Genomic DNA, 226,930 nt, shown 5'->3' on the forward strand with positions numbered 1-226,930 from the left:
AAAGCCAGATAGGTCTTTTGCCCCCACTGCTTCCCTTGGAAGGCTATTCCAAAATTTCACTCCTCTGATGGTTAGAAACCTTCGTCTAATTTCAAGTCTAAACTTCCCGATGACCAGTTTATATCCATTTGTTCTTGTGTCCACATTGGTACTGAGCTTAAATAATTCCTCTCCCTCTCTGGTATTTATCCCTCTGATATATTTATAGAGAGCAATCATATCTCCCCTCATCTTTTGGTTAGGCTAAACAAGCCAAGCTCCTTGAGTCTCCTTTCACAAAACAGGTTTTCCATTCCTCGGATCATCCTAGTAGCCCTTCTCTGTACCCGTTCCACTTTGAATTCATCCTTCTTAAACATAGGAGACCAGAACTGCACACAGTATTCCAGGTGAGGTCTCACCAGTACTTTGTATAACGATACTAAAACCTCCTTATCTCAACTGGAAATATCTCACCTAATGCATCCCAAGACCGCATTAGCTTTTTTCACGGCCAGATCACATTGGCGGCTCATAGTCATCCTGTGATCAACCAATACTCCAAGGTCCTTTTCCTCCTCCGTTACTTCTAATTGCTGCGTCCCCAGCTTATAACTGAAATTCTTGTTATTAATCCCTAAATGCATGACCTTACACTTCTCACTATTAAATTTCATCCTATTACTATTACTCCAGTTTACAAGGTCATCCAGATCTTCCTGTATGATATCCCGGTCCTTCTCTGTATTGGCAATACCTCCCAGTTTTGTATCATCCGCAAACTTTATTATCACATTCCCACTTTTTGTGTCAAGGTCAGTAATAAAAAGATTAAATAAGATTGGTCCCAAAACCGATCCCTGAGGAACTCCACTGGTAACCTCCCTCCAGCCTGACAGTTCACCTTTCAGTATGACCCGCTGTAGTCTCCCCTTTAACCAGTTCCTTATCCACCTTTCAATGTTCATATTGATCCCCATTGTTTCCAATTTAACTAATAATTCCCCATGTGGCACAGTGTCAAACGCCTTACTGAAATCGAGGTAAATTAGACCCACTGCGTTTCCTTTGTCTAAATAATTTGTTACTTTCTCAAAGAAGGAGATCAGGTTGGTTTGGCACGATCTACCTTTTGTAAAACCATGTTGTATTTTGTCCCATTTACCATTGACCTCAATGTTCTTAATTACTTTCTCCTTCAAAATTTTTTCCAAGACCTTGCATACTACGGATTTCAAAATAACAGGCCTGTAGTTACCCGGATCACTTTTTTTTTCCCCTTTCTTAAAAATAGGAACTATGTTAGCAATTCTCCAATCATACGGTGCAACCCCTGAGTTTACAGATTCATTAAAAATTCTTGCTGAGATGAGACTGAATAAATATGAAATCATCTTAGATGACCACCAAGTCTGACTGTACTGGCCCAGTGGGCACACCTGTATTGATGGCAATGGGATTTGCCTTCTTATGTCAGTGCTAAAGCTGGCCCTGCCAGATACCCCTCATTCATCAGCAAACCCAAGTCCAGGCTCTATCTGTCTGTAGTGAAGGCAAGGCTGAGTACCTGACTTGGAAAGCACTGTCAGCTCAGACAAATACCGCCTTTCCCTCCCTTCTCTGCTCTTTGTGGGCTATGGTCTAGGTTAGACAAGCATTTGGCCATTTAAAAAGGCAAATTGTAATAACTGTTGCTCTTACTGGCCCTTTACATTCATTACTGTGTAAATAAATATCCCCTAAATTTGCACCTGGTCTCCATTAGCCTCCATTTTCATTATTAGCCAGGATGGTCAGAGATGCAACCCTATGCTCTGGGTTTCCTAAGCCCCTGCCAGATGCTGGGACTGGATGACAGGGGATGGATCACTCGATAATTGCCCTGTTCTGTTCATTCCCTCTGAAGCACCTGGCATTGGCCAGTGTCGGAAGACAGGATATTGGGCTGGATGGATCATTGGTCTGAGCCAGTAGGACTGTTCTTGTGTTCCTGTCCCAGAAGAGTTGTCCCTTGTTCTCTAACGTGACTAGTTAAGGTGGAGCTGCTGCATCATCTCACTCTCTTTCTTAATCTCCTGTGCTTTAGATGCCATCTTGTGAGGAAGAAGTACCTCTTGCAAGGGACTGTTGAGGTTTCTCAGCACCTTGCCGAGCTGGGCCCTGGATGAGTGAGTTGTCTGTTCCCTGCTGTCACTGACTCACTGAATGGCCTTGAACAAGTCACTGCACCTCCTTGTCCTCCACTTCCTTGGCTGCAGAGTGGGGATGATGAAGTGCTGTGATCTCTGGATGAAGGGGCTATATACACAAGTACTAACCCTGAGTGTGTCCAGCTGTGCTGCTCGGGGCACTTTGCTGAGGAAGGGGAGTGTAGTTAGCATGGCCAGAGGGGAAGCAAAGGTGCAGAGACAGTGCGCCTTGCCCAAGGTTTGTCCTGCAGTGACAGAGCTGCACTTTGCGGTACTGTGCTGGCTACTTCTGCCTTCTCCATTTCTCAGCCACTTCTAGGGTTTAATAATCAAGTCACCACAATCCCACCTGTATTTGGAGTTTGGCTTTGCTTATCCCCATCCATCCAACTCATCCCCAGAATGTAGGTCATGCGGATGGGGTTGCTGTGCTGACGGTTAGTCTCACCTACCCTGAGAGTGCTCCCTTTTCATCAGTCTTCAAACCATCTGAATTCTTGATCCCCTTTTCTAATGTGACCCTGGTTTCCTCTGCCATTAGCCCACCTTGTGGGAAATCTCTGCATCTGACCTCTAGCCCACCCACTGAGGCAAAAGATTCCCATCCTGCCTCTGACCCTGTTATTCTCACTGCCCCTTTAGCCCTGCCTTTCTTTCTCTTTCCTTGTTCTCTGAGCTCTAGAAAGGGGTCTCCTTTCCATCATCCAGCGTGCAGAACTAGAGAGATTCCAAGGCCAGAATGGACCATCTAATCATCTGGTCTGATCTGCATAGCACGGGCCAGAGAACTGCCCCGATATAATCCCTCTCCTTAGTCTGCCCCTTGCCTTTTCACCCACCATGGTGCTGCTCCTCGTTCCATAATCCCCCTTTCTTGGCACCCACACCCTTTTTCTCTCCAGCTTCCTCTGACTTCTACTGTGTGAGCCTAGGTGTGGGAACTAGGAACCCCAGGTCTGGGCTGCCAGCTCAGGAGCAGACAGGGGTAAGGGGGCTAGCTTTCAGCACCCCCACTATTCTAAGTGTTCCTACACCACTGTATGTGAGGCCTTGGCAACAGCATTGTGCTGGGCACTAACACCTTCCTTTGCCATGGCTCATTTCCCCCACACACACACCCCACCCTGTGTTTTAGCTCACTGAGCTCCCTGTCTCCTTCATGCATTAGACCACAATGTTGTTTTGCTGAATTTCAGCCCTTTCCCATTGCTTTAGCTCTTCCTGCACCAGCATCCAGCAAAGATGTGCACTTTGAGTGAGCTGGCTATAGACCAGGAGCTGGCAGGATCAGACAATGTGTTCTTATGATCCCGATCCTGAATGTGACACTGACATTAGACGAGCTGCTGGTGCTTGGTGCCTCTTGAGCTCAGTTTTATTGTATCCTTAGTTTTGGTGTGTGCCCCTTCATTGAATTATGCTCTCTGTGAGCCTCTCACAGAGCGCGGGAGTGTATCTTTCCTCCAGGGATGTGTTTGCCTGACCTCCACCCACACGCTCTGAATGATCATGTGTTTTTGACTCCGGTGCAAGAGACACCTCCTCACTGGTGTGTCACTTCTGTAGAAGAGGCACAAAATGGAAATGGCCTCTTCATGCCCTTTCAGACATGCTACCACAGTCTGCGCTAACACTGGTTTGTCAAGGACGAGGAACTACTGTGCTGCACTTTGTCTGTCTTTTTCTATATTATTTTAAAGTAAAGTTTACGTGTCTGTGCTGGTGGCCATTCTTGTTAGGCTAATAAATGTTACTGTAGCAGGGAGTGTGGCATCCCCGTGTTACCTGTTAGTCTCACCTGAAAGGCGGGATGTGTGTTACTGTAACCTACTTAGCGGATCTTCTGGCACTTTTTACATAGCAAATACAAACGGAAGAAGTTTTATAGATTCCTTGTTTGTTCCATCACTGCACTGAATGTTACCGCACAGAAGCCAATAAAAATCAAAGTGCACAGGAGTTTTGTGATGGTGAGTTATGTAAAGCTCCCACCCATGGTCAGAAGGGGCCCCAGCCTGCTCTGCTTGCACTGCGTTCTCAGACCCCACTGGCTCCCTGCTGCCCATCACTTGCTCCTCTCGGCCCCCTGGCCCCACCCCCCTACTCCTCTCTCCCTCCTGGCTGGACTCCAGCGCGCCTCCGGCTCCGGGCAGTCTCTGCTTTCCACCACCTGTCGGGGCCCGCCCGGCCCCTCGGAGCTGAGCTGCCTGGGACTGGTGCAGAAGCCTGGCCAGTCTCAGCCAGGTGGGGTGGGGGAGTGACAGTGTGAGGGGCTTGCTTGGCCCCTCCAGGCAAGTGCATCTTAAGAGCACCTGGCCGGGGCAGGCCCTGGTCTAGCTGATCACCCCATTCTTGAGGGGTTGGAGTGATTCCTGGCCCCGGGACTGGCTGTGTTGCTGGCTCAGCCCAGCAGACACAGTCACCTCCCAGCAGGGCTGGAAGGCAGGGGGTGGGGAGTGGGTCTCTGGGTGGATGCTGGGCTGTGAGGTGGCAGGAAAGATCTGTCTCTGTTGGGGCACTAGGGAGTGGGGATTGGGGGGGGGGTGCTGGGCGGTTGTGGTGGGACTGTGGGCAAGGGTGGTGTTGTGCAGGGTGCTCTGCATTTGGGGGAGGTGCTGGGCATAGCCATGCCCCATTGCTCCCTGCTGGCCCCTCACTCTGGGGGAGTGACGTTCCCATGCCATGCTCCATTTCCTCCATGGGGGCTGTGATTGGGGGGGAGAGGTGGAGAGACCCTGTCCAGTGTAGGGTGAGTTCACTCCATTCTTCAAGCTGCCCTTGGTCTCCAGGCCCTGAGAGTGCCCTCCCGCTCCGGCAGTCAGCCCAGCTGGGCCGGGCTGCTCCCTCTTATACTGCTGCCACATCTGGAGCATGCCCAGTAGGGATGTGGGGGCGTGGCTTCCTCTACACACAGTGAGGAGTTAACCCTTCCCATCCAAAGCAGGGTGCATTCACCCCGTCATCGGGCCCACAAATATGTTTGGCGCCGAGCCCACGCAGGCCCTGTTAAGAGCCCCCACTTCACACAAAGGCCAGCCAGCCCTGGAGTCTGCGCTCCCGCGGCACAGATTGCCTCAGGCAGTGGTGCTGTCCACGCTGAGGAGCCAGGGTGAGGCCATTGCCATGGCGGCCATCTCCTCCACCGTCCAGCATGCAGGCACTTCGGGGAAGGGGCCAGAGTGCACGTCCCCAATGACCCCAGAGAAAGCTGTAGCCGAGACACTGAACACGGTCTGCCCCTCCGTCCCTGAGTCTGCCAGGGGCTCTGTGCACATGCAAGGGGCTTCCTGGCCTTGCTGCTGTTGGCTAAAGCCTGGCCAGGACTATCAGAAATGGGGGCCTCAAGTCAGGCTCTGAAATCCTGGTTTAGGCAATGGAGTCGCTGGCATGATTTCCCGGGGGAGCGGCTGAGCAGTCTGCTGAGGTGAGCACATGGCCTTTGACAGCCCATCCCCCTCTGGCTTCCTAGCACTGGGGCTCAGCCTCCACCCCGCAGGCAAGATTGGGCTAGTGCCTCGCTAGCCACTGCCTGAATGGCCCAGGCTGCTGGGTGTGATGTGACAGGCTCTCTTTGGGAATTGCTGCCCCGCTGTTGAACCTCTGCCACCAACCTTCTCCTGCTGCTCCCTGCCCTGCGGCTGCTGGCCCTGCCTCTGCCCCCAACAGCTGCCTGTGGGAGTTCCCATGGCACCAAGTAGCATCAGGTTCTTTCTTTCAGCCCTGACCCCTTGCAATCCATGGACGTGGCTCCCCCTGAGCCTCCCAGCAGGGACCTGCAGCCACAAGCTCCTCCAAGTGCCATTGGAACCTCTGGTCACTAGTTCCAAAGCAGTCCCACACGCTGTTCAGTGCCCCACGTGCCCTGGCTGCTCGTCTCTGGGGTCCATATTACCCAACTACACTCCCACATGCTATTCAGCCCATTCAGCCCTGGTGATTAACCAGTTTACTCCCTCTACTTCGAATCAGAGCTGTATCTTGGCAGCCATGGGAGGGTTCCTGGTGACAAGTGCTGCCTTTCTAAGGGCAATCACCTGCCTGTACCTCCTGGCACTATGATAATACAGATGACAAACAACAATCATCAGCAGCCGACCTAGCTCATCTCCAGTGCTTGTTGTCAGTAGATCTCGTAGTGCTTTACAAAGGAAGTCAGTCTTAGCCCATTGTGTCTGCTGCGGAAACCGAGGCACAAGCATACGATCATAGAAGTGTAGGCCTGGAAAGGACCTCAGAAGGTCATCTAGTCCAGTCCCCTGCACTCAAGGCAGGTCTAAGTAATAAGTAAGACGATTCCTGACAGGTGTTTGTCTAGCCTGTTCTTAAAAACCTCCAATGATGGACATTCCACAACCTCCCGAGGAAATTTGTTCCCATGCTTAACTACCCTGACAGGAATTTTTTCCTAATCATAGAATCATAGAATATCAGGGGTGGAAGGGACCTCAGGAGGTCATCTAGTCCAACCCCCTGCTCAAAGCAGGACCAATCCCCAGCTAAATCATCCCAGCCAGGGTTTTGTCAAGCCTGACCTTAAAAACCTCTAAGGAAGGAGATTCCACCACCTCCCTAGGTAACCCATTCCAGTGCTTTACCACCCTCCTAGTGAGAAAGTTTTTCCTAATATCCAACCGAAACCTCCCCACTGCAACTTGAGATCATTACTCCTTGTTCTGTCATCTGCTACCACTGAGAACAGTCTAGATCCATCCTCTTTGGAACCCCCTTTCAGGTAGTTGAAAGCAGCTATCAAATCCCCCCTCATTCTTCTCTTCCGCAGACTAAACAATCCCAGTTCCCTCAGCCTCGCCTCATAAGTCATGTGTTCCAGTCCCCTAATCATTTTTGTTGCCCTCCGCTGGACGCTTTCAAATTTTTCCACATCCTTCTTGTAGTGTGGGGCCCAAAACTGGACACAGTACTCCAGATGAGACCTCACCAATGTCGAATAGAGGGGAACGATCACGTCCCTCCATCTGCTGGCAATGCCCCTATTTATACAGCCCAAAATGCAGTTAGCCTTCTTGGCAACAAGGGCACACTGTTGACTCATATCCAGCTTCTCGTCCACTGTAACCCCTAGGTCCTTTTCTGCAGAACTGCTGCCTAGCCATTCGGTCCCTAGTCTGTAGCGGTGCATGGGATTCTTCCGTCCTAAGTGCAGGACTCTGCACTTGTCCTTGTTGAACCTCATCAGATTTCTTTTGGCCCAATTCTCTAATTTGTCTACGTCCCTCTGTATCCTATCCCTACCCTCCAGCATATCTAACACTCCTCCCAGTTTAGTGTCATCTGCAAACTTGCTGAGGGTGCAGTCCACACCATCCTCCAGATCATTAATGAAGATATTGAACAAAACTGGCCCGAGGACCGACCCTTGGGGCACTCCGCTTGATACCGGCTGCCAATTAGACATGGAGCCATTGATCACTACCCGTTGAGCCCAACGATCTAGCCAGCTTTCTATCCACCTTATAGTCCATTCATCCAGCCCATACTTCTTCAACTTGCTGGCAAGAATACTGTGGGAGACCGTATCAAAAGCTTTGCTGAAGTCAAGGAACAACACGTCCACTGCTTTCCCCTCATCCACAGAGCCAGTTATCTCGTCATAGAAGGCAATTAGATTAGTCAGGCATGACTTGCCCTTGGTGAATCCATGCTGACTGTTCCTGATCACTTTCCTCTCCTCTAAGTGCTTCAGAATTGATTCCTTGAGGACCTGCTCCATGATTTTTCCAGGGACTGAGGTAACGCTGACTGGCCTAGTAGTCCCCAGATCCTCCTTCTTCCCTTTTTTAAAGATGGGCACTACATTAGCCTTTTTCCAGTCGTCTGGGACTTACCCTGATCGCCATGAGTTTTCAAAGATAATGGCCAATGGCTCTGCAATCACATCCGCCAACTCCTTTAGCGCTCTCGGATGCAGCACATCCGGCCCCATGGACTTGTGCTCGTCCAGCTTTTCTAAATAGTCCCGAACCACTTCTTTCTCCACAGAAGGCTGGAGAAAGAAGTCCAACCAAAACTTCCCTTGCTGCAGTTTAAGCCCATTGCTTCTTGTGCTGTCCTCAGAGGTTAATGAGAACATTTTTTTCTCCCTCTTTGTAACAACCTCTTATGTACTTGAAAACTGTTATCACGTCCCCCCTCAGTCTTTCTTTCCAGACTAAACAAATCCAATTTTTTCAATCTTCCCTCATAGGTCATGTTTTCTTTAATAATTTTTGTTGCTCTTTTCTGGACTTTCTCCAATTTGTCCACATCTTTCCTGAAATGTAGCACCCAGAACTGGACACTATACGCCAGTTGAGGCCTTATAGGTGGACCCTGTCTCTGTTCAGCAGTCCTTTCCAGAACATCATCCATGGTCAATGAAGCCGAAGCCCTCCCGGCGATACCATCTGCCCAGCTGTGCATTCACCACAAGGGTGTCTGTCTCTGCCCAGGCCCCTACCCTTGACCATAAGGATCAAAGAGAACACCACCTCCCAACTCCTTCATCCTCCCTCCCAGAACCCTATAGTCACTTCTGATTTGCTCAGTACCTCGCAGTATCATTAGTGCCTGCATGGATGAGTAGCATGATCCTCAACAATCCCTCCATAACTTCTAAATACAGGCCACTGGCAGGCAGCACGTCTCCTGGGATGCCACGTCAGGGTGACAGATGGGTGCTTCTGTCCTCTTCAGAAAGGAATCACCAACCACCACTATCCTGCGTTTCCTCCTGGGAGTGGTGGCTGCGATCTTCCCAGCCTTGGGGGTACATGGCTTCTCCTCCTCACTTTTGGGGGTGATTCCTCATTGCTCATTGCCAGGGCAGCATAGCAGGTCACTTGCTGGAGGATTCTCTGCTCCTTGAAGTCTTTAAACCACGATTTGAGGACTTCAATAGCTCAGACATAGGTGAGAGATTTTTTGCAGGAGTGGTGGGTGAAATTCTGTGGCCTGTGTTGTGCAGGAGGTCAGACTAGATGATCATAATGGTCCCTTCTGACCTAAATATCTATGAATCTTGGGGCCCTACCGAAGGCCTGGTGTTCCAAGCCCTGAGTGCTGACCATTACCTCCCTGGAAGGCACATCATGAACGAGGCAGACAGACTGCAGGAAGAGAAAGGAGGGTGCCATGGTGATGGCAGTTGAATGCTGCCCTGGAGAACTGGGTCCTCCCCCTCTCTGACACAGATTTCCTGTGTTATGCTGGTCACGTCACTTAGCCAAGACTTTTCACAAGTGCTCACCAATTGTGTGTTCCTCATTTTCTGGGGGCCTGATGTGAGACCTGGGACCTGCTTTGCAGAAGTGCTGAGCACTCACAGCTGCAACTAAAGTCAATGGGAGCTGTGCTGTGCAAATAGAAAGTGCTATAGAATGCTGAGTACTCTCAAAAACCAGGTCCGAGGCATCACAGATTGGACACCCAAAGTTAGTGGATACTTTTGGCCTTAATCTCATGGGCCTCAGTGCCCCACCTGTATAATGGGGACAGTAGTACACCATCCTCTCACGAGGGTGTTGGGAAAAGAAAGGGTCTGTCCTCGGGCCGGTTTTGTTCAATATCTTCATAAATGATCTGGAGGATGGTGTGGATTGCACCCTCAGCAAGTTTGCAGATGACACTAAACTGGGAGGAGAGGGAGATAGGATACAGAGGGCCCTAGACAAATTAGAGGATTGGGCCAAAAGAAATCTGATGAGGTTCAACAAGGACAAGTGCAGAGTCCTGCACTTAGGACGGAAGAATCCCATGCACCGCTACAGACTAGGGACCGAATGGCTTGGCAGCAGTTCTGCAGAAAAGGACCTAGGGGTTACAGTGGATGAGAAGCTGGATATGAGTCAACAGTGTGCCCTTGTTGCCAAGAAGGCCAATAGCATTCTGGGCTGTATAAGTAGGGACATTGCCAGCAGATCGAGGGACGTGATCATTCCCCTCTATTGGACATTTGTGAGGCCTCATCTGGAGTACTGTGTCCAGTTTTGGGCCCCACACTACTAGAAGGATGTGGAAAAATTGGAAAGAGTCCAGCGGAGGGCAACAAAAATGATTAGGGGACTGGAACACATGACTTATGAGGCGAGGCTGAGGGAACTGGGATTGTTTAGTCTGTGGAAGAGAAGAATGAGGGGGGATTTGATAGCTGCTTTCAACTACCTGAAGGGGGTTCCAAAGAGGATGGATCTAGACTGTTCTCAGTGGTAGCAGATGACAGAACAAGGAGTAATGATCTCAAGTTGCAGTGGGGAGGTTTCGGTTGGATATTAGGAAAAACTTCACACTAGGTGAAGCACTGGAATGGGTTACCTAGGGAAGTGGTGGAATCTCCTTCCTTAGAGGTTTTTAAGGTCAGGCTTGACAAAGCCATTGCTGGGATGATTTAGTCGGGGATTGGTCCTGCTTTGAGCAGGGGGTTGGACTAGATGACCTCCTGAGGTCCCTTCCAACCCTGATATTCTATTCTATGATTTATCACTGTGGTGGATGGGTTGGGAGTAGGAGTTGAGCATGGCCTGCTGCCAGAAGTAACCAGAGGCCAGTGTCCTCCCTGTGACAGAGCCATATCCTCCTGCCCCAGTGGTGTGATAGCCTTCCTCTCTAGGTGGATACCTTCCTCAGCCTTGGATGTCTCCATATGAATACTCTCAATGAATTCCTCATGGGCACAGATGCTCTTCAGCCTAAGTCACCTCCTCCTGTAGCTCTCCCAGCTGCTTCCTCAGAAATTCCACCAGCAGGCACCTTTTCACACTGGATCGTCTCCCCAGCCTGGCTTTCTGAGAGTGGGAGATGTAGGCCACAGTCTTTGCAAATCCACACCTGGATCTGGGTAGAGGCCTCCATGGTCAGGTTCTCTGGGCTTGTCTACACTACCACGCGGGGTCGATCTAGATACACAACTTCAGCTACGTGAATAGCGTAGCCGAAGTTGACGTACTTAGATCTATTTACCGCGGTGTCTTCACTGCGGTAAGTCAACAGCTGACCCTCTCCTGTCGACTCCGCTTGTGCTCCTCATTCTGGTGGAGTACCGGAGTTGACAGGAGAATGCTCAGCGGTCGATTTATCGCGTCTATACTAGACACGATAAATCGACATCCCCTGGATCAATCGCTGCCTAGTGTAGACAAGCCCTCTGTCTGGTCACAGGTGGAGGAGACAGGCGCAGTGTTGACACTGGTGATGCGGCACTTCCTAACCATAATAATTATATTACAGCTCCCTCCCACAAACCCCCACTCAGACTCCCGTTTGCATGTAGGTGACTTGCTCAAGGTCACCCAGCAGGCCAGAGCCAAGACTAGAATGCAGGTCGCCTGAGTCCTAGTCCAGTGCCTCATCCACTAGGCCACACTGCCTCCTCTCTGGCTTCTGCCCACTGAGGCACAGCACCCCTGTGTGTATAGATCTCAGGTCAGGCATGGGAGCCATGCCTAAGCCTCAGTTCCCATTGACCTGTTGTTGGTCACAAAGCTCTGAGGTTTCAAGATCTGCTTGGGCAATGGTTCCCTGGCTCCAAATACAGTAAAGGGCGGGAGGGGTTCTCGGTGCAATTCTGTGATCCAGAGTGGGGGCACTTTGTGCTGGCCTGAGGGTCTCCCAATCCAGCTCTTGACTCAGTTCCTCCTGGCTGAGCTGGTGGGAGCAGGGAGCTGCACAGAATTGACCCTTTCAGGGCTGGGTGTGGTAGAGAGGTGCTAGGGCAGGACTGGTTCAGACCCAGATGGCCCCAAAGGAAAAGGTGAGGGGCCCAGTAGTGGGGCCACGGACTCTCCATGGCTGCAGACAGGGAAGAGGAACAGGTGAAATTCTGGCTAAGAATCAGTGACCCTTGACCTCACCATGTTTGCTCAGCTCCCTGAGTCTCCCCTGTCTGCCCCCATGAGCAGAAGCTGATACCTCTCCCTCTTCCACAAGGTCCCACACAGCTGCAGGTTCCCTATGCAAAGGGGTGAATGCTGCTGCTGCTGGGATGGGGGCAAAAACCCTATGCGTGCCAGTGCCTCCCTGACCGCAGCCAGGCCGTCTCGACCCCAGATGGTATTCCACCCTGCTCTGGAGGGTGAACAGTGGGACCAGGCAGCCAGGCCATTGCTGGGGAGAGCTGCTGCACTGGTTAGAGACGCTGCACCAAAGGAAAACACATCCCACATAAATCAGAGTCCCACACAGTTCGCCTCCTCCTGAAACTCTGCTGCCTCATTGTGGGGCCGCCAACCCAGGGACCTCAGAGTACGTCACAGACATTCCTAGATTCCAAGGCCAGAAGGGACCAATGTGACCATCTGGGTTGATCCCCTGTGTGACTCAGGCCAGAGACCTGCCCCCAAAATAACCCCTGGAGCAGAGCTTTTAGAAAAACAGCCAGTCTTGAGTTAAAAATTGTCAGTGATGGAGAATCCACCTCGACCCTTGGTCACACGGGACAAGTTTGGGGTGCGGGCTCCGGCCAGTGTTGCTTACCTCAGGCGGCTCCCGGGTGGCAATGTAGTGGGGCTAAGGCAGGCTCCCTGCCTGCCCTGACCCCGTGCCACTTCCAGAAGTGGCCGGCATGTCCAGCAGCAGCTCGGGGGGGGTGGGGGTGGGAAGAGGGGCAGGTGGCACCGCATGCTGCCCTTGCCTGCAGGTACTGCCCCCACAGCTCCCATTGGCCACAGTTCCCTGTTCCTGGCCAATGGGAGCTGCGGAGGCGGTGCCTGCAGGCAAGGGCAGCGCGGGGAGATCTCCTGCCCCTCCCACTCCACCACCCAGAGCCGCTGCTGGACATGGCAGCCGCTTCTGGGAGCAGCACAGGGCCAGGGCAGGCAGGGAGCCTGCCTTAGCCCGCTGCACCTCCGGACTGTTAGCTGCAGGAGAGTTGGCAACCCTATCGTGATCGACTGGTTAATCGTGGAGCCTCCGACAGTGACTGAGACTGACTGTCAGAGGCTCCACAATTGACAAGTCGATCGCGATCTACCGGTTGGTGATCACTGGGCTAGATGGACCTTTGGGCTGCCCTGTTATGGACGTTCTTATATTTGTTCCCCGTGTAGGTACTTACAGACTGTGATCAAGTCATCCCTTAACCTTCTCTTTGTTAAGCTAAATAGATGGAGCTCCAGGATTCTATCACTGTAAGGCAGGTTGTCTAATCCTTTCATCATTCTCTTAGCTCTTATCTGAACCCTCCCCAATCGATCAACATCCTTCCTGAATTGTGGGCACCAGGACACAATATTCCAGCAGCCGTCTCACCAGTGCCAAATACAAAAATAAAATAACCTCTCTACTCCTACTCAAGATTCCCGTTTATGCATCTCAGGATCGCATTAGCCCTTTTGGCCTCAGTGTGGCACGAGCAGCTCATGTTCAGCTGAGTATTCACCACAATCCCCAAATCTTTTTTCAGAGACACTGCTTCCCAGGGTAGAGTCACCCATATGGCCTACATTTATTTCTAGCCTAAGACAGGAGGCCTTGTCTCAGAGGCCCAGTAGGAGGCCTGAGGCCTGAGCTAAAGTAGTGGCCAAGCCCGCTACTATAAAGCAAAGTTAGCAAAAGCCAGGCTGTGAGCAGAAGTCGGGCTCTGCCTGGGTGTAAAGCTCACAGAAACATCACATTTAGCCATATTAAAAATGCAAATTGTTCACTTGCGGCCAGTTTGCCAAGCACTCAAGAGTGCTCTGAATCAGTGACCTGCCCTCCGCATTAGTCCCCCCCGTTTCTGTGTCATCTGCAAACTTTACCAGTGATGACTTCCAGATCATTGATAAAAACATTAAATAGCCTAGGGCAAAGAATTGATCCCTGCGGGGCCCCACTGGAAACACACCTGTTTCATGATGCTTCCCCATTCACCATTACATTTTGCCAGTTTTTAATTCATGTAATTTGTGCAAAGCTAATTTTATATTCTAGTTTTTTAATTAAAATGTTGTGCAGTACCCAGTCAAATGCCTTTGAGATGTCTAAGAATATTACATCAAAACGATTACCTTTAGCAACGACACTTGTAAGCTCAGCCAAAAACAGTACCAATTTAGTGTGCTGGTGTCTATTTTCCATAAACCCACCTTGATTAATCGAGTCCTGTATCAGCCGCTCCATTAGTTTTGCCGGGGATCAATATCACACTGATAGAGCTATAATTACCATTTACCCTTTTAAAATATGGGCACAACATTCGCTTCCCTCCAGTCTTCTAAAACCAGTGTTTCAAGAGGTATTGAAAATCAACATTAATGGTCCAGAGAGCTCCTCAGCCAGTTTTTTTCCCAACTGTTGGATGAATAGTATCTGGATCTGCTGATTTTAAAACTGTCTAATTGTAGTAGCTGCTGTTTAATACCCTCTAGAAATACCTAGTGGAATGGAAAGAATGTCAGCATCATATGACATGCCTACGTCATCATTTCCCTCAGATACAGAATAAAAATATTTATTGACTACTTCTGCATTTTCTGTATTATCATTGAGAATTCTACCATTTCCATCTAATAATGGACCAGTACCATTGAACCATTAATGAACCCTCATATCCCACAAGGAAGCAAGTGTAATTGTCCCATCTTACAGATGGAGAAACTGAGGCAGGCAGCAGCAGTGAGTTGCCCCAGTTCACACAGGCAGCCTATGGAAGAGCCAAAACCAGAACTCAGGACTCCCAGGCCTCTACTTTAGCCATGCACATGTCATCTGCCTTTTACCCTCTCTACTGTAGCTATCTTCCAGGAGCTCCCACCTGCATCTGCCCCTCTGTCTTGCTTGGCGCTGGCTGCCTCAGGCAAATAGAAGAAGTTATTGCATCTGTTGGAGGGAGGAGAGGTTGGCATCTGCTGCATAACCTCCACCCCTGGCATGGAAAGTCACCATGCTGCATGTCCTCTCATCTGGCATTTCAGGAGCAAGTTGTTGCAGCTTCTGGTCATGCGGCAAGGGCAGGCTCAGGGACCGGGCAGGTGGGTGGCATCACCCTCTGTGCCCTCCAGTGACAATCTGCATCTGTTGCATTTGGCCGCTGCAAAGGGCACTTCATGCCGAGTGTGTTTACCTCTCCATTCCGTCGCTCAATGTTAAACGTCCCTGGGCTGTGTCTCCTCCCGTCCGCTCAGAATGGACCAGCAGGCACATTCTGAGCCCAGGAGGCTGGACTCTGTCCCTGCTCTCATCCTGAGCTGATGGGCTGATCTGTATGTACCAAGGCAAAGGGGTTACAGTTATCACAGTACAGAAACACATTGGGAGCCAAGCTCAGCCCCAGCATAAGCAAGTGCAACTCCTCTGGCTTCGTTAGAATCAGGCTGATTTATAAAAAGAAAAGGAGGACTTGTGGCACCTTAGAGACTAACAAATTTATTTAAGCATAAGCTTTCTTGAGCTACAGCTCACTTCATCCTGAATTTGGTCCTTGGGCCTTGGAAACCTTTCCAAGCTGGGCCTGAGCAGAGTCCTTCAGCACAACATAACAGCTGCAGCCAGGCCTCTCAAGGCTGGGGCAATAGCTATGGTCCAGCCCCAGCAGCTCCCCAGCACCAAGCTATCCACTGGGCCACTTGTGGGACCCCTCCGGCTCTCCTGGGCAGGCAAAGGAAAGCAGTAGGTGCACTGTGTTACACACAGGCAGAGGATGGCAAGTTGCTAGAAGCGCTGTGACCTGCTGCTTGGGGCATCGGCTGTCGGAAAGGCCCCCCCTGGCGTTGACCTTCCGGAGTCCTGGTCATGTGGGAATCAGGTATAAGAATGATGGGTAAAACGATCAATACCAGTAGCAGGATAGCGATCCAGAACACAGCCAGGCGACGGTCCCACAGGAGCTGGCATAGCCCCCTGCACATGGACAGGTGGGAGGCATGGTGGATATCTATCAGATCTCTTCCACTGATGTCCCGAGGGGCTGGGTTGTATAATAACTCCACTGTAACCAGCATCTCGGGGGCTTCTTCACCGGCTCTCACTTGACAGGGCAAGGACGGCTGTTTGATCCAGCACAGTCTGTGTCCATCTAGCCAGACCTCCTGCAGGGTCTGCAGCCATGGAGGGAACTGGGTCACGATGTCCATATTGGGCGGGAGTTTGGGGATCCCTCCGTCGGGGACAGGCACTTGGGCTCTGCAGAGAGGGCAGGGGAAGGTCTGGGCTTGTTTCACGAAGACGCAGATCCTCGACAGGCATTCCAGGCAGAAGGTGTGAGCGCAAGGGAGGAGCAGGGGCCTCTGGAAGATGTTGTCGTAGGGGCCGTAGCAGATGGGACACTCGGGGATGGACTGCTGAGGGGTCTGCAGCTCTGTCTGGTTGGGAGGGCTGGGACCCCAGTCCATAGCCAGAGTCTATCCACAGTCCCAGCAGCCCGGAGCTGTTTAACCCGAGGGGCACTTGCCAGGGGAGCAGAGTTGAGTAAGTTTTACCAGAGCCGCCAGCAGTGAGTGAAGCTTTTCCTGCTTCTCAGCCCATCTCAATGCTTGTTGCTGCATGGCCTGGGCTGAGACCCTAGGCTTGGACTCCCTCCTCTGCCCCGCCGGTCGGCCAGCACTGCTCCTGCTGCATAGCCAGCCTGTTGTGAGTTCCTTCGCTTAGTAACTGACATTGAGCTCTAACTTTTGCTAAGCCAGGGTCAGTTCAGTCCCTCCCTCCTCACATAGCAACTCCAGCTCTGCATACACACAGCCAGCTCACTGGGACACAAAGGAGACAGAGGCAGCCCTGGAAACTCAGAGCTCCCCAGGGTGGTGCAGGCATGCTCAGCACCCTTCAGATAAGCTAACAAGTGGCACGGCCCAGGATTTGGGCTGCTATGGTGCCAGGCCCAGTGGCACACGCTCCCGGGCCCCCATTGTTACAGGAAGCTACCACACCTAAGGAAAAGCCGAGCCCAACCTGCTCTGTCAAGCAGTGAAAGAACCATGGCCTTTCCTTAGTCATTATTAGCCGCAATTGAACCGAGAGCTGAAGCCAGACTTGATGGAGCCTGATATCCCAGTCGCAGGGCTGGGTCAGCCAGCTGTCCTGGCTCTCTCAGGAGCGCAAGGGGGTGGTACTGATCTCCTTCTCTCACAGGGAAAGCTGGGTGAGCCAGGAGCCACCAAAGCCCTCTCCAGCTGCTCAGGTGTCTGTCCAGCACAGAGACCCCAACGGCATCGGTTGAGCAAGTGCCAAAGCGCAGCAGGTGGGGGGGAGTGCAGGGGATGCCTTCTAGTCTCTGAATAGGAGCCGATGGCATAACAGGTATCAAAATAAAACCATGTAGTGGGCTCGGCAGCTGGGAAGAGAGCCTAGGTGTGCTGAGCTACTGCAGGGCGGGGCCCGGCTGAAGAATCTAGGTAGGTTGGAACAGAGGGTCAGGCGATGCTGGCCTCCTTGGCAAGAAGGATGGGTCACTTCAGCAAGGGGCTGATTCACCTGGGTGTTGTCATTTACACGTGTGCTAGGAGGGGGAGCAATCCAGCATGCATTCTATCGCCAACTCTTCTCCCATACAATAACCCAGCATGGCCAACCGTGCCCGCTAGCCACTAGCCCCCCAGCCAGACCCCGCAAGGGCTGCCTCGTCTTCCCCAAGCTCAGCACAGCCGGTACAGCTGAGGCAGTGCTGGAGTAAGTCCCTGCAGTGTCAAAGTGCCTTGACTCGGCAAAGAGGGTGCAGTGCACTTACTGGCCTGTTAGCAGAACTACAGGTTTCAGAGCAGCAGCCGTGTTAGTCTGTATCTGCTAAAAGAAAAGGAGGACTTGTGGCACCTTAGAGACTAACCAATTTATTTGAGCATAAGCTTTCGTGAGCTATATATGATGAAGTGGGCTTTAGCCCACGAAAGCTTATGCTCAAATAAATTGGTTAGTCTCTAAGGTGCCACAAGTCCTCCTTTTCTTTTAGCAGAACTAGACAGTGAAACTGCACTTGTTAAAGACATGCAGCCATCCAGAGCTGCAGAATTTACCTACAAAGACCCCTCTGAACCGTTCAACCTTCATACCTGCCCATGCCTGACAGGAGCCAGCTGTGCATGTGACACAAGAGCAAAGTGTGCAACGCCTGTTTCTGGTTGTGTTACACAAGTGACAGATTTCACAGAGGCTTTAAGTGAAGAATTAGCTGATTCTGCTAGTTTTTAATGTTTTTTTATAACTAACTTTGTCCTTAGGAGAAACATATGAATGAACTTTACAGGGAGGGGGGAAGGATATGACATAATATAGGTCCAAACATGCAGATCAACATTAGCAAACAGCTGCCTACACTCTACATTTTAGGCCCTGTGTGCTGCCTCCCCTTGGCCCAATATGTTAGCAAATGTTGGGGCGGAGGGGTGGGGTGGGGGGCGCGAATTTATGGTAGAGTCAGGTATTGCTTTGGGCAATTCTGCTTATTTAGAAAGCACACACGCATAGCGCTGCTTTCCTGAACACACCAGGAACAAACAGCAGCAGGCAGTCTCCTTGTTGACAGTTCCGAGCCTGCTTCTGCAGACAGCCCTGTAGCCCCAGAAGCTCTGTCTCTGCTCCTGCTCTGGGCTATCCACATGGCTGCTTCTCTGGGATTTCTGGCCACTTTCTGCCTCTGACCCTCACAGTCACAACCAATCAGTGTTCCACCCCTGCATTTTAAATCAGTCCCCAAAGAAACTCCTCTTATTTGCCCCTAGTTCTTGCTCAGGCCTTCTATATGGCCCAGGACCTTGGGTGGTGGCTTCCATTATTTCAGCTTTTCTATGCCATAAATGAGCTTAATTGCTTCTTCCATTTAGCCTGAAGTAAGGATGGCTAGCACACTCATCCATTTCAGTGTGGTATGTGATTGCCTGCAGATCAAAGCTGTGCCATTAACATCATGCAGCATAACAGCTATAACACTGGATTTCCTCTGCAATGTTCATTCACATGTTTCTCCTCATGTGAAAAATCAGCAAAGTGCTAGTTACAAAACCCCATAAAAATCCACTCAAACCCATCAGCTAGTCACAATGTCGATAATGCCACCAGTGCACCCAGCTCATTACAGACAAGGAAATAAGAACATAACATAAGAACAGCCATACGGGGTCAGACCAAAGCTCCAGCTAGGCCAATATCCTGCCTTCTGACAGTGGCCAATGCCAGGTGCCCCAGAAGGAATGAACAGAACAGGGAATCATCAAGTGATCCGTCCCCTGTCACCCATTCCCAGCTTCTGGCAAACAGAGACTAGAGACATATCCCTGCCCATCTTGGCTAACAGCCATTGATGGACCTATCCTCCATTAATTTATCTAGTTCCTTTTTGAACCCTGATATAGTCTTGGCCTTCACAACATCCTCTGGCAAGGAGTTCCACAGGTTGACTGTGTGTTGTGTGAAGAAACACTTCTTTTTGTTTGTTTTAAACCTGCTGCCCGTTCACCTCCTTGGGTGACCCCTAGTTCTTATAAAGAGAAGAGCCCTGTCCCAGAGCACGCACCCAGCTGGAGTGGAAATGCTGGCACACACCGGATTAGCTCCATATTTGAGAAATGCATTAGCATGTCAGAGGGAGTGAGGGGTTTACAACCTCCTGCAGACAGCAAGGCCTTACTGACCTCTGGAAGCCATGTGGTTATTTCCAGGGGGGACTCTGGCAAGCAGCAGAGCAAATGAATGGGGAAGTTCCAAGCCTTGAGGGCTGCATGGAAGAAGGTGCAGAGCAAGTGTGAGGGGGATGTGAAGAGAGCAGTGCATTGTGGGGCTTAAGTGGAGTGAAAACAGAGGGGAATGAAGAGTTGTAAGAACAGTCCCTGCTCTCCTGACAGCCTGGGTCCTTCCAGCTCAGTATTTCTATTGCTGACGGGCTCCTCGCCATGGCGGGGCTGTCAGCAAGACAGATGGGCTTCTGTTAATTACAGCTCCCATTAGCAAGTTGCCTGCCAGTGCAATAACACGGACTCTGATGACTTTGAGGCTGCTGTATTTGGGCTCCCTGAGCTGCTCTCTCCTCTCAGGATGTGATGGTTGCACCAGGCACAGGCCCTTTGAAATACCTGGGCCAGTGCTGCTGCCAGACTTTCCCCAGACTATTGGCGTGCTTCCAGAGAGTCTCACAAGGCAGGGCAGAGGCAGTACTCCAGGACATATGCACAGTTGGACCTGTTCTTAGCAGAGCCTTTGCCAAGCTCTCCCCCATCTGTTTACACAGCATGCAGTTCGCTGATCCAATTAAACATTAACCCAGATGGTAAGAAAACAATCCTTAATTAGCCCTCAGTTCCCTGACACTGGCTCTCTAGCGCAGCATTTCTCAAATGCGGCCACCGTGGACGCATACGGCCACCAGGGACTTCTCTTGTGGCCACGGCCTTCTGGGCTGTGATGTGGGGGGGGGGGCGCAAAGTAACGCCCTCTCCCCCTCCCTGTTGCTCCTGGATGCACAGCTTTGGTGTTGGTTGCTACCAGCAGGGATTGGGCCCTGCCCCCCTCTGGAGTCACCTGGGGGACAACGCTGGAGGAGCAGGCAGCCAGTGAGTTCCCCACCTTCCCGGGGCGGTGGGGCTCGGGCATTGGGCTTCAGCCCTGAGGTGGCGGGGCAGCAGGCTCTGGACATGGGGCTTCAGGCTCCAGCCCTGGGCTCTGACTGCATGACGGCAGGCCCCACACCCCTGCCACACAGCTTCGGGCTCTGTCCCTGGGTCCTGTCCTCCAGCCTCAAGGCTTCAGGCTCCGGCCCTCCGCTACCTCTCCCAGCCTCCAACCCCCCATTTCCCCTAACCCTCACTGCCTCCCCCGACCCTCCATCCAGGGCTTATTTGTCCCCAGGCTTGCCAGGGCTGAGTAAGTCTGCTGTGAAAAGTGATACTTGTATGCGTGTTAATACCACTTTTCACAATAGACTTACTGGCTATCAATAAATAAACTCCAGTGATTTGGACATATCTATGGGCATATTTATTTGGTTTTCCTAAAGCTAATGACGTATTTTAGGAAAAAGTGAGCGCGGCCACCAGCAAGAGTTGGTGGCCGCATTCTGAGTCCACCAAAAAATTTGTCCTGAGAACCCCTGCTCTAGCTGGAGTGATGAATGTTTGATACATGTAGATGTGCTGGACAGAAAATCCAAAGCCATCTGATAAATCCACTGTGCCTGGCTGGAAAGCCGCCCCACAAGTCCAGTCTTTGGTGTTGCATCAGGATCATGACTCTGGACGTGCAGTGTGAGAGCTCAGCAGACTGCCTAGAATTTGTGACCATTGCTCTGACTGAAAGCCTTGGATTTCGCCAGCCACACTCACATCCATGGTACTTGCTGGTCAGGAACAGTCATGTCAGTGAGGGTTCTTCAGGGGACAAGTCCCCTCAAATCTGCTTGTTTGCAAACAGGGGGGTTTGCGAGAACCAGACATTACCAAACCTATGGTCACACAGTGAGAGCAGCAAAAAAAGCATGTGACAAATCAGAGCCTGCAAATGATGAATGTGGAGTAGCACAGTACTCAAGAGAAGCATATAGGCAGGAAGGGTTTGCATGAACTATTGGCTGAATAATTGCGCATTAGGAATAAACCAGTAAAACCGCAAGTCACTTTTGGGGATAATTCATCCCCAGAAACAGTGGCCACATTGATTGATCGATCTTGATTTTGATCTTAAAATCGGCCACTCACCACAGGGCGCTCATCCTCCTCTCTTGGATGCCCTTGGCATGTATTTAAACACACTGTGCAGGAATCTGCATCAGTCAATGAATTCTTTGCATCAGTCTTCATGGCTGAGGATGTGAGGGAGATTCCCAAACCCGAGCCATTCTTTTTAGGTGACAAATCTGAGGAACTGTCCCAGATTGAGGTGTCATTAGAGGAGGTTTTGGAACAAACTGATAAATTAAACAGTAATAAGTCACCAGGACCAGATGATATTCACCCAAGAGCTCTGAAGGAACTCAAATGTGAAATTGCAGAACTACTAACTGTAGCCTGTAACCTATCATTTAAATCAGCTTCTGTACCAGATGACTGGAGGATAGCTAATGTGACACCAATTTTTAAAAATGGCTCCAGAAGTGATCCCAGCAATTACAGACTGGTAGGCCTGACTTCAGTACAGGGCAAACTGGTTGAAACTATAGTAAAGAACAAAATTGTCAGACACACAGAGGAACATAATTTGTTCGGGAAAAGTCAACATAGAATCATCATAGAATCATAAAATATCAGGGTTGGAAGGGACCTCAGGAGGTCATCTAGTCCAACCCCCTGCTCAAAGCAGGACCAATCGCCAACTAAATCATCCCACCCAGGGCTTTGTCAAGCCTGACCTTAAAAGCCTCTAAGGAAGGAGATTCCACCACCTCCCTAGGTAACGCATTCCAGTGTTTCACCACCCTCCTAGTGAAAAAGTTTTTCCTCATATCCAACCGAAACCTCCCCCACTGCAACTTGAGACCATTACTCCTTGTTCTGTCATCTGCTACCACTGAGAACAGTCTAGATCCATCCTCTTTGGAACCCCCTTTCAGGTAGTTGAAAGCAGCTATCAAATCCCCCCTCATTCTTCTCTTCCGCAGACTAAACAATCCCAGTTCCCTCAGTCTCTCCTCACAAGTCATGTGTTCCAGTCCCCTTATCATTTTTGTTGCCCTCCCCTGGACTCTTTCCAATTTTTCCACATCCTTCTTGTAGTGTGGGGCCCAAAACTGAACACAGTACTCCAGATGAGGCCTCACCAATGTCGAATAGAGGGGAACGATCACGTCCCTCCATCTGCTGGCAATGCCCCTACTTATACATCCAAAAATGCCATTGGCCTTTTTGGCAACAAGGGCACACTGTTGACTCATATCCAGTTTCTCGTCCACTGTAACTCCGAGGTCGTTTTCTGCAGAACTGCTGCCTAGCCATTCGGTCCCTAGTCTGTAGCGGTGCATGGGATTCTTCCGTCCTAAGTGCAGGACTCCGCACTTGTCCTTGTCGAACCTCCTCAGATTTCTTTTGGCCCAATCCTCTAATTTGTCTAGGGCCCTCTATATCCTATCCCTACCCCCCAGTGTATCTCCCTCTCCTCCCAGTTTAGTGTCATCTGCAAACTTGCTGAGGGTGCAATCCACACCATCCTCCAGATCATTTATGAAGATATTGAACAAAACCGGCCCAAGGACCAACCCTTGGGGCACTCCACTTGATACCGACTGCCAACTAGACATGGAGCCATTGATCACTACCCGTTGAGCCCGACAATCTAGCCTACTTTCTATCCACCTTATAGTCCATTCATCCAACCCATACTTCTTTAACTTGCTGGCAAGAATACTGTGGGAGACCCTGTCAAAAGCTTTGCTAAAATCAAGGAACACCACGTCCACTGCTTTCCCCTCATCCACAGAGCCAGTTATCTCGTCATAGAAGGCAATTAGATTAGTCAGGCATGACTTGCCCTTGGTGAATCCATGCTGACTGTTCCTGATCACTTTCCTCTCCTCTAAGTGCTTCAGAATTGATTCCTTGAGGACCTGCTCCATGATTTTTCCAGGGACTGAGGTGAGGCTGACAGGCTTGTAGTTCCCCGGATCCTCCTTCTTCCCTTTTTTTAAAGATGGGTACTACATTAGCCTTTTTCCAGTCGTCCGGGACCTCCCCCGATCACCATGAGTTTTCAAAGATAATGGCCAATGGCTCTGCAATCACCTCTGCCAACTCTTTTAGCACTCTCGGATACAGCGCATCCGGCCCCATGGACTTGTGCTCGTCCAGCTTTTCTAACTAGTCCCGAACCACTTCTTTCTCCACAGAGGGCTGGTCACCTCCTCCCCATGCTGTGCTGCCCAGTGCAGTAGTCTGGGAGCTGACCTTGTTCGTGAAGACAGAGGCAAAAAAAGCATTGAGTACATTAGCTTTTTCCACATCCTCTGTCACTAGGTTGCCTCCCTCATTCAGTAAGGGGCCCACACTTTCCTTGACTTTCTTCTTGTTGCTAACATACCTGAAGAAACCCTTCTTGTTGTTCTTAACATCTCTTGCTAGCTGCAACTCCAGGTGTGATTTGGCCTTCCTGATTTCACTCCTGCATGCCCGAGCAATATTTTTATACTCTTCCCTGGTCATTTGTCCAGTCTTCCCCTTCTTGTAAGCTTCTTTTGTGTGTTTAAGATCAGCAAGGATTTCACTGTTAAGCCAAGCTGGTTGCCTGCCATATTTACTGTTCTTTCTACACATCGGGATGGTTTGTCCCTGTAACCTCAATAAGGATTCTTTAAAATACAGCCTACTCTCCTGGACTCCTTTCCCCCTCATGTTATTCTCCTAGGGGATCCTGCCCATCAGTTCCCTGAGGGAGTCAAAGTCTGCTTTTCTGAAGTCCAGGGTCCGTATTCTGCTGCTCTCCTTTCTTCCCTGTGTCAGGATCCTGAACTCGACCATCTCATGGTCACTGCCTCCCAGGTTCCCATCCACTTTTGCTTCCCCTACTAATTCTTCCCCATTTGTGAGCAGCAGGTCAAGGAGAGCTCTGCCCCTAGTTGGTTCCTCCAGCACTTGCACCAGGAAATTGTCCCCTACACTTTCCAAAAACTTCCTGGATTGTCTGTGCACCGCTGTATTGCTCTCCCAGCAGATATCAGGGTGATTGAAGTCTCCCATGAGAACCAGAGCCTGCGATCTAGTAACTTCCGTGAGTTGCCGGAAGAAAGCCTCGTCCACCTCATCCCCCTGGTCTGGTGGTCTATAGCAGACTCCCTCCATGACATCACCCTTGTTGCTCACACTTCTAAACTTAATTCAGAGACTCTCAGGTTTTTCTGCAGTTTCATACTTGAGCTCTGAGCAGTCATACTGCTCCCTTACATACAATGCAACTCCCCCACCTTTTCTGCCCTGCCTGTCCTTCCTGAACAGTTTATTTCCATCCATGACAGTACTCCAGTCATGTGAGTTATCCCACCAAATCTCTGTTATTCCAATCACATCCTAATTCCTTGATTGTGCCAGGACTTCCTGTTCTCCCTGCTTGTTTCCCAGGCTTCTTGCATTTGTATATAGGCACTTGAGATAACTCGCTGATCGTCCCTCTTTCTCAGTATGAGGCAGGAGCCCTCCCCTCTCACACGCTCCTGCTCGTGCTTCCTCCCGGTATCCCACTTCCCCACTTACCTCAGGGCTTTGGTCTCCTTCCCCCGGTGAACCTAGTTTAAAGCCCTCCTCACTAGGTTAGCCAGCCTGCTTGTGAAGATGCTCTTCCCTCTCTTCGTTAGGTGGAGCCCGTCTCTGCCTAGCAGTCCTCCTTCTTGGAACACCATCCCACGGTCAAAGAATCCAAAGCCTTCTCTCCGACACCACCTGCGTAGCCATTCGTTGACTTCCACGATTCGACAGTCTCTACCCAGGCCTTTTCCTTCCACGGGGAGGATGGACGAGAAGACCACTTGCGCCTCAAACTCCTTTATCCTTCTTCCCAGAGCCACGTAGTCCGCAGTGATCCGCTCAAGGTCATTCTTGGCAGTATCATTGGTGCCCACGTGGAGAAGCAGGAAGGGGTAGCGATCCGAGGGCTTGATGAGTCTCGGCAGTCTCTCCATCACATCGTGAATCCTAGCTCCTGACAAGCAGCAGACTTCTCTGTTTTCCCGGTCAGGGCGGCAGATAGATGACTCAGTCCCCCTGAGGAGAGAGTCCCCAACCACCACCACCCACCTCCTTCTCTTGGGAGCGGTGGTCATGGAACCCCCAACCTTAGGACAGTGCATCTCATGCTTTTCAACTGGCAGAGTCTCCTTCTGCTCCCTTCCCTCAGATGTATCATCTGGTCCACTCTCCACATTAGTAACTGTGGAGAGAACATGAAAACGGTTACTTACCTGTATCTGCGTTGCTGGTACATGGACGCTCCCCTTTCTTCTTCTGGAGGTCACATGCTGCCAAATTTCTTCACCGTCCTCCTGTCCCCGCTGCGCAGCCTGCTCTGAAACTTCAGAACGTTGTGTCTGTAGAAGCATATCCTGACGTCTGTTCAGGAAATCTTCAGTTTCTCTTGTGCAACGTAGGGTCGATACCTGTTGCTCAAGACCTTGAACCTTCTCTTCCAATATGGAGACCAGCTTGCACTTTGTACAGACAAAGTCGCTTCTGTCCTGTGGAAGAAAGACAAACATGGTTTTTGTAAAGAGAAATCATGCCTCACCAATCTACTAGAATTCTTTGAGGGGGGTCAACAAGCATATGGACCAGGGGGATGTGACAGGTTGGGTCACAGAAACCCCTATGGGACTGCCACCTGATGTACCTAGACTACCTCTGAGCCCATTTTCCCTGCCAGCTTGGGACTTCAGTACCTTGCCTTGTTTGAGCCAAACACGTTTGCCCGCTGCAAACACAGATCCAAGTCTGAATCACATCCCCCACAAGCTGCAGATTTAACTGAAAACAGCTTAAGAAGTGCTCCTGTCTCCAGCACTCAGATATCCAGCTCTCAGTGGGGTCCAAACCCCAAATAAATCTGTTTTACTCTGTAAAGCTGATACATTGTTCGCCCTCTATAACACTGATAGCTGTGCATATCTCTCTGTTTGCCCCCCCCCAGGTATTAATAAGTAAAAAGTGATTTTATTAAATACAAAAAGTAGGATTTAAGTGGTTTCAAGTAAGAACAGACAGAACAAAGTGGATTACCAAGCAAAATAAAATAAAACATGTAAGTCTAAGCCTAATACAGCAAGAAAACGGAATACAGATAAATCTCACCCTCAGGGATGTTTCAATAGGCTTTTTTCACAGACTGGCCGCCTTCCTAGTCTGGGCCCAATCTTTTCCCCTGGTACAGTCCTTGTTCCAGCTCAGGTGGTAGCTAGGGGATTTCTCATGACTGCAGCCCCCTTTGTTCTGTTCCACCCCCTTATTTATCTTTTACACCAGGTGGGAATCCTTTGTCCCTCTCTGGGTTCCCACCCTCCCTTCTAAATGGAAAAGCACCAGGTTAAAGATGGATTCCAGTTCAGCTGACATGATCACACGTCACTGTAAGACTTCATTACCCACTTGCGAGCACACAGGTATACAGGAAGACTTACAATTAAACAGAGCCATTTACAACCAATTGTCCTGATTAATGGGAGCCATCAAGAGTGCAGGCCACCATTAATGGCCCACACTTTGCATAATTACAATAGGACCTCCTAGTTATATTTCATATTTCTAGTTTCAGATACAAGAATGATACATTTATACAAATAGGATGACCACACTCAGTAGATCATAAGCTTTCATAGAATCATAGAATATAAGGGTTGGAAGGGACTTCAGGAGGTCATCCAGTCCAACCCCCTGCTCAAAGCTTTGTAATGATATCTTACAAGAGACATTTTACAGGAAGCATATTCCAGTTACATTATATTCACACTCATTAACATATTTTCATAACATCATATGGAGTGCACCGTCACAGGGGAATCTAGTGGATATAGTGTACTTAGATTTTCAGAAAGCCTTTGACAAGGTCCTTCGCCAAAGACTCTTAAGCAAAGTAAGCTGTCATGGAATTAGAAGGAAAGTACTCTCATGGATTGGTAACAGGTTAAAAGATAGGACACAAAGGGTAGGAATAAATGGTCAGTTTTCAGACTGGAGAGAGGTAAATAGTGGGGTTCCCCAGTACTGGGACCAGCCTATTCGACATATTCATAAACGATCTGGAAAAAGGGGTAAACAGGGAGGTGGCAAAATTTGCAGAGGATACAAAACTACTTAAGATAGTTAAGTCCCAGGCAGACTGTGAAGAGCTACAAAAGGATCTCTCAAAACTGGATGACTGGGGACAACAAAATGCCAGATGAAATTCAGTGTTGACAAATGCAAAGTAATGCACATAATCCCAACTACACACATAAAATGATGGGTTCTAAATCAGCTGTTACCACTCAAGAAAGATCTTGGAGTCATTGTGGATACTTCTCTGAAAACATCCACTCAGTATACAGCGGCAGTCAAAAAAGTGAACAGGATGTTAGGAATCATTAAGAAAGGGATAGATAAGACAGAAAATATCATATTGCCTCTATATAAATCCATACGCCCACATCTTGAATACTGCATGCAGATGTTGTTGCCCCATCTCAAAAGATGTATTAGAACTGGAAAAGGTTCAGAAAAGGGCAACGAAAATGATTAGGGGTATGGAACAGCTGCCATATGAGGAGCAATTAATAAGACTGGGACTTTTCAGCTTGGAAAAGAGATGGCTAAGGGGGGATATGATTGAGGTCAATAAAATCATGACTGGTGTGGGGAAAGTAAATAAGGAAGTGTTACACAAGAACTAGGGGTCACCAAATGAAATTAATAGGCAGCAGGTTTAAAACAAACAAAAGGAAGTATTTCTTCATAAAACACACAGACAACCTGTGGAACTCCTTGCCAGAGGATGTTGTGAAGGCCAAGACTATAATGGGGTTCAGAAAAGAACTATTGAAGTTCATGGAGGATAGGTCCATCAATGGCTATTAGCCAGGATGGGCAGGAACGGTGTCCCTAGCCTTTGTTTGCCAGAAGCTGTGACTAGGTGAGAGGAGATGGGTCACTTGATGATTCCCTGTTCTGTTCACTCCCTCTGGGGCACCTGCACTGGCCACTGTCGGCAGACGGGAAGCTGGGCTAGATGGACCTTTGGTCTCACCCAGTCTGGCCGCTCTTATGTCATTCAAGGCTGCAGCACTTCTCTGGCCACCCCTCGGCCCTTAAAGGGACAGGCACTGGAGCAGGGATGAGCTGGCCTAGGCCCACTCTGGAAGGGCAGCACATGGAGACAAATGGCAAGAGGCTATTTGGGGCCGATGAGAGAGGAGTCCTTGTAGCTCTGTGAGCGCCTTCCTCTCTGCTGTACGCTCAAGCACCCCTGCTGATCTCACTCTGGGCCGGAGAGGGCGGTGTCTTTCAAATAGGTAGGTCAAAATCTTCAGCTCCCCCCGGACCCCACCGGCAGCCAGAGCAGACCCTGTAGCACCTGGCCAGGACCTCTGCTGGCCCTGCTCTCTCCTGAGCACTCTCCCAGCTCAGCGTGCTGCACAGACATTAACTAACCCACCCACACAGCCCTCCAGAGGTTCGAGAGCAAGGCAGCAGGGAGCAGGGCCATCCTTAGGCACACGCACCATATACGGCTCTGTAGGGTACCCAAAAAGTTGGGGCACCACCAGGACAGCAGGTAAGAGTGGGTTGGCTCCCGCAGACTCAGCGCACTCTGCGTTCTCCTTAGAGAGGGCCCATATTCACAGAGCCGAATGCACCGGCGCCGTGCATTCTGCGTGAGGCAGAGGGTCCGGGGGTCTCTGTGGGGAACTGTGACTCTCCGTCGCTGTGAGGCGGGCCGGGCGGCTCAGTATCCTTTGCTGTCTCGTCCTTCCTGCCCGAGCTGCAAGCCGAGGCTGACACACCATCTGCTGCGTATGAAGCTCGGTGTGTGTGAGCAATGGGAGGGAGGGGTCCTTCTGGGGGTCCGTGGGTGGGGGGGTGTCTGTGCCCCAAGTTGCGCATAGGGGCACCAGTTTAATAATATTGCATATGGCCCCATAAATCCTAAGGATGACCCTGGCAGGGGGCAGAGCTCCCCTCTCTGCTGAAAGCAGATGGACACCCCCCGTTCCTGTGCCTGGCGAGGATGAGCTCCCACGCTCAGCTCAACCCACTTTTGCCACCAGAGAGGGCCACCCCAGGACTATTAAGAGGTGTATGGGGAGGTTATTGGGTCAGGCTGTCTGCACTCAGGTAGACAGGACTGCTTCAGTTGCACTTGGTTTGCACAGGGAATGTTTTCTTCACATCCCAGGGGGTTTCACTTGCTTGAAATGAAAGCTCAGATTCTGGGGGATCTGGCTGTGCTGTGTGGCCCCTAAATACAGCAGGGGGGCTTCCTCTTTCCTGGTTTAGATTCTACAGTCACCAAGTGTGCAGGGTTACAGGCATCAGGCTCCCAGTAGAATATCGGTCCTTCCCACTGGCATGCCTGATTGCTGCCCGCCCATCCCATCGCCACCTTCCCTTCACCCTGTGCTGGGAGCGCAGGTGTCACAGATCCACAGAATCGGTGCAACGCCCACAGCACTGGGAGAGGCTCTAGGAGGAACCCCTTCGGTGTGCCAGACCCCCAGCTGGGCTCACTCGTCCTCCAGGGCAGGCCACACAGACTCATTGCCTCCTGAGACTGAACCTCTGGGGCCCAGCTCTCCCGCTTCACCCCTTGAGCTCTGCCCAGCGAGTCCAGCGGACAGACTCTGGGTTAGAGACATGTTCACTCTGCAGGGACTAATACACCTCGTGCAGCATTTGCAGCAACAGGCGGGTTTATTAGCAGGACCAGCTCTAGGCACCAGCAAAGCAAGCACGTGCTTGGGGCGGCATGTTTCCAGGGGCAGCGTCCGGCAGTTGAGCTCTTGGAGCTTGGGGCGGCAAAAAACCTAGAGCCGGCCCCTGTTTATTAGTCAGCCTGAACACAGCATTGGAAGTCCTTAGGTTGGCAGAGAGAACTGAAGGTTAAAGCACAGACCATTCTGGTCATCCCAGAGCCCAGCCAAGCTATAGCGAACCCCACTGCTCAAGCTCTGTCTCTCTCCGTCTGTCCTCCTGGGTCAGTTCCCAGGTGAGAGCCCTGATGCCTTCCAGAAGCCAACTCTTATCCCCCACCTCACACCACCCAAGCCCTTTGTTCTCCAGCTGGGGACTGTGCTCAGTTTCCCTGCTGAGAGGTGGGGAAATCCATCTCCCTCTGGGCCTTGCTTGCTAGGTATCGCTGTGCTGGTGATTGGCTTTGCTGTTGTCTTTCAGATTCTCCATTGAGATGGGGTTGGCCTCGTCCAGTCCTTTTTAATGATGGTGCCTGGCTCAGGCATCTAGGTGCCATTCATACCCATGTCTCCCAGCCTGCCCTGAAAGCAAACAGTCCTTTTTCACCCACTGGATAACAATACAGCATATAGGGGAAACTGAGGCACACATCAGGGTCATAAAAATATTACTGAAAATTCCCACTTTGTCAACCAGGTTCACAGTGTCCAGTGTAGTCCTGGCCTGTCTGCGTGGCCCTGCTGTGCCAGTGCAGGCTGCTATGTAAATGTGCTGATTTGCACGGCTAACTTCCTGTAGCAAAGCACCCTTTCCCTGGCACACCTGGCCTGCGCTCAGTAAAGCTTGCGGGCATCAGCCAGTTCAGAGGAGGTAGGTTTGATCCGTGGGGAGGGCTGAGTTTCTGCTGGCTCCTCAGCCTGAGGATGCTCTGCTTGGACTCTGCAGCCTGCTTGGCACCCCATGGGTAAGAAGTTACTGAGTCTGTCTTTGGCCTTCAGAGCAAAATCCAGGGAAAGAAAAAACCTGAAATAAGAAATCAGAAGCTGCCCAGGGTTGTTACTCACTTTGCTGATATCAAGATGAAATATACTGAAGTAGTGACTCTCTGGGAGAAGTTAGAGGAACATGCTCGGGGTTCTTAGCATGCTGGTTCACCTGCTTTCCCCCCTTACAGCTTTTTGCAAAGTTCGTGTAATCCTTCATGTGACTGCATTAGTGCATAAGTAATCCAGTGCTAGCAATCCAGGAACAAGTGTGCTCAGCGCCCAAGCACACCCCTGCCATAACAATGTAGTGTGCAGTGTGCACCAGGCAGCCTTTCTGATCACTGGCCATTAAACAAACAGCATTTTCCAAAAGCCACTCCTGCATTGGTTTAGTTGTTGTTAGTGGTGTTACTGGAGCATCCAGGAGTCCCAGCCACTGAGCAGCCCCCCAGTGTGCTTGGTGCTGGACAAACCCAAACCAGAAAGCTGGGCCCTGCCCCGAGGAGCTCTCAATCTGAGTTAATGCAGCTCTGTAAGTGTAACCCTTCCAGAGTATGCTGGTCTATTCCTGGTTAACAGCTAGAACGCCCAGGCATAACGCCTTGCTATAGCTGGTTGAATAAGGACCAAACAGACTCATGAAGAAATTACTCCGATTCAGTTCAGTGCCATTCATATGCTGCTAAAGTCTGTTCTGTGCCAATGTTCTCCTAGCCAGGTACTCAGATACCAGGGTGATGGGCCTGGTGTAAGAACCAGATGGAAATACTGAAAGGTTCATGTGTTATATCAAAGAACAAGCTGTTCCCAGGTCATTCTTTGCTGTTCACCAGGTGCTTTCTCCTCTTAAAAGGGCTGCTTGATTCAGAACTGGACCCTGGGGCTGATCACACATGTGAAGAGTCAGAGCGAATGGTTCAGCTAAGCACATTGATGGCTCCTACAGAGAGCACAGACAGTGGCAGATTTGCAGGGGAGGGGTTTAAATTAGCCAGGTTTCAGCTAGCCAATGGTGGGTCACTGACTTCTGCACAACTATGGGGTGGATGAGCTCCAGTCAACGCCGTGGGGTGGATGGGCTGTAGGCAGCGCCGTGGGGTGGATGGGCTGTAGCCAGCACGGTGGGGTGGATGGGCTGTAGCCAGCGCCGTGGGGTGGATGGGCAGTAGCCAGCGCCGTGGGGTGGATGGGCTGTAGCCAGCGCCGTGGGGTGGATGGGCTGTAGCCAGCACTGTGGGGTGGATGGGCTGTAGCCAGCACGGTGGGGTGGATGGGCTGTAGCCAGCACCGTGGGGTGGATGGGCTGTAGCCAGCACAGCAGAGTGGATGGGCTGTAGCCAGCACTGTGGGGTGGATGGGCTGTAGCCAGCACCGTGGGGTGGATGGGCTGTAGCCAGCGCCGTGGGGTGGATGGGCTGTAGCCAGCACAGCAGAGTGGATGGGCTGTAGCCAGCACTGTGGGGTGGATGGGCTGTAGCCAGCGCCGTGGGGTGGATGGGCTGTAGCCAGTGCAGCGGAGTGGATGGGCTGTAGCCAGCGCCGTGGGGTGGATGGGCTGTAGCTGGTGCCATGAGGGTAGATGGGCTGTAGCCAGCGCCGTGGGGTGGATGGGCTGTAGCCAGCACTGTGGGGTGGATGGGCTGTAGCCAGCGCCGTGGGGTGGATGGGCTGTAGCCAGCGCCGTGGGGTGGATGGGCTGTAGCCAGCACCGTGGGGTGGATGGGCTGTAGCTGGTGCCATGGGGGTGGATGGGCTGTAGCCAGCGCCGTGGGGTGGATGGGCTGTAGCCAGCGTCGTGGGGTGGATGGCAGGGGGCAATTCCCAGAGTGACCTGCCTGTGCGCAGCCCAGCATGCAGTAAGCAGCCCTAGTGCAGCCACACAAGGAGGGAGGGGGCCAGTAGCTGCTGCACTGGGCCCCTCACTCTGGGTTCCTGGGGCTGGGTGTCTCGTGGGCCAGGCTAATCTCACGGCTGTTCTTGGCAGGGTCTGCTTGGGGCCTGTGTTAACGCGTCGTCTGGCTGCCTGTGGACTGGCCGCCATGGGCTCCCCGAAGGAGCCAGCCCCCGAGGCGGAATGTGCCGCCTGCTTCAGTCACTACAGCAATGCCTTGTGCACCCCGAGGTGCTGCCATGCCGCCAACCGTCTGCCTGGAGGGCCTGGTCTGCCTTAGCCTCAAGTCCCAGCCGCCAGCCGACATCCAGTGCCCCGTGCTGGCTCTGCACCGGGCTCCCGGCCAGCGGGCTTCCCCGGCCGCACAACAACCTCGCCATCCTCCCGGAGCGCATGGAGGGGGCCTGCAGTGTCCACTTCAGCCGTACCGAGGGGCAGCTCTGGGTCTGGCCCCAGGACTCCTGTGTGGCTGGGAGGCCACAGAGCCGCACGAGCAGCATCAGCCACAGCTCAGAGGTGAGCTGCCTGCCGAGGCAAGAGGAGCGGCCCCGCTTTGTGCCGCATCTTGCTGGTGATGGCGGCTGTGGTCCCGGTCACCCTCCGCGTCAGCTCCATTCTACTCCTCACTATGCCCCACCCCTGCAGTGCCAGTCACAACCTGACAGCCTCCAGACCTCCTGGGGCACTCCCCAGGACCCCCTAACGGCAGGTGGAGCAGGGCTAGCACTGGCTCGAGCAAAGAACTGGTCGATCCCTGCCCGCAAGTCAGCAAAGCAAGATCGTGTCTCTTTCCCTTTCACCCGATCTCTTCCCAAACTGCCTCTCTCACTTTCCTTTCCTCCACGCTCCCCACCCCTCCTTCCCGCCCTCCGGCCGCTCCCTCTCTGGACTAAGTCATTTGTCTTCTGGCCCCTCTCCGCCAGCGGCTCATGCTTGTGGGTGGCTCCTGAAGCCCAGGGCTCTTCCCGCCAGACGGTTTCTCCCTGCAGCCAAGCTGTTCCCAGAGTCATGGTGTCTTTAGTGGTCTCTTTCACAGCCTTTGGCCAAAGCGGCCCCGGGGTTTCCTGCCAGGCGCGCCATGATCAGGAAGATGCTGCTCAGACTAATCCACCAGTCTCCTCCCCTGGAGCTGACGGACCTCCAGGCTGCAGGCTCAGCCCTGGACAACAGCATGGTGCAGCCACACACACACGCTACTGCATGGCTCTTGGGTGCCTATGGGAAAGGAATGAGGTGTTTCAGGGTGGTTCCCAAGACACATGCATACATCACAGACCAGCCACCCCCCCCCCCCCCGAGTGGTACTAATGGCCGACTGTGCTGCCCCTGGAGCCTGCCCTCCCCCTCACTCCTGGGGACGCTCCCTTCAGCTCACCCTGAGGGACCCTGGCAGGGCAGTGCTGGGAAGCTTGTGGTGCCAGGGCAGGTCCTGTTCCATGCCTAAACCAAGGCTGTTCATCTCCAGAGATGCCAGGCTGGCACCTTCACCACCCTGAAGTCATACAAGAAACCAGACGAGCCTCACATCTGTTGAGATGACAAGTTTGGCCGATAAAGGCAATAGTGATGACATATGAGACAGACTTCTGTCAGGCGTTTGACTTGGTGCCGCACAACATTGTGATTAAAAAAACTAGAAAGATAGCAAATCAACATGGCACATGGATTAAAAGTTGGCTAACTGATAGATCTCCACATGTCGTTTCAAGTGGGGAATCATCTTCAAGAGGAGGTGTTTCTAGTGGGGTCCTGCAGGGACAGTTCTTGGCCCTACCCTATTTAATGTTTTTATCAATGACCTGGACGAAAACATAAAATCATCACTGATAAAGTTTGCAGATGACACCAAAATTGGGGGAGTGGTAAATAATGAAGAGGACAGATCAGTGATACAAAGCGATCAGGTTCACTCGGTAAACTGGGCACAAGCAAACAACATGTGTTTAAATATGACTAAATGTAAAGTCACACATCTAGGAATCAACATAGGCCACACTCACAGGATGGGGGGGCTCTATCCTGGGAAAGAGTGACGCTGAGCAGGAGTTCGGGGTCATGGTGGAAAATCAGCTGCACATGAGCTCCCAGTGCGATGCTGTGGGCAAAGGGGCTGATGCCATCCCAGGATGCATAAACAGGAATAATCTCAAGTAGGAGTAAAAAGGTTATTTTACCTTTGTATTTGGGGCACTGGTGCAAACGCTGCTGGAATCCTGTGTCCAAGTCTGGTTCCCACAGTTAAAGGAGGATGATGATAAATTGGAGAAGGTTCAGAGAAGAGCCATGGGAATGATGAAAGGATTAGAAAACCTGCCTTACAGTGATAGATGTCAGGAGCTCAATATATTTAGCTAACACAGAGAAGGCTAAGGGGTGACTTGATCACACTCTATAAGTACCTACATGGGGAACAAATATTTAATACTGGGCTCCTCAATCTAGCAAGAGAAAGGTTTAACATGAGCCAATGGCTAGACAAATTCCAACTGGAACACAGGGTACATTTCCCATAGAATACCAGGGTTGGAAGGGGCCTCAGGAGGTCATCTAGTCCAACCCCCTGCTCAAAGCAGGACCAATCCCCAACTTTTGCCCCAGATCCCAAATGGCCCCCTCAAGGATTGAACTCACAACCCTGGGTTTAGCAGGCCAATGCTCAAACCACTGAGCTATCCCTCCCCCCAGTTTTCCAAGCGTTGTGGTGGATTCTCCATCATGGGCAATTTTTAAATCAAGTGTGGATGTTTATCTGCTCTAGCTCAAACAGGAATCAATCTGGGGAGGTTTTCTGGCCTGTATTTTCTGGGGGCCAGACGAGCGAAGCACAGAAGAACTGACTGGCTAGGAATCTAGAATGGGGCTGGCTCAGCACAGGGGTTTGGGGCGCTGGTTTCAGCCTTGCAGGGGGCACTGACAGGACTGCCCTGCTCTGTGGAGGAGGAAGCACATAGAGCAGCTTGGTTAAAGGGCTGCTCCTCACAGGGTGGCTGTCCTGGCAACAGGAGGTGCGGGGCGGGGTCCCCAGCCCTTCCATCCACCCAATGGGGCAGGTGCCCAGACCAAGGGGAGCCCAAGCCTCAGACCCACCGCAAAGGGATTCAGGAGGCTCAGCCCACTGACAGGATGGCACTTGGCTGAGAATCTTTGAGGGAGCAAAAAGGGCCCAATCCTGCTCCAGCTGCCTGGTTAGATCCTGTTCCCAATGACAGAACTCTGGACGACTTCCCCGGTTGCAGAACTGGGCTCCTAGTGTCCATGGGACCAGGGATCCGTGGCTCAGGCTGAAAACCAGGCAATGCCCTTTGCCTTCCACAGCCATTTCACGGGCTCCAGCCGTGGCACAGCTGCACATGCCCAGCGCCCCTAGAGGCAGTGCTGCACTCCCCGGCCGGGCCCTGCCCTCTGTCCAAGCAGGGGCTAAAGATGGGCAGAGCCTTTCTGGGGCTCCCCAGGCTTGTGCAGCTCTTGGTTTATTAAGGCACCGCTGACCCTGCATGGCAAAAGAGTCAGGCCGACAGGCCTTATCCCAGCTCTGGAATAAGCAGCGAGTGCTTGCAAGGCTGGGGCTGACGCCGGCTGTCTGGAGTCACCTCCAGGTCCGTGCTTTCATGGGGGTACAGATCTGGGCTACAGTCTGCACCCACCTTTCCTTCCGTTCCGCCTGAGCTCCCCTCTGCTGCGGGCGGCAGAAGGCAAGGTGCCACCCGAGGCACTGGGAGCCTGGGGGCTGGGCCCGGCCGTGGCAGTGAATTACTGAGTAAGCTGTTTGCTTTGCCTCTGCCTCCCCAGGTGTGATATGATCCAGCCTGCGCCTGGTGCAGTGGGGATGTTCTCAGTGAGGTGCCGTCATGAGTTCAGCCCCCCGCACAATTCACCCGCCGGTGTGTTTGCATCAGATCAGTATTTCTGCCTGCTAAGGGCACCTTGACCATGAGCTGCATCTGCACCGCCCCCTCCAGACAGACGAACTCGCACTGTCCTCTCTTTGGGTGTAATTGCCATGGTTACTGTTGCTTTCTCACCGTCACTTTGGCTGTGGCATGGCTTTAGCTGGGACAGGTGAGCAGTGAGGGGCACGTGACCTTAGGAGCCAGAAATGCAGAAAACTGGCATGAGAGCCAGCCAGGCTCTGTGCCCTGGGAAACTCTGGAGCCAGCAGCTGGCCTCAGGCCCAACCGCGTGGGGCCAGGGGCTTCCACACAGCTCCAGGAAGTGTCTGGAAGTGGTTTCCTGCAGAGGTATTGCTGAAATCAGCCAACAGGAAGGAGGGGACCTGAGGTTTGATTCTAGCCACCAGCTGGAAGCAGAAGGACGGGGGCATTGTCTTGCTGCCAAGGCCATATGAAAGCCAGCACAGGCCTGGAGACAGCTGCCCTCAGCCACAGCCCTGCAGGAATTGTGCTTACACCCCCGAGGGTGATCCATGGGCTTGTCCTAACTGACCACTAGGTGTCACCATGATGCCACAGAAATCAGCCTGCAGGGAGCACCCTGGGGTGTGGGCATTGCTTTGGGCAGCAGCAGGAACTGCCCACATGCACCATCCACCAGGCACTGACCCTCAGGAGAGCTGCTGGGAGCTGCTGGCCATACGGGAACACGGGACCCCACGCAGGGGGACGAGAGAGAGCAGAGGGATGCTGCCTGTCACTCGGGGAGGGAGGGGGATGACACATGTCACTCAGGGGGAGGGAGGAGAGGTGACACCAGTCACTCAGGTTGGAGTGGGGGAGGGGTGACACTTGTCACTCAGGGGGAGGAAGATGAGGGGCAGCTATTTGGGAGGAAGGTGCTCAAGGTGTGGGTGGCTTGGAGGCTGAGTCCAGGTGGTGGCTGCTGACAGTTCTGGGGCCCTGAAATGTGCTCCCGGTTTAGCCTGCCCATGCAGGCCTGGCAGGTGCCCCAAACCCCTAGGCCTGACACCCAGTGACACTTGGTGGCCATTTTCTCCACCAACAGCACCATTGTCCCTTCCTCCCCCATCACAGCTGCACTTCAGCAGCACTTAGCCCCTTATCCCCTGCTCACAGCCCTGCCAGCTGAGGACAGGGAAACAAGGCTCCCACCTGGGCCCAGAGGACACTAAGCACTGGGCTATGGGGCTCTGGACCTGGGAGATGGTCCAGCTGGACTTGCCAGGAGCTGGGCGCACCTTCAGGAGGGTATCTGCTGCAGATGGCACTTCTAAATTTTGGAACAGGGGTGCTGGCACGCCTGAAAAACAGGCCCCGGGGACTGGGCACCCAAAAGCGGAAGGACCCAACTGTAGAGGCTGTGTTTGTCCATTTAGGCCTAAGTGACTCAGTCCCAATCTGCAGGGGAACATTGTGCCAGTTTAGCTAAAGGAGCGATTGGGGCATCTCATTAAAGTGGATGCTCTGATTACTGTTTAACCTGGGCTTAGTCTGGTTTAGCATAAGTCACTAGGAACTGTTGATGCTAAACTGAAATAAACTGCTCTAAACGAAAAACTGAGCAGCCCCTGGGTTTGCAGCCATTGAACTAAAGGGTTTAAAAACCCCTTTGAGTTAAACCAGCACAAGTCTCTCAAGCAGCCCAGGCCTAGGCAGGGCTGGTGCTTGCAGAGGGAGGACCCAGGCCTATAGCTTTAGCTGCCCCCTTGTAGGACCCTGCTCCAGGGCTTTGAGCCCATTGCCAGGAACACATTTCAGGGCTAGTCTGCTGCTCTGTCTGTTGGCCGGGTATCCAGCCCAGCGCTTTGGCTCTGGGGGAGCCCACAGAAGACGAAGTGCAGTAGTTGTTAGCAGGCAGTTCCCTTTCCAGAACCAGGGTGCACCCCAGGGGAGGCAAGGGTGCATGGGGCAAATGCTTGGGCTGGGATGAGAAGAAACATGGCTGGGGGGGCGGGGTTGTGGCCACAGCAAGCCTGGGGGAATGACTGGCATGTTACCCTCCCCAATGCTCAGGGGTAAATGAGAGGGGAGCAGGGCCAAGGTCACAATCACAAGAACTTGGCAGGTTAAGTCAGACAGGCACAACAGAGCCTGGAAGGGATGGGGATGGGGACAGGTAGTGCTGCCCTGTTGCCCCAAGGAATCCAGTGTGTCTATGTTGCTCTGTCGGGTGGTTTTGCCTCTTTTGAATGGGCAGGTGCTAGAGCAGAAGCAGGGCCTGGGGTGAATGAGGCCGAGGGAAGCAGTGTTGGAGGAGAGGCCGGGGTGGGGGGCAGGGGCAGTGGGGATCAGTGCATTTCAGTGAGCTGGGGGAAGGGAGACGGGCTAGGATGGTTACTGGCACAAAGGGGAGGCAGGATGGCACAGTGCTTAGGGCTCTAGCTTAGGATTCAGGAAGAGCCATGTTCAGTGTCCTGGTCAGCCACCAGTGTCCTGTGTGACCTTGGCTGGCTGCTGGCATTCCATGTGACCCCAGGCTGCCACGTCCCATATGACCCTGCCACGTCCCAAGTGACCCCAGGCTGCCACGTCCCATATGACCCCGCCATGTCCCAAGTGACCCCAGGCTGCCATGTCCCGTATGACCCTGCCACGTCCCATGTGACCCCAGGCTGCCACGTCCCATATGACCCCACCAAGTCCCATGTGACCCCAGGCTGCCACGTCCCATATGACCCCGCCAAGTCCCATGTGACCCCAGGCTGCCACATCCCGTGTGATCCTGGTCTGCCGCCGGCGTCCCGTGTCCCTGGTGGGGTGAACTTTAAGCACTCTCTTAACAAAGCTGCTGCTCTTGCATTAGGCTAGACACCCTCCCACCCATTTTAAGCACTGGCCTCTTCCAGTGCCATCCCACGAGCCTCAGAAGAAAAGGGGGTTGGCCTCATGGCTTATCTGGCCCATCCCCTCTGCACTGAGGCTGCCAGCAGGCCGCCTGTCTATCCATGGGGTGCTGTCTGTGAGCTGGTGTGTGGGGCCCAGCAGCCCTAGACAGAAGGGCTTTCCCTCCTGACCCACCAGGTGAGCCTCAACCCTGAGCTGCCCGGGCCTGCTCTGGGGGTGGAAGCTGATGCACATGACCTAATTCCCTCCTGTTGGTATTTTTATCCCCTCCCCTGCCCGCGCCTCTCTCCGGTGCCAGGTGCACTCTGTAAACAACAGTCACTGCCAGTGCCCTGTGTGCTGCTCCATGGAAAGCAGTTGCAGCCTTCTTGGGAGCAGCTAGTTCATGGATGGCTATTTTCTCCTCCCTCTTCTCTCCACTAGAAACCTGCTTGTCGAGGCCACTGCTGGCCCTGCCCACTGCTAAGCCATGGTGTGTGGCTGCAAGCGAGGAGCAGGCAGATGCAGACTGCAAAGGAGGATGAAGGGCGAGGATTATTGCACAGGGCATGTTTGCTAGCCTCTCTGAGGGGCAGGAGGAGAGCCCTGCTGCCCTGTGCCCCCTGCCAGGGGCTCCTGCTTAGCAATGGTGCCGGTGTTCAGCTGTGATACCGGGCCCCCTTTGTGAAAGTAAGTGTCCCCTGCAGCCTCTGGTTCCCCAAGGGCAGCTGGGAGGGAGCTTTCTGTAGCACAGCCAGGTGTGTTTCCTTGCTGTGCCGTGGCTGGTTGTTTGTCCGGGGCCGGGGGGAGGGGGGGGGTAGTGCTGATTCTTGGCAATCAGTCAGGAGCCCTCCTGAGTGGTGCTTTTGTGCTAGTGCCAGGCGCTGCTCTCAGGGCTCCCCTCTGCACTGTCGCCATTCAGCAGACCGCCCTGGCCAGGGCGTCTCTCCAACGCCCAGGCTGGGAGCCCAGCACTGACTCCCAACGGACCCTCGATTTGGGTGCTGTACGCATTGAACAGATGTGGCCTGCTGGATCCAAGTGTTTGTCAGGCAGAACTAGCAGCCTGGTGCCCCCTTGTGCTCTTGATCTGAGCCCCTCCCCCAGTGGGAAGGGCCCAGGGCATTATGCTGACCCTGCATTGATGAGGGGGTTGGTAACCAGAGCATCTTTCTACCATCTCCAACAAGAGGCTGAGACCTCTATGCAATGACAAACACTTGGATTTTCTTTGAAATGTGTTTGTTGCTCTGGCTTGAGGGCATCTTTGGGGGAAGGCCAGACCTGCTTCTGGGTATATTTGCTCAGGGCCCGATCCTGACAGGGGCCTCTGCTGCTATTGGGGTAGACATCTTGGGCTTGCTCCAGCCTGGCCTTTGCCCACAACACAGCAGCCCGTGTTCCCCGGTTTCCTGGGCTGATTGAACGCATCAGTCCTGCATTAAGGGTTCCCCAGGACATTCTGTATCAGGGTTAGCTGCATTCCCCGCTAAGGCCCATGATGGCTGTGGGCCATCTGCGAGACAGCTTTAATGCCACCTGGACGGGCCAGACCTCCGAGTTCACAATCACCAGAGGATTTGTCTGAGTTCCAAGCTGAAGTCACTGGGAGGAAGAGCCTGGCATAATGGCTTCATGGCTTCTCCCGTCTGTTTGAAAGCCCATCAGACCACATTGGAGCCAGCGCAGCATCTCTCTTGCTGTCACTTTTACCAGGCCACTGGGAACATGGTTTTCATGTTCAGTTCCCTGTAGCAACCATCCAGCTCCCTGCCTGGGGTCAGGTTCTTTACTGCCTCAAGGGACTTCGCTGCTGGTCGGACTGACCTGTTACCTGTACCGATTCTCCCCTTCCCGGGGTCCTTGTAGTGTGTGGCTGGATCAGCCCCTGCCCTGCTGCCCAGCTCATCTTGTCCTGTCCTGAGCAGGGTATACGTGCCTGGGGAGATTAGCAGCTCACTGGGGTGCAGAGGGATGCATTGTTACTGGGCCTTTTGTGTTGTTCCAGGCAGCTGGTGGGATCATCTTTCCTGCAACCCTCACAGCAAATGGGCTTCATGGGTGCAGCAGCTGGGGATGGCACCTTGCCCCACTGAGACCATGTCAGAAGGGCTGTGCGGGGAGTCAGAGGCAGACTGCCCGGTTTGCTGGAACCCCTTCAACAACACCTTCCGCACCCCAAAGCTCCTGGAGTGCCAGCACTCCTTTTGCATCGAGTGCCTGGCACACCTGAGCCTGGTGTCCCCTGCCCGCAACCGGCTGCAATGCCCACTCTGCCGCCATCCCACAGTGCTCCCCTCCAACCAGCCCATCACCGAGCTGCCCACCAACTCGGATGTCCTGCGGCTGCTCAAACTGGAGCCCAACCATATCATCCTGGAGGGCCGGCAGCTGTGCTTAAAGGATGAGCAGAAATCACGGTACTTCCTGCGCCAGCCCAGGGTTTATACCCTCAACCTGGGAACAGATCCAGGGCCCAGGCTAGGTAGCTCCCAGGCTTCCCCTAGGCCGACCTCCATCCCCAGCCGCTCTTCCCTTCGGCAGTGCATACGCAACCCCCAGTTCCGCATCTTCGCCTACCTGATGGCCATCATCCTCACTGTGACGCTGCTGCTCATCTTCTCCATCTTCTGGACTAAGCAGTTCCTGTGGGGCATAGGCTGAGGGCTTGGCAAGCCCCATAACTGGAGCCCAGAGCTCAACTTCTTCTCAGACAGCAAAATGTCCCAGGCGACATCAGCCACTTTGCATCTGCTCTGGGCCTCTTAACCCTCTCTGCACCCTCCAGGGCCATCACTGCAGCCTCTGGCTAATGAACTTTTTTCCTGATCTCTTCTCAGTGATACGCCCAGTCATGCTAGTGGCCTGGCTGCATCCAAAGGCCTGGGGGCTCCCCAACAGCCACGCTGAGCGATGTGCACCAAGAGCAGCAGAACCTGGATGGCGTTCAGGAACTGCCCCATCAGCTGAAGCTCTTTGCTGCCTGTCATGGGGTCTGGGGCCAAGGCACTACGGGACATGAGTGCCAAGGCGCTTCGGGAATACAGATGCTCATAATAGTGGGCAACAAGGCCATTATACTGGATGGTCATGACCCAAGAGGAGGGGATGCTGCAAACCCCAGCCCAAGAGGAATGAGCCAGAATCTTATGGAAACAGTGAAGATTTCCAGAGGCTCTCCTGTGACTCATCTTCTTGTCTCTCCTGGGATAATACCATGGATCTGGGTGCCACCAAGGACAACATGCAGGCCAGGACATTCATGTCCACAGACTGACACCATCTGTTGTGTCAAAGGTCCTCACGGGGGGGGGGGGGGGGGGGGGCAGCGCTGTTTCCATCTGCTGGATAAGCAGACCACGACCCACAGCAAAGACCTGCAAGAAATTTCATCTTTTGTCTTTTTGAGCTAATTGTTGCACTTGTTTGTTGTGTTGTTTACAATCAAACACATACAGCTCCTATGCCAGGGTCCCAGCTCCTCCTCTGCTCTCACCCCTCAACCTCACTTTCTTTTCTAGAGGCAAGAAAATAAATGTGAACGGTTTCCATTTCCATGGGGCGGACACGGATTGCCTGTTTTGAACAGAGAAAGCAGCAGTGTCTGTCCTGTTTCCTTGTCCTGCCTCCAGATTAGGCGAGTGGGCTCAGATTGCAGCAGCTTTGTTTGAAGGGGCAGCATGGGGAAGGCTGTTCCAACCCCCCAGGTTCACGCTGACATGTGATTCCTCAGCTGTGCCTATTCTGCACCTAGATGGGCTCAATAGCAGTGACAGTGTTCCCCATTGTGTACCTGGCTGGCAGCTAGCAGGAACTGCATGGTACGCTCACTGTGGGTAACTGCATTAGTCCCCAGGAATGCTCAGTATCTAGGCAGCCTGAGCAGCTTTGTTTCTTTAACATTTGCTCCATCAGCCCATCATAAGTTGTGCTTTAGCCAAACTGAGCAGCCCTGGGCCTTTCTAACGTGGATGGGAGACCTTTAAGGAAGCAATAGCCATGAGCCAGTCAGGGGTCTCTTCCCTTTGCATCGGCACTCAACCAGTGTTCTGGAGGTGCTGTCTTTAGAAGGTGAGTCAATAAAGAGCAGGTGTGGTAGCCACTGGCCACGTGGATAATTATATTCTGCTTCCTGCAGTAAGAGTTATGGAAGTTTGGCCTCATGTCCTTCCCCAGATTGTTGGGGAGGGTTACTGTGTGCTGTCATGCAGTAGGTGTGTTTCACCTCAGAGGTGGCTGCCTTTGAGTGGTGGGAGCTGCAATCCGAGAGGTAGGAACATACTTGCAGCAATGCTGGAATTCAACTGCCACAACTGGGGAAGGAAAGGGACCCACTTTTAACGTTTGTTCAGCCATCAGGAAAGGCCTTGGGCGGCAGTGTCATGGGGAAGAGGTGGAGCTTCCTTCTTCCTGCAGGCTGTACCCCACCACCCCTTTGGGAAGCCCCATTGGTGGCTCAAGTCTCCATCATAGCAGGCACTTCCTGTTGGTGTGAGAAAGGGGGCACGTAACATGATGATGGGACCCATCCCTTCTGCTAGAGACTGACAAGTCTGGACTCCTGTGCGGGGAATGACAGCCTGATTGATGGGGTGAGGGCAGAAGGAGGAGAGAAAACTGGAGAAGCTGGAATCACTAAGGAAACTGTAAGGGACTGGATGGCTTCAGGAGTGCAGGCTGCTGCTTTGGATCCAGTTGTTACCATCTGAGAGCTGTCATGGGCCTCTCTGCAATTAATTCCATGCTTTCAGAAGGCAGGTGGCTACATTTGTTTAATAAAGCAAGACCTGCTAGGTCAGAGTCCAGCTAGATCTCAGCCTGTTCCAGCAGCAGCTCCTTCTGCGGGCACCTCTAAGGTCACTGTAGCTGGTGCAACCCAGAGGAGGGACAGGGCTGGGTAGCTGCAGGGAACTCAGCCAAATGAGGTCTTGCTGCGGAGCTCAATCAAGTGATTTCTATTTGCCTGTAAACTACAGTGTAACCTGCTTTAAGGTACTGTCCAGAAGACCAAACATTGGTTGCTTAGTAGAGTTAGATCTTAAAAGAGCAAATTGCACTGGATAGCTCACGGGACATTTTAAGTGGTGTCTCCAGGCCACGGCTGGCTGGAGGTGGGGACCCCAGTGGAGGTCATTGTACAGGCTGGGATTATGGTAGGATTTGTTTTGGGTTTATATGCAAAGTCTGTGCTGCACTTTGGCCATTATGTTGCCACTGCAACCCCCGGGCTGGAAAGATGGCCACTCCTAGCAGACTATGCACTGGGCATTGGTCAGCTGCCATTGTTTCCTCGGGGGAAACCCTCTCACTAATGAATTAGGGGTGATGGGACAAAGAGCAGGTGAGACCAGATGCTTCATGTAGTCAGCTAGAGAGACAAGGAGTAACCCCACTTTCTCAGCCAAAAGGGTCCCATTTCATTCTTTTTCACTAACCGTGATCCCCCACAGCACTGAGGGAATTGGTGGTGGTGAAGAACTACTCTGCTACGGGCATGCACAGCTACTCTTGAAAGGAATGGGAGAAGATGAAGCTGCTTCTCCCTTGCTGGGGGCACTTTTTAGAGACAGCCCACAACAGACAGCTGTTCCACACTGCACGGCTATCTGCATGTTTGGAACTCTTCTATCTCCCTCGCCCTGTTTAACGCATTGGTTCGTGCATACAAACAAAACACAGGGAAGGGTGCAACTGAGAATGAGCAACCCTGTATCACCCATCCACTCTCCCAAATACATACACTGCTGCATGTCAGGTTTTCATATCGCTGAGCCAAGTGTAGGGAGAGAAGAGGGACAACAGCTGGCTTGATGCCTCCCCCTGTGATGCTTCCTGGGTGCACAGCTGTGGCTGGTCACAGATGCTTTAGGCCCCTCCCTGGCACAGCTCCAGCACAACCAAAACGAGCAGACACTGAGGTCACAACAGATTTCTTAGAAATAGGCACCTGCAAAACTTCCCTGGAAAGATTTGAGAAAGTGAATGTTCTCTATAGTTCTCTATGGGGGGAGGGATAGCTCAGTGGTTTGAGCATTGGCCTGCTAAACCCAGGGTTGTGAGTTCAATCCTTGAGGGGGCCATTAAGGGATCTGGGGCAAAAATTGGGGATTGGTCCTGCTTTGAGCAGGGGGTTGGACTAGATGACCTCCTGAGGTCCCTTCCAACCCTGATATTCTATGATTTCTATAGTGTGTGGCTAGAGCAAGAACCTTAAAGTGAAACAAACTAGCATCAAAGCTGTAACTGACACCTCTGTATGCACTGGCTCAGCAGAGACTTGCAGGCAGCTTAAGCTGGAGAAGCCCATGTGATTTGAAAGTGTTTGTGTTTTAATACTCTGAAGTATCAGAGAGGGGGAAGGGGATCTTGGGCAGTTCAAGCCTGATTTTGCATCAAGAGAAACTCCCTCCTCTTCCCGTGCTTAAAATTCACCCAGAGCAGATGCCCAAGGGGGCATGGGCTTCCACATTCTGCAGAGATCCAGTCTCTGCGCTAGGAGAACCAATGTGCCATATTTAAATGACTGAAGCAGCTGGCTCTTTGCCAAAAGCAAGATCATTCAGACTCCATGGCTGGGGAAAGTCTCCTACAAAACTGATCTCGAGGGTGATACCAACCGATGGGCTTTACGGCACAGTGCATCTGAAGGGGGTGTGGGTAGTTACAAACAGGTATAACAAAGAGAGTAAAGCCCATGATGGAGGGGAGGAAGAGCAGATGGCTCACACCAGAATTTCTCCCCAGAGGCAGGGGGGAGAGATTCTACAAAGCAAATCCTATACAGTGAGGTTCCAGCATCACTCCAGGAGCCCAGCCCAACCCTGACTTTGGCCAACTCCCAGCACAGGGGACACGCCGGCACCATGGGGAAGCCGCTGCCAGCCAGCAACTCCAGCCACCATTGTAGTTGATGCAACAGTTGATTTTATATTAAAAAAAAAAAAAAAAAAAAAGCCAAGAACAGCCCAGTCTGTGATGTTCCCTGTCCCGGGTCACTGGCAGCTCGGAGCTACTCTGCCATCCACAGCTTGAAGGTTCTGTCATATGAGCATGTTGCTATTAGCTGCCCATCTGAGGAGATATCCAGTCCCATTACTTTTCCCTCGTGGCCAGCCAGCGTTTTCAGAGGGGACCAGCCTGGGTGAGTCCAGATCTTGGCTGTGTTATCATAAGCGCCGGTGAGCAGGAAGTTACCATGCGTAGCTGCAGTGAAGGAGAGGGGAAGCGGTGAGGTTCGCATGTAGAAACAGCAGCAGAAAACAGATTGCCAACACCAGATTGCAGATTCTGGAGAGCAGTCAGTTGAGCTTTGGGATTTCTGGCTGTTACCAGCACTGATTGTTCTGCAGTTTTGTTGCACATACTGCCATCCCAGCCACATCAGGCCAGGGAATTAGGAGGAAGTGTTGCTAAGCAAACCGAGGTGTGGGAGGGGAGATACTTACGTTCAAACTTCACTCCGGTCACCAGGTTCTGGTGGGCAGGTATGGTGTAGACACACTTCCTCTGGCGGAGATCCCACACTTTGCACGTGTTGTCTCCACTGCCAGTCGCTATGTGATATCTGCCATGGGGAGAAGGAAGAACACACTGGTCTCAGTTGGAGTTCATGCTCCCAGAGCCCCAGCTGCACCATGCCAGCTCCCTCCTTACCCATTCGGGGAGAAATTAATCCCATAGATTTCCTTCAGGTGGCCCTCCAGGAACATGATACAGCGCCCAGTACGCAGATCCCACACCCGACCAAAGGCATCCATGCCACTAGGGAAAGAAAACTCAGCATTGACACTTCTTAAACACACAAGTGTGGTCACTAGCCCAAACGCTAATCTTCAGCAACACTCCCAGCCCAGCAAGAGGGCACCTGATCCTGAGCGACAACCTTGCTAAGGTTCAATGTAAATCTTACCCAGTCCCAGCAAGAGAGCCATCAATGTGGAAGGCGATGTCATAGACCCCCTTGCTGTGCCCCTCCTGATGGAGAATCTCCTCTTGAGCTTGCAGGTCCCAGAGGCGCCAGGAGTGATCATAGCTGGAGAAACAAAGCCATGTGCCCAACTCAGTGTATTTTTCAGAAGTCTAACCTTGGCCCAGATGACAAGGTATGGGGGTGCTCAGACACCGTTAGAAACACACACAGATAATAACTGCTTCATTAGCACATCACTGCTGGTCAACCCAGAACCTCATCTGCCGCACAGCATGGGATGACTAGGAACGAGCCTCGTCACCCTGATGACACCGAGAAATCCTCAGTGTTCTGCAGTGTCCCTGCAATGTGCTGGGGAAGAGGACGCTTCCCGAGTGCCACATGACAACGGCAGCCAGCTGGCCAGCTACCAAAGAGAGCACAGATCCTGCCAATAAAATGAACATTTCACCACTGAGTGCCCAGTGTGGTATAAATGCAGGAGCACACGAATGACTGCGGTAGTGCTGCTGGGACAAGTCAGCCTTGTGGTCAGATGTTTGGCTGCGTGTGTGTTCTTTCTGTGTGCTGTACTGACTCTGGCCAGAAAGCCCACATAGGAGGCTCCAATCAGACTGCCCAATAAATCCACAGACTAGGTTCATAGCGAAGGCACTTGGTCAGATTTATTGTCAACGAAGCATGGTCCTAATTCCCTGACTCAATTGTTACAGGTACACTAACACATGTATGCCCATTGCAATGGACTAGCTCAGTTAATGGTGGGACTTTCCATTGTCTGCAAGCCAGCCAAAGACACTCACTCTGAGATATCTTTTATACATCAATACAAACAAGTTACTATGTCAGAGGGGCAGTGTGTTAGTTGACACACTCTGACAAAGCCAGTTACCACCCATCACCTTGTATATCTCTATCCATCACACTGTCATCCTGACCTTATCTTTACGATGGGTCAGTGTGTTCCTGTTATCTTCAGGGAATGTGTTGGCATCGAGGTGTTCTGGTACCACCCTTCTGGAATGTGTTTGTGTGAATGCTCTGTGCCTAGCACCTCTTAGGAGTGTGTGTTTTTGCAATATCGGCCCTGTTCTTGACAGATTCTGTGAGCAGGGCCTGTCTCTAGTTCACAGCCCGATCTTGCTTTATATCAGCAAAGTTTTGAACGCTACTTTAGCCCAGGCCTCAGGCCTCATACCAGGCCTCTGACATAAGGGCTTATGTTTCAGGCCCCCTTCCTACTACAAGCCTCAGAGAGCAGAGCAAAGATGTGTATTCACTGCCCACACATGGAGAATTGCATTTGCCCCACACTGTCAGATGCTCTCCTACAGCTCACTGTGCCCAGCTTTCACTCCACAGGCAGGTTTCCTAGCAGGGGGCTGAAAGATGCAAGTGACGGCACCTGAGTAAGAATTTGTTTCTCCAGGTGAGTCAGTTAGTCATACTGACAAGCTGCCAGTTTGCATCATTTCGGTTCCAAGGGGAACTGACTGGCAGATTTCCGAAGAGCATGTGAACTTTGGCACCCAGTGCTCTGGGAAGATTGGCAGATATTTACTTACGGGGCTGTTGGGAGAGAGGCATTATTTTTAACACCTATGCATAGTTTGAGGGGAGGGGAAGGTGAGTCCCATTTAAACAAAGAGTCAGGTGATGGTTTAAAGACCCAGGAAAAGTACGTTATAACCTGCCAGTTACAGATACAAGACACAAAGCAGGGAACAGAGTTTGGAGAGCCCCTGGAACTGGAATGGAAGGAAGAGAAGCGGAGAGTGGGGTCACTGACTCATGAGGATTATTACTGTTCTCCCTGGGGGTATTTCAAAGAGATTCCACTAAGCAGCAGGGTCTGTGGCTCCCTCTGGAGCCAGCATTTCAGATATATCTGGACTACATGTATGGCTGGGTTTCAGGGTAGACCAGACCCTCTGCCCTCAGGGTATCTGGGTCTTAACAGTGACTCAATAGGATCTGCTCCACCCCCTGCCCAAGCCCATTAGCAGGAGAACCTGTATTCCAACACTTATTTACTCATGCTTTCTACTGACCAAAATCAGTGTTAATCATGAGCAGCTGTGAGCAGTGAGCTGATGGCACAGCTCGACAACAAGGCTTTGACAGTTGGCACATCCCAAAAGGCAGGAAGTGGTTATTCCACTAGTCAGTGTTTCCACAGGGATAAATATTATTCTGACACCTTGTACTTTATACCCACTTGGAGACCAACAGGGTCTCTCTGGAAGGGAAGAGAATGGAGGTCTGTCCAGGGTCCTGCCCTTTTAAGGCCCCAGCCTGCAGTAACCTGTGGCTTATTGCAAAAAATGACTGGGTGTGACCTCTGTTGGACAGTTTGAGGTGAGATGTGCCCCCTTACTTTGGCAATCAGTTTGCCAACCCCGCTCTGCAGACATACAGCAGCTCCTATTTGTTCCTTTAATTTAAGAGCTAAAGCTTAGCACTCTGAGTACGGTAAATCAACGCCACATACCAAGTGGTGCCCAGGAACCTCCCGGAGGGATGCCACATCACTCGTGCCACTCTCATTGTGTGGCCCTCGATATCTGCCACCGGTTCATCACTGAAAGAAACAAACCAATGGTGTTATGCATTCTCTCCAGGGAGGACAGGCCTCACCCGCACTACTGCAGCCACTAGGGTCACACAGTAACATGACTGACAAAAACCTGTATGCACATGAGTGCGTGTCCAGGGCTAGAAACACCCAAGAGAAGGGTCGCCCCAAGAGAGAATTAATTAGAATGTTAGAAGCGCCTATTGTTTTCAGGTGCTTTGTAATTAAAATAGCAGCAGCAACATAAACAATAACACTGTTAAATGACTGAGCTCCCTGGGGCAGGGACTATCTTGTCTGTGGCTGTAGAGCACCTCCTAGATGCTACGGTAATACAGAGACTAATAAACAATGGACACGAAGTCTGAACATGGCAGAGAGGAGCAGCAGTTATCACCATCCCAGTTGCCCAGAATCAGTACAGTGATGGGAAGACACGACACCAGCCATGCAGAAGGAGTCACATGGTGGTCATGAATGGGCTGGTAACAGTTCTGCCATAATTACACTCACCAGCCCAGCAGCCACTAAGAGGTTTGAAAGAGTATCAGAAAGAAAAGCATTCATCCAAACAGGCCAATTAAAGAGATAACCATCTCCATGTCCACATGGGACAAATAACTACATCTCCCCGGGTGCAAATTTACTGCTGCCATGCCAGAGGCAATTAAAAATCATCCCTCAGAGCTAATAGGAAGGAGCTGAGGCCCTCAAAGCCCTCTGTGTCTCATGCAGAGACACACAGTAGGGCTTTGCTTTTAAAACAAGCCAGATGTCAATATCCTGCATTCCTCGTTGTTTTATTCTTGCCAGACTGAAGGCTGGACATGGCTTTCGATGACAGCTAACTCCATGCAGTGGTGTTCAGCTACTGCTTCTGATCCCAACAAATGACTCTTCAGTAGCAAGGTGGTACATTTGGTCCATTCCTCTCCTGATACTGGTTTTAGCTGAGAGCCCAGGCAATGTGAAAAGTTAACTCCTTAGCACCTGCAGCTGGGAATTTTCTCCTGGCAGAAGACTACGGTGAAACACTGAACTCCCAGTGCAGGGTTTTAAGAGCTCAGCAGCACTTAGAACAAAGTCCATCACCCAAAACTGGACTCCACTGTCAAGCAGCAAGTCATCAGGCAGACTTTTCTGATCCTCAGCAGAGGACTCCCCCGCCCCAAATCATGTAAAAGACAAATGGGTGTGGAGAGAGAGCAGAAGAGACTCCCATGGACGCTGCTGAATTCTCATATCCAGCTGTTAGGTACAAGGAAGAACAGGACGTGTTTGCAGAAAGACGCTAAGTGCCCAATAAAACAAAATCAACAATACTGCAACTGTCCAGTATCATTCTGACCTTTCAAGGCTCCAGAGTTTGACAGAGCCATCAGCTGCACAAGAGGCCAGGTTCACGTCCTTCTTGTCCAGGGAGACAGTAGCCTGGGGATGGAACACTATTGCTCCTACGTTGGTGTTGTGCCCTTGGCGGGGTTGGGGATGAGAGAGAGAAAGAGAAAGTCAAAAGACTGCATGCTCTGCTGGGTGATCTCTGCTTCCCCCCACCAGCTCTTCTGACAACAGGTTTTATCAGGTCAGAATTGTGCAACCAAGTTCTGGCTTATTGGACATGGAACCCCAGGACTCTTCCTCACTGTGGACTAGCCAGGGACTTGGACATCTGGCTAAGCACAGCAGACTAGGAAAAAAACCCACCCATTTCAATGACCAGCAACAAACAGTGAGCTCATGGCCCCCTCTCATCCCCTCTCCATTACTGGTGAAAGTTGCAGAGAGTCACTCACAAAGAATCCAGTTCCCAAAACATCTTTACCCAAATAGCAATGGTTTACATTATAAGCGGACTCTGAGGGGAACAAGGTACTTAGCAAAGAGCTTGCTTCAGCAAAAGCACCTCTACCTCGTAAAGTATGAACAAGATTGCAGTCAGGCACAGACCAGAGCTTGCACAGGCCACTCCTGTGGAACACAAAGAAACATGGTCAGAGTCTCACTGTCACAGCACAGGAGGGAGTGTGAACTCCAAGAGCACAGCTCAAAAACGAACTAAGAAAACAGAGTGTGGGGCTACTGCAGTGACTAAAATACTGGTGAACACTGACTTAAATCCCACAAGACTGATCCCTGACGGGTTAGAGGGGTCTTTGGCAGGCAGTCCACTGAACAGATGAGAAGTCTCCTCCCTGGAGGAGTGATTGTGGGTTAAGGGCTCAACCAGTAGGAGAGGGGACAGTTCTCACTGCTCTGCAGTGCCTCTTAGCCAATGCAAGAAGAGCCACCTCCAATGTAGAGGTGGAATGTGCCACTCAGTGTTTTGTGTGTGTGTGTAAACTGCAGGCTCAGATCCTCTTTGTGGTGCAGCCACTAGAGCATGACATGATCCCACAAACCACACACTGAAGGGCTGGGCAGAGGGGTGAGGGCCTGAGGCACAGAAGGGAAAAGTGAGGGCATGAAATGAAGCTGCCGGGAATGCTTTGTGACCTTGCTATAAGAGGAACAGATGCTCCAAACCGTTGCTAGGAACTAGAATGGGGTGAAGGCAGGGTTTAGAAAAGCAGGTATAAGCCTTACTGAGATCTCAAATCCCTACTCCTGGGGGAATTTGGCACCACTGTGCAAGGGCAGAATTAATGTCCACCGCAGTCTTTCCCCGCCCTGCAGAATAATGGATTCTGACGAGGTGTCAAAGGGAAGCCGTGAGAGGGATCACACTGAAATTACACCTTTCACCCACCAGGGGCTGATGTGGTGCCAGAAAAGAGGGCACCTGACTCCATGGCTGGAGCAGCCAGCCACGGAGAGGGAGGGGCTAGAGGCTGCCTTCCTCACAGCGCCCTGGTGAGAAGGTCCAGGTGAGAAAGCACGGGATATGGTGGGGGATGGACAGAGCAGGGCACATGGGGATGCTGGGGGTGGTCACACACAACAGGGTTCAGAAGAGTTAGTGCGGGAGGCAGACTGGGGCAGGGGCACAGGAGCTAATGGGGTGACATTGAGCCAGGGGCTGAATGGGATTGAGGGTCTAGGGATACATAGAGACAGGGGCAGCTATGGCTGGCTGAATGAAGGTGCAGGGCCACATAGGGTCAAGGAGGTACAGGACCACATTGGGACATGTGCAGATATGCCTGGCTAAATGGGAAGTTGGGGTGCAGGGACACACGGGGATAGGGCAGATGTACTTGACTTAATGGGAGAGGTTAGGGGTCAGCCAGGGTCTGCATGGGGGATGCTCCCTAACAATCCCTGCCCCCCCCAAAAATCCTATTCCATAGTTCTCCCACCAACACCCAACAACCCTCCGGGTTCACTCCCAGGCTGCTTCCCAGCAATTATTTCCCTCTCCCTCAGCTCCTCCATTACCCCTGTCTCCCCAAAGCCTTCTCACTGCTTCTGTGGGGTACGGAAAATATATTTCTGTATTATAGTTTAAAGGAATCATTACTCAAAGTTCTGTATTAATATGCCTAGTAAGGGATCTATTTGTCAAAAAACATTTCCTGAATCTTTTTTGTTGTCTATATTGTTACAGACACTTGCTGAAAGGTATTTTGAAATAAATTACCAAAATAATTGGAAGTTCGCATGATTATATTGTGTTAATTTGACAAAAAATATGCAGAATATTAAAATATTGTTCGCAATTTTAAAAAAATTTGGCACAGAATTCCCCCAAGAATAAATCCCCCAGGACTCTGCCACATCCTTCTCACCCCTCCCCTCCCAAAAAGTATTGTAAAAGGAAACTGACCAGCAGGCTGTAGCCAGGAGTTTGGAATTGGGACTGAAATGGCAGTAAGATATCGGGCGGTCATCCCCAATCTGACTGCAGAAATTATTCAAGGACTGCAAAGACACAAAGACAACTCTGACTTAAAACAGCACAAACCAGCAAGAGCCTCCCCTTTTCAGGAGGCCATTCAAACAACACACCCAAGCAAAGAGAACAGAGGCCTTCACCAAGTCCCTCTGCAAAGAGGTGAACTGCCCCAGCCCCATGCTACCTCCATGCAGCAGACCCATTCTACTGTAGGGCAGGTCTATACTACAAAATTAAGTTGACTTAAGTCGATGTACAGCCACTGCAGTAATTAAAGCGGTGGTTCACGTCCACACTATGTTCCTTCTGTCTGCGCTGTCCTCACCAGGAGCACTTCCACCAAGACATTGTGGGGCACTGACAGCTGTGAGCCCTGCACAGGGTGGGGCTGACAGCTAAAAGGTGATGTAAGTAATGCAGTGTCTATGTGGACACAGTGTCACCCTAACTACATTGACCTAAGTGCTACGCCTCTCACGGAGGTGGTGTTATTAAATCAATGTAGTAGGCGACTTACATCAGTGGGAGCTACATTTTAGTGTAGACACTTAAAGTTAGATCAGCATAAGCTGCCTTACATCGACCTAACTTGTAATGTAGATCAGGCCTAAGCGCTGAGAGCTAGTTCTGTCTAATGGCACTACTTGGCTCTCAGCTTACTGGTCCCTGCACTACTGGATATGTTTGAAGGTGCACTTCAAGGTGTTAGTTCTGATCCAGAGAGCCCTATGTGGTCTGGGCCCCTCTCTTCCTCCATACCAGGTGCAATCACCATTGATTTCACCAGAGCTGGTGCCAGGGTGCTCTCAGGAAAGAGTCCACCCATCTAAAGCTGCCCACCTCTGGAGGTATTAGGTAGAATATTACTGGCTTTAGAGCACAGTGTGAGAATGCTCTTTTAAGCTCTGAATTGGCTTCCAGCTCCATTTTAACAGCAGGGGAGAGGGGGGTTCATTGACTCATTCTGAAACAATTGTTACTGTGTTGGTTTTTTCAATTGGTTTAAGACTCCCAGGTGCCAAGGAAGCAGGTGAGAGAACAATCTTTAAAAAAACCATGATCCCTCTTCCCTGCTGAGCAAGCCAGTGACAAGCCCAGGCAGTTTCTTTATCGTCACAGGCTACTCGTGCAGAAGCGTCTCCATCCCTTTGCCCTGCAGGCAGAGGATTAACAGAGCGGATACAAATTTATATCCATGGATGCGGATATCCGCAGCTATAAATCGGTATCAGTGGAACTGCAGGGCTCTCCCGGGAACCGCAGTGGGGAAAGGAGCAGAATGTGGGGCCCCTGCTCCCAGGAGCCAGTGCCCCATGCTGGCAGGTCCTCTGGCAGGGCTATATCACCCCCGCCCTGCCCCCATCCCTTCCATGCAGTTGTCTGCGTCTCCTGTTTGAGATATAAATTTGTATCCGTGCAGGGCTCTAAGAATTAAACCCAAGCCCTGACCTCTGAATCACTGACGGGACAGGGCCATTTTAGGTTCAAGGCCCAGCCTGGTCACACAATCAGAGAAGGGGCAGAGCATGCTAGGCAGGGCTTGGAGCGTAACACGCAGCTGGGAAGTCACTCTAGGTCTGGAAGCTTTGCTCTGGTAGAGCCATCTCTTGCTGATCACTTACGATCAGAGATGAAACCACTCCTTACCCTCAGGGATTTGTGCAGTTCTTGCTTCTGGGATGTCCTGGTCGCCTCTGGAATCTCTTTGTACAGACGGGCTTCTTCCAGCCGCTTCGTTGCCCTGTGGAATGAGCAAAATTAGAGTGATTAGACCTCACATCCCCCTGCTCCAGGGCTGACATAGGTCCTGTCCTCCCCTTCCTGGTCTCAAAGCTAGGCTATTGCCAGCGCTACTCATTATGTGTACAACCCCATAGTCCCTTATGCCTGGCTCCAACCACAGCTATGAGTCCCCTGTTCTCAAGCTCCCAGCTTTGCCCACCACAGGGCAATTATTAGCTTGGTTTAACAAGTCTGCTGCTCCTTATAACAGCTTATGTCTTCTCCCACTGTTTTCAATTTGTAACCTGGTTCCTTACCTGGGGAGTGAGTAGTTGGCGATCCACAACCTAGCTGTTTTCAGGCTGTTAGGCCCTTCATGGTACCAAGTTTGCTGATACTAAAAAACAAAACAAACCAGAAACAGTTTGAGTGATGTCACTATTCTATTTGGTGCCCTACATTGCATCTATCACCATGGTACCAGAATGCCACTGCAGCATCTGCTGGTAAATCTGTGCTGAGAGTGGGAAGCAGCTATTTTCGGGGGTTTATAAAGTGTGGATTAGTGTGATTCTACTATCCCTAGAGAAGGGTTTAAGGCAGATATGTCACACATACGGTCTCATGGACCAGATTTGGCTTGTCTGAGATGTTTACACAACCCACGTGCCATGTTCAGATTGCACAGTCTCAGCTTTTCATTTAACCACTGCATAACTAATTATTTTAGCAGACGGAACGGGGAAGGAAGTCCAGGGGGTGGGAAGTGAGAGTTGCTGCAAGGAAGAAAATGCAGAGAGAAGAACAAAGGAAAAACAAAATTAAGAGGGAGAGAAAGGAGGGTGGAGAAAGGCAGAAACAGTGGTGTGATGGCTCAAAGTGGGTGGGGCAAGGGGATATTTGCCCACTAAAAGACACTGAATGTGGCAATAAAGTACTTAATAATAATAGTAACTAAAAGGTTAATTACTCTAAAAAGACGTATTCTGGCCTTGCTCTTCATGCAGTCCTCTCATTGCCAGCAGCAAGTGTTCAGCTGTGGAAGGAGACGGACATGGAGCCCTACATCTACGCTTCTGGCTCCTGGACAATAACTAAAAGTGGAATGCAGCCCTCTCTACACAATAAATTTGACACCCCTGATTCAATAGGTTATAAAAGTGGAAGCAACAGGCTTTTTCAAATGGGCAGCAGTGGCAGGAAGGGATGATGCGTGGAGTGAATTCATATTATCAGACCCTCTATTGAAACAAGAATCCACCAGGACAGAGGCCTGGAAATAATACAGGCTGCCAAATAGGCTGTCAAGAAGTCTCCTCCTCTCTGCATTAACAGCCAGCAAACACTAAGAATGGGAGATTTTACCTCTTCTTTGGATTTCTTAGATTTTTCATCATCTTTCTTGGTCTTTTTTAAGGCGTCTGTGCCAACCACCGAGAGGATATTTCTCAGTCTGTAATGAGATGCATCAAAAGTTAATCCTATTCACTCAGTGAGTTCTAGATAATCTTGGCCAGGAGAAATGGTCAGTTTCTTTCACTGTCTCCTCCCCTCAACTCCTACATCACCATGAAGACTCACAGGACAACAATACTCGCTGCACTCAACACCTCAAGGAATTTGACAGGGGATTTGAGTGGGGCGGGGGTGATTACCACTATCAGCCACACAAAGGGCTCGGCACAGCACCTTTCTCTCCGTTCTGCAGGCCCCTCTCCGAAGAGCGTGATGGGCTCCCCAAGTGCTCGTAGGCACGCCTTGACTTCAGAGTCATCCGTGGAAACGTTGATCTGCCTGGCACGCTTCCTGCGCTCAAACTCAGCCAACACTTCTGCCTGACGCTCACTTATGTGGTCTTCAAGATCAAAGACCTCACCTACGCCAGAAACAGAGCCATCAGATTAAAACAACAACAAATGAAATTAAAGCAGCAAAGGTTTGGACAATTCTAACAACTAAAATCTATACATAATTTAAAAATGATTCTCACAGCCATTTAAAGCAGGGATATTTGATACCAGCAATGGCCACGTTCCTCCAGACACGCTGCTCAAATCAAGATGAAGCATTGGATACTAGGACTTGTAGTCTCAGCAGGCCCAACCTCTGTATTAAAGAGCAGCAGCTGATTAAGTGCAACCCTCAGGCTTCTGGCAAGCTGCCAGCATGCCTAGGGTCCTATGAAATCCATTTTATTTTTGTGGATTTTTGGATTTATTTTTAAAAAATTAATTCACTCTTCTCCAGCCCTGGGGCCACAGCCGGGAGCGAGAGAGGGAATTCCATGTTATTGTTTTGATTCCGTCTGTGTTCTTGTTAATGTGGATTTCATAGGCCCTCCATGCCTTTCAGCTGGGCAAAGTTTGAGCATCTACAACTTTGGCCAATATTCAAACCTAAACAAAGACTCATTATCCTTATAAATGTCTCTAAGTCAGCTAAAAATTAATTCCATCTTTATGCGGGGTTTTTAAATCAAGATTGTTTGATACACTGACAATAATTAAGTAGCCTTACTATGAATGAATAAAAATGTTCAGAATTGGATTGCAATGGGAAAAGCGGATTTAAAAAAAAAAAATTCCTACAATTTAAACAAAACATCCTGCAAATATACAGTATATGGTAAAAGTGACACATTTTAAATCACCTTTTAAAGTAGCACTCAGTAATATGACCAATCTGACATTGCTGAACAGTAACACAAGAAGTCCACAGAAGTGCGTGTGTGTTAGGGGAGTATGTCTGCACACTGTCTCTTTAAGCAGTGCACTCACCAGACTGAACACTTGTTCAGACAGCAGCCAGGCTGAGCCAGAGGCTGGTGCAGACAGGTGCCCCTTTGTCCCCCCACCCCAGCTGAGACTGGGTATACCAGCAGGGGGAGGGGGACAACCTGACATCTGTGCGCCTCCCCCCCCCGGCACATACCATAGCAGATCAGGGGGCTCCCAATCGGGAGCACCTTGACTCTCCTAAGTGCGGCTGTACCTAGCTCAGCCATGCAGCCCTCCCTGACGGCGTCCTGCAGCTGCCTTAGTACCAGGGAGAGCAGGATTCCACGTTAATGTTTTCATTCTGTCTGTGTTCTTGTTAATGCAGATTTCACAGGGCCCAAACAAGAAGAGGGTGTTACGCAGAGTGCACTCTTACCGCTGGTTATGTTAATATTGCCTGCCTCAATCGCAGCTTTCACTCTATCTCTTCCCAGCAGCCCCGATTCTCCTTTGGCAAGACGTTCCCTTTCCTTCTCCTCCAAACTGCCGTAGAAGATATGGGATCTCTTGGGTGGGGGAGCATCACTGTCCTCTGAGAGCTTGTTTTTTGTTGCCTGGAGAATAAAGGCAGGATTTCAAAAGACTCATTTTATATTTATCTGGCTACAAAGCAGCAATTCAGCAATCTCTTCAGCTGCGTGAGACAGCATCCCCCAGTGAGAAAGAGTTAATGATGTCATCCAGGTGAGAAGCCCTGAAATTATATATAAAAGGTTCACTTGAACATTGAGACTATTCCCCAACAAAATTGTGTTAAAGAAGAGTTAGCTGCAAAGGAGTTTTTAAAAAACTGGACTTGTGATCTTTTCTGCTTCTTTATGATGTTAACAAAAATCCTTTCAGGCTTTCTTTAACCATTTTTTTTCCTGCTAGTTTCTTCCTTTGGGGCTACACTTGAAAGTTAATTTTGATTAAGGCAGGTGCAAATTTAAACAGCATCAACTATTTCCAATTAACTCCCTGCGTGGATGCTCTTATTCTGAAATAAGAGTGCCACCTTGCTCCGCTCGATTCAGCTAAACCAGAACAACATACTCATGCTCCAGAATATGAGGATACACACAGAGATATTGCTGAATAACTCCATGTAGAGACAAGCCCTTAAAATGTAGAGTCTGCTCTTCTCTAGCTTTGCTTGAGGACCTCTGGGTGATATAAGGCATGTTTGGTGCAAGCTCTTAGTACTCTAACTGAAAGGAGGAAGGATCTGAATCTTTCACAAGGAATTTCACTATTCAAAACATTACTTAGCCATAGAAGCTAAATAAGTTTTACTAAAAGTAAACAGAAGAAAAATTTTAAACAGTAATCCCTTCTCCACTTTACAGCTGAACCTTCTCTGATCTTCTGATGTCATCATGATGACATTACAATTGTCATCATTTCACAAGTTCTCCATCAGAGAATCTTTTAGTATAGACAGGTCCTTAATTTCTCCTGTAGAAAACAAGCAGGAAAAACAAACTTAAAAACCCTTTCTTCCCTTCTTTATCCATTAGATAGAAGCCAAAAGGGTACAAGACTATTTGCAGGTCACCTTTAAGACTGACAACGTTTTTCAATGGAGTCCAGCTAATATGCACAACAAAATTACACTCCCTACAAATAATTAAGACCCCAGACTGTTGGAAAATGTAGCTGTGAAGCTGAGGGATTCAGTAAGTTCCTTCCCCTTTATAACACATTCCACTGACACCCTACCCCCCCATACTCCCCAGTTTTTCCAAAATATACACAAAGGTCAAACCAACCAGTTACTAGATTATAACATTCTATTCCCTATGTAAAGGATCCATTTCCAATGATCTCATAACATCTTTGGCATAACTCCATGTTTAGATGCTCTTATTCTGGAATAAGAGTGCCCTAAATGGTCCCAGTTACTTGACATTTTCCCCAGTTAGTGTATGGCTCTTATTAAGCCTTTGGTGGACCAAAGTGAAAATGGTATTTGAAAAAGAGTTAGGCCTACAGATGGGCATGAGATTAGCACACACTGGATTACGCTGTGCATGTGCCCAAGAGGTTTGCTAAACAGACAGTAAGCACAGGACCTGAGTGGGTCAAGAGGAAACGTTACAACCATTGTACTTGAGCAACCCCCATGCACTGGAAATTCCAACCCAGCCATTGGTAGAAAGCTGAAAATGAAACGTAAGAATGTGGCTATAAGCTGCCTCTGTAAACGGGTGTTTTGTTTTTTTCATTTTGGGGAAATGTAATCTGAGCACAGCAGAAAATTCAGAAGGTGCTCACACTATTTTTGAAAAGAACATAAATTACACAGGCAAATGCCTCCTGGGATGCAGGGGATTAAAGGGTGGAGAAGCAGTGTGGGAGTGGGCTTTGGGGCAGGAGCAAAAAGAGAGGGGATTAAGGACAGGGGAACAAATGGGTATGGGTGATAAGGGATGGATGATACGGAAATGTGGGGAAGAGACTGGGGCAGGGGACACCTCCCATTTTCTCTCCTTCCATGTGTGCAGGGATCTGGGGGTATCTGAGCCCCAGACTCCACTCTCTGCTCCCCCATGTGAGCTGGCATCCAGGGAAGCCTTGCCCCTCTAGGTGGGGAGCTGAGAACAGGCATGCTAGGAACATGCCCCAAGAACACACTGCTGAGAGATGGGGTGAGGAGCTGAGAACAGATGCTTGACATGTGTCACAGGCCCTCAAGCACTGGCGAAAAGGGATGAGAACACTGACTCAGGGCACGTCGACACAAGCTGCTGCAGCAGCACAGCTGCAGCCGTAGCGCTTCAGTGAAGACGTGCCCTTCTCTGATGGAACGGGTTCTCCCACCGGCACAAGTAATCCACTGCCCTGAGAGGTGGTAGCTAAACCCAGAGGAGAACTCTCCTGTTGACCTAGCACAGTCTACATCAGGGGTTAGGTTCATTTAACTATGTTGCTCAGGGGTGTGGATTTTTCTCACCCCTGAGCAACATAGTTATGCTGACTTAATTCCCTAGTGTAGACCAGACTTCAGATGAACAGATACACATCTCAGAGCTATTGTTTTCAGGCTCCATGGGGCATTCCTCTTCACATGAGTACATCACAGTGAGCTCAATGGGCCTCTCCACACACCTCTCTGAGCCTCCTATGCTGGAGATGGAGATGTAGAACCCCTTCCAAGGACTTGTCTACACCACGCAGCTTTTAGTGACAAGGCTATGTCGACACAGCCTTGTCGCTAAAAGTCAGCATGTGGTAAACACTCTTTTTCGGTACTTTCTTGACACTTTTGCTGACAAAATACTTCCAGCCCCATAAGCGGCGTTAGCTTTTTCGACAAATCCATGCTCACACTGCCACTTGCATCGGCAAAACTTTTGTCTTTCATGGCGGGGGGCTTTTTTAAGTACCCGTGTAAGACAAAAGTTTTGTCGACAACGTCACAGCGTAGACAAGCCCCAAGTCACTACACCTCTTTATGCCTCTGTTTCCCCATCTGTACAATGAGGATAAAGTGCTTTGAGATCTAGGTATTCTCACTGTTACCTAGCCACAGTAGTGTCTCAACTGCCAACCTAAATAACTACAACTTCCCAAATGATCCCTAAGGCTGTGTACACTGCCATTTTCAGCGCTAAAACTTTTGTCGTCCGGGGTGTGAAAAAACACCACCTTGAACGACAAAAGTTTTAGTGCTGAAAAGTGCCAGTATAGACAACCCTTTATCGCCAGGAGCCACGCTCCCAGCAATAAAACTACCACCACTCGTTCGGGGTGTTCTTTTTCATCACTGGAAGAGCTCCCCCCGGCGATAACGTGTGATTACACTGCCCATGTCACAGCTCTGCCGCGCTGTAATGTGGGCAGTATAGACGTGCCCTTACTCTGAACACCAACATTTCCCTTTATGTTTAAAAAAGTAACATTCGCTGCCAAAGAGATTCGTTCACACAGAGCTACGGCTGCCCAGTTCAATCTGGTTTCCTCCAAAACATCAGGCTCAGCAAAACTCCGACTTCTGACAACCAGGAAACGCAGAGTTAATTACCTTGCCTCTGCCCTCCGTGAGGGATGCCCCAAGGCGCCCATCACACACCCTTGCTCTCTGCCCTGGCCTGCCCCGGACACCCGCTCGCCTGCCCACCGGAGGCTACGGCACAGCCCCTTCCCCTGCACCGGGCGCGCCCCTCCCCGGGCCTGGCCGGCGGCCCGCGCGAGGCCCGGGGCGGGGCTGTCCCCAGGCACGGCCCGCCCGCCGCCGCCTGCTCGGCCTGTCGGAGCGACACCGGGGGGTGCGCAGCGGCCCCCCAACGCCCTCGGAGCGCCCGGGCGAGACCCTACCCGCGGGGATGGAGCCGGGCCTGGCTGGGGAAGCGGGGCCCGCCCCGGGAGGAGACGCATGGCGGGGGCCCGCGAGGAGGCCATGCTGCTCGGGACGGGAGGGAGACCTGGGCAGCGGGCCGGCCCGCGCCTCACAGCCACTTCCGGGTCACAGTGTGGAAGGGGTATGCGTGTGCTTCCGGGTCACAGGGGCACGCGGGCGGGTGCTGGCCGGCCCGGAACGTGGCGCGGGGCATGCCGGGAGGCGCGGGCCCACGGGGCGGCGGCGCCGGGGCCGGTCGGGTCAGGTCAGGGGCCCGTTTGCTTTCGGCGGCGCCGGGCCAGAGTGGGTGCGGCCGGCCGGCCGGCGGTGAGTGCGGGGGTCGGAGCGAGCTGGCGCCCGGGGGGCGCGGGAGCCCATGGGGGGCTGCACCCCCCGCCCCGCGGGGCCGTTCAGTCTGAGGGGGCCGCTGTCAACCGCCCGGGCAGGGGCCATTCTGGGAGCAGTAGCCGGCCCGTGGGCCTGGCCGGGGGCAGGGGCTCGGGATGGTCACGGGTCTGTTGCCGCCGGAGCCCAGCCCAGCGCCCCCCTCAGAGGCGGCCGGCCCGGCCCGGTTCCGAGCCCCCCCTACTTGCAGCAGTAGCCCGCGGGCCTGCTGTCGCGCTCCGGCGCCTGCTCGCGAATTCCAGCTGAACGGCCGCTATCGGGGAGCCAGTCGAGCCGTCTCGGCTACGTCGCGCTTAGTCACTGGCGCCTTTACAGCGCTCAGACATGTGCCCGGGTCTCCCGTGCACTAGTGCAGGGTTGGGCAAACTGGGGCCTGCAGGCCGCATCCGGGCAGCCAGCCCTTTTAATCCAGCCCTTGAGCTCCTGCTGGGGAGCAGGGTCGGGGGCTGCTCCGCATGGCTCCTGGGAGCAGCAGTACGTCCCCCCCTCTGGCTCCTATGGGTCAGGGCAGCCAGGGGGTTCTGCTCTGCACGCTGCCCCTGCAGCTCCTATTGGCCAGGAACCGCAGCCAATGGGAGCTGCAGGGTCAGGCAGCATGCAGCAGAGCCGCCTGGCCACACCTCTGCGTAGGAGCCAGAGCAGGGACATGCTGCTGCTTCCCGGAGCCACTTAAGGTAAGTGCTGTTCTGAGCCTGTATACCTGAGCCACCCCCCTTCCCTCCCCCTCCCCCCCCCGCCCTCCAAACCCTTCGGTCCCAGCCCGGAGCACTCACCTACACCCCTCATCCCCAGCCTGCACCCCCAGCCATTACCCTCACCACCTTGTGCACCCCAACCCCAATTTCGTGAGCATTCATGGTCCACCATACAATTTCTATACCCAGATGTGGCCCTTGGGCCAAAAAGTTTGCCCGCCCCTGTACTAGCCAGGTTCTGCTGACCCTCTATTAAAAATTCAAACAGGAACCAGTTTGGTGAGAAGTGTTCGAAATGCTGCGTCGGAAACCAACCCGCCTGGAGCTGAAACTAGATGATATAGAAGAGTTTGAGAGTATTAGAAAGGATCTTGAGGTGAGAGTAAACCTTCTGGAGACACCTTGTATGGAAACCAGGTGACTGAACCCTGGTAATTCGGATTTGTGTATAATGGGGCTTGTCTGAGAATAGAGTCTCACTCTGCAGCAGTGTATGAGCATGTAGGTACCCCTCAAAAACCAACAGAAAATTTCAGCTAGTGCAGAGCAGCAACCTTTTTACTTAGTGATGGTTCACGCACCAAGCATCTTACTCCTACGCTCTGCAGTCTCTGCGGCTTCCAGGTAACGTCTGGGTGCAGTTCAAGTTGGTTGATCATTTGGCTGCTGTGTATCTTAGACATCTGCTTCTTTCCTCTTCTCAGTAGTCGAGTGAAGCTGGGAGTCTTGATTTGACACTCCCTAAATTGGTAGCTCTGGGGCCTGTCATTCTCAATGGAGAACTCTGATGTTGGAACTTGCTTTCTTGGGACCCTAATAGTGTGACCTCCGGGGTATCTTGCAAGGCCTGCCTATCTACTCAGGCTGTCCCTGAGGGGATGGGTGAGTGGAGAGGGACTCTATCTATTTTTGGTAGGGGGGGCAGAGGAGCATTAATGTAGATTTATCATTGTGTGAATGATATTTGTATTCATGCACTTGCAGCCATTGGGACAAGCATAATATTTACACTGAAAACGTAGAATGATGTTAGTTGGGAATCTTAGGGCTATAGGGGTGTATTAGTTCCGTGAAAAGCTCTGGAATGTCTTAAAACTTCAGAGCCATCAGAATCCCTTCCTGGAATGATAGCCCCATAACTGGCCTTCTCCATTTCTTCAGGGAATGGCTGTGCACCCGACCTTTCACTTCCCCCACATTTTGTGAGTAACTTTATCTCTAAAGACAGGTTTGAGTAGCAGCCGTGTTAGTCTATATTCGCAAAAAGAAAAGGAGTACTTGTGGCACCTTAGAGACTAACCAATTTATTTGAGCATAAGTTCAAATGCATCCGATGAAGTGAGCTGTAGCTCACGAAAGCTTATGCTCAAATAAATTGGTTAGTCTCTAAGGTGCCACAAGTACGCCTTTTCTTTTTATCTCTAAATGCATCCTGGGCAAGACTTGGCTTGACTGAGTCCCTTAACTTGCAGTGCACTGCCATGCACCTGTGTGACTGTAGCATCATCCCTATTAATTGATAGTCATTTGTATACATGCGGGTTGTGAGGTGTCTTAATACACAAGTCACAGCATTAACACTTATGGGACAACATATTTTCATTAGGGCTGTCGATTAATCACAGTTAACTCATGCGATTAACTCAAATTAATTGCGATTAAAAATTAATCACAGTTTTAATTGCACTGTTAAACAATAGAATACCAATTTAAATGTATTAAATATTTATTTTCTACATTTTCATATATATTGTTGTAATTGAAATCAAAGTGTATATTTGTAAAAATATTTGCACTGTAAAAATGATAAAATAAATACTATTTTTCAATTCACCTCATACAAATATTGTAGTGCAATCTGTCGTGAAAGTGCAACTTACAATTGTAGATTTTTTTCTTGCATAACTGCACTCAAAAATAAGACGGTGTAAAACTTCAGAGCCTACAAGTCCACTCGGTCCTACTTCTTGTTCAGCCAATTGCTAAGACAAACAAGATTGTTTACAATTTACAGGAGATAATGCTGCCCTCTTCTTATTTACAGTGTTACCAGAAAGTGAGAACAGGCATTTGCATCGCACTTTTGTAGTTGGCGGTGCAAGGTATTTACATGCGAGATATGCTAAACATCCTTATGCCCCTTCATTGTTCGGCCACCACTCCAGAGGACATGCTTCCATGCTGATGACGCTTGTTAAAAAAGTGTTAATTAAATTTGACTGACCTCTTTGGGGGAGAATTGTATGTTGTCTGCTCTGTTTTACCTGCATTCTGCCATATATTTCATGTTATAGCAGTCTTGGATGATGACCCAGCACATTTGTTTTAAGAACACTTTCATAGCAGATTTGACAAAACGCAAAGATACCAATGTGAGATTTCTAAAGATAGCTACAGCACTCAACCCAAAGTTTAAGAATCTGAAGTGCCTTCAAAAATCTGAGTGGGATGAGGTGTGGCACATGGTTTCAGAAGTCTTAAAAGAGCAACACTCCGATGCAGAAACTACAGAACCCGAACCACCAAAAAAGAAAATAAAGCTTCTGCTGGTGGCATCTTACTCATATAATGAAAATGAACATGCATCGGTCCGCACGGCTTTGGAGTGTTATGGAGCAGAACCCATCATTCAGAGCTGCATGTCCCCTTGAATGGTGATTAAAGCATGAAGGGACATATGAATCTTTAGCGCATCTGGTGCATAAATATCTTGCGACGCCGGCTACAACAGTGTCATCATAACGCCTGTTCTCACTTTCAGATGACATTGTAAACAAGAAGCAGGCAGCATTATCTCCTGAAAATGTAAACAAACTTGTTTGAGCGATTAGCTGAATGAGAAGTATGACTAAGTGGACTGGCAGGCTCTAAAATTTTACGTTATTTTACTTTTGAATGCAGAGGTTTTTGTACATAATTCTACATTTGTAAGTTCAACTTTCATGATAATGAGATTGCACTACAGTGCTTGTATTAGGTGAATTGAAAAATACTATTTTTTTTACAGTGCAAATACTTGTAATCAAAAATAAATATAAAGTAAGCACTGTATACTTCATCTGTGTTGTAACTGAAATCAATATATTTGAAAATGTAGAAAACATCCAAAAATATTTAAATGGTATTCTATTGTTTAACAGCATGATTAATCATGTGATTAATCACAATTTTTTTAATTGCTTGACAGCCCTATTTTTCATCCTTATGGCTATTCAAAAATATCCAATGAAATTGTTCAGTCTGTAAGTAGTTTTCCTGTAATGAAATCAGCTTACCTAACATTTTCCCTACCTTCACAGTTTGAAGGCTTTCCCTGTGATCAGTTGTCAGAGCTGAAATGGACATCTCCTTGACAGTGCTAACATTCCCTCCATGGAATTTTCTCTAGTTTTCCATTGTCCTTATTTTTGGTTGATCACTTTTTCTCCCCTCGCCCCTTCCCCCAGAGTCGCAAGAAGCAGCGTGAAGATGTGGATGTAGTGGGAGCCAGTGATGGAGAAGGAGCTATTGGTCTGAGCAATGACCACAAGAGTCGAGAACAAATGATAAATGACCGAATTGGTTACAAACCTCAACCCAAACCCAACAACCGTTCCTCCCAGTTTGGAAGCTTTGAATTCTAGAGATTTGATGGCCTGCTACCTTCCACGGGCAATTGAGTATTGGACCCTGATGGGTTGTTCATCCCAGACAGTGCTGGCAGAGATGTTCAAAGGCTGTTTGGGTAGCTCTAGAGTTGCCTGGGATGGACCTGTGTTTGCCAATGTGTCTTGGGCTTTAATAGGGGAAAGTGCCTTTCCCTAAGGCTGGTGGGATGTGTTTTTAACCTGACTTGTTACTGTACCTCCAGAAACTCCTCTGCCCAGCCACTTTGTTTTAAATAAATATTTTTTTTAAATGAGATGCTCTTAATGTATCATAAAATGCACAGAGGGGCAGGTAAAGAGGAATGGAAAACGTTAACAGCAGAGTTGGCCTCCTGTGGGGGAGAAAAATAGGAATCAACCGGGGCCACTGTCCCCATGGGGATTTGCACAGAGGCAAAGCTCTGCCTCCATGGAGCAATCTTTTTGGTGTTCTTAGAAACCCAGCTCCAAGTGGTGCAGGTGTGTGAGCCCAGGGGAGTAATTCAGAGAGGTGTCACGCACATTTTTATGGACTGGGTACCTGTGAGTGAAAGCCTCAGTATCTCTGCACACCAGGGGGAGGCAGGGCAAGCTTCCCTAGACACTGCGCTCTTACAACTGCCTTACTGTTTACTCCCAAGTTGTCGAATCCTTGGCCTCTCCTGAGCGTGCCACGAAGGGAGCCACGATGGCTGCTGTGTGGATTGCTGGTTTACAAGGAAATGGACCAGGCTTCAACTAATTTCACAGAAGTCATTTCATAGCTGCATTCAGACAGCTACTGCCAAGCTGAGGTGGATTTGAGGCTCAGATCCCTTTCACAATCCAATCTCCCTCTCCAAATACTTCCAACAGTATAAATGGGAGGCTGGGAAGGTGACTAACTTTGTGGGCTTTCTGATGAATAAGTTTGACTTGGACAATGGAAGTAGTAAATAATTAAAAGCCAGACAGATTAACTAGGTTGTATAGCTGTTTGGAGAGGATTTTTAGAGTGCTGAGGGGCGTTGGCTGTAAAGAGCAAAGGCCACTAATCAAAGCTGCATAGCTTAATGTCACAGACAAAAAATACCCCTAAATGGATTGTTTTCTGGCAGAGGCTGATCAGCAAAATATACAGGTCTGAGACGAAGGTTAGCAGTGCTAGGGTTAACTGGCTGCATAGCCAGCACCTGTACCTGAGTGAGGTCATGGTCAGCTAAAGGGATGGAAAGGAGTACTTGTGGCACCTTAGAGAGTAACCAATTTATTTGAGCATAAGCTTTTGTGAGCTACAGCTCACTTCATCGGATGCATACTGTGGAAAGTATCAAAGATCTTTTTATACACACAAAGCATGAAAAAATGGGTGTTTACCACTACAAAAGGTTTTCTCTCCCCCCACCCCACTCTCCTGCTGGTAATAGCTTATGTAAAGTGATCACTCTCCTTACAATGTGTATGATAATCAAGGTGGGCCATTTCTAGCACAAATCCAGGGTTTAACAAGAATGTCTGGGGGGGTGGGGGGGAGCAGGAAAAAACAAGGGGAAATAGGCTTGAATAGAGACTGGGAGTGGCTAAGTCCATTATGCAAGGTAACCTAAGTTAACTGTATCCAATTTGCAATGTGGCTGATGTTATTAGGCCCTGTGATGGTGTCCCCTGAATAGATATGTGGGCACAGTTGGCAACGGGCTTTGTTGCAAGGATAGGTTCCTGGGTTAGTGGTTCTGTTGTGTGGTATGTGGTTGCTGGTGAGTATTTGCTTCAGGTTGGGGGGCTGTCTGTAGGCAAGGACTGGCCTGTCTCCCAAGATTTGTGAGAGTGTTGGGTCATCCTTCAGGATAGGTTGTAGATCCTTAATAATGCGTTGGAGGGGTTTTAGTTGGGGGCTGAAGGTGACGGCTAGTGGCCTTCTGTTGTTTTCTTTGTTAGGCCTGTCCTGTAGTAGGTGACTTCTGGGAACTCTTCTGGCTCTATCAATCTGTTTCTTCACTTCCGCAGGTGGGTACTGTAGTTGTAAGAATGCTTGATAGAGATCTTGTAGGTGTCTGTCTGAGGGGTTGGAGCAAATGCGGTTGTATCGCAGAGCTTGGCTGTAGACAATGGATTGTGTGGTGTGGTCAGGGTGAAAGCTGGAGGCATGTAGGTAGGAATAGCGGTCAGTAGGTTTCCCGTATAGGGTGGTGTTTATGTGACCATCGTTTATTAGCTTTTGATGTATTAGCCATTCTTGTTCCAAGTAGCTGAAGTGATGGAGTAATCACCATTTTTTGTACTATATAGTGGCAATTTTTCCCTGTCTTAGTTTTGTCCTGCTACTCCTAGTTATAAACTCATCTATCATAGTAAATTCCTCTCCAGCATTGCTGTTCACCCACTTGAAACAGCTGTAGATTTATAGGCCCTCTGCTCAGGATGTATATAGAAAGCAGATTTTGAAGGAGGTTGTGCTAACTACTGTTCCTCTACTTGACTTTTCCCATCCATTGTAAGCTTACATGAACAGAAAGTTACCCTTTGGAGGCTGTTTTTCATGTGCTGGTACTGGTACTCAAGTGCCCCAGTAGATGCTGTTCCTTTTCTCCATTCTTAAACACAGCAAGCCTGGTACTCAAAGCCTCTGCAGCGTACTTGTCCTGTGAAGGTGGGTCGACTGGAAAGGGGCTGGGGATAAGGCCACGTTGAGCAGTCTAGGTGCTGACTCCATAGGCCACTTACAGCTGGGTAGTTACTCCTTGTGGAGTCTGGTGGTGCCTGCTCTGGCTCAGTGCCCAGCTTCACCTTTTCCATGTTAGAGGTACATGTTCCAAGACACTTCCACCCCAGTAAAATGCAGTCTACTTTATTGACTAATTATATATAGGAGGAGCTCTATTTACATTTCAAACAAGTTGTTTCCAGAACAATGAATTTAAAAACAATATCATGGTCCCCTGTAACCAACCCTGTGATACAGCTGGAATCAGCTATAGTTCAACTAAAAGGCAGTACCCCCAGTTGTTTCCTAAAGGCACTTAGATAAAAAAGCAACAAAAAGACAGTTTATTTGCAACAGAATTCAGAGCCTAGGAGATGAGTGAACACTCTGTAATTCATCCGAGGTCACAATCAGGAGATACAGTCTGAAAACAACATACTTGCATACAGCCCACCATACATTATCTTTAATCATGTTAAATACATGTATCATTTAAGAACAATTATTAGTCATTGGAGGGGGAGACTTTCCTCCAATAGAAGCCTAATGTCAGCAACAGGAGGTCTGCCTCAAACACTCCTGCAAAAGATTCCAGGCAGGAAAAGGGGTGTTACTAGAAGGTGCTCTAGGGAGGTTGGCAAATCAACCAGCCTGGGCCAGGAACACAGGGATGTTAGGACTGATGTACCATGTGGAGATTGTAACCCAGTGAGGGACGTGGCTCTGTCAGTTTATTTTATAAACACACCACTGGATTGTCAATTTACATTTAAGCACAAAGGGTAAAAACTGTCCATGGATTGAAGGCTCATGAGAAGCCCACAGAGATAATAGGGGCACACTCATATTAAGTGAGCCTCAAGGTTAAGACTTGGCCCTGGCCACTCTTAGCAAACTTGTGAAATGCAATGATTCAGGCTAGTAAAGTTTGTGGAGATTGTGAGAGAGCAGAGTCTCATCAAGCGGAGAAAGCATGCTGCAGCCAGGGTAGGGTAGACAGACACAATTCATGTATGGGGGATGGGGAAGAGTAGTTTTGAATTGTACTCATTACCGATGCGCCCCTCTCTTCCTCTCCCAGCCTTGGCTTGACTAGCACCAGAACATACTTCACCCACTTGAGCCAGTGCCAGCCCCTCTGCTCTCAAATGCAAACTGCCTTCTGCTGTTTCCCAACCTGAGGGAGTGGAGGGTGAGTAACATCACATTCAGACAGGAGTCTGAGGAGATAGGCCCAGGCAGAGAATAAGGAGCGAGACCCCATGAGTCTGAACCATACCAGTGCTCTGGAACGCTTCTACAGGAGCACTGGGAACCAGTTTCCATGTCACATGCACTCAACTAGCTGGCTTCCAAAGAGTTACACATTTCATAAACAGCAAGAGGAAGGATGGGCCAGTGGTTAGGGCACTAGCTTGGGATACCAGGGACATGAGATCAATTTCCTGCTCTGCCATAGACATGCGACTTTCAGCAAGTCCCTCAGGCCCAAATGCACAAAGGTATGTGGGGTTCTAACTTCCAGTGATTCCAATGGAAGTTAGGACTCTAAACACCTTTGTGGATCTGGGCCTGAGTTTCCCAGCTGTAAAGTAGGGATAATAGCACTGTCCTATCCTACAGCATAGTAGGAGGCACGCAGAGATGAAGGTCATAATATACATAAGATTGTTCTTGCTGTAGCTTTTCTATCATGTTCTGGGACATAGCTAACAGAACAAGGGACAGAATTGTATAGGAAGTGTCACAATGCTTGGATGACACAATGATTATACACCCCATGAACACAGGTTAATTTGCTCACCTGCAACTGAGAGCCACAAATGTGGCTAGAAGGAGTGATGGGTGAGGAAAGATTAAGCAACTGGGGGTTGTCAAGTTTGGAAAGAGTCTATGTCTAAGGGTGTATGAAATAACCAACATCGGCATGAAAACCACCTAGTCACTGCGTCCCATAAGAAAAAGGAACATCTCTAGACTGATCAAAGGAGACTGGTTCACACAGAGCTCAACTATGGAATGCATTCATGCTACTAAGCTCAAGGGTCAACGTGTAGAAGGATTAAAAACCAGACCCTGTCATCAGCTGTTTTAGGTTTCTCCAAAAAGCACTGAAGTTACTCAAACTTCAGGACATGGAACTAGGGGGGCAGAAAGGACCCCCCACACACACACAATCCCCCCCCCCCCCCCGAAGTGCTATAGCAGGAGAGAATTGTTTGAAGTATATTAGGAGGCTTTTTCCTTCCATGATGCAGCTGGTACAGGCCATTGCTGGAGACAGGACATCAGTCTGGCTGGAACTTTGCTGCACTACTGTACCCTACCTAGTTTTCACTGTACATTAGTTACTCCTCAGGAGGCCACTCCTCCCACATCATCTTGAACATTTATTTGGGTCTGGAAAACACCAGGAGTGTAAAGGGAAAAATCTGCACTGCCAGGCATGGAAGAATGGAGCCAGGGGTCTTCCTTATCTCCCATCAAAATCCAAGAAGGGGTGGTTACATCTGATCCCCTTGATTTTCATTCACATGCTGATCAGCTACATGAAACAGCAAGAGCTGCAACTAAGTTCAGTGGGTGTTTGATTTTGGGGTAGACATTTGGTTTGACTTAGATTAGTCTCCCTTTGCTCCAGTTTGTGCTGCTCTACAAAGATGAAAAGCACAAATACCTTGTATCATCAAACCAGGGTACCAGCTTTTTGAAAGAGTGGGTGACAGCAACGAGAGCTCGGGGCAGTAGGCCTGCCAGTGGCAATGCATGATAGTTCTGAAGTTTTCTTCTAAATGCTGTAGAGGAAGGTAGGCTTTTGTAGGGTAGTACACCTTGAGAACCCAATCAGAGAGCCATTGTACTAGGCCTGCACGTGCTCACACATGGAGATAAGGGGTAAAATAAACAGTGAAGCTGCAAGGGGATTTGAGGAGGCAGAACAGCATTTCTCCCATCAGAATCAGGCCATCACACTCAGCTAACAGCCCACCTCCTACCCAGAAAACAAGGGCTCTTTAACAAGCAGTCAGGAACTCAACTTTACATCTCATCTCTAGCACCCTAGCAACACAGAATTCCCTAGTTACACAGTTTAGCTGTGACTCAGAGGGAAGACCACCAACTATTGAATCAACCCTGCTGCCCACAGCATCTGGGTATTGCCAGGGATCTCCCAGCAAGACCTGAACCCTGCCTTGTTCGTGAGATCTGTTGGGCTCCTAGCACGAGGGGCCTGGCTGGAGGGTGGGAAGCTCTCTTCTGGCTGCTATCCAGTTCTGACGTTGGCATTGGTTGCTCCAGCACAGCCATGATGAGAAGTTCCAGGTTTGGTGATTATGACAAAGAAGAGTCCTCAGGGTTGAAACTCCTTTTACTGACCCTACAGTCTCTTATCCCCCAACCCTCATCTAAGAGGAGCAAGTTTTAAGGCTGCTAAATCCTCCCTATACAAGTTTGGTTCTTTACCTGCTAGCCCAGCCAAGGAATCTCCTCTCCAGAAATGTCAACCTTTAATAGCTTTCTTCGTGTCACTTGGTTTAACCGGAAAGAAAAAAGAAATCACAATATTATAAACAGTCAGAACAATAGAGCCAGCTGCTGACAATTTTCACTGAATGACAAATCTGAGTCTCTAACAGCACATGGCTGCAAATTGAGATGAAATCAGCATGGCTTCAATGCTTTATTTAAAGTCTCTTTCTGCTACTTAAAAATGTGATTGCTGATTTGCATTTGGGAGTACATTTCCATGATCAGTAAGCCGAAGTGGCCAGTTTGAAATGTTCCTGCTGTTCATAGCTGAGCAGAGCAAGGATACAGCAGAAAACCAGCAACATTAAACACACCTGTATGCTTGAAAGCGGCCCCAGGCTGGCCCAGACACACATGGATACAACATGCCCACAGGAGTTAATAAGAATGGTGCACACTTCTCGGAGCAGACCTGAGCCCATTAGGCCTCTGGTGATTTACCAGCAGCACTCTGTAATTTTGTGGACAGAACTTTCTATAAACTGTCCCAGAGGGTGTGGCTGGCCCAGAGGTCAGTCATATCCCCGCCTCCCTCCCCCAGGCATTAAGCACAGATTTTTTTAGAAAATTAAAACAGCCATTGTCACGTACTGGCGCCTTTATCGAACATTCATAAAACCCCCCAGATCTGAGCATTTATTCTTTAAAAATAAAATGTTTTAAAAGGACATTTCAATAATCTTGTAAATTTCTACTTGCTATGTAATTTCAATCAGGGAACAATCTACAAATGCAACATAAATTGTGGTCAAGGGTGGCTCTGGTGTGACCTCAAGAGCTGGTCCATCTAGTGTGGGTGCCAGGTTGCTTGGTGGGAAATCCCCAACACCAGGAATCCCTGTGAGCTGCCCAGGCAGTGTCCTGACTAGGACATTGGTGGTAAAACACACACTGATTTTCATGGTTATTGTTGGTTCTCAGGCAGCCGGGGAATGATCCCCATTCTCCTGGTGACTGCAGTTAGAGTGAGGGAAGGGGTAGAGAGAGGCTCTCATGCTGTGTCCAGCATTAATGGCAGTGCTCCGTGATATCCACAACAACTGCCTTTTTCCAGCTGAAGAGGAAGTAGCCAGTGCCTGCGCCTGCTGCCACGGCTATGCAGAGGTATGCGTTGTAGGTCATGAAGATCAGCATGAGGAAGTAACTGACCACCACTTGTATGATGTGCAGCACTGTCTGCAGGAGATGAGGGAAGCTCAGCATCTGTTGTCTGAGGAATCAGAAAAGGATGACCAGTCAGTGAACAAGAGTCACAGGATGGGAAATGCAGGGTCCCCAGAGAGAGAAAATAACCCATGGGCTGGACATGCCAAGGTGGCCATGAAACACCAAGAGAGATGGGACAGTAAAGGGCAGAGATCTCCTGTCACGTGTATTTGTCATAGATGACTGCAACGTCCTCCATGAAGCTGGCTGCTTTGTAATAAAAGCTGGTTATTCCTTGATAAGGAATAATGATGTTCACTGGGTGATCAAAGCTGCTAAGGTTTGAGGGTCAAAATCATTCCAGCTCGTTTTACTACCTGGCCCTCACTGCCAGCCACACAGGGCAGCTTGTCTGCAAACAGAGGCCTTGACCACTCATGGGCACAGAAAGATCCTTTGGTGCCTTATGTAAGAATAGACAGAGAGTCTAGTGTCCTAGCCAAATTCAAATCTGGAAACAGCATCCCACCTCCCTACGAGCTTCCCCTGCTTTTATTCTTTGTTTCCCCTTCATTAAAAGGGCCTCACGTGGCTGGTGAAGAGTAGCTGTTGCATTCCCTCCTCCCGCCCGAAAAGGGAGCTGCAGGTTCCCTGTATTTATAGTTTGTATAGGATGAAGCATGTACAAGCATGAAGTTAGTTTTACTGCAGAGGACTATTTGATCTGCCTAGAATTTTCTGTGTTTCAGTTTTCCCTGTGTTTTCTGCTGAGATGAGCAGCGTTTGTGTTAGAAGGAAAGTGGATTCTTACCCGACTGTTTTGTGCGTCTCCATCAAAGTGGTGCCATTTGGTCCCGGGACAGGCATGGAGTTGTAGCGAATGCTGACCTGTGATTTACGGAGCAGACTCTCCCGGGCTATTTTGAGGCCCTCATAAAACATGGCTAGGAAGAAGACTGCGACGAAAGCACCAGCCATTTCTGATAGACAGGAAAGGACAGCACAAGGTTACTGACTGCACAGAATGAGTCATCTGCTTCAAGCACACAGAGAAAAGCACCTAACCATGCAACAAACAGCTCCCACCACACAGGCCACATGGAGTGCGACGTCCAATTCCATAAAGTGAAACTCTCAACCACATTCGCTAAGGCTTGTGCAACACCTGAATAGTGACACAGAAGTCATCTCATCACCTTCAGCCTCTGTGCCCCAATTTCCAACCTGTTAACCACCTTGCCCTGGACCCTCTAGGAACCTCTGACCTCATGGGATGGGGTCATTCAGACAAGACTGCTAAGTAGCAAGCCTTTGGTTTGGCCTGGGGTGAGCAGCAAGTCAGCCGATTTGCTAACATAGCTGTACTAACCTCCAGGTGTATTGATCACCAATCCAGAAAACAGCAGCGGCACGTTCTTGTAGCTGAAGTGGAAAGTCATGTCCTGGCCAAGACAGAAAAATCATTTAAAACCTCAGCAAGATGCCTAAGCTCCAAGGGAGGGAGACAGAGCTTCACAGAACACAGACAAGCCCTTAGGACTTTAAATGGAAGGACTTTGTGCCGATAGAACTAGAGTTAACCTCGGGTACAGTCCATTCTGGTCAGTAACTAAGTACATAGTTGAAATAACATTCTACAACAGCGGTGGGCAAACTACGGCCCGCAGGCCACATCCGGCCCACGGGACCATCCTGCCTGGTCCTTAAGCTCCTAGTCGGGGAGGCTAGCCCCCGGCCCCTCCCCTGCTGTCCCCCCTCCCCCGCAGCCTCAGGTAGCTGGCTTCGTCTGGGCAGCGGGGCTGCGAGCTCCTGCTCCTGAGCAGCATGGTAAGGGGGCGGGGGCAGCAAGGGGTGGGTTGGATAAGGGGTAGGGGAACCCGGGGGGCAGTCAGGGGACAGGGATCAAGGGATGGAGTTTCTGGGGGGGTGCAGTCCAGGGACAGGGAGCAGGGGGGGTTGGATAGGAGGTGGGAGTGTGGATAGGGGTCAGGGAGCACGGGGGTTGGATGGGGGAGGGGGGGAGGGTTTGGGGCAGGCGGTCCTGGGAGGGGGCAGTCAGGAGACAAGGAGCAGGGGAGGGTTGGATGGATCGAGGGTTCTGAGGGGGGCAGTCAGGGGGCGGGAAGTGGGAGGGGGTGAATGGGGGCGGGGGCCAGGCTGTTTGGGGAGCACAACCTTCCCTACCCGGCCCTCCATACAGTTTCACACCTCGATGTGGCCCTCAGGCCAAAAAGTTTGCCCACCCCTGTTCTACAGCAAACCTAGTGTAGCAGAAACACAGAACGCAGTGCTAGGTATTGCTGTGCACACTCCGGTTACAGCTGTAACTAGTTGCTTGTCCATTTGTAACAATTTTAATTGAAAAGTCACTGGATTTTACTCTAAAAGTTCTCAAGCAGCATTTTTCTTACTTTGCCTATATGTAAATTTCAATCATCATCAATGGATTTCTTTTGTCAGTTTGTGTGTGCACGGTGATTAAAAATTATCCATAAAAATCTCACCCTTCAAAGCCTACCTATAACTTAAATAAAGGGCTTTTATTGTTTTGTTAATTTCTTTTTAAAAAATGATTCCACATAGGTCATTAAGGTGTGCCCAGTGTGTTGTCTGAAGATGCAAGGTTCTGTGGCGATGCACCATTGCTTTATTTTTCAGGGTTAAAAAGATCTAGTGGATTTTCTCCCCTCTTTGAATCTTACTGGCAGATGTTTTCAGGTTATTAAAAGATGACAATGTAAATTAAACAGAGAACAGAGAGAGAGGATGCAACTTCTTCAGGGGGATGAGGTGAACGAGGCTTTCTTCCGGCAACTCACAGAAGTTACTAGATCACAGGCCCTGGTTCTCATAGGGGACTTCAATCACCCCGATATCTGCTGGGAGAGCAATACAGCAGTGCATGGACAATCCAGGAAGTTTTTGGAAAGGGTAGGGGACAATTTCCTGGTGCAAGTGCTGGAGGAACCAACTAGGGGCAGAGCTCTTCTTGACCTGCTGCTCACAAACCGGGAAGAATTAGTAGGGGAAGCAAAAGTGGATGGGAACCTGGGAGGCAGTGACGATGAGATGGTCGAGTTCAGGAGCAGAAGAATATGGACCCTGGACTTCAGAAAAGCAGACTTTGACTCCCTCAGGTAACTGATGGGCAGGATCCCCTGGGAGAATAACATGAGGGGGAAAGGAGTCCAGGAGAGCTGGCAGTATTTTAAAGAATCCTTATTGAGGTTGCAGGGACAAACCACTCCATGTGTAGAAAGAATAGTAAATATGGCGGGTGACCAGCTTGGCTAAACAGTGAAATCCTTGCTGATCTTAAACACAAAAAAGAAGCTTACAAGAAGTGGAAGATTGGACAAATGACCAGGGAGGAGTATAAAAATATTGCTCATGCATGCAGGAGTGAAATCAGGAAGGCCAAATCACACCTGTAGTTGCAGCTAGCAAGAGATGTTAAGAGTAACAAGAAGGGTTTCTTCAGGTATGTTAGCAACAAGAAGAAAGTCAAGGAAAGTGTGGGCCCCTTACTGAATGAGGGAGGCAATCTAGTGACAGAGGATGTGGAAAAAGCTAATGTACTCAATGCTTTTTTTGACTCTGTCTTCATGAACAAGGTCAGCTCCCAGACTACTGCACTGGGCATGGGGAGGAGGTGACGAGCCCTCCGTGGAGAAAGAAGTGGTTCGGGACTATTTAGAAAAGCTGGACAAGCACAAGTCCATGGGGCCGGATGCGTTACATCCGAGAGTGCTAAAGGAGTTGGCGGATGTGATTGCAGAGCCATTGGCCATTATCTTTGAAAACTTGTGGCGATCGGGGGAGGTCCTGGATGACTGGAAAAAGGCTAATGTAGTGCCCATCTTTAAAAAAGTGAAGGAGGAGGATCCTGGGAACTACAGGCCAATCAGCCTCACCTCAGTCTCTGAAAAACCATGGAGCAGGTCCTCAAGGAATCAATTCTGAAGCACTTAGAGGAGAGGAAAGTGATCAGGAACAGTCAGCATGGATTCACCAAGGGCAAGTCATGCCTGACTAATCTAAGTGCCTTCTATGACAAGATAACTGGCTCTGTGGATGAGGGGAAAGCAGTGGACGTGTTATTCCTTGACTTTAGCAAAGCTTTGGATATGGTCTCCCACAGTATTCTTCCCAGCAAGCTAAAGAAGTATGGGCTGGATGAATGGACTATAAGGTGGATAGAAAGTTGGCTAGATCATTGAGCTCCATGTCTAGTTGGCAGTCGGTATCAAGCAGAGTGCCCCAAGGGCCGGTCCTCAGGCCAGTTTTGTTCAGTATCTTTATTAATGATCTGGAGGATGACATGGACTGAACCCTCAGCAAGTTTGCAGATGACAGTAAACTGGGAGGAGTGGTAGGTATGCTGGAGGGTAGGGATAGGATACATAGGGACTTAGACAAATTAGGGGATTGGGCCAAAAGAAATCTGATGAGGTTCAACAAGGACAAGTGCAGAGTCCTGCACTTAGGACGGAAGAATCCCATGCACCGCTACAGACTAGGGACCGAATGGCTCAGCAGCAGTTCTGCAGAAAAAGACCTAGGGGTTACAGTGGATGAGAAGCTGGATATGAGTCAACAGTGTGCCCTCGTTGCCAAGAACGCTAATGGCATTTTGGGCTTCATAAGTAGGAGCATTGCCAGCAGATGGAGGGACGTGATCATTCCCCTCTATTCGACATTGGTGAGGCCTCATCTGGAGTACTGTGTCCAGTTTTGGGCCCCACACTACAAGAAGGATGTGGAAAAATTGGAAAGAGTCCAGTGGAGGGGAACAAAAATGATTAGGGGGCTGGAGCACATGACTTATGAGGAGAGGCTGAGGGACCTGGGATTATTTAGTCTGCAGAAGAGAAGAATGAGGGGGGATTTGATAGCTGCTTTCAACTACCTGGGCGGGGGGAGGGGGGTTCCAAAGAGGATGGATCTAGACTGTTTTCAGTGGTACCAGATGACAGAACAAGGAGTAATGGTCTCAAGTTGCAGTGGGGGAGGTTTAGGTTGGATGTTAGGAAAACCGTTTTTACTAGGAGGGTTGTGAAGCACTGGAATGGGTTACCTCGGGAGGTGGTGGAATCTCCTTCCTTAGAGGTTTTCAAGGTCAGGCTTGACAAAGCCCTGGCTGGGATGATTTAGTGGGGGATTGGTCCTGCTTTGAGCAGGGGGTTGGACTAGATGACCTCATGAGGTCCCTTCCAAGCCTGATATTCTCTGATGCACATTTCAGCACTAAAACAAATTATGTTCAGGAGCAGGTTTTCTGGTAAACTGTCAGTTAAGCTTAAGGCCTTGTCGACACTTAAAATGCAGGAGTGGTGCTTCAGTGAAGACACCACCTAGGCCAACAGGAGGGATTCTCCTGTCAGCACCTCCCGGAGGGGCGGTAGGTATGTCAATGGGAGAATTCTCCCATCAACCTAGCATTGTCTACAAGGGGGTTAGTTTGGTTTAACCACCTAATTTCCTCGTGAAGACCAGGCCTAATTCAAGCCAGTCACAGCCCCAAGTGAGGTGAAAGACAGAATCAGTAAGAAGCAAACCCCACCATACTACAGGGACAGAGAAGGGGGGTACAAGCAATGGCCTGATCCTACATCTGATCTGCCCACACAGTAAGGGTTGCCAGGCATACGGTTTTAGACCAGAAAAGGGACCCTGGCAGCTCTGGTCAGCACTGCGTCCCTCTGGCTCCTAGGTGTAGGGACAGCCACGGGGGCTTTGCCCACTGCGTCCACCCCAAGTGCCAGCTCGGCCAATGGGAGCTGTGGGGGTGGCGCCTGCAGGAAGGGGTAGTGCTCAGAACCACCTGGCTGCCCCTAAGCCTAGGCTAGGAGCCAGAGGGAGATTCCGGTAGCTTCCTGGGAGTCGCCTGAGGTAAGCATCCCCTGGAGTCCATGCCCCAACCCCCTGCTCCAGCCCTGAACTCCTCCTGTACCCAATCTCCCTCCCAGAGCCTGCATCCCACACCTCAACCTCCTGCCCCAGCCTGGAGCCCCCTCCTGCACCCCAAACCCCTCATCCCCAGCCCAACCCCAGGGCCTGCACCTCCAGCCTAGAGCCTTCACCCCCTCCTGCACCCTACCCCCTGCCCCAGACCGGAGCCCCCTCCCGAACCCCTCATTTCTGGCCCCATTCCAGAGCCCGCTCCCCCAGCTGGAGCCCTCAACCCCTCCCGCACCCCAACCCCCTGCCCCAGCTTGGTGAAAATGAGCAAGTGTGGGGGAGAGTGAGCAATGAAGGCAGGGAGGAATGGAGTGAGCGGGGGCAGGGCAAGGGCGTTCGGTTTTCTGCAGATAGAAAGTTGGCAATCCTACCACAAAGTGCCCCACTGGAGTCAGCACTGTGTAGGTAAAGAGTTCTACTAGCAACAATCGGTGTCAACTACAGCTGCGGAACACTGCGTGCCATTTTAGATTTGGTTTTGGTGAGCAGTGAGGACCTCACAGAAGAAATGATTGTAGGGGACAACCTTGGTTTGAGCGATCATGAGCTAATTCAGTTCAAACTAAATGGAAGGATAAACAAAAATAGATCTCAAGTATCAGAGGGGTAGCCGTGTTAGTCTGGATCTGTAAAAGCGGCAAAGAGTCCTGTGGCACCTTATAGACTAACAGACGTATTGGAGTATAAGCTTTTGTGGGTGAATATCCACTTTGTCAGATGCATGTAGTGGAAGTTTCCAGAGGCAGGTATAAATATGCAAGCAAGAATCAGGCTAGGGATAACGAGGTTAGTTCAATCAGGGAGGATGAGACCGTCTTCTAGCAGTTGAGGTGTGAACCCCAAGGGAGGAGAAACTGCTTTTGTAGTTGGCTAGCTAGTCACAGTCTTTGTTTAATCCTGAGCTGCTAGTGTCAAATTTGTAAAGGAACTGAAGCTCAGCAGTTTCTCTTTGAAGTCTGGTCCTGAAGTTTCTTTGCTGCAGGATGGCTGCCTTTAAATCTGTTATTGTGTGTCCAGGGAGATTGACGTGTTCTCCTACAGGTCTCTGTATATTGCCATTCCTAATATCTGATTTGTGTCCATTTATCCTTTTACATAGGGACTGTCCAGTTTGGCCGATGTACATAGCAGAGGGGCATTGCTGGCACATGATGGCGTATATTACTTTGGTGGACGTGCAGGTGAATGAGCCGGTGATGTTGTGGCTGATCTGGTTAGGTCCTGTGATGGTGTTGCTGGTGTAGATATGTGGGCAGAGTTGGCATCAAGGTTTGTTGCATGGATTGGTTCCTGAGTGAGAGTTACTATGGTGCGATGTGTCGTTGCTGGTGAGAATATGCTTCAGGTTGGCGGGTTGTCTGTGGGCGAGGACTGGCCTGCCTCCGAAGGCCTGTGAAAGTGAGGGGTCATTGTCCAGGATGGGTTGTGGATCACTGATGATGCGTTGGAGAGGTTTGCTGGGGGCTGTAGGCGATGGCCAGTGGAGTTCTGTTGGTTTCTTCCTTGGGCTTGTCTCGCAGCAGGAGGCTTCTGGGTACACAGAGGCAGCCATCCTGCAGCAAAAAAGGTTCTATAGCCATATTAATAAGAAGAAAACAAAGAAAGAAGAAGAGGTGGGACTGCGAAACACCGAGGATGGAGTGGAGGTCAAGGATAATCTAGGCATGGCCCAATAACTTTGCCTCAGTCTTTAATGAGGCTAATGAGGAGCTTAGGGATAATGGTAGGACGACAAATGAGAAGGAGGCTATAGAGGTAGATATTACCACATCCGAGGTAGAAGGCAAACTCCAACAGTTTAATGGGACTAAATCAGGGGGCCTGGTAATCTTCATCCAAGAATATTAAAGGAACTGGCACATGAAATTGCAAGCCCGTTAGCAAGAATTTTTAATCAATCTGTAAACTCAGGGGTTGTACCGTATGCATGGAGAATTGCTAACACAGTTCCTATTTTTAAGAAAGGTAAAAAAAGCGATCCGGGTAGCTACAGGCCTGTTAGTTTGACATCTGTAGTATGCAAGGTCTTGGAAAAAATTCTGAAGGAGAAAGTAGTTAAGGACATTGAGGTCAATGGTAAATGGGACAAAATACAACATGGCTTGACAAAAGGTAGATCATGTCAAACCAACCTGATCCCTTCTTTGAGACGGTAACAGGTTTTTTAGACAAAGGGAATGCAGTGGATCTAATTTACCTCGATTTCAGTAAGGCATTTGATACGGTTCCACAAGGAGAATTATTAGCTAAATTGGAAAAGATGGGGGTCAATATGAAAACTGAAAGGTGGATAAGGAATTGGTTAACAGGGAGACTACAGCAGGTCACACTGAAAGGTGAACCATCAGACTGGAGGGAGGTTACTAGTGGAGTTCCTCAGGGATCGGTTTTGGGACCAATCTTTTTATTACTGACCTTGGCACAAAAAGTGGGAATGTGCTAATAAAGTTTGCGGATGACACAAAGCTGGGAGATATTGCCAATACAGAGAAGGACCGGGATATCATAGATCTGGATGACCTTGTAAACTGGAGTAATAGTAATAGGATGAAATTTAATAGTGAGAAGTGCAAGGTCATGCATTTAGGGATTAATAACAAGAATTATTGTTATAAACGGGGGACGCATCACTTGGAAGTAACAGAGGAGGAGAAGGACCTCGGAGTATTGGCTAATCACAGGATGACTATGAGCCGCCAATGTGAAATGGCCATGAAAAAAGCTAATGCGGTCTTGGGATGCATTAGGCGAGATATTTCCAGTTGAGATAAGGAGGTGCTAGTACCGTTATACAAGGCACTGGTGAGTCCTCACCTGGAATACTGTGTGCAGTTCTGGTTTCCCATGTTTAAGAAGGATGAATTCAAAGTGGAGCAGGTACAGAGAAGGGCTACTAGGATGATCCGAGGAATGGAAAACCTGTCTTATGAAAGGAGACTCAAGGAGCTTGGCTTGTTTAGCCTAACCAAAAGAAGGCTGAGGGGAGATATGATTGCTCTCTATAAATATATCAGAGGGATAAATACCAGAGAGGGAGAAGAATTATTTAAGCTCAGTACCAATGTGGACACAAGAACAAATGGATATAAACTGGCCATTAGGAAGTTTAGACTTGAAATTAGACAAAGGCTTCTAACCATCAGAGGAGTGAAGTTCTGGAACAGCCTTCCAAGGGAAGAAGTGGGGACAAAAGACATATCTGGCTTCAAGACAAAGCTTGATAAGTTTATGGAGGAGATGGTATGATGGGATAGTCTAATTCTGGCAATTAATTGATCTTTGACTACTAGCGGTAGATATGCCCAATGGCCTGTGATGGGATGGGATATGAGTTACCACAGAGAATTCCTTCCTGGGTGTCTGGCTGGTAAGTCTTGCCCACACGCTCAGGGTTTAGCTGATCGCCATATTTGGGGTCAGGAAGGAATTTCCCCCCAGGGCAGATTGGCAAAGGCCCTGGGGGTTTTTCACCTTCCTCTGCAGTGTGGGGCACAGGTCACTTGCTGCAGGATTCTCTGCACCTTGAAGTCTTTAAAGCACAATTTGAGGACTTTAATAGCTCAGACATAAGTTAGGGGTTTGTTACAGGAGTTGGTGGGTGAGATTCCATGACCTGCGTTGTGCAGGAGGTCAGACTAGACGATCATAATGGTCCCTTCTGACCTTAAAGTCTATGATTCTCCTCTAAAAAAAACCCAAAAAAACAAAGAAAGCCAAACCAAATTAAACAAAAACAAAACCCTGCAGCAGCAAGTCTCAGAGCCTGAGTCAACTCAGTGTGGGTCAGCTAACTCAGGCTTCTGCTATGGGGCTAAAAATAGTAGCATAGATATTCCTGGTTTGGCTGGAGCCCAGGCTCTGATACCTGGTGGGAGGGGCAGGTTGCAGAGTCCAGGCTCCAGCGGAGTAGGAATGTCTGCACTGCTATTTTTAGTGCTGTGGTGTGAGCCCGAGTCCACTGATCTGGGGTCTGAGACCGGTGTTGCATTTTTTTTTTTTTTTTGTAGTATTGACGTGCTCAAAATGTCACTCTGCTGTCAACGCTAAGCCATCAAAAGTGACAAAAGAATCTGCCATGAACACCTTTTCTAAATCTCCGCCTGCTCCGAGCTTGTTTAAACCAATTCGCTACAAGTCAGCAGGAGACAAAAGCATCCGACAGTCAGATGCCAAAGAGCTACTTTGTTTAAAAACAAAAAAGAAGCTAAACCCTTTTAACAGTTCAAATATGTTATGTTGGGGGGAGGGATAGCTCACTCAATTTGAGCATTGGCCTGCTAAACCCAGGGTTGAGAGTTCAATCCTTGAGGAGGCCTGTCAAGGTTCCTTCCCCACTCTGAACTCTAGGGTACAGATGTGGGGACCTGCATGAAAACCTCCTAAGCTTTCTTTTACCAGCTTAGGTTAAAATTTCCCCAAGGTACAAATTATTTTACCTTTTGCCCTTGGACTTTCGCTGCCACCACCAAACGTCTAACTGGGTTTATTATTGGGAAAGAGTCGTTTGGAAACGTCTTTTCCCCCCAAAATCCTCACCAAAACCTTGCACCCCCCTTCCTGGGGAAGGTTTGATAAAAATCCTCACCAATTTGCATAGGTGACCACAGACCCAAACCCTTGGATCTTAAGAACAATGAAAAAAAAAGCATTCAGTTTCTTACAAGAAGAATTTTAATAGAAGTAAAAAGAATCACCTCTGTAAAATCAGGATGGTAAATACCTTACAGGGTAATTAGATTCAAAACATGGAGAATCCCTCTAGGCAAAACCTTAAGTTACAAAAAGACAAAAAGACAGGAATATCCATTCCATTCAGCACAGCTTATTTTCTCAGCCATTTAAAGAAATCATAATCTAACGCATATCTAGCTAGATTACTAACTAAGTTCTAAGACTCCATTCCTGTTCTGTCCCTGGCAAAAGCATCACACAGACAGACCCAGACCCTTTGTTTCTCCCCCCCTCCAGCTTTGAAAGTATCTTGTCTCCTCATTGGTCATTTTGGTCAGGTGCCAGCGAGGTTATCCTAGCTTCTTAACCCTTTACAGGTGAAAGGGTTTTTCCTCTGGCCAGGAGGGATTTTAAAGGTGTTTACCCTTCCCTTTATATTTATGACAGGGCCATTTAGGGATCTGGGGCAAAAAAAAAAAAAGTTGAGGATTGGTTCTGCTTTGAGCAGGGGGTTGGACTAGATGACCTCCTGGGGTCCCTTCCAGCCCTGGTATTCTATGATTCTATGTTCAAATCTCCGTAGAATCTGATGCCATGTCTCCATGTACAGTGGCACAGCTGGTACCTCTGCAGCACATCTAGTGAAGACACTCTGTGCTAATGGGAGAGAGCTCTCACGTCGGCACAAAAATACCACCCCTGCAGGCGGCAGAAGCTGACGTAGCACCATGCACACTAGCGCTTTTGTCAGTGTAATTTATGTTGCTTTGGGCGGTGGAATATTCGCACCCTTGAGTGATATAAGTTTTGCCGATATGGGCGGTAGTGTAGAGAAATTCCTCAGCTTTAACAGGACTGGAAAAATATGGAGCTGATAAAATTTGTTTCAAAAGTTAAGGCGTATACAAAAAATAAATCTTCTACTAAGATGCTTGGTCTTTGCTCTGAGAGGCTACCCAGGTAGCCCAGAGGCACATAACAGCCACCTGTGTTTCAGACTTTACAAAGCTTCCTCTCCACCCCTCCAGTTAAATCAGCTGATAATGCAGCTGCTAACGACCTGGAAAGCTCACTGCATGGTGACCTGTACATTTCAGGCCTCTGCTTTCCCGGTGTTATTCTCCCTATTGGCAGACAGCCTCTTATTTTCAATAGGGAAATATTCTAACTAAAAGGCTTTCTGTTGAACCATCCCAGCAGACGCTGACCCAACGCTTTTGATTCTCTAATTCTGAAGAGCCCAGCTAGAGTCCTGCTATTTACACATGATCTAGACAAGTTCTGAATTCATCTCACACACATCATAACTTTTATAAAAGACTGAAAAATAAGGAGATGTTTGCTGTTGTGTATGGAATCTGCAATGATGTTAGGACTGGTCTACACTAGAAAATTAGGTCAGCATAACTACATCACTCAGGGGGGTGAAAAATCTACACCCCAGGCGGCGTAGTGAAGCTGACCTAATTCTCCGTGCAGACAGTGTTAGGTTGACAGAAGAATTCCTAGCTACCACCTCTTGGGGAGGTGGATTACCTACGCCAATGGGAGAAACCCTGCCATTGGCATATACAGTGTCTTGAGCCCTAATCGGATTTTTCCTCCAACATCCCTTAATGTGTATAACTTCTCCTAATTAGCAAATGGGGACAGACACTAAGCAAAGCTGCAACATGTTACTCCTCTCCAGAAGGTGCTGGCCAACTGCTTGCATTCAGCAATTACCATGAATCAAAGATTTAGTGAAAACCTGCACACACTGTACAGTATAGATGAGAGAGCTTCACAGAAAAGAGTCCTGACTCCACCAGCCCACCAGAAATGCAGGGTGAGTGTCTGGGCTGGTACCAGCAGGATTCGGGAAGCTGTATTAGCAGGGAGGGAAGCCACTCATCTCATTCCACATGGCAAACCGGACAGCAGCAAATGCCAAGTGAGTGGAATGGCCGCTCTCTCCAATGGGCCATAGTATGCAGGCTCCACTTATGGGAGCAGCATCTGCAGTGGCTGCCACATAACATTTAGTATGAAAATGGGTGCAAAGACAACTCTCAGTCCTAGGGGGAGGAACAGTTTGCACTGGGAAAAAGCAGTACAAATACCAGAAAACTAGTGGAGTCAGTCAGAAAGGTATTTCCACCTGTGGTGAAAGGAGAACAATGGAGACAGGCAGCTAGGGTGTATTAGAGGGAAAGTTTCTGTCTCCCTCTGCTGGCAAGAGGGCTCCTATGCCCTCCCCCAATCAGTAGAGGAAACAACATGGCGACTGACACACAAACTGGCACCCACCAAGATACTGCACGCTCAGCATGGCACTGTCCTGAACTCAGGGCATGGGGGTGAGTTAAGGAATGGGGTTGGTTACTTTGAGTCAATCATAACTTAGATCCTGCTCTCATTTATTACAGTGAGTGTTCTTTACAGAGCCCGTTAATGTTCTTGCTAAGAGCTCAGATGAAGAGTTCTATTTCAGGGATTCTCAAACTGGCGGTCAGGACCCCTCAGGGGGTTGTGAGCTGTGAGCCTCCACCACAAACCCCACTTTGCTCCAGCATTTATAATGGTGTTAAATATATAAAAAAGTGTTTTTAATTTATAAGGGGGGGTCGCACTCAGAGGCTTGCTACATGAAAGGGATCACAAGTACAAAAGTTTGAGAACCACTGTTCTATTCATTTCCTTTTGTCTGTAGGAAAATCCCAGTAAGGAAAGACCACACGTTCTTTGGTCTAAATGACTCTGAGCAGCTATCCCAGCAAATGGCTAGAGAGGCCCTTCCAGAAACACTAGGAGCATGTCTTCTGCTCACAAAAGGTAGGGTGCCAAGCATGCATGCAGGCTACCTGGCTTTCTGCAAGGGAAGCACAGTTTGCAATAAAAGGAGCCCAATTCTTGAACACATTTCTTATGGCAGAATGTCCTCTGGGGAAACTGCCTCTGTCGCCTCTCCCAGCTCCGACACAAACCAGGGCAGGACAGATTTTCATGTATGTTAGCAGCTGCCACTGAAGACAGAACAGCACATCTGGGGCAAGCAGCAATATCAGAGGATTTAAAGAATCCTTGTAGAGAAACACCCCTCAGGAAGTGAGCTCAGCAACTGGGTGAATGGATTTAGTGCTATTAAGTCATGCCCTCCCTGCAGCTAAACGTTAATAAATAAGCATTTTAGAAAACTGATTCTGACTCCTGGCTACAAAGAGCCACCTGTTCAGGGAGGCAAAAAAGTCTTTGGACTTTGGAAACTGAGCTCAGATTAAGCTCTGGATGATGCGTACGTTTCTGGATTTCACTTACCATCATCATCATCCCTTCTCCATGATTGTGCCCTGGTGATGTTGTAGGGTGATGATGTTCCGAGGTCGGATGATAATGCTCAGAGGTGGATTCCATGGAGCTGTTCATCACATGGTTTGTGTGGTGGCTGGACATCTTTACTGCAGACTTGTCAATGATGGCACACGCAGGACAGTGGGAGCCTTGAAGAAAGATGGAATAATGGACGTTAGGGCAAGAGTCACAGGAAACACTTCCCCAAACAGAAGGCAGTTTCTGTTGTCCACAAAGAAGAAGTCAGGCCTCCAACAAGCCGCACCCCGAGAACTACTGTCCGAGAGATGTGGCTCATAGCCTGGGACATACCATCCTCCCTCAAGCTCTGTACACAGAACTCAAAGCAAATGCTCAATTTCCAATGAGGTGTTTTTCCATTAGGTTAATTTCTTTAATATCTTTGCAACTCTCTAGTGGGTGGCAAAGTCACTACCCTGAAGAGCCTACGATCCAATTGAGAAAACATGCAGCAGGGAAGAAAGGATCATTTTTAACTCATTAAGTGAAAAAGTCTCCTCTAAACTCCAGACATCAAACATGCAAAACTGACTTCTGTTGCTTCAGAATCTAATTGCTCCCAAGCCCCATTTTCATTGCATCTATCAAAGGATCAGACTCACAGTTCTCCTAATTGGCAGCCGTGCATTTGATTGGGAACAGGTCTATCCAAAAATTGCATTAGTTTGGGACAAGAGTTACTGCTGATGGAAAGGTCTGGAGCAGCCCCAGGCAAGCCAGTCTCATTTCCACAAACTTTCGTTCTTCACTTCTCCCCTCTAATTACTTTAGACATAACGTGAGAGAGAGAAAAACATACAGAAGGCTGCAAATCCAAATCCATTAAATCTGTTTACTGCAAATCAAGTGGGTCTGGACAGGCACTTTAGAACAAGGGAGAGCAAATAAATGGTTAATGGTGGTCATGGTTTCTCCCTCTCCCTGGGGTGAGGTGCCTGTCACAGGAGCTGATCTCAAAATGCTCTGCAGAGTAAAAGAGCAAAGGCAGAAAAGGATTAAGGGTTAGAGGAGATGAAGAAAGGAGCTGGAGTGTCGGTGAATTCATTGAAGTGAATGATATAGCTAATGTAATCTACTGGGCGGAGAGGGGAGAAAGAATCCCTCTTTCCATACTTACTGTTCAAACCCAAGGGTTTGGCATGAGGAGTACAGAGGCCACACAGGCATGATCAGACTGTGAGCAAATTAAGGGAATATTAAGGGCTAGTGCAAATAGCAGAAGAAAGTCACTACTGTATCCTCAGCGCTCTCGCCTGGGAGCAAGCATTACAGGCGGGCTCAGTGTTTATTTGTTCAATGCATTAGAAGTGCCTATTGCCTCATCTACATGCACATACAACTGTAAAATTTCAAAGCCAAAGAACCAGAGTGGAGGAAACACACACACAAACACACACCCCCAAGCTTCAAATCTCTCCTTCCCAAGCAAAGGGGCAAACAACTACACAGCCCTGTATTTTAGGTCATGCAAGAGACATGCTGCATGGGCACTGCAGAGCAACCAGAGCCTTGGGCATAAGCACGGTGCTTCAAATAGACTGGGACTCAGGAGACCTGGGCTCTCTTCCCAGCTCTAACACCAATTTGCTGCGTGGCCTTAGTTAAGTCACTTAGCACCAGTCCTGAAGGCTCTCCCAGTGCTTCACAAAGCTGAAAAGCATTGCTCTGTTCCCCTTGGAGAGATGTGCTAGGTAGCCCTATTGACTACAACAGACTGTGCTCTGGGTCCTTTATGGTCTAGGATTCTATTCACAACAAAAGGATCCAATTTTAAAAAACCCAATGAAATGAAAACCCACCTCAACCCTCCTAAAGCCACAAGCTACAGGAGAGAGTAGGAAGGGGAGTGTTGTGTGCAGAAGAGATGGAGAAAGGTCCTCAATACAGGGGCAATGGTGTTCAGGAAACAACCCAGCTTTAAGAAAAGGAGTACTTGTGGCACCTTAGAGACTAACAAATTTATTTGAGTATAAGCTTTCTTTTGTGAGCTACAGCTCACTTCATCGGATGCATCCGATGAAGTGAGCTGTAGCTCACGAAAGCTTATGCTCAAATAAATTTGTTAGTCTCTAAGGTGCCACAAGTACTCCTTTTCTTTTTGCGAATACAGACTAACATGGCTGCTACTCTGAAACCCAGCTTTCACGGTCGGTGGTTGGGATGTGGAAGGGGGAGGCTGAGATAAGCACACCAGAACCTGATGCAGGCTGGAGTTAGCTCATCCAGTGGCGCTCAAACTTTTTTAATGGTGACCCCTTTCACATAGCAAGCCTCTGACTGCGACCCCCCTTATAAATTAAAAACACTTTTTAATATAATTAACACCATTATAAATGCTGGAGCAAAGCGGGGTTTGGGGTGGAGGTTTACAGCTCATGACCCCCCATGTAATAACCTTGTGACCCCCTGAGGGGTCCCGACCCCCAGTTTGAGAACCCCTTTAAGCTAAATAATTAAGTGATGTTTCCAGAGTTTGAGGATTTTGTGCATTCTGCCACCCCTCCCTTCCCACAGTAGGATAATATGGAAAAAAAAAACCCCACAGAAAACTGCCTTCATTCCCCCACTGATGTCTTTAATGGCTTTTCCCTGGTTGCACCAGTGTCCAAATTAAACAACTATCCCTCTGTCTTAGAGTTTTAAACTGCCACCCTTCTCCCTAGCATACGGAGACCTGTAAAATCAACAGCAATAGCCAAGCCCCTAGCAGACTCCAGGGAGTCTCGGCTCTTCTTCCTTTTCGGGTAAAAGCCTGTGGGGCGGTAGGGATTATTTTTTAGATTTTAATTATTTACTCTTTGTCTTGGGTTGCTGGGGCTGCAGAGGATGTCAACAGTGGGAGGAGCATTCACAAAAAGCTAACTACCTTAGCAAAATGACAGTGAAATATTTGAGTGAGAAGGTGGGGTTTGGTTCTGTTGTGCTGTTTGGGGGGCGGGGGATTGGTTTTGTTTTTTCAAGTCTGAGTTGTCTAATACTGCCCTTGGTGATGTTCACACAAAGCTCCCACACCTGCCTAAGGAACGAGGACCACTGCTCTTCCCCCTGCCTCGCACACACCCCGAAGATCTCTACAGCTATTTGCCAAGTGTAGTAAGATATTTTATGAGCCCTTAAAGTAAGGTAATGGTGTAAATGGGTAAGACAGCTCAAGCCATTGTGCAAAGGGAATCAATACATGGAAAAAACATTTAAAAATAAGAGTCACCCCCCTGGAGAGCAGGGAAAAAGTCAGCCTGGCTGCATAGTGAGAGCACTAATCGACTGAAGTTACAATCAAGGATGTTCACTCTCCCCAGCTCATGGTGGGAACAGATGGTTTGGAGAAGGAGCTCTAGTAAATCAGTGGGTCTGTAACAAGTCTTAAGGAAGCAAGAGCAGTCCAGAGTAACAAGCTGGCTGCCAGGCGAGGAGCTACATATCCTGCAAGGGGCATGGCTTTTACAAAGCCATAGTCTAACTGGGGCCAGACACTAGCTCCTATTATGGCAAAAGCTTTAAATAGGTTCAGTCCGGAGCACAGACCCAGCAGTCAGCGGCAGGTATTTTTATGCGAATGGGAGGTTTGCTCTCCGGACTGCACTGCTGCCTGCTCTAGCACTTGTTAACGCACTCAGGGAAGGAGATAAAATTCCATAGCGACTACTGAGATCTGGACAGGTTCACTGTCTACACAGCACTTCTAGCACATGTGCACATGCAATGGGTTCACCTGCATCCTCAACAGTATCCTACTGGGTAAGGAGGAAAAGTGGGGAAGGGAAGAATAGGTTAAGGGATAAATTTCCTCAGCATCTTGTTTTACTGCCCCTTTCACATCACAGTTTAGTTCTGGGGCCAGCTCTCTATACAGGGGCCGTGCCTTCCATTTGAAGGCCCATCAAGACATTAAGAGAAGCAGACCAGGACTTACACACAGGACTGGGAACGATGAACCAGATCCTGAGCTCTAATCCCAACTCCGGACACCAATTCCCTCCATCGCTTTGGGCCAGACACCCCGCCTCAGTTCCCACCCACCGACCCCACCCATCCATGAGCCGAACCAATTCTCAGAACATGCAGACAATGCAGATGCAGGTGGGGTCACTCTGTGAAGCCCTGGGACTGGAGTAGCAGAGTATTACTGGGAATGATAGAGAGCGACTGAAGGAAGACTGGCCACCTCTCGGCTTGCTCTCAGAAGATGCAAGACAAGCACTGGTTGGACCACAGGGATCCTGATACACCCTGCTTCCCAGGGGATCTGCAAGGGCCAGTTAAGAAGAACGAGGTGCTTTGAGGAGGCCACACACTATGTAAAGGACAGTCTATTGCGGCTCTTCCCTAGAGACAGCCAGTCCTGTTGCTCAGACCTCTCTGGGCTAAGCTCTCCAGTAGCAGCCAGTCCTTCACACATCCCAGAGACACTACAGGTCATGAAAGGTCTAGACTGTGGGACGGATCCAGACAAATGCTGAAGAGGAAGCACTCAGCCTGGTCTAAGGGTCTGTTTACACCAGAGGTGGGCAAACTATGGGCCGCAAGCCACATCTGGCCTGCGGGACCCTCCTGCCCGGCCCCTGAGCTCCTGGCCCGGGAGGCTAGTCCCTGGCCCCTCCCCTGCTGTTCCCCCTCCCCCGCAGCCTCAGCTGCGCCACCAGCGCAATGCTCCGGGGGGCCGGGCAGTGGAGTTGCAGAGCTGCGGCCTGACCCGGTGCTCTGGGCGGCGCGGCCGTAGTGCCGCCAGCCTCGGGTGCTCCAGGCAGCGCGGTAAGGGGGTAGCGGGGGTTGGATAGAGGGCAGGGGAGTTGGGTGTGGTGGTCAGGGTGCGGGGTGGTCAGAGGACGGGGAACAGGGGGGGTTGGATGGGGCAGGGGTCCCGGGGGGGGGGGAGACAGTCAGGAATGAGAGGAAGGGGGTTGGATGGGGCGGCAGGGGGCAGTCAGGGGTGGGGGGTCTGGGGATAGGGAGCAGGGGGTGGTGGATAGGGCAGGAGTCCCGAGGGGGCTGTCAGGGGACAGTGGCGTTGGATGGGACAGGAGTCTCGGGGGAGCCGTCAGGGGGTGAGAAGCAGGGGGGTTGGGGAAGATAGGAGGCGGGGGCCAGGCCATGCCTGGCTGTTTGGGGAGACACAGCCGCCCCTAACCGGCCCTCCATACAATTTTGGAAACCTGATGTGGCCCTCGGGCCAAAAAGTTTGCCTGCCCCGGTGTACACTTAACTAGAGGTGTGACTGCAGCCCACGCAGACGCACCCCAGCTCACTTTGACCTCGCTAGTGCGAATACCAAGAGCAGCGAAGCCCTAACAGCACAGGCTTCAGCCCAGGCCAGCCACTCAAGTCGCTACCTAGGGTCCCTGGCAGGCTTGTAAATCCCATACTAAAGACTGTGCTGCTGCATCTTCACTACTCTTGGCACCAGAGCTAGACTGGGTACCTCTCCACGTGCCACAGCCGTGCCGCAGCCACACCTCCCACCGCAGCATGGACAAACCCGAAGACTCCTAGTGGGCAAATGGAGCCCTTCTTGCCAAGCCAGACAGCTACGCGGATTCCAGTACACTGAGCCCCCTTTGAAATTAATACCCATCACTGACATAACCACGGGGCATAACCAAAAAATAATCCACTCCCACAGCACTTAAACATGCTCCACACAATAGAGTTGTGTAGCTTTTCACACCTCAGCTATTCAAAAGGAAAAAAAGCCATCCATTTCCTTGGCTACTGCCCAGAAGAATGGGACCCTTGCAAAACACCTAACAGGTTTCTCTTGTATGAGGGTTATTTACTCTATTCCTGGAATAGTGTTTGTTTGTCAGAGGTCCTAGTGACAATACATGTGTCAGCCATGTTGGGAGGGGGCACAGTTACCACATCAGTCCCCAGATGGTTCCATCTTGCAACACAGGTGGGACAGTGTTCCTGATTTGGGGGACTACTATGTGGTCAATGGGTCTCCCGACAGGGTTGATTTAGTAGCAAGGACAGCATTTAGTGGTTCACAAACTAAAGCCAGCTAATCTCTACATTCCCCAGAACAGGTAGCAAAAGTTTCAGGATTTAAAGCTGATGCCAATTGTAATGAAAGCCCTGAAAGCAAACCTAGAGAAGAAGAGAAACTGAACTGTTGACAAGTCATAAGCACAAAAGACACTGTTTCTGTGCCATTCCCAAGCCACGAATCTTCCAGTCCTGCGTGACACTAAGAAGCAATACATACATGGCAGTTATCAGCAGTCTACTTACAGCAGTCCAGCTGGCAGCCAGTGATTTCCAACCTTCCTGACTCACTCTGAGCAGCCACCCTCGAGCTCAGAGCTTTTCAAAGGAAGACACTCCACCCAGAGGCGGGAGGGGGAGGAGAGTCCATAGACACACTGCAGCACTGTTCACTCACTCAACCTGTGGTCTTCAGTGAATGGTCTGAGCTAGTCATCATACGACCAGAATGCTGCCTCTGATTTATTCCATTTCCTGACACCCTTGCCAGCTTCAAACGCTTCCTCTCCAAATAAAACCCTGCCTCCTGGGCACCACTAAACCCAAGGAGATAGTTGATGGTACACTCAAAAGCAACCAGCATATTCTACCTACTTGTATTTCATGAGTTTGGGTTCTAAAGCCGTATTTCTTGGGTTTCCAACTCAGCAAGGGAAGGTCATTCTGGGTCTGGACTCTGTACAGCATTTCTCAACCCAGGATCACAGTGGCTGTAAACAGTGAAGTACGTAGGATGCGACAGGTTGATACCCCGATCCACCTCAAAAGGCATGGGGAAGTGGGTCTTTGGGGGGTTAAAAGGAGGAGAGGGCAGCCCTTGTGACTGTTTAGCTGGGAGATGCCAGAAATGGCTAGGCGGGAGTGAAAGAGGAGGGGCAGGAGGCGAGCAGAGCAGGGATGTGGCCATGACACAGCTGTGTTGAGCTGTGAAGGGGAGGATGAGTGGCTTGGATGTGATCTGAAAAGGAGGGTGGAAGCCAGCAATGGGATTGGAGAAAGAGAGACGAGGACAGACTGGAAAGTGAGGGAGATGGGCATTTGGGCAGCTGCATATAGCATGCACCAGAATTGGGGGCTTCTGTTTTTTAAAGAACAAAAATTGAAAGAATTCACAGCCTTGTTACCATTTAAGATAGATTTCCAGAGGTCTTTGAAAACTAGGAGCATTACTGCACAGACCTGGCACCCCTTGCTACGGGCCCAAGGGATCTGCCTTGCCTCCTTACTGCACAGGGCCATGGTGGCCTGTAACAGCCCAGGCTGACCTGTGCCAGTCCCAGGCATTGTTCGTTAGCCCATGTGCACTCAAACCTCGGAGACCATCCTAGTCCTGACAAACCTAGAGGTTATAGGAACCGGTCTCCTGAGAAAGATGGAGTAAATCCCCACCTATGCACGGCAGGAGGGTTTGGAGGGTCTATTAGGACAGGTTCAAGTACAGAAATGTCCAACTCGTGGGCCCATTTCCACTTTTAAATACAGTCCGTGGGCTGGAGTTTAGGACTCCAGCTTTCCTCAGTGCCTGTCGGATCTCCCTGCCAGCAGTCACTGGGAGGGTCTGGGTCTCACCAGGGGTCACCAGGCAGCCTCACAGAGATCTGGGGAGAATCTGGCCATATGCAGTAAGTAACAGGGTGGTTTTTTGTTATTGTTTTTTACATTTGACACCACTCAGTGGAAATCTCCCCTTCTTAGGGCCACTGCTGCTGCTGCCCTTTGCCCTCTTTCCTCCCTTTCCCTAACTTTTGTTTCTCTCCCTCCTCCCCGTCTCCTGTTTCCTTCTCTCTTTACCCACATTCATGCCTCCCGACAGACAGGGCTGTGCCTTCCACACCCAACTGTGTGTAGGTTCCATGGGAGGAGGCCCACCAGCTTTCACACTCTGCTTCTGCACGCATAAAACAATGGCCTGATTAGAGCAGGGGCTTGGTTCAAATGCTGGCTCATGTACATTTCCTGGAGCTGCACAATTTTGATAGGGAAGCCAGAGAACACAGCAGCACTAGTTAGGCTTTAATGAGACACTTATCAAAGAAAGGCCAGGGAGGACTAGATGGCATGACAGCCTACATCTGACCTATCCACATTCTTTCTCTTTGCCCCAGAGACAGAGCTGCAGATGGGCTTTTAGGAGGTACTCACTGGAGCTAACTTAGCGCACGCGCACGCACACGCACACCCTCCACTAGAGGAGAGGCCAGTGCTCTTCCTCTTAATAGGATTAGGATCACATTCCTTCATGGAGTTTATTTTCATAACATAGAAAAAAAACTCATCCAGTCAGTAGAGCTCAATTAATCTACTCCCCCCATAAACAGAGTCCTAATCTTCCAGCCTGTTCAGATTTCCCAGGGACAATTCTGAACTTTCAACACAATAGGAGACGAAATAGGGAATTAAGGACAATACCTCCCTACAAGGACAATGCCACAGAACTCTATGAAACAAAGCTTTATTCAAGCAGAGTTTACTACAAGCAGTTTCTACTGTACTGCAAGACAGCAGAGAGCAATATTGGATGGCAGACAAAAGCTTTCAGCCATAAAAACAACAATGGGGAAGGGATATTGAGAGGCACAGGAAAGGGTGTAGATACAATTCAACAAAGATAGAGATACAGGGGGGTTGAGAGATAGAATCATAGAACCACAGGGTTAGAACCACAAGAGTCATCTAGCCAAAATGCAGGATTTGTTGTGGCTAAACAGATGGCTATCTAGCCTCCTTTTGAAAACCTCCAGTGAAGGCACTTCCACAACTTCCCTAAGCAGTTTGTTCCATTGTCCTACTGTTCTTACAGTTCAAGTTTTTCCTGAGATTTCATCTATATCTCCTGTGCTGTAGTTTGAACCCACTGCCTCTTGTCCTGCCCTCTGTGGCAAGAGAGAACAAATTTTCTCCATCTTTTTATGGCAGCCTTTCAAATATATGAAGACAGCTATTGTGTCCCCTCTTAATCTCCATTTTTCCAAACTAAACATTGCCAGTTCCTTCAGCCTTTGCTTGTATGGCTTGCATTCCATCCCTTTGGTCATCTTTGTCCCTCACATCTGGATCCTTTCCAATTTTTCTCCTTTCTATACTGCGGTGACCAAAATTGGACACAATCCTCCAGCTGAGGCCTAACCAGTGCCAAGTAGAGTGGTACTATCACCTTCCATGACTTGCATGCTTTGTTAATGCAACCTAAAATTGCGTTTGTTTTTGTTGCAACAGCATTGCATTGCTGACTCATGTTGAGGTTGTGATCCAGCACACTTCCCAGATCCTTCTCAGCAGCGCTGCTGCCAAGCCAGTTATCCCCCATTCTGTATTTGTGCATTTGGCTTTTCTTTCCTAAATGTAGCACCTTACATTTATCTTTGTGGAATTTCGTTTTGTTGTCGATAGCCCAGTTCTCCAATTTACCAAATCCTTTTGAAATTTTAGCTCTATCCTCCAAAGGGTTGGCAATCTCCCCTACCTTGGTGTCATCTGCAAATTTGATCAGTATGCTCGCTATACCTACATCCAGGTCATTAATAAAGATTTTAAACAACACAGAACCCAGAACAGATCCCTGTGGAACCCCAGTGGAGACCTCCCTCCAATCCGACATAATTCCATTAATAGTTATTCATTATCGTTGTTTAAACAATTATGTATCCATTTAATACACATTTCTCCAGCTTACTAGTGAGAATGTCACATGGGACTGTGTCAAAAGCCTTGCTAAAGTACAGGTATATTATATCCACCGCATTCCCCCATCCACCAAATCAGTTACCTTGTCAAAGAAGGAAATCAAGCTGGTTTGGCATGATTTGTTCTTGGTAAATCTATGCTGGGTGCTGGTGATCACCCCTCATCCTCCAGGTATTTGCAAATTGAATGTTTTATACATTGCTCTAGTAGCTTCCCAGTAGGGATGTAAACGGTTAACTGGTTAACCGGTACGCATTAGGCTTACCGTTAACTGGACCTTAATCGTTAACCCTGATGGCCGCATGGCAATAATGTGTAGTGTCAATTTATGGCAATAATGAGTAGTGTCAATTTAAATGCAAATTAGGTGCAGTTCTCAGGCTCCTGGCAAGCTGCTAATACAGCCCTCAACATAGGATGTACCAAGCGTCAGAGGGGTAGCCGTGTTAGTCTGTATCCACAAAAACAACGAGGAGTCCAGTGGCACCTTAAGGACTAATAGATTTATTCGGGCATAAGCATCTGAAGAAGTGGGTTTTTTACACACGAAAGGTTATGCCCGAATAAATTGGTTAGTCTTTAAGGTGCCACCGGTTTCCTCCTTGTTTTCATAAGATGTAGGCACCCTATGAATAAATGTTGTGGTTCCAGCTGCATTGTGCCCATCAATGGGGACCACCTCTTACCAGAGTTAGACGCACACTGCATTAGGAAACTGCAGAGGTGGTAACGGTCACAGTACCAGGAGATAGCACGTGCACACACAGTGAAAGGGGGGGGAGGAGGCAGGACCAAGGAGCCATCCTTTGTTTTTTCTGAATGACTGCCCAAGCTCAGTTTAACTTACAAATGCAGCCCCTACCACCTAGTCCCCTCACTCACACACTAGGGTTTGTACCAGGCTAATGAGTAGCTGTGTCAACCCTGCCTTCTGACCTGGGATGCCCTTTATATTGCTTTGCTGCTGCAGCCTCCAGTCTGGACTGCTCACAAACAGCCTCCAGCATGGAAGTCACTCCCAACTACGTCCATGTGTGCTGCAGCCAGCCAACCATGCCTTGGCTCTTAGCAGCCTTGGTTAGAATAATAGAATATCAGGGCTGGAAGGGACCTCAGGAGGTCATCTAGTCCCACCTCCTGCTCAAAGCAGGACCAATCCCCAACTAAATCATCCCAGCCAGGGCTTTGTCAAACCTGACCTTAAAAACCTCAAAGGAAGGAGATTCCACCACCTCCCTAGGTAACGCATTCCAGTGTTTCACCACCCTCCTAGTGAAAACGGTTTTCCTAATATCCAACCGAAACCTCCCCCACTGCAACTTGAGACCATTACTCCTTGTTCTGTCATCTGCTACCACTGAGAACAGTCTAGATCCATCCTCTTTGGAACCACCTTTCAGGTAGTTGAAAGCAGCTATCAAATTCCCCCTCATTCTTCTCTTCCGCAGACTAAACAATCCCAGTTCCCTCAGCCTCTCCTCATAAGTCACGTGCTCCAGCCCCCAATCATTTTTGTTGCCCTCCGCTGGACTCTTTCCAATTTTTCCACATCCTTCTTGTAGTGTGGGGCCTAAAACTGGACACAGTACTCCAGATGAGGCCTCACCAATGTCGAATAGAGGGGAATGATCACGTCCCTCGATCTGCTGGCAATGCCCCTACTTATACATCCCAAAATGCTGTTAGCCTTCTTGGCAACAAGGGCACACTGTTGACTCATATCCAGTTTCTTGTCCACTGTAACCCCTAGGTCCTTTTCTGCAGAACTGCTGCCTAGCCATTTGGTCCCTTGAATGTCGTCAGATTTCTTTTAGCCCAATCCTCTAATTTGTCTAAGTCCCTCTGTATCCTATCCCTACCCTCCAGCGTATCTAACACTCCTCCCAGTTTAGTGTCATCTGAAAACTTGCTGAGGGTTCAGTCCACGCCATCCTCCAGATCATTAATGAAGATATTGAACAAAACCGGCCCGAGGACCGACCCTTGGGGCACTCCGCTTGATACCGACTGCCAACTAGACATGGAGCCATTGATTACGACCCATTGAGTCCAACTATCAAGCCAGCTTTCTATCCACCTTATAGTCCATTCATCCTGCCCATTCTTCTTTAACTTGCTGGGAAGAAGAATACTGTGGGAGACCGTGTCAAAAGCTTTGCTAAAGTCAAGGAACAACACGTCAACTGCTTTCCCCTCATCCACAGAGCCAGTTATCTCGTCATAGAAGGCAATTAGATTAGTCAGGCATGACTTGCCCTTGGTGAATCCATGCTGACTGTTCCTGATCACTTTCCTCTCCTCTAAGTGCTTCAGAATTGATTCCTTGAGGACCTGCTCCATGATTTGTCCAGGGACTGAGGTGAGGCTGACAGGCCTGTAGTTCCCCGGATCCTCCTTCTTCCCTTTTTTAAAGATGGGCACTACAGTAGCCTTTTTCCAGTCGTCCGGGACCTCTCCCGATTGCCATGAGTTTTCAAAGATAATGGCCAATGGCTCTGCAATCACATCCCCCAACTCCTTTAGCACCCTTGCATGCAGTGCATCCGGTCCCATGAACTTGTGCTCATCCAGCTTTTCTAAATAGTCCTGAACCACTTCTGTCTCCACAGAGGGCTGGTCACCTCTTCCCCATGCTGTGCTGCCCAGTGCACTAGTCTGGGAGCTGACCTTGTTCGTGAAGTACATGGAGTACATTAGCTTTTCCAACATTCTCCGTCACTAGGTTGCCTCCCTCATTCAGTAAGGGGCCCACACTTTCTTTGGCTTTCTTCTTGATGCTAACATACCTGAAGAAACCCTTCTTGTTACTCTTAACATCTCTTGCTAGTTGCAACTCCAAGTGTGATTTGGGCTTCCTGATTTCACTCCTGCAGCCTGAGCAATATTTTTGTACTCCTCCCTGGTCATTTGTCCAATCTTCCGCTTCTTGTAAGCTTCTTTTTTGTGTTTAAGGTCAGCAAGGATTTCACTGTTAAGCCAAGCTGGTCGCCCGCCATATTTACTATTCTTTCTACACATCGGGATGGTTTGTTCCTGTAACTTCAATAAGGATTCTTTAAAATACAGCCAGCTCTCCTGGACTCCTTTCCCCCTCTGCTGCAGTTGCCTCCAACATACATTTCTGGGATAAAAATCTAAGACTGGGGATATGTCCTGTACTGCCCAGCCCTCTCCTGGGCAATACAAGTTTATATGAAGTCTGGTATTGTTTTAATAGGAATAATATGCACATAACTTGCCACCCCAAATGGAGTTTTCCAGACACTTCAATTTAAACACGTTGAATTAGATAAACAATAAAAACAAGTTTATTAACTACAAACAGAGAGATTTTAAGTGAGCACAGGTAATGAGGAATAAAATTCAGAAATGGTTACAAGAAAGATAAAACTCAACTGGTGCCTAATTTACCGAACTATGTCAAACTCGAAGCAAAAGTTCTCTCACATGCTCTCAGCAGCTTTACTGACCAAATTTCTTAGGTCAGGACCCTAGAATCCCTAGAATTCGCCCTAGAATCCACCGAGCGCTTCCTTTGTCTTGTTGCTTCAGGTGCCGTGAATGCTATAAAGGGGCGGACCTTGGGGCGTTTGTCCCTCCTTTTTATATTATCAGTCCCTCTCTTGAAAAACCATTTCCGGCTGAGATTCAGGAGACAAAGCGTCAACAGGGAAGGATGTTCCCTGCTGCTTTTTCCTCACCTATTAGAGAGTCCCTTTGTTTCTCTTTCTGCTTGATGATCCTGTTTACTGCTTAAATGCAAATTAAGCAGAGCACATGTTCCTTTGTTTAAGATAGCCCTGTATGCCAACTTCTACTTGGGTAGGGCTGTGGTTTGGAACACGTATTAACAACACCATACAGTGGAATACTGTAACATCACATGCAATGTTGTCATATACATTTTATGAGGATAATAATGACCAGCTAATCATGAGTTTTCAAACGATATCTCACAAAATGTACTTTGTAAAAAGATTATTAAGATAGTGCATAGGGTGTGGACACATGGTTACATTCGGTCACACCCTCCCCCTCTTATTTTATCCCCACCCTCATTCCAGTATTGCTTCATTCTCTCTCCTTCCTCATTTATTCCATACACTGCATTCATCATCTCCTCTCCACTGCTCACTCTGCTCCCCCCCCATGCCCCTCACCTTTCTCTGTGTGTACATCATATGACCATTTTTCCCCTCTTCCCCCCAGGCCTCCCCAGGACAGGTGGCACGAGAGGACGGGGGAATCCAGGATGCCCCTTTCTTCCCAATTTCATCCCCTCATGCTATGTAAGAACTAGGGGAGAACCCAGATCCTGCTGTTCCAGAACCACAAACCTGTATCACTTGAGCTAAAGGAGAATCTCCATGAACATTACAGTACCTTTGACACAGATGAGGTCTGCTTCCATCCAGCAGAGGGCAGTGACAGAAACACACCCTCCACAGGTCAGTACAATCATTATTAAGTCTCTAGACCAGTGGTTCTTGGGCTCAGGGCCCATCTGTAAATGTTTATGGCCTGTCACGACCCAGTAAATAGTCTGGGAGTGGGGGCCCTGAGATGGTTTCAGTTGGGTCTTGCCCAGCACTCACCCCACAGCGGAGGCTCCTGCACTATGAGGCAGGCTGGGCTTGGTTCTCGGCTCTGGTTTGGCCCTACCCCCCTGACTGGACCAAATCTGTGATAGCGAAATTGTGAGCTGGCTCATGGGTTGCAGGGCCACTCACTCAGATTTGGCCTGCCTGGGCTCCCATCATCATGATGGCTGGGCCAACCTTGAGTGGCGCGGGGACCCCAGGGGTTGCAGTGCCTGGAGTGGGGAGGGAAGCCGAGCCAGCCCTGTGGGACAGGAGCCACAGGAAATGCTATGTGACCCTTTGAAACATTCTAGTAACCCAATTTTGGATCACAACCCACAGGTTGAGAAACCCTGCTCTAGACCATAATTAACATATTTAAAGAGAAAATGTTTCCAAAAGGAAATCACTTGCAACATCAGGAAGCTTCTGAAACTAATGATTTGGAGACACTCTTATCTAGATTCCTGGACTTTGAGAAGAATGTATCCCAAAAGATGCAGTGGCCACATAGCAGCCCTCCAGTGGGTACTGATCAGCAGCAAGGCTGGTATTAATAATTTGTTATAGCAACAGCCATATTACTCAACTCTTGCACTGCACGGTGCTTTGTCTTGGCACGATGAGGCACAGGGACAGCCTGATAAGATCTATTTACGCAAGAGTCTGGCATGGAGTTATTATTAGGAGCAGGTTGCTTATCAAAGTTATTAATGCAATGAGCAGCCTGGTCATGATCAGATTGAAGCTTAGTCCCCCATCTGGCCTGGGCACTCATGGAGGGGTCAGAAAAACAGTTGTGACAAGACAGCAGGTTTGAAAGGCACAATCCTCACCCTTCCAACTAGGGGCAGTTTGCCTACAACAGTATTACCTTCCCATGTGTATCTAAGAGAGAAGACAAGATAGGTGTAAGCTGATTTAGAGAACCCACTATCAACTCTGCCACTAATTTCTAAAGATATTTTAATGACCAAAGTGCCCGCATTACAGGATGCGGGCACCGTACATCCTAAACAAGCCATTTAAAAGATACCTTCAGCAATAACACACAATTAAAAGCAGATGTTAATGTGCTCCCAAAGAGGGCTCATCCCAGGCACCAGGAGGCAACTTCAGAAGATCCTTCTGGATGGCCCCTGCATGTGCAAAGGACACTTGTGAGAATCTTATCAGGACCATACTGTTACAACTGCACCTCTGCTGTGTTCTGCCACATGCTATAAATGCAGAGAAAGCATGACAGAGGGATGCAATGAGCTCTGCTCCCACAGTATTGGTAATGCAGAGATGGGTGAGCCTAGCTAGAACAGCAAACAGAGCACCCCAGAGAAGGGGCATCTGCATGATTCTATGAAGGGCTAACAAAGGGCAAAAGAGGGCACGCACAAGCTGACTGGCTCATTCTATACTTTTCCCTCTTCTGCTCACTGGCACTGCAGAGTGCATTGACTTTTAGTAGGCATCAGACTGGCTCTCTGGTTTCTCATGCTCCCACGTCAACGGTCTTCAAGCTTCTGCTTTCCTGTGACATGAAGAGGAGATGCTTTTCAGAGTAGGGAGAGTCTTCATTGTGTCCTGGCCAGCACAGATGGTATTGAAGCACGGACAGTCAGTCTAACCCTTGTGCCGAGTTAGTCTCTGCTGGGGATCTGACCACTTCATGGATGCTTTTCACCCTACTCTTGCTTTGGCACGAGGAGCTCTGCTAAGTGTCATGTTTGCCATGGCCATGATTTCTGTGGCAAAACTCAGGAATATTTCATGGTCTTTCCCTCCAGCTGCATGCTACTGAGTAAGCCTTTTCCATGGACTGTTCTCACACATTTCGCTGTTGTGCTGTTTTGATAGCTGTCCCTAATAGTCTGAAAGCTTATGAAGATATTTTCCATTAGAAAAGGATTAAGCTAACAGTCACTAAAACGGCATGAGCCTGGACTTTTTGTAAACTAAAATTATGACCTTTGCACCGTTGTCATGACTTTCCATTTGTTGTCACTTCAATCAGCCCAAGCAGGGCTGATTGTTAGGGGAGCTGGAGTTTGCAGCAGGGTCTTACATAAGAACTTACTCATCTCCAAGCCTCGTGCAGCCTGTACAAAAGCCATCTCTCTGCTTTTAGGACACATTTTTAGATGTTTAGTTGCACAAACGCTGAATGAATTATTACTTGTACTTTACACTTCCACAGGGCCTTCCGCCCAAGTGTTTCAGAGGTGGCTCAGCATCATCCTCCCTATTTGACAAAAGAGGGAAACTAGACAGAGAGTTCAAGAGGAGGAATCCAGATCCCATTCCTCCTACTCTCCTGGGGTTTTCACAAAGCAAAAAAAAAAAAGTCAGTAGAAAGATATTGCAAAAACGGGTCATTCTGAACCCTGTGAAATGGAAACAACTAACATTTTTCACAAAGTCATTTACCTGTTTTTAGCCAGCTTTATCGAAGAGTCTAGGTAGAGAGTTTACCATCCAAAAACAAGGGATAACAGCCAAGATTTACCACATCCAGGTATTTGTTTTTACCTTGGGACTGGCAGCTATTCCCAAATTCATAACAGAATAGATTAAATACCACAGCAATATCCAATGGCATGTTTTAGCAGCAGTCACTATACTAACAAGACATTACTGCTACTTTGATCACATATAGACAATTTCCTCTTTCACAGCTTAGAACAATTCATCTCAGTAACACACAGAAAGCACTATTGGAGATCTTAAAAGGACACAGTCTACTTTAAAAAAATATTTCAGACTGGTAAAAACACAAAAACAAAAAAAACCCCACAATTACTGTTACAATACCCAAGATGCCGATAAGTGAAGGAGTATAAAGAAAAAGGTTATTTATTTTTCCAGTTCATTTATTTTTTATATTTAGCACTGCTGTCAGTTGCTGGCTGAGTGTGTTCTCTCCATGTGCTGCACTGGTTCTGGCCAGGTAGCCAGCACAGCAGACCTTGATCAAACTGTCCAAGAAGACCACAGACTCAGTTCAGTGGTGAAGGCAGTCAGCCAGGTTTATTGTCAACGAAGCACAGTAATAGCATCCCATAGATTCTACAGGGATACTAAAACAGGTATGCTGTTACAATGGACCACAATCAGTGAGCAGCAGGCCCTTCGGCCAGATAAAGACACCCGCGGTGACAACTCTTTTATTCCCTGATACAAACCAGTTACATATTCCTCTGATGTGGTTAGTTACCACCCTTTACCTTGTACCTCTTGGTTCGATCAAAATCTCGATCCCGGTCATCCTGACCTTATCTTTAGCAGGGGCATCAGGGTGTTCTGACATGACCCTTCTGGAATGGGTTTATGCAGGTATCCAGTGTCTAGCACTTCCTAGGAGTGTTTGTGGTTTCGCAGCATGAGCCATGTTCATGGACCAGACAATGAACCTGCGAACAGGCATGTTTTGTAACAGGGCCTGACTTTTGCTCGTAGTCTGACTCTTGCTAACTTTGCTTTATCTCAGCAGGGCCTGACCTTTGTTTAGGCCTTAGGCAGCATACCAGGCCCCATGTTTCAGACGCTCTCCTTCTACTACAAGCACCAACACTATGTGAGCAGTTTCAGTTTTCAACTGTACAGTAAAGTTTTTCCATCAGTTTCTTCTGCTGTTTGTGTGGGTCTTTCACACAGCAATGAGTACATGGGGGCCAGGGGAGAAATGTAACAAAGCTCATAAAAATGGACTCGGGGAGTCCCACCATTGCAAGTTGTGACATTACCCAGGGTACAGTCTGGACTGTTGAACAGCTGTGTCCCCTCAATTCTCCAGTCTGAGGTGCCTTGTACACAGCTTTGCTGTGAGAACCACCACTCATGGCCAGTTCACACACAGCCTCTAGCATGCAAAATCACTCCCAGTTGAACTGCATGAATGCTCTGGCCTGCCACTCATGAATTACATACAGGGCAACACCAGCAAACTCCCAGTCCCAGATCTTCCCCCGGAAATGTGCATCTTATACTGCTCAGCTCTCTGCTGGACAATGGAAGCTCATATAATGTCCATCATTTCATCAATGGCAAATGATATGCACAAACCTTGTTATCTCAAGTAAAGGTTCCTAACACTTCATTCCAACACACACTGGCTTAGATAAAACAATAAAACCAGCTTATTAACTATAGAAAGATAGATGTTAACTGATCACAACTAATGAGGCTTAAAAGTCAGAATTGGTTAAAAAGAAAATAAAAAGATAAAATGCAGACTAATATCTAACTTAGCAAGTTAAATGGATTCAAAGCAAAGGTTTTTCTCACCACATGCTTTACAGTCTTTACTGTCTGGAAGCCTCCAGACCAGGACCCCTCCCCCAGTTCAGTGTTTCTTCAGTTGTTGTTGCCCTGAACAGAGCACAGTACAGAGGTAATTTATGTTGTGGGTGTTCTCTATTCTTATAACTTTCTCCTCTCTTTGAGGATTATCTCCAGTCGGGGTTCAGCTGACAGCCAGTCTGTTTACAGGAACCCCCAGCTGTTCTATTGTCTATATGTAAAGTTCTTGCTTACACCCTTCTTCCTGCTGAAGAATGGCTGCTTACCTAAGTGAGAGTTTATGATAGTCCATTTGATTATGCTGATCAACCTGGCCAAGGCGTCAGTGTGTCTTTTGTCTCTGAAGAACTGGTTTGGGCCTGCTTTTCTAACTTCGGGACATGTCGCTGCAGTGTTATCCAGCAGACCCTTATAACTTTACATACAATGTTGCCACACATATTTTACCAGGAAAACAACATTCAGCAGATTATGAGTTTTTAAATGATACTTCACAAGCAATGTTCCCTCTAATTTTTTACATGCATGTGCAAATGAATTTGGTTTTGTGAACCAATATGGAGGTGATGTGTGGCAGGGATGGGGCCGAGGGGTTCAGAGTGTCAGAGGGGGCTCAGGGCTGGGGCCAGGAATGAGGGGTTTGGGGTGTGGGAGGAGGCTCAGGGCTGGGGCAGAGGGTTGGAGTGTGTGGGGGGGGAGAGGGTCAGGGCTCCAGCTGGGGGTGCAGGCTCTGGGGTGGGGCTGGGATAAGAGGTCTGGAGTGCAGGCTGCCCAGGGGCTGTGGCAGGGAAAGAGGATTCCCCCCAGCCCTCTCTCGTCGCAGTAGCCCGGGGCTGGGGCACCTCTGCCCAGCCGCAGCAGCTCCGAGGTTGGGGCCGGGGGAGAGTGGCTCTCCCCACCTGTGCAACCCTTGAAAGCCTGCTGCACAGCCACACAGCTTAGAGGGAACTTAGCTCACAAGGCATAGTTTGTACAACATTTATCATAGTTTTGTAAAAAGGATGATCTTAGGGATACAGTTTTTCACACAAGTATAGTACTTGAAAGGCCTTTCTGGACCCCAACTAGATTTTGACTTGACAGCGTCCCTTTGACCCCCACAAACAAGCTCCAGATCACGACAGGTTCTCTGTTATACAGATCTTGTGAAGAGATTGTGCCATCAATCCTGCGGCTACTTTATACCATGAAGTCTACAGAGTGTCCACATTCATCGTTCACTAAAGTCAGGAGGAGTCATTAGAAAAGCGTGGCAGAGTCTGGCCAGTGTAGTTACTAGGAGCCCATCTGTACGTTCAATATCAACTTCAAGATTTTGGCTGAAGTTCTAGCCATCTACGAAGAGCAATGCTTCTCAGACCCACTGTAAGTGGATCCAACTCCATTAGAGTTCAACCTGCTTAACATGGGTAAAAAGCGGGCCCACGATTTCTTAGGCTCAGTCTATACTAGGAGCACTTCACCAGTACAGGAGTACCAGTCTATTATACCAGCAAGGCACTTCTAGTGCGGCAGCTGTTATATTGGCAAAGCAGCACTCTGTACCGCTGCAGGAAAACCACCCTGCATGAGTGAAACAAGCTATACCAGTAAAAGTACAGTTCTGCACCTGTGTTGATACTAGGGGTTTCTGTGGGTCAGGGCTCACACCTCTTCAGACTCAACAGGAGACAGCTATGCCAGCAGAAGTCTCTAACATTGAGCTGGCCTGGGAGTCAGGTCAGATTCATGGAAAGCCACTTTGGCCCAAACAATACTCATACTTCCTGGAACACGACTCAACATGCACATAAGCAACCCATGGCAGCAATGGTTCTTGGACTGCAGATCATCCTTTGGACTTTCACTCCCACTCCACCGGCTTGGTCTTGGTTCCAAGCTCATTAAAGCTAGTTTTGTTATTGGGCGATAGTGCCCAAAGCTTCTAGTCAGAGGGATTCTCTGCACATAATTCAGCTCAGAGCCACAGAGCACTCGCTGGTCAAGTGGGGAGAGCTGGCCAATCAAACATTACTGGCTCCCCTCCTGTCACCAGTGGAGAAGGACAGAACAGCCAGGAAGGGAAGAGGCAATAATCTCCTCTTCCTCATGTAATTAACTCTTCCCAAAAGAGACAAACCGCATTCAGTAACAGCACTTTCCTAACATTACTCAACCACAGCACAACTGCTGTAGTTGTCACAGAGGTGTTGTGTAATTGAGAGTGAGAATGTGACCATGAGATGGTTGAGTTCAGGATCCTCACAAAAGCAAGAAATGAGAGTAGAAAAATACAGACCCTGGACTTCAGAAAAGCAGACTTTGACTCCCTTAGGGAACTGATGGGCAAGATCCCCTAGGAGGCTAATATGAGGGGGAAACGAGTCCAGGAAAGCTGGCTGTATTTTAAAGAAACCTGATTGAGGGCGTAGGAACAAACCATTCCGATGTGCAGTAAGAATAGCAAATATGGCAGGTAACCAGCTTGGCTTAATAGTGAAATCTTTGGTGAGCTTAAAACACAAAAAGGAAGCTTACAAGAAGTGGAAACTTGGACAGATGAATAGGGAGGAGTATAAAGATATTGCTCGAGCATGCAGGGGTGCAATCAGGAAAAAGACCAAAACACAACTGGAGTTGCAACTAGGAAGGGATGTGAAGGGTAACAAGAAGGGTTTCTACAGGTATGTTAGCAACAAGAAAAAGGTCAGGGAAAGTGTGGGACACTTACTGAATGGGGGAGGCAACCTAGTGACAGATCATGTGGAAAAAGTTGAAGTACTCAATGCTTTTTTTGCCTCGGTTTTCACAGACAAGGTCAGCTCCCACACTGCTGATCTGAGCAATATAGTATGGGGAGGAGGTGAGCAGCCCTCAGTGGTGAAAGAACAGGTTAAGGACTTTTTAGAAAAGCTGGATATGCACACGTCTGTGGGTCCAGAGCTAATGCATCCGAGGGTGCTGAGGGAATTGGCTGATGTGATTGCAGAGCCATTGGCTATCATCTTTGAAAACTCGTGGCGATCGGCAGAGGTCCCGTACGACTGGAAAAAGGCAAATATAGTGCCCATATTTAAAAAAGGGAAAGAGAACCTGGAGAACAACAGACTGGTCAGCCTCACCTCAGTCCCTGGAAAAATCATGGAGCAGGTCCTCAAGGAAACCATTTTGAAGCACTTAGAGGCAAGGAAGGTGATCAGGAACAGTCAACATGGATTCACCAAGGGAAAGTCATGCCTGACCAACCTGATTGCCTTCTATAATGAGATAACTGGTTCTGTGGATATGGGGAAAGCAGTGGACATGATATATCTTGACTTTAGCAAAGCTTTTGATATGGTCTCCCACAGTATTCTTGCTCGCAAGTTAAAAAAGTATGGATTGGATGAATGGACTATAAGGTGGATAGAAAGCTGGCTAGATTGTCAGGCTCAACAGGTAGTGATCAACGGATTGATGTATAGTTGGCAGCCAGTATCAAGCGGAGTGTCCCAGGGGTTGGTCTTGGGGCCGGTTTTGTTCAACATCTTTATTAATGATCTGGATGATGGGATGGATTGCACCCTCAGCAACTTTGCAGATTACACTAAAATGGGGGGAGAGGTAGATATCCTGGAGGGTAGGGATAGGATACAGAGGGACCTAGACAAATTAGAGGATTGGGCCAAAATAAATCTGATGAGGTTCAACAAGGACAAGTGCAGAGTCCTGCACTTAGGATGGAAGAATCCAATGCACCGCTACAAGCTGGGGACCGACTAGCTAAGCAGCAGTTCTGCAGAAAAGGACCTGGGGAGTACAGTGGATGAGAAGCTGGATATGAGTCAGCAGTGTGCCCTTGTTGACAAGAAGGCCAACGGCATTTTGGGATGTATAAGTAGGGGCATTGCCAGGAGACTGAGGGAAGTGATTATTTCCCTCTATTCAGCACTGGAGTACTGTGTCCAGTTTTAGGCCCTCCACTACAGAAAGGATGTGGACAAATTGGAGAGAGTCCAGCAGAGGGCAACGAAAATGATCATGGGGCTGGGGCACATGACTTATGAGGAGAGGCTGAGGGAACTGGGATTGTTTAGTCTGCAGAAGAGAAGGGGGGGGGGAGATTTGATAACAGCCTTCAACTACCTGAAGGGGGGTTCCAAAGAGGATGGATCTAGACTGTTCTCAGTGGTGGCAGATGACAGAACAAGGAGTAATGGTCTCAAGTTGCAGTGGGGGAGATTTAGGTTGGGTATTAGGAAACACTATTTCACTAGGAGGGTTGGGAAGCACTGGAATGGGTTACCTAGGGAGGTGATGGAATCTCCTTCCTTAGAGGTTTTTAAGGCCCGGCTTGATAAAGCCCTGGCTGGGATGATTTAGTTGGTGTTGGTCCTGCTTTGAGCAGGGGTTTGGACTAGATGACCTACTGAGGTCTCTTCCAATCCTAATCATCTTCTTCTATGAATGTGAGTGCTCACAAGACACATTCCATTATGGAAGATGTGTCCATCCCTGGCTATTAGCCAGGATGGTCAGGTATGCAACTCCATGCTCTGGGTGTGCCTAAACCTCTGACTACCAGAATGGGAATGGGAGGACATGGGATGGATCACTGGATAATTGTCCTGTTCCCTCTGAAGCCTCTGGCAGCAGCCACTGCCAGCAGACGGGATACTGGGTTAGATAGATCATTGGTCTGACCCAGTATGGCTGTTCTTATGTTGTTTTCAGATGCAAGCCACACTGCGAGAGTTTGAGAGTCCCTGCTTAAGCTTTTACACAGGAACCAATGTGGGGGAGGGGTGGAAGGGTTCCACTTTCAGCACTGCTACTGGTTTAGGCCCTGGAATACTCTTCAATTGGTATTCAAGCCAAACCCAGCACTAAAAGTCCTATCCGGCAAGTTACGCTAGGTGCCCTCAATCCCTCAGGGGACAGGTTCCTTAGAAAATGAAAGTTTACCTCATTCTCTATAGAGATACTGTACTTTGCATGTACATCAGAGCAGTTTCCTCTAACATTTTTATCCTGCCTACAATCATTTAAAATTATTTCAGAATTTTTGACTAACTGAAAATAAATCAGAAATGTGACCCCGTAATAAATACTTGACCAGGGAATATTTTCATCACACTTTGAGAAACAATCTTAAGTGGCACCCAAATGAAGTTAAAATTCAGCCAATACATCCCCAAGATATCAGTGAGGAAAAAAACTTCTCCACTTGCAGAAAACTTAAGGTGACTCATCACACCCTACCGCATACACTAGCTGGCCTTGCTCCCTAGCAAGATAACAATATAACCTAGCTCTTATACAGATGAGCAAGTCTTACACAGAGACCATAAAATAAGACAGAGGACACTAAATGTGATGACAACATTAGTTTATCAGGGACCACACTGAGCAGGAACCAAAGGCTGACAAACACAGAACCTCTCCACAAACTGACCCTTGGGGAGTAGATGCAGGAATGGTTCTCTCTTAAGCGGTACATGAGAGAAGCTGGGGTCAAGATTTTCAGAAATTGAAGCCTAAAAATAAGCATCTAAACTGGGTACCTATATACATGCCTTGCTATTTCATCCCCTTCTGAGATCAATGGGAGCTGTTGACTCCTCAGCACCTTTGAGAATCAGCCCACTTGGTTAGGAACCAAAATATAGATTTAGGAGCCTAAATTTAGCCTCCTACTTTTTAAAATCTCAGCCTGGGGTCTCTTGCCATAGAAACCCTCCCCAGAGAAACTCCGTGTAACTCACTTAGGGAGTTACCACGGAAAGATGCACCACCTATACTGCAGGAAGCATCTGAAGGTCAATTCAAAACATTTTGAGAATTTACAGAACACAAAAGACATCCTACAGGAGTCAATACTGGTGCCACAAGTACTCATTTTCTTTTTGCGGATACAGACTAACACGGCTGCTACTCTGAAACCTTGCCTTGTTGTATTTCATAGAATCATAGAATATCAGGGTTGGAAGGGACCTCAGGAGGTCATCTAGTCCAACCCCCTGCTCAAAGCAGGACCAATCACCAACTAAATCATCCCAGCCAGGGCTTTGTCAAGTCTGACCTTAAAAATATCTAAGGAAGGAGATTCCACCACCTCCCTAGGTAACGCATTCCAGTGTTTCACCACCCTCCTAGTGAAAAAGTTTTTCCTAATATCCAACCTAAATCTCCCCCACTGCAACTTGAGACCATTACTCCTTGTTCTGTCATCTGCTACCACTGAGAACAGTCTAGAGCCATCCTCTTTGGAACCACCTTTCAGGTAGTTGAAAGCAGCTATCAAATCCCCCCTCATTCTTCTCTTCCGCAGACTAAACAATCCCAGTTCCCTCAGTCTCCTCATAAGTCATGTGTTCCAGTCCCCTAATCATTTTTGTTGCCCTCCGCTGGACTCTTTCCAATTTTTCCACATCCTTCTTGTAGTGTGGGGCCCAAAACTGGAGACAGTACTCCAGATGAGACCTCATCAACACCAAATAGAGGGGAATGATCACATCTCTCGATCTGCTGGCAATGCTCCTACTTATACAGCCCAAAATGCCATTAGCCACCTTGGCAACAAGGGCACACTGTTGACTCATATCCAGCTTCTTGTCCACTGTAACCCCTAGGTCCTTTTCTGCAGAACTGCTGCCGAGCCATTCAGTCCCTAGTCTGTAGCAGTGCGTGCGATTCTTCCGTCCTAAGTGCAGGACTTTGCACTTGTCCTTGTTGAACTTCATCAGATTTCTTTTGGCCCAATCCCCTAATTTATCTACCTCTCCTCCCAGTTTAGTGTCATCTGCAAACTTGCTGAGGGTGCAATCCACACCATCCTCCAGATCATTTATGAAAATATTGAACAAAACCGGCCCGAGGACCGACCCTTGGGGCACTCCACTTGATACCGGCTGCCAACTAGACATGGAGCCATTTCCCTTAATCTAAAATAAACAAAAGAAGATAATAAGCCATACAACTGTACTTTGCTCCTTCACTTTATCTCTTAATGTCTATTTAGCAAATGTTTCACAGGTGAGCCTCAGTTCATTGAGATTGGGGTGCAGCTCCTGTACTGACTACACAACTGTGACTTCTGGGGATTACCCAGGCAAGTAAGGGGTTTTGTCACCACCCACCCTCTAAACTTGGGGTGCCTTAATGCTATGCTACTGTGGTTCAGCTCTCTGACACCAGTAGCCTGACCATAAGCACAAGGTCTCCCACTAGCTTCCACCAGCCTTGTTACTCCTTGAAGGGTTACAACCAACAGCTGTTCTGGTCCCAAGTCTCCCCAAATCTACCCACCCAGATTCTTAATTACCAGACAACTCTGACTGTTCCCCTTAGGTTAGTCACCCAGGAAGGCATGAAACCTCTCCACCCCACCCTCCAGTTATTAGTTCATTTTGGCGCACACACTCCACACAGTTTACACAACAGAGACCCGCTTGGAGTATTTAACAGAAAAACCACGGATTCAAAGATGAAATAGTAAGGGAGGGCATACGTATACAAGTTACACAGAAAATAAACAAAGACCCAACCCCAGCCTTGACACCTCTACGTTCGATAAATTCTAGGGCTGTCAAGTGATTAATCATGCTGTTAAACAATAAAATACTGTTTAAATATTTTGGATGTTTTCTACATTTTCAAATATATTGATTTCAATTAAAACACAGAATAAAAAGTGTACAGTGCTCACTTTATATTTATTTTTGATTACAAGTATTTGCACTGTAAAAAACACAAAATAAATACTATTTTTCAATTCACCTAATACAAGTACTGAAGTGCAATCTCTTTATCATGAAAGTTGAACTTCCAAATGTAGAATTATGTACAAAAAAAACTGCATTCAAAAATAAAACAATTGTGACAGGGTCGGGCCAGATGGCTATAGGAGAATAATAGAAGGCAGATATATTAGCCCCAGGTTAAGTAGGTAAAGTAACAGGGAAGGTTCTAGAACAATCAGGAACCTTCTGGAGACAATTAAGACAGGCTGATTAGAACACCTGCAGCCAATCAAGAAGCTGCTAGAATCAATTAAGGCAGGCTAATCAGGGCACCTGGGTTTTTAAAAAGGAGCTCACTTCAGTTTGTGGTGTGCGTGTGAGGATCTGGGAGCAAGAGGCACTAGGAGCTGAGAGTGAGAACGCGGACTGTTGGAGGACTGAGGTGTACAAGCATTATCAGACACCAGGAGACAAAGTACAACAAGGAAATAGTTTCCATCCATTCATCCAGGAATGGGTGAGAGCCAGGATGACACCCTGAGAGCACTTCCCCATCATCCAGTGCATTTGAGAGTACCAAAACCATTAAGATATTTTTGCCTTCATGGAGTCAAAAACCTATCCCTCAGAAAACTACCATGTTTGTCAACTCACCAAGACAGCAGTTTTCTCCTCTGTGGGGACTGGGAGGGTGGGAAGGGGATGAGAGAAGATGACAAACAAAATCCTCTGGAAGTGATAATGCCTTTAAAGCGTATTTTAGGTGGGCAAGACAGCTTGATCATTCTTACAGATCACTTTTAGGGCTTGGCGAACACAGCACTGGATAGGGAACAATCAGGGGCCAACAGAGCAGTTTGCTCCATGGTCTAAATGAGGACTACCCAGCACATAAAACACCCTATTTCCTTCAGCTCCTAAGGTTTGCAACACCCCCATACACCCTCCAAAGGAAGCCAGAGTCATGGCCAGAGAAGCTGTGCTTGGTACTTACTTTCCCAGAGCCAGTTTTCCCATCCACTGTCTCCAGGAAACCCGTCTTCCCCAATACAGCAATCCTTAGATGGATCAAAGTTTTTAAAAGGGCAATTTCACATAATGCTGACAAGCAGAACCCAGATCCATTATCTCTACCTTGTGACTAATTATTAACTACTACTCAGATTTAACTAATACCTTTTCCTACTCTCAGCGCTTTTACTGCTATCTTAGTCCTTTCGTTGCCAAACCCCCAGCCTATCCCAAATCAGGTCCATTTAGTCCCAGTAACTTCAGAGAGACTGAGTCACTCTTGGCATATTGGGGGAGGGAGGGTTGGGGGAGGGTGTGGATCATGGTAGGGGCTGGAGGCAGGAAGGATTCAGCACCATTCCATCCGGAGTCAAATAATCAGTCCTCCAAAACACTGATGTTTTCAATTAAACAAAGCCAAAGACTTTGTACTGTGTAAGACACGTAGTTATAACTGGTCCGGCAACAGTTCTGGGGAGGTAGCCTGCTGCAAGCCTAGCTGGCCGCATAAGAGCAGAATCTACATGGGCAATGAGGGGGCTGGGTGGCTGGAGTGAGGCTTCCCTTTCCCCATGGGGTATCTATCACCTCTCTTACAGGTGGATGCTATGCTTCCAGAAGCAGCACAGTTCATAGTTTCTTCCCAGCTGGGAGAACGAGGACATCATAGTTCAGGCTTTTAAAATACAATAAGGGGCTGAGGCAAAGCAGGGGGCTGGCCTGTGGGGTGACTGGAGAGGAATGGTCACAACCTAGGGACTCCATTTTCCCCTCTACTTGTAGACGTGGTTGGCACTGAGGCAGGGAGCACAGAAGAGAGGGAGTAGGCAGCACATATGCAGCATGCTCCCATGCGCAAGTGCCAGGGAGAGCCCCTGTGTGGAGCATGATCTCCCAACAGGTTCCCAACTGGAAACCCTGTGGGACATAATGGTGCTTCTTACACTGTGAAATCCCCACCCTCCAGCACATCTACCTCTCCCCACATTTTAGTGTAATCTGTGAACTTCCTGAGGGTGCAATCCATCCCATCATCCAGATCATTAATAAAGATGTTGAACAAAACCTGAGGCACTCCGCTTGATACCGGCTGCCAACTAGACATTGAGCCGTTGATCACAACCTGTTGAGTCCGACGATCTAGCCAGCTTTCTATCCACCTTATAGTACATTCATCCAATCCATAATTCTTTAACTTGCTTTAAGAATACTGTGGGAGACCATAACAAAAGCTTTGCTAAAGTAAGGGTATATCACGTTCACCACTTTCCCCATATCCACAGAACCAATTATCTCATCACAGAAGGCAATCAGGTTGGTCAGGCACGACTTGCCCTTGGTGAATCCATGTTGATTGTTCCTGATCACCTTCCTCTCCTCCAAGTGCTTCAAAATGGATTCCTTGAGGACCTGCTCAATGATTTTGCCAGGGACTGAGGTGAGGCTCACAGGTCTATAGTTCCCCGGGTTCTCCTTCTTCCTTTTTTTAAAAACCATGAACACCATATTTGCCTTTTTCCAATCATCCGGGACCTCCCACAACTATCATGAGTTTTCAGAGATAATGGCTAATTGCTCTGCAATCACATCAGCCAATTCCCTCAGCACCCTCGAATGCATTAGATCTGGACCCATGGACTTGTGCATGTCCAGCTTTTCTAAATAGTCCTTAACCTGTTCTTTCACCACTGAGGGCTGCTCACCTCCTCCCCATACTGTGCTGCCCAGTGCAGCAGTCTAGGAGCTGACCTAGTCTGTGAAGACAGAGGCAAAAAAAGCATTGAGTACTTCAGCTTTTTCCACATCATCTGTCACTAGGTTGCCTCCCCCATTCAGTAAGGGTCCAACACTTTCCCTGACCTTCTTGTTACTAACACACCTGTAGAAACCCTTCTTGTTACCCTTCACATCCCTGCAAGAACCTAAAGTTCGAGAAACATTTCTCAGTTTCTCTAATGCTTATATTTTAAATTTTACATTCTAGACATTTGTTCCCATCTTTCCTTATGCTATTTTTGGAATCCTTCTTCTCACCTTAAAAGTATCTAACTCATCCCCTCCAATTTCTGCCATTCCTCCTCTCACATCTGAATTCACTGTAGCCTAGCCTCATTTGCAGACTGCACTAATTCTTCTTGCAATGAGAGCAAACTAAATCTGGAAACCAACGTTATATTAATAGACTTTTCACACTGTGCGAGAACAGTCTTCTAGACTCCACTGCAGGAACACAAAACATGTAGGTTCTTACCAAATTTTTGTTAAAAATATTCCTATAAAAACTGTGCATAAAATCCAGCTTTTAGGAGATATTGCCAAGATAGGTACAGAACCCAGAAGTCACTATAAACAGTCCCTTGGTTTAGCCCTTAAGGGTATATCTACACTGCAATTAAAAATCCACGGTTGGCCCATGCCAGCTGACTCGGGGTCTCAGGCTATGGGGCTGTTTGATTGCAGTGTAAACATTCTGGCTCAGACTGGAACCCATGCTCTAGGACGCAGTAAGGAGGGAGGATCGCAAAGCTCAAGCTGCAGCCTGAGCCTAAACATCTACACAGTAATGTTCCTGGGGGAATTCTGCACCAAAAAATGTAAAATTCTGTACACGATATTTTAAAATTCTGCATATTTTATTAATCAAAAAACCACAATATAATCACACCAGTTTCAATTATTATGGTAATTTATTTCAAAATACCTGTCAGCAAGTATGTCTGTAATAAAACAGACAAAAAACTAAGATCCAAGAAATGTTTTTAACAAACAGATTCCTTCCTACTCATATTAATACAGAACTTTGAATAATAATAATTAATTTAAACTACAATACAGAAATGTATTTCCCACCCCCCGCATAAGCAGCGAGAAGGCTTGGGGGAGTCAGAGGTAATGGAGGAGCGGAGGGAGAGGGAAGTAATTGCTCGGAAGCAGCCTGAGAGTGAACCTGGAGGGTTGTTGGGTGTGGCTAGGAGAAGTATGGAACAGATTTTTTTGGACGGGAGAGACGGGACTGTTAGGGAGTTGGAGAGCATCCCCCATGCAGACCCTGGCTGATCTGTAGCCTCTCCCATTCAGTCAGACACATCTGCCCCTGTCCCTGTGTATCCCTGCACTCTCCTTTCCCCGTCCCTATGTGACCCTGCACCACCATTCCCGTTCAGTCCCTGGCTCAATACTATCACCCCATTAGCTCCTGTGCCCCCACCCCAGTCTGCCCCACCTCCCACTAGCCCTTCTGAACTCCAGTGTGTGTGACTCCCCAGCAGCCCCATGTGCTCCACGCTGTCCGTCCCCCCCATATCCTATGCCTCCCCACCTGGCTGTGCAGGCAGGGTGCTGTGAGGACTGCAGTCACTGCCCCCTCCCTATCAATGGCTGTCTACCCTCTGTTCTGATGCCACAGCAGCCCCTGGTGGGCAAAAGGTGTAATTGCAACTGGTAGAATCTATTTTCTGTGGTGGGGAGGAGGGGAATTCTGCAGGGGACATGAATTCTGCACGTGCACGGTGATACAAAATTGCCCTAGGATTAAATTAAACAGCCCGTTAGACCGAGCCCTGAATCAGCTAGCATGCGTCAGCCATGTACACTAGCATGCTTATATTGTGGTATTTTGACTAATAAAATATGCAGAATTTTTAAAATATTGTGCACAGAATTCCCCCAGGAGTACTGTTTGTTGGGGCAAGGGGAGGAGAGATATCTGCTTGTTCCATACATCTTTGTGTTCATCACATGAAGGATCATTTTATCCTAGGTTTGCACAGAAAGGTGGTAACAGCCAGCTATGTGAAATACGCAGATATGGAGGCAGTGAACACTTAGAGGTAGAGTTTGCACATCAACTCCAGTGTCCCCTTAGTATTCTTCTATTAAATTAAAGTCTAATTTAAACCTCATAAAGAGTTTCAGAAGATAATGCACCACAAACAGGATTACAGGGATGCTAATATGGCTTAAAAGATACTGTGACAAAGTTCCTCCTCTAACTTGGTGGGTCCTGCACTTATTGGCGGATTTGCTCACCTCAGAGATTCATAGCTCAAATCTGCTGTTTTAGTCGGATAACATCATCACTGGCCAACATGGGGAAAAGGAAGGAGAACAATCCCCACAGTCTCTGCTGGTCCACCTAGTGGGTTGGGGGACAGGCCAGGGACCTTCCCCTCTGGTGGGACCCACAGTGCAGGTCCTGTACAGGTCCTCCTCCTGTATCCAATAGGGGAATGGGGGGAACCCGGGCCCGCCCTCTACTCTGGGTTCCAGCCCAGGGCCCTGTGGATCACAGCTGTCTACAGTGTTTTGTGTAACACCTATGTGACAACTACAACTCCCTGGGCTACTTCCCCATGGCCTCCTCCCAACACCTTCTGTATCCTCACCACAAGACCTTCCTCCTGATACCAGATTGCGTTTGTACTCCTCAGTCCTCCAGCAGCATGCCCTTTCACTCTCAGCTCCTTGTGTGCCCCTCACTGACTGAAGTGAGGTCCTTTTTAAACCAGGTGCCCTGATTAGCCTGCCTTAATTGATTCTAGCAGCTTCTTAATTGACTCTAGATGTCCTAATTAGCCTGTCTGCCTTAATTGGTTCCAGCAAGTTCCTGATTGTTCTGAAACTGCCCCATTACCTTACCCAGGGGAAAGGGACCTGCTTAACCTGGGGCTAATATATCTGCCTTCCATCACTCTCCTGTAGCCATCTGGCCCGACCCTGTCACAATACATACATTAATTTTAATGAAAAAATAATTGTAATGGCTTGCTCAGTTGCCTCTGAGCCCAAAGTAAATTAAAGTCAAATTGTTTCAAAGTGAATGTAACAAATGCTTCTGAATAGACTTTAATCCCCCTCAAGGTGCCACATTATAGTGCTCCCATAAATTTAATTGTTTGGGGATTATTTATGTCAGAGAAAGCATGGCAAAATAGTTATACCATGGGACTGCAGCATGAACCTGAATGTGTCCCTTATCCCCTTTTTACAGATAGGCTAATACTTGTGTGTGCCGACTTTCAAAGTTTATGAAGTGTTTTAATCCTCAAATGAAAGGTGCCCTAGGAGGACATGCATTATTAGTAGTACTAAAGATGCTGTGCTTTATCTCCTTACATTGCTTCGTAAATATCTCATATACAAATGAAATTGGATAGAAAGGGTAAGATTTCCAAAAGCATCTAAGTAACTTAGGAGCCTGAATCCTATTTTCAAAAGTGACTAAGTCACTTCAGAGCCTAAGGAGTTAGACTTGTGAAGAGGTGTGGTTTCTGATTGACAACGCTGTTCCAGAAAAAGCCCCTAGTGTAGACACACTTATACTGGCAAAACTGTGTCTTTGTTCATATAGCTTATTTTGCTTGGGCAGGGGAGGGGGGAACAGGGGGAAGCCATTGGAATAAACTATACGGGCAAAAGCACAATTTTGCCAGGATCAGCTGCATTCACACTAGCAGCACTTTGCCAGTATAAAAACAACAAGGAGTCCGGTGGCACCTTAAAGCCAAACAGATTTATTTGAGCATAAGCTTTCGTGGGTAAAAAACCCCACTTCTTCAGATGCATGGAGTGAAAATTACAGACGCAGACATAAATATACTGGCACATGAAGAGAAGGGAGTTACCTCACAAGTGGAGAACCCGTGTTGACAGGGCCAATTCGATCAGGGTGGATGTGGTCCACTCCCATCAATAGATGAGGAGGTGTCAATTCCAGGAAAGACAAAGCTCTGGTCCACTTCCTGGACACTACAGTGCAAATAAGTGATGGTCACATAAACACCACCCTATACCAGAAACCTACTGACTGCTATACTTACCTACATGCCTCCAGCTTCCATCCAGGACACATTGCACAATGCATTGTCTACAGCCAACCCCTAAAATACAACTGAATTTGCTCCAATCCCTCAGACAGAGACAAACACCTACAAGAGCTTTATCAAGCATTCTTAAAACTACAGTACCCACCTGGGGAAGTGAGGAAACAGATTGACAGAGCGAGACGGGAACCCAGAAATCACCTACTACAGGACAGGCCCAACAAGGAAAACAACAGAACACCACTGGCCATCACATACAGCCCCCAGCTAAAACCTCTCCAGCACACCATCAACGCTCTACAACCTATCCTGGAAAACGATCCCTCACTCTCCCAGACCTTGGGAGACAGGCCAGACCTTGGGAGACAGGCCAGATCTCTCTTACAGACAGCCCCCCAACCTGAAGCAAATACTCACCAGCAACTACACACCACACCACAGAAACACTAACCCAGGAAACAATCCCTGTAGCAAACCTCGTTGCCTACTCTGTCCCCATATCTACCCTAGCGACACCATCAGAGGACCCAAACACATCAGCCACACCATCAGAGGCTCATTCACCTGCACATCTACTAATGTGATATATGCCATCATGTGCCAGCAATGCCCCTCTGCCATGTACATTGGCCAAACCGGACAGTCCCTACATAAAAGAATAAATGGACACAAATCAGAAATCAGGAATGGTAACATACAAAAGCCAGTGGGAGAACACTTCAATCTTCCTGGACACTCTATAACAGATTTGAAAGTAGCTATACTTGAACAAAAAAGCTTCAGAAACAGACTTCAAAGAGAAACTGCAGAACTAAAATTCATTTACAAATTTAACACCATTAATTTGGGCTTGAATAGGGACTAGGAGTGGCTGGCTCATTACAGAAGCAGTTTTGCCTGTCCTGGAATTGACACCTCCTCATCTATTGTTGGGAGTGGACTACATCCACCCTGATCAAATTGGCCCTGTCAACACTGGTTCTCCACTTGTGAGCTAACTCCCTTCTCTTCATGTGTCAGTATATTTATGTCTGCGTCTGTAATTTTCACTCCATGCATCTGAAGAAGTGGGGTTTTTACCCACGAAAGCTTATGATCAAATAAATCTGTTAGTCTTTAAAGGTGCCTCCGGACTCCTTGTTGTTTTTGCGGATATAGACTAACACGGCTACCCCCTGATACTTTGCCAGTATAGTACACCAGTACAGGTATACCCAGAAGCACGCTCCTAGTGTAGACATAGTCTCAGTTTCACTTAGCTTAAGAGGCTTCACTGCAAAAAAGGTGTGTTTTTACTAACTCTATATAGAATCCTAGCAGAGGCAAGACTCTCTAGTTTTTACCTCAATATAGCTGGGTGGGGTCGGGGATACAGTATTGACCTTCACTTGCCACATCAAAATAAAATCTGCCTGTTGCCTTTTCTCCACTAGGATCTTTCATTGAGATAGGGGTTGTGGTATGTGTTTTGTTTGCAGTGAAGATACAGCTTTTATTTATGTCTGTAAAAGATTCAAATGCAATATTCTCCACGGAAACCAGATTACCACTCAACATTTCCCCCTGCCCCTATCCCATAGGAACCTACGATTACACTGGCCTACTGTCTGGATCTTCTTCATCTCTAGTTCTGGATCACTAAAAAAAAAAAAACCCTCTAATCCAATGTCAGTTCAGGCCCACTCGTTTGAGGAATACAAAGGATGAATATACACAAACAACAAGTACGTAGGGACAAAGGATAAATATAAACAAATAACAGAAGTATGTAGGGACAAAATTAGAAAAACCAAGGCACAAAACGAGATCAAACTAGCTAGGGACATAAAAGGAAACAAGAAAACATTCTACAAATACATTAGAAACAAGAGGAAGACCAAGGTCAGAGTAGGCCCATTACTCAATGAGGAGGGAAAGACAATAACAGAAAATGTGGAAATGGCAGACATGCTTAATGACTTTTTGTTTTGGTTTTTACCAAGAAGACTGGTGGTGATTGGACATCCAACACAGTGAATACCAGTGAAAATGAGGTAGGATCAGAGTCTAAAATAGGGAAAGAACAAGTTAAAAATTACTTAGACAAGTTAGATGACTTCAAATTACCAGGGCCTGATGAAATGCATCCTAGAGTACTCAAGGAGCTGACTGAGGAGATATCTGAGCCATTAGCAATTATCTTTGAAAAGTCATGGAAGACGGGAGACATTCCAGAAGACTGGAAAAGGGCAAATATAGTGCCCATCTATAAAAAGGAAAATAAGGAAAACCTGGGAAATTACAGACCAGTTAGCTTAACTTCTGTTCCCGGAAAGATAATAGAGCAAATAATTAAGCAATCAATTTGCAAACACCTAGAAGATCATAAAGTGATAAATAACAGTCAGCATGGATTTGTCAAGAACAAATCATATCAAACCAACCTGATAACTTTCTTTGACAGGGTAACAAGCCTTGTGGATGGGGAGAAGCAGTAGATGTGGTATATCTTGACTTTAGTAAGGCTTTTGATACTGTCTCCCATGACCCTCTCATAAACAAACTAGGGAAATACAACCTAGATGGAGCTACTATAAGGTGGGTGCATAACTAGTTGGAAAATTGTTCCCAGAAAGTAGTTATCAGTGGTTCACAGTCATGCTGGAAAGGCATAACAAGTAGGGTCCCGCAAGGATCGGGTCTGGTTCTATTCAATATCTTCATCAATGATTTAGATAATGGCATAGAGAGTACACTTATAAAGTTTGTGGATGATACCAAGCTGGGAGGGATTGCAAGTGCTTTGAGGATAGGATTAAAATTCAAAATGCTCTGGAAAAACTGGAGAAGTGGTCTGAAGTAAATAGGATGAAATTCAATAAGGACAAGTGCAAAGTACTCCACTTAGGAAGGAACAATCAGTTGCACACATATAAAATGGGAAATGACTGCCTAGGAAGGAGTACTGCGGAAAGGGATCTGGGGTCATAGTGGATCACAAGCTAAATATGAGTCAACAGTGTAACACTGTTGCAAAAAAAAGCAAACATCATTTTGGAATGTATTAGCAGGAGTGTTGTAAGCAAGACACAAGAAGTAATTCTTCCGCTCTACTCTGTGCTGATTAGGCCTCAACTGGAGTATTGTGTCCAATTCTGGACACCACATTTCAGGAAAGATGTGGACAAATTGGAGAAAGTCCAGAGAAGAGCTACAAAAATTATTAAAGGTCTAGAAAACATGACCTATGACGGGAGATTGAAAAAAATTGGGTTTGTTTAGTTTGGAGAAGAGGAGACCGAGAGGGGACATGATAACAGTTTTCAAATACATAAAAGATTGTTACAAGGAGGAGGGAGAAAAATTGTTCTTCTTAACCTCTGAGGATAGGACAAGAAGCAATGGGCTTAAATTGCAGCAAGGGCGGTTTAGACTGGACATTAGGAAAAACTTCCTAATTGTCAGGGTGGTTAAGCACTGAAATAAATTGCCTAGGGAGGTGGTGGAATCTCCGCCATTGGGGATTTTTAAGAGCAGGTTGGACAAACACCTGTCTAGGATGGTCTAGATAATATTTAGTCCTACCTTGAGTGCAGTGGACTGGACTAGATGACCTCTCGAGGTCCCTTCCAGTTCTAGGATTCTGTGCTCTGATTTGATCATAAACTGCAAAGAGTAGAAACTAGAACTACTAGTATAAGGCATTTGACGCTAAGTCCAGCAGCTTACAAGTTATCAGGCCTTAGACTCACACTATTCTAATTTTTCTTATTAGTTTTCTTTCCCTCATACTTCAGATCCATTGCAATTTCAGTGTCACCTAAGCTCTGGTCTGCTACAGCTAAGAGCCAAGACTACAGCCACTTAAATGCAGACAGGAATCCCTGCTTTCCAAGGGTAAAAAAGCATTCTTTTCGGAGGCATGATCTGCTAAAATCATCACGAAAAGGCTTGGAACAAATTCCTTGCTGGCAGGACTAGTACAAACCTTTTCAGGACCAGTAAACTTTTCCAAGTATTGGCCATGAATAAGGTAGGAAAAATAGCAATTTTGTGTTCCATTTTCCTTGAAATATTTACTTTTGCAAAACTTCCTCATGGAGTTGTGTATTGCACAACACTTCCTGCACTCCAGGCCACTTCTCAGAAGCCAGACCAAGTCCAGAGCATGGAGGACTGTCTACAGCTTTTATTATCCCTCCGACACAGCAAATTGTAGATTTACATGGTCACTGCTCAGATCCATAAGCAAAGCTGTAATGCCCCTTGCTTGGCAAAAACAATATTGTGCTCCTATAAACAGTAAAGTCTTGACATATTGTTGGTGCCTGACCCTCCTGCTGCACTTGCACCTCTACCACTGAAATAGTGAGAGTGTGTTAAAAATAGTATGTGGAGATTTTCTCATGGGCAGTTCTAGCTCTCCCCTTAGAAATCAATACTCTTGTAAAAACAATGAGGAGTCCTTGTGGCATCCGATGAAATGGGTTTTAGCCCACGAAAGCTTATGCCAAAATAAATTTGTTAGTCTCTAAGGTGCCACAAGTACTCCTCGATTTTTTTTGCTGATACAGACTAACACAGCTACCACTCTGAAACCTGTCACAATACTCTTGTGTGAGGGGAGTAAACAGAACAGATCTGCTTAACAGCAACCTTCCCATCCACACCAGACTAACCCCATAGACTCACCAACCAGCACCATGCTCCTACCCACTCACCTCACCACAACTTAATGAGTTCAGGGATGTGCCCCTGGGTCAGAACCTGGTGCATCACTGCTACCTAACTCCTATTTCTTTGTGCACAGTGTAAGCAACAGTGAAACTTGGAGCACCTGAAGTCTCAGAATCATACCAGATTCCTTCAATTTGGGTTCTGCTCAGGCATTGTTCCATAGAGGGTTAAAGGACAGACAACTCAGCAGGAAGTGGAAGTAATGGAACTCATGGCCCAGAATAGAAGCCAGGCCGGAGTTAGTCATTAAAGTAATTTAAAACAAAATTCTTTCTCCCCTCAACACACCCTCCCTACAGCTTTTTTCGCAGAGGGGTTGTATTGAGAAATGCTAACCAAGTATCAGTGGCAAAGCTTGAAATGCAAATACTACTACATCCGCCACTAGCCGGGTTCAAACCAGCAGCAGCCTACCTGTTGTAGAGTCAGAATTCAAGTACAAGGCACTTTACTCAGAAACCCTCTAGCCATGCTACATCATGTGCTGTGATCATGCCAGAATTCATAAGCTAAGGAGGACTGGGACAGTCAATGCGCAGATACGAAATCCTCAATGAAAACGTGCAGTGCTGCAGAAACTGGTGCTGGTGGCTGAACTGGGGGGTACCCCTCCCGCTGAGCCTATAATGACCAAAGCCCCTGTGTGCGTCCAGTGAACACTGGTTATAAGAGGGGTCATTTTGGATGGGATGCCAGACCCAGGGCTTAATCACCGGTGGCATTTCTCATAGGAATATGGAGCAGTGTCGAGGTTCCTGGCCAAACTCCAAGTTGAGTACGTTCAATCTGCCTCCCTAAACGCCCTCTACAGTGTCATTCTCTTCGGTTACTCTGCACTTTTATGTCCTGTCCTAAACTGCGGCCCAGGCTGGCAGGCAACGTCGAGCAGCCGCGGCGCCCCACGCCTGCCCCGGGGACGCGAACGCCCGGGGCTCCCAGCGGAACGTGCTCTCGGGGGGCGTCGTGCAACCGCGCGCTTCGGCTCCCCCGGAGACAACGAGGGGTCAAACCCTCTGCCTCCAGCGCGGCACGGACGTCGGGGACTTGGGCCTCGCCGGCGGGCGCGTGTCCCGCCCCAGGATCCGAGCCGGCCCGGCCGGCCGGGTCCCCGCCGCACGGAGCGCGAGCGGCAGAGGGGAAGGGCCCGGGCGAGCCGCTGGCAGCGCGGGGAACGGGACCCAGGCGTCCGGGCTCCGCCGCCGGCTCGGGCTGCAGGACCCAGGGCGGCCCCTGCAAGGGACAGGCCGCCGCCGCCGCGCCACTCACCGCTCCGGACCGGCCACCGACACGAGACTCATCCGCCGCCCCGGACCGCTCCAGAGCTGCAGACCCCGCCCCCTCGGACGTGGCCTCGGAGCCGGGACCTGCCCTGGAAGGCGGGATGTGGCCCCATTGGGCAGCGCGATCGGCTCCCGGACGGGAGGGGCGCTATTGGTCCGTGAGGCAAAGGCCCGCCCCCAGGCCCAGCGGGAAAGCAGGCGAGGCCGCAGGCGCTGCTGGGCGACAGTTTTGCGACACGGGCGAGAGCTGTCTTGGCCGCTGCCCCGTTCCAGGGCACCCGGGCCGCCGAGACCGGCCGCTGCAGGCAGCATGTTCGGGGCCGCGGAGGAGGACGACGCGGACTTTCTGTCCCCTACGGGCGGGTGAGCGCCCCTGGGTGGGTCTGTCCACCCCGCCCCCGCGCGGGGCGCCGGCAGTTCTCCCTGCCCGCTCGCGCTGGCTCCCGGGCTCGGCCCCGACGGGCCTGCCTGAGGCGACCCGCGAGCCACCGGCCGAGGGGCTCCTGCTGCCCGCGCCCGGCACCCGCCGCACGGGGTCGCTCCAGTCACTCCCGTTGCCCCACTTCGCTTCCTGTCCCAAATCGCCGGGCGGAGCCGGGCCCGGCCGGGTCGTGAGGCCGGCCCTTCCCGCGACTGGCAGCGGGGCCGCGCCGGGCCGCCGCCTCCCTTCGCGCCTGGCCCTTGGCGACAGGCCCCGGGCTGGCCGCGTCGGGACAGCTCGGTGGCACGGCCGGCTCTGGCGTGGGGCTGCCGGCCGGGCCTCTAACCGCAGAGCTGCGCCGAGGTCGTCCTGGCGCCCGCCTTAGTGTCGCAGCGTCCCCGCCGCGCGGGTAGCCCTTGGCGGGGAGCTGCCGCGCTCGCATTGTCCTGTCGCTGCGGCTTCTAAAAGCAGCCCGTTGGCAACCTGAACCCGGGACCTCCGCGCTCTTTGCCTTCATTCTGGCTGACTGGCTTTTCTGCTGTCAGTCTGAGTGGTTGGTGTAAGCCTGGTGGGTGGCCAGAAGGACTCAAAATGTGTTTGTGGACTCTTGAAATTCGGACAAAGGAAGGAGTGAATTTGGTGGCCATTTATTTTGACAGCGTGCCTTGTCAGGAAGCGGAAATCCTTTTTCCAATGAAGTAACTTCTCTCAAAGCTTCACTCTCTAGTCCAGTGTCTATTACAAATACAATATTCTGGAGAGGGCAACAGTCTAGTTGAAATGACTAGTCTAGGCAGGCCATACATAAGTGTAAGCTTGATATAAATGGAATTGCAAAATGCACACTGCTACAGTGCATTGAAATGGTAGGACACTTTTCATTAACTTCACTGTAAAAGTTTGACATAAGAGTAAAGTCTGTAGGCCTGTTCCACTGTGTTTCCAAGGGTTGAACTAGATACTGGTATTCAGAGGAGTATTTTGAACAGTTGTCTTTCAACATTCCTGACTCTGGGGAAGGAAATGACAGCTCATGCTGGCTTTCATAAAGTTGTTTAGAATTGAAACTACAGCTAATCACATGATTTAGCAGAATTCTTGTTTAAATGGCTAATAAGTCCATAATGTTGACACTTTCCTTAAGTGATAAAGGAATGTATTTCAGCCTCATGTTTAAGGCTGCTTTTGTGTAGCCTATTTTAAGAGCTTTCTAAGGAAAAACCTTCATCAGAATTGTATAGTTTCTAAAAACAGGATCTTGCCACTCAGAAGTTATATAGGCTTTTTTCATATGATGTAGCTTAATAGTTCTAGTAGTTGCTCTGGGATCATTGATCTTTACTTGAAAAAGTCCATAACTTTTAACTATTGCTTCAGGTTATATATGCATTATATCCATCAGAACTAACTAAAAGTGGTAAAAGTAAACTCTGCAGGGAGAATTAGGGCTTTATATCTGAGTTCAGACTATTGTGAATTGCTGTTGCAAGGTTGTCATGAAATAAGAAACTACAGGTCAAATTTTGCAAATGGAAAAGTGTTCTTCAGAGAGAGTGTGTGTTAAATAAAAGCTGCATTCTCGACCTGGGTCACTATTAAATGCGGCCTTTCAGTAAGTGGGGCTACAGAGGCAGCAAAGAGCGCATGCTGCCAAGCCTCATGCAGCAGCAGGACTTCTGTCCAAGCACTAACCAGGAGAAGGCAGCTCTGGTGCAGTCAGAGCAGTATCAGTCAAGTACTCCTCCAGGGCAGACAGAACTATTGGAGAATATAATGTTGTGAAATACCTTCCTCATTTTAAATCCCATCCTAGGGAAATCTTGTTGGTACCTACAGTGACCTTTTGTGTTAGAGATGGGCAATGACCAGAATAATTGTCAACTGAAAGGTAGAGAGACAAGGTAGTTTGGTTTGGCAGTGCCAGTGCTGGCCACTGGCTCCCAGTGGAAAATAATTGTCTTCCCCCTGAGGAGAAAATTCTTAGAGGACCCTCCATAGGCTTGTTGTATGAGGAAATATGGTCTAAGGGCCTGTGACTTGGGTGACCTAAGAATGCCTGTGTGTGCAAGGTCACTTACAGTATGTCTGTGCTGCAGCTGGGAGCATGCCCCCAAGCCAGGTAGTCAGACTTCCACTAGCTCTGCTCCAGCTAGTTCACTAAAAATAGCAGTGTGGGCGGTGTAGCACAGGTGGCAGCTTGGGATAGCTACCTGAGCTCAGCTGGTGGGGTGGGGTGCACTTGGACTTATGTGGCTAGCCTGAGCCATTGCCCATGCCGTAATATCCACTGCGCTATTTTTACCACACTAGCTCGAGAGGAACTAGCACGAGTCTGTCTGCCTGGTCTGGAGGCATGTTCCCAACTGCAGTGTAGTCACACCCTCAGTTTCTCTGTGCCTCCATTCCCATTCTGTCCAATGGGGATAATAACACTCTCCTATCTCACAGGCGTGGGTGCGTGTAAGGATAATGCACTAAAAGTCTGAGGTGCTCAGTTACTACAGAGATGGGGGGCGGGCGGCACATAAGTACGATAGATACATGCTCGATTGAGAAGGAAATATCCATCTATCATGACATCTGGTCTTTGGTTTGGCAGTTCCAGTGCTGCTCACTGGCTCCCAATGGAAAAAGGACTAGTACTAGATCCCTCAAAAGCAAATAATTCACTTTTATTTAGAGTATCTATCTTCTCCGTGTAGCAACCCTTACATGCAGAGGTGGATCTGCGGTGCTCGCAGTTTTGTCACAGAAAAACCTGGTTTGTTAGGGCAGGTCTACACTATGGGGTTAAGTTGACCTAAGTTATGCATCGCCAGCTACATGAATAATGTAGCTGGAGTTGCCATAGCTTGGGTTGACTTACAGCGGTTTCTGCACTGCGCTGGGTCGACTGGAGAAACTCTCCTGTCAACTTACCTTATGCTTCTCCTTCAGAGTCAATAGGGGAGCGATCGGTGGTCAATTTAGAGGGTCTAAGACCCACTAAATTGGCCCCCAGTGGATCAATCGCAGTAAGTGTAGACAAGCCCTTATATTAGAAGACCTGCTGCTGCTTCCTTATTTTCAAAAGGAAGTGGAGTCAGGCGGGTGTGATGGTCTTGTGATGAGGTTAATTGTGTTTGCAGACAAAGTTGACTTGTGACCCATCTAAGCGTCTCTTCCATTTTTAGTTTTTGTAGATTTAAAAAAAAACAAAGCTGAACACTAATCCCCTTTTTCCACAAACTCCTCAAGTACAAATAGCAATCAGATGTTTGAAATAGTCTACTTAGACAGTCACGTGCTTTCAGAAAATCACTGCTGTGGAAAAAAAATGCTATTTAGAATCAGTTTCTACTACTGCTGTTCCTGTGGGGAAATATGCTGAGGTGCTACATTTCACAGAGAGCTGCAATAAAGCTTGGGCTCGCCCCACAATTTGTAATAGTGTTAGAAAAACACTGTACAGAAAATGACCTTTCAGAGCATACCATCAGGAACATGGAGCCTGGAATATCTTTGGCAGGAAATCTGAGTGTGTTTCCATAGAGGTAGTTTGACTTTATAGACATTCTCTTGATGGTAGCTGACACCTCACAATCTGTACCTAAAACTGATCCTCATCATACCACACTTTCAGTTTCAGTTCAGAACAAGCCTTTTGAGTTTCCGATCTCATAATGAACTAATAACTCTTTTTTTTTTTTCTACTATCTATTTAATATGGAAGTTCACTAAAATGAACGAAGTCTAGCAATGTTTTCTCTCTAAAATGCAGTATGAAATAAAGTTACAGTATAAGCTAAATCTTCTTGACCTTAGTAATAGACTCAAGTTCTCAATCTGTTTGGCTTAATAAATAGAAGGTTGGTTGTAGTCTGTTCCCCACACAGACACTTATAAATATTTGATAATGAGCTCTTTAATACAGCAGGCAAAGTTATAAAGATCCAGTGGCTGGAAGTAGAAACTAGACACATTCAAACTGGAAATAAGGTGTCAGTTTTTAAATCAAGATTGGATGCTTTTCTAGAAGATATGCTCTGGTTCAAAATTATTTTGGGGGAACTTCTCGGGCCTATGCTACCCAGGTCAGATTAGATTATCACGATGGTTCCTTCTGCCCTTAGAATCAAAGAATATGAATTTGATAAAAAAGAAAAAGAAAAGACTTCAATGCGACTTTTAGGGCAGAAGCTGTGTCGAAGAATTTGTTAAAATTCTAATCTTATTGCTAGATGATACTTGCGCAGGAAAAAATACCTTTTTGAGTTTTCTCTGATGTAAAAAGTTATCAAGGCTGTAAATTTTATAGTTTGCTGGCCTATGTTTCTTAAACTGGTGCATCACAATACCAAAGTACACATTAAAAATACAAAAAGAAAAGGAGTACTTGTGGCACCTTAGAGACTAACAGATTTATTTGAGCATAAGCTTTCGTGAGCTACAGCTCACTTCATCGCATTTCGTGAGCTACAGCTCACTTCATCGCATCCGATGAAGTGAGCTGTAGCTCACAAAAGCTTATGCTCAAATAGATTGGTTAGTCTCTAAGGTGCTACTAGTACTCCTTTTCTTTTTGCGAATACAGACTAACACGGCTGCTGCTCTGAAACCTGTCATTAAAAATACATTAAATCCTGAAGTTTCCTTGCTCTGATAGGTTTTTTTTTTTTTTTTTTCCAAGGAGCAGGAAACAGACTTAAAGCATGTAGGGCTTTTATTCATACAATTGAGATGTCGGATGTTAAACTTTAAATGAAATGTGCTGGAGGGGGGAAGCATTTCAAGCCTAGACCACAGCAGCCTTGTCAAAGAGAAGTAGTAGTGAAACTGACTGGAGTAGTTCAATTGTGAAACTTCAAAGTAAACATCTAGTATGAAAGATGAAAAGTAAATTAGATCCACACTCTTGCACCCTTAGTTCCCTAAGGTGGTGGTAATGCAGTCAAGAAAAAACAAGATTTTTAAAGAGGTATTTCTTGCACACCAGTTTTGTTTGGAAATAGGTTTACATTAACATCTGAAAATGAGGCTGTCTTCAAAGACTGAAAGCAGCTATGTGTTAAATTCTTGCTATAGTAATAAGTATGCTCTTACAATTTTTTAGGGATGAACACTAAGAATTACATCATACTAATATTTACTTAACCATAACAATAAAATCATATCCATTCAATAGTAAGCACTCTTTAACCATTAGCCAGTGAACTCATAGAATCATAGGATGCAGAGTCCTGCATTTAGGAAGGAAGAATCCCATGCACCGCTACAGGCTGGGCAACGATGGACTAAGCAGCAGTTCTGCAGAAAAGGACCTGGAGAGTACAGTGGACGAGAAGCTGGATATGAGTCAGCAGTGTGCCCTTGTTGCCAAGAAGGTCAACGGCATATTGGGCTGTATTAGTAGGAGCATTGCCGACAGATCAAGGGAAGTGATTATTCCCCTCTATCTGGCACTGGTGAGGCCACACCTGGAGTATAGCATCCAGTTTTGGTCCCTGCCACTACAGAAGGGATATGGACAAATTGGAGAGAGTCCAGCAGAGGGCAACGACAATGATTAGGGGGCTGGCGCACATGACCTATGAGGAGAGGCTGAGGGAACTGGGGTTATTTAGTCTGCAGAACACGTAAGTGAGGGAGGATTTGATAGCAGCCTTCAACTATGTGAAGTGGGGGTTCCAAAAAGGATGGAGCTAGGCTGTTCTCAGTGATGTCCGAAAAGGAAGTAATGGTTTCAAGTTGCAGTGGGGGAGGTCTAGGTTGGATATGAGGAAAAACTATTTCACTAGGAGTGTGGTGAAGCACTGGAATGGGCTCCCTAGGGAGGTGGTGGAATCTCCATCCTTAGAGGTTTTTAAGGCCTGGCTCGACAAAGCCCTGGCTGGGATGATTTAATAGGTGTTGGCCCTGCTTTGAGCAGGGAATTGGACTAGATGACCTCCTGAGGTCTCTTCCAACCCTAATATTCTACGATTCTGTGATTCATTCTGATTCTCTTTATCTAGTAGCATTGTATATCAATGATGAGGTAGAATGTAAAGAAATAAGAAGCGATGGAATGGATAAGACAGAGTCCGTCTGGGCAAAAATCACATTGGGGAAGAAAACTACTAGAGCCTCCCCTGGGATAGTGCTTGGGGTGTGCTATGGACCGCCAGGATCTAATTTGGATATGGATAGAGCCCTCTTTAATGTTTTTAATGAAGTAAATACTAATGGAAACTGTTTCAGAGTAACAGCCATGTTAGTCTGTATTCGCAAAAACAAAAGGAGTACTTGTGGCACCTTAGAGACTAACCAATTTATTTGAGCATAAGCTTTTGTGAGCTACAGCTCACTTCATCGGACGCAAATGGAAACTGTGTGATCATGGGAGACTGTAACTTCCCAGATATAGACTGGAGGACGAGTGCTAGTAGTAATAATAGGGCTCAGATTTTCCTAGATGCAATAGCTGATGGAGTCCTTCATCAAGTAGTTGCTGAACCGACTAGAGGGGATGCCATTTTAGATTTGGTTTCGGTGAGTAGTGAGGACTTCATAGAAGAAATGGTTGTAGGGGACAATCTTGGTTCAAGTGATCATGAGCTAATTCAGTTCAAACTGAACGGAAGGACAAACAAAAATAAATCTGACTAGGGTTTTTGATTTCAAAAGGGCTGACTTTCAAAAATTAAGGAAATTAGTTAGGGAAGTGGATTGGACTGAAGAATTTATGGATCTAAAGGCAGAGGAGGCCTGGGATTACTTTAAGTCAAAGCTGCAAAAGCTATGGGAAGCCTGCATCCCAAGAAAGGGGAAAAAATTCATAAGCAGGGGTTGTAGACCAAGCTGGATGAGCAAGCATCTCAGAGAGGTGATTAAGAAAAAGCAGAAAGCATACAGGCAGTGGAAGATGGGAGGGATCAGCAAGGAAAGCTACCTTATTGAGGTCAGAACATGTAGGGATAAAGTGAGACAGGGTAAAAGTCAAGTAGAGTTGGACCTTGCAAAGGGAATTAAAACCAATAGTAAAAGGTTCTATAGCCATATAAATAAGAAGAAAACAAAGAAAGAAGAAGTGGGACCGCTAAACACTTTAGGATGGAGTGGAGGTTAAGAATAATCTAGGCATGGCCCAATATCTAAACAAATACTTTGCCTTGGTCTTTAATAAGGCCAATGAGGATCTTAGGGATAATGGTAGCATGACAAATGGAAATGAGGATATGGAGGTAGATATTACCATATCTGAGGTAGAAGCAAAACTCGAAAAGCTTAATGGGACTAAATCGGGGGGCCCAGATAACCTTCATCCAAGAATTGGCACATGAATCTGTAAACTCAGGGGTTGTACCATATGATTGGAGAATTGCTAACACCGTTCCTATTTTTAAGAAAGGGGGAAAAAGTGAACCAGGTCGCTACAGGCCTGTTAGTTTGACATCTGTAGTATGCAAGGTCTTGGAAAAAATTTTGAAGGAGAAAGTAATTAAGGACATTTTGAGGTCAATGGTAAATGGGACAAAATACAACATGGTTTTACAAAAGGTAGATCGTGCCAAACCAACCTGATCTCCTTCTTTGAGAAAGTAACAGATTATTTAGACAAAGGAAATGCAGTGGATCTAATTTACCTAGATTTCAGTAAGGCATTTGATACTGTGCCACATGAGGAATTATTAGTTAAATTGGAAAAGATGGGGATCAATATGAAAATTGAAAGGTGGATAAGGAATTGGTTAACAGGGAGACTACAGCGGGTCATACTGAAAGGTGAACTGTCAGGCTGGAGGGAGGTTACCAGTGGATTTCCTCAGGGATCGGTTTTGGGACCAATCTTATTTAATCTTTTTATTACTGACCTTGACACAAAAAGTGGGAATGTGCTAATAAAGTTTGCGGATGATACAAAGCTGGGAGGTATTGCCAATTTAGAGAGAGACCGGGATATCATATAGGAAGATCTGGATGACCTTGTAAACTGGAGTAATAGTAATAGGATGAAATTTAATAGTGAGAAGTGTAAGGTCGTGCATTTAGGGATTAATAACAAGAATTTCAGTTATAAGCTGGGGACGCATCACTTGGAAATAACAGAGGAGGAGAAGGACCTTGCCGTATTGGTTGATCACAGGATGACTATGAGCCGCCAATGTGATATGGCCATGAAAAAAGCTAATGCGGTCTTGGGATGCATCAGGTGGTGTATTTCCAGTAGAGATAAGAGGTTTTAGTACCGTTATACAAGGCACTGGTGAGACCTCACCTGGAATACTGTGCGCAGTTCTGGTCTCCTATGTTTAAGAAGGATGAATTCAAAGTGGAACAGGTACAGAGAAGGGCTACTAGGATGATCCGAGGAATGGAAAACCTGTTTTGTGAAAGGAGACTCAAGGAGCTTGGCTTGTTTAGCCTAACCAAAAGAAGATTGAGGGGAGATATGATTGCTCTCTATAAATATATCAGAGGGATAAATACCAGAGAGGGAGAGGAATTATTTAAGCTCAGTACCAATGTGGTCACAAGAACAAATAGATATAAACTGGCCATCAGGAAGTTTAGACTTGAAATTAGACGAAGGTTTCTAACCATCAGAGAAGTGAAGTTTTGGAATAGCTTTCCAAGGGAAGAAATGGGGGCAAAAAACATATCTGGCTTCAAGACAAAGCTTGATAAGTTTATGGAGGAGATGGTATGATGGAATAACATGATTTTGGCAATTAATTGATCTTTAAATATTAATGGTAAATAGGCCCAATGGCCTGTGATGGGATGTTAGATGGGGTGGGATCTGAGTTACTACAGAGAATTCTTTCCTGGATATCTGGCTGGTGAATCTTGCCTATATGCTCAGGGTTCAGCTGATCACCATATTTGGGGTCGGGAAGGAATTTTCCTCCAGGGCAGATTGGAAGAGGCCCTGGAGGTTTTTCGCCTTCCTCTGTAGCATGGGGCACGGATCACTTGCTGGAGGATTCTCTGCTCCTTGAAGTCTTTAAACCATGATCTGAGGACTTCAGTAGCTCAGACATAGGTGAGAGGTTTATCACAGGAGTGGGTGGGTGAGATTCTGTGGCCTGCATTGTGCCGGAGGTCAGATCATAATGGTCCCTTCTGACCTTAATATCTATGAATCTAGCTTGCTACTGTTTGGGTTAGAGCACTCAAAGGGAATGCTCTTAATTTCTTCTCTGCTTTTTTAAAAAACTTGTGTTTAAAAAGTGCCTTCCATCCTTAACTCCTGTATCTCCATTGTCTATAAATGTCTGCAGTTGGGGTCCCTGGGGTATACCAGTGTGCATCCTTGCTAATATGGAGCAATTCAGTTTTGTTGTTCTCTCAATCTTGAGTGTGTATTAGGTTTGGGGAAGCATAACAAAATGGATGTTCTCTCTAATCCCCCACTACAAATAGTTAAAATGATTTTGTGCATCTAAAACTCCAGCTTTTTCCAAATTTAGTGATCAATTAGTCAGTACTAAGCTATTTTATTTCAATCCAACTGCAGGTCTCTAAAACAGCAAGTGACACTTTATATCTTGGTACAATTTAAAGTTAGCAACTTCCCCGTTCTTTAAAAAATAAGGAAAGAACTGTCCTGTAAACAAAATGAATTATTTCTTTTCTCTTAGCAGCGCCAGATTGGCCTCTCTCTTTGGATTGGATCAGACAGTATCAGTCCATGGAAATGAATTCTTCCAATATACAGCACCAAAACAGCCTAAAAAAGGCCAACCAGCGGCGAGTAAGTAACTGGTGTGATGAATGTGTGAATTTTAGCAATTTTTATTATTCTGATACGTGCCTCAGTTTCCCTCTGGGCTTTGCAGCACTATGCACTGAGTGTGAAGAGAAGGGATGGGACAGAGTGTTAACAAACTGAACAAAGTCTACACATGTGACCAGAAAATCTAGACTATACAATGGAAACCCCAGTATCCGGAACATTCACACTTCACAACCAACACCTCAGAGGAAGGAGATTCACCATCTTAGGCCTTGTCTACACTATGAAATTAGGTCGAATTTATAGAAGTTGGTTTTGTAGAAAGCGTTTTTATACAGTCGATTGTGTGTGTCCCCACACAAATGCTCTAAGTGCATGTAGTCAGCAGAGTGTGTCCACAGTACTGAGGCAACTGTCTACTTCCGGAGCGTTGCACTGTGGGTAACTATCCCACAGTTCCCATAGTCTCCGCCGCCCATTTGAATTCCGGGTAGAAATCCCAGTGCCTGATGGGGCTAAAACATTGTCGTGGGTGGTTCTGGGTACATATCGTCAGGCCCCTGTTCCCTCCCTCCCTCCATGAAAGCAAGGGCAGACAATCATTTTGAGCCTTTTTTCCTGAGTTACCTGTGCAGACGCCATACCACGGCAAGCATGGAGCCTGCTCAGCTCACCGTCACCGTATGTCTCCTGGGTGCTGGCAGACGTGGTACTGCATTGCTACACAGCAGCAGCTTATTGCCTTTTGGCAGCAGACAGTGCAGTATGACTGGTAGCCATCGTCGACGTAGTCCAGGGTGTTCTTTTAACTGACCTCGATAAGGTCAGGGGTGCCTGGGCAAACATGGGAGTGACTCAACCAGGTTATTTCCCTTTTAAGTTTCGTCTCATGGCGATTCAGTCCTACCGGCAATGCACTGTCTTTTAATCTACAGCCAGCAGAAGACGATGGCCAGCAGTCATACTGCACCATCTTCTGCTGAGCACCCAGGAGATGGCTAGCGGTCGTACTGCACAGTCTGCTGCCAGCAAGATGTATAAAGATAAATGAAGTGGATCAAAACAAGAAATAGACCAGATTTGTTTTGTATTCATTTTCTCCTCCCTCCCTCCGTGAAATCAATGGTCTGCTAAACCCAGTTTTGAGTTCTATCCTTGAGGGGGCCATTCTGTTTCTCCCAAAGTCACCCCCCTTGTTGATTTTAATTCCCTGTAAGCCAGCCCTGTAAGCCATGTTGTCAGTCGCCCCTTCCTCCATCAGAGCAACAGCAAACAATCATTTCCCACCCTTTTCCCTGGATTGCCCGAGCAGGAGCAGATGCCACAGCACAGCAAGCATGGAGCCCGTTCAGCTCACTGCAGCAGTTATGATCATTGTAAACACCTCATGCGTTATCATGCAGTGTGTGCAGAACCAGCACCTGAAAAACCAGGCGAGGAGGCAATGGCAGCGTGTTGATGAGGACATGAACACACTTTTCTCTAAAACCACGTTCCCCTGCAATTTGGAGATCATGGTGTTAATGGGGCAGGCTCATGCTGTGGAACGCCGATTCTGGGCCCGGGAAACAAGCACAGAGTGGTGGGACCACATAGTGTTGCAGGTCTGGGATGATTCCCAGGGGCTCTGAAACTTTTGCATGCATAAGGGCACTTTCATGGAACTTTGTGACTTGCTTTCCCCGGCCCTGAAGCGCAAGAATACCAAGATGATAGCAGCCCCCACAGTTCACAAGTGAGTGGCAATAGCCCTGTGGAAGCTTGCAATGCCGGACAGCTACCAGTCAGTGGGTAATCAATTTGGAGTGGCAAATCTACTGTGGGGGTTGCTGTGATGCAAGTAGCCAACGCAATCATTGAGCTGCTGCTATCAAAGGTAGTGAGTCTGGGAAATGTGCAGGTCATAGTGGATGGCTATGCTGCAATGGGATTCCCTAACTGTGGTGGGGCGACAGACGGAACGCATGTCCCTATCTTGGGACTGGACCATCAGGGCAGCCAGTACATAAACTGCAAGGGGTACTTTTCAATGGTGCTGCAAGCACTGGTGGATCACAAGGGACGTTTCACCAGCATCAATGTGGGATGGCTGGGAAAGGTTCATGATGCTCGCATCTGCAGGAACTCTGGTCTGTTTAAACGGCTGCAGGAAGGGATTTACTTCCCAGACCAGAAAATAACTGTTGGGGATGTTGAAATGCCTATAGTTATCCTTGGGGACCCAGCCTACCCCTTAATGCCCTGGCTCATGAAGCTGTACACAGACACCCTGGACAGTAGTCAGGAGCTGCTCAACTATAGGCTGAGCAAGTGCAGAATGGTGGTAGAATGTGCATTTGGACATTTAAAGGGTAGCTGGCGCAGTTTACTGACTCTCTCAGACCTCAGCGAAACCAATATTCCCATTGTTATTGCTGCTTGCTGTGTGCTCCACAATCTCTGTAAGTAAGGGGGAAGAGGTTTGTGGTGGGGTGGGAGGTTGAGGCAAATCGCCTGGCTGCTGAATACGCACAGCCAGACACCAGGGCGGTTAGAAGAGCACAGCAGGAAGCGGTGCGCATCAGAGAAGCTTTGAAAACCAGTTTCATGACTGGCCAGGGTACCGTGTGACACTTCTGTTTGTTTCTCCTTGATGAAAACCCACCCCCTCGGTTGCCTCTAAATTCCCTGTAAGCCACCCGCTCTCCCCCCTTCGATCACAGCTTGCTTGCAAAGGAAATAAAGTCACTATCGTTTAAAAAACCTGTATTCTTTATTAACTGATTATAAAAATAGGGAGATAACTCACAAGGTAGCCCGGGTGGGGTGTGGGAGGAGGGTAGGAGGGAAGGAAAATCCTCCCCGTGTGGCTAACTGCGGGGAGGATTTCTTTTCAGCCACAGGCAAACAGCCCCATAGGAACGGGCACCTCTGAATGTCCCCTTAATCAAATTCCCCTATTTCAACCAGGTTACCATGAACGATATCACTCTCCTAAGGATAACAGAGAGATAAAGAATGGATGTTGCTTGAATACCAGCAAACACCGGGACCATACACTGCCAGGCTTTACCACGCCATGCTAGTAGCAAGTAATCTGGTATCATTGCATGACAAAGTGTCCTATCTTGGAGGACGGAATAAGGCTGCTCTCCCCAGAAACCTTCTGCAAAGGCTTTTAGAGTACCTCCAGGAGAGCTTCATGGAGATGTCCCTGGAGGATTTCTGCTCCATCCCCAGACGTGTTAACAGACTTTTCCAGAAGTAGTACTGGTCACGAATGCATCCCAAGTCCTCAGGGCTACTTAATCATTAAAAAACGCTTGCTTTTATAATGTGTATTATATTTTAAAAGGTACACTCACCAGAGGTCCCTTCTCCAGCTTGGTTGGGTTGGGAGGGTATTTCAGTCAGGGTGATAAAAAGATCCTGGCTGTTGGAGAGAACAGTGTGCTGTGTGCTCTCCTCAAGCTCCTCCTCATCTTCCCCATCCACAAAATCCTCAGGCATGGCAGAGAGTGTCCCATCACGGACAGGGGTGGGGTAGCGGTGGCGGCCTCCCCTAGAATTGCATGCAGCTCAGCATGGAAGCGGCATGTCTGGGGCTCTGTCCTGGAGCATCCGTTTGATTCTTTGGTTTTCTGGTACGCTTGTCTGAGCTCCTTAAGTTTCATGCGGCACTGTGTTGCGTCTCTGATGTAGCCTCTGTCCCTCATGGCCTCAGATTTTTTGAAATGTTTTGGCATTTTGCCTTTTGGAACGTAGTTCTGATAGCACGGATTCCTCTCCCCATACAGCGATCAGATTCAGTACCTCCCGTTCGGTCCATGCTGGAGCTCTTTTTCGATTCTGGGACTGCATGGTCACCTGTGCTGATGAGCTCGCCTGGCCAAACAGGAAATGAGATTCAAAAGTTCCTGGGGCTTTTCCTGTACACCTAGCCAGTGCATCCGAGTTCAGAGTGCTGTCCAAAGCGGTGTCAATGGTGCACTGTGGGATAGCTCCCGGAGGCCAATACCTTTGAATTGTGTCCACACTAACCCTAATTCAAAACGGCGATGTCGATTTCAGCGCTAATCCCCTCACTGGGGAGGAGTACAGAAATCTGTTTTAAGAGCCCTTTATGTTGAAAAAATGGCTTCGTTGTGTGGACTGGTGCAGGGTTTATTCGGATTTAACACTGCTAAATCCTACATAAACTCATAGTGTAGATTGGGCCTAACTCTGCTCTCAGGGAAGTAGAGCAAAGGCCCTGAGCTGGAGACATTGATGTTAGGTGGCTGTGGTAAGAGCTAAACTCACAGAGACAGAAGGGAAGCAGAGACTGTTTTCTACAGCAACATGGCTCAAGAGTGCCCTAGAATTTGCTGTGTCTTAACCTTTGCTTATCTATGTAGACCTAAGGACTTTCAGATTCTGTATGCCAGGTAACTAACAAATTATTACATTGTTTTGAAAAGGCTGCCTGATGTTGCTGCTGAGAAAAGGTACAGAACAAGTCTCCTACAGTTGTCTGTCTTGGCTGCAGGGAGCCCCTAAGAAGGATTGCAAGCACCCAAAGACCCAGTTTTGGAGCTGTGGAGGCCATGGGCCTGCCCTTCTGGAACTGTGTGGAACCCTAGAGTCTGGCACACTAAAGGGGTCCCTCCCAAGGGATTGGTTACAGGCTGGGGCATAGATCAGATCCTATGAACACATGATAACTGGGTACACACATGAATAGCAAACCCTCTAGGCATGTGTGCTGCTGGCTAGAAAAGAGAACTAAGGCCAAGACTAACAGCAAACTAACTTAGTATCTGTCTTTTTTAATAAATAACATACAGCAGTAGGCCTTTTGTATTTTTAAGGTGCCTTGGAATTTGCCACAGGCTCTTGCAACAAAATAGTGCTCAGGAGTATAAGCTCTCACTTAAAGTTTCCAGTCCGCAAGGTGCTGAAGAGAGTATTGAAAATATTAACTAAATGTAAATAAATTTAAAAATCCAAGGTTGTCTCATAGTTTCAAGCTGACTCCAGACTCAATCTGACAACTCTGAACTGCCCCAATTGTCTCAATGGGCTGGTAACTATGAAACTTAGGGCATGTCTACACTTACCTCAGGAGTGATCAATCCAGTGGGGGTCAATTTATCACGTCTAGTTGAAGACGCAATAAATCAACCGCCGAGCACTCTCCTGTCATCTCCGGTACGCCACCAGAGCAAGAAGTGTCAACGGGGGAGTGTCAGCAGTCGACCTACCGCAGTGAAGACACTGCGGTAAGTAGATCTAAGTACATCGACTTCAGCTACGTTATTCATGTAGCTGAAGTTGCGTAATTTAGTTCAATTCCCTCCCCCTCCCCCCAAGTGTAGACCAGGCCTAAGATGGCAATTTAAATTTCAATATTAACTCTTTCACTGCTGAGCAGTTCACCAGAAAGATCTGGCTAAGGCTTGAATCTTGAAATGCCAGACTGTTTTCTCAGTTACCGAAAGTACCAACTACCAAAACCTCAGCACCTTCTCCTGACAACTTTGCACAGTTCTGAATTGCCAATACATAAATCTGCTTGCTGCAGATTGAGGCTTAGGCCAGAGATCAGTCTCTTCATGCTGCCTAATACCAATAATTGCTGCTGGGAGCTGATATATAATGAGCTGATTCAGGATGGCCCAGATCTGTGTTTCAATGGCTCTTTGCAGCCCTCTAACTTTGTCAAATTCTCCATTATAGACTCTTAAGGCATCTATAATTCTGCTTAGCTTGCTGTTGGGAAATCCTCTTCTTGGACCAGATAGTAAATGTGGATAGCTTTGTTTCCATTAGTTTATCTGTATTGGTTGGCTAGCTCCTAGTAAAAACATAGGCTGTTTTGAGGCATTAAAAGTGCCTGAAATAGCCAAATTATTGAAGGTGCATGTATTTTACTCTGCATGTGCGTTTGCACTGAGCATGCTGAAGGTCATGTTTGTTCTTCTGACTAGGCTGAGTATTAAATAATCTGCTCTCTGAGGTCCAGAAAACCTTCTCTTGTTATATTTCAATACCCTGCCTGATCAGTTGAATCATGTAGAGCATCAGGGTGTGCATGCACATCAAGTTAGTGTCCTGTCCACAAGAAATATGAGGTTCTAATTTCCTCATCACAGAGCAGCAAGCCTTTTTTTTTTTTTTTAAAGGTGCATGTTCTTGTTTTACATCACTTACATTTTGGTCCCATCAAAAATTGGTATACGAAGGGCCAGATATTTAAACGTATCTAACCGCTATTGACTTCAGTGGGAGTTAAGCCTACAAATTTATTCTAACTGTGAGTTTAATTGTAAAAAGTAGTTCATAAGATGTCACAATAATCTGCAAGAACAAATGTTGATGGGAAAAGTTGTGAATTAGTCCAAACAAAAAGTTCTACTGTGTTAAGATCATGCTAGGTAGGGAGACAAGAAAAGTGTGGACCATAAATTAGTGAACTGAAATTGGTGTGTTGGAAACTGGGCTCAACTGGTGGATAAAATGATGAAAGGACAGGCTATTCTGCCCATCACTTCCTTTCTGGTTCCATAAAAAGACTTTGAGGAGAAAAAATGGCTACTGCAGGAAGCTTCACCCTCATGGCTGCCATACTGATCCTGAAAGTTGTCCTGACTAGACTGGGCCAAAAGAGCAAGGGAGCTAGATGGCATTGCGACCTCCACTGGCTGAAATCCAAAACCCCCCTGGGATGTGACACTCCCCTGGCCCACCACCTTCCCCTCTTATTTCTTGTCTTTCCTATCCCTCTAATTTTTTCTTCTGTTTAATGAGTCTGGTTTAGCCAGCTAAGATTGTATATTTTGTGACACTGCTGTTAGCTTGTGACCAGAGGGGCAATGAAAGGCAGTGCTTTAAACAGACCAATGCTGGTACAAGTTTATCAAGTCTCTGAGTAGCTCATCAGATCATGTGATTGACCTGCACGGTAACTCCTCACTTAAAGTGGTCCCAGTTAATGTTTCGATGTTACGTTGCTGATCAATTGGAGAACATGCTCGTTGAAAGTTGTGCAGTGGTCCCTTATAACGTCCTTTGGCAACCGCCTGCTTTGTCCACTGCTTGCAGGAAAAGCAGCTCGTTGGAGCTAGCTGGTTGGGGTTTGGAACCAGGGTGGACCGGCAGCCCCCCATCAGCTCCCCACTCCCCTAAGTTTCATGTGCGGCAGCCGCCCAGCAGGCTATCAATTGCCAGCAGTTCAGCTGTCCGTCCGTCCCCCCCACTGCCATGTGCTGCTCCTGCCCTCTGCCTTGGAGCTGCTCCACGGATCCTCCTGCTTGCTGTGCGGGGCAGGAAGAGGGGAGCTAATGTCTGGGTGTCCCCCTCCCCCCTGCTCCTGCACCCCACTTAACCTACCTCTGTAGAGCAGGGAGGGACACAACAGGGCTCAGGATGGAGGGAGCTTCCTGGCAGCAACTTCTGTCTCAATTTGCTGATCTACTTAAACAGGCAGTGTACTTAGAGTGGGGTCAGCATACTTAAAGGGGCAATGCGCATCTCTCTCTCTCTCTCTCTCTCTCTCTCTCCTTTTTTAGACTTACACACGTTTTCTGTCTCTGTCTGCCATGCTGTCTCCCCTCCTTCTATTCATGCTGCCTTGTAGATTGAGAGGCTATATTAACAACAAGAAAAGGAGTACTTGTGGCACCTTAGAGACTAACCAATTTATTTGAGCATAAGCTTTCATGAGCTACAGCTCACTTCATCGGCTGCATACTGTGGAAAGTGTAGAAGATCTTTTTATACACACAAAACATGAAAAAATACCTCCCCCCACCCCACTCTCCTGCTGGTAATAGCTTATCTAAAGTGATCACTCTCCTTACAATGTGTATGATAATCAAGTTGGGGCATTTCCAGCACAAATCCAGGGTTTAACAAGAATGTCGGGGGGGGGGGGGGGTAGGAAAAAACATGGGGAAATAGGTTACCTTGCATAATGACTTAGCCACTCCCAGTCTCTATTCAAGCCTAAGTTAATTGTATCCAATTTGCAAATGAATTCCAATTCAGCAGTCTTTCGCTGGAGTCTGGATTTGAAGTTTTTTTGTTGTAATATCTCAACTTTCATGTCTGTAATCGCGTGACCAGAGAGATTGAAGTGTTCTCCGACTGGTTTATGAATGTTATAATTCTTGACATCTGATTTGTGTCCATTTATTCTTTTACGTAGAGACTGTCCAGTTTGACCAATGTACATGGCAGAGGGGCATTGCTGGCACATGATGGCATATATCACATTGGTGGATGTGCAGGTGAACGAGCCTCTGATAGTGTGGCTGATGTTATTAGGCCCTGTGATGGTGTCCCCTGAATAGATATGTGGGCACAGTTGGCAACGGGCTTTGTTGCAAGGATAGGTTCCTGGGTTAGTGGTTCTGTTGTGTGGTATGTGGTTGCTGGTGAGTATTTGCTTCAGGTTGGGGGGCTGTCTGTAGGCAAGGACTGGCCTGTCTCCCAAGATTTGAGAGAGTGTTGGGTCATCCTTCAGGATAGGTTGTAGATCCTTAATAATGCGTTGGAGGGGTTTTAGTTGGGGGCTGAAGGTGACGGCTAGTGGCGTTCTGTTATTTTCTTTGTTAGGCCTGTCCTGTAGTAGGTGACTTCTGGGAACTCTTCTGGCTCTATCAATCTGTTTCTTCACTTCTGCAGGTGGGTATTGTAGTTGTAAGAATGCTTGATAGAGATCTTGTAGGTGTTTGTCTCTGTCTGAGGGGTTGGAGCAAATGCGGTTGTATCGCAAAGCTTGGCTGTAGACGATGGATCGTGTGGTGTGGTCAGGGTGAAAGCTGGAGGCATGTAGGTAGGAATAGCGGTCAGTAGGTTTCCCATATAGGGTGGTGTTTATGTGACCTTCGTTTATTAGCACTGTAGTGTCCAGGAAGTGGATCTCTTGTGTGGACTGGACCAGGCTGAGGTTGATGGTGGGATGGAAATTGTTGAAATCATGGTGGAATTCCTCAAGGGCTTCTTTTCCATGGGTCCAGATGATGAAGATATCATCAATATAGCGCAAGTAGAGTAGGGGCGTTAGAACAACGCTTCCTCAGCTCTCGTCCTCTAAGTCAGCCATAAAAATCTTGGCATACTGTGGGGCCATGCGGGTACCCATAGCAGTGCCGCTGATTTGAAGGTATACATTGTCCCCAAATGTAAAATAGTTATGGGTAAGGACAAAGTCACAAAGTTCAGCCACCAGGTTAGCCGTGACATTATCGGGGATAGTGTAGATGGCTTGTAGTCCATCTTTGTGTGGAATGTTGGTGTTGATGGATGTTGTTAAAACCTGTATTTGTGCTGGAAATGGCCCAACTTGATTATCATACACATTGTAAGGAGAGTGATCACTTTAGATAAGCTATTACCAGCAGGAGAGTGGTGTTGGGGGAGGTATTTTTTCATGCGTTGTGTGTGTATAAAAAGATCTTCTACACTTTCCACAGTATGCATCCGATGAAGTGAGCTGTAGCTCACGAAAGCTTATGCTCAAATAAATTGGTTAGTCTCTAAGGTGCCACAAGTCCTCCTTTTCTTTTTGCGAATACAGACTAACACGGCTGTTACTCTGAAACCTGTCATATTAACAACAGTTGATTAACCCTTGAGGACTCAGCTGATTGCTAGTTCATCATTTAGCAGTAAGGCATTCCCTGGGAAATATCCCACCTTCTGACTTCACCACCTCAACCAAGCTTCACAATCATGATCGCTGTGTACCAGTATTAAATTGTTTGTTTAAAACACACACACACAGAGTGTGTGTGTGTGTGTATATGTGTGTGTGTGTGTGTGTGTGTAATATATAATGTAATATATTAAATAATGTCTTTTGTCTGGTGAAAAACTGGAACCTAACCCACCCCCCCCATTTACATTAATTTTTATGGGGAAATTGGATTCGCTTAACATTGTTTCGCTTAAAGTCGCATTTTTCAGGAACATAACTACAACATTAAGCAAGGAGTTGCTGTATTTCTTCAGCTTTGAGGCTGCAAGTGAGAGTCCTCACCAGAGATAGAAGCTGCATTTTCTCTCTTGCTGTTCTTTTTCTCTCCCCTCCTGTGTGTGGTTTTCTTTCTAGGAAACAGAATTGACCTTAAGAACAACAGCTCCAGTCCATCTCAACTAACTTCTCTTTTCCTCCAAAGGACAGTCATTTCATCTTTAATACCACCTAACAGACTGTCAGACAAGCGTGTTTCCCTTTAGCTGGAGAGAGATTTTGGAAGGAAAAGGGAACAAGGGATGTTGTTAAAATGAAAGCCTTACTTAGTACTTTTCAAATGCTTCAACTTTTTCCTTTTCTGTATCTTTAATAAAAGGTTAAAAGGATTTTAATTGTTTGCCATGGTACTAAGCAGGCTGAGATCTCTGAAAACCAAACCTCGAACCTTGTTTAATGTTGGACTGTGACTGCCTTATGTTAACACCTTTAGCCCATGTGTATTCCATCTCAATTAATACAGCAACACCTAAATAACTTCAAGAATGTTTTGTGTTAAGTCCCTTCAAGTAACAAAACTTGCCTGACCTGATGTACTGTAACTAGCATCCATAATTTCTTCAATATATTGTTCCTTCTACAGTACGTGTAAGATGGCAGTGAGGTATTAGCCATCAATATTCATTTTATGATGCACAATGCTTGTATAATTTTCAGTGTGTGTGTGCTGGCAAGCAGTTTTTCAAATTATACAGTACATTACAGTCTGTACTTCACTGTACAGTATGAATAGTAAAACAGCTGCTCGGGGTGTGTAAAAATGCAAAGGAAAGGTTTGGTTGCTGCTGTTGTGAACGATCACTGTTGTGATTGGAACAGACCACAGACCTGTTGAGAGGTCAGTAGGCACGTTTTCCCTTTTTATCAATACATAGCATTTCTATAGTATTTCACCCAAAGCTCTTCACAAAACGTGAACAAATTTTACCTTTATCTTACAGCTGAGTAAGTGAGAGTTCAGCATAGAACAGGGTCCCTTGTCTTGGGGCTTGTCTGTATGGAGACTTAATGCATGGTAAGTAACAGTATGTATCGAGAGCGCCTCAGCCTGCTGCACATAATGTGATTGTGTAGACCCTGCTGTTGCGCACTAGAATTTCCCTTTTTGCACTTTGACCTATTACGCTGTTAAACAGCAGTAGGTCAACGTGCAGTAGAAACTCCTAGTGCACAGTAGTAGGGTCCACAGGGACACTTAGTGCACAGCAGGCTGGTTTGCTGTAGATTTACACCCTGGCTTGCTGCACACAAAGTCTGCTTACAGACAAGCCCCAAGCAAGGAACCCTGTTCTATTCTAAACTCTAGGTAAACTAAGGATTGAACTTCAGCCTTGGTAGTTTCCTTTGCTTGTTTGGGAAATGGAGACCCTTAATACTGTTGCACAGTGACCTTTTGGTTAGATTATCTATTACCTGGGTAAAATCACAATGATAGCTATCCCAATAATTCTGTCAGTTGCTGTCCCCTCTGACCCTCCATTTGAGATTTGCTGCAACAGCAGCTTTGCAACAACTCTAGTTGCACTAGTAGCAGTTGATGGACAAAGAACAGCTCTCTCAGACTCCTGTTTCTCTTCTGAATTTGGTTCTTTGCATTGGTAAGGGCTAGTTCTAGGTAAATACAAAAATGGATTCACCATCTGGCCCTGTGGATGAGGGGAAAGCAGTGGAAGTGTTATTCCTTGACTTTAGCAAAGCTTTTATACAGTCTCCCACAGTATTCTTGCCAGCAACTTAAAGTAGTATGGGCTGGATGAATGGACTATAAGGTGGGTAGAAAGCTGGCTAGATCATCAGGCTCAACGGGTAGTGATCTATGGCTCCATGTCTAGTTGGCAGCCGGTATCAAGCAGAATGCCCCAAGGGTCGGTCCTGGGGCCGGTTTTGTTCAATATCTTCATTAATGATCTGGAGGATGGCGTGGATTGCACCCTCAGCAAGTTTGCAGATGACACTAAACTGGGAGAAGAGGTAGATACGCTGGAGGGTAGGGATAGGATACAGAGGGACGTAGACAAATTAGAGGATTGGGCCAAAAGAAATCTGATGAGGTTCAACAAGGACAAGTGCAGAATCCTGCACTTAGGACGGAAGAATCCCATGCACTGCTACAGACTAGGGACCGAGTGGCTTGGCAGGAGTTCTGTAGAAAAGGTCCTGGGGTTACGGTGGATGAGAAGCTGGATATGAGTCAACAGTGTGCCCTTGTTGCCAAGAAGGCCAACAGTATAAGTAGGAGCATGATCATTCCCCTCTATTCAACATTGGTGAGGCCTCATCTGGAGTATTGTGTCCAGTTTTGGGCCCCACACTACAAGAAGGATGTAGAAAAATTGGAAAGAGTCCAGCGGAGGATAACAAAAATGATTAGGAGGGTGGAGCACATGATTTATGAGGACAGGCTGAGGGAACTAGGATTATTTAGTCTGCAGAAGAGAAGAATGAGGGGGGATTTGATAGCTGCTTTCAACTACCTGAAAGGTGGTTCCAAAGAGGATGGATCTAGACTGTTCTCAGTGGTAGCAGATGACAGAACGAGGAGTAATGGTCTCAAGTTGCAGTGGGGGAGGTTTCGGCTGAATATTAGGAAAACCGTTTTCACTAGGAGGGTGGTGAAGCACTGGAATGGGTTACCTAGGGAGGTGGTGGAATTTCCTTCCTTTGAGGTCAGGCTTGACAAAGCCCTGGCTGGGATGATTTAGTTGGGGATTGGTCCTGCTTTGAGCAGGGGATTGGACTAGATGACCTCCTGAGGTCCCTTCCAGCCATGATAGTCTATGATCTGGGTCAGTCTACATGCACCTTGCTATTAGTTTGATAATCTGTCTACAGTAGACAAATCAATGCAATCTTAAACTTAACCCTGTTGTATTTTGAAGCATGCTGGTCAATTCCAATTGTGAAGAAAGTTCCACTGCTGTCCTTTCTCTCTCTGGTTTATTCTTCAGCAGGTCAGCCAGCCCAGAAGATGCCTACAACCACGGCGGCTTCAGCAGCCCCATCGGTATTTGTCGCCACAGCAGTTCATGCCTTTCGATAGTAAGTACCATAGTGGGCCGAGCTGAGAGTTCCTGCGCTGGCCTTTCATTGCTAGAGACCTGGACTCCAATTTTCAGGTTTTATCGCAAGAGGAAAATAATTTTGGGCGAGGAAAGGGATTTTTATATCTGTGTCCCCATTACACAAATGCCACGTGATTTGGTACAGTTCTTGGGTCAAAAAAGCCTATGAATGGAACATCTGTGTTCTGCAGGTTAGGAGTACATGGTCCATTGCCAGATGTCTGGGAAGCCCAGGACTTAAGCAGTGAGGGGTGTTACATGTTTTGATTGAGGGACAGTAATTGCACTGTTTGTGACTAACTCTGTCAGATGCTCTTTATCAATGCTAAATTCACACCTTTGAAAACCAGAGTGGGGAGCCTGGTACTAAAACTGTACATTATGTCGGTCTGTGTTCTGCTGTGGAAAGATGACTCAAGTTTAAAAAACACCAAGATTTAAGTTCCCTATGACTTTTTTTGGGGCAAGCAAAAAAGATTGAGCTCTACTGAGTTAAGGAGACATCAGTCTGACATAGAATCCTATAGGAAGTGGTCCTTGGATACCAAGGTGAAAAGCTCCTCATAAACACCAAAGAAATGTGAAGAGGGAATGGATTTGCAGCTGACTATCTTACTTTGCCTTTTAGCACAAATGGGCAGTATGTGAAGCAAGGCAAGTATGGAGCAGCTGTGGTGGGGAACCATGCTACCAAAGAGGTGAGAGAAGCTGCATGTCTCTTTAACATACTCCTATCCTAAAAGCACATCTTGTGCAAAACTGAATTGCTTCTCATTTTTCATGTTCTCATTTTTAGCGCCATTCCTGTTTGGTAATTTCCAGCCCTGTTAGGTTTCTTGTAGCTCAGGTGCTGAGCCACCAGCTACTTTTGCAGCTGCACCTGTTCTCTGAGCAGTCAGCAAGGCTACTGTAAATAGATTTTTCCCACCTGAGACGGAAACTCATTAATCAAGGCGGAATGTCTATCCGTTGCAGTCTTTTTACGCAAAAGCTATTTTGGTATTCGTTCGGATGCTTTCAAACTGTGAACCTGATCTCAGATCCATTAGCAAATACATATGCATATCCCTTATAACTGAGTTCATGTAAACAAATTGATATGAATTATGCTCTTTTACCTTTTTATACAAAAAAAAATCAGCTATACGAGTGGAGCTGCATTCAAGAACTATCTGCCACTCTAAGTGGAGAACAAAGGAGTATTTAGCAAGCTATATTACAAGAAATAACCTAAATCCAATCTGCCCTTGATCTGGTGCTGCCTCTTACCCTGCACCCTGCTAGCTCCAGCTTCCCTTCTTCTATTGTCTCCCTAAATGGGTGGGTTGGTCGGTTGAATGGTTCTTACAGTAAACTGACTTTTGAGACCTTTGGGTTGGTTTTTTTTTTTTAAACTTCTTCCCCCAAAAAATTCTCGGCTGAACAGGGAAGTGGAGGGCTGGCCAGGCATGAAAGGGAGGTGTTTATACTACCTTTAAGGCTCTCTCAAATCATGCCTTCGTAAAGGAATTTGAATGCACAGGTATGCAACTGCATGCTTTGCCTGCAATATTAACACACTTGTTAATCTTTGTTTGACTATTGTTCAGTAAACCAGTGATGTGTATACTTAATATTGCTAGAGAGCCACTAGCCTTTGCTACCTGATCCATCAGAGAATTGAGGGGATTTTTTCATCTTTCAATGAACAAAAAAAGCCTGGGAAATTGTCAGACTGTTGATGCAAAACTATGGCTGCGTGGTTAATTCTCAAAAGTCAAGAAATCTAAAAGTTGTAGTTGAACACCCATCCTTTACCATATCCCTTGCATATAGGTAGTCTTATGTGCTGAAGGGTTCATATGTTCTAAGGTCAGATGGAATTATTGTGGTCATCTAGTCCAGGTGTAGACAATGGGCAGACCACGGGCCAAATCTGGACCACCACGCTCTTTTGAAAGGACCCAAAAATCTTTTTATTTTGTTGTTTTCTCTGGAGTCTGGACCTTGACTATACCTTGACCAAGAAATTTGGCCCTTGACAAAAAATAATTGATTACCCCGATCTAGTCTGACTTCTGAAGGTGAAATCACTTGCCTATGGTCACCCAGCAGGTCAGTGATAGGGTTGGGAATAGAACCCAGGTCTCCTGAATTCCAGTCTAGTGCTCTATCTGTTAGGCCGCACAACATCTAGAGGAGACTGTGACCTAAACACAGCTCCTCTAGACAGCTCAGCCACCCTTACAGCTGTGCTGTTAGACAGCACAGTAGGAGGAAGCAGGATACAGAACAAGAATCAAAGCTGATTTGGTATAATCAAAGCAAGGTGCGTCAGCAAATGAATATTTAAGAGCTGTGAGGTGAGTCTCCAGGCCAAGTAAGTGTGTATGGAAAAGCGTTGAAACTATATGCACATTCGGCACGTGCTGTAATACAGAAGTGCATAGATTCATGCTGAGTACAGTACAACCTGCTATTTACATTTCAGCAGTTAAACTTCATTGCTTTGAATGCACCTACTGCTGGTGCATTTGGCAGACACAGTAGCATTAGGGCCATAGTTTATCTCTCATAGTGCACACCAGAATTTCACAGACGGGAGGTTTAATTTTGTTTTTGTTTTTCCCCTCCTCCCTCCCTCCTTGTGGAATCCAGTATAAGATCCTCCTTTATATCAATCAACAGCAGCAGGTCACGGTTGCCAGGATCCATCCAGGGTTTGTGCTCACGGTAAGACTCTGCATTCGGAAATCTTTTTTTTTTTTTTTGGTAGTCATATGTGTTTGTCTTCACTTAAGCCTGGTCTACGCTACAAATTTACATTGGTATAACTATGTAGTTCCGGGGTGTGAAAAAAACCCCAGTGTAGGCAGTGCTATGTCAACAGGCAGGCTTCTCCTATCAACCTAGCTACCGCCTCTTGGGGAGGTGGATTAACTGTGCCAAAAGGAGACGCTCACCCACTGACACAGTAGCCTCTTCACTGAAGCACTACAGTAGTGCCGCTGCAATGTTTTAAGTGTACACCTGCCCTTAAGCTTCTGGTACACTATACTCTGCACAGCAGCTAGGAGTTATCACCTTCCCTCTCCTGAAATGTTGTCCTAGGTCTCTCTTGGCTATAGATTGTAAAGCCTTTGAGACAAGGCATGTGACTCAGGCCTGGTCTACACTAAAGGGAAAAGTCAATCTAAGCTACACAATTTGAGTTATGTGACTAGTGTAACTCAAATCGACGTAGCTTAGATCTACTTACCGCGGGGTCCACACTACGCAACATCGACAGGAGACGCTCTTCCATCGACTCCCCTTACTCTTCTCGATCAGATAGAGTACAGGAGTCAACGGGAGAGTGATTGTAGACAAGCCCTCATTCATATTTTGTAAAGTGCACCATGAATTCAAAATGTTGTATAACTATTCTTTCTCCTCCTATCATAAATTGCACAAGGAATTCTTTCAACAGTAGATCTCACAGCAGTATACAGTGGAGATAAGCCTCATTTTACAGAACAAATTACATTGCTTTGCTTTTCTTGTACACTTGCAATGGGATCAAAGAAACCCAAATTCACATATGTCCTAGACTTTACTTAAATGATTATGGGAATGGAAACAAACGCCCTGTTTGATGAAGAGAGGGCAAGAAAATGCCTAAGCTCTGTGTGAAATCTGACCACATGTTTCTCTTTCAGTAAGAATTTGCTAGGTTTTTGCAATCCTTTCTGAAAGTTTCCATTTAACTTTTTCTCCAATTTCAGAGAGAACCAGAGTCCTGAATAGGTTAAAAATAGCTATGAGTAACAAGCAGCAAGAAAGATGTCAAGCCATCTCCATCCGGTTATTTGATTTCAGAATAATTCCTCTTTCCCTTTAGCTCCATAATCCATTTTCAGCAAGTTTGTGTTATAAAGCAATTTCAGTCCATGGGTAGAATCAGGTGTTTATAAACAAACATGGAGCCAGATCAGTGATCTTACTAAAATGTTTTGCCAGTGCTGACGGCATGGGATCTCAGTAAGAAATTCTAAACTAGATTCTGTCCTGTTTTAATATTGACTTAACAACTATCGCCAAAACTTTCAAACCTGGTATATCAGATCCACAGGCTCTGGTCTATCCCCAGCCTGTAACCAGTCTCTTGGGAGTGACCCCTTCAATGTACCGGGCCCCAAGGACCCAGGCAGTTCCTCCAAGACTGGGCCTCCAGCAGCAGAGATCCTTGTCTCTCTCTTCATAGCTCCCTGCAGCCAAGTCAGACCCCTGCAGGAGGCTTGTAGTGTACCCCTTTGGGGTGCAGTGCTCTCAGTGAAGATTTACAGTGACACAGGCAGCCTTTTCAAAACAAGGTAACTATTTTAGTTGCCTGGCTCACGCACCAGCTGAAAATCCTTAGATTAGCTGCAGGAGGCAGAAGTTACACCATAGTCCATCCTGGCCAAGTCAGTGCCATCAGCCAAGTTGTGATGGACTCTATCCCTTGCTCTAGTTCTCTGTACCCTTTGTTTGCCCAGGTCAGAGCTGTTGTGTCCGTCCAAAAGGCAGCCGTTATTCCAGCCACCGGACACCTCTTCCCCTTTGTTCTCTAGTTCAGTTAACATGTCCTGCCTGCTGGGGTTTCCTGGTGTTAAGTGTTGATTGTTCAGTTGCTGTGGGGGGAGTGTGTCTTCGGGAGAGAGAGGGGGGTATCTCTTTGTCATCCTGCAACCTTTGTTGATTTGGGTCAGTTTCAGCCGCTTCTTTTAATTACCCATTCAATCCACTCAGCCAGCTAGACTGCGTGCACACACATACCTGTGTCTTAGTCTGTCCTCAGAGCAAATTTAATCCTTTTCCTCCTACTGGGCAGCAACGCAAAGCATGGAGGGAAACAAAAATACACATAGGATTCATTTAAAAAACAAACAAACAAAAAAACCTCCAACTGTCACACTTGGGTGCCTAAAGTTAGACTCCTAAATTCATGGTTATGGACCCAAATTGAGATAGTTGCTCAGCACTTCTGAAAAATCAGCCCATCGGCTCCCACTGATTGTGGGAACTAGGTATGTTCTGCATCTCTGAAGATCAGGCCGCTCATGCTCAACGGCCTAAATAGAGATTTCCTAGCCTAACTTTAGGCATCCAGTTTAGGAAATTGTGGCCTATAGGAAGAACTTTGTAAATCATCTATTTAGCAAGTTCTGAAGCATTTTTCTTCAGGGTACTGATCAGAGGAATAAAGGCTAACTTCTGGCATCTGAGCCTGGTTCGTTTTTAAGCAGTAAAACTCCTCTATCTGGTTTCAGTAGATTTTTATCATAATTAAAATCCAAGTGCTTGAACACATTTCTAATTTTGATATGGGACTGATTTCTTTTTCCATAGGTTCAGCCCAACAACTACAGTACATTTTATGATGATCAGAGACAAAACTGGTCGATCATGTTTGAGTCAGAAAAGGCAGCCATGGATTTCAGTAAACAGGTAATCTTCTTAATCCAGCAGGCTGCACTCTTGCACTAACCATATCTATGCTGTTGGTGCTGTATCATGTTCAGAACAGCAAACAAAAATCATGGTTGCTCACAACTTGCTAAGCTGCATTCTTAATCAAAGCCCAGTTCAGTCTCATCTCCCCACTAAAGTAAAACTGAAATGCATATTGCAGCTTTGTGAATGTGCTGAGTTCTGGCTGAGCTTTAATTAGCTGGCGTTCTGTTTGGTTCACTTGAATACAGGGTAGCATGTCTCAAATTGTGACACTTCATACTTCTGTAGCGCTTTCATCCCAAGATGTTAGTGTTTTAAAATGTTAATTAAACCCATCAACACTCTGTTGTGAGCTAAGTGGTTTTCTCATTTTACATATGAGCAAAGTGCTGCATAAGGAGATGAAGCATCAGTAATGTCCACATGTGTAAAGTCTATCAGTAACGCTTTGGTCTCTCACTGTATCAGTAAGAACCTATCAGATATTGCCCGTCTTCATTCTAATTAGAATTTGTTGTGCTGCTGCAGCTGGCCACAGACAAAAGGTGCTAATGTTTGGACTTCCTTTGCAGTTATGCATTGCTAAATGCAACAGCATCCCTTCACTGGACTCGGTAGTGTACCAGGATCTCGTCGTTGGAGAGGGGCAGGGATTGGAAGTAGGAGACTCTCTGGAGGTTGCCTATACCGGTTGGCTGTTCCAGAACAATGGGCTTGGACAGGTAAACGGCTTTTACTACTAGAAATGCGTTAATACTAACCCTTCTCAAATTAAGTCATTGGAAGAGACCGTAATCTCAACACCATTGGATGGGCAAAGTATTCTCTCCATCACAACTTACTTTGTGACAGTGTCAGTCACCAGTCCTGAGGACCTGTGACTAAGAGGCACCCATGTCTCTTAGTTTGCCCTGAGACCAAACTTATTCCTTTCCCCCACACTGGAAAGCAATGCTAAATATAGGGGAAACTGAGGTACACATAGGATTTGTAAAAAATATTACAGAAAATTCCCTTCATAAATTCCTTTGAGTATTGAATGGTGAAGATAGATACTGGTTCCATACGTGCTCAGGAAGAGATGATCAAAATTCTTGTGACCTTTTAAATATCCATGTTGGATATTAAAAATAAAAGAGCCATGAAAACAGAACTAGTCATCCTAGCTTTGAAAATGGCTTGACCGGGCATCAGGTGTAACTTTACATCTGCCATCAGAGCCTCTCTTCTCTAGAAACTTAGGAATGTTTGAAGATGTTACTCTTAAACCACAAGTTGTGCTTTTGTTTAGTAACTCATTCTTAGGAAAGTGCTTTGAGGGAGGTGAGGAGCATCTTATTCCTAAAAAGTCAGCTGCTCATGCTATGTGGGAAGAATGCTTTTCCTCCAATAAGGCATGCAGATATGGTCAATAAGGTGACTTCATTTCTTCTTTGGGAAGCAAGTCACTAGGATGTCAGCATAATGTGATGTTCCCATGGTCCTGTGGCTCGTGATCTCTGCTACTGTATAGAACAGGGATCAGCAACCTTTGCACGCAGCCCATCAGGGTAAGCCCCGGCAGACCGGGCCCGTTTGGCCAAACCTGCGGACACAGCAGGTAAACAATCGCAGCTCCCACTGGCCACAGTTCGTCGTCCCAGGCTAATGGGGGCTGTGGGAAGGGCTGCCAGCTCATCCCTCGGCCCGCACTGCTTCCCGCAGCCCCATTGGCCTAGAGTGGTGAACTGTGGCCAGTGGGAGCTGCTATCGGCCAAACCTGTGGACGCAACAGATAAACAAACTGGCCCGGCCCGCCAGGGGCTTACCCTGACTGGCCGCGTGCCTAAGGTTGCCGATCCCTATGGAAGATCCAGGTCTAATTTCCTTTCCTTGCTGTAGGACACTGTCATCTGTCCACTTAAATTGGTGGTACATAAAGCAGAGCACTAAGGTTACACAGTTGTATAACGGTTTACAGAAGTTAAAATCTAGTTGTATAGTAAACTCCCAGAGGTCACTAAGCTAGCAACAGTTGGCTGGGCCCATTGTACTATTGCTATGGCAATCTGGCTGTGTAGCATTTAATTTGATTCACTCTTGCCCAAGCTGTAGAATTTAAAGTTGCTTTTCAAGCCTAAGTCTCCAGTTACTGCATGCCTACAAAACTGTCAATGTGCAGTTGGTTAGAAATTTTGGGCATGCTATGTTTTCTTCCCCCTCCCCCCATTCATTAGCATTCATTTTTGAAGTTACCACACTGGGAGACACAAGTGGTTGTAGGTATTTATGAAATAAAGGACATTGTGCTCTATTTTTTTTTTAAACATTATTTACTAGTTTGAATACTGCTTTACAACTGCAAACTTCATCAGCCCCATGGTTGGAAATCCTAGTGATTGTACCCTGTTAACTTCCAATTCCATAGGTGTTTGATTCAAACGTCAACAAGGACAAGCTGTTGCGTCTGAAGCTGGGTTCTGGAAAAGTCATTAAGGTAGAACTTCTGGCATTTTACCTTCATCTTCTGTGTACTAAAGTCTCAGATCTTGGAGGACTTCTGAAAGTTCTGTCTAGATTCACACAAACCATAATAACTTCTATTGTATTTTATGATAGTATAAGACTTGTGCTTGCATCAGTGACATGAAAGAAATTGCTGACTTTTTTAAATCTCTTCTTTCCTTGTTTTGCACAGCATCTTGCATCTATACTTATTGCCTTGACTTCCAATAACCAAGCCTCCTTGTTCTCTGTCGGTAATAGAGCGAAGTCCATAGAACTTCCTGTGCAGTAGAAAGGAAGCTGCCTATTTGAAAATAAATCTTTATATCAGAAGATGCCTTGATACTTTTCTGGTGGCAGCACTTTTACCCTACACAGCTTCCAGAAAAGTAGCTTCCTTGTGAGGAAACTCGGTCCAAGAAGAACTTATTCTGTTACGTTTATTCACGTGTAGATCACTTGAAGCTGTGTGGGGATTTTATGAAACTCCTCTGAAGACAACCTCTGCATCATGGCACCCCCTCTGGTCCATCAAACTGGTGCAGATCTGAGATTCTTTCATGGTCGGGGAGGAGGGACAGTTTTTTGTCTACTAGGGGCTTGTCTGTGCGAACACTTAGTTTGGGGCATAAATCTACCCATGCTAGCCTGCTGTGCCCTAAGTGTAAGTGTCTGCGTGGACCCTGCTGCCATGGACTACAGAACTTTTGGTTCACGGCAGCAAGATCCACACAGACAGTTTAGTGTGTAGCAGGTTAGTGTGGGGTAGATTTACACCCCAGCTTGTCCATGAACTGTTTGTGTAAACAAGCCTCAGGATTTCAAAACCAGTTTTTCCCAATTTAAACTTTAATTACTGCATTAATAGTAATCTGTACTAGTCCTGTGGCAAGCTGCCACTAATTGAAGATGAATTCTGTCATCTCTCTGTTTTAAATGCATATCTGCATGTTAATCCAGTAGCTGATACTGCTATAAACTGACTCTTTAATTTGCTCCATTAACTTCTACATTTCTCTACCCATAATCAGTTTCCTTAAATGCTATGTCTAAACCTAAGCATGGCACTTGATTGGCCAGATTACTAACATACGGCAGAAGTTACCAGAGGTTACTCTTTAAAGTATCCAAGTGTTGACCTGTGAAAACTATGGATATGTCTACACTCAAACCACTCCAGCAATACAGCCGCAGCTGTGCCGCTGTAGTGCTTAGTGTGACCATTATCTATGCCAATGGGAAAGGTTCTCCTGTTTGTGTAGGTAATTAATCTCCCAGAGAGGCAGTATTAGGTTGATGGAAGAATTCTTCCATCAACCTAGTGCTGTCTTCCATTCGAGGGGGGTTGGCATAGCTACGTCACTTAGGAGTGGGTTTTTCACACCCCTGCAAGACGTAGCCATGCCAGTGTAAGTTACCAGTGTAGGCCAGCCTTGAGTTACTACGCAAGGCTTCATCCAAGCTTCTGGAACCCAAATAGAGGTCTTGGAAGCTGGCTGCATCTCCGTATTAAAGATGGCAGCAGGTGCAATCTGCTCCACTGTTTGTATGTTAGGTGTTGTCTCCTGACGCCTAGAAATTAATATTGCTACTCTTAATTGGATATCATGGGTCCTCTACTCTAAGGGTTTTTTATCCTAAATGGAGCAACGCTGTATCCCCAGGGCTTTACAAGAAACTCTTCGATATGCATACTGGAACCTTTATAACCTGGCCTAGAACAGGCTCATCAGAATGATTGCAGATATTTTTGTGTCACTGAGTCAGACTGCTGCTTACAAATCAATTTTCTCTTCTTTTGTATTTCTGAAATGTAAAGGGTTGGGAAGAAGGGATGATGGGGATGAAGAAAGGGGGGAGACGACTTCTCATTATTCCTCCATCATGGGCTTATGGGTCCCAAGGAGTAGCCAGTCGCATTCCTTCTGATTCCACCCTGGTTTTTGAGGTGGAAGTTAAGCGGGTGAGTGTCTCCTTCCAAATATATTTTTGTACATCTGGTTTGGGCTGTTGGTTGGCAACACTTCTATCATTTCTACCTGTAAAGTAACAACACCCCTGTACATGAAAATTCCAACATAGTTAGAAGCTTCTATATACCCAGTAAAATGTCAGGATAAGTACAAAGATATAACTGCATTACTAAGACACATCTGATTTGAGGTATCTTTCTTCCACTTGCATGTAAGATGTCCAGGAAAAAATAAATCTAGCCTTCATCAAGTTATTAAGAGTGAGATGGAGAGGGAAACTTCAAACCTATAATTCTTAAATAGATGTAAATTTTCACTCTGCAGCAAATGATAGTGTGATGAACAAAACATTGGCCAGAAAGAAGCAGAATACTAAAGAGTTGTTTCAGGACCCAGAACAACAGGTCTGTGTGTAATACCTTCATCGTGGTTTTCTTAGGTGAAACTGGTAAAGGAGTCTGGCACTGATGGGCAGAGTATTGGTTCTAGGGATTCTTCTGCATCTTCCCCAGTACCCAATTCGGACAGCTTCTCCGCAGACCCTGTAGGATTGCCTCCTTCGACAATACCTCTCAAGCCTGGGTAAGAAAATAAGGAAGCAGAATGAGTTCAGAGCTCCTAGAACTTAGTATTTGTGAAAATATCTGTAAGACCCAAACTGATGGCAACCCCCTCTTGGTATTATCACTTCCTCATCAATTATTGAGAATGGACCACATCCACCCTGATTTAATTGGCCTTGACAGCACTGATTCTCCAATTGTAAGGTAACTCCCTTCTCTTCACATGCCAGTATATTTATGCCTGTCTCTGTAATTTTCACTCCATTCATCTGAAGTGGGGTTTTTTACCCACAAAAGTTTATGCCCAAATATATCCGTTAGTCTTTAAGGTGCCACTGAACTCCTCGTTATTTTTGTGGATACAGACTAACACAGCTACCCCTCTGATACTTATCATCAATGACTTGTGTATTTTGCAATTCCACAGTCATGGAATTTGCTACAGAATAATGGTCCAGAATCTCTAAGCTGTCATATATGGTTACAAATAGCTTTCCGAACATGAAGTGTTGAAATATCTTATGATGGAAAAGTGAAGTTTTGCTTGTGGGGACTACAGTTCACGGGTATGTTCAGCGATTTAGAGATATAGCGTACTCTTCATCAGTTCTTCAGAGATTTTTTTTCTAACTTTAATCCCAACATATATTTGTTTCCTCTCTGCAGAGAGCCAGCTGTTCGGACCAAGTCTAACTCTATAAATGAACAACTAGCAGTAAGTGTTGCTTTAATTAATGTGAAACGTACACAGGAATGTCCAAATATTTAAGTCTTGCCCAAGTTATTAAAATAATGCTAAGGGCCTATCTGAAATGCATGTAAGCAAAGCATGATCTCTTTAACACTTCTATTGTGTTACCCAGAAGCCTCACTTGTGATCAAAGCCTAGTTTTGCTGTGTGCTGTACAAACATGGGAAGGCTTAGTCCTTGTCCATTCAGAATTAAGATTGAAACTTTGTCCTTAAATGAACAGCAAGAGTTTTATACTGTAAACTAAGCTCCCTGGATCACTAGTGGAATGTGTCAGTATATGCAGCCTAAAATAATAGATTTAAAAAAAAGTTGGATAACTTTTGTCTGTCTGTAATGTACAAGCCCCCTGGGGTTCATGATTTCCTTAGAATAGCCAATAACCTCTACTCTTCAGGGAATTCTGCACCAAAAAATTAAAAATTATGCGCACAATATTTTAAAATTCTGCAAAATTCTGCAAATTTTATTTGTCAATATGTGTCAGCATGGCAGTGGAGAGCACAGGCCACTGGCTGCACTGAGGTGGGAGATCACCCTGAAGCCCCCACCTCATCTGGTACAGAGACTCAGCAGTGAGGTTCACCTGATCCTGACACAGTGCAAGGGCTGGGCCTGCCCCTCTGCACCAGGTGTGGGTGAGCAGGCTCAGCCCAGCAGGATCCAAGTGTGGAGGGGCTTAGTGTGGGGGGGATCCAGGTGTGGGTGAGAGGTTGCGGTGTGGGACAATCTGGGTACAGGCGGCTCAGTGGGAGATCTGCATGCATAGAGGCTCATTTGTGGGGTTCCGGGTGCAGGGGCAATGGCACTGTGCAGGGGATACTGGTGCAGGTGATTGGGGCTGGGTATGGGGAGATGGGGTTCTGTGGAGGGGGAGGTCTGGCTGGGTGGGACTTGGTGGGAGGGTCTGGATGCTGGGGGAGTGGTGCTTGATGGGGTGGGGGTCCAGGTGCAGCTGGTTGGGATCTGTGGAGTGGGGGTCCGAGTTCAGCTGCAGAGTCAGCGGAGCCGAGATAGATGGCCTCCTTCCTCTGGGCAGCTCTGCGCTTGCAGAATGAGTGGGGGCAGTGGCATGTAACCTCGTGTGGGCCCCCCGCTTCCCTTTGCTTCCCTGCTGTTTTCTGCAGGGAAACACAGGAAATCTGCGGGGGGGGCGCGTTTTCTGCAGGTACGCAGTCCTGCAGAATCCCTCCAGGAGTAAACCTCATAGCCTGAAACAACTCTGTCCCCTGTGTTCAGGGCCTTTGTCATCACTGACGTTTTGAAAGAGAAATGCTAGTCTTAACTCCTCCTTCGCTTCCCTGTGGCCTCTCATTTGGTAAATTGTTGCATCTCTCATCCTGTTAATGGTTAGGGGCATCTTCAGTAGCTCCATACTTTAGGAAAGCTTTTCATTTCATCTTGTCCAGTAGCATAAAGGTTATCACTTGAGGGTCTGGTTCTTCCCCACTTCCCTGGATGAGGCCATGTCTACTGAAGTTAAAGCAACAGTTTCAGCCTTGAATCTGACTGACTTGATCCTATACAAGGAGAGCTTGAGGATTTCTGTCATTTTTAGTTGTGATGTGGGGAACTCAAGGAAATATGGGTCTATATGCTTTTTTAAAAACATTTGTACAATGGCCCTAAAAGGGTAACTTTGTGTTTAAGGGTGTGGTTTCTTTGGCTATGTGGGTGCTAACAGAACTATAGCTGTCTTCTCATATGTACTGATCAGATACCATGGTGATAGTCAACTTAATACTCCTTGCTATCCATTTTATTTTTGCAGCCCTCAGAAGTAAAGCTTGTTAGCTGCAATAGTGTGAGGTGGTCTCCTATGTGCTACAGAATAGGATGGGCTACTGTCAAGAAATCTGGGCTCCTTTGTATCCCTTATGCAGATGGAGCACAGTCATAGAATGAAGGAGTTGGTTAACTTTGAAAATCAGTTCTAGGAGTTCAGGCATGAAACTCTCTCTCTCCATCTTTTGCAGTGGTGTTGTAGCCATGTTTGTCTCAAGCTATGAGAGAGACAAAGTGGGTGATATATCTCTTATTGGACCAACTTCTGTTCGTGAAAGAGACAAGGCTTTGGGTTTCACAGAGCTCCTCCTCAGGTCTGGAGAAGGAAACCATAGTGTCCAAGCTACATACAAGATGGGACAGATGGTTAAGCATAACGGATTCACACCTGTTGTAGAAGACAACTTAAAATTAATACTTCTGCAGTTGTAGGATAATGGAGAATTAGTAGGCAGCAGAGTGTTATAAGTTGTTGTAATGGGCCATAAAACCAGTCTCTCTGTCAAGTCCATGTTCTTGAGTGTCCACCAGAATTATGAATTTAAGGTCCCAAGCTTGCGTATTGAAGGTGTCATGCAGGTTTCCTTTAAGGACGTGGACTGAAGTCAGTTATGGAGTGATTGCTTTGTGAAAAGTGTTTGCCAGTCAGTGACAGGGTGTTCTGTGTCTTATTTTTCTGCATGAGTTCTTCTGAGAGCATGGTGACTGTCTAGTTTCACCCATGTAGCTGCTGTTGGGGCATTTGATGCACTGGATGAGGTACACCACTTGTGATAGAAGTGTATAAGACCTATGAATCTAGAATGATGTGTTGTGTGGGATATTGATTATTGTAGAAGTGGGGATATGGCTGCAGGTTTTGCATCTATTGTTTTGGCAGGGTCTGGTGCAGCTTTGGGTTGGTGTGTCTTGGTCTGTGGGCAGCTTTCTTCTGATGATTTTGCAGAGGTTGCAGGGTTGTCTGAAGGCCAGAAGAGGGCATCCTGAAAGAAATATTTCCTGGATGTGGTCCCCATCAGGTATGGGTTGTAATTGTTTGATACCCCATATAGGTTCTAATGTGGGGTGGTAGCTGACAAGTAGGGATATGCATTGGTGGGTTTTTTCTGTATTGAAGCAGCTTCTCCTGCTCTATGTGGGTGGACTGATCCATGTTGCAATCTACTTCTCTGGTGAAGTGTCCTTGTTTGATGAAGACAGTTTTAAGTGTGTTAAGATGTGTATCTCAGACTTCCTCCTAAGAGCATATTCTGTGGTATCTGAGTGTCCGTAGATAACAGATTTCTTGGTGGGTCTTGGGTGATTACTGGATTGTGAAGGTAGGTGTGGTGATCCGTGGATTTCCTGTGTATAGTTGTCTGTAGGGTTCCATTGCTGAAGCTTATCCTGGTGTGCAGGAAGCTGGTGTTGGTGTGGAAGAGAGAGAGTTTGATGGATAGGGGATGTGGTCATGGTGGTTGAAGCTGTAATGGAAACTATGAAGGAGTTTAAGTTAAAATCATAGAATATCAGGGTTGGAAGGGACCTCAGGAGGTCATCTAGTCCAACCCCCTGCTCAAAGCAGGACCAATCCCCAATTAAATCATCCCAGCCAGGGCTTTGTCAAGCCTGACCTTAAAAACTTCTAAGGAAGGAGATTCTACCACCTCCCAGGGTAATGCATTCCAGTGTTTCACCACCCTCCTAGTGAAAAAGTTTTTCCTAATATCCAACCTAAACCTCCCCCACTGCAACTTGAGACCATTACTCCTTGTCCTGTCATCTTCTACCACTGAGAATAGTCTAGAACCATCCTCTTTGGAACCACCTCTCAGGTAGTTGAAAGCAGCTATCAAATCCCCCCTCATTCTTCTCTTCTGCAGACTAAACAATCCCAGTTCCCTCAGCCTCTCCTCATAAGTCATGTGTTCCAGACCCCTAATCATTTTTGTTGCCCTTCGCTGGACTCTCTCCAATTTATCCACATCCTTCTTGTAGTGTGGGGCCCAAAACTGGACACAGTACTCCAGATGAGGCCTCACCAATGTCGAATAGAGGGGAACGATCACGTCCCTCGATCTGCTCGCTATGCCCCTACTTATACATCCCAAAATGCCATTGGCCTTCTTGGCAACAAGGGCACACTGCTGACTCATATCCAGCTTCTCGTCCACTGTAACCCCTAGGTCCTTTTCCGCAGAACTGCTGCCTAGCCATTCGGTCCCTAGTCTGTAGCTGTGCATTGGGTTCTTCCGTCCTAAGTGCAGGACCCTGCACTTATCCTTATTGAACCTCATCAGGTTTCTTTTGGCCCAATCCTCCAATTTGTCTAGGTCCCTCTGTATCCTATCTCTGCCTCCAACGTATCTACCACTCCTCCCAGTTTAGTATCATCCGCAAATTTGCTGAGGGTGCAATCCACACCATCCTCCAGATCATTTATGAAGATATTGAACAAAACCGGCCCCAGGACCGACCCCTGGGGCACTCCACTTGACACCGGCTGCCAACTAGACATGGAGCCATTGATCACTACCCGTTGAGCCCGACAATCTAGCCAGCTTTCTACCCACCTTATAGTACATTCATCCAGCCCATACTTCTTTAACTTGCTGACAGGAATACTGTGGGAGACCGTGTCAAAAGCTTTGCTAAAGTCAAGAAACAATACATCCACTGCTTTCCCTTCATCCACAGAATCAGTAATCTCATCATAGAAGGCGATTAGATTAGTCAGGCATGACCTTCCCTTGGTGAATCCATACTGACTGTTCCTGATCACTTTACTCTCGTGTAAGTGCTTCAGGATTGATTCCTTGAGGACCTGCTCCATGGTTTTTCCGGGGACTGAGGTGAGGCTGACTGGCCTGTAGTTCCCAGGATCCTCCTTCTTCCCTTTTTTAAAGATTGGCACTACATTAGCCTTTTTCCAGTCATCTGGGACTTCCCCCGTTCGCCACGAGTTTTCAAAGATAATGGCCAATGGCTCTGCAATCACAGCCGCCAATTCCTTCAGCACTCTCGGATGCAACTCGTCCAGCCCCATGGACTTGTGCACGTCCAGCTTTTCTAAATAGTCCCTAACCACCTCTTTCTCCACAGAGGGCTGGTCATCTACTCCCCATGTTGCGATGCCCAGCGCAGCAGTCTGGGAGCTGTCCTTGTTAGTGAAGACAGAGTCAAAAAAAGCATTGAGCACATTAGCTTTTTCCACATCCTCTGTCACTAGGTTGCCTCCCTCATTCAGTAAGGGGCCCACACTTTCCTTGGCTTTCTTCTTGTTGCCAACATACCTGAAGAAACCCTTCTTGTTACTTTTGACATCTCTTGCTAGCTGCAGCTCCAGGTGCGATTTGGCCCTCCTGATTTCATTCCTACATGCCCGAGCAATATTTTTATACTCTTCCCTGGTCATATGTCCAACCTTCCACTTCTTGTGAGCTTCTTTTTTATGTTTAAGATCCGCTAGGATTTCACCATTAAGCCAAGCTGGTCGCCTCCATATTTACTATTCTTTCGACTCATCGGGAAGGTTTGTCCCTGTAACCTCAACAGGGATTCCTTGAAATACAGCCAGCTCTCCTGGACTCCTTTCCCCTTCATGTTAGTCCCCCAGGGGATCCTACCCATCCGCTCCCTGAGGGAGTCGAAGTCTGCTTTCCTGAAGTCCAGGGTCCGTATCCTGCTGCTTACCTTTCTTCCCTGTGTCAGGATCCTGAACTCGACCATCTCATGGTCACTGCCTCCCTGATTCCCATCCACTTTTGCTTCCCCCACTAATTCTTCCCTGTTTGTGAGCAGCAGGTCAAGAAAAGCTCCCCCCCAGTTGGCTCGTCTAGCACTTGCACCAGGAAATTGTCCCCTACGCTTTCCAAAAACTTCCTGGATTGTCTATGCACCGCTGTATTGCTCTCCCAGCAAATATCAGGAAAATTAAAGTCACCCATGAGAACCAAGGCATGCGATCTAGTAGCTTCTGCGAGTTGCCGGAAGAAAGCCTCATCCACCTCATCCCCCTGGTCCGGTGGTCTATAGCAGACTCCCACCACTACATCACTCTTATTACTTACACTTCTAAACTTAATCCAGAGACACTCAGGTTTTTCTGCAGTTTCGTACCGGAGCTCTGAGCAGTCATACTGCTCCCTTACATACAGTGCTACTCCCCCACCTTTTCTGCCCTGCCTGTCCTTCCTGAACAGTTTATAACCATCCATGACAGTACTCCAGTCATGTGAGTTATCCCACCAAGTATCTATTGTTCCAACCACGTCATAATTCCCTGACATCACCAGGACCTCCAGTTCTCCCTGCTTGTTTCCAAGGCTTTGTGCATTCGTATATAAGCACTTGAGAGAACCTGCTGATCGCCCCTCATTCTCAGTATGAGGCTGGAGCCCTCCCATCACAGACGTTCCTTCCTGTGCTTCCTCCCGGTATCCCGCTTTCCCACTTACCTCAGGGCTTTGGTCTCCTTCCCCCGGTGAACCTAGTTTAAAGCCCTCCTTACTAGGTTAGCCAGCCTGCTCGCAAAGATGCTCTTCCCTCTCTTTGTAAGATGGAGCCCGTCTCTGCCCAGCACTCCTCCTTCATGGAACACCATCCCATGGTCAAAGAATCCAAAGCCTTCTCTCCGACACCACCTGCATAGCCATTCGTTGACTTCCACGATTCGACAGTCCCTGCCCTGGCCTTTTCCTTCCACAGGGAGGATGGACGAGAACACCACTTGCGCCTCAAACTCCTTTATCCTTCTTCCCAGAGCCACGTAGTCCGCAGTGATCCGCTCAAGGTCATTCTTGGCAGTATCATTGGTGCCCACGTGGAGAAGCAGGAAGGGGTAGCGATCCGAGGGCTGTTCAGAGGATGAAAATATCATTGATGTATCTCAGGTATATTACTGATTTTTGTGGTGCATTTTTCTAGATGTTTTTCCTCAGTACCCCATAAAGAGAATGGCATATCGGGGACCCATCCTAGTACCCATGGCAGTTCCCAGGGTATAGACAAAGTGTTTGTTAAATGTAAAGTTATTATCAGTGAGGATAAAATGGATGAGTTTGGCGATGTTTGGGTTGGATTTCTATGTGTGGTCCATTGTCTTGTGGAGACAGTAACTCCTCACTTTGTCGTCCCAGTTAACGTTGTTTCGTTATGTCGCTGATCAGTTAGAGAACATGCTTGTTTAAAGTTGCACAATGCTCCCTTATAACGTTGTTTGGCAGCCACCTGCTTTGTCCACTGCTTGCAGGAAGAGCAGCCCATTGGAGTGAGCTGGTGGGGGCTTGGAACCAGGATGGACTGGCAGCCCCCCATCAGCTCCCCTAAATTCCCTGTGCAGCAGCCACCCAGCAGGCTATCAATTGCTGGGCAGTTCAGGTGTCCCTCCCCCCACTGCTGTGTGCTGCGCCTGCCCTCTGCCTTGGAGCTGCTCCCAGGAGCCTCCTGCTTGCTGTGGGGGGGAAGCAGGGTGCTGATGTCAGTGTCCCCCTCTCCCTGCTCCTGACCCCCGTTCCTGTACCGCATCTCCACAGAGCAGGGACGGGGACAAGACAGGGCTCGGGATGGAGGGAGCTTGCTGGCAGCAGCTGCTGTCTCAACTTGCTGATCTGCTTAAAAAGTCAGTGTACTTAGAGTGAGGTCAGCGTACTTAAAGGGGCAATGCACGTTTCTCTCTCTCTCGTGTGTGTGTGTGTGTGTGTCTCACACACACGCACCCCTGGCACTTTGGAAAGTGGAGGGAGCGGTGAGCTCCAGTGGGATAGCATGGGTTCATCATCGCGTTCGGTTTCCACAAGGAATGTTTGCAGCCACTGCCGTTCTGTGTCTCCTCCCTCCATTCGTGCTGCCTTGTAGAGTGTGAGGCTACATTAACAACGTGTTAACCCTCGAGGGCTCAGACGAGTGCTAGTTCATCATTTAGCAGTAACGCATTCCCTGGGAAACATCCCACCTTCTGACGCCACCACCTCAACCAAGCTTCACAATCATCATTGCTGTGTACAGTATTAAATTGTTTAAAACTTACACACATACATACACACAGTATATGTGTGTGTGTATATATATATATATAGTCTTTTGACTGGCGAAAAACATTTCCCTGGAACCTAACCTAACCCCCCCCCTTTACATTAATTCCTATGGGGAAATTGGATTCGCTTAACATCGTTTCGCTTAAAGTAGCATTTTTAAGGAACATAACTACAACGTTAAGTGGGGAGTTACTGTATTTGAAGCAGGCAGCAATTCCATCATGATGATTTTGGTGTATAGGGAGATTGACATCCATGGTGGCAAGGATGGTGTTATAAGGGAGGTTGTTAATGTCATGGAGTTTCTGGAGGAAGTCCGTTGTGTTCCGAAGGAAACTGCCCCTTGTGTGGTGAGTGGTGTGAAGGTGGCTTCTGTAAGTCCTGATATTTCTTCAGCTAGATATGATGGCTTTGCCTGGGTTCCCTTGTTTGTGTATCTTGGGAAGCATGTAGGAGGTCCCTGGGGTTTGTCCCTGGAGGATGAGGTTGTAGAGTTGTTTCAGGAAAGATATTTGATTCCCTTCAATTCCTATGTGAATTTTCACAAAATGAATACTTCGTATCTGACCTCTGTCATGTTCTCAAAGAAAATCTGCACACCTTCAAAAGCTATGCTGCAACATGTGTGAACCCCTTATGCTTAACAATCTGTCCCACCTTGTATTTAGCTTGGATGCTTTGGTTTTCTTGTTCTGACCTTAGGAAGAGCTCTGTGAAGTTCATCCCATCCACCAACAGAAGTTGGTCCAATAAAAGATATTACCTCGTCCAGCTTGTCTCTTTCTATCTTGTTAATGTGTACAATAGATAGCCATACAATACTCATGACTGTAAAATCAGATGTGTAAACAGTATATTAACTCTATTCTCTCTTTAACTAAAGTATTATCTAAAGGACCAAAAGATCTCGGGAATTCTCTAAATACAGAGACTTTCTTCATTTGATACCTGGAAAAAGACTGAACAAAGCTTCTGCAACCGAGTCAATATATAATTCTGGGCTCTATAGAACCATAGTAATCCGGGTTAGTGTCAAGAGAGCACTGAAAAATGGGTTAAAAGATACGGAGACAATGTAATTGCAAATGTTTCTTCCAGAATCCTGATGTAGCAAAAGCAAAGCTGATTTCTCGGATGGCTAAAATGGGACAGCCTATGCTTCCTTTCCTTGCAGGAACAGCAGGCACCCAGCTTGACTCCAGTGACTCAGAAATAGAGGTGCGTCACCAAGCACTCATATTCCTTAAAGTAGGCGTTGATATACATCCCAGGCTGTGCGAGAACTGCTGCTGAGTGCACAGTGGCTGCTCTGCCTGCCTGCGGGGTGACTGCTCTGTCAGTGTATCACTTGTGCCTTTTTGAAGCTCGTGGGTCACTTTGTATGATTGGAATTGTTGACATTCAGTTCCACATGAGGCTAGCATTCCTGTCAAGCTTAAATTCCCTGTCTCTACATGGGTGCATTGCTGTTAATCATATCTGGTCTTAGGAATAGCTTTTATCCAAACTTTTGGCTAAGTTGTTAGCTCGGTAATACTGACTGAAATCTGTGAATGTTTTAGGACCCAAATACATTGAGAGGAACAGCACAGCCTGTCTCTTCATCCCCCAAGAGACCTTTCTCGCAGCCAGCTCATGCAGTATTTCCTCAGTTGACAACACAAGGTAATGAATTGGTCTCTTTGGGTTTGATAGGTAGAAACTGCACTCGTGGACTGGCATGTTTAACCATTTTCTGCTGCATGAATGGTGTGTTCCTTTAAGGAACTGAAAAGAAGACGTGACTTGTGAGTGACCCTCCCATCACTCAGCTCTCCAGGAGGCTGAGTTATTTAGGGTGCGTGTTCACTGTAGTGTCAGTTCTAGTTATCTGCACTGAAGTTACTTCTCATGAGTTAGTCTAGCTTGAGTGGAAGAGGACCACAAAGCAAAGTAACATTTGAGCTCTTATGTCCATACTGGCACTGCACTTGTCTGTCGCTAAGACTTCGGGGGGGGCACATCCCATGGCTCGCTGAGCTGCTGTAGGAATTTTCCCAATGGATTGTGGGAGACTGTCTCTGTCCTTTCTGTGTACATGAGGGGGAGAGAAGGGGAATTAGGGGAAGGCATTGGAGGACTCGTAGCACTCGAGTGGAGCTAGCTGGCTTCCACACTGCAGAATTGTAATGTTAACAGCTGAGTTGTGTTCACTCAAGCTTTAACCTTGACCTCCTGGCAGGCCAGACAACTTGAGTTAAAAACACTATCACATTTGAGTTAAGCATTTCTCTGTGTGGAGGGAACTCAGGTTAGGGGCAAACTCTTGCTTACTTTGCAGTGAAGACAGCCCCTTAATCTTCCTCAGATGGATTCACTTAGGCAAGATTGTGGGCAGTCTCACATTAGCCTTGGTCTGTTCAGTGTCTGTAGTTACTTGAATCATGTAGAGGTCCCATACACTTACGTCAAGTAACTTAAGCAACTGAAAATGACTGTCGGCAACAAAGGATAGACTTACTGTGCTAGATATCTTCTCTTGTTCCTTTTCAGTACCTCAGCCATCTGTTTCTGGGCTCCAAGCACCCTCTGCTGCCTTAATGCCTGCAACCCTCCAGTCCCATTCAGCTCTCCCTGGAAGTGCACAGAGTTTTCAGGTATTGAAATCAGACTAGTGGAGACCTCTGATGTATGCTCTTCTCCATTGTTGGGAAGAGAGGATCCACAAGTGGAATAGAGGAGCCACCCAAAGAAGGAGCCATCTAACCAAACTGAAGGACGTTGAAAAATCCAAGGGTTCAGAAAGAGAGCCACAAGAATAATTAAAGAACATAAGAACAGCTATACTGGGTCATACCAAAGGTCCATCTAGCCCAGTATCCTGTCTGCTGACAGTGGCCAGTACCAGGTGCTTCTGAGGCAATGAACAGAACAGGCAATCGGCGAGTGATCCATCCCCTGTCATCCATTCCCAGCTTCTGGCAGTCAGAGGTTGAGGGGGGGACACAGCATGGGGTTGCATCCCTGACCATGTTGGCTAATAGCCATAGAATCATAGGACCGGAAGGGATCTCGAGAGCTCATCTAGTCCAGTCCCCTGCACTCATGGCAGAACTAAGTATTATCTAGACAATCCCTAACAGGGATTTGTCTAACACACTCTTAAAAATGTCTAGTGATGAGATTTTCACAACCTCCCTAGGCCATCGATGGACCTATTCTCCATTAACTTATCAAACTCTTTTTGAACCCGGTTATACTTTTGGCCTTTACAGCAACCCGTGGCAATGAGTTCCACAGGTTGATAGTCCATTGTGTGAAGAAATACTTCCTACCCATTAATTTCATTGGGTGACCTCTGGTTCTTGTGTTATGTGAAGGGGTAAATAACACTTCACAAATGGTGTGGTGAAAATGAATAAGGATTTTATAGACCTCTGTCCTATTCTCCCCCCCTGCCCAGTCTCTCTTTTCTAAGATGAAAAATCCCAGTCTTTTTAATCTCTCCTTGTACCGGAGCTGTTCCATACTTCTAATCATTTTTGTTGCCCTTCTCTATGCTTTTACCAATTGTAATGTCTTTTTTGAGATCAGGTGACCAGAAGTGCATACAGTATTCAAGGTGTGGGCATACCATGGATTTGTATAGTGGTATTATGTTTTTCTGTCTTACTATCTATGCTTTTCCTAATAGTTCCTAATATTCTGTTAGCTTTTTTGACTGCTGCTGCACAATGAGCAGATCTTTTCAGAGAACTGTCCAAGATCTCTTTCCTGAGTGGTAACAGCTAATTTAGACTCCATCATTTTGTGTGTATAGTTGTGATAATGTTTTCCAGTGTGCATTACTTTGCATTGAATTTCATCTGCCATTTTGTCACCTTTTGTCACTCTTCGCAGTCAGCTTTGGACTTAACTATTTTGAGTAATTTACTATTGTCTGAAAACTTTGCCACCTCACTGTTTACCTCTTCTTCCAGATCATTTATTATTATGTTGAACCACACTGGTCCCAGTACAGATCCTTGGCAGACCATGGTATTTTACCCCTCTCCACTGAAAATTGACCATTTATTCCTACCCTTTGTTTTCTATCTTTTTTTCAACCAGTTATTGATCAATGAAAGGACCTTCCCTCTTATCCAATGACTGCTTACTTTACGTAAGAGTCTTGGGCAAGTGATCTTACCAAAGACTTCCTGAAAGTCCAGGTACACTATATCCACAGATTCACCCTTGTTGACACCCTCCAAGAATTCTAATAGATTGGTGAGGCATGATTTTCCTTTACAAAAGCCATGTTGACTCTTCCCCAATATATTGTGTTCCTCTGTGTGTCCGAGAATTCCATTCTTTACTATAGTTTCAACCAATTTGCCGGGTATTGAAGTTAGACTTGGTGACTTGTAATTTGCCCGGGTCACCTCTGGAGCCTTTTTTTTAAAAAAAAAAAAAATTGGTATTACATTAGCTCTCTGCCTGTCATCTAGTGCAGAAGCTAATTTAAGTGATAAGTTACATACCGCTACCACTCTGAAACCTGATACCACAGTTAGTAGTTTTGCAGTTACATATTTGAGCTCCCTCAGGACCAGATGGTATTTATCCAAGAGATCTGGTGACTTATTACTGTTTCATTTACCAATTTGTTCCAAAACCACCTCTATTGACACCTCAATTTGGAACAGTTCCTCAGATTTGTCATCTGAAACGAATGGCTCAGGTGTGGAAATCTCCCTCACATCCTCTGCAGTGAAGACCAATGCAAAGAATTCATTTAACTTCTTCTTCTTTAACTTCTTGAGTGCTTCTTTAGCACTTTGATCATCCAGTGGCCCCACTTATTGTTTGGCAGGTTTCCTGTTGCTGATGTACTTACAAAAACTAAAACAGCAATTTTTGGTGGGTTTTTTTTGTTTTTTTTGCTCATTGCTCTTCAGATTAGTTTTTGGCTTGCCTAATTATACTTCCACGCTTGATTTGCCAGAGTTTTTTCCTTTCTATTTTCCTCAGTAGGTTTTGATTTGAAATTTTAAAAAGTTGTCTTTTTGTCTGTAACTACCTCTTTTACTCTGTTTAGCCATGGCAGCTTTTTTTGGTCCTTTTATTTATTTTTAATTTGGGTTATACTTATAGTTGGAGCCTCTATTATAGTGTTTTTAAAAAGTTTCCATGAAGCATGCAGGCATTTTACTCTTATAACTGTTCTTTTTAATTTCCATTTGACTAGCCTCATTTTTGTGCAGTTCCCCCTCTTTGAAGTTAAACTGTGGTGTGTTTCTTTGGTATTTTCCCCCTACAAGGATGTTAACTTTTTATTACATTATGGTCTCTGTTATGTAGTGGTTCAGCTATATTCACCTCTTGGACCAGATCCTGTGTTCCATCTATCTGTTTCCCCCACCCCTTAGTTTAAAAATGCCTCTAGACATTTTTTAATTTTACATGCCAGTACTCTGGTTCTGTTTTGGTTTAGATGGAGCCCGTTCTTCCTGCGTTGGCTCCTCCTTTCCCAAAAATGTCCCCAGGTCTCAATAAACCTAAATTCCTCCTCTGAACTCCATCTCATCCACTCATTGAGACGCTGCCGTTCTTCCTGTCTAAATGGCCCTGTGTGTGGAACTGGAAGCATTTCAGATACACTACCATGGATGTCCTGAACTTCAGTCTCTTACCTAGTGGCCTAAATTTGGCCTCCAGGACCTCTCTCCTACCTTTCCCTATGTCATTGGTACCGACATGTACCATGACCACTGGCTCATCCCCAGCATTGCACATAAGTCTGTCTAGATGTCTTAAGAGGTCCTCAACCTTCACACTGAGCAGGCAACATACCATGATGACTGAGAGAACCACAAAACCCAACCATCTATATTTCTAATACTCTCTAATCCGGGGTGGGCAAACATTTTGGCCTGAGGGCCACATCTGGTTTCTGAAATTGTATGGAAGGTGGGGTAGGGGAGGCTGTGCCTAATAACATGCGTCTCCACCCTCATGAGAGGATACCAACTATGGGATCATTTCCCTCCATTCCACCTTGATGTTCTCCTTCCCCAAGACTTTCATCCTCCTCAGCAGCACAGAGGCTGTCATGTGGGGAGTGGGACTTCTCTATTGTGTTCCGAGAGTCTCATCTATGTGCCTCTCTGTCTCCCTTAACTCCTCCAGTTCAGTCACTCAGCCCTCAGGGCACATGCAGGCTCTTGAGACTAATCTGCCACTTGCCCACAAGGCAGGTAATAATACATGCTGCATTCAGTGCAGTAAACTAGATAGCCTCTACTCTGCTGTTGGACTTGTGCCTGCATTATTTGTACTCTTGCAAGGTTTTTTTTGTGGATGTTTTTTGTGGGTGGGGTGTTAATTGGCGTAAATTTAGAGAACATTTACTAGGTGCATTGGCTCAGACGCTCCCTTGAAAAACTCCTGTTTTGGACTAAATGGAAAGTCTTTGAGTTAATAGCATTTGTGACACCCAGATGCTTCAGTTCACTTACATTGAGTGAGGAAAGCTTGTCAGAAGAAAAGTTATTTGGGTTTTGTGGTTGTCCTACCTAGAGATGACCAAAGTGAATGGGGTTTATTCTTGTTCTTCCTTAAAAATGGCTTCAGTGACATTCGCTGTCTTAGCATCCATATTTAATCTACAGATGCTCCACTCAGACCTTGTTTCTCAAACTTCATCCATAACAGACATTATAGAGAGTAGCATGTAACTGAAACTGTTAGAACAAAACAAAACGAAGTGTCTTCTTCCCTTAGCCGTATGCAGGAATGGCATATGCCTATTCACAAACTGCAGCTGCTTCCCAACTCCAGCCTGTAGGACAGATGTATCCAGCACCTTTCCAAGGTATGTCAGGAAAATGTGCACCATATGAAATCTCTCAGCTGCTCTGATGCATTGTAAATTAATTTTTTGTAATAAATATCCACACAGGACTGGAAGCAGACATACACCCATACCTTTCAGAGCCCTTACATCTGCTGGCTCAGTTTTATGTTGTGCCATGTTTTGTTTTTTTAAATGCCGGATAAGGACAAATGATACTTAATAATTCAAATTCCGCCCCTGCCCCGCAAGGTGCACTCAGGGGAGGGACTAATATGGGGAAAAAAATTCCTGAGATCTATTCCCGAGTGTGCACATGGCTAGTGACTCTAACATAGTCACTTATTAAATTTCATTATAAATTTATTGTTTATCCTGTTCCATGTGTTTTAAACATTTGGCAGCTGAAATGACCATCTATAAATTCCTACATGGGGAACAAATATTTAACAATGAGCTCTTCAATCTGATAGAATGGTGTAACAGGCCAATGGCTGGCTGGTGAAACGAGACAAATTCAAACTGGAAATACGCCATACATTTTTAACAGTGAGGATAATTAACTATTGGAACAATTTACCAGGGGTCGTGTTAGGTTCTCTATCATTAGCAATCTTTAGATCAAAATTGGATGTTTTTCTGAGAGATGCTCTAGGGCCAGTGGTTCTCAACCAGGGTTCCTGGGCCCAGTGGTGGGCTGCAAGCAGGTTTCAGGGGGGCTGCCAAGCAGGGCTGGCATTAAACTTGCTGAGGCCCAGGGCAGAAAGCCGAAGCCCCACCGTAGGGGGCTGAAGCCTGGGGTCTGAGCTCCGCCACCCAGGGCTCAAGATGAAGCCTGAATAACTTAGCTTTGCAGGGGCCCCTGTGGTGTGTGGCCTCAGGCAATTGCCCTGCTTGCTACCCCCTAACGCTGGCTCTGGCTTGTGTATGCAGAAAGAGTTGTTGTGACACAGGTAGGCTGTGGACTTTTTATAGCATGTTGGGGGGGTGGGGAGGAAGAGTAAAAGGTTGAGAATCTCTGCTCTAGAGATTATTTTGGGGAAGTTCTCTGTCCTGTGTTACACAGGAGGTCAGACTAGATGATCACAATGATCATTCTGGCCTTGGAATCTATGAATTGCTGTAAACAAGTCCATTGATTTCCTGCAACTATAGACCTGGTTTCTTATAGTTAAAGCAATAACATGCCTTGTTTTCTAGATCTTCTTAATCACTGACCTTTAGGAAGATGGCAGCCCCTGTAGCTGCCAGGCTTTGAACGTAGACCAATGCTAATACTGTACTTCTGCTTCTGTGGTGGTCTTTTTGCCACGCTAACTGGTCACTTTTCTCCTTCCGATTCTAGCACCTAGTGACGTTACTTCATTCTTGATGACAGAAGCTCGACAACATAACACTGAAATCCGAATGGCTGTTAGCAAAGTAGCTGATAAAATGGATCATCTAGCTGCCAAGGTAATGATATAGACCTGGCAGTAGAGGAGAGAGATCTGATGTGGAGCGGACTTGTTCACAAGGGGATAAAGCCACTTGCCCTTCTCAACCATATAGTGCCTCAGAAGTAGGTGTTATGTTGAAGAGTTCAAGCTGCTGTGTTTAGCTTTTACATTCTGCAGTAGCTTAACCATATAACGGTGGAGTTTTCACTAATTATACTTCACGTGTGATTTGACTACTATAAAAAATGCCCAGTTGCAGCAAGATGATCCTCATGAAGGAGCTGTCTGTTATGATTGTACACTTAATGCCTCGCCTCCAAGGAATCCCACAGCCCTGCACAAGGTGGCATGGCTGTAGTTTATATGCATATTCTACAACTGCTGTATGAGTGATCAGATGAAGCTAGAAAGCTTGTATCATCCACCAACAGAAGTTGGTCCAATAAAAGACACTACTTCACCTACTTTGTGTATCTCAGGTGAAGTTGTGACAAGTTGTGACGTGCTAAATGCTCACATTAACATCCTGCTGAAGTGACTTCCATGGTTTATTCCTTACAGGTGGAGGAGTTACAGAAACACAACACTAGCAACAACTTGCTGCTACCTGGCATCTCTTCAGTTACCATGGAAACTGCCATGATCATGAGCAACATCCAGCGCATCATTCAGGTATGGGTGGCTGAGTGCTAGGGTAGCCTTGCTGGTTCCTCAGTAACTGATATTGTGTTCTGTACGTGCCTAGGTAGTAAAAGCATTACTATTAAATTTCTTCTGATCATGAAATCAGCTGTAGGTGGCATTCCCTAGGTCACCCCAAATAAGGTGACTGTGCTCATACTCTGTGGTTACACCTTAGGAGAACGAGAGGTTGAAGCAGGAGATATTTGAGAAGAGCAGCCGGATTGAAGAACAGAATGAGAAGATCAGCGAATTGATTGGGCGGAATCAGCGGTGAGGAATGGGCGAGTGCAAAACTGCACTTTCTCTTTTGCCTGTAGAGGAGGTCTTCATTTCACTGCCAAATGGAACAAAGATTACTGAATTCAGGGACGGGGTCCTAGATTCTTTGGGTTCTAGCACAAGGACATGCCTTTCTTGTAGGTACTTAAGGTGTGCATATCTCTGAAACTGGGGCTGGGCATAAACTTGGAGCACAGCAGGCAGGTAAAGACCTGTTGTTGCCTTTCCTGACCACATCACAATAACAATCCTTATGGCCAAAGGGAGATGGGTCTGCTCTCTCTGGTTATTCTTATTGCTGCTCCTTCAGGTCAAATGGAGAAGGGTGCTGGTGCATGGGAAGTATTCCCAATTTATCACCGTTCTCAGATATGTGCCGTACAATGTCTCTAGAATGGAATGGTCTCCCAAAGGAAGTGGTGAAAGCCTCATCACTTGAGATGTTAAACATTTCATTGTACTGCAGCAACACTGCTCTCTTGGCAGGAGGATGGAGCAGAGATACTAACCAATTTCCTCTATCTCCAGATTCCCCAATGTTTCTGTAACTTGCATCATACTGTCTCTCTCATCTGGAATACTGTGTACAATCCTAGTCACCCATGTTCCAGTCTTTAAATTCATTTTGAACTAGTGCAACGAAGATGATCAAGGGAATGGAGGACTAGAATGCTAGAATGATCAAGGGAATAGAGGGCCTGTCTTATGAGAGGAAACTAGAAGAGCCTGACTTGTTTGTTCTAGCAGAAAGGCAGCTGAGACGGGATATGATTGCTCTCTCTAAATACATTAGGGAGATAAATACCAGGGAGGTTGAGGAGCTATCTTAAACTGAAGGACAGTATTGGCACAAGAACATATGGACGTGAACTGGCCATGAACAAGTTCAGGCTGGAAATGAGAAGAGTTCTAACCATTGGAGGGGGAGGTTCTGGAACAGCCTTCCAGTAGGAGCTGTGGGGGCAAACAACTTAATTAGTTCTAAGAGAGTAGGACAAATTTGAGTGAAGTTGTGTGTTGGTGCTGGTCAGAGCTCAGCAACCATGGAGCTCACTTCCAATTTATCTCTTATGTTCCTAAAGCTTATGCTTCAGGATTTCAGCCAGCCAGGAAGGGAATTTTTTCTCCCAGTGTATTCTGGGTGGGTTTTTTCCTTACCTTGGAAGCATCAGGGATGTCTATGGCTAGAGACGGGACATTGGGCAGGATGGGCCAGGGCTCTGAGATGACACTAAGCATTCTGTCTCTCAGGTGCTTGGCTGGTTCTTGCTCACATGCTCAGAGTCTAACTCATTACATATGTTACATCAGAAAGGTATTTACCCCAGGTCAGATTGGCAGTGACGTTGGGGGGTTTCGCCTTCCTCTGCAGCATGTGGGTGCATGTCATTTGCCAAGATTATCTGGGTGTATATCATTTCATCATTTCCCTGGCATTGAGGGGGGCCTCAAGTACTGGTACACCTCAGTCCCTCCTATTCTGTGCCTCTGGCACATAATAATCTAGTCTCCTGTGGTCTGTAGTGCTTTGATTTTGTTTTGGTTGTTGGGTTAGCGTGCAAGTGTTGGGTGGTATTGGTGGCCTGTGCTGTACAGCAGGTCAGACTAGATGCCCTAATGGGGTCCCTTCTGGCCTTAAACTGACAGATCTTAAATATCCACATATCCCTAGTTGCATTTGTGTGCAAGACATCACACAGAGTTGTTTTGGAACTTATTCTGTTCATGAGGCTTTTTCACAAACACTGTTGTCTTTTTCTTCCACAATAGGCTTTCACTTCAAGTCCCCTTTTGTGCTTTGTGCTCAAGTCATTTTCTATGATACCCTTTCCTAGGTATGTTGAACAGAGCAACCTGCTGATGGAGCAGAGAAACAACTCATTGCAAACGACAAATGAACACACTCAGGCAAGGGTGTTGCATGCAGAGCAGGAAAAGGTAAACTAGCCAAGCAATAAGTATAAACACAGAGCTCTGACCAAGGCTAGAGAAGGGTTTGCAGTTCTATCTAACAGACACTGGGGATTCTGACCTAAAACTCTCCTAAAAAGAGAACCCAGGGGTTCTCAATCATGGATTCTAAAGCCATTACCTTAGTTTTCATTCTGATCTGTCTAGGTGTTTGCATGGCCCCAGCACTGTAGCATCTGTGCTTCTATTGCATAAGGCTTAAAGATGTCTTAGCTTGGATATTCTTTCAATTGCTAAATTGGTATGGAAGGTACAAAAGTTACTCTTAACTTTCTCTTTTCATACACACAGTAGCTTAGCTACCATTTGATTATTAGCAGGGCCTCATAACTATTTCACATTTGGAGAGATTTAGCCCCTTTTTAAACATGGCTTCACTGCTGTTCTTTCTGTTTTTGAGCTTTTGCAGCTGTCAAATAAGGAATAGGTTGAATGCTTCTCTTGTCACATTTTAGCCCCTGTAATGCCACACTTAGCTGTTCTAAGTAATTAATGCTTTTGCCTTTCTACTTGGCGTTCTTAACTCTTCCTGTTTCCTGTCACTGCTTTCTCTTCCCAGCACATGCTGCCAGTGGATCGGGGCTGGGACCAGGTGAGGCAGTGTGTCCCTGACTCTCTAGAGCCTTGGGGTTTCTCTTCCATAACCTACAGTTTACACATGCCTCTAACTTTGATAAAGTCTCTTTCTGAGCTGAAGATTCTCCTGCATCTTTACAGTCCACAGCCAACACTTTTTGGCAGGAGGCTGGGTAGGAAGAATTGTGAGCAAAATCCTTTCAACTATTTGAACTGAGTGGATGAAAACTTGCTAACCTTAGGAGTTCAGATACTGCTGCACAGAATACAGAAGTTAATGGGAGGGAAAACAAACAACAAACCCCACTCTTTTTTACCTAGGCTGATTTCAGCACAGAAACAGGTCTTTGTTTTCCTTTGAGTTTATGAAAACTGCTGGAGGCAGCCTATGTGGAGATTTAAAAAAAAAAAAAAAAACACCCACAATTTACAAGCTGCATTCGTAATGATCTTTTTTCACCCTTCCAAAAGAGGAGAACAAAAGGGAATGCTGTGCTAGGAACTATGTTAATATATAGTCATCACTGATCACTTCACATTGCTCATCCACAGATGCTTAATCCACAGGTACTGGTACTTTGTTGTTTAATTAAGTGATCACACAATTTCTCCCACTGGGGAAGTGTGATTGGCAGCCCAGTAACTAAGATACTTTGGAGAGAGGTCTCTAAGTAAGATTAATGAATAGCCACAGTGTCAGTCTCTGGTGTACAGAACCATTTTACAAGTGTGAGACCAGCAGCAATTCAAGACCTGAGGTAGTTCTCTGAATGCCAGCAAGTAGCTAGCCCAAGAGGAAATTGGGCTGGAACTATGTGGGGCACAACAGAGAACCTGTTCGGAATCTGAATGTAACTTTTAACTACAATAGGAACTGTTTAAGTTCCCACTATTATCATGCAGCCTGTCTTTACAGCATATCCTTCGTGAATTTTTGGCCCTATCCCAAAAGACTTGGAGCTGGATCTAGTTTGTATCCTTTTCCTTGAGAGGCTGTGAGCCTTTTCAGTTTTTTTTAACATGTAATTAACAAGTTGTCTGTGAGAGCCCCTATTAGATCTGGCTTCCTGTGAATCACTGACTTGAATAAAATCCAAATGTAAAAGCTTGATTAGAACAGTGATCACTGTTAAAGTATCTAATACTTGCACTTTACAGTGAATAACTTGGCAAGCCAGAAAAATACCTTGACAAATTAGTATGTACCTAACCATCTTGCGAATGCAGAGTACACATCCTGCTCTGAAATTCCCTCTCCACAGCCAGTCTTCATAAACTGATCCCTGTACTCACTTGAAAATAGTCTGCATGTCCACTCCCATCTGACAGCTACCCATCCCAAACAGCTTTATCCCCATGAGCATATCATCCGGTCCATTTTAATTGTTTGACAAATCTAGAAGGGCAGGGGCAGAATTGTAACGTCAGACTTGCTACCCTGGCACAGTCTGTTTGCAACCTGAAGAGAGCTGGGGGTGGCAGACTCCTGTGAGGCTTTTTCTGGGCAATTAGGCTTTGATGTCTCGCTGGCCAGCTGGTAGTCCCAAAGGGGTGAACAGAGCAGCCAACCAGTGAAACACGTCTTTTTCAGAAAAAAACTTCCTGAAGTGACCTGCTTTAATCTGTCTTGGAGATGAGGTTGTCGCCAGCCACTAGAATAAATCAGGGTGGAGCGTGTGGTCAAATAGGGCCCACAGTGCTCTACTATGTGTCCCAGAGCCACCCTGTTTTTAATAGGGCAGTGAGCCTATCCCTGCATGCAGTGCTGCTGCCCCTCAGCTCAATATACAGTGCTTCATCTTTGGCCTGCAACTTCCATCAAGCTGTATCTCTAATGGAGGAGGGTGTCTGACATCTAGTTATGCAAACCAAGCATGGAATCTGGGCTCCTAGCACTGCCCTGTGAGCCAACTTTTGGAAACCCCACTTAAGTACTCAGGAGTTCTGATATTTCCCCCTGTTCTGTGCTACAGGTCAAAGTTGCAGAGAAGCTGGCAGCTGCTACAGCACAGGTCTCCCATCTGCAGTTGGAAATGACTGCTCACCAGAAGAAGGAGATGGACCTGCGCACACAGCTGACCACAGCCCTGCAGGAGGCAGAGATGAATGAGGCACAGCTCAACAAACTGCAAGCACAGCTAGCCGGTAGGGGGTCGGTCAAGGGGGTGGGTTCTATTGCCTAGATCATGATCTAGTTCTCTGTTAACTTGGTCAGCTGTATTGGTGACCTTAACTCTATACTTCAGTGGCAGCTGTCTGAATTGCCAAAAAAGATATATTTAGCATAATGTGCCTTAGCTTTCAGCTAGAGGGGCCAACTAGGGGAGAGAAGGAAGCTCTGGCTCTACGTGCAAATCAATGCTTCGCCTCCCTGCTGAGACTGCCAACAAAAGAGCCTGTTAGGATGGCCTCTAATGTTGAACCTTCCTGTTAGGTACTGGACGGAGCCCACCAGCCCATCGCTTTTGTCTCTACTGAGCTATACTAGATTTAAACTGATATACTAGTGGTTCCCTTTCATCCACTGAGGGTGGCCCTGCCAGAGAGTATGGAAGTCCTTAGTGAGTCGTACAACTAAACCCCTCTTGCAGTTGGGTCAACTAGTCCATCTTCATATAGCACCATTATCCCAAAGATTACTGAAGCCAGTTCTAGTGTGGAACACAACCAAGGCTTAAGAGAGGAAGTCAATAATTAGCACAGGGGCAGGGATTAGTTAGGCATAATGGAACTACCTGAGTTTGGACTGCATGTGAGATACACCTGCTTTCTGACATTAGCATCTCTTGGGTGAGGAGCCTTGTTGAAATGCAATGGTTCAGAATATATGCACTAACCTGCGGAGCCTCCTGCTTCCTTCCATAAGAAGCTATGGAGATAAATAGCTTGGCAAGATAGATAAAAGGATATGACATTTAGATGAATGAAATGACATGGGTTTCAACAGTCCTCATACTCTGACAGCATAGGCTGATCACCAGAGGGGGTCAAAAAGAAAGCTTCTCCTCCCCATACTTAATATTGCAAAGCAGAATGCAAAACCAAAAAATTGACTGAACACTTCAAAGCTTTTGCTGCTTTTTTTCTCACCACTCAGTCTCCTGAATTCTCCTTGGTAACATGCCTGGAAATGGGGAAGGAGGGCCATACAAAGTCTGCCCTGTTTGCAAATGTGGCTTAATGATGTAGATGGGTAAAAAGTGCCTTGTTTCTATGGCACATTCAAGGCTGGAGGAGCCCACAAAATAAAATGCTCTGAGTTCTTTGCAAATGTTCCTCCAAGAGCAGGTCCTCCTCTCCACTTTTTCTCTTCTACCTTTTCCTTCAGACTTGGATTAAGCTCCTTCATGGGATAGAGACTTTGTCATGCACACCAGTAGTGCTTTGCAACTGGGTAGCTTCTCAGCATTCATTGGCTGTTTAGTGGACATAACCTGCTGAATGTTTTGCAGACTGTGCAGACTCTAGTAACAAAGTTAATTTCCCTTCTTGGTGAAATCAGTGATTGGAAAAATGAAAACCCATATATTTCACCATGGCTCAATCTTGATTCTTTCCGGGTAAACACAGATCTGGCCTTAAGTAATGTTGTTAGCTGAGACACTGTTCTTGCAATTTCTGCTTCATCTAATTAGAGACCCCTTTTTAGCTCACTATTTAGCTCACTATTAAGCTTTCCTTGGCTCTGTATAGGCGCTTGCCTTCAGGAGACTGTGTACTAAGAACCTGAAGAGGAGTTGTTAGCTGTTCGTTTGTTTTTCCCCCACTATACTGACCAATTCCTCCGGCCCCCAGGCTGAATCCTGGCTGCTCTGTCTTCAACTGACATTCTGCTCAATCTGGTAGTAGAGAAGCTGTCAAGGTTCCTTCCCCACTCTGAACTCTAGGGTACAGATGTGGGGACCTGCATGAAAAACCCCTTATACTTATTTTTACCAGCTTAGGTTAAAACTTCCCCAAGGTACAAACTATTTTAACTTTTGCCCTTGGACTTTATTGCTGCCACCGCCAAGCATCTAACAAATATATAACAGGGAAAGAGCCCGCTTGGAAACGTCTTTCCCCCCAAAATCCTCTCCAAACCCTACACCCCCTTTCCTGGGGAAGGCTTGATAAAAATCCTCACCAATTTGCACAGGTGAACACAAACCCAAACCCTTGGATCTTAAGAACAATGAAAAAGCAATCAGCTTCTTAAAAGAAGAATTTTAATTGAAGAAAAAAATAAAAGAATCGCCTCTGTAAAAACAGAATGGTAAATACCTTACCGGGTAATCAGATTTAAAACATAGAGAATCCCTCTAGGCAAAACCTTAAGTTACAAAAAGACACAAAACCTGGAATATACATTCCATTCAGCACAACTTATTTTATCAGCCATTTAAACAAAACAGAATCTAATGCATATCTAACTAGATTACTTACTAAGTTCTAAGACTCCATTCCTTTTCTGTTCCTGGCAAAAAAACAACACACCGACAGAGAGAGCCTTTGTTTCTCTCCCTCCCCCCACCCCAGCTTTGAAAGTATCTTGTCTCCTCATTGGTCATTTTGGTCAGGTGCCAGCGAGGTTATCCTAGCTTCTTAACCCTTTATAGGTGAAAGGGTTTTTCCTCTGGCCAGGAGGGATTTTAAAGGTGTTTACCCTTCCCTTTATATTTATGATGCCCCCCAAATCACAGATAGGGTGAAACGCTGGCTGTGATCTTTTCCTGGAGCTCTAGGAGAAAACAGAGTTAATAAGACGCATGTACCTCTAAATATATACTACCAAGTGTATAAAGACTAACAATATTTTCCACATCTCAAGGACGATTTTAACCAGTTGATTCTGGGAAACTTTCACGGGAGAGTGCATCAGCCACTTTGTTAGAAGCTCCTGAGATGTGTTGGATGTTGAAATCAAAATCTTGGAGAGCTAAACTCCACCGAATAAGTTTTTTATTATTTCCCGTGGCGGTGTGAAGCCATTGTGGCGCAGCATGGTCGGTTTGCAGGTGGAAACGCCATCCCCAAACATATGGGCATAGCTTTTCCAGAGCGTAGACAATGGCGTAACATTCTTTTTCACTGACTGACCAGTTGCTTTCCTCTCAGACAGCTTCTTGTTGAGAAACACTACAGGGTGCAATTCTTGATCCGCTCCTTCCTGCGTTAAAACTGCTCCCACACCACGCTCGGACGCATCTGTGGTTACTAGGAACGGTTTGTCAAAGTCTGGGGCCCTTAGCACAGGGTCAGACATGAGTGTTGCTTTAAACTAGTTAAAGGTCTTCTGACACTCTTCGGTCCACTGAACGGCATTTGGCTGTTTCTTTTTGGTTAGGTCTGTCAGTGGGGCGGCGATTTGGCTGTATTGCGGTACAAATCGCCTATAATATCCGGCCAAACCTAAGAAGGATTGGACCTGTTTCTTTGACTTTGGGACAGGCCACTTTTGGATAGCATCCACTTTGGCCTGTAGGGGGTTGATAGTTCATTGACCAACCTGGTGTCCAAGGTAAGTCACTCTGTTTAGGCCTATTTGACACTTCTTAGCCTTAACCGTTAGTCCTGCCTCCCTTATGCGCTCGAAGACTTTTTGTAGATGTTCCTGGTGTTCTGCCCAGGAATCTGAAAATATGGCCACATCGTCAAGGTAGGCGCTGGCATATTCTCCTAATCCCGCTAGGAGACCATCTACAAGTCTTTGGAAGGTGGTGGGTGCATTCTGCAGCCCGAAAGGGAGTACATTAAATTCATACAGCCCAACATGAGTGGTGAAGGCTGACTTCTCCTTGGCGGATTCATCTAGTGGGGCGGGCTCTTTCCCTGTTAGACGTTTGGTGGTGGCAGCAATAAACTCCAGGGGCAAAAGGTAAAATAGTTTGTACCTTGGGGAAGTTTTAACCTAAGCTGGTAAAAATAAGCTTAGGGGGTTTTTCATGCAGGTCCCCACATCTGTACCCTAGAGTTCAGAGTGCGGAAGGAACTTTGACACGGTGGCAGCTGTGGGATTTTAAAGGTGTTTACCCTTCCCTTTATATTTATGACAGAAGCGGACTGGGTGCAAGCAGAAGTGCAGGTTTTTTTTTTTTTTCCTGGCAGCAAAATGTCAGATTTGCAGTAGCTTTGGTCAAGAGTCCTGACCTGTCCTGGCTTCCCCTGGGCCAGAAACCTTTCCACCTCTTTGTTAAAACAGCTAGTTTCCCAGGTGTCTTCCATGTAGGAGCCATACAGACTCTGAAGGGTTAATTCTGTCAATATGTAATATACCAGTGTTTCTTTAGGGTAATAAAATCAACACAAGTAGTCAGTTACTTCATTGGATATCTTTGGAGTTTAAGAGGTCATTGCGCAATGAGAGACAGACTCTTATAAATGTGATGCAGTTCTGCAAAAGGCTAATATCATTGTGGGGGTGTATTAACAGGAGTGTTGTATGTAAGACTTGGGAAGTAATTGTCCCACCCAGCACTGGTGAGGCCTGAGCTGGAGTACTGTGTCCAGTTCTGGGTGCCACACTTGAAGAAAGAGGAGGACAAATTAGAGTCCAGAGGAGAGCAACAAAAAACGGATTTAGAAATCCTGACCTATGAGGAAAGGCTAAAAGAACTCTTGAGGGAAAAAGACTGAAGGGCAGGGGGTGTTAGGGGGCTTATTCCTTCACCCACTTACTTCCCTGGTCCTTCTCGCATGAACAGAGAGCAACAATACCCGAAGTCCAAAGGTGCAAACAATTCAATGTTTATTGGGGTGAACTTCCAGCAAGCATGATTCCAGTTTCCTTCCTTAGTGTCCCCCTTCCCAGCTCTGACACCACAGAGCCTTACCTGTGTCCCTGTTCCCATTCCTGCCCTTAGCTAAACATGATTCCAATTTCCCCACCCCCATTCCCTGTTCCCATTTCCCCCCCCACTTCCTGATTGCCTGCAGACTATATAGTAAAACTTGAGTTCTGCTTAGCTATACCTTAACCAATCATTTTACTAACCAATCCTAACATATTGTAACATGATTATTTAACCAATTATATCCCACCATCTTAATTAGTTTACACCCAGCAAAATTAATTGTACAGCAGACAGAAACAATCACAGAACCAGATAGAGATTATACAGACAAACAATAGGGAAATGGGGACTACAGTGATAGAACAACAAAGAAATGAGGATTTCACATCCCAGCTATTGATAAGTGAGTTCTTGCCAGGCAGGATGCTATCAAACTAAGTTTCCTTTTACATCTTCTAGGCACTTCCCTTTCTCTGGAGGCGATAGGCATTATCAGGACAGGATTGTATTCCTAACACCCCAATAGCACCTTATTTCAATGTGACTAGTTTGGAATGTGAGGATGTGACCATCCGCTTCCCAGCTTATGGCTGCCTCTGCTGCTTAGCCAAAGATCTTAGCCTAAGCACAGGGCCTCAGACTCTCACAGTAAGAGAAGGCCCTTACACTGGCAGACAGTGATTTTGATTCTTTCTTTTATACCTCTATAACTAGCTAAGTGATAAGAAAAAAGAAAAGGAGTACTTGTGGCACCTTAGAGACTAACCAGTTTATTTGAGCATGAGCTTTCATGAGCTACAGCTCACTTCATCGGAGCTGTAGCTCACGAAAGCTCATGCTCAAATAAACTGGTTAGTCTCTAAGGTGCCACAAGTAATCCTTTTCTTTTTTCTTTTTACGAATACAGACTAACACGGCTGTTACTCTGATAAGTGATAAGAATACATCTAAATTCTTAGAGTATAGGCCTTTACAGACAGGCCTGAATATCTATATCCTAATGGGGGGATCCGATAACTCTTCATATATGTTAATGGCTGTTGTTATGAGTACTGATTGATGGTTCTTCTTGTCCACTGAAGGTAGGACAAGAAGTAATAGGTTTCATCTGCTGCAAGAGAGACTTAGGTAATAGGAAAAACTCTCTAACTATAAGGGTTGTTAAGATCTGGAATAAAGTTGTGGAATCCCCATCGTTGGAGGCTTTTAAAAATAGGAGGGACAAACACCTGTGTGCGGGGGGGCTGGACTTGATGATTTCTCAAGGTCCCTTCCAGTCTTCCATTTCTGTGATTGTGTAAAAGACCTGTTTAACTCTTCCCGTGATCTTTGTACACATTTGGGGAGTCCCTGATTTCGATGGGTTCTGAGCCACTCTTTGAGACAAGCCTCAGTCTGATTATCACAGCTCCATGATGTTGAGTTACTGTTTACCGCAGTGTCTTGCTGATCAACTGTCACGATCCTAGTATGCATCTGTTTTGGGTTTGTTTTCATTTCTGCTGTGCAACATTTGTGGGTCACGTTCTGTATAACAGTCTCTAAGCAGCTAATGATGGAAACAAAACTTGGTTTTTCTGGGTCAGTAATTTTATCCCACTTGAAGAGGCCTCTTCATGCTTGTTGAACAGATACTCTGCTTCATGGAAATACAGCTCTAGACAAGCTAAGGCATTTAATAATCTCTGCAGAGCTGAACTGTGCACCTCTTTGGAGTTCTTGGCCTTGAGCTCTCCACCCAAGCCACTGAAATGTTCAATAAAATGGATGAAATATGCTCCCTTCCAGCTAAATAGCTAACTTAAAATGGAAATGACATGAGGACACACTGTGGATTCAGTGAAGAATTAATCAGCCCCAGGTAAAATTATTTCACAACCTCTCCTCCATCAGGGCAGGGAGCAGTAGAAACGGTAAAGTGCAAGTGGCTCAGGCACCTGAAGGTGTGTTGTGTGCTGCTTCGACTGAGCTCCCTTCTGTCGCGCATCTCCCTTATGCAGGCCGCACATCTGCTGCCCGCCTTTATGGCAGCTTGTCATAAACGTACAGCTACAGGTAGCATAAAATCCGTCCTTTACCTGTAAAGGGTTCAGAAGCTCAGATAACCTGGTTGGCACCTGACCAAAAGGACCAATAAGGGGAGAAAGGTTTTTCTTTGTGCTCTCTCCAGACAAAGAGAGGGACCAGGCAGGGGGAAAAAACCCTCTTCTAAACCATACCGAAAATAAGCCTCTAAAATTACAAATTGTAAGTATAGCAAAAAAAATGCATTAGTTTCTTTTGTTTTAGCTTGTGAATTTTCCCTGTGCTAAGAGGGAGGTTTATCCCTGTTTTTTGTAACTTTAAAGTTTTGCCTAAAGGGGAATCCTCTGTTTTTAAATCTCATTACCCTCTAAATTTACCTTCCATCCTGATTTTACAGAGGTGTTTCTTTTACTTCTGTTTAAGGAGAGAAAAAAAAAAAACACTTTATAATAATCGGCTAGGTTTTTAGTGTCCTAAAAACCTAAGGGTCTGGTCTGTGCTCACTTTGTTTACCTATCTGGTTGGTAGATTATTCTCAAGCCTCCCCAGGAAAGGGGGTGAAGGGGCTTGGGGGGATATTTTAGGGAAACAGGAACTCCAAGTGGTCCTTTTCCTAAATCTTTGTCTAACTCACTTGGTGGTGGCAGCAATACTCATCCAAGGACAAGGAAGGATTTGTGCCTTGTGGGAGTTTTTAACCTAAGCTGGTAAAAATAAGCTTAGGGGGGTCTTTTTTGCGGGTCCCCCCATCTGTACCTCAGAATGGGGAGGGAACTCTGACATGGTGGTAGAGGTGGGATCATTTTAAACCAAAAGCACAGACCTAAGGAGTTTAAAAACATTTTTTCTTTTGACAGGTTTCAGAGTTGCAGCCATGTTAGTCTGTCTGCGCAAAAAAAAAAACAGGAGTACTTGTGGCACCTTAGAGACTACCACATTTATTCAAGCATAAGCTTTTGTGGGCTACAGCTCACTTCATCAGATGCATTGAATGGAACATATAGTAAGAAGATATATATACACATACAGAGAAGGTGGAATTTGCCATATAAACTGTAAGAGGTTAATTAAGATGAGCTGTTATCAGCAGGAGAAAAAAAACTTTTGTAGTGATGATCAAGATGGCCCATTTAGACAGTTTACAAGAAGGTGTGAGGATACTTAACAGTGGAAATAGATTCAATATGTGTAATGACCCAGCCCCTCCCAGTCTCTATTTAAACCCAAGTTAATGGTATCTAGTTTGCATATTAATTCAAGCTCAGCAGTTTCTCGTTGGAGTATGTTTTTGAAGCTTTTCTGTTGCAGAATTGCCACCCTTAAGGCTTTTACTGAGTGGCCAGAGAGTTTGAAGTGTTCTCCTACTGGTTTTTGAATGTTATGATTCTTGATGTCAGATTTGTGTCCATTTATTGTTTTGCATAGAGACTGTCTGGTTTGGCCAAAGTACATGGCAGAGGGGCATTGCTGGCACATGATGGCATATATCACATTGGTAGATGTGCAGGTGAACGAGCCCCTGATGGCGTGGCTAATGTGATTAGGTTCTGTGATGGTGTCACTTGAATAAATATGTGGACAGAGCTGGCATCGGGCTTTGTTGCAAAGATAGGTTCCTGGGTTAGTGGTTTTGGTGTGTGGTTGCTGGTGAGTATTTGCTTCAGGTTGGGGGGCTGTCTGTAAGCGAGGACTGGTCTGTCTCCCAAGAGCTATCAGAGTGAGGGATCATTTTTTCATGCTCAAATAAATTGGTTAGTCTCTAAGGTGCCACAAGTACTCCTTTTCTTTTTGCGAATACAGACTAACACGGCTGTTACTCTGAAACCTGTCATTTTTTCAGGATAGAGTATAGATCTTTGATGATGCATTGGAGAGGTTTTAGTTGGGGGTTGAAGATGACAGCTAGTGGCATTCTGTTATTTTCTTTGTTGGGCCTGTCCTGTAATAGGTGACTTCTGGGTACTCCTCTGGCTCCGTCAGTCTGTTTTTCACTTCAGCAGGTGCGTATTGTAGTTTTAAGAATGCTTGATAGAGATCTTGTAGGTGTTTGTCTCCGTCAGAGGGATTGGAGCAAATGCAGTTGTATCTTAGAGCTTGGCTGTAGACAATAGATCGTGTGGTGTGTCCTGGATGGAAGCTGGAGGCATGTAAGTAAGTATAGCAGTCAGTAGGTTTCCAATATAGGGTGGTGTTTATCTGACCATCACTTGTTAGCACTGTAGTGTCCAGGAAATGGACCACTTGTGTGGATTGGTCTAGGCTGAGGTTGATAGTGGGATGGAAATTGTTGAAATCATGGTGGAATTCCTCAAGGGCTTCTTTTCTTTTCTCCTGCTGATAATAGCTCATCTTAATTAACCTCTTACAGTTTGTATGGCGAATTCCACCTTATATATGTGTGTATATATATGTATATCTTCTTACTATATGTTCCATTCAATGCATCCGATGAAGTGGGCTGTAGCCCACGAAAGCTTATGCTCTAATAAATTTGTTAGTCTCTAAGGTGCCACAAGGACTCCTGTTTTTTCTTTTGGCTGCTTGGAAAGCAGGGAGGTGGTTGTTGTTTTTTAAAAGGACACTTTTTTTTTAAGCTGAAAGCAACTGGAGCTTTTTTTCTTTGCCTGAAGGCAGAGCAGTTAAGTCCTGCAAGGGAATTCACAAGCTTTTTTTTTTCTTTCCTAGCTCTCCGGTTAGGCTAGGCTAAGCGCAGAAAGGCTAAAATGACACACACAAAAAAGTGCCGTCTAAAAAAACCTGAAATTAGTCAGATTTAAAGCTGAAAAAAGACGGGGGGGGAAAAAAACCATAAAAAACAAATGGCCTTAAAGCATTTGGAGTTGAAAGCAGAGGAGAGAAAACAGGCAAAATGCTTGGAGATGGAGTTAGAGCTGAAGCACTTAGATCTGGAAAGGGCTAAGATGGGTCTACCGAATAGCCCTAACAATTCTTCCCCAAAAATCCACAAATGGGAGTCCACAGTTTAATAAATCCAGTGATATTGCTAAATATTTCATCACCTTTAAGAAACTGTGCACTCTCCATGCAATTCCTAGCAATCACAAAATGACCACATGGGTAGCAAAATTGACTGAAAGAGCTCTAAACATATTTAACAAGATGCCTATTAAGGATGCTTCTGACTATGGTAAATCTAAGGTTTTGGTTTTAAAACAATTTCAAATTACACCTAAAACTTACAAAGTAAAATTTAAAGCCCTTGAAAGAGGGCCTGGACTAAGTAATGTTGCTTATGTAAACCAAATGAAGGATCTGTTAGATAAATAGGTCAAAGAAAGGGGTGTAATTAGCTTTGAAGGAATGTGTGATTTGATTGTCCAGGAGCAGTTCCTGACTGACCAATAATGATGTAAAACAGTGTTTATGGAATAAAAAAATGAACTCAGCAAAAAGTCCTTGCTTCTTATGCTGATCAATATGAACAGTCCCAGACCGTCAGAAAGGCAGGGCAAATCGGAACAAAACGGGTGGAGGTAGCAAAGAGGAAAAACCCTGGTCACAGTTTGGGTGGATACCAGAAGGGACACCCCAAGACCACACCCTACCACCGGGGGCAGCTCAAGGCCCCAACTACACCCAAAGAAAACCCCAGACACCTTATCGTCCCACCACACTATTCTCCAGCAACCCACCTCGCCCCAGTGACCAGTCAGCTGGACGATGTTTTAAATGTAACGAGCTGGGGCATGTGAAGGCCAACTGCCCCAAAAACCCCAACAGATTGTAGTTCATTGCACCGGGGTCACACCAAAGGTCCTCAGGCCCAGATGCCTCCCAGATACCCTCAGAGCAAAGGGACTCTGTGAGTGTGGGCGGGAAGAAGGTTTTCGCGTGGAGGGACACTGGAGCACAGGTGTCAGCTAACCACCAATCCTTAGTGGACCCCAAATTTATCAACCCAAAGGCACAAGTGACGATTCAACCCTTCAAGTCAAACTCTTTTGACTTGCCTACAGCCAAGTTGCCTGTCCAGTACAGGGGCTGGTCAGGAATGTGGACTTTTGCGTCTATGATAATTATCCCATTCCCATGCTGCTGAGGGAAGACTTGGCCCACCATGTGAAGCTAGCCCAGAGGGTGGGAATGGTCACCCGCAGCCAGGCTAGGCAAGCCTTCCCACCTAGCTCTGTTCCTGAGCCTTCTACCAGGGCTCCGTCTGTGTTACCAGAGACCCAGACTGAAGTGGTGGAACCGGATCCCAGGCCAATGTCTGTGACAGCAGTAGTGGATCCAGTTGCAGAGACCCAGCCAGAGACAGGCCCAGAACTGGAATTGGAGGAGCAACCAGCACCAGAACCATTGCCAGCCCCGAGTTCAGCGCTTGCAACCCCAACACCAGAGGGCCCCACTGAGCCCGCCCTGGCAGCAGCAGCTGAACCCGCGCAATAGGCTCAGCTAGAGCCTGAACCCCAACCTAGCACACCCGCGGAGAGCGGGTCACCATCCCTGGAACCAGCCCTGTCCCCCGCCCCCCGCATCGCTTCCCGAGGGACCAAGCCCAGGTCCACCATCCAGTGAGGAACTGAGGTCTCCAGCATCAAGGGAACAGTTCCAGGCAGAGCAGGAAGCAGATGAAAGCCTCCAGGGAGCTTGGACAGAGCAACCCACCACCTCTCAGCTCTTCTAATTGATCCCAGTTTGTGGTAGAACAAGGACTTTTATCCAAGGAAACTTTCTGTTGGGCACCGGGAGGACTGGCATCCGCAGAGACAGTTGGTAGTTCCAACTAAGTACCGGGTAAAGCTCTTGAGCTTAGCCCACAATCATCCTAGTGGCCATGCTGGGGTGAACAGGACCAAAGACCATTTGAGGAAGCCCTTCCACTGGGAGGGAATGGGCAAGGATGCTTCTACCTATGTCCAATCTTGTGAGGTGTGCCAAAGAGTGGGAAAACCCCAAGACCAGGTCAAAGCCCCTCTCCAGCCACTCCCCATCATTGAGGTTCCATTTCAGCAAGCAGCTGTGGATAATCTGGGTCCTTTCCCAAAAAAGACACCCAGAGAAAAGCAGTACATACTGACTTTCATGGATTTTGCCACCCGATGGCTGGAAGCAGTAGCTCTAAGCAACACCAGGGCTAAAAGTGTGTGCCGTGCATTAACAAACATTTTTGCCAGGGTAGGTTGGCCCTCCGACATCCTTACAGATACGGGAACTAATTTCCTGGCAGGGACCATAAAAAGCCTGTGGGGAAGCTCATGGGGTGAACCACTTGGTTGCCACCCCTTACCACCATCAAACAAATGGCCTGGTGGAAAAGTTTAATGGAACTTTGGGGGCCATGATACGTAAATTCGTAAATAAGCAAGCCAGTAATTGGGACCTAGCGTTGCAACAGTTGCTCTTTGCCTACAAGACTGTACCACATCCTAGTTTAGGGTTTTCACCATTTAAACTTCTGTATGGCCGCAAGGTTAAGGGGCCATTACAGTTGGCAAAGCAGCAATGGGAGGGGTTTACGCCTTCTCTAGAAACTAACATACTGGACTTTGTAAACAACCTACAAAATGCCCTCTGAACCTCTTTAGCCCTTGCTAAAAAAAAAAACTCTAAAAGATGCTCAAAAAGAGCAAAAAGCCTGGTATAATAAACATGCCAGAAAGCATTCTTTCAAAGTCGGGAACCAGGTCATGGTCTTAAAGGTGCTCCAGACCCATAAAATAAAAATTTTGTGGGAAGGGCCATTCACGGTCCAAAAGCTCCTGGGAGCTGTTAACTATCTCATAGCATCCCCCACCTCCAACCGAAAGCCTAAGGTGTACCGTGTTAATTCTCTAAAGCCCTTTTATTCCAAAAAATTAAAGGTTTGTCAGTTTGTCAGTCCTGGTGCAAGTGCTGGAGGAAGCAACTAGGGGCAGAGCTCTTCTTGACCTGCTGCTCACAAACCGGGAAGAATTAGTAGGGGAAGCAAAAGTGGATGGGAACCTGGGAGGCAGTGACCATGAGATGGTCGAGTTCAGGATCCTGACGCAAGGAAGAAAGGAAAGCAGCAGAATACAGACCCTAGACTTCAGAAAAGCAGACTTTGACTCCCTCAGGGAGCTGATGGGCAAGATCCCCTGGGAGAATAACATGAGGGGGAAAGGAGTCATAGAATCATAGAATATCAGGGTTGGAAGGGACCTCAGGAGGTCTTCTAGTCCAACCCCCTGCTCAAAGCAGGACCATTCCCCAGTTAAATCATCCCAGCCAGGGCTTTGTCAAGCCTGACCTTAAAAACTTCTAAGGAAGGAGATTCTACCACCTCCCTATGTAACGCATTCCAGTGTTTCACCACCCTCCTAGTGAAAAAATTTTTCATAATATCCAACCTAAACCTCCCCCACTGCAACTTGAGACCATTACTCCTTGTCCTGTCCTCTTCTACCACTGAGAATAGTCTAGAACCATCCTCTCTGGAACCAACTCTCAGGTAGTTGAAAGCAGAAATCAAATCCACCCTCATTCTTCTCTTCTGCAGACTAAACAATCCCAGTTCCCTCAGCCTCTCCATGTCTAGCTGGCAGCCGGTATCAAGTGGAGTGCCCCAAGGGTCGGTCCTGGGGCCGGTTTTATTCAATATCTTCATAAATGATCTGGAGGATGGTGTGGATTGCACCCTCAGCAAGTTTGCAGATGACACTGAACTGGGAGGAGAGGTAAATACGCTGGAGGGTAGGGATAGGATACAGAGGGACCTAGACAAATTAAAGGATTGGGCCAAAAGAAATCTGATGAGGTTCAAGGACAAGTGCAGAGTCCTGCACTTAGGATGGAAGAATCCAATGCACCGCTACAGACGAGGGACCGAATGGCTCGGCAGCAGTTCTGCAGAAAAGGACCTAGGGGTTACAGTGGACAAGAAGCTGGATATGAGTCAACAATGTGCCCTTGTTGCCAAGAAGGCCAATGGCATTTTGGGATGTATAAGTAGGGGCATTGCCAGCAGATCGAGGGACGTGATCATTCCCCTCTATTCGGCACTGATGAGGCCTCATCTGGAGTACTGTGTCCAGTTTTGGGCCCCACACTACAAGAAGGATGTGGAAAAACTGGAAAGAGTCCAGTGGAGGGAACAAAAATGATTAGGGGTCCGGAACACATGATTTATGAGGAGAGGCTGAGGGAACTGGGGATGTTTAGTCTGCAGAAGAGAAGAATGAGGGGGGATTTGATAGCTGCTTTCAACTACCTGAAAGGGGGTTCCAAAGAGGATGGCTCTAGACTGTTCTCAGTGGTAGCTGATGACAAAACAAGGAGTAATGGTCTCAAGTTGCAGTGGGGGAGATTTAGGTTGGATATGAGGAAAAACTTTTTCACTAGGAGGGTGGTGAAACACTGGAATGCGTTACCTAGGGAAGTGGTGGAATCCCCTTCCTTAGAAGTTTTTAAGGTCAGGCTTGACAAAGCCCTGGCTGGGATGATTTAATTGGGGATCGGTCCTGCTTTGAGCAGGGGATTGGACTAGAACCTACAGTCCCTTCCAACCCTGATATTCTATGATTCTATGATTAACGCCCAGGGAGGAGAGAATGCTAAGTGGCCTGAAGGTGTCTACTACCAAAAAAAAAAAAGTGACAGTGGCGTGGAAAAGGTAAATCTTTCCATAACCCTTGAACGTATGCAGCAACAGCAGATCAAAGAGCTCTGCACTAGCTTTGCGCCAATGTTCTCAGCCACCCCAGAACAAACCAAACGGGCATACCACTCCATTAACACAGGTAATGCTTGCCCAATTAGAGCCCAGCCTTACCGGGTGTCTCCTCAAGCCAAAACTACTATAAACCGGAAGATCCAAAACATGTTACAAATGGGTGTAATCTGCCCCTCTAACAGTTCATGTGCATCTCCAGTCGTTCTAGTTCCCAAACTAGATGGAAAGATACACTTTTGCATGAACTACCGTAAGCTAAATGCTATAACTTGCCCAAACAGCTATCCAATGCCACGCACAAATAAGCTATTAAAAAAACCGGGACGTGCCCAGTTCATCTCTACCTTAAACTTAACCAAGGGGTACTGGCAAGTACCGCTGGATAAATCTGCCAAGAAAAGGTCAGCCTTCGTCACCCATGTCAGGCTGTATAAATTTAATGTGCTCCCATTCAGGCTGCAAAATGTACCTGCCACTTTCCAAAAACTTGTAAATAGTCTCCTAGTGGGATTCGGAAAATCTGCAGTCGCCTACCTTGACAATGTGGCCATCTTTTCTAATTCGTGGGCAGAACATGTGAAGCATCTGCAAAAAGTCTTCGAGCGCATAAGGGAGGCAGAACTAACTGTTAAGGCTAAAAAGTGTCAAATAGACCTAAACAAAGTAACTTGCCTTAAACACCAGGTGGGTCAAACTATCAACCCCTTACAGGCCAAAGTAAATACTATCCAAAAGTGGCCTGTCCCAAAGTCAAAAAAAAACAGGTCCAATCCTTCTTAGGCTTGGCCGGATATTACAGGCGATTTGTACCGCACAACAGCCAAGTCTCCACCCCTAACAAACCTAACCATAAAACACAGCCAAATATAGTTCAGTGGACTAAAAAGTGTCAAAAGGCCTTTAACCAGCTTAAAGCAACATTCATGTCTAACCCTGTGCTAAGGGCCCCAAACTTTAACAAACCTTTCCTAGTAACCACAGACGCATCCAAGTGTGGTGTGGAAGCAGTTTTAATGCAGGAAGAACCGAATCAAAAATTCCATCCTGTCGTTAGCAAAAAACTGTCTAAAAGGAAAAGGCACTGGACAATCGGCAAAAAGAAATGTCACACCATTGTATAAGCTCTAAAAAAGCTACGCCCATACGTTTGGGAACGGCATTTCCACCTGCAAACCAACCATGCTGCACTAAAGTGGCTTCATACCGTCAAAAACAATAACAAAAAACTTCTTCGGTGGAGTTTAGCGCTCCAAAATTAAAATTTTGGAATACAACACATTTCAAAACCTTCTAACAAGGTGGCTAATGCACTCTCCTGTAAAACTTTCCTAAAATCAACTGGTTAAAATCGTCCTTAAAATGTAAAAAAAATATTGTTAGTTTTTATATAATCAGTAGTATATCTAAAGGTGCATGTGTCTTATTAATTCTGTTTTCTCTTAAAGCTCCAGGAAAAAATCACAGCCAGTGTGGAGCAGGCTGTCCAGCACTGTCTATAATTTGGGGGGCATGTCATAAATATACAACTAAGGGTAGCATAAAATCCTTCATTTACCTGTAAAGGGTTAAAAAGCTTAGATAACCTGGTTGGTACCTGACCAAAAGGACCAATAAGGGGAGAAGATACTTTCAAATCTGTGGGGGAAGGTTTTCTTTGTGCTCTCTCCAGACAAAGAGAGGAACCAGGCAGAAAAAATACAACCTTTCCTAAACCATTCCTAAAATAAGCCTCTAAAATTACAAATTGTAAGTACAGCAAAAAAATGCTTTAGTTTATCTTTTTTGTTTTAGCTTGTAAATTTTCCCTGTGCTAAGAGGGAGGTTTATCCCTGTTTTTTGTAACTTTAAATTTTGCCTAAAGGGGAATCCTCTGTGTTTTAAATCTAGTTACCCTGTAAATTTACCTTCCATCCTGATTTTACAAAGGTACTGCTTTTACTTTTTTTTCCTTTATAATAAAGTTCTGTTTTTTAAGAATCTGATTGGTTTTTAGTGTCCTAAAAACCCAAGGGTCTGGTCTGTGCTCACCTTACCTATCTGGTTGGTAAATTATTCTCAAGCCTCCCCAGAAAAGGGGGGTAAAGGGGCTTGGGGGGATATTTTAGGGAAACAAATACTCCACGTGGTCCTTTTCCGTAATCTTTGTCTAACCCACTTGGTGGTGGCAGCAGTACTCATCCAAAAACAAGAAAGCATTTGTGCCTTAAAGTTTTTAACCTAAGCTGGTAAAAATAAGCTTGGGGGTCTTTCATGCAGGTCCCCACATCTATACCCCAAAGTTCAGAATGTACCCTAACACAGCTATTCATATTTTCCCTAGGATCAGTATCAAGGATATTTATGCTCTCCTCCCACCCCAGCTCAGGAGTCTCTCAGCATTTATTTTATTAACTTTATTGCCAGCGTTGGCTACGAACTGGGCTGTATTGAGTTGTCCTATCACAAGACAGACAGTGAGACCTTTGTAAAAACCAGCTCAAGAGGGGGAGGTGGGACTGGTGCTTTCTCAGCCTTGTATCTTTTGAGCCTTGTTGAAAAATGACAGCTTTTATAATGGTGTTACTGTAATCATTGGTGCTGAGGCCATTACATGGAGGGGAAGGTGTAGAGCAGATGACCTGTTTAAATATTTGGAAATAACCCCCACACAAGAGCTTTGAGTGTTCCCATGTCACAGGTTCTAGTTCCCATAGAAGCCACTAGACCCTTCTGTGTTCTACTCTTGCTATGAGCTCTAAGTTTTCTCCCACTCAGATTAACCTGAAATATGAAGTGTGGAAACCCACAGTGAGCTGTGTTCTTGCAGAGCTCCAAGAATCCTCAGAAGACATGCAAGCTAAATTCAGAGCTGAGAAGCAGAGCCGCAGGCAACTGGACCTGAAGGTTACGGCGCTGGAAGAAGAGCTTGCAGACCTGAAAGTGGAGAAAGAGAACCTGGAAAAGGTAGGCCCAGGCATCTGCATTTCAGGGGAGATGCACAGTTCCAGCTGTATGCTAGTGTTTCTGCAGACCCACACGAGGCAAGCCAAATTTTGGATTGGCAACTCTTTCCCTACAAACAACACAGTTTTGGCACATCAGTTCAGGAGTGCACTTACATAGATTTTAAAGTTCCTTGTACGTTAATGATAGTAATGACAATGAGATTGCCCACAGTGCCCCAGGGGATGAGACACTATCTGGATGCAGTCCAGACCTGTGCTCAGACATACTATCTGTTCTCCAGAATCTTGCTGAGAGGAAGAAGAAATCCCTCTTGGAGAGAAGCCAGGCTGAGGAAGAGATGGATGAGATTCGCAGGTCCTACCAGGAAGAACTGAACAAACTTCGACAGCTCCTGAAAAAGGCACGGACTTCAACTGATCAAGCAGCAGCAGAGCAGGTGAGGGGACCTCCTCCCATTGGATAGGTTTGTGTGAGTTCCAACTGGAAAGCCTGTTGATTATAGATTGCAAATACACATTGGATAAAGCTGCATCAGTTGCTCAATGAAGAAATAGCACCCTGCTTCACTAAGGGGATTTGTCTCCAGTGCTTCTCCTCTGCTTTGCTGGCCTTTGTTGGCTTTGCCTTTACCTCCTGCTCCAGGATTCTTACCGATGACTCCAAAGAACTATGTAACCCAGGCAGACAGGAAACTATACTAGGTGGGGAGTAAGGAAGGCTCCTAACTTCAAAAGAATGGGCTGTGATTCTGAGTTTGGTCTCCAGCCAGCTGTTATGTGGCTTTGGGGCAACAGGAGCAGCCTCAGTCCTGATGAGTGCAAATCTTGCCTGCTTGGTCTTCCAGAGCAAATGATGCAGTGATCAGAAGATAGCCAAGAGGCGTACACCCTTGTGCCAACAGAGCAGAGCTCCTTTTTAACTGGTCAGAGTGGAGTTGGGGAAGAGTAGAGTTGTTGGTAGAGGGAAGGGTGAACGGGGCTCCATCGTTGTTGGGGACCCTTCAAATAGCATCAGCAACTGGTGAAGCAAGGGGCTGCAATCTGAGCCAGCATTAGAGAATTGCCCTCCCATGGAGGATAGAACTGTGTTTTGTGTGAGGAGGAAATGCTGCAGGGATAGAACACCAACCCCAAGATGGCAGAACTAGGTAGGAGAGTTTGCCTTGCTCCGGCCCCACCCCAGAATTCTCTGCTCATAAGAGTGAATGTGACTGTCATGTATTGGTAGTTCCCTGCTAATCACTTCTGTTACTTCATGGGCAGCTGTCACTCATTCAGGCAGAGCTGGAATCCGAGTGGGAAGCAAAATGTGAGCGCATGCTGGTCTCTGCCAAGGAGCAGCACTTACGGCAGTATCAGGAGGTGTGTGAACAGAGAGACTCCCAACAGCAGTGCATCACCCAGCTGGAAGAGAAGGTAGACTGCCCTCCCTTGCTAACCACTTGTCTATACATTCACTTCTCCACCTCCTTCCCACATGCTGTTGTCCTTCGGAAGCAAATGGGAAGGGTGTAGTGGGGAATCACGTACCCAGGAGTGCTCTGCCACCTTGGTGTGGCTAGTGTTTTCAGTTTCCTGGCTTCTCAGAGGAGATGATGGTTCCCCTCTTGGCTGGAGGATGTGTCTGGATGTTGCCCCCCTTAACTCCTGGGTGGTTGGGATTAACGAGGAGACTGGCTGCTGATGTATTAGCAGGGGTTCTGTATGGGGCAGAGAAGGGGCATGCTGACCTCAGGACAGAATTAGCTAGCGGGAAATGCTGCAGCTGATGTCTACCGAGCATGACAGTTTTTCTGAGGGGAAAGGTCTGATAGGTCTGGTGGAAAGGGAATAGTAAAATGCATCTCTGCTGCTGATTAAATGAAACATAAAGAACCAAAAAAGTGCCACCATAGCTAAACAACAAAGTAAAAGAAGCAGTGAGAGGCAAAAGAGCATCCTTTAAAAAGGTGGAAGTTAAATCTTATTGAGGAAAATAGAAAAGAGCATAAACTCTGACAAGTAAAGTGTAAAAGTATAATTAGAAAGGTCAGTAAAGAATGTGAAGAACAGCTAGCCAAAGACTCAAAGTAATACCAAAAAAATGGTAAGTACATCAGAAGCAGGAAGCCTGCTAAACAACCAGTGAGGCTATTAGAGGATCAAGATGATAAAGGAGCAGTCAAGGACAATAAGGCTATTGCAGAGAAACTAAATGAATTCTTTGCATCGGTCTTCACAACTGAGGGTGTGAGGGAGATTCCCAAACCTGAGCCTTTCTTTTTAGGTGACAAATCTGAGGAGATTGAGGTGTCATTAGAGGAGGTTTTGGAACAAATTGATAAATTAAACAGTAATAAGTCACCAGGACCAGATGGTATTCACCCAAGAGTTCTGAAGGAACTCAAATGTGAAATTACAGAACTAACAACTCTGGTATGTAACCTATTATTTAAATCAGCTTCTGTACCAGATGACTGGAGGATAGCTAATGTGATGCCAAGTTTTTAAAAAGACTCCAGAGGTGATCCCAGCAATTACAGCCCAGTAAGCCTGACTCAGTACTGGGTAAGCTGGTTGAAACTAAAATAAAGAACAGAATTGTCAGACACAGATGAACATCATTTGTTGGGGAAGAGTCAGTGTGGCTTTTGTAAAGGGAAACTATGCCTCATCAATGTACTAGAATTCTTTGAGGGGGTCAACAAGCATGTGGACAGGGGTGATCCAGTGGATACAGTGTACTTAGATGTTCAGAAAGCCTTTGACAAGGTCCCTCACCAAAGACTCTTAAGCAAAGTAAGCGGTCATGGGATAAGAGGGAAGATCCTCTCATGGATTTGTAACTGATTAAAAGATAGGAAACAAAGGGTAGGAATAAATGGTCCGTTTCCAGACTGGAGAGACATAAATAGTGGTGTTCCCCAAGGGTCTGTACTGGGACCAGTCCTATTCAACATATTCATAAAAGATCTGGAAAAGCGGGTAAACAGAGAGGTGGCAAAATTTGCAGATGATACAAAACTACTCAAGATAGTGTGATGGGGCAAGGCCAGATGGCTATAGAAAAGTAGTGGGAGACAGATATATTAGCTCCAGGCTAAACAAATCCCTGGTACCAGGTTAAGTGAAATGGAAGCTGCTCCAGGTCAATTAAGACACCTGGGGCCAATTAAGAACTTTCCAGAAGGCAGGGAGAATGCTAGGTTGATTGGGACACCTGAAGCCAATCAGGGGCTGGCTGAAACTAGTTAAAAGCCTCCCAGTCAGTCAGGTGGGGTATGCATGTCAGGAGCTGTGGGAGGAAGATGCGCTGTTGGAGAGGCTGAGTAGTACACACCATATCAGGCACAAGGAAGGAGACCCTGAGGTAAGGGTGAAGTGGAGCTTGAGGAAGTGAGGGCTGCTGTGGGGGAAGTAGCCCAGGGAATTGTATATGTCATGTTTCTAAAAGGTCAGCTACCATAGCTGATACTATTAGGGTCCCTGGGCTGGAGCCCGGAGTAGAGGGTGGGACCCCTTTGCCCCCTGATTAATCACTGAGGCTGGGAGATAACAGAGACTGTGCAAGGAAGGATAACTTCTCCTCACCTCCTTCGCTGGCTTATGATGAAAATGGCTCAGTAGACTGTGACCCTTGTCTCTAGAGAAAGAAGGGTTACGTGGAGGGTCATTGAGCCTCTGAGGCTAGCAAAATCCTCCGGGAAATGCGAAACCCACGGAGCCAAGGACAGAGCTTTGTCACAATAGTTAAGTCCAAAACAGACTGTGAAGAGTTACAAAAGGATCTCACAAAACTGGGTGACTAGGGGCAACAAAATTGCAGATGAAATTCAATGTAGATAAAAGGAAAGTAATGCACATTGAAAACATAATCCCAACTAGACATATAAAATGATTGGGTCTAAATTAGCTGTAACCACTCAAGAAAGAGATCTTGGCGTCATTGTGGATGGTTGAGTGGATGTTTTCAGAGAATGTGCAGCGGCAGTCAAAGTGAACAGAATGTTGGGAATCCTTAAGAAAGGGATAGATAATAAGACAGAAAATATCCTATTGCCTCCATATAAATCCATGGTATGCCCACATCTTGAATACTGTGTGCAGATGTGGTCGCCCCATCTCAAAAAAGATGTATTAGAATTGGAAAAGGTTCAGAAAAGGGAACAAAAATTATTAGGGGTATGGAACAGCTGCCATATGAAGAGAGATTAATAAAACTGGTACTTTTCAGCTTGGAAAAGAGACGACTAATGGGGGGATATGATAGAAGTCTATAAAATCATGACGGGTGTGGAGAAAGTAAATAAGGAAGTGTTGTTTATTCCTTCACATAACACAAGAACTAGGGGTCACCAAATGAAATTAATGGGCAGCCGGTTTTAAAACAAACAAAAGGAAGTATTTCTTCACACAATGCACAGTCAACCTGTGGAACTCTTTGCCAGAGGATGTTGTGAAGGCCAAGACTATAACAGGTTCAAAAAAGAACTACATAAATTGATGGAGGATAGGTCCATCAATGGCTTAGGATGGGCAGGGATGGTGTCCCTAGACTGTGTTTGGCAGAAGCTGGGAATGGATGAGAGGGGATGGATCACTTGATGATTACCTGTTCTGTTCATTGCCTCTGAAGCACCTGGCATTGACCACTGTTGGAAAGGCTAGGTGGGCCTTTGGTCTGATTCAGTATGGCCGTTCTTATGTATGTTCTTATAATTTTTTGTTTTTTTCAGCTCTCCACTCTGAAACGCTCTAGAAATGTTGAGGAGCAAAAACTCTTTGTGTTTCAGGAGCAGCTGGCGCAACTGGGGCCGATCAACGAGAAGGTAAAGGGTGAACACTGAGGCCAACCCTCACTTATGTATTATCTTGACTGAGGCCACCGATGTTGTCCCATTGGGAGAAAGGGAGAGCTTTGTGTTGCTTCCAGTGGCTGATATGGGCCCAGTGACAGGATCCAGCCCTTCTACCAGAGAAGGCTGCTGCATAGCATCCTAGTGCAGTCATGTCCCCTCTTTGACATCCCAAGGTTGGGGGAGTCCACAGGCTCTTCCTTCCCACCATGACTATTATCTTCACAGGGGTGGGGCGATGGTGTCTGTTGCTGGGACAATTCTGAGGGAGTTTTGTAAATGCCTCAGCTAGTGAAATCCTGCATAAAGCTGCTTTAATCAGGAACAGGAGAAAATTGCAGCTTGTGTGTGTTCTGCCTGTTAGGAGCTCTCTGCAAATTTTAGGCTTTTGTTGTTGGTTTTTTGTTTGTCTTTGCAAGAGATCTAAAAAATCATGGCATTGTGAACAAATGTGCTTCTGTCACTAACCTGTCCTGCTGCAAACTGGGCACAGCAGTAGCAAGATGTGAATGTCAATGAGGACCTATTGAGCTGCTCTGACTTCCTGTTTCCTTTGACAGTATTCAGTCCTACAGTCCCATGTTGCTGCCCTGAAGGCTCGCTATGAAGAGCGTATCAGGGAGCTGGAGAAGGGTTCTGTACTAGAAAATCAGGAGAGATCTCCGCCTGCAGACACTACAGAGGAGGTGAGCTGGCCCAGCCAGGGTGGTCTGGTTTACCCTCATCAGAGAAGTTCTCTCTACTCCATGTGTACCCTGAACTTTTTCCCTAGGTAGGGGGAGAGTTATTTATTAAAGGTATTAAGGCAGTACCTTATTCTTTGGGGGAAGCGTACCCAGAGGATGAGCTTGTTCCTGTGTAGAGTACTACTCCTATCAGGGGCCTTGGAGGGAAAGATGCAGTGTGACTCCTGGTGTGAAGTCCTGACCCCTCAATACAGATTACAACTCATAGATTCATAGATACTAAGGTCAGAAGGGACCCTTATGATCATCTAATCCGACCTCCTGCACAACGCAGGCCACAGAATCTCACCCACCCACTCCTGCGAGAAACCTCTCACCTATGTCTGAGCTATTGAAGTCCTCAGATCATGGTTTAAAGATTTCAAGGAGCAGAGAATCCTCCAGCAAGTGACCCGTGCCCCATGCTACAGAGGAAGGCGAAAAATCTCTTCCAATCTGCCCTGGAGGAAAATTCCTTCCCAACCCCAGATATGGCAATCAGCTGAACCCTGAGCATATGGGCAAGATTCACCAGGCAGATACCCAGAAAAGAATTTTCTGTACTACTTAAAGAATGAAAATCCTGGTAGTCACCTCCAGCTCTGGGGTGACGTACCATTTGCACCTGACAGTCTCCAGCCTTGGCATGCCTAATGTGAGAGGTGCAGTCTCTTAAAACAGAACTGTGGGCGCTCTTGACTTGACTGTTCGGCTGTATGGAGAAGCCTACGATGTTGGTTTGGTGACCCATTCTTTCTTACATGTTCCAGATGATGCAGATATCATGTTTATAGGCTCCTCTTCATTGTTCTCAGGTGAAAAAGATCATGAATGGGGTATTTCAGACTTTGAGGGGTGAATTTGAGCTGGAGGAGTCGTACAATGGCAAAGCGGTTCTTGGTGTTGTCATGAACACCATCAAGGTACAGTACTGATGGGATACAAACCAGCAACGGTGAGAATGAGTCTTGGGCCAAAAGAACACGTGTACCTCTAGCCGGGGTCTGGAATAGTGTGAAGCTGTGGTTAGTAACCATGATAAAAAGGGTATTATAAAATAATGGGAGGAGATACAACAGTGAGGGACAGTAAATATGGGAACCTCTTCTCCCAGAGAAACTAGGACAATGCACCTGATATGTTCAACATTCTTGTTGAGCTTTCACAAGGCAGTAGGGGATAGGCTAAATAAGACAAGGATGGTTTAATTAGATTTAATATTAAGGGAAACTGGGCACAAGAACTTGGATTATTTCTTTTAGAGGTAAAAATTACCAAGTGCAGCAATGCAAGCTGTCACTGTGGTACTGGAGGAAGTGGATCAGTCAGAATATGGGCATTGGAGGTGGGTACCTAGCTGAGAGGACTGAGTTCATGTTGGCTTTTTGCTGACTTGAATTTAAGAAGTTTGCTCTTGCCCTTCCCAGTGTACTTTAGAAAGTACACATGGCACTTTTCCAAAACCCAGCTGCCTGCTGTACCCACTCTTCCCTCTCAGATCAACTTGAGAGAAAACAGTTTTCGGTAGAAATTAGACTGTCTCTGCCCAGAATCCCCACACACGTAGCAGCCTCAGGATTGTCAGGTTAGGTTTGGGGCTGCAGTAGAACGTTTACACAGCCAGAAGTGAATTGGACAAGTGCTTCTTGTGTTGGCACTTGGGGGTAGGGGAAGTAAGGGTTGGGAGCTGAGAGCATCCAGGATGAGATATGACCTTTGACCTTCAGGACACGACTCAGTCCTGAACATGTCAACAGGTGGGATGCTAAGTATTGGCCGTAGTGGGAGTTGGGTGGAGAAAACATGTCCGCTCAGTGGCTGCTTTGTTGGGAGGCTCAGCAGAGAGGGCAAAGTTGAAAGTCTCATCTCCCCAAAGTGCGCTTCCTGGGTTGGTTTCAAGCCCCATTGGCTGAGGGAAGGAAGAAGGACTCTGCGCCTGCAGCCTGTGCTGTGTAACTGGACACTGTTGCCTAGTGGCTAGAAACCAGGAGTTAGGAAACGAGTTTTTAATTTCATCTCCCCTCAGTTCCAAGAACAGACAGTGACTTGCTGTGTCCCGCCCAGCCTTTGTTTTCCCATTTGCAGGTAATGCAATGCCTGCCTCTTTGGGGATTAGGGCTGCCTGATGCTTGTCTAATCTTCGCTGCAATCTTCTCAGAGTTCAAGTGCAGTAGCATTTCTACCTTAGATAGTTGCCTTCTGCAAGAGTGTAGGAACTGATCTGAAAATGCCTCAGAGGCCCAGCTAATACATGCACCACTCAAGTGCATCTGGCTGGATGATCCTCTTCCATATTAAAGCATCAAGAGACTTTCCTTCCTTCAGTGGATCAGCAGCTGTTACAAACAGTCATGGTGGTTTGTATCTCTGGTGATTAACACTCCCTTGCCTTTTCCTTTGTTTTCCAGACTGTAACTCTGCAGCTGCTCAGCAGACAACAAGAGAGGCGAGAGAGCAACAGTGACGAGGAGGAGGAGCCTAGAACTGGAGAGAGGAAACCGGAAAGTCCACCAAAAGCGGAGGACGACCATAAAGGTGCTGTCCAGTATGGGCCAGCACCAAGCACTGTGTGTCCAACTAAACCAGCAGGTGAGTCTGCTGGTATTGCTACACCTCCCAGATCTCCTGAGGAAGGGCAGAGGACCCAGAACACTACAGCATCAGAAGTGAAGATGATCCAGGAAATGCATGAAGAGCATACCTTCTCTGAATCGGTTCAGCCAGTAAAGCACAGCCAAGGGCTGGTGGATCCTGAGGAGGATGTAGACTCTGTACTGGCTGAGCAAAGGCAGGCAAGTGCTCCCAGTGGGATAGCTCAGCATGAACGCAGCTCACAAAAAGTAGCATCTGTTCAGGCAGAAACTCCAGAGCCCTCTATTCTAGACACAAAGCTGGAAGCAGTGGAAGAGGCCATGCCTTCAGAAACCCCAGCTGCAGAGCACAAGGCAGAGGAGCCTGCAGGAGGACTGGAACCCCTGCCTCTGAAAAGTGCAGAGTGGGACAGTTGTCTGGGAATTCCAGATGCACCTAGCTCTGAAATGGGTACTAACATTTCTGAGTTAACATCTGAGATGGCAGAGAAGGATCCAGCCACCAACCACAAAACTACAGAACCCCAAGGACTGGCATCTAGCCCCCAGCAGAAGGATTCCAGGTTAGTGGTGGTTGGAGAGTTCTGTGGCTACAGTAGCTCCTTTCTCAGTTTCCCGCTGTTGTGCAGTTGCCCTGCCACTGGTGCTGGGCTAGTGTGGCCTAAACATCCGGCAGCTGGTGCTGTTACCCGTTGGCGCAGGGCAGTGTGCGAGGCTGGGCTGGCCAGCCAGCTAGGTACTTGTTCAGAGCAAATCTAAACAATGGTGGCTAAAATATTAGGAGCTGCAGGTGTCCAGTCTAGTGCTGTCTCCAGGGGAGAAACTGAAAAGTGCTAGTATGGCTGAGACCTCCCGGGTAGGTGATTGCAGCGCTGCACTACAAACTGGGCAGTCACTGTGATCATTGTCCCTTGTGTCTAGCTGAATCAGTGATCGACTGTTATCAACAGCTAGCTATTGTGAAGTTCCACTCCTGGCGGCCTAAAGGGGAGTCCTGTTACTTTACTGTATAAGCCCCAACTAGTTTCACACATCCGTGAGTAGCCTGTTACTACTATACAAACCTGAGTGGTGGGACTAGAGCTTATTCCTAAAGTGCAGGCAAATTGCTCTTGGCTTCCTTTCCCACACTGAGAATTAGATTCTTTTAATTCTCCTTTTCTAGTCTCGCTGAGAACGACGATGACTTGTTCAAAGTTGCAACCCATAAACCACTAAAGCCTGGAGTTCCACCCGAAGAGGAGGATGAGGAAGAAGTGGTAAGAACTTGGGGTGTGATTCACAAAGTAACTTAGGTGCCTAACTCTGGAGTTCAGGTTCATACGCAGCACCACTGCAGTCCACAAAACTAGATCCCTGCACCCTGACCCACACCCAGTTGGACGGGACTACGAGTGTCAGGTTTGGGATGGATGTAAAAACAGCTGGACTCTCTCAGGGTTGGATTGTGAAGGCTCCCCTCCTCCTGCCCATGGGGTTGGGTGATGGCAGCTGCATGCCCTGCTCCTGCCATCCTTCACCACCTCACTGCACTGTGTGCATTGCGGTATGGAGTGCGCCAAAGAGTCGCAGCGTACTCTGCAGCAGGGCGCAGCAGATGGAAGGATCAAGGCATGCAGCTGCTGCCATGCCAGCTGTAGGGGCAGGAGGCACTGCAGCAGTAACAACGGTTTAGGTTTGAGGGGAAGTGTCGGGATTGGATTGAAATGGGATTGGATTCAGGGGGGAGGAATAGCTCAGTGGTTTGAGCACTGGCCTGCTAAACCCAGGGTTGTGAGCGCAATCCTTGAGGGGGCCATTTAGGGATCTAGGGCAAAAATTGGGGGGTTGGTCCTGCTTTGAGCAGGGGGTTGGACTAGATGACCTCCTGAGGTCCCTTCCAACCCTGATATTCTAAGAAAACAGCTCGACCCTTGGGGGCTCCAGTCAGGTTGGGTCCAGGTTGGGCCTAAAAGTTAAGGGAAACTCCTGCTTGGCTGTCACCTAACATTGTAGGTGCCTCACCTTCTGCTGGAAACGTTCCCTAGACACCTGAGTTCTAGATCCTGGGGTATGTGCACTGCTGCCTCCCTCTAGGCATTCAAGTGCCTGTCTCCCACCTAAGCCTGAGGGCGCTTTGCGAACCAGGGAAGACAGGCGTTGGTCCGCTTAAGTCGAGGCCCATTCCGGTCAGCATGCTCAGAAGCTGCCTGCTGGATTAGGTCTCATACAAAATCCAGGAGGAGGTGGTGGTGCTCAGTGCTTAGAGAATTGCTTGGGGTGTGTGGGAGACCCAAGTTGAATTCCCAGCAGAGAGGGGCGTGGGGGGGAGAAAGCACTTGGACAGGCATCTCCCACCTCTCAGGAGAAGACTCTAACCACAGAGCTGGGGTAGTATGATGTGGGACTCCCTCAGTCTCTCCTGTAGAAGCTATTCCACTGTGGATAACTAATGATGGAGTGATGGAAGCTGTGGGACTGGAGTTGGGATATCCCACCTCCCAGGTGGGTGCTCTGACTGCTGGGCTTTGGAGTCATTCCCACTCTCTCTGGCCCAATGACTATTTTAAATATTTGTTCCACTGGCTGGGGATAATCATCCCGGGGGGGGGCGGGGCGCAGGGAGTGTTGTCTGGTGATTAGAGCCCCAGCCTGGGAGGTAGGAGGTCCTGGGTCCAGTCCCCTAGCTCTGATCACTTTTTTCATTAGTTATCCACAGTGCAACAGCTTCAGCACGAGAGAGAGGGAGCCTCACATTGGAATATCCTAGAGCCTAGTGGTTACAGCACTATCCTGGGATGTGGGTGATGCAGGTTCAATTTCCACCCCCTGCCTGTAGGGGAGAAGGAGAGGTCCCTGTTCAAATCTCTTCTCCCCTTGGGCAGGGAGAAGGGAAGTGAACCTGGATCTCCTACATCTAGCCAAAAATGTGCCCACTCCTGCTGTACGGAGACTGAACTCTAATAATCTAACTCTGCTTTCCATTTGGGCTTTCAGAGCATGAAAGGGCACCCTCCCCCAACCCCACTCTTTGGGGATGATGACGATGATGATGACCTGGACTGGCTGGGATGAAGAGCTGGAAGATGATTTGGATGTGGCAAGCAAGCCTGTGAGCTTCCCCTTTGGGCACATGGCCTCTTCTCAAGCGTATTTTGGACTTACCAGCTGCATTTCCTTGGGATGTAAATGGAACAGGCTTGGGACTCTCCAAAGTCCCATGGTTGCAAGTTAACTGGGGCTGTCAGCAAGTGACAGTGCTGCTGGGCAGTTGGACCCAATCTCGCTGGCACGATCAGCTAGCCCAGTTTATGGGCAAGTTTAAGCAGCCAGCCACTCGTCCTGCATGTTCCTGTCGCTGTCCTTTTGTGTGAGCCATCAATTTGTTAATCTGAAACTCTGATGTAAGTATGAATTTTGTAACCAGGTCTGGAATAAGCAAGTCTGGCAGGATTCTGCAGCAGATACAGTGACGAAAACAGGGCAGAGAAAATTGCTCCTTTCCCAGTACAATTGATACTAAACCAACAAATATGGAATTCCAGAGATCTGTGGGATGTCAGATTAACCCTTCACTAGAGACACTTCTGGATCCACCTGCAGGGCTTCACATCCAGCCATCACAAACATGCTCACCAGGCAGTTAGATGCCAATTGAAAGTACGTGGAGTAGGTTACTATGGAGACTTCTAATCCGAGTATTTCCTGCTCACGCACCTGCCTTGTGGAAACGGAAGGAGTTGAGGTAACACAGGCGTTGAGTGTTGAACACTGAGCTGTAGAAAGCAATCAGTGGTGCTGCCTGAGCCAAGGGCTACTCTGCAAAGGCTGTGAATGCATCACAGTGCCATGGAGCTCTGATGGGCTGAGACCAGAGTGCCAGGAGAACGAATACTCTGTTAAATATGGACCTGCAGCTTCTAGTAAGTGCTTTAAAGACTCCTCTAGTGTTTCCCTTTGTGAGAAGCTAAATCCCTTTACCCTCCCTCACTAAAATGAGTGACATGGAAGGGTTATAGTATGTTCATGTGTATGCAGTATGTTCTTAGTGTGTGCCCGCACATCCTGTAAAACTAATCCACAGTCCCCTGCCAGTGGAGGCATCAGGCTGGCTGAGTGTAGGACCAAGGGTGAGACGGAGATTGCCTTTCTCCTAGCCCCTCTGCCTATTGTGAACCTTCATGCTTTTAGGGCTGAGCTGTCCCACTAGCCTGTCCAAACCACAAGCCGAAAAGCCTGCAGAAGAGGCAGCCTGTTGCTTACCAAGTGTACAGGTGCAGTGAAACAGAACAATTTGCAGCTCCCATTGACCACTTAACTGTGTGTGGCACTTGGCAGCAGTGCAGTTCTGATTATGATAAATATCTGCACAACAAAACTTTTTGCCTCCTACTCACTGCAAAGTCTGACTCCGTGAAACCGTTGTGTCCCACAACCCCTGGCTGCTAGCACTCCCCACCAGTCCCACAAAAGGCGCAGTCTGCTCACACCCATGTCCGTACTTCATTCACATCATGTATGTCCATCTCTGATGCAGGTTAGATCATCTGAGGCTGCACTTTGCCATTGGCAATAGAAAACCCACAACAACAGCACTATAGACAAGATGTTAGTGGGCTCCCTGTCCAGACAGAGGAGGGAGTTACTCTGGGCAGTCATTTGCCAGTCTGCTGTGCCTTTTCTCTCTGCTGCTAAACGTGGCAGGATTGTAGTATAAACTAGAACGCCTTAGATTAAAGGGGCACTATTAAATTATAGATGAGGATGTATATATCTTAACTGGCTTATTCAGGACACCATAGGTTATTGGAACAGAATTTGTAAATCCAATTTTCATTCTTTGTGCTCTATTTACTTTTCACTCAGCTGTGAAGTTTCAGTCTTATTTATGTTCATTTTCTAGTCATTTCACTTCCAGGGTCTCTCCTGTACACAACCCTGCAGCATTTTGAGTTGCAAATATTGCACATGAGGGGAGGGAATAAATTGCTTTTAAAAACAAACACTTCCACTAAAATTATAATAGCATAATGGAAACTGTTTAGATCTGTTCTAGGTTCTGTGAACACTTTTACAAAAATACCTGAGCAAAATTTGCAAGTGTTCCATTAAATATAGAATAACTTATTTTAACTCAGGCAGTGCAGAGTACAAACTTGATTGACAGCAGTGACTCAATACCCAAGGGCTGCTTTGTTTTAGTGAATAAAAATGGAATAAGTAGCCAAATTTAACTAAAAATATGAGAAGGACTAACTCCTGTGAACCAGCCAATGTACTGAAGTGTAAACACTTGTTTCACATAAGTCCTCTAGCTTGGGGTAGAGCACCTTGCTTTCAAGTAGAAGCTATCTAAAGTCAAAGTATGGAATAAATGTGTAAGAGCAAAGGGATTAACACATGTAAACCAGGTTTTCCAGAAGTCCTCCTTCATTGTGATGGTCTCTCTGTATCTGTCCTTTAAGTGTGATCTTTGGAATCAACATGTCTGTGGAAACTGTCCCCCACTGGAAACACCACTAACTGTATAACAAATGCTATGTCTTTGTCTCCTATACAGATTTGATAAAACCTAAAAAATAAAAGTGCAATTAAACAAATCTATTTCTGGATCATACTGTCTTTAATTCCTGCTTTTAATGTACATGTCTGCGAAGCTCACCAAGCTTAGTTGTAAATCCAAACAACTCATTTTATTCATTCTTTGTCCAATTTCCATGAAATTCCTGTCCAAAAGGAGCAATGGGCTCCTGACAGGAGGCCTGTTGAGGTGATCCAGGGTTTTTTAGGAGGTCTCTCCAGAAAGGTGAGTAGAGCCTGTACGATTAGCCCAAGAATCAGGAAGTGACTGAGATGCTACAACATCCTTTGCAATTCCACAGAGCTCAGCATAATTGTTGCTCATCTTAACAGGCCAAGTGAATTCTTCCGTTGACTTTGCTGCTGTCTTTTGAGGGTGTGAACTAATTACACCAATGGGAAAAACTCACACTCTCTCTCTCCACCTCTTCGCCCAAGAGCCCACCCCCTTGTCGCCTCTTCTTTTCCCCAAGCATGCCCTGTCCCCACTCTTTCCTCTCCCTGCCAGCACCTCTTGCATGCCGTAGAACAGCTGATCGTGGGGGACGTGAGGCACTGGGAGGGAGGGTGGACTTAGCTGCCAGTGGGTGCTAAACACCCGCTTTTTTTTCCATCAGTGCTCCAGACCTGGAGGGATTCAGCGCCTATGACAGTAACATGGCTGCATCCCTGTAGCTGTGCCTCAGTGGTGTAGACATAACCTCAGGCTTATAGATCACAAGACCAGAAGGGACCACTGTGATCATCTATTCTGATTTCCAGTATAACAGACCATAGACCTGCCCTGAAATAATTCCTGTTTGAACCTTGGTATGTTTCTTAAAAAACACCTAGTCTTGATTTTAAAACTGCCAGTGTTGGAGAAACCACCACAGCCCTTGGTAAAGCGCTCCAATGGCTTAATTACCCTCCCTTTTACAAATACTATGCCTTATTTCCAGTCTGAATTAATCCAGCTTCAACATCAACTTTGTCTGCCAGATCAAACACATATCACAGTTTTTGTTCCCTATGTAGGTACTTGCAGACTGTGATCAAGTCACCCCTTAGCTTTTTTGTTGTTAGAACTCATTGAGTCCGACATGTTTTCTAATCCCTTAATCATTCTCGCAGCTATTCTCTGAAGCTTTCCAGTGTTATCAAATTGCAGACAGCAGAACTGGCCACAGTATTCCAGTAGTTGTCACAGAAATACTAGAACCTCCCTTTGCTATCCGAGATTCCCGTGTCTCAGGGGGAGCTTATGTTCCACCATGACTCCCAAATCTGTTTCACTGCTTCCCAGGAGAGTCCCCCACCCTGTCGCTATGACCTGCCTTCGTCATTCCTAGCACCTAGCCATTGTACGACGCCAGCATTCCTGTGCTACTGAAGCATGGCTCGTGGAAAGAAGGTCTCCAGCTGAGGGTGCTGCTCACCTAGCTGTGAGCTGTAGATGGGAGCAGTTTCTCCATTTGGCTGCTGTGCCGTATATGTGAAGCTCTTTTTACCCAGGCCCCCTTTCCAACCAAAATTAGAATAGCAGAGAGATTCCAAGATCCAGCTGCTTTGCCAGGGCCGCTGAGAGAGTTGAATTCTTAGCTCCTGGTTTCCAAGGCCAAAGCATGAGCTCCAGAGTCAGGTGGAAAGATCTCTACTACAAGTGTGGGGCATGTCCTTATGTGTGAGATGGTGGCCACAGTGACAAGGGCAGCATGTAATACCCCAAAATGAGCGCTGCAGCATGCCCAAGACTTTCCTGCAGTAGTGGAGAAGCTTTCGTCTTGTGCTGAATGGCCAAGCGGTTATGGAGATGGACGTAAACCCCCAGGGTGTGAAGCTATTAGGGAGCTGACACCCAGTTAAGCACCAGCAACTCTCTCACTGGAGGCAAGGGAGTAACTCCTGAGTACCCTGAGAACTGTCACAGCCCTATGTAACTGAAGCTCTTTTCACCCACCCCCTCCCATTATTGCCAAGGTGACATTAGAAGAGGAAAATGATTCCAAGAACCAGTGACTTTGCCAAGACCCTGGCAAGATTTGGCCTCACACCCCTGACTTATGAGACCAGTGTGCTAAGCCTTGAGTGTCAAACCTATCTGCCACAAGTGTGCGTTATGATCTTTACACATGAGATGGTGGCTTTAGAGCCCAGGGAAGCATGTTATTACTGAAGGCAAGAGCGCAGGAGCATGCCAAAGAGCATTCTGTTGGAATGGAGAAGTCTTCTTTTAGTGTTCACCACCTTTAGCACTAGGCCATTCTGTTTACTCAAGTCCCAGTGAACATGTGCCTCTGTGGGTTCAAGGCCACTTCTGACTGCCCTGTATAGGGTTGTTGCTGCTTCCTTTTTAACAATTTGTACAAGAATTCTTCACAATACTGCTTCCCTTTAACACAGACCCCTCCCCCAGAAACACCATCACCCTCAGGGGATAACCTCTCTCCCTAGAAACTGCTGATTTGCCCAGGCCCCTGGGAGATTTGAACTTATGACAGCTGCTTTGTAAGATTAATGCACCAACCTCCTAAACGACAGAGTCAGGCCTGGTGTTAGGCCCTCATGCAACCATAGGTGATGTGCCTGCAATGGTCACGTGGGGATTGACACAAATAGAGCTGGATCAGAGACATCCCACGAAGTTGCTGTTTTGCTGCAAGAACCTTCATGGAGTCAAGCAGGACGGCCACAGTTACAGTGTTGGCCTTAAGTTCCAATAGGCACATGTCTCTGTACAACTACATGGGAGAAGAGATGTTGCATCTGAGTTTGACTTATAACTGTCCTACAAATCTGCTCCACATCCCATCACATAGGACTGTGGACTTAAAAATCCACATCACTGGAGTCCATCAAAGAAGGAAGCCATATTGATTAGAGAAATAACCTGCTTTCAAGGAGAAGTGAAAGCAGCCAGATATATATAACAAAGGGAAGTTGATAGCAGTGAACATCATAAACTAGAAGCTAGGAATTGTAGAAAATTGATAAATTAAGCAAAGAGAAATCTATGACTAACAGAGTTAAGCACAAGAAGAGGGAGTTTTTAAAATATGTTAGGAACAAAAAATCCTAACAATGATATTCGTCCATTACTAGATGGAAATGGCAGAATTATCAAAAATAATGAAGAAAAAGCAGACGTTTTAAAACAAACAAAAAAAAAACTCTGGTCTCTGGGCGGGGGAGAAAAACAGCTGATGAAGCCATAGCCTGTAACACTTTCCATTCCAGGCGTATCTCAGAAGGATGTTAAATAGCAACTACTACTATTAGACATTTTTAAATCAGCAGATCCAGATAACTTGCATCCAAGAGTTTTAAAAGAGCTGGCTGGTGAGCTCACTGGACTATAAATGCAGATTTTCAATAAGCCTTGGAACACTGGGGATGTTTCAAAAGACTGGAAGAAAGCTAATGCACTAATACTTAAAAAGCGTAAATGGGATGACCCAGCTAATTACTGGTCTGTCAGGCTGACATGGAATTCTTCCCTTGACCTAGCTACTGCCTCTTGAAGAGGTGGATTAACTACAGCAACGGAAGAGTGGAAGCTGTGTCACTGTAGCATTTTTAGAGTAGACATACGTCGAGTATTTTAATATGAGTAAATGTAAATGTCTACATCTAGGGACAAATAATGTAGGCCACACTTACAGGGGGGACAGGATGGGGGACATGATCTTGGGAAGAAGTTACTCTTGAAAAAGTTTTGAAGGTCACAGTGGATAATCAGCTGAACATGATCTCCCGGTGTGCTGCTGTGGCCAAAAGGGCTAATGCAGTTCTTGGATCCATAAACAGGGAAATCAAGTAAGGGTAAAGAGGTTATTTTACCTCTGTATTTGGCACTGGTGTGACTGCTGCTGGAATACTGTGTCCAGTTCTGTTCTCCACAATTCAAGAATGGCATTTTGGTTGATAAAGTGAACAGGGTTCAGAGAAGAGCCAAGAGAAAGATACCTGCCTTATAGTGATAGACTCAAGGAGCTCAGTCTATTTAGTTTAATAATGAGGTGTGTGTATACAGGGCAATATATAGGAAAATTAATCTGAATTAACAGAAGGAGTGAATTTGAAGTAGATTAGTTAAACCCCTGTGTGAACTTCCAGAGTGTATTAAACTAAATTAAGCTGTTTTAATGATGAATAACAGTGTCTGCACAGGGATTTAATGTGGAGTAACCAATCCACTTCAAATTCACACCTTCAATTAATTTGGATTAACTATCCAGGGAGTCCGTGTATAGACAAATCCAAAAACAAGTTTAAGGAGTGGCTTGATCACAGGTTAGAAGGAGAACAAAAATTTGGATAATGGGCTCTGCAGTCTAGCAGACAAATGTGTAACAAGATCCAGTAACTGGATATTGAAACTAGAATCAATCATAGAATATCAGGGTTGGAAGGGACCTCAGGAGGTCATCTAGTCCAACCCCCTGCTCAAAGCAAGACCTAATCCCCAACCAAAACATCCCAGCCAGGGCTTTGTCAAGCCTGACCTTAAAAACCTCGAAGGAAGGAGATTCCACCACCTCCCTAGGTAACGCATTCCAGTGTTTCACCACCCTCCTAGTGAAAGAGAGTTTCCTAATATCCAACCTAGACCTCCCACACTGCAACTTGAGACCATTACTCTTGTTCTAGCATCTGGTACCACTGAGAACAGTCTAGATCCATCCTCTTTGGAACTGCCTTTCAGGTAGTTGAAAGCAGCTATCAAATCCCCCCTCATTCTTCTCTTCTGCAGACTAAACAATCCCAGTTCCCTCAGTCTCTCCTCATAAATCATGTTACCCTCTGCTGGACTCTTTCCAATTTTTCCACATCCTTCTTGTAGTGTGGGGCCCAAAACTGGACACAGTACTCCAGATGAGTCCTCATCAATGCCAAATAGAGGGAATGATCACGTCCCTCGATCTGCTGGTAATGCTCCTACTTATACAGCCCAAAATGCCATTAGCTGCCTTGGCAACAAGGGCACACTGCTGACTCATATCCAGCTTCTCATCCACCGTAACCCCTCGGTCCTTTTCTGCAGAACTGCTGCCGAGCCACTCAGTCCCTAGTCTGTAGCAGTGCATGGGATTCTTCTGTCCTAAATGCAGGACTCTGCACTTGTCCTTGTTGAACCTCATCAGATTTCTTTTGGCCCAATCCTCCAATTTGTCTAGGTCCCTCTGTATCCTATCCCTACCCTCCAGCGTATCTTCTACTCCTCCCAGTTTAGTGTCATCTGCAAACTTGCTGAGGGTGCAATCCACGCCATCCTCCAGATCATTAATGAAGATATTGAACAAAACCAGCCCCAGGACCGACCCTTGGGGCACTCTGCTTGATACCGGCTGCCAACTAGACATGGACCCATTGATCACTACCCGTTGAGCCCAACAATCTAGCCAGCTTTCTAGCCACCTTATAGTCCATTCATCCAGCCCATACTTCTTTGTCTAGTCTTTGCCAGCAAGTTAAAGTCATTGGTAAACATTTGTGCGTTATTTCCAATTTGAAGGTAATTACCCATTGGGATACTTTGCCACTCATCGAGAATCTTCCACGACTCTTAGTAATTTCTAAATCAATACTGGAAGTTTTTCTAAAAGATCTGCTCTAGCACAAACAGAAAGTAGTTAAGGGAAGTCCTATGGCCTGTGCATAATGATCACACTGGTCCCTTCTGGCCTTGGAATCACTCAGTCAGGGTAGGGAATATCACCTGTTCAGAGGAGACAGACACCAGGACGTCCACTCTCTAAGGTCATGTCTACATAAGGGTGAAAAGGCAGGTGTTGGGGACACTGGGCATGGCCACTAGGTAACTTGAGGGGATGGAAGACCATGAGTGTCGATGAACCCCCCTCGCACTAGGCCCAAGTGTCCTTGGCTCCCCCGCCCGGAGGCACTCGCAGCAGTCATGCTGGGGATTTCGCAACAATATGTTGCAAAGTCAGACTGCCTGAAACTAAACAAGGCCAAACAGGGCAGATATGGCAGAACAATGCTGAACAAAGCAGCTTTATATCTATAGTTTAATAGATGGTACAGAGAACAAGGGAACTAGCTGGTATCTGGATTGGCTGGCTATATGGATACTTAGGGCAGCTTGCTATTGGATAAGTATGCTGAAGAAAGGATGTATAGAAGTCTGTGTAATTTTCTGCTCTGTGTACAGGATTTGAGGTGAATATTTCCCTGTACCATATTGAAGCTTCAAATAAACTTTTCTGCTTCTCCACCCCGTTGTGATTATTGGGTGACGCATACCGGGCAACGAACCTTGCTGCTGTTCGCCTCGGGCACTCTGAGCCAGCAACACAGGGGTTTTTAATCAAGTTAGCTGATGACTCACAATAGTGCTCAGCACTGCCTGCAAAGGTAGTTAAAGGGGTGGTTCAAAACCAGGTTAGCACATTGACTATAAAAATAAAAGCCCAAGCCTAAACGTGGGGACGAAAAATCCCAGGAGGGGCAGGGCTTGGCACCATCTGGGCATCTCCTGAAAGGAAAGTCCTGACAGCCCTGGAGGAGACAATTTAGCAGACAGCCTCTGCTGGTGATCAGGACTCTAATTAGCTATTGCTATTCATTAAGTTGCTGCCCTGTTCTTTAACTATTAACACAATGAGCTCCTAGGGCCAGTGCCTGGGGCTGCTGTGTGCTGACTCAGCATGCTAGAAAGAAATAGCTGAGGAAAGACCTGTACTGGTCAAATGCCTCTTGCTCTGCCTTTGGGACAGGACCCAAATTGGACCAAATGTCCTTGGAGGGAGGCACATTCCAGCAATTCCAAAGTAGGAAGGCATTCGTACTCCTTGTTGTTAACAGTGGGACTGGAGACACAGTTACCAGAGGTGTGGGAAACAACCCCTTCCAGCCACGGGCCTCTAACCACACCAGGGATCTGATTACATTTGTTTGGTCAGCACTTTCCACTTGAGGGCGGCTGGGCCATGGGCTGCTCCCATCCCCAGGAGTCACGGCAGACTGTGGCCCCTGCTAAGGAGGGGAGGCACCAAACATGCAAGCTCCTGCTCTTAACAGATCATCAATTAGTGATTAAAGTTCAGCCAGGGTGTGGCCTGGCGAAGCCAGTAACCAGCCATTCTCCTTCCCAGCCTTTATCTCAGTGCAAACAGTGCCCTGCAGTGTGGCACTCCCCAGGCCGAGTGCCGGCCTGTTACTCAGTGACTACGGTGCAGCCGGCCAGGAGGATGAAGGCTACAAAAGCAGACTGCTCCTGCTGGGCTCAGAAATCACCTTGGTGCCTCCAGGCAGGTCTCGCCGTTGCAGGGCACCGCTGGCTCCCAGGGCTGTGGCCAGCACAGTTGGGTCACAGCGAGGAGCTGAGGCAGCCACGCCGTTCCTGCTCCCGCTGCGTGTGTTGGCTTTGGCTCGCCTCAGGGACTTCGCGCTCTCTGCAGTGGCAAAGTCACAGCCCAGGATCTGGCTCAGGGCAGGATCCGAGGACCCAGACAGCCAGCAGGACAGCCAGGACTTTCTTACAGGCTGATTTCATCCCTGGGGGCAACTTTCCTCAGCACCCAACTCCTCTGGGGCGGGAGCCAAGGCCAGTCCAGCTCCTGCCACCCTGGGGATGGGCCCTCAGTAAGGGCCTGAGCCAGCGAGCTCAGCTGGAGCCCTGCTACTTCCCAAGGCAGCAGGTCCCACCCCAGCCCAGGCCTCATGGCGCTGGCTCCGGCTGACGTCCCGCTGGACGTGTGTGCCGGGGAATGTGGGATTTGCTACGAGGCCTACAAAGCAGCTTCCCCGTGGCGGGTGCCCAAGCTGCTGCTGTGCCAGCACTCGCTGTGCCTCGCCTGCCTCAGGAAGCTGGTCTGCCAGGCCCGGGCCATCTCCTCTGTGGTCTGCCCCTTCTGCAGGACGGTGACCCTGGTGCCCAAGCAGGGGCTGCAGGCCCTGCAGAACGACGAGGACATTCTGCGGGAAGCGTCGGCCCTGGGCAGCCCCGGGGTCCTGGCGGGGGACAGCTCAGCCCCAGGGGAGGAGGAGAGGGAGGAGGAGGCAGCCCCCAGCGCCTCGGAGTACTCCACAAGCGACTCCTCTCTCTCCCTGGACGTGGAGTTTAACTACGTGACCCATTCGTCCATCTTCACCATAAGCAGCGTGGTCTCCCCGTATGGCTTGGTGGTGCCGGGCAGCCCCAGGGCCTGGAGCGGTCTCCGTGTGCAGGAGGTGCAGAACACCTTCTTGGTGGGGCTCCAGGGCCCAGCGGCACCTGCGGATGCTCAACCACCCATCTCCTTGGTGGAGAATCTGCGCCTGTGCTTCGCCATGGGCATCCTCATCCTCATCCTCTCCGTCTTCTACCTGCTGGTCTTCCTGAAGTAGGCCAGGACCTGGGGGTGCAGCCGGAGGGGCGGCTGGAGCCGGCTCAGGACAGAACTGACCCAGTAGCCATGGGGGCCCAGGGCCAGGCTGCTGATGGAGCAGTGGGGAGAGGCCTTTTCAGATGGATCAGCTGAGCCCTGACCTGGGACCCCTGCAGGAGCCCAAACACGGCAGCCTCCACCCAGAGCCTTGCTGAGCCACGTGCAGGGTGTCCTTAGTGCTGGCGACGCAGGGTGGGCTGAGCGTGGGTGCCAGGGGAATCCCCCACAGCCACCTAGTGGCAGCATGAGAGTTGGGGTGAACACTGGGCCCCAGGCTTGGTCCCAGCCCTGAGTGTTGTGGGGTGGTACTTAGCGTCTCTGGGCAGGAGGCAGCCCGCTGCGTGGCTGAATTGGCTGCAGCTTTGTCTATGGGTCAGTGACTCAGCGTGGAGTGGGCACTAGAATAGTTGGAGTAGGCGTTGCATGGGTGTGGATCCGGAGCTGTCTGCTGGGTGCGGGCATTGTGAATGCTCAGCACTGTGGACCGTTCAGCCAAAGCTAGCCCAGCTGGCCTCCAGGACCCAGAGGCACTCAGAATTACAGGCCCATTTTGGATACGGCCTCATGTAACAGGCAGGGATTGAACTGCGCCCTGCTCTAGCTTGACTGAGTTCCTGGCTAGAGCTCACAGCAGCAGCATCCGCTGAGCCTCAGCTTCCTTAAGTGCCAAGGCTTCTAGACCCAGAGCCTGAAAGGGGCTGGGGGCTGCCGCCCAATGTCCATTGATGTCCGTGGGCGTTAGGGGCTGAAATAGCTTTGAGGGTCTGGGCCTTACTGCCTGTGCACGCTCGGGTGGGTGCGCTCGTGGGGTGAGAACCCCCCTCCCCCTCCACCTGGAGTTGCTTCCCTTTGAGCAGTCTCAGCACTGCCAGCCAATAATGGTCAGGGGTCAGGCTCCACACACAGAAGCCTGAACACTGATATTTTGGGTTCTTTGGCTTTGCTGCTGGTTTCTGAGGCTTTAGCTCACAGTTTTAGGCTTTTCTGCACAACCATGAGGGCCAGAAAGTGACTTTTTTGTTGTGTTTTCTTTTTGTTAATGCAAGTTGAGCTTCTCTCCTAATCACATGACTCCAGGTGCAGGGGCTTCATGAAACATCTTGCACTGTGTAAGGGTTGTAACACTGCCATGTTGAGTGATGACTCCCCAGGCTGTAGCTCCACACTCAGCTGCCAGTTTTTAAATATGGCAGCCGGACCTGGGAGGCAAGAGTCATCGGGTCTGTTCTCAGCTCTCCCACAGACTCACTGAGTGCCCATGGATGAGTAACTCCCCTCTCAGTGCCTCCGTTTCCCCTTCTGTAAATCAGGGATAATGACATGGGCCTATCTCTCTAGGGGAACTAGAATAGGGGGCAGTGTCATGGTACTAGTGCTGTGGACCAGCCCTGGGATGAATCCTTGCATGGCTGGCCGCCCTGCCCTCACAGAGCCAGCAGCCCGTGGAGAACCACATGGTGCACTTAGGGCAGGGCAGGGCAGCGATAATTAGGGCCATGAAGCCCAGCAGTCCCAGGTTGCAGCAAATGGCCCCGGCCTTGCAGCACAAGCCTACTTGCTGCCACTGGCGCCCCACAGCGGGCCACTGGTCTCAGTGGCTACTGACGCAGGTCTCTCAGGAAGGGAGCCAGGCCTGTTGCTAGAGTTCCCCCACCTGGCCGAGGTTTCTAGCCCTCATGGGGACTGGGTGCTGCCTTCGCCATCCTGCACCGTCCCGATGCTGGGCATGGCAGGATCCCAAGGGTGGGGAGAGGAAGGACCCTCGGTAGGGGGGAGGCTGAGTGGTGTGGGCAGCACAGGGAGTTGTGGGGACCAGGAGATGAGAGAATGAGGCTGGTAGGAGAGAGCGTGAGGGGTGGGGAATAGCCCAGCTGAAGCTCTGGCCAAGCTCACAGCAAGGGAGGGAGGAGCTGGAGTGACCAGAAGGGTGCAGGACATTTAGGGAACCCCTTGAAAGGGAGCAGGACTCTGGGAAAGCTCCTGGCAGGAAGCTGCAGAGGGGGCGGGGCAGAGCAGCTCCCATAGGCAGGAGCTGTGCGGGGAGATGGGGGGGGGGGGGGGGGCTATTCTGCTGCACCCTAAGGGTATATCCACACGGCAGAATTTTACCTGGAGTTAACTGATGGGGCATTAACTGCAGCTAATTAATGATTGTAAAGCTGGTGTGGACTCTCCCCAAATGCTATCCAGGGTACAGAGTCCTGCCCACCCTTACAAACATGTTAATTACCTGGAGTTAATGGGCAATCAATTAACTCCAGGGAACTCTCTCATGTAGAAACAATGAGGAGTCCTTGTGGCACCTTAGAGACTAACAAATTTATTTGGACATAAGCTTTCGTGGGCTAAAACCCACTTCATCGGATGCATGGAGTGAAAATACAGGAGCAGGTATCAATACATGAAAGGATGGGGGGGTTGCTTTACCAAGTGTGAGCTCAGTGTAATGAGTTAAATCAATTAACAGCAGGATACCAAGGGAGGAAAAATAACTTTTAAAGTGGTAAGAGTGGCCCATTACAAACAGTTGACAAGAAAGTGTGAGTAAGAGTAGGGAGAAATTAGTATTGGGGAAATTAAATTTAGGTTTTGTAATGACCCAACCACTCCCAGTCTCTATTCAGGCCTAATCTGATGGTATCTAGTTTGCAAATTAATTCCAGCTCTGCAGCTTCATGTTGGAGTCTGTTTTTGAAGTTTTTTTTGTTGAAGAATTGCCACTTTTAGGTCTGTTAGTCAGTGACCAGAGAGATTGAAGTGTTCTCCTACTGGTTTTTTTAATGTTATGATTCCTGATGTCAGATTTGTGTCCATTTATTCTTTTGTGTAGAGACTGTCCAGTTTGGCCAATGTACACGGCAGAGGGGCATTCCTGGCACATGAAGGCATATATCACATTCGTAGCTGTGCAGGTGAACGAGTCCTTGATGACGTGGCTGATGTGGTTAGATCCTATGATGGTGTCCCTTGAATAGATATGTGGACAGAGTTGGCACCAGGGTTTATAGTAGGGTTTGATTCCTGGGTTAGTGTTTCTGTGATGTGGTGTGTAGTTGCTGGTGAGTATTTGCTTCAGGTTGGGGGGCTGTCTGTAAGCGAGGACTGGCCTGTCTCCCAAGGTCTGTGAGAGTGAGGGATCGTCCTTCAAGATAGGTTGTAGATCCTTG

At 47.4% G+C, this 226,930-nt stretch overlaps 5 protein-coding genes and 1 pseudogene across 13 annotated transcripts; 3 read left to right on the forward strand and 3 right to left on the reverse strand.

Annotated features, from left to right (window-relative positions):
- Positions 1-15,791: 15,791 nt before the first annotated feature.
- Positions 15,792-16,726, reverse strand: LOC141999819 (RING finger protein 223-like; annotated as a pseudogene).
- Positions 16,727-42,099: 25,373 nt separating this feature from the next.
- LOC141999895 (E3 ubiquitin-protein ligase RNF183-like) lies at positions 42,100-43,177 on the forward strand. The gene has a single exon (XM_074973748.1). It carries the CDS (start codon positions 42,100-42,102, stop codon positions 42,685-42,687), a length of 588 nt encoding a protein of 195 aa, XP_074829849.1. The 3' UTR covers positions 42,688-43,177.
- Positions 43,178-46,983: 3,806 nt separating this feature from the next.
- Positions 46,984-63,301, reverse strand: PRPF4 (pre-mRNA splicing tri-snRNP complex factor PRPF4). Its single transcript, XM_074973896.1, has 14 exons — positions 63,159-63,301; positions 59,236-59,413; positions 57,772-57,958; positions 57,448-57,535; positions 56,400-56,479; positions 56,008-56,101; positions 54,292-54,386; positions 52,438-52,496; positions 51,877-52,000; positions 50,445-50,534; positions 47,933-48,055; positions 47,677-47,784; positions 47,469-47,587; positions 46,984-47,226 (listed from the first exon to the last, which is right to left on the reverse strand). The coding sequence occupies exons 1-14, from the start codon at positions 63,240-63,242 to the stop codon at positions 47,033-47,035; spliced, it is 1,623 nt and encodes a 540-aa protein (XP_074829997.1). The 5' UTR covers positions 63,243-63,301; the 3' UTR covers positions 46,984-47,032.
- An 80-nt stretch (positions 63,302-63,381) lies between these two features.
- CDC26 (cell division cycle 26) lies at positions 63,382-68,167 on the forward strand. The gene is made up of 3 exons (XM_074973901.1): positions 63,382-63,507; positions 64,549-64,656; positions 67,727-68,167. Exons 2-3 carry the CDS (start codon positions 64,576-64,578, stop codon positions 67,901-67,903), a joined length of 258 nt encoding a protein of 85 aa, XP_074830002.1. The 5' UTR covers positions 63,382-63,507; positions 64,549-64,575; the 3' UTR covers positions 67,904-68,167.
- A 4,598-nt stretch (positions 68,168-72,765) lies between these two features.
- SLC31A1 (solute carrier family 31 member 1) lies at positions 72,766-116,536 on the reverse strand. The gene is made up of 5 exons (XM_074973897.1): positions 116,486-116,536; positions 89,196-89,377; positions 76,636-76,708; positions 76,078-76,246; positions 72,766-75,330 (listed from the first exon to the last, which is right to left on the reverse strand). The coding sequence occupies exons 2-5, from the start codon at positions 89,328-89,330 to the stop codon at positions 75,129-75,131; spliced, it is 579 nt and encodes a 192-aa protein (XP_074829998.1). The 5' UTR covers positions 89,331-89,377; positions 116,486-116,536; the 3' UTR covers positions 72,766-75,128.
- Positions 103,347-215,406, forward strand: FKBP15 (FKBP prolyl isomerase family member 15). 9 transcript variants are annotated; one of them, XM_074973893.1, is made up of 30 exons: positions 103,347-103,366; positions 138,347-138,456; positions 151,384-151,474; positions 152,126-152,195; positions 154,135-154,209; positions 156,847-156,945; positions 157,524-157,673; positions 159,359-159,427; positions 161,255-161,398; positions 161,848-161,990; positions 162,638-162,686; positions 171,620-171,739; positions 172,084-172,186; positions 173,054-173,157; positions 177,266-177,356; positions 178,681-178,790; positions 179,336-179,446; positions 179,634-179,728; positions 181,573-181,675; positions 182,268-182,300; positions 184,258-184,429; positions 201,543-201,679; positions 201,963-202,118; positions 202,945-203,097; positions 206,397-206,489; positions 207,077-207,202; positions 208,057-208,164; positions 209,650-210,395; positions 210,998-211,091; positions 212,809-215,406. In XM_074973893.1, exons 3-30 carry the CDS (start codon positions 151,404-151,406, stop codon positions 212,884-212,886), a joined length of 3,603 nt encoding a protein of 1,200 aa, XP_074829994.1. In that variant the 5' UTR covers positions 103,347-103,366; positions 138,347-138,456; positions 151,384-151,403; the 3' UTR covers positions 212,887-215,406. The 9 variants fall into 9 exon arrangements, with proteins under 9 accessions (XP_074829994.1, XP_074829995.1, XP_074829993.1 ...); XM_074973894.1 differs by having other exon boundaries at positions 103,350-103,366; positions 138,344-138,456; XM_074973892.1 differs by lacking the exon at positions 103,347-103,366 and adding an exon at positions 128,521-128,683 and having other exon boundaries at positions 151,387-151,474.
- Positions 215,407-226,930: the final 11,524 nt, after the last annotated feature.

The sequence above is a fragment of the Natator depressus genome, chromosome 16 (genome assembly GCF_965152275.1).
Source record: "Natator depressus isolate rNatDep1 chromosome 16, rNatDep2.hap1, whole genome shotgun sequence".
Lineage (NCBI taxonomy): Eukaryota > Metazoa > Chordata > Testudines > Cheloniidae > Natator > Natator depressus.

What these genes read in the sequence shown, in the direction of transcription:
- CDC26 (XM_074973901.1), top strand. Translation starts at nt 64,576, where the DNA reads ATGCTGCGTCGGAAACCAACCCGCCTGGAGCTGAAACTAGATGATATA. An exon ending in GTATTAGAAAGGATCTTGAG is followed by an intron (nt 64,657 to 67,726) that starts GTGAGAGTAAAC and finishes CCCTTCCCCCAG; the next exon opens with AGTCGCAAGAAGCAGCGTGA.
- SLC31A1 (XM_074973897.1), bottom strand. Translation starts at nt 89,330, where the DNA reads ATGTCCAGCCACCACACAAACCATGTGATGAACAGCTCCATGGAATCC. An exon ending in GGTGATCAATACACCTGGAG is followed by an intron (nt 76,247 to 76,635) that starts GTTAGTACAGCT and finishes CCTGTCTATCAG; the next exon opens with AAATGGCTGGTGCTTTCGTC. An exon ending in GAGACGCACAAAACAGTCGG is followed by an intron (nt 75,331 to 76,077) that starts GTAAGAATCCAC and finishes CTGATTCCTCAG; the next exon opens with ACAACAGATGCTGAGCTTCC.
- FKBP15 (XM_074973885.1), top strand. Translation starts at nt 128,631, where the DNA reads ATGTTCGGGGCCGCGGAGGAGGACGACGCGGACTTTCTGTCCCCTACG. An exon ending in TTGTCATGAACACCATCAAG is followed by an intron (nt 208,165 to 209,649) that starts GTACAGTACTGA and finishes TTTGTTTTCCAG; the next exon opens with ACTGTAACTCTGCAGCTGCT. An exon ending in AGGAGGATGAGGAAGAAGTG is followed by an intron (nt 211,092 to 212,808) that starts GTAAGAACTTGG and finishes TTGGGCTTTCAG; the next exon opens with AGCATGAAAGGGCACCCTCC.
- PRPF4 (XM_074973896.1), bottom strand. Translation starts at nt 63,242, where the DNA reads ATGGCCTCCTCGCGGGCCCCCGCCATGCGTCTCCTCCCGGGGCGGGCC. An exon ending in GCCAACTACTCACTCCCCAG is followed by an intron (nt 56,102 to 56,399) that starts GTAAGGAACCAG and finishes CTCATTCCACAG; the next exon opens with GGCAACGAAGCGGCTGGAAG. An exon ending in GGCTCTCTTGCTGGGACTGG is followed by an intron (nt 47,785 to 47,932) that starts GTAAGATTTACA and finishes TTCTTTCCCTAG; the next exon opens with TGGCATGGATGCCTTTGGTC.
- LOC141999895 (XM_074973748.1), top strand. Translation starts at nt 42,100, where the DNA reads ATGGCACCTTGCCCCACTGAGACCATGTCAGAAGGGCTGTGCGGGGAG.